Below are 281,073 nucleotides of genomic sequence, written 5' to 3'. Positions count from 1 at the left end.
CTAGTAAGTGTCAAGTGTCTGAGTTTGAATTCAAACTCCTGTCCTCCTGACTCCAAGACCAATGCTCTATTCACTGGGCCACCTAATTATATATTTTTTTAGGTTTTTACAAGGCAAATGGGGTTAAGTGGCTTGCCCAAGGCCACACAGCTAGGTAATTATTAAGTGTCTGAGACCGGATTTGAACCCAGGTACTCCTGATTCCAGGGCCGGTGCTTTATCCACTGTGCCACCTAGCCGCCCATCCTAATTATATTTTTTAACATAAATTTATTTAGTATTTTATATTTCCCTAGTTACATGCAAAAAAAATTTCAACTTTCATTTTTAAAACTTAGAGTTCTAAATTCTCTCCTTCTCTTCCCATTCACTCCCTAATTGTGAAAGTAACTAATTTGATAAAGGTTATGAATGTATAGTAATGCAAAATATTTTTAATATTCATGATGTGAAAAAAAGCATAAACCATAAAATAAAACAAAAACAACTTCAAGAGAAATAAACAAAGACAAAAAAGTAAGCTTCAATCTTTCAGTTATTTCTCTGGAGATGGATAGCATTTTCATCTTAAGAACTTCCGAGTTGTCTTGAATCATTTTATTACTGAGCTATCATTTATAATATACATCAAAGCTAATCATCCTACAATGTTCTTGCTACTTTGCACATTTTTAACTTTGCATCTGCTAATGTTAGTCTGCAGGTTTTTCTGAGAGCATTCTGCTCCTTATTTATTATAGTAATATAATATTCCATTATAATCATATACCACATTTTGTTCTGTCAATTAATGGGCATCCTCTCAATTATCAGTTTTTGTCAACAAAAATAAACTGTTATAAATATTTTTAGACATATAAATCCTTTATGTTTTTTTTTATCTCTTTTGGGATAGAGACCTAGTGGTGGTATACATACATATACAATAGGTATACATAGTTTTATAGTCCTTTGGGCATAGTTCCATATTGCTCTCCAGAATGATCAAAAAATGTTCACAACTCCAACAATATGTTAATGTCTCCCCCCGCCATAAGTTCTCCAATTTCTCTTACTTTCCTTTTTTGTCCCATTGGCTAATCTAATAAGTATGAGATATTGTTTTAATTTACCATTTCTCCAATCAATGATAAGTTAGAGCATTTTTTCATATGGCTATATATAGCTTTTATTACTTCATCTGAAAATTGTACTTATCTTTTGACCATTTATCAATTGGGGAATGGCTCTTATTTTTATAAACTTGATTCAATTCTCTCTAAGTTTAAGAAATAAGATCTTCATCAGAAAATCTTGCTTCAAAATTTTTTCCACTGTTACTATTGCTATTTTTCTTTATCCTATTCCCCCCACCACAATTTAGTCTATTCTCTCTCTCTCCTTTCCCCTGTCTCTCCTCAAAGTGTTTTGCTTCTGACTACCTTCCCCAATCAGCATCTCCCTTCTTTTATCCCCTTGTTCTCCTACTTTCCTGTAGGGAAAGATAGATTTCTATACCCAATCAAGTGTGTATGTTTTTCCTTCTTTGAGACAATTCTGATGAGAGTAAGTTTCACTCTCTCTCCCTCACCTCCCCCTTCTTCCTCTCTACTTTAAATGTTTTTTCCTTGTCTTTTTTATTTGATTTACTTCACTCCATCCCACCTTTCCCTTTCTTTTAGTGCATTACCTATTTTCCACTGGTCAATTTTACTTTTAATGAGTTTTTTCAGTGAATTTTGTGCCTCTTTTTCCATTTGTCCAATTCTATTTTTTAAGTTATTCTTCTTCTTAGTGGATTTTTTTGTGCCTCTTTTCTTATTTGGTCAGATTGTTTTTAAAGGTGGTGTTTTTCTTCATATTTTTTGTGTCTCCTTTACCAAACTCTTGACTTGTTTTTCTTGCATCACTTTAATTTCTCCTCTCAATTTTTCTTCTACCTCTCTTACTTGATTTTCAAAATCCTTTTTGAGTTTTCCCTTGGCCTGAGACCAATTCATATTTTTCTTATAATCTTTGACTGTAGTAGTTTTTACTTTTATCTTCTCCTGAGTGTGTGTTTTGATCTTGTCACCATAGTAACTTTTTATGATAAGAATTTTTCTGTTTGCCCATTTTCACAACAAAGTAGGACTCTGCTTCCAGGGTGGAGGGTACACTGTCCCAAGTTTCAGGGTTTTGTGCATCTATTTTCAGAGGAAACTTCTAGGGACCTCTAAGTTTTCATTTCTTCCAAAGTAGTATGAACTAAAGAGAGCTGTTTACTATTCTCATGGTCTGTGCTCTTGTCCATGAGTGATGACACTTTTTCTGCTCAGGAACTATGAAGAGGGTTCTTACTTCCCTCTAACCTCAAGCTCTGGTGTGCCAGTTCCCCTCCACTCTCTGGGACTACTTGGCATCAAATTCTTTCAATGTTTCTCTGTAATTATAATATTTGTTATTTCATGTGTATCAGTTCACAGTAATATTCTATTATATTCCCAAGTGAAAAAATATCACAATTTGTTTGGCTATTCACCAATCCATGGGCATCTACTTTGTTGAAAATTATTTGCTACCACAGAAAAATTGCTATTATAAACATTTTGGCAAATATAGTGCCTTTTTTTGGTCACTGACTTCCTTGGCTGCATATGATAAGCAGTGGAATCTCTGAGTCAAGAAAATTTATTTTTTAAAAATTAATAAACATTTATTCTCTTTCCCTCTCAGCTTAACATCAAAAAATGATAAAGGCAAAAACCAAACTCTTACATCAAAGAAATATAACCTTGGGCAGCTAAGTGACACAGTGGATAAAAGCACAATCCCTGGAGTCAGGAGATGTTGAGTTCAAATCCAGCCCCAGACATTTAATAATTACCTAGCTGTGTGACCTTGGTCAAGTCACTTAACCTCATTGCCTTGCCAACAAAACCCTAAAATAACAAAACAAAAAACTAAAGAAATATAACCAAACAAAACAAATTCCTACATTAATGAAGTCCAAAAATGTATGTCTCATTTTTCATCTTCAATCAGTATTTCTTTTTTTGTGTAATATGTTTCATCATCAGTTTTCTGTAATTATAATTGGTTATTTTGGATAAATTTAATTTGGTTAAATTTAATTAATAATTGGTTATTTTGATTAAAGTTCTCAAATATTTCAGGTTTGTTTTTGTCTTTTTGTCATTGTTTTTTAGATGTTACCTTGGTTCTACTCATTTCCCTCTGCATCTGCTCATATAAGTGTTCTTGGGTTTCTCTGAAACCATTGTTTCCATCATTTCATATAATATAATATTATTCCATTATATTCATATGCCATAATTTGTTTAGCATTCCCTAATTCGTCTAATACTTCCTTATTTTCAGTTTCTTTGCCATTATAAAAAAGAACTACTAAACATAATTTTGAACATATTTTTCTTTCTTTAACAGTTTGGTATAGACCTACTAGTGGTATCACTGAATCAAAGGTATGAGCAATTTGCATATGGGCATGCCTTTGGAGTCATATTTCCAAGTTATTTTCCATAATGGCTTTATCAATTCATAATTTCACCAACAGTACATGTATACCAATAATTCCTGTTTCCCTCGGTCCCTCCAACAGTTTTCAATTTTCTTTTTTATTATCTTTGCCAATCAGATGGATATGAGATAGAACTTCATATGGTTTTAGTTAGTATTTCTTTAATTATTAGTGATTTGGAGCACATTTTTTCACACTGTCATTGATAGCTTGTATTTCTTCCTTATAAACTGCAATTTTATGGGGAAATTAGATTTTTAATCAGAGATATTTTCCCCTCCTTCGTTACCAATTTTCTCCCTTTCTTTTAGCTACATTGATCTTGTTTAAGCAAAACCTTTTTAATTTTATGCAATCAAAATATGTGATCCTTTCTATCTTATGTTTGATTATGAACTCATCGAAAAATCTGAAAGGAAATGTTTTCCTTTTTCCTATAATTTGTTTATGAAATGAACTTTAAAATATCTAAGTCATATATACATTTGGGGGGGTGGCTAGGTGGCGTAGTGGATAAAGCATGGGCTCTGGAGTCAGGAGTACCTGGTTTCAAATCCAGTCTCAGACACTTAATAATTACCTAGTTCTGTGGCCTTGGGCAAGCCACTTAACCCCATTTGCCTTGCAAAAACCTAAAAAACCAAAACCAAAAACATATATACATTTGGACCTTTTATGGGTATACAGACTGCTTTCCAGTTCCTCAATCAGTTTTTGTTATTGTTGAATAGTGAGACAACACTGATGCTTAAATGTGAAAAATTGACTAAATTAGAAGACAAAAACAAGAATAATTATATCACTTACTCTACAAACAGCAAAGGGAAGAATAATTAAAAATATAATAACCTGTTGGGTTATGTTCTGCCACCATGCACCCCATATGGTCCATGGGGAGTTATATGAGTAAGGAAATGCTTGGGACAACTCATCATGATGATAACGACAGTGGTCTCCTTTAGGAAACAGTCTATACCATGTGACACCTAATCCCTTTCTGAACCTCTCCTCTCCTCTCTCTTGGATTAAGTCATTATTCAAAGATCACTTTTAGTAAAGAAGCATTATTACATTACATTATTGCACCTTTTCTATCCTTTGAAGAAGTGAAATGTTTACATTTGATGGGTACTGATTGTAGGACCTTACAAATAGATTACAAAATTCTTTCAGTTGCACTTTTTTCGGTAGTTGTAAGACGCTGAGAAAAGAGTGGTGTCCACTGGTTGGTGAATGTCTGAATAAATTGTGATATATGAATGAAATGGGAGATGATTTTACTATAAAAATTTTATTTTGAGTAATTTTTAGAAATTTGAGAATGCATGATGAAGAAATTCTATATCCCTCACTTTCATTTCACAGTAGATATAAATATCTTTTCACTGCTTCCAATCTGCCATGAGGGAGACTTTTAATTAATTACTGAGACCGAACTCCATATATATGCTAAAGGAACAGTTTCTTTCCATTAGACCTCTCTTTCCTTTTTGCTTCAAGGTAAATAATCAACTCTTTGAGCTCTACAGGGGGATGAACTGTCCTTCCTCTCTCCCATCCCCACCCCCTTCTCCCCATCCTAGAAGCACATGGTCTTCCAATTAATCTTGTTTTGGGGATGGGTCTTCCTCCTTTCTTTTGGCATGGGCATTATGATGGCTCAAAAGGAAGCTGGTATCTTTCACCCACATCAGTCTATCTGAGGTGTGGAGTATTGGCTACTGGAATTAGTATCTGCAAAATAATGACAAAGGAAAACCAGCTAAGAGAAGAAAAGCCTGATGAAGAGAATCATCACTAAAAGCAGTCATTGATAGGATTGTACTCAGTAGAGTTGAGATGTAAAATAGGCATGAGCAGCCCTGTTGCACCTATATCAAGATGCTTGACTTTTATTTTCTCAATTAATTATAATCACCCTGTAATTTTTCTTCTTTTTAAAAGCATTTCCTTTCTGTGTGGTAATAAAATCATTTTTCCAATACCAAATCTGATTCATGTATATTTGTACTCTGAAAAACTTTTACTTCCTCCCACCTCTCCCTCCTCAGCTACTGGTGAAGACCCCCTTAGACTACAGCAAAAGCAGAATTAGTTTTAGGATCTGAGGTGGAGGTAAAATTGGAGCACTAGGGATTCTAGTTCTCCTGTTGAGAAGATCTGTGACCCCAAAGCAACAAATTCAGAGAAAACTATGAGGGAAGGTAAAGGACAAAAATTAGTAAAAGTCACCAATCCCCAGTTCCTTCTATTTTCCCTTGGGTTTTTAGAAGTATTCCTGAAGGCCAATGAGGTTTTCTCCACTGAACCTCCATTATTGTGTATTTTCCCAATCATAGTTAATATTTGCCTTATGTCACTGGAACTCTCCAAAGATCAGTCTCCTGTTGGCTGTTATTGTTCATCCTTTGTTCTCTATGAGGATCAAGGATATATTTGAATAATTAATATGAAGAACAGAAGTTACAAAATATTTTCCCTCAAATCTGGGAGCCTCCACCCTCCCTGTGACCCCTGGGAAAGTGGGATGCACTTCAAAGCAGTGACTTCAAAGCCTTTGCCCAACAAAGTTCGGATTTGGCATAAGCAAGTACTGAGTCATCTCAGCCTCTTGGCAGCCTTTTACCCCATGGCTATGCCAGTCTGGCAGGTCCCTGGGGCCTTCCCTCCTCACCAGGCTCGGATGTCCATAAAATCTGGAATGTATTGCACGTACTAGACTTCTTGCAGTTCACTCTTCTGACCTTTGGAAGCTCTCAAGATCACAGTCTCTAGTAAAGGACTAACAACAATATTAAGAATTGTATCTACTTTCCCCAACCCCCTTCCCCAGGGAGAAGAGAAAGACTGAAAGCTCTTAACATGTAGGGGAAGCTAGCTAGCATTTCAACCTGTTCCTGGATTCCAACTTTCCATCCTAGAAACTTTGGGATTAGACTGGGGCCACTATCTTGGTTTGAACTGAATTTCCTCTTGCTCCCAACAAAGAACTTATTTGCTTTTGTATATTTCTTGGGATATTCTCAAGTGCAGAATTTTTCTAATTTCTATTAGCTGCTTTGCTTGGATAAATGTTACTCACTGCTGTAATGGTCTTTGTATAATCAATATTTCATAAAAAGAGACCAAGATGATGAGTACAAGTTTTGGGTAAACCTTCCCTTTTAAGCTATGGTTAGCCACCAGGGAAGCAACTTTCATTCTGGTTCAAAGTTATATCCCTAGACAAGCAGTATTTGGAATGGGGGAGGGGGGTGCAGAGAGAAACAATTCTAGTCCTTTCTTAGAGACTGGAGAAAAGAACGTCCAGGCTCAAGGTACTCCTGGGCCCTACCAGCCTGTAGTATAGGCTCAACCCCAGGCTTCCCTCTCCTCAGAGATAGGCCAGATCCCAGAGATTCATGTCATTTACAAGTTGCCTTTAAGATTATGCAAGTGGATATGCACATTTTGTATGGGTCCACTCACTTTACACTAAAACAAAAACAAAAAAGACAAAAAAACTCACTTTTTAAAAATGGAAACATTACAACATGGTTGATTTTTGTCCTTCATTCTTTAAGAAAACCAAAATGACATCACTAGGTTTGAGATAAATGACAGTGTGTCCGATTGTGGCTGATCGGACCGATACGAGCTTGGAATGCTCTGCTGCAGGTTGGGCACAAATAGTCCATGTGAATACCTGGGGTGGGTACTCCTAAGTTAGGTATGTCATGTTTCCTTTGAGCTGCTTCAATTCTACCCTTCTCATAGAGTGCAGCCCTCTCACTGATGAGGGCATGCCATGCTGGGTGGTCCTGTGCCAGGGTCTCTCACGCTGTACAGTCAGTTCTAAAGTTCTTCAATGAGACCTTCAGGGTGTATTGCTTCTGACCCTCTTGTGAGTGCTTGCCCTTGTGAGTTTTCCATAAAATAGTATTTTGGGTAAGCATATGTCTGGCATTCTAACAACGTGTCCAGCCCATCATAGTTGCACTCTCTGTAGTCATGTTGGAATGCCAGGTGAGTTACCTCAAAAAAGGATCTCAGTGTCGGTATCTTCTCTTGCTAAGTGAGCTTCAGAATCTTCCAAAGACAATTTAAATGGAAGCCATTCAGTTTCCTGACATGGTGCTGGTGCACTGTCCAGGTTTCACAGGCATATAGCAATGAAGTCAGCACAATGCTTTGTAAAATCTTCAGTTTGGTAGTCAGTCTAATACTTTTTCCCTACCATACTTTCTTTTGGAGTCTCCCAAATATTGAACTAGCTCTGGCAGTGCAAGTGTAAACCTCATTGTCAATATGTACCTCCCTGAAAAGGACATTGCTGAGGTAAGTGAACTTGCCCACAGTTCTCAAAACTTCTCCATTTGCTGTAATCGATGGTTCCACATATAGATGGTGATGGAGCACCTGGGTTTTCTTGGTGTTCATTGTTAGACCAAAATTAACACAAACAGGAGAGAACCGAGCCATACTTTGTTACATCTCAGCTTCAGAGGCTGCATTGAAGGCACAACCATCTGCAAATAGAAGATCCTGCACCAGGTCTCCCTCCTTTGGTCTTGGTTTGTAGCCTTTACAAGTTAAAGAATTTACCATCAGTACAGTAGCTGAACTTGAGAACATGTTCATTCTTGTTGAAGGCATTTGATAACATGACTGAAAACATCATGCTAAAGAGTATGGGAGCAAGGATATAGCCTTGTTTCTATTGGTGACTGGGAAACCTCCAGAGTAGTGTCCACTATCCCGAACCCAGGTAAGTATACCATCATGAAATTGATGTGCAATGCTGATGAACTTCTCTGGACAACCATATTTTGACATGATTTTCCATAAGTATCGAAGGCCTCAGTCAGATCTACAAATGTTGTATACAGACCTCTGTCCTGTTCCTGGAATTTTTCCTGGAGTTGTTGGTCAGCAAGCACCATTATCAACTGTTCCTCTGCCCTTTCTGAAGTCACCTGAGAGAAGGCTCTCGGGAAGGTGAAGGGTCAACCTATCAAGAATCTTACCAGCAATGACTAAAAGAGAAATACCCCTGTGATTATCACAGGACAATTTATTTCCTTTGCCTTTATAGAGATAGATGATGGAGGCATCCTTGAATTCTTGGGGAATAATCTCTTCATGCCCTCACACTAAGGTACTAGTCTTCCTTGAACACACTCTATAAGAATATTCCATTACAACATAAGAATTGCAATAAAAGAAACAAAGATTGGTTCTGGAGAAACTTTTGTCCTGAGGTCCTGTTGTCTTGATTAGTGACTGTTTACCAGCCTGAGACTCTTAGCTTAAGAAAAGTTCCAAATGTTTTTTCACTCTCTCCCTACTCTTGCCATAATGCCTTTATTCTCTGTTTTCAACTTCCACCTTCTCTGCCATGTTTTTGGAACCATGAATCATGATCTAATTAACTGGGTTTTTTTTTTAGATTTTTGCAAGACAAATGGGGTTAAATGGCTTGCCCAAGGCCACACAGCTAGGTAATTATTAAGTGTCTGAGGACAGATTTGAACCCAGATACTCTTAACTCCAGGGCCGATGCTTTTATCCACTGTGCCACCTAGCCACCCCGATCTAATCAACTGTTACTTTTCCTGGAGGATATTTGTCATTCTACTTTCCATAGCCCTGCTTACCATTCCTGCAGTTTTCTGGACTGAAGGGCTAGTCCCCAGGAATCACTCATCTTTCTCTGTGGTCCCCTTCATGAGAATGTAACCTCCTTGAAGGCAGGCAGGAACTTGCTTTTCATTTGAATCTCCAGAATTTAGACAGTCCCTTTTTTCATTCATTCATTCATTTTAATAAATTCAAAGAAATACTAAAAAGTTTACATAAAATGATAAAGAGTGAAAAAATAATAGTTAAAACAACATATAGTTATTATAACTATAAGGGAAGAATTGCAACAACATATACTTTCAATTTGTTACATGGGATGGCTTTGTTGTTATATGTTATATTTATGTACCCATCTTTTGTTGATTTCATTAAATGATTTTTTAAAATACCAAACAAATCCAACAATGCCACAACTATGCCATAAGGTCGCAATCATTTACAGTTTCTGGTTTTTCCTTTTGTTCTTATAATTTACTTAAATATTTGTACTTACCAATATTATTCTGCCTATATCCATCATACAAAGTAGGGGTTCTGGAAAACAATTTTTTTTCTATTCCATTTTTCTATCCCATTCATCTATGATGGATAGTTAAAGAGTTCACTTATCCTTCCATAGTTGTTATAAATGACCCATAATATTAAAACTTAGCCTGGAGTGGTTGAAGAGCTTTTATTAACTAATATCCCTGCTGGGATGGATATTTCTCCTTAGTGGGAAAAGTCCTGAATTGTGATAATGTACAATCTAATACAGGAAGGTTTTTGTTCCTCTCCCCTGTGTCCTGATAGGTCCTCGTCATTATGGGTATATTCTAAAAGATACACTCATAACACCCTTTTAACGTATTTTCCCCCTCTGATCATAAAATGAATGTTATGCTGATGAGCCTCAATCATCATCACAGTGAGAGTGTACATTAATAAGCAGGGACCTCATTGAACAAGTTTACTTGCAAAGATGAGAGACCCTAGGACAACTTCTGACTAGTTCTGGGCCAGTTTTTAGCCTCCCCCAGCTAAGACATCTTCATGTTGGATTAGGGGACCTCTTCCACTTCAGTGAGTGGTCAGGGTCACTCTTTTTATCACCTTTCCCTTTGTTTTACCTCCATATTCCTGCATGTAGGTTTGTGTCTTTTCAGCCTAATTAAGGACCAGAAACTTTAGTCTTTGTTCTAATGGACACCTGTGATATCCTAGCAATATCCTCTCATATCCTGTGGAAACCAAAACACCCAATAATTTTTCACAATAACTTTTCTGAGGGGTATTCTTTTGCTGAGTTTCAATTCCCAGAAATATTCATTGTGAAGTTCATTCTATATCCCTGGGTCTTAGAACTCAAAGGATCATAGTGTAATGGGGGTCTGACACATTTGCAGACCTTTTCAGTTTTCTAAGTTGGTTTCTCTATATAGTGGACTCTAGGAAGCTGCTTCTGGGAGAACTGTTAGGATTTGTTGTAGAGGAAAAATGACTGTCTAAAGGTTTGGGCAGAATATGAAGGAATTCATGTAAGAGTCTAACTCTGATCCAGAAGGAATTTTAGGGATGAAAAAGTAAAGTATTGCTGTGATTATCAGGAGCTAATGGGAAAGAAAGACTCAAGCAAAGGCAAGAAACCATTGATCCCTAAACAGAGAAGGAAGCTAAAGGAAATAGCAACCTAAGCAACCTAAACTACCATAAGAGGTTGAATGGTAAGGAAAGGTATAGGAGAGAGAGATTAAGGGGGGGGAAGGGATAATGCTCCCCAGGAGAATGAACCCTCAATGTATAAGCAGTTAAGAAGGTAATGGGACAAAAGGGATCACTGCACCCCTAGAGTGGGTTGCCCTCCAAAGGAAAGCAAGCATTGGAACTGAGGGGCAAGCAAGTTTTTTAAGGAGGATGAAGGGAGATATAGGGAGATTGCTATTCAATAAGATTAAATTAATTCTGTTATCTATAAATGAAAGAAATCTGCTGGAGTGAGAAAAATTGAACACTTTTATTCACGAATCCTGCAGGATATGGGTGCTTTACCTAGTATAAGACACAAGGTGGGGTAATTACATCAGGTATTACATAGTCTTTGGAAACTCTTTCCCCTCCCACCTGGATTTTCATAGATTCTCAGAATCTGAGTTACAGTCTAAGAAGTCTGCCCATCCCATGACATGCTCCCTAATTTGATCCCCCCCCCACACACATCATATGACACATGTTATGTTGATGAACCCCATTATTCCACAAAAGGGGTGTGTGGGATAATATTCAATTACCTAATTGCACAAACTCAGTTGCCATTAGGTCAAGGTCAAGATCTCTAGGTCACTCTTGTTTTTAGTTTTTTTTGAAAGGCAAATGGGGTTAAGTGGCTTGCCCAAGGCCACACAGTTAGGTAATTATTAAGTGTCTGAGGTCAAATTTGAACTCAGGTCCCCCTGACACCAGGGCTGGTGCTCTATCCACTGAGCCACTGGGATCATTGTCTTGATAGGGTTTCAGTAAGGGGCAACATGGTTCCTAGAGAGGTCAGTATAGGTCAGTATATTTTTCTGTCTAATATTTCCCCTACTTATTTCTAACATGTAGAGATAAACTGTAAAGACAGATTGTGGAGCATTCATAGACATTCTGTGACTGGTTTCAGTCAGTTTACCATGTGCTCAAGAGAAGGCTCTTGATTTGAAGTAGAGGTACTCAAAAAGTCATGTCAGGCTCAGTTATAATTGGGAGAAGCTTTGTCACTGGTGAATGTTGGAAAGTCCATGACTTCATGAATCTGAAAAGTCCAGAGGGTTCCTGGTTTGCAGTCAATGCAACACTGAAGCCTTACATCATGAAGCAACTTTTGGAAATGTCCTTTTGGGAACTCAACCCAGTTATAGCAGACTCATGTTGCATTTGGACATAAACTTGGTTTATAGGAGCTATATAGGAGTTGAATTAAGCTCAGGCTAGATTGAAACGTTTCCTGATACAAAGGACCCAGGTATACTTTGTGAGGTTTTTCATTTCTCTGGTCCATTGCCATCATTATAAATATAATGTAATATAATATAATGTAATATAACATAATTTTATAAAATAATAATATAATATAATATAATATAATATAATATAATATAATATAATTAATATAATTAATATAATATAGTAGTCTCCCCTTTTTTCTACCCCAAGAAATAGTCACCAAGACCTCTTATGAGTATTCACAAGGTTCAAAGCATGGGCAATTTGTTTATAGGTTAGGGGAAAGAGAATTTCTATCAGAATCCACAATAAGTAATTGGTCTACCAAAATACAATCCTCCATTTGAAACAAGTATGATTTTGGTCACTTAGAATGTTGGCGATGGGATTTGGGGCTGTCAATTAAAGATAAAAATCAAGGGTTACTGAAAGATGAAAGAATTCCTGTTTTTCCCTGGGATTTTAAAGCTGCTCAGGATTTTATTACCAATTATTACAAAGTAAACAGGTTAAAACTTTTCCTCCTTCCAGATAGTCAACAAACACTTTAGGACTGGTGAGTAACCAAAGGCTAGGTGAGGCTTCTTGGGAGACAGAGAGAGCCGGAGATAAAGAGAGGAAGAAAGACAGGGAGAGCTGTCTGGGTCAGAAATCAGACTGGCCTGAGTGGAGATCCAGCTCAAGTTTGATAGCCTTGCCCATTATCTGGGCACTATGGGCAAAAAGGGAAATCCACCCCTCCACGTGACTGAAACCAGGTAGAAGGTTGGAAGTTGGAGGTTGGGAATGAGGAGACAGGATACAAATTGCATTTAACATGAGACAATAGAGGTCAATTTATATCTCAAGAGCAAAGAGCCTTCCATACTTTAACAAGATTTAACAACATTAAAAAGATTATTTTCTACATTCATAATTCTCTGCATCAATAGTAGGGCACCTAGTAGGGCTCTATTCAGGACACCTAGGGATTATTTCTCCTTATTGGAGTCCTACTTCAAAATCCTTTGTCTGCATAGTCTTGCTTTTCTTTCTCTGGCCTCAGCAAGCTTCTTTGGTTTCTTCTCTTGGGAGTGTGCTATATGGCTCATGAGGGGAATAATAAATAATAAATAAATAAATAATAAATAATAAATAAAATAAAACCATTTCAGGGTTAATATTCCTAGTGAAGTCCTCTCAAGGTTAAGAAATATTAATGAAAGAATAAAATATTATTATTAAACTATTTCTAGAAGAAAGCCCCTGTATTTCAGATAGGTGGCTCACTGTCCTAACTTTTGATAAGACTACTTTTACTGACTACTAGAAGGATAGTAGACTTTTTCCCATGAGAAAAACTTTGCATTCCAAAGAAGCTCATAAGACTCCTCTTGTTTGATGGTAATTAGACTGTTCCTAGACCTTGAGTTCCAAGACAAGTTACATTGTTCAATAAGATAGTTATAATCCTGAAGGTTATTCTCACCATCTGGATGATGAGGTAATATTTTATGAAAACCTTTCATTCTTTTCTTTGTTGCTGGGGTAGATTTTCACAAGCAGAATGTAACTGAAGACTAACCAATGAGTTGACAGAGAGGGACTATAGGGAGAAGGAGGGGATTGCATTAGGCCATATAATCTTGCTTTGACTGTCAATTCGGGGCAGCTCCTTTATCTTTACTACCTTTGTGAGACTTGGAGTGTGCTCTTTTCTTGAGAAAAGCCCAAATAAACTTTTCTTTTTGCTCAGAGAAGTCTCTATATTTTTTAAAGTGGATTTCTATCGCACACAGCTCAGAAGAACCAAATGTTAAATTTTCAGTGTAAACATTTAATATTCAGAAATTGGCAAATGCTGCAAATGAGGGATTGATTTATTATGCTTTTTATTGTTTAGACTTAAGGGAGTAATGAATAAAATGCTAACAATGCAAACTAAACTTAAAATTCTGTCTTGCTTTTGGATGCTAAATATTTAACAGTCCACACCTGGGTTTTCCCATCCTGGGACCCTTTCCTGTCCTGCTACTTGAGTCATGTTCCTGCCATTCTCTATAACACCCAGCAAATGACTGGTCCCTGTCTTCTCTTTTCTGAAACTTTTGCTCTTGTCCCACAAGATGGCAGTCACTTACTTTCTAAGTCCATTCAATTCAATAAATATTCATTAAATTCCTGCCATATGCTGGACTTTGAAGTAGGTGCTGGAGAGCCAAAGACAACAACTAATGCCCTTGCCTTCCTAGATATTACAATCTACTGGATTGTAAGTTTGGTTTTTTTTGGTGGGGGTGGGGGGCAGTTCTCAACTCCAAGGAAGAAAAGTTCTCCAGGATTGCCAAGTACATCTGTGGCTTAAAACATTGCCTTTCCTCCTAGAGCCTTCTCTTGAACCATGAGATCCTCATCTATATCTAACCACCCTCAGAGGCATCCCTTTCAATATATGGCTTTACTGACTAGATTCTCTCCTCTCTGAGTTTTCATGTTAACCCAAATGACTGATCTTCCTCAGTTTCTTTTGCTGCATCAGGATTCATATTCAACCCCTACATTGTGGGTAATTCTCCAAGACTTTCTTTTGGTCTTTAGTCTATTCTCTTCTATACTTTTTCTCTTGGTGACCTTGTCAGATCTCATGGGTTTAAATTTGATCTCCATGGAGATAATCCCCAGTTTTACATATTTATAGTTCCCATTTCTCCTCTCCCACACCCTTTCCCATAGGACTATCTCAAACACTTGCTCAAAGCTATCATATGCCCCTCCTAAGCTTTGTCTTCTTCAGGTTAAACATCCTCAGTTCTTCAGACAATTTTCAGATGAAGAAATTAAAACTATCATAGTCATATGAAAAAATACTCTTAAGTTACTACCAATAGAACAAATTAAAACAACTTTTACACACCTATCAGATTGGCTAATATGACAGAAAAGGAAAATGATCAGTGTTGGAAGGGATGTGAGAAAACTGGGATACTAAGGCACAATTAGTAGAGCTTTGAATTGATCTAACCAATCTGGAGAACAATTTGAAACTATGTTCAAAGGTCAATAAAACTGTCCATACCCTTTGACCAAACAATATCACTACTAGATCTGTATATTAAAAAGATCCCATAAAATGAGGGGAAAGACCTACATGTCCAAAAATAGTCATAGTAGCTCTTGTAGTGACAAAGAATTGGAAATTGAAGGGTTGCCCATCAATTGGGAATGGCTGAACAAGCTGAGAAATATTAATATAATGGAATATAATTGTTCTATGAGAAATGATGAGCAGGCAAAGTTCAGAAAAACCTGGAAAGACTTACAGGAACTGATGCTGAATGAAATGAGCTGAACCTAGAGAACATTATATTCCTTAACAGCAACATTCTTTGATAATCAACTCAGCTCCTCTCAGCAACACTGCAATCAAAGACCTGTGATGGAAAATTCCATCTACATCTAGAGAAAGATATAGATCCAAGTGTATTATTTTTACCCTTTAAAATTTATTTTTTGTTTTTTTCCTTCTTGTAGTTTTTCCACCTTTATTCTGATTCCTCTTTCACAGCGTGATTAATATGGAAATCTGTGTAACATGAATTACATATATAGCCTATATCAGATCATGCCAGGAAACAGAATCACTTCCTTTCAAATTATCTTAGGAAAATTGTGAAGATCACCTGACAGGATAGGATAATAGACACTGAGGTCCTTTTGCCAAGCATTCAAATGTTACCACAGAGAGCACAGTTATGATGGATTGGCCAAGTTGTTCGAATGCCAGGAGTGTGCTTGTCAAAAAGATTATTTTATGGAGAACTCACACAGGGCAAGTGTTAATAGGGGTCAATACAGGGACACCCTGAAGATCTCTCTTAAGAACTCTGGAATTTATTGTGCAGCATGGGAGACACTGTCAGAAGACCACCTAGCATGGCATGCTGTCAGCAGAGAGGGTCTGTGCTCCACGAGGAAAGCAGAATGGAAGCATCTCAAAGGAAATGTGAGATGTGTAAGTCTAGGGTAAACCCTTCAGATGTTCACATGGACTATTTGTGGCAGGCCTGTGGCAGAGCACTCCAAACTTGTATTGATCTGATCAGTCACAGTTAGACACACTGTAGCTCATCTCTAACAAAATGATGTCATATTGGTCTCCTTTGATAACAAAGGACAAGCACCATGTCAGATTACTTTGCTGTCCTTAGATGGGTAGAGGAAGGGAGAAAACTTTACAAAAATGATTGTTGAAAGCTATCTCTAAAAATAATTGAAAAAACAAATTTTAGGGATGACAAGGTGGTGCAGTGAATAGAGCACTGGCCCTGGAGTCAGGAGTACTTGAGTTCAAATCTGACCACAAACACTTAATTACCTAGCTGTGTGGCCTTGGGCAAACCACTTAACCCCATTGCCTTGCAAAAAAAACTAAAAAAAAAACCAAAAAAAGAAAAAACAAATTTTAAAAATTTAAAATTTAAACATTCCCAGTTCTTTCAGCTCATCCTCGTATGTACTTTGATTCATTCATTCAAGAAACATGTACTAAGCACCTGCTATGGACCTGCCTATTTCAAAGGATTTTCCATTGGGAAGAGCCATGTAAGATAATTAAGCAGGAAATATATACAAAGTGTATACAAAGCAACTTGGTGCAAGGGGAATGGAGACAAGTAATGGAAGCTCCCGGGATAGACATCATGCAGGTTATGACATTATTTTAATGCTCTATGCCATCCTGATCGCAATAATTTAGATTCTTTCCAGCTTACTTATGAACTAAACACCAAATTACTGATGTGGTGTGATCCAGGACTTTATTGTACTAGATGCTGGGTCCTCAATCACCTAAGTGAAGCTCTATCAGTAACTAACTCTAGAATAAATCATTTCAGATCTCTGGGTCTTTTTCTTCATATGTAAAAATGAAGAGATTAAATGTGAGGAATGATCCCTACATTTATAAATCAAGTTGTGGAAGCATCTTGGGTGAAATGGTATGAAATTAGTATAATTTCATATATAGATTAAGAAACTGAGAGTCAAGAGACCTGATTTAATTTCTAGTTCCATCAAAAATTTGCTGAGTGACCTTTGATAAGTTGTTTCATCTTCCTCTACCTCAGTTTCTTCATTTATAAAACAAGGAGCATATCTCCTATCTGCCTTAGCAAAAGTTTTGAATAAATCCCAAATTATTAAAAACATTAACAGTTTGGATAATTTATAATATCTTTTACAGGTCCTCCCTCTTTTCATAGAGCAGATACAGGTGTTTAATAGCTTTGGATGCAAAGCAGAGCAAGAGATTGTGGGGAACCTCAGACCCAGAACTGGCTGGAATGAGACCAAATACTATAGTTCTCTCCAGGCCTGAAAATTGTTGAATACTGTCTAGAATGATAGAGCTTTCCAAAACATCAGATGCCCTGCTGAATCTAACCTCTCCTGTCCTGTGGGTCCTGATGGATTTCATTATTGCTTGAAAAATAAGTTCATATTGTTTTTGGTCTTCACTCCTACTGTATAAAATAGCAATATCTTTAGGAGAATAACCATTTTGGAAGAGTCCCTGACATCTTTTTGCCACATAATTTGCCAGTTCCTTGTTTGTCAGATCTCTTTTTTCTTCACATATACCAGGTAGACTGTAAACACGGATAGCATCCTCAAATACATCTTCCCTAAATAATGCCAATGACTCAGGAGACATGTGTCTGGGTTGGTTTTCTTTGATCTTCTTCATTTCTTGTTTAATGACCATTGCTATTTCTAGAGCATTATAAATCTCTCCGGTGAGGTTTTTTCTTGGATATTGTAGTAATGGAAGTGGAAGGCCATTGACTCCCACATGACTTGCTTGAAAAGAGTCTATAAAAAGCCATAGAATCCCTCGGTGAGGTTTCTTTCCAGTCTTCTCATCTTTTGGATGACTGATGTTCTTGGCTTTTTTGTACCAATCTCCATCTTCATTGCAGAAATTCTGAACTTCATCTATGACTATGTGTTTAATCTTTGGGAATTCTCTTTTCATGAAAGTTTTCCGGGTCTCAGCTTGGCAGGTACTTTGCTGACTAGAAGAGTAAAACAGAGAGTATGATTTCAACCACAAGAACAAAGGGAATATTATTCATTAGTTACATGACTGAGTCCAAAACTAAAAGTTCAATTCTTTAGTGCCTACTTGGGGATTACTTCCTGTTGTAGTTCACACAAGGTTCTTGGCAGGTTAAAGAACTAAGCCACAGTTCCTATTTCTCAATATGCCATGCAGAAAAATGTTAAGCCCCCCTTTCTTGGTAAATTCAGAGTTAGGTTACAAAATCTGCAAATTTGATTTGTAATCTGAAAAGGTGATTTTATAATTTCTGTTGTGAATTTCTAGTTTTTATATTTATTGACAAACCCCTTATATATGTTAAATTTAAGCTACAGTTAGAAATTAAGACCTTTGACGGCAAAAATTTATTTTTATCTTTGAATCCTTAGCACCTAACACTGTGCCTGGCTCATAGTAGGTGCTTAAATCAACAAGTGTATTGATTGATCGATTAAAGCCCATTTCTTCTCATGCTGTCTTCTTTATCTATGGAGAATAACTTTTAGTCAGTTTTTTATATCTGTAAATTTTTATTTGCAGAAGAGAGTTGCTGTAATCAAGCTTTCCTATAAAATGATATTTTAGGATTCCATTGCTATGATTTTATTGATATTGGGAACCCTTGGTAAGGAAACATCCTCTACTAAAATAGATCAGCAATGTATGGTTTTAAAGAGGTAGAGGACAAATGAACTTGCCAAGGGTCACCTAGCTAGTTTGTGCCATATAGCAAATTTAATAAAGAAAAATAAAATCTCCATTAATTTTTGATAAGTAAATAAAAAAAGCTTTTGTTAAGGAAATCATTAAGATTGAAATCAATACCGTAACATGGGATAGGGAAGTCTTTGAATGTTAGTAGTGATGTGGATGTCTGCAGAACTTCGATTATCTTTTGTAGTCCTTTGTAACTCTTGCAAAACTTCTTGACTCATGTACCTAGGGCCTTCCCTCCCTCGGACCCCAGAAACTTCTCTCATTTATTTAGATTCTTTGATTTACAATTGCATCTCCTGGAATGCTTTCTTCCCTTTGACTGGTTATGCCAGTCATTGTGCTAAGTGCTGGGGATACAAAGAAAGGGAGGGAAAAAAATGGTCCTCTGTCCTTAAGGAGCATACAATCTAATATGAGAGTCAACAATCTAAACTACTATGTATAAACATGACATTAATAGAATGACTTAGAGGGATCTCAGAAGAAAGGCTCTGGCATTAAAGGGGACTAGGAAAGACTTCTTTGGGTGTTAAACAAAAACTTGAATTAAGTTAAAAACCAACATGGAAGTTACATTCATTTACGAAATCAAACTCAGGAAGCATTTTTTTTGGGGGGGGGTGCTGTTAGAAGAGACTGTATAACAAATGAAACCAATGCTATTGTTTCTTTTTCAGTATCTTTGTATTAACCTTCAAAAACTTTCTTTCAAACATCTGTCTTTAATCTCCCTACTGCTTCTTTCACCTTGGCCTACAATCATGCTCAGGTGTCTCCTATGCTCAAACACAACAAAACAAAACCTTTCTCTTGTATGGGATATTCATTTAAGCAATATCCTATTTCTTTCTCTGACACCCCATTCAAACTATATCTTATTCCTCTCCTTCATTGACAAAATTCTGGAAAGAATATTTGATAATCACTAATCTTGCTTTCTTACCATGTACTCAGTTCCCAGTCCCTTGTCATTTAGCTTGTATCCATGTTACTGAAATGATCTTTGAGGTCAGCACCAACTTACTCGTTATCAATCTAGTGATTTTATCATTTCTAATTCTCCTTGACTTCTCATAAGCATTTTATGTACTGACCAGAGACTCTGTCCTTAGTCCTATTTTTAACTCTTCTTTGGTGACCTTATCTACTCCTATGACTTCAAGGATCAACTGCACATAGAGGTTACTCTCAAGTCTAGATCTCTATCTTTGACATCTTTCCTGAACCACCTTACTGTATAGTATTTCCAGTTGTGTGGTAGACAAGGTATCTGGATGTCCTTCAATCACTGGAAACAACATAATTGAATGTCCACAATTTGTCCATCTCATAATTTTCCTCTTTCTGTGAATGGCATCCAGATTTGAAACTGAAGTATGTTATCTTTTATACTTCTCTATTCCTTAACCCCCAAGTCTGATTAGCTGGCAAATTCTATTGCTTCTAGCTCTGCAGTATCTCTCACATTTATCTCCTCCTTTCCATTTCTACAACATCCACACTAGATCAGACTTGTTTATTTCTTAGCAGTACCACTGAGATACACCCAACTGCTCTCCCTTCCTCTAGTTTCCTCCATCTCTTCATTTTCCTGCCAAGAAAATCTTCAAAATGTACATCAAAACCTACTGCAAAAATTTTGGCAGCTCCCACTGCTTTTTAAAACTGCCTCAATGGGGACGGCTAGGTGGATAGAGTGGATAGAGCACTGGCCCTGGAGTCAGGAGTACCTGGGTTTAAATCCAGCCTCAGACACTTAATAATTACCTAGCTGTGTGGCCTTGGGCAAGCCACTTAACCCCATTGCCTTGCAAAAACTTAAAAACAAAACAAAACAAAATGCCTCAATGGATATATAATGTCCATCAATTGGGATGTAGATATTTCTTTCATCAGTATACCTTCATCCAGTTCATCCATGACTTCTCATTGTGTGAAATTCTTCTTATCCATAGCTATACCACAGAGGATTGACCAAACATGCTGTAGTCCTTTTCAAATCTTTACCGAATAAAGAAACAAGACTCTTGGACTAGCATTCAAGGCTTTCTATAATTTCTCTTTATCCCCTGTAATTTCCCTTTTGTACTCTGCATTTTAACAAGACTGTAATACTTTCCTTTACTGAATCTTGTCTTATCTTCTCTGTCACCTTGTGTTTACATCCCCAGCAGTTTACTTCCATATCTCAGCCTGTTGAACTTCTTTACTTCCTTCCAAGCCTATCATAGATGCCATGTCTTCCATGAAGCTTTCCCTTATCTGAATTTATAAGTGCTTTTTTTTTTTTTAGGTTTTTGCAAGGCAAATGGGGTTAAGTGGCTTGCCCAAGGCCACACAGCTAGGTAATTATTAAGTGTCTGAGACTGGATTTAAACCCAGGTACTCCTGACTCCAGGGCCAGTGCTTTATCCACTTCGCCACCTAGTTGCCCCTTCTTCTTCTTCTTCTTCTTCTTCTTCTTCTTCTTCTTCTTCTTCTTCTTCTTTAGCAAGGCAATAGGGTTAGGTGACTTGACCAAGTGAGTGCTTTCTTTTTCCTCAAATGCTTTCACATTAATCTATTTGGATTTCTCAGAGGAACGTCTCACATTGCATCTTGTACCAAAGTTATTTTCATACTTGTCATTCCCCCAGAAGGGAACTTCCTAAAGGTGAATTCTATATTTTACTCATAATTAGTACAAGTTTTTGTTGAATTGAAGTGAAAATAGCCAGGCACTTCAATACTCATGAGACATGTAATCTTATCAATGTAGATAATACTGGCCCATTCATTATATATCAGGATGTAAGCTGCCAACCCAACTTTATGTCTAAGCTGAACAACAGGCATTTTTCATCTATTCGTTTTTTCCTCTATGGATAGGTTAATCTCTTTTAAGGAATCATGACTCTCATTGAAGAACTTGATCATCTATGGGAAACCTTTTTTGTGGACATTGTGCTGGACAAGCCCCATGAATCATAGAGCCAAATACTTTTGGTCAATGTATGTTTCCTTGTCTTCTATCTTGTTCAAAGTTAATAAACAAAAAGTCAATACTAAACTTATTTCAGTTTTTACATTTGTCAAGAAATCTTATGTGATCTTGAAGCAGTTCAAACCAAAATAGAATCTACATGCTTAAAACCTGAAAATCAAAATATTTCTCTAAATCAAATGAAATCTCAGGCTTGTCAAGTGAAAAATGAGGCCTTTTAGAAAAAATGATAAAGTCCTTTCCAGTGTCAAAATTTCATGATTCTATGAAAGTTTATTTTGTCTAGTCTATCATATGTTTAAAATAGTATACATCTCCCTTAAGTATTGTTGGTTAACACATGATATACCTATTTACTGGAAATTTTGTTAAATTCAAGTCTATACATCAGGGGTTTTAAATTAAGAATTCATAAATTTGTAGTTCAAAAATCTTTTGATATTATATTTCAATAGATTTGGTTTCCTTTATATTCCTATATATTTTATTTTAAGCCTGCCTAAATGTGATTCTGGTTTCACCAGATTCCCAGTAGGATCCATGACACAAACAATATTAAAAACTCCTGGTTTAGATTCCTAAAAAATAAATCAGCACCTTATTTAGTCATTTCTGAAAACAGTCAAATTGTGTGTGCTGTCTTTAATGACACTGAAGAATACAAGAAGAACCTGAAGACTATTTAACTATGCACCTTTCTCCATCAGTTGATTATTTAAAATTGAAATCTTTAAGTTTGAGCTTCTCAGCTTACCCAGAAGCTCTGTAGAGGCATAGAAGAAAAATGAAAATTGAATTTACTGGACAGCATTTGGTTAAAATTATAAGGCTAAGAGTTAACTGAACTCTGACTTGATTTTATTTTTTAGGTTTTTTTTTTTTTTGCAAGGCAATGGGGTTAAGTGGCTCGTCCAAGGCTACACAGCTAGGGAATTATTAAGTGTCTGAGACCGGATTTGAACTCAGGTACTCCTGACTCCAAGGCCAGTGCTCTATCCACTGCTCCACCTAGCTGCCCTCTGATTTAATTTTAATTAACTGGTTATGGCTTAAAATTACCCCCAAAAAACTCCTACCTTACAAATTTTCTTAGAGGGTCGTTTTCACAAAGGTAGAGAATTTCTTTTGCTTCACATTGAAACACATTCCTAATCTCTTCCAGGATTTGGATGACCATAGCAGTTTTTCGGGTTCCTGGTAAGCAAAGGATAAATAATTCTCTGGTTTCCTGGAGGCTTTGTGAAAGCAGCTTAGATTGGTCAGCCGCAAGCAGATTCAAAAATTGGTACCCAAGCTGGTCACTTAAAAGAGAGGTAAAGCAGAGAAAGACTATCACAAGTGATTGCAGCAAGTCTTCCAATTCATATTCTGTAGCAAGAACATAGGAATGGGGGTACTGTACTTGTATGATCCCAAGCTGAGAGTCAGGCAGGTGCAACAACTGGGGAATAATGCCCACTTTTCCAGTGTAACATCCCACATTGACAAGTTTCTTTTTTATGTGGAGAGCAGTAAGTCTGGAATATTCAAGTCCATTCATCTTATCATCAACCCTGGCTATAGTATAAAATATTGGGGGACTATTAATTGTGAGGAGGAGAGCATCACACAGGACTCTATCATCCTTCTGTAAACCAATGTCAATAGCCCAGCTCCTTGAAAATATCAGGATCCCTTCTGAAAAGTGATGGGTCTTCTTCTTCATTAACTCCTCTAGTCCATCATGCTCTGAGAACAGCTCCCTGCAGAGGGATTCTGGCTTGAATCCTATCTCCCGTGGGATCACTGAAAATTCAAAGATTGAAATAGGTTACAAGCATTATGATGCTTCAGAAGAAAGCATGCATAAAAACTTTTTCTTTCTTTCTTTCTTTCTTTCTTTTTTTCTTTTGTTAAGATCATTCACTCAAAGCTTTACAGATTGAAGCATGCAGAATAAACAATTCTCAGGTTAATAGCAATTCTGCTTATTCTTCCTTCAGAATATATTTAAAACACCATTCATTTACGTTTGACAACATCACTGACATGGAATTCTTTTTAGCCACAAATTACAGGGTTATTTTGTTTCCATAGAGAAAACACTGCATATAATACTTGGAGGTGAAACTCTCCAAAATATAATGATGCTGTTCTCTCTTCCCAAAACTGTGCACCCTAGAATCATGTTTATATAGGTGTACCTTGGGGAATAATCCACATCTTTAGCATTGTAAAGAGACCAAAAGCCTTGGAGAAGCTATGAATCAACTCCACAGAGTAGGAGGTGGGGTATCCTACCAGAGGCTCAGCAATCCTTATTGGATTTCAAAATCAGAGAACAAAAGCCTCACATAACACTTCTATAAGGGAAGCCCAATTCTATACAGTGATGGCAGATCATGTTGGGAGTTATTTGAATGAGAGAGATCAGGGCATGTTCAATAAGATGATGCCAGGGTCACTTATGACAGTAGAGCAAGAGTTATTAGAGGAAACTATAGAATTAGGCATGGGTGCTCCTGAGGAACCTGTACTTTGAGTCACTCAAAGGACTCTTAGTGCCTGTAGACAAGAGATAAGGATATAAGGGGCAGCTAGGTGGTGCACTGGATAGAGCACCGGCCCTGAAGTCAGGAGGACCTGAGTTCAAATATGATCTCAGACACTTCATAATTAACTATCTGTGAGACCTTGGGCAAGTCATTTAACCCTATTACCTTACCAAAAAAAAGAACAGAGAGAGGGAGAGAGAGAGAGAGAGAGAGAGAGGAATATTGAGAGTATTCTGCAATATATCACAGAGCAGGGATTCTTAATTTTGCTCTGTGAACTTAAATTTTTGATAGTGATATAGTTATATTTCAGTATAATTGATTTTCTTTGTAATACTATGTATTTTATTTTATGCATTTAAAAGCATTTTTTCCCCCCTGAGGAATCAATAGCTTTGACTAGACCAGACTAACAAGGTCTATGGAACCACAAGAAAAAAAAGGTCAAGAACTCCTAGTCTTCAAGAATTCCTTTATACTGTATGTTTTGGGGAAGTTGAATTACTTACTTAATAATATTATCTATCTCCTGTAAACTACCTAACCCTATAGACTCTTCTAAAATTCCTGATAAGAAAGGAATTTCTGAAAGTATGTGGAAACTGATTACTTGGACTCTCACAGAGGATGGAAGGAAGCTATATAGAATTAAAATATCAATGAAGGAGTATCTGGGGTCCAGTTATCAGGACTATTTGAAAGGTGAGAAGCTGCTAGGGTTGCTGATAAACTTCCTCCATATTGCCTGGGTTATGATGTTGAATTGAATCTCCTGGACTTCATTGTAATTGCAGGTAGGGCAGCTAGGTGGTACAGTGGATAGAGCACTGGTCTTAGACAGGAGTTCAAATCCAACCTCAGACCCTTAACTCTTTGTAGCTGTGTGACCTTGGGCAAGCCACTTTGCCCTGATGGCTCCACATCCAGAGTCATCTCCAGGTGTCCTGATTCATATCTGGCCTTCACCCCAGATGGCCCTGGAGGAGAAATTGAAGCTAGTGACTCAGCACAACCCCCCTCACTTAAATCCAATTCATGTGCTTGTCATGGCATCACCTCTCCTGATATCATGGTCTTCTTCAAGAATGAAGGACAAGACATTATTATCATTATCAATTGTAGGTCTAAGTTGGAATCTTCTCAGAAAAGAACTCATGATCTGGATGTTTGAATCAGTCATATTTCCCAAGCATTACAGTGTGGGTCAGCCCCTGAGTGTTTTTGTTTTTTAAGAAGTGGGTCAGGGCAAGCTGTCCTGCTAGAAAGAATTAAAAATGACTTTCATCATTTTGCAGAACCTTGAGATTGCAAAACCTGAAATCAAAAGGGCAAGGATGCCTGCCATCCAGGTTTCTATTCAGTGCACCACAGAGCAGCACTCATGTTTATCAACTCTGGGGGACAGTCACCTCTAAAGACTGAGATTGAAGGTTCACTAACATTTGAGGAAGCAGATGAGATCAGGTGGCAACACGTGTGTGGAGGTGTGCTCTGCTCCTGGGCACTAAAGGCGAGTGATCCTCGGGGCATATGCGCAGTTCCTTGGGAGGTACCTCTGTCTGGCACAGCAGGTGTTTCCCCTCCTGCTCCCTGATACTAATGCTAAGCCTTTTGATTGCCTTTCTCTAAGAGGAATGGCTAGAACCAGATATTATTTGCTCCCTCCCCCTTATCCTGCGATGGAAACCAGATAGCCTCCCCCCATGAAATCATAAGTGGATACCTGGAAGCAAACTTTGCTGTAGGGCCTTCTTATAGAGCTGAGCTTGTTGTGAACACGTTGATCTTCCGAGTGGATCAGTCTGATTGTCCTGAGCCAAACTGGGGGGAGCTTGATAAATCAAGATAAAGTTATTTCAGAACTGAACTCTCTTATTTTTCCTTTCACTATTGGAAAACCTACTCTTGTTACATTCTGAGATTCTCTTGTTATTATAGCAGTCCTCCCCTTCTTTTACCTTCCTCTGTAGCTGTCAGGAAGTTTGGAGCCTCTCCTAGAGTTTTAGAGAAAAGAAAATTGGATGCAGAGCCAGAGGAGTTGAGTTCAGATTCTGCCACTGACTCTTCTACCAGTGGGATTTGTGGAAATCATTTCTACTCTTGTTACACCCAAGAGGACATAGCTTTCTTTTGCTTTGCTTCAGAAGGTAGATCTAGCAGCAGATTTTGGGAAGCAGATTTTGTTTCTGTGGAGGGACAGACAACCTAATAAACAGAAGGGTCCTTCAGTAGAATGGGTTTCACTGGGAGGGAGTGAATTCCGTAAAGATGGGCACCTATTGATTTGGAAGAGATTCCTATTCAGCTAGCCTCTGAGGTCCCTTCAGCTCTGGGACCTGAGTTTTACTAAGATCAATCACACTAAATTATAAAGGATTAAAGGATTCCTATGTGAACACCTCCCCAGCATATTATTTGTTACTCTAACCACCCTAGTAATATTGATCACTCATCATACCTTAGATTATGATTTAACTGGTGTCTTATCACCAACTCCATCCCCTCTAGTCCACATCTTTGGCACTGTCAAGAGATCAATAGCCTTAGCGAAACTATAAATCAGCTCCACAGAGTAGAAGATGGGTCATCCTACCAGAAGCTCAGGAATCCTTATTAGCCCCATAGGAGGGAAAAATTGTAATCTTACTTTAGTTTGTATTTCATATAACCTAAGGGTATTTTACCTAACAAAAGAATAGATACTCTTTATTTATTAAACTGAAATAAATGGAAGAAAAAATTTTAGGCCAAAGTTTGGTTCTACCATTATGGCATTTAGACCATTAACAATGAGAAGGAAGCACTATTTTTTAGGGGTAGGATATATTTACCATAACCTCTGAAAGCATAGCATAGGAGGAGCTTTCCATTCTTCCTGTACTAATATCTTTCCCTAATATTATCTCAAAATACTTTGTCCTTTTCCTTTGGTAATTATATTTTAATTTTCAGACTATTTCTCCTTGTACAGGTCTTATCTTCCCTACTCCTCCAAGACAGAGATTATGGTTTACATATCCTTGACTCACCCCACCCAGCTTCTTAACTCTGGGTCTTGCTGATATTAAAAGCTTAGCAAATATTTGTGAATGAACACATATTAATTGCTGAACTGCTGTTTTGCTTTAATTTCAAGTAACATGGTTTTGGTATTTTTATTTCTTTTTAGTTTTTGCAAGGCAATGGGGTTAAGTGGCTTGCCCAAGGCCACACAGCTAGGTAATTATTAAGTGTCGAGGCTGGATTTGAACTCAGGTACTCCTGACTCCAGGGCCGGTGGTCTATCCACTGCACCACCTAGCCACCCCTGGTATTTTTATTTCAAGAGGTCTTGCAAAATTATAAATAATAATACTTAAAGTATATTTGAATTCAAATGGAATTAATTTTAGTTAATAGGCTATATGTTCTGAAATCTAATAAATAATAATTAGATGTTACAGCCCCAAAACAGACTGGGAAGCATAACCTTTAAATTCCCTGGACATTTCTAGAATAAGAAGCCTTGCACCTTTCATACACATACACAAGTACTCTCATGATGCAGTTACTTGTTTCCAGAGCTTATTTACAGGATAAATGTTCTAATGAGAAAGTATAATGGCTAAAGTACTTATTCCCAAAAGTCACTGAGGATGTTTATTATCAGAAAAGGAGATCATAGTAAAGACCAAACATGAAACATGGGAGCCAGAGAATCTACCTATAATCATGATCGTAAGACAATGAAGAATAAAGCTTTCAGCACTTTCAGCCCTCTGCCACTAACCCTGTGTGATCTTGGGCAAGTCAGAGGAGCAGGGTTCAAATCCCAACTTTACTAGTGGTAGATGAAGGCAATGGTAAACCACTCCACTGTCTTTGCCAAAAATGGGGTCATGATTACTTGAACATGTCTGAAACAACTGAACAACAATAATCTGTCTGACCTTGAAGAAGTTACTTACCCTCAGTTTTCTTATCTGTAAAATGAAGGGGTAAAAATAATTGGTCTTTAAGATTTCTTCTATGATTAACCTTCTTGTTGGCTTCTTATTTCCCCTCCCTCTTTTCCCTCCATAACAATATCAACTTCTTGAGGGCAGGAATTGAAAATTTACTCATTTTTTAAAATTCCCTTACAGCATTTAAAGGGACATATGGTGAACAAAGAATTATTATTCAGTTGTGCCTGATTCTTCATTTTCTCAGCAAAAATACTGGAATAATTTGCCATTGCCTTCTCCAGCTCATCTTACAGATGAGTTAATTGAGGCAAAAAGAGTTAGGTGATTTGCCCAAGGTCACACAACTAGGTTGTATCTGATTTCAGTCTTTCTGACTCCAGGCCTGAGACTCTATCTATTGTGCCACCTAACTACCTAAAGAAAGAATAAGCACTTACAATTTTTGGAGCTGAAGTGATTGGGAGAAAAAGTCTTAGGCTGTTGTTTGAGTCTATAACTGTAGAATTTCAATCAACAACCAATAAAAGGAAGAGGTAGTTTTTGGAAATACTCATATGGATGAGCAAATCAAGTCTTTTGAATGCAAGCATTTCTAAAAAAAAAATACGTATGCAAAAAACATGCTAAAATGTCTTTTTTGCTATAAATTTTTTTTCTTCTTCAGAGGAGGCCAATGAGAATTAATTTTCATGGTATATTTTGTGGGACAATTGTATATGTACAACCTAAATCAGATTACTTGCTGCTATAGGGAAAGGGGAAAAAAAGATAGAGTAGTAGGAAAATGTGCAACTCAAAAAATTCTTACAAAAAGATAAATACTGAAAACCATCTTTGTAGTCAATTGGAAAAAAATAAAAGACAATAACAATATAAATGAAAAAAACTATTTTGTTGGAAGAAGAAGAATTTTATTTTATTGAGAGGAAAAATATTAATAAAAGATTTTGCCTGAAGAGAGGGGCCACTAACTTTTTTTTTTAAAAGGCATTTTTTAGGGGGTTTTTTGCAAGGCAATGGGGTTAAGTGGCTTGCCCAAGGCCACACAACTAGGTAATTATTAAGTGTCTGAGGCTGGATTTGAACTTAGGTACTCCTGACTCCAGGGCCAGTGGTCTATCCACTGCACCATCTAGCTGCTCCCAAAAAGGCATTTTTAAGAAAAGTACCACCTTCCTCCAAATTTATGACTAAAGAGAGTCATTCCTCTATTCATTTATTTATTCATCAAACAACTTTTTTATACTTGTCTTCTACAAGCAGAGATCTTAGTAGTCACTGGGGGGAGATAAAGACAATGCCAAAACCTTCTTAGAACTTTCAAAGCATTAATGTTGAGTTGGAGGTGGGAAGAGAGGGAAGGCTCCCTGAAGGAACTTGTGACTGAGCTGAATCTTGTAGAATGAATAGGATTTCAAAAAGCAGAAATGGAGTAGGTAGTTATTCCAGGTAATGGAAACAATATGAGCAAGGTAAGGAAAGCATTGAACATTCATAAAGGATAGTTTGATTGAACAGTAGTGAATCTGGTTAAAGATAAAAGATAAGGCTGGATAGGTAAGAAAAATGTCAGAAGAAATTGGGGCTTGTTTTCCCATAGAAAAAAGACTATTGAAAGGTTTTGAGGAAAGGAATGAGAGCATAATGAAAATTAATCTGGGAGTAGCATGAAGAGAGGAGGAAATGCTGGAGACTGGGAAGCTATGCAGTAGAATGAAAAGATCAAAGAATAAAATCTTTAGAGGTGATAGGGACCTCAGAGACTATCTAATTCAAGATCATAAGAGGATAGGGAATAAAGTTTTCAGCACCTTAGGTACCTCTGCCACTAACCCTGTGTGATCTTGGGCAAGTCAGAGGACCAAGGTTCAAATCTCAACTCTGCTAGTGGTAGATGAAGGCAGTGGCAAACCACTCCACAATCTTTACCAAGAGAACCCCAAATGGAGACATTATTAGTTGGACCCAACTGAAACAACTGAACAACAACCAGTCTGATCCTGGATAATCACTTAACCTGTTTCCTCATCTGTCAAATGAAGGAGTTGATTTTATTTTATTGATGAGGAAATTGAGGTCCAATGATGCTGAGTTACTTTCCCCAGGTCATACAGATAGTAAGTAGCAATATTAGGATGTGAACCCTGGTCCTCTGGTTCCAAAGTGATTCTTTCCCCTCAATAGCCCAGGTCAGTGATAATGAGACAACAAAGATAAAAAGAAAGATACAAGAACCCACCTTCGAGCTCCCTGTATTATTGGGATAGATACTTCTATTGGTTCAGAAAGATCTGAACTCTTCCCTGGAGTCAGGAGTACCTGGGTTCAAATCCGGTCTCAGACACTTAATAATTACCTAGCTGTGTGGCCTTGGGCAAGCCACTTAACCCCGTTTGTCTTGCAAAAACCTAAAAAAAAATAAAAAAAAATCTGAACTCTGAATGTAGGCTTGTGGGTCTAAAACAGGGAGTTGGAAACAGAACTCTGATTCAAATAGCCATAGCAGAACTCTAGGAAGTAGATTTCTTCTGGTAGGGCTAGACAAGGACTTGCCTTCTCCCCCCCCCCCACTTTTTACCTGGGTGAATATCCATTAATCTGGACACCCATTCCTCAGTCTTCAGTCTTTCAACAAAGTTATTTCTCATGATCCAGGAATTTGGGGCTTCAGCAAAGACAACACAGCAGAGGGGCTCTACTTTGACCGCACAGACATAACCATATAAGCTATTGTTATCATACACATCAATGATTTTAGTTGTGAAATTGATGTTTGGCTTTTCAGAGCAAAAATGGAAGATAGGCAATTTTCTTATGCAGTATTTTATCTCTTTTTCTAGAGTGAAAGGCTGCACTCTGTCTCTTTTACATCCAAATACTTCATTGGTCTTATCATCCACCCCAATAATCAAGTATCCTCCTTTGGTATTAGCAAATGCAGAAACATAACGGGGCAGCATCTCTTTTATTCTAGGCACAATCTTCTTGGTTGTGAACCTTTTCAATTCGACATGTGTTGACTCAGTAAAGTTGAGTTTCTCCTTGAGCAAAAGTTGATCCTTTGCAAAAAATTCTGAGGCTAACAACCTAATGTCTTCCTCTTCCTGAACTTGACTCATGAGAACTTTCTTGCCATGCCCCATTGGAAGATTTTCCCTTCCTCTTTGGATTTTTGATTGTTTCTCCTTTAGAAATTCTAATGCCCTACTGGCAGTCAGGTTGATGGTGCAAGTTACATCTCTTTGGAATATATTTGAGGATAAACTACAGATTCGTAGTTGGGGACCAGCAGCCTTCATGATCCAGGGTTTCACAAAAATGAAAAGATGGTCATCTTGTTGCATGAAGTCAAGGAATTCCTGTGAAGCCAAAGGTAGAAGCTTCTGAAAGGATGTTTCCAAATCTTGACCAAATCCATCACATCGGTAATTGTAGTTTTTCTTATCCATCTCAGCTTTAATGATTCCCCCACCTGAATTTAGTAGTGCACATATGGCTTGGATGATTTTGGAATTCTGTGTCCTTTTCAATTGATTGTTGGTCATCTTCTTCCTATACTCCTCCCCAAAAGTGATTTTTCCCACTTCTACAACCACTTCAGCATAATGTGTTTTCATGTCAACCTGGAGTCCTTCCATTTTTAACAGCTGTCCTGTTCTCTAATGTTATAGAAATGGTCTCCTGTAAAACAGTTTGGAAAAATAGGACAGAGAGAGACTGTGACTACACTAAGCAAAATTCGAGATAATAAAGTGTTTTCTATAAAGGCAAAAGATGATTTTAATACCATGACAATACTACAAGTCATTCATGAGGCCTAGTTAGAAAGTAACATCCACTCATGATTTTGTCGATATTCTTTACTTTGTCAGAGTGAACATCACAATATTGTTGCTGAGATTCCCAGCTACTCCAGCATCACATCTGATTGAGCCAATAGTGGATTTAGGGGAAAAAAACAAACAAACCTAAAAACAACTTAAGGAGAGAGCCAGGTAGCAGCAGATAAACTAGAGGATATCAAAATACATAGAAGTTGAAATTGAAGAAGCAAGCAAATGAAGTACCTAGAAGATGCTCTTGATAAGAAAAATGAAAGGAGAAAGACAGGGAACTAAAGAGAATCACAGATTAGTTTTTCACTTAAAATAAATGAAAATCCAAGTTTTTGAGACTTCTTTATTTATCAAATTCTGTAAGTTTTCCTTTATTATTTCTTTTAAAATAACTTCACTGAATTTTTTCTTTTTTAAAGGTTTTTGCAAGGCAAATGGGGTTAAGTGACTCGCCCAAGGCCACACAGCTAGGTTAATTATTAAGTGTCTGAGACCGGATTTGAATGCAGGTACTCCTGACTCCAGGGCCGGTGCTTTATCCACTGAGCCACCCAGCCAACCCTGAAATTTTTCTTAAGGGCTAGGGCATTTCCTCATACCAAGAGTGGAACCATAGCTCCCAAAAGATCTGCAGTGGGCAGGAATAACTAGAATTTGGTACAAACTAGGCTTTGTACTTGAGTGGGGTTCCAGAGGGAGCACATGGTCCACAGATTGTGGCCAGAATGACCAGTATAGTGATCCAACAGATTGGAATTCCCCCTGATTACTCCAATCACAAAGGACTAAAGGACTTGGGAGGATAATGGTTATAAGTAACTTTCTCTCTCTCTCTCTCTCTCTCTCTCTCTCTCTCTCTCTCTCCCCTCCCTCCCTCCCTCCCTCCCTTCTTTCCTTTTTCACAAGTGAGGACTTGTTTCTTGATCATCCATCCAAAGAGAAATGGAAAATTTAACTTAGGTTCCCTAAACATATTTTCTAGAAAGTGAACCCATTTCCCTTCTTTCAATACAAATCAAACTCAGGAAAGAATGAGAGCCTCTCCTTTCTGAGTCCTACTTCCACTTCAGGGACAAATTATGTGAATAATTTGAAAGTTTAAGAGAAGGAAAAAGCAAGACAGAGAAATTATATTTCTTTTCTTCTGAGACTAGATTACTTTCTTACTTCTTTTCCACTTTATTTGAATAAACCAACTTTAACTTTAGCAAATAAAAAGTCATCTAAACTAAGAGCATTTTGTTGAAGTGACTATCATAATACAAATGTGGTATTTCATATTACTACAAATATTGCTACTAAATAGTCTATTCATATTTAAGTTTTAAACTTAGGGCTCTGAAATTGATGGTAATTAAATCTAGGGCAGGAGTTCTTATACTGGGATTTCTGAAAATTTTAAAAATATTTTGTTACCTAAATTTCAACACAGGGGGGCCCAAAATCTCAGTAGAGTCTTTAGCTTTGATTTGAAACAGCTGGCATAATTAGTTTCTTTTATTATTTTATTTTATTAATTTAAAATATCATTCTAAGAAGAGGTCCATAGGTTTCACATATGTGTCAAAAGCATCCATGACAAAATAAGTTTAAGGTTAACACTAGATTTAGGGAATCAGACTGAAGTTCTCAGATCATGGAAATATTTTACTCTTCCTTTTGCAACTTTTTCCTGGTAGAAACACTAACCACAGAACCAGATGAAATTATTATTACCTGCTGTTTCTTTTTTTTGAAGTTTCACATCAAGGTCTCTCCTTCGTCTTAATGTCTGTCATCTGGCATAACCCTCTGCCGTCTGATACCGGACAGGGAGGAGATGACACTGTTTTGCCTGACAGTCTTCATAACATGTACGGGCTGAGGGGGATTGATAAGGACTCAAGAGAACCCTGTGGAAATAGGATTAGTAAGGCCAGAAACTGACCCCAAATGTAAAAAGAAAAAAAGGGAAATTATTGGGGTTTTCAATGTAGTAATCTAGACTTGTACTTGTATTATAATGGACTGAGAGCTCTGACTATATACAAATACTTCTCATCCTTTAAAATTTAACTTTTATAGATTTATATGCATCATACATCTTTTTGTATTCTTCATGTGTATTTTGAAAGATCTGAAATTATTGTGCTCTTTTCAAAATAGCCTTTTTTTTCCCTCTTTCATTTTTCCTTGCCCCTTTCCCATCCTCCACCTCCACCATTGACTTTTCCTGAGACATGAGGAAAATCGAGGAAAGTCAACCCATAGTTGTTTTTGAAAATTATCGCTTTTTCTTTGGGGAGGCTGTTCTAAATCGAACAGGAGACAGCTCAGCTCTGCTGACTAGTCTGCTAATAACTTGAAAATTTCATTGACATTAAGGAATAGTGGACTTTTGACATGAACAAAGTCCAAGTTTTCAGCAGGAAAAGCAAGATAGTACTGGGTTCAGTACTAAAACCTTTTTTGCTATATAAGTAAGTCAACTTGCTTTGTCACATATTTTACAAAGTTTTTTTTTAGGCTTTTTGCAAGGCAATGGGGTTAAGTGGTTTGCCCAAGGCCACACAGCTAGGTCATTATTAAGTGTCTGAGGCTGGATTTGAACTCAGGGACTCCTGACTCCAGGGCTGGTGCTCTATCCATTGCGCCACCTAGCCACCCCAATAAATGTTTTTGATGGAACGTCTAGGTTGGCAGAGAAAATGGATTATATGATGTGAGTGGCACTGAAGAAAAACTAAATGACCAGTCATCAATATTGCCTAATCTTAGTACTAGTCCATTCCTGGTTTTGGATTCATTTTAATCCGAGTAGCATCATTCTTGCATTCAAATGGCTGCTTATTTTTTGAAATTGGGCAAGTCTATATTGAAAGAAATCAGAAATTTTTAGAAATATGAAAGTATGGACATGGACTGGAATATGTATGTCTCTAGTCTTCAAAGACTTTCATGTGAAATGCTTCCAAGTATCATCATTTAGCAATGATGTAGTGAATAATAAAGTAATGACACAGACTTTGAATTCTTTCCCATTGATTTTGTGTCCTGTCAGCATAGGAAAAATCATGATTTTGAAAGAGTGAAAATATAATTCAGGTTTATATGACTTCTTTATTCAAAAATCAGAAATGCCCTGAATATGATCTCTTCTTATTATGACAACTATATCCTGAGAAATGGTAAGAACTAGATTTTTCTCTCCTTTGTCATAGCAGAGATATAATCAAAGTGTAAGTTAGACGGCAATAGAGCCATAATGAGGTTTTGCAACAGGGGCGAGGACCTAAAATTATGCTTGGGACAAGGTGGTCCTTTTGATAATCCTCTTTGGGGAGAACGGTAGAAACCATCAAGCAGCTCCCAGGGAAATTCTTTGATCATTTGGTAACCAATTTTTGCTAATTATTCTTGAAAATGAAGTGCTACGGTAATTGTTTCTACATCTTGGACTCCAAGAAGCATGATTAGGTGGGGATATGGGTGAGGGTGAGGTAGGGGTGGCAATGGGGGTGGTACAGGAGAGTGATGGTGATGGGCCTGGAAAGTTTCTTGAAGTCCACCTTCCAGCTTCTTCGAGGCAGGTCCAGTTTGGTTCACTGCTGTTTTGCTTGCACATGGGTAAGAGGCTGCCATGTGCCTGCACCACGCTAAGCACTTTTTACACCTCCTCTGATGCTCACAACAGCCCCACGAGGTCTTCTTCCTACTTTCCATCTGAAGAAACTGAGGCAGAGTAAAGTGACTCGCCCAGGGTCACCCAGCTCTAGTGTCTGTGGCCACGTGTGAGCACAGCTGGGCTGGAAGACCTGGGTTCAAATCCAGCTTGGGTAAAAGAGGGGGTCGTGTGACCCTGGGCGAGTCCCTCGCCTGCGACGCGCAGGTCTGCCCCAAGCAGGCCGCGGGGAGCCCGAGGCCGCTGACAAACGGGGGCTCCGTGACTTGGGGTCCGGGCGGGGGAGGGGGCGCCCTGCTGGGGCTTCCCGGGGCCGGTCCTTCCTTCCGGAAGGCCGTGACGTCAGGGAGGGGAGGTCACGCCGGCACGTGACTCGGACGGGAGGGGGGCCCTCTGGGCCCGGCGGCCGCACATGCGCCTTGGCTTGACTCGGCTGGAGCCCGAGTGCCCCGCTCCCGGCTTCGGCAGAGGGGTGCGATCTGGCCTCCGAGCTCGGCGGTCTTATCCGAGCCTGGAGCAAAAAGTTAATAATAATAAAATAAAGGCGGGGGCGTGTCCCGGAGGCGCCTTTCCGCGCGCTCCCCGAGCCCCGCCTCCTCGGGCCGGGCCTTACGGAAGCCGGACGAAGCCAAGAAGCTTCAAAGCAAAGCGGGGCGAGGGCAGGAACTCCAGCGTGATAGGCGGTCGGGCGCCTCACGTGACCGATCTGCGGGGTCCCCGATTGGCCGACCCTCCGGAAGTGCCGCGCCGGCCCAGGCTGGAGGGACCGCGGCCGCTGGGCGTGAGCGGGTGAGTCGGGCGCCTCCTCCTTTTTCCTCCTCCTGCTTCCTTGTCCCCTCCCCGGGGTTCGCGGGACCGAGCCTCGCGCGTGGCGCCCCCAGGCCCTGGGGGGGGCCGGGCTGCGGGACCCCTGCCCGCCGGGAGGAGAACCTGAGTCGCCCCCCGCGGCTCGCGGAGGCGGCCGAGGGCCTCCGGCCTTGGGGCTCCCCGCCCCTCCCCCTTCTCCTCCCACCTCCCCATCCCCCTCCTCCCTTTCTCTCCCCTCCCCCCTTGCCCGCCCGATGAGCTGCCCAGGGTGGAGCATCTGAGTGGGGCTCAGCCGGCCCCCCGTAACGCACCCGCGGGTGGATCTGGGGGGCCTCAGCACTAGTCGCCGGTGGGCACGGGGGGAAGCCGGGTCGAGAAGACCCGAGTTTGCCTCAGAGGGAACTCCTGCCAGCCATTCCCGGGATCAGGTGAGGCCTAAGGGAGACAGCCCTTCTCAGGCGTCTTTATGTCGCTTTTGTGGAGTTTTCTCCGATGAGCACCCGGGCCGGCCCAGGACTACAGAACTAGTCGGATTCAAGCTGGATTAGAAGCCGGCTCTTCCGAGCTGCCTCAGCATCCTGAGATCTCAGGATCCGATTTATAAAGTGAGACAGGGCTGCCCACCCCCAAGGTTGAGGGCCTTAGGCCCTCCATACCCGGTCAGTCCAGGTTCCTTCATCAGGACTCACACACCACCATCTTCTGACCCTGCCACCTCCAGGGCAGGTCCCCATCACCTCCCGCCTGGACTAGCTCTGCCTGCTTCTATCTCTTCCCACTCCAGCTGTCTAAATGACTGTCCTTAAGGGCAGGACTGATTTCCATCCCTGTTGAGTCAACTCTGCATCATCTCTTTCAACCAAGTAGAAACGCCTCTGTTTGACTTTTAGAATCTTCCTGGTCCTGTCTTTACAGGTGCTGGCTGCCTTGCTCTCCTTTGCATCTCCCACCTTTGGGTGTTTCATCTCATCACCTCCCAGAAACTTTTCCTGTTCTTAGTTGTTAATTTATCTCCTTGGGGCAGCTAGGTGGCACAGTGGATAGAGCACCAGCCCTGGAGTCAGGAGCACCCGAGTTCAAATCCGACCTCAGACACTTGATAATTACCCAGCTGTATGGCCTTAGGCAAGCCACTTAACCCCATTGCCTTGCCAAAAAAAAAAATTATCTCTTTTATTTACTTAACTAATAACTATTTTATTCTCCAGCAGAATAGAGGATGAGGACTGCTGCAGTCCCTGTTTTTACCTTTGGATCTTCCTGTTCTTCATTGAAGCAGAAGAAACGCATCTTGCTTTCTTGTTCATAGCCACTTCACATTTATTGAATTGTCTTCCCTTCAAAATACTCTTCCGCCTTTCCTCCCAGTCACCCATAGGGGTCACTTTATGGCCCTCTTTGGGGTGGTCAGGGGGCCGTGGTGCAGGGAGTGCTGGTCCTGGAGTTGGCTTCATAGACTCTCTAGCTGCATGACCCTGGGCAAGTCCCTGAACCTACTGGTCCCCTCTTCTCTGAAGTGGGATAATAACAAGTACTGACTTCTGAGGTAGTCATGAGGATCCTAGGAGATGCTGTTTGTAAACTGTTTAGTGGCACTTTGTACATGGCAGGCCCTCAATAAACACCTGCTTCTTTCCTTCCTCCTTGATTCTCTTTTCTCCTCTGTGCCTACATATCTAATCAGCTTTAATAACTTCATCTTTAATAGCTCCACAGTACCATCACCATCCATCTCCTCTCTGCTCATTCTTCAGCTACCCTGGGTCAGACCTTCATCATCCACTTTGTTTCCCTGCTTCTCTTGTCTCTCACCAACCCATCTTTGTCATAGTACCCATCTCATAGCAGGTCTGACCCGTCACTCCTTTACTCAGCAATCCTTTGGTGACACCTGTGACCTCTGAGTGGAAAGAAGTGCTGCTCAGCTTGGCACTAGAGGCTCCACAATCTGATTTCAACCAGTCCTTCCCCTCTTAGTTTCTTTTGCTTCCTTTTCTATCTTCTGATCCAGCCAGACTGGGTCCATCTGTCCTTTAAGTCTCTCTCCTTTCACTTTCCATTATCCTTATCTTCAAGCTCAATTCACCTGCCACCTCCTTGGTGAAGGTTTCTGGGATGTGCCCCATCCCAGTTACTATTTTCTTCCTCAGATTACTTTCTTGTATCTCCCCCAGCAAAGGGCAAACTCTTGAAGGAAGGCTCTTTTTTAAAAATTTTTTCTTAATATTTCATGGTATCTTACTCATTGTAGGTACTTAATTTTGTTTCACTGAGTTGACTTCATTCCTCAAATATTCATCTGTGTAATAGATTCTCTGTGAAATACAAAGATTAATAGGACACTATTCTTGTTCTCATGGAGTGTTGCTGCCTGACAAGGACAATTCTAAATTAGAGATAGTGGTTTCTTTTTTTCCCAATTGATATTTAATTTTTCCAATGACATGTTATGAAAGTTTTTCAATATTCATTCATTTGCATATGCTTATTTATAAATTCCTTCCACCCTTCCTTCCCACCCCCACCCCCCCTCAGTGACAGTCTGGTGAACATTGTAATGTATCTACATTTAACATGTTTATAGATTAGTCATTTTCTGTATGAGGAATTAGGACTAAGGAAAAGAAAGAAAACCATGAGATAAGAAGGAAAAAACATAAGGGAAATTTTTAAAAAAGTGAACATAGTGTTCATTCAGATTCTGTAGAATTTTTTGTTTTGTTTTGTTTTTCTTCATCTGGATATAGATGGCATTGTCCATAGCAGGTTATCCTAGCTCTCTAAACTGCTGAGAGGGGCTGCATCCATCAAGGTGGGTCAACTCACAAAGTTGTTGTTAATGTGTAGAATGTTCTCTTGCTTTTGCTCCCTTCACTTAGCGTCAGTTCCTGTAATTCATTCCGTGCTTCTCTAGAGTCTGACCATTCATGATTTCTTATAGAACAATAATATTGCAGGACATTCCATAACTTGTTCAGTCACTCTCATATGGGTGGGCATCCTTTTTTGCCACTACAAAAAGAGCTGCTATGAATACTTTGGAACTTGTGAGACTTTTTCTATTCATGATTTCTTCTGAATATAGGCCTAGTATTGGAATTGCTGGGTTAAAGGGTATTGATCAATTCTATTTCTCTTTGGGCATAGTTCCATATTTTTCTTCAGAAAGGTTGGATCAGTTGACAGACTAAACCAACAGTGCATTAATGTTCCAGTCTTCCCACAACCTCTCCCAACATTGTTTTTCCTTTGTGTCATCTTAGCCAATCTGATAGGTGTGAGGTAGACCCTCATAGTTTTAATTTGCATTTCTCTAATCAGTATTGATTTGGAGCATTTTTTCATATGATTATATGAAATTTAATTTCTTTGTTTGAAAATTGCCTGTTCATAAGGGGTAGTAGTTTGATCGGACCTTCTAGTAAACACTATAAGGGGACAGCATGAAATGCTTGGAGCATCTGAGGAAGTGGGGATCACTTCTGCGGGGCTCCATAGGGACTGCTTCCTTTGTTTCAGTCTGCTTATTCAACTCCTCCTGGTTAGCAGGCACACACAGAAAAGCAAGAGAGTTCCCACCTTCAGAAACATGATATAAGTTAAGTTACAGTGAAGAAACAAAATAAAGATGGGATGATTTGGGGATGTGAAGGGGAGACAACCAAGTTACTCAGGAAATGCCTCTTGAAGGTGTTGGCACATAAGCCTGGCTTTCAAGGGAGTTGAGGCTTCAAGGACAAAAGGAAGGAAGCTTTTCTGGTTTGGGGGGACAGATGTGGAAAATGGCAGACCATGTCCTCGGAACAGCAAATAGAACAGTTTGACTGGAGTTTAGAGTGTGTTTAGGGGGAGTTCTGGGTCATTGGTGTGGAATGATATTGGAACCAGACTCTCAAGGTTTCCCTGCTGGACAGTGGATGTTTTATTTTATCCTAAAGGTAATGGAAAGCCATGGAAGCATCTTTGATTGGGAAGTGACATGGTCATTGCTGTGGCTTAGAAAAAATTAATTTAGTAGCCACAAGGAAAATGGATTGAAGAGGAAGAAATGCTGTTTGCTGCATTCTAGGCAAGACTAAGTGGTTGTGGTTGAGGAGAGAGAAGGCATGACAACAAAGTGGGATCAACAGGACTTAGTATTCAGTGGATGAGGAACTGAGAAAGGGAAGATTTCATAATAGATTTAATACCTCCTTGACTGGAATAAGGGATTCTGGAGGAGAGGTGGATCTCAGGCAAATTTCTATACCCACTTTTTTTTTTTTTAATGCAGTAAGACTACAATGGCCTGGTCTGGTAGGCCTGTGGGGCCACGTGTAGTCTGTGGGATCATGAGCTTATTTTTAAATATTTTGATCACTGTATTTCAGTATAGTTGCTTTTGATTATTGATTTTATTTTACTCATTTAAGTATGATTCTGGGAAGGGGTCCATAGGGGTCTAGGACATGAAAAACAGGAACCTCTAGCTCAAAAGAGAAATGTAATTAATTAGTTATGGATTTGTTGACTTTGAGATGTTTTTAGAATATCCAAGTAAAGATGTCCATCACACAATTGGAGACATGGAATTAAAGAAATGAGGATTGGATCTGTTGATTTGGGAGTAATCTGCATAATAATGATGGTTAAATGCAGGTGAATGGATGAGATCTAGAGAGACTTGAGTGGATTGACTGGTGCCCAGCCTGAGGGACCTTGGGGAGTGAGAGGCAGCTTGTGTTGGAGGGTAAGATATCAGCCCTGGCAAGGTTCCAGTTTCTTGGTGATGGTTGAATGCGGTGAAACTTGGCCTGGAGCTGATTAGATATGGGATGCCCTGGGTAAGGGCCGTGCTATTTATAAACAAAACAAAACCTCTTTCCATTTAAGCCTTCCCCATCTATCTAGCTGCATGGATGCCCTGGTTATCCAATAGGGCACTTGTCTGGACCACAGTCAGGAAGTCATTTGCTCCCTGTTTACAGATGACTAAAGGGAGCATGTGATGACTACCATGTTTTTTTGATAAGCCCCTCAAGATACAGGGTCTTCTGCTAGATATGGCCAGCCAGCTGACTGACTCCTGCCATCCCATGGGGCTGAGAATTCTTTCAATCCTTCAGGGCTTGAGAATCCTGGGGTTCTCCTTCCTCCAGGGAATAGGTTATTACTCATTTGTAATTTGAAGGGGAGGGTGGTAAGCAGGGAAAATACAATTTGAGGGCAAACATCTACTTTGTTAAAGAAGCAGGGGTGATGACCAGAAGGAGCCCTGGAAGAAGAGACCTGGAGTCTAGATTCCAAAAGGTCTCTCACGACCTTTTGAGGTTTTCATTTGGTCTCATCCTGTGATTCACTGGTTTAAGGAAAGTTCTGTGCAGCAACTCCTTCCACCAGGGCATATCTGTAAAATCCAGGCTTGCATTCAGCTCTGAGAGACTTTACAGTTTGTCTGAATCCAAATCTGGATTTGAACCCAGGTCTTGTTGACTCTAAGGCTGGCCCTTTTTTTCATGTTGGAACTCTGACGTTTAGAGGATAGAACATTGGACTTGGACTTTGGAAGGCTTAGGATTGAATTCTGTCTCTGATGTTTACTTAGGACCTTGGGTAAGTCTCTTTAACATTTTTTGAGCCTCAAGAGTCCTCTTTACAACTGGAGTCATCATGGCATCTGCCTCCTTTAGAACTGGAAGGGATTGGACAAAGCCAATGTGAGGTTGAGCTCCTCATTTTCTGTCCTGAGAGGACGTCTGAGGCTCCAGGTTTCTGAGGCAGGAGCTGGAGTGAACGCCCAGATCCATGGCGGGCACCCTACCACTACCTGCTCTGTTACTTTGTGAGGATAAAAGGTGATCATAGCATGAGAAGAGGTGTTCACCTTGAGGCGTCATCAGTTTAAGCCCACCCAAGTCTGGGGTTTTACAGTCAGGTTTTATTAGCTATAAAACTGGTTTAATGGAAAGAGATTTCACATTACAAATACATTTTGTCTGATGTTAAATCTATTTGCCCTGACAAGTCATTTTTAAAAAATAATTTTGCAAATTTAATTGCCTAGAGGAAACCTGTTATTGCTAGAAGCCCAGTAGAAAATCTCAAAAGCAAAGTATTTTTAACTGGTATGAAGAAGCTCCCTAGGACAGCTTAGCATTTCTTAGGCACAGGCTTTGTGCTGGACCCTGTGATGAGTGCTGGGAATAGAAACAGTCTCTGCCTCCTAGAAGCTTCCATACCCTGATAGGGATTAGGAGCCCTGGGGGAGAAGGCTTGGAAGAGAGGCACCAGGGGTGGGGGAGGCTGGAGAGGGAATGTTTGCTTTATGAACTAGTTTGATTGGACAGTGGGAGTAGGAGAACTTAAGGAGAAATGTCTGGAAGGCTGATTAGGAATCAGGTGGTAAAGGGCTTAAATGCCTGGATGGTGGATTTGTTTTAGCCTAGAATTGGGAGGGCACAGGGAGCCACTTGAGATTTTTGAGGATTGACTCCATGAGACAGGTGCTTTAGGGAGATGATTTAGACAGCTTGCTAGCCAGCAATGTGGAAAGGCAGGTAGGCCACCTGTCCAGGTGAGAGCTGATGAAGGCTTGGAGGGAGGAGAATGGATGCTGATAGCAGTAAGGTCAAATGGGGGGACTTGGAAACTGATAGAATATTTGGGGAAAGGGAGAGGGGAAAAGTCAAGGATGACCTTTCAGTTTGAGTGACTAAAAGGATGGTAGTACCTTCCAATAGAAACAGACAAGTTTAGAAGGGTGGGTTTAGGCAGAAAGATGCCTTCATTGGGGGCATATTGAGCTTGAGGTGCTTCTGTACCTTCTAAGTGGAGATAAGATATTCAGCAAAGAGGGTGGATAGGGCTGGATCTGAAGATATGGGGGTCATCTGTTTAGATTTGATGCTCCAACCATCAGAGTAGAAGGTCCTGTCAAAGGAGAGAGTAGAGGAAATAGAGATGGCAGAGCCTTGGGCGATGCCCATGCTTGGTGAGATGAAGGAAAGAGCCAAGCATGTGTGAAACTCCTGACTTAAGCTCTGGGAACATCAGTTATGTCAGACTTCAGGGTGGTGAAAGCAGCAGCTCCCCTCCTTTCCAGTCCATTCTCTGAGAGTTTCCCCTAACCCAGACCATACCAGGTCCCTCCCCTCACATCATTAACACCAAGGGCTTCTGGTCACCACTGAAGGCTCTTCTTTAATTCCCTTTGCCCACTGGTCTCTGTTTCTCCAGCCTTATGACCACACTGCAGCCCAGCATGTAGGTGCTCCTCATACGCACTCCATTTCCCATCTCCTTGCCTTTGCATGAACTTGCTCCCACCCCTGGGCCACAGAAGCAGTCCCCTGTCCCCCTCCCCAATATCTGCCTCCCATTTCCTTCAGTACTTATCTCAAGTAACCCCTTGCCAACATCACCTAATTTTGTTGCTGTATATGATACCCATGCTGTCCTAACAGAATGGATGTTGTGTGGGTGGAGGTAGAGAAGGGGACAGCTTTGAGAGGTGAGGCAGGATGGTTGACGTTCAGTGATCTGGATTAGCTACAAGGGCTGCAGTTGTCCCAACCTTCTAGGTTGCTCTCTTGCCCACTTCTTTCTTTAGTCTGTGTGTGGCACAACCCCCAGCCCCCACCTCTCACAGTCAGCATTCAGTCATGGCTTCATTGACCCTTCCATGCTGATAGTGGAGTGGACTCAGAAGAGAACAAATGGGGGTGCATCTGGGGGTGCATCTGGGAGTGCTTGGCTTAGGCATCATTAAAAGGATATTCAGTATTGAAAATGGTGGCTAGAGACAGTCACTGCCTTATGGAGGGATCCAGGTTTTCTGTGAGTTTTTTTTTTTTAATGTATGAGAATTGTCTGGGATGGATGGGAGTTTGTAAATGATAGCTGAGGGTTTCAGGGGGCCTGGCAGGAATGGAGTTGGAGGAGTTTGGGAAAGCAGGGAGCTTCTCTGGGACTTGCTGTCTAGAGGACCCAGGCTCCTCTAACAATATGCTATGCTGTGGTGGGTATGGAAGAGCAGGTGGGACAGGAGCCTGAGGTTGCATGGTTTCTCTGATAATGCAGAGGAGCAGGGGAGTCTAGATAGAACAAAAAGGCATTTATTAAGGCTGAGTTGCTGATGAGGGCCCAGAGGAGCATAAGCTCCCTGGGCCTGCAGAGTTACAGAGGGCTCCCCTCTCTGGGTGTCCCAGGGCAGCAGAGTTGGTGGTGCTTCTTGGGCACTGTGAACCTCGGTTGGGTTCTCCACCTGGGCTTCTTACCCATCAGAGGGAGATCCACCATTGATGGAGCAGCCACAGTAGAATCTGGTTTCTGAAGTTAGGTTTAGCTTGTTCAAGTTTGCCAAAGTTGGTTATGATGATGCAGCTTTTTCTTTCCACTAAATTCAGAGTTGTGAAATGCAATGATGAGTGAAGTATAGTCTGACCTGGTATTGCCATGGCCTCTGCTTGGGCTCTGACCAGGGCATGATCACCTAATCTTCTCTCTGAGCTGATCCTGCTCCCCTTGTGCCTGTTGTTCTGGGAACAATGCCTCTGAGAGTAATTTTTGAGAGCAGAAATGCTGATCAGTCACTCATTGTGCTATCATTTGTTTTCCCTTTTAGGTCCGAGTGGAAAATCTGCCTGCATAGAAGACAAGGCTCACCACACCCTCTCCTCTGATTTAATCATTCCCCCAGTGGGATTCTAATCTGGTCAAAAGGCAGGTGGTTGGGGTGTGTTAGGGGCCTTTGGAAAAATTCTAAAGTCTTGAAATCCACAAGGTGGTCTATATTGTACAATGCTGGATATCCTTCCATTGTCTGCTCAATTACATGCTGGTCCCAAGGGTAGAAACAAAAGCCTCCTGACTTGAAGTCAGCCTCAGGTGAATATTACTTCCCTCCAAGATCATCTACTCCATCATGGATCAAAACAGGAATTCCCTCTGCACTGGGGAGACAAAGAAAATGACAATGTTTCTTCTGGTGGAGCTAATGGGGAAGACAATATTGAAGCTATCAAATTGGATCTAATCTCAGAGGGAGGGCAACTGCATTCAAGGAGCTAGGGAGGAGTTTTTTGCAGAAGGTGAGATTTTAACCAAGACTTGAAGGAGGCCACAAGATAGAAATGAGGGCCTTAAGACAGCCATCAAAATTGTCCAGAGACAGGAACTAGTCTTGTTCAAGGAACAGCAGGGAAGCAAGTTAGAGAAGACTAGGAACATGGGTTCTAAAGGACTCAAAGCCAAAAAGAGGATTTTATATCTGATCCTAGAGGCGGATATTAATGAATTGAGGGTTGGAGCAGAAAGACTTGAGGCAGGCCAACGTGTTCACCAGTTCTCGAGAGCTAGCAGTATCAGAGGAGAGAAGTGGGGTATATGAGAGACATCTTAGAGGTTAGGAAATGACATGACTTGATGGCTGATAGGATACAGGAGGCGAGTCTGGTCTGAGGAGCTGGGAATGAAGCGTAGAGTTGCTTGACTAGGCCTGTTATGAGGAACACTTCCATTTATGGGAGTGGGGAGTTGGTGGTTAGTTGATGGGGAAAAAGAAAAAAGTGTCAATTGGACATTTAAAACAACTCAGGAGGGAAGTTGGAGATTCCCAGGATGCTAGATAAGCTGGACAATTTTATTATGTTAAAAACTCAATTTATACGGTAAGAGTTTCAAGACAGGGGCGGCTAGGTGGCACAATGGATAAAGCACTGGCCCTGGAGTCAGGAGTACCTGAGTTCAAATCCAACCTCAGATACTTAATAATTACCTAGCTGTGTGGTCTTGGGCAAGCCACTTAACCCCGTTTGCCTTGCAAAAACCTAAAAAAAAAGTTTCAAAGACAATCTTCTGTTCTTTACATATTGAAATGTTCATGATTGTTGTTTTAAATCTGTAATAAAGAATATTGATTTTTTTTTGTGGTGGTGATGAACCTGTTGCTCCAAGTAGCCTTTTGTTGTATAGTTCTTAATTATTAAGATTTCAAACCTAACTCTACTTCCCTGCAACTTTTACCCTCTAGCCCATAGTTCTTTCCTCTGTAGCCAAGCATATCAATTCTTACCCCCTTCCATTTGAAGCCCTTTTATGTATTTGAAAACAGCAGTAATTTTCTGTTAAATATCCTCCTTCCTTCATCATCAAAGTTCCTTTAACCTATCTACTATGGAATTATCTTAACATTCTTCCATGTAGAAGTTGCTCTAATAGCAAGTCTCTAGTGTATTTTAATGCAGGGACTCCTGGCACTATAAGCCCCCCCCCCCCCCCCCCCCGAATTCATGATCTGGTACTGCTGAGACTACCATAAGCAGAACTTGGAATTCAATACATCTAGGAGCTTTTTAGGATTAGGATAGTTACAACAAATTATGTTGTAACTATCCAAATGGCTTTTAGCAGAAGAAAGATTCCCTAACCCTCTCCTAATGGAACACCTGATTCTTTAGGGTGTCAAACCAAGACCTTTCTGTTTGTTTAGAACTGTTGGTCTGGAGGCTGTTGAGAGTGATAATTTGAGGGCTAGCTCGATGGCACAGTGGAAAGAGTACCAGCCTTGGGGGTCAGAAGGACCACAGTCAAATCTGGCCTTAGACACATCCCATGTGACCCTAGGTAAGTCATTTAACCCTAATTGCCAACAAATTGAGAGAGAATTCACTTGTTCTGCCAACTGGAGAGAAGCTAGAGGATAAACATACAGAGAGGGATCTTTTTTTCCTAATAAAACTACTATAACTCTTGCAAAAGGGATGAAATCTTCTGAAGAAGTGATATTTTTATCTCCTGAATAATTTTATGAGGAAATAGACCAACATAGCCCTTCTTATCCCAAGATACTCATTGGGATAAATATGATCACGTATTTGCAATATGATCGGCAGGGATGAATTACACAAGAATATGGAAGAAGCTTTAAACTATCAGAAGAAATAAGTTCTAAAGCTAGGGAGAGGATATGGTGCAGTGGAAAAAGACGTGGAATCATGGGATGTAAGTTGAATCCTGGCATAGTCACTACCTGTGTGACCTAAAATAATCACTCTCCAGGCCTCAGTTCTGCTAACTGCACTGAGAGGTTTGAACTATCAGACCTCTTAAGATTCCCTCTAACACAAGATCTATGATCCTCAGCCTTGATCCCACTAGCTCTGGGACACTGGGAAAATCACCTACCTTCCTTGTCTCACTTTTCTCAACTGTAAAGAGACAGTTGAATTAAGTGATATTTGAAGGAGTTTTCAAGTTGGATTCTCTTGGATTGATGTCATAGCCACATGAACTAATATCTTGCTAAAAATTTTAAGTCAGTAATAGGTGAACAATTAAACTAAATGTTTCAGTTTTAAATTCAGCTTATGGGGGCGGCTAGGTGGCATAGTAGATAAAGCACCGGCTCTGGAGTCAGGAGTGCCTGAGTTCAAATCCCATCTCAGACATTTAATGATCACCTAGCTGTGTGGCCTTGGGCAAGCCACTTAACCCTGTTTGCCTTGCAAAAACCTAAAAAAAAAAAACCAGCTTATGGACATCTCAGTTTGGCATCGGGCATATTACTTCCAAGGTTTCAGGAGAATTAAAAATAATTGTCATACCTGGCTATACCTATTTTTATGGCAGAAAGCCCAATTGTCTCAGGCACGAATGAAACATGAATCATTCTTTCTGGATCTAAATTATTTCTCTAAAAAGATCATTTGGTTGTAACATAATGAGGAATGTAAAAGGCATAAGAGAGAATACTTTGTTTTTGGCTTTGTTAAGGTGAATTCATGCTTCAAAATTTTAAAGGTGGTCTAGGCAGAAAGCAATTCTAGTTTTTATTAACATAGACCGCTACTTTTAGGAGCCAAAAAGAAGCACAGTTCATTTTTGTTGTATAAAACCAAAATTTATTTTTGAGGTATGTTACAGAGAGGGCTTCATAAAAATCATGATTAATGGTGAGACATGTTCATGCTAGCTTAGCAGATACCTCAGGGACTTAGCATAAACTGCTTATACAAAGCTGTTTTTCTGCTCCCTGTAATTTGTGGCACAGTGGAGAAAAGAGCACTGGGTGAGGAGGTCAGGGCTCCACAGTAACCAGGTTGGGTGAATGTGGGCAAATTACTTCTGAAAAGGGACTTGGACTAGAGATCTCCAAGGTCCCTTCCTGGTCTAACATTCTGGGACTCTGACTCATTTTCTAAAGTTTAATTTCCATTCAAAGCAAAATCCTTTAGAAGTGAATCCTTGGAGAGGAGCCTGCCTAATGACTAGAATTCCCTATTTGGATGCTTCTTGGGCTAGTCTGGCTCCAAAGGTAGAGGAGACAGTGTTCTATCATTTCTCCCTCCACATGTATCAGCACTCAAATAGCTTGATTAAAGTACACTCTAGATCTTATTTCAGATGATCCTCACAATTGTCCACCACGCTAATGACTGTTTTCATTAATTTCTGAAAGGGAGTTAGAAGGCATATTAATAAACTACATTCAAATGAATATGTATTTGATTTAAAAAAATGTTTTGCTAGGTAGGCTTTTTAAGGTAGAGGTGGTCCTGAGATGGGTAACTAGGATGGATGGGTCTGACTGAGTAGTACCATGTACTCGTCACTAGGGCAGAATGGAAGGCATACCGTCAGGCACAGTTGGCAAGATCATTCAGTTTTCAGGGGAGTATAGTTTAACCAGGTGCTGGACTTCTGTTGCATAACCTGTGATGGGGCAGGTTTGGTGACTTCTCACATAGTTATATACACATCGGTAACAAAACACATAACCAGAAGTGGCGAGTGCAGTGTCATTCACCCGGGTTTTGCGACATAAGGGGCACACTGTCTTCAGCTTTGGCAACAGAGAGGGATCTGAGTTGTAGTCCAGGTGCACAGGGGGAGGTGGGGTGGGTAAGGTAGTCAGGGATTTGATGGTTTCTTGATTTTCAGAGGAGTACCACCAATCTAGGAACTGTAGGAAGAAAACCCCTACAGAAAGGCCTGTGGAGATGGATACGGCAAGGCCTCCTATAGCTTTCTTGATAGCTGATTGCACCTTCTCCTGTATGCTGTTGAAGAGAAACATCAAACACATGTTACGTCACAGGCCCTAAATATTGTGAATTACAAGTATTCATTCTTCCACAGCTCATCAGAATCCCAAGTAGGCCACATGGTGGGGATTCCTAGTATCACTAAAGCTCTGTTGGAGGTAGCTGCTCTGTCTCCACTCTTAAAGCCAAACTCCAGGTTATGTCCTGGTAGCCTTTTCAATAGTGTTGCTGTCTAGTCTCTTCCTTTTCCAACTCAAGTTGTGCAATGCTGACAGATTAAATCTTTATCCGGGAACCTGATGCCAAAATCTCACATGGTTCCAGACTGCCCACCCCCTTCTAAACTCCTTAGTCTTAATTATAACCAATGTCTACTTAGACCCAAGGGGTCTACTTTTTAGGTGTACTTCACAACTGATCCATGTTGTGTGTCCTTCAACAAGCTGCTTATCCTCAGAGCTCCAAGAGACAAAAATAGATGAGAATCTGAGGCCTCCTGTCTCAAGCGTTGTGTGCACCCACTACCTTAAAACGTGGGCAAGAACGTTGCCCCTTTCGGTGGCTCCCCGGCCTCGGCACACACTAGCAGGGGCGGATGTGCTCGGAGGGGCAGATGCCTCAGCCGCAGGAGGCCCGGGGGCGGGGGTGCCGCCCCCGGCCCACCCGGCAGAGGCTGTGCCCGGGGTGGCCCCTCCTCTGCCCCCGGGCGGGGGTGCCCCGGCCGCGGAGGCCCCCTCCCACACCTGCTCGGGCGGGGCGGGCCGGCCCTACCTGGCGGGCGGCCTCGGGGGCGGCCCCGGGCCGCGCAGGCCCCGCAGGTCCCGGGCCGTGAGGCGGGCCAGGCGCACGCCGGCCAGCGCCAGCAGCGGGCAGTGGGAGCGCGCGGCGCCCAGCGCGTAGCGCAGCCGCTGCAGCAGCAGCCAGCCCCGGCAGGCCGCCGCCGCCGCGGGGTAGGCCGCCAGCACGGCGCGCTGCAGCCGCCTGCGGCGCGAGGCGGGCGGCCGGATGGAGTACTCGTCGTCCTCCCGCAGCCCGGCCACCAGCTTCTCCAGCTTGACGCGCAGGTAGGGCAGCAGCACCAGCAGCGCCAGGGAGCGGCGCAGCTGCGGCCCGGGCAGCCCGGCCCCGGCCGGCCTCGGGGCCGCGGCCCGGCCCGCCACCACGCGCTTGAGGCCGTAGAAGTGCTCGGAGAAGGAGGCGCTGGCCGTGGCCAGGTGGTGCTGCTGCAGCAGCAGGGCCAGCCCCGCGAAGATCTCGTCGAACCACCTCCAGAGGAAGCCGCAGCGGCCCGGGTGGGCCTGGGCCAGCACCTGCGGGGCGGCGGGAGGTTAGCGCGGCCCGGCCGGCGCGGCCCGGCCCGCCCCCCGCCGCCCCCTTACCTTGGCCACGTGCTGCAGCGCGGGCCTCACGGCCGCCATCAGGCTGTCCTGCGCCACCACCTCGAAGATGGAGGGCCGGTCCTCCGCGCCGGAGGCGGCCGTGATGTGGGCCCCGTGCTCGGCCATGGCGCGGCTGCGCGGGCGCTCCGCCGGGGGCTAGGCCGCCACCTCGGGGGCCGAGGGACGAGGCCGGGGCGGCCGCCGCCGGGACTCGGGCGCCATGGAGCGGCCCGGCGCCGTGCCCAGGGCGCCCGGGGCGGAGCCGCCGCACTGCGCAGCCGCACTCGGCCGGGAGCCCGGCGCTGTACGCGGAAGCCGGGGACGCCCTAGCCGGCGGGCGGCCCTCGCGCCTCACTTCCGCTTCCGGCGGGCGGGGCCTTTAGGGGCCGCGCCCCGCCCTCCCTCCCCCGAAGGCTCGCGTTCTCCCGGGCCGGCGGGCGGGGGCGGGGAGGGGGCGGGGCGGGGCGGGCCCGCGGCGGCTCCTGGTCCCCGCCCGGCGCCGGGCCTGGGTCCGGACCCCCTGTGCGCCCCGCGCCCGCCCGCACGGGGGAGGGGACCAGCGCCCCGAGGGGGATGGGGAAACTGAGGCCGGCGGGGGGCCCCCACCCGCGGCCCGCCAGCGCCGCCTGCACCTGTCAAACACCCTACACACACCCCTTCACACATACACATGCCCCACACGTATCAGACACACCCGGCACGTATCATGCACACACCCTTCGCACATATCAAATACACCCTACACACACACAACCATCATACACCATATACACACACCCCACACGTCAAACACCCTACACACACCCCTTCACACATACACATACCCCACACGTATCATACACACCCGCACGTATCATGCACACACCCTTCGCACATATCAAATACACCCTACACACATACAACCATCATACACCATATACACACACCCCTTCACACATACACATGCCCCACACGTATCAGACACACCCGGCACGTATCATGCACACACCCTTCGCACATATCAAATACACCCTACACACATACAACCATCATACACCATATACACACGCCCCACACATGTCAAACACCCTACACACACCCCTTCACACATACACATACCCCACACGTATCATACACACCCGACACACCCGGCACGTATCATGCACACACCCTTCGCACATATCAAATACACCCTACACACATACAACCATCATATACCATATACACACGCCCCACACATGTCAAACACCCTACACACACCCCTTCACACATACACATGCCCCCACACGTATCATACACACCCGACACACCCGGCACGTATCATGCACACACCCTTCGCACATATCAAATACACCCTACACACATACAACCATCATACACCATATACACACGCCCCACACATGTCAAACACCCTACACACACCCCTTCACACATACACATGCCCCACACGTATCAGACACACCCGGCACGTATCATGCACACACCCTTCGCACATATCAAATACACCCTACACACATACAACCATCATACACCATATACACACGCCCCACACATGTCAAACACCCTACACACACCCCTTCACACATACACATACCCCACACGTATCATACACACCCGACACACCCGGCACGTATCATGCACACACCCTTCGCACATATCAAATACACCCTACACACATACAACCATCATACACCATATACACACGCCCCACACATGTCAAACACCCTACACACACCCCTTCACACATACACATGCCCCACACGTATCAGACACACCCGGCACGTATCATGCACACACCCTTCGCACATATCAAATACACCCTACACACATACAACCATCATACACCATATACAAACACCCTACACACACCCCTTCACACATACACATACCCCACACATATCATACACACCTGACACACCCGGCACGTATCATGCACACACCCTTCGCACATATCAAATACACCCTACACACATACAACCATCATACACCATATACACACACCCCACACATGTCAAACACCCTACACACACCCCTTCACACATACACATGCCCCACACGTATCAGACACACCCGGCACATATCATGCACACACCCTTCGCACATATCAAATACACCCTACACACATACAACCATCATACACCATATACACACACCCCACACATGTCAAACACCCTACACACACCCCTTCACACATACACATGCCCCACACGTATCAGACACACCCGGCACATATCATGCACACACCCTTCGCACATATCAAATACACCCTACACACATACAACCATCATACACCATATACACACGCCCCACACATGTCAAACACCCTACACACACCCCTTCACACATACACATGCCCCACACGTATCATACACAGACCTACACACCCGGCACGTATCATGCACACACCCTTCACACATATCAAATACACCCTACACACACACAACCATCATACACCATATACACACGCCCCACACATGTCAAACACCCTACACACACCCCTTCACACATACACATACCCCACACGTATCATACACACACCTACACACCCGGCACGTATCATGCACACACCCTTCGCACATATCAAATACACCCTACACACACACAACCATCATACACCATATACACACACCCCACACATGTCAAACACCCTACACACACCCCTTCGCACATACACATACTCCACACATATCATACACACACCTACATACCCGGCACATATCATACACACACCTACACACCCGGTACATATCATGCACACACCCTTCGCACATATCAAATGCACCCTACACACATACAACCATCATACACCATATACACACACCCCACACATGTCAAACACCCTACACACACCCCTTCGCACATACACATACCCCACACATATCATACACACCCAACACACCCGGCACATATCATGCACACACCCTTCGCACATATCAAATGCACCCTACACACATACAACCATCATACACCATATACACACACCCCACACATGTCAAACACCCTACACACATCCCCTTCACACACATTATACGTACCCCACACACATATCATACACACACCTACACACATATACACCCTACACACCCGACACATATCATGCACACACCCTTCACACATATCACAAATACACCCTACACACACATACTACCATCATACACACATATACACACACCCTACACAAATATACATCCTACACACATCCTATAAAAAACATCCGAGTTTTATATTTTTGGGGACAAGGTTTGTGATTTTATTGCTGCAATAAAATTAACCCCCATTTATATGTTAAGGTTTACAAGGCACTTTTCAAAGGGTAGCTTAGTTTATCCTCAGAACTTTGGGAGAGGTGCCATCAGATACATTTTACAGACCAGGAAACTGAGGTAAGCTCTCCCAGCTGTTGTGTCTGGGACAAGAGACCAGTTCAGAGCCTAGCTGCCCATCTTGAAAACTCTTGCATCCAATGCAGAGATGCATTTATTGCAACTTTACGAGACTTGCCTAGAGGGTCATGGTGACCAGTATTTCAGAGTCTTCTTTTGAGCTCAAGGCTACCTCTGCAATATGAAACCAACTGGCCCTTGGGGTAATATTAGACCCTGGGGTGATTCAGCATGTCTTATGTCTAATCTTTCCATTTCAGACTTGGCCTTCAAAGGGGTGATCTTTGGAAATGTCACTCATTCTCAAATAACTCCTGAATATCAAGCACTTTTTAGTAATCAAAAGGTGGATCATACCATATCACTTTGTCATGTCTTTGGGGCTTTTTTTTTTAGGATTTTGCAAGGCGAATGTGGTTAAGTGGCTTGTCCAAGGCCACGCAACTAGATAATTAAGTGTCTGAGGTCACATTTCAACTCGGGTACTCCTGACTCCAGGGCCAGTGCTCTGTCCACTGAGCCACCTAGCTGTCCCCACTTTGTCATGTCTCGAAAGGGGCTGTTGAATCAATGGATGAATGAAATGAGAAACACAAACCTTACCAGTTAAATGATAGTGTAAAGCAGTCTGACATCATGGAAAGAAATCAGAGGACCTCAATTTCTAGTCTTGTGACTCCAATACTTATTCCTTTGTGAGAATGAGCAAGTAATTTAACCTTTACTGAAGCAGTTTCTTCATCAGCAAAATAGATAATCACTTATTTTTGTATGCAAGGTTCTCTCTCCACATACACATTTATGAGAACTGTTATATCTAAATTCTAAATTTTGGTGGAGATTTTTGGGAAGTTTCCTTTAGAGGAAGGATTATTAACCTTGTGTTAAATTCTAAATTATGAAAAGCTAAACATACTTTTTTGAAGCTGAGAGACAGCAAAGATCATTGTTCTTGAAAGAAGTGGTTGAAACTTCAATGAAGGAATAATAGATGAATAAAATGAAAGAAGGAACAACAGAAAAGCATCAAATTTCTGGAATTCTGGAGAATAGGGATACATTAATTTATCTTCTCCTAAACTCACTTTAATGTAGTGCAGTTTCCAAACACTGAATTGGAGTCAGAACTGGATTCAAATCTATCCAAATTCTTTTTACTCACTATTTGGGTGACCTTGGGAATCCCTTTACCTTTGTGGGTCCCAGTTTCTTAAATTGTAGAAGGAAAGGGATGGACTACATCATTTTGAAGACTCCAGTTCTCAATCCTATGAGCTTTCCCACTTACCAGATGGGTGACTATACATACACAGGCCATCTCTTTTGGTAGAACATAAGTTCTTTGAGAACAGGGACTTAATTTTTCTTTTTTGTCTTTTTGTCACTGACACAGAAGTCCTACTACCTTGTAGATCAAAATTACTTAAGAAATGTTTATTGAATTAGATTTTCCTGTTTCTGAAGTAGGGATAAACTTGCAACTCATGAACTTTTCATTATAGTGTGTACCAAAATGTTATTTTTATATGATTTTATATTATGTATGTATATACATATATATTCACAGAACCATCTAATAAATCCCAAGAGGCAAAGACTGTTCCTTTTTTCTAGGGATAGATTCTTAGGCAATATTTGTTAGAGTGGCTGGGTTCTGGCCTCAGGAGTCTGCAAAATAAATATGATTTGGGTTTACAACGTGAAAACTGCGCGGTATGGTGGAAAGGACGCTGTCTGAGGGCACAGGTTCAAATCCTGACGAATCCTTTGTACAAGTGGCCTTGGACAAGTCTCTGTCCCAAGTTTCTCTGGGTCTTAGTTTCCCTATCTGTAAGGTGAGAAGATTGGATAAAGTGCTTTCATAGCTCCCTCCCAGCTCCAAAATCATGGTTTTCTTGGGGTGCCATCCTCCGGTCTGGGAACGGGGCTGTTTGTGAGCTGGATTTCGGGTTAACGACTGAAGAGCTGGAACAGACGTGAGGGGTCCTCCAGGCCAGTCTCTAAATGTTCTCATTCTTCATGCTTTTAATTCCCCTTGGGGCAGAGCTCCTTGATTGTGACCCAGCGCCCCACTTTGGAGCCCGAGCATGCCCCAGCCGGGCGTCCCCTGCACGGGGGAGGCGCCTGAGCCGGGAGGGGGCCCCACCGGACGCCCTGCACCCGAGACTTTGGAGGAGTGTTGGCGGGGGTCCTACAGTCTGGGGGGCAATGATGATGTTAACTGCAGGCCGAGGCGAGTGAGAGTTACAATCCCTGCTTGGGCGGGAGGCGCTCGGCGCGCGGCCGGACCCAGGAGGCGGCTCCTCTGCGACCGGGCGGTCCGGGGCGGGAAGGCTCCCGCCGGCGGCCACTCGCCGCCTGACCCTTCGAGCAGCCCCGCCCCTCGCTGGGAGCGCACCAATCGGGCTGCGGCGGGGCGGGAAGGGGCGGGGCTCCCGTCTCCATGACGACCGGACGCGCCGCCGCTCTCCGCGCCGGGGCTCCAGGCTCTCCCCCGGGGATACTCGGAGCCCCGCCCCGCCCCCCCGCGCGCCGCGGCGCACGCGCCCTGGACGTGGGCGCTTCCTGTCGGCCATCTTTAGCCCTGGCAAAGCGGGTTTTGCGCAGTGGCTGAGGCCGCCCCGAACGGATTCCTCCCGGGCTGGAGCCTTCGCCCCGCTCGCCGCCCGCCGCCTCGTCCCTCCTCGCCTCGCCCCGTCGGGTCCCTTCTCGCCGCCGCCGGTGAGTTCTGGCCCGGTCCGTGGTCGCGGGGTGCGGGGGGCAGAGGTGGAGGAGCGGGGGGCCGGCGGGGTCGGGCGTGGCCGCGGGGGCCGGGGCGGAGGGGGGCGCCGAGGGGCGTGGCCGGGGGGCGCCGGCAGGCTGGGCCGGGGGGCGCGGGCGGCCCGGGCCGGGGGGCGCGGTCTGCCCGGGCCGGGGGACCCCGGCCGGAGAGGTGGGGGCGGGGCGCGCGGGGGGCCCAGCGCTGCGGGGGTCGCCTCCCTACGCCCCTCCTCCCCCCTGCTCTTCCTCCTCCTCCTCCTCTGCTCTCTTTCCCTTTCCCTCTTCCTCCTCCTCCTCTTCCTCCTCCCTGCGCTTCCCTTCCTCTTTCCCTTTCCCTCTTCCTCCTCCTCCTCTTCCTCCTCCCTGCGCTTCCCTTCCTCTTTCCCTTTCCCTCTTCCTCCTCCTCTTTCCCTCTGATCCCCATTGTTCCCCTCTTCCTCCTCCTCCCGGTTCTCTCTTCCTCCTCCCTCTCCGCCTTTTCTGCCTTTCTGCTCCCTCTCTACATTTTTCTGTCTGTCCTCCCTTCTCCTCTCCTGCATCTCTTCAGTCCTTTCCCTTCTCTTCCTTTGTGTCCTCTTCTCTACAGCGGATGTTTGCCCATAGTTTACAAATGGGGAAACCGATCTTGAGAATTGTTTTTTATAGACAACCCCCATGGTCACATAGCTTGTGGGTGAGAGGTAAGAATGCCAGAGGAGGGGGTGAGGGCTTGGCAAGTTGGTCATTTTAGCAAGAAGGTCGGGGTGGATGGGGCAGGCAGTGGCAGCAGGGGACCCTGATAGGTTTTCAGTTGTCCGTAAGGCTTTAGGAGCTTTGGGAAGGGGATAGAGGTGAACCAGCTTAAGGGAGAGAGTGAGTGAAGGAGCAATCACTTATTAAATGCTCTTTGAATTTTGTTGTATTAAATGGAATCCGGAAAGAGATGCCCACTGGACTTCAGGTTATGGAAAATTCAGATAATAGGATTTAGGCTTGGAGAGCATCAGATATACTTCAGTTCTACAAACATTAAGTGTCTACTGCATTCAAGATACAATTCATTTTAGATGGGAGAAAATTTGAGCTCTTTGAATTTTCAGATACTTTGGAACTCAACTATATCTTTTTGGTTTACATTGGAGGTGGTGTGTGTGCCTATGTCTGTCTGTCTCTGTCTGTATTTTATTGGGTTCACCTGGTTGCTTGCTTCCCAGGTTCCTTATTTAAACACTTTTTAACGTTTTAAGAGAAATACTCTTCAAATGTCAAGCATCATCATCATTATGGTTGTTGAAAAGATGAAAAGAAAGTGAAATTAGCTCAGAACTGGTGGAACGATTGGGAAAGTAGGTATCTTAATGAGAAAAAAATGTAAATTATTAATTATCTTCTTTGGATGCTTCTATTGCTTAGCCTCTGGGCACACTTACACAATAATAATAGAAAGCAGCTCACTAAGGAGATAAAGGATACCAGGGAAAAAACCTGTAGCTCTTTAAAAGGCTAAGTGTGTTGGTTAGATGAGAGCTGTTGGAAGTATCACAAATCAGGCTCCTCTTTGGCAGAAAAGTAATTGTGTTCATCTCATTGAAGCTGTATGCATATAAGGAGGAATTTAAGAAAAAGTCGACATTTGAGCCATGAATGAAGAGACTTCCGGGAATAAAATGAAACTAGAGCAGGAGATTCTTAACCTGGGGACTGGGAACTAGGAATTATATATAAATTGATTATCAGTTTGTATACTTTCTTTTGTGATTGCATATAATTATACATAGTGTTGACCACTCATAGTCTGACCCTTGCAGAAAAGGAAAGGAGATACATTTTTCACTTTCTCTTCTCTTCCTGGGGGGCCAATTGAATTTATAATTATATAATCATATGATATAATTAGTTCAGATATGACCATAGACCCTAGCTGTGTCATCCTGGACAAGTCACTTGACCCAGCTTGCCTCAGTTTCCTTATCTGTCATATGAGCTGCAGAAGGAAATGGCAAGCAACTCCAATATCTTTGCCAAGAAAACCTCAAATAGAATCTGCCTTAATACTTTATTTCATGCCTATAAAAACATCCTGAAAAAGGTCTGTGTGCTTCACCAGACTGGTGTTGAAGGGACTCATAACAAAAGAGAAGAAGCCTTGGAATAGAGCATACTTTTTTCCTTTCCCACTTTTCCCCTTCTCCCCCATTATTTATTTATTCATTTGTTTATTTACTTTGGTTTTTGCAAGGCAAATGGAGTTAAGTGGCTTGCCCAAGGCCACACAGCTAGGTAATTATTAAGTGTCTGAGGCCAGATTTGAACTCAGGTACTCCTGACTCCAGGGCCAGTGCTCTATCCACTTCACCACCTAGGCGCCCCCACCCCCATTTAATTATTTGGAATCCAGTTTGCAACAGTGTGTATATGGTTCTAACCATAAGGAATGAGCTAGATAAAATTTTTGTTTTTATCCAGGTTTACTGCTTAATTTGAGGTTGTTGGATTTGTTTCCTTTTTAGCTAGCTTATTTTGTGCATTTAAAAAGCAGTCACAATGGATAACTTTGTCTGTTTAAGACTTCAAGGGTATATATGTTCCTATTGAGTGTAAGGTATCAGGGAATCTGAGATGAGGGTAGAGAGAGATCCCCTCTACTGGGAAGAAGATTTTGGTCTAGTTGGGGTTAAAACCTATATACAGATAAATGTGCTATTAAGATTGTAGTTAAAAAGAAGAGAGTGGCTTGTTCAGCTGTGTTGTACAGTGATTCATCATGAGCTAGCTGATATCAGTAAGGTGCCATTTTCTCTTTTTGAATTTCCTTCAGTGTTTGATTAGTTGCAGACTGTCCTCTGCCATAATAAATCATCTTCATTCTGGGAGTGAGAGGTTGCTAGAATGCCTTGACCTCATACTTTACCAAATTTCCTTGAGCACGAATCTTTCAAGGATGAAAGTCCTGGTTTTTGTGAAAGGACGGGCTCAGTAGCATTTCTGACTGGTTTAGTGTACATTTCCTAGACCAACTTTTTGATCTCAGGACCACTTTACACTCTTAAAAATTATTAGGGACTCCAAGGAGTTTTTGTTTATGTAGATTATATCTATTAATATTTACCATATTTAAAATAAAAATTAAAAAATTAATTTATTAAAAATAGCAATAAGCCTATTTTGTTAACATTTCTATGAAAAAATTTATTTTTGAGACAAAAATTAGTGAGAAGAGTGACATTGTTTTACATGTTTTTGGAAATGTCTTTATTGTCTGACCTAATACTGGATTCTCATATCTGTTTGTTGAATCTGCCTTAATTTGTTGTTTTGGTTGAAGTATATGAAGAAAGTCTGGATTCCTAAAGATATGTAGTTGGAAAAGGGAAGAATATTTAAATAGTCAAATAATTCCCTAGTATTATAAAGCACTGGGTCTGGTGTCAAGAAGACCTAAGTTCAAATATGACCATAGACCCTAGCTGTGTGACCCTGGGCATGTCACTTGACACTTTCAGTTTCCTTATCTGTCATATGAGCTGAAGAAGGAAAATGGCAAACAACTCCAGTATCTTTGCTAAGAAAACCCCATATATAATCACAAAGAGTTGGACATAACTAAAATAATTATTGTGAAAATAGTTTGGGGGCGGCTAGGTGGCGCGGTGGAGAGAGCACCTGCCCTGGAGTCAGGAGTACCTGGGTTCAAATCCGACCTCAGACACTTAATAATTACCTAGCTGTGTGGCCTTGGGCAAGCCACTTAACCCCATTTGCCTTACAAAAATCTAAAAAAAAAAAGAAAATAGTTTTGACTTTTCAGATCCATTGGGGATCCCCTTCAGAGTTCCTTGAACTGACTCCTTGAGAATTGGGAAGCAGCAGCAGCAACAAAACCAATTTAAAATGGAGAGATTTGTTCAGGCTTACATAGTATAAATCAGAGACAGAATTTGAACCCTCAGATCTTTCTTATTCCAAAGCATATGCCCAGTTGTTAGGTTATGAAAAATATAGACGGGTGCTCCTGAACAGTGAAGCTCTTACTGAAGTGACCTATAGTTCATCCTGTTCTAGGACTGGGAAGATGAAGCAGAAGAGGAACATGGAATGGAACTCCAAGTGGTCTTGGAGCTTTTTTGTATTTTTGAAGGAGTTGTCTCTTCCCCCTCCTCCCCCCAGAGCTAAGATGGCCATAATGACTTGTGTATAATAGACTTTATGTAAAAATAATTATTGATCTTATACTTAAGTGATAAATCAGAGGGCCCAGGAACAGGCCCAGGACCTGTGAAGCATCTTGAGAAGGTATGATAGAAATGCAAGGGGATGGGGGTTTGAGGCCTCTGGTCCTGGAAGGAGTGGGGAAGACTATTGTCACAAGTATCCCTCACCCCTCCAGTCTAGGTTCCCAGGGGACAAAGACTAAGGGAAGATACCTTCCTTAAAAAAAAATTACTGATATCTTTATTTCCAAATATATCCCTTTCCTAAGAATTATCTCTTTTAACAAAAACAAGAAAGGAAAAAAAAGCAATTCAGCAAAATTAGCAATACATCAACCTAGTTCTGCCATAAATAAATAGTGTTGACCACCTGTAGTCTCTCTCACCCTTGCAGAGAAGGGAAGGAGATGCATTTTTCATTTTCTCTTTTCTTCCTTGAACTTATATATATGATATAATTAATTATATCATTATAATTAAACACCTTTCCTGTTTTTTCTTCCATTTACAGTGCATATTGGTTTTTGTTTTAACCAGTACCCCCATCACCCCTCCCCAGTTCCTCTTTGCTTTATCTTAAACTTGAGTAACTGTTGCCTGAGGTTAAATAGACTTAGTGGATAGAGCACTGGTCTTAGAATCAGGAGGACAGTTCAAATCCAGCCTCTGAAATGTAATGGCTGTATGACCTTGGATAAGTCACTTAACTCTATTTGCCCTGCATCCAGGGTCATCTCCAGTCATCCTGATTCATATCTGGCCACTGGATCCAGATGATTCTGGAGGAGAAGGTGAGGCCAGTGACTTAGCACAGGCCTTCCTCACTCAATTCCAATTCACGTGCTTGTCATGACATCACCTGCCTGATGTCATGGTCTTTGAGAATGAAGGAAAAATATTATTATTATCATTCACCTGGGGTCATATTAACTGGTGTGTGTCAGAAATGGGACTTCTTCACTCAGTACAGTTTTATCTCAGCTACCCGTTTTTCTGTGTATTTTCCTGTTTCTCTTGACTTCACTTGTTTGTTTAACTATTTCTCAATTCATGGCTCATTATTTGTTACCACAAAAAGGACTACTCTTAGTATTTTATTTTGAGGGACCTCATATAGGGCAGCTAGATGTCTCAGTGGTTAGAACATTTACTTGTAATAAGGAGGACAGGAGTTTGAATCCAGCCTCATACACCTGGGTTTCTGTAACTCCTTCACCCAGCCATCATAGTAGGTACTGAATGAATGCTTCTTGATTGATTGCTCTAAAAGCATAGATGGAAAACAGATTTTCCTAGAAAGAAAATAATAGTTTTTCCAAATAAATTACCCATTTTTTCAAAAAGGTCTAGCTTTAGCTTTTGAAACTTGTATGATGTCAAGCTTGTATGTAGTTAAGGCAGGCTCAGCAACTTACCTCTTTCTGTCTTTGGTTTCAGGACATCAGTGGTTTTATTTTTTTTTTAATTTTATTTATGTAAGGCAATAGGATTAAGTGACTTGCTCAAGGTCACACAGCTAGGTAATTATTAAGTGCCTGAGTTTGGATTTGAACTGAGGTCCCCCTGACTCCAGGGTCAGTGCTTTATCCACTGTGCCATACAGCTGCCCCTCATCAATGGTTTTTTTCTCCTTCCAATGCTGAATGTTTTTGGCAGGAGCAACCTTATGTTGTTTAAAAGAATCTTCTCTCATTGCAGGCATATACCTTAAGGAACTGGAAAAATGACTGACTCCAAGTATTTCACGACCAATAAAAAAGGTAAGGCCAGGCATGTGTGTTGAATTCTCATGGAAATAAGAAAGTGTCATTCCTTCATTTAGACTTAGCAGTGGATCAGGTGAGGTTTATTTTACATATCTTTTGCTACAGGGTTGTTCTAAAGAGAGTGAGCCTCTGGAAGGAAATCCCAGGGTTTGAGAATGGTAAAAAAGGGAGAATACTGTTTAAAGCCATGCTCAAGAAACTCTGTGTCCTTCAGACTTGGGAGGAAATGGGGGCGGGGGGGGGAGGGAATCTCCCATGCTTTTGGCTAACTAAGCTGAAGAAACACTTAGATTGCATGACAGAGTGATGCGTATTCTGGAATAACAATATCCTGTCAGAGATTCTTTGTTCCTAAAGAAAGCTTGGCACAATGACTTTTGGTTCTCCAGTCTTACACTGAAAATTAAGTCAGGTGCCTCATTCTGGCCAAGAGATATCATCATGAGCTGTGATATTGATTTTTTTCCATCCAAATGTAGGACTAGGAGCATTGACTGAGAGCTCTCCTTCCAAAACCCTCATTCACTCACTCTTCTAAAAATATTACTTTGAACATCCCTACTTGGAAAACTGTGGCTAGCTTTCCTTTTTTTGAACTTTCTTGGACTAGGCAGCTTATCTTTTCTTGTTATTGGTTTACTGGTCTAATATTAACTTTCGTGATAGGAATCTTGGTGCAGAGAGAAAAAATACTGCTTTTGGAGTCGACCTCTTTTTGTATACTGCCGCTGCTCATTCCTCTGTGACTTTGGGCAAGTCATTTAACCTCAATATGTCTTAGTTTCTTCATCTATAAAATAAGAGTTGGACTAGATGATCTCTGGTCTAAATATTTTGTGGTCCTGTGATATCAGGAATCCACAACAAGAATAAAAAGTGGTGAATTTTGTCTCTTATACAAACCTTTACCTGCATTTTATGGATTTATGTGATAGACATAGGAAATTATCCTGAATAGTTCTCCTTCCTGTCAGTAGAGCCCAAAGACATCTGGGCATGTTTAAAAGACACAAATAAAGTTTAGTGCTGTTGTCATGATTCTCCTGTTATTTTAAGATTCTGTCATATCATAAAGTTGCTTTTAAATTTTGAAAAAAAAATTTTTTTTCCAAGACAGTGGGGTTAAGTAACTTGCCCAAGGTCACACAGCTAGGTAATTATTAAGTTTCTGAGACTAGATTTGAATTCAGGTCCATAGGGGCGGCTAGGTGGCGTAGTGGATAAAGCACCGGCCTTGGAGTCAGGAGTACCTGGGTTCAAATCTGGGCTCAGACATTTAATAATTACCTATCTGTGTGGCCTTGGGCAAGCCACTTAACCCCATTTGCCTTGCAAAAACCTAAAACAAATAAAATAAAAAAAGAATTCAGGTCCTTCTGACTCCAGAACTGGTGCTCTGTCCACTGCGTCACCTAGCTGCCCAAGTTTTTTTTTGGTTGTTAGATTTTTGCAAGGCAATGGGTTAAATGACTTGCCCAAGGTCACACAGTTAGGTAATTAGTAAGTGCCTGAGGCTGGATTTGAATTCAGGTCCTCCTGACTCCAGGGCCAGTGCTCTATTCACTGCGTTACCTAGCTGCCTTGCTGCCCAAATTTTGAAAGAATTTTTAACTGTCTTGTTTGAAGTTAAACATTTAATGTTGCTACATACTAGACATTTCAGTTGTCTCCCTTTCATCTTTTTTTTGTTAAAGGGCTAGAAAACGATATTTTGTCTTTTAGTATTTTAGTGTGAATTTTATATTTCCTTATGCAGAAATTCAGATTAATCGTAATCACCTTTCCATCAGGGAGAGCACATATACTAAATTGCTTCTTTTTTATATTGCCTTGTCCCCTTTATATTACCTTGACTTTCTTTATTTCCCATAGTCAGGCTTTTCTGACTGAATTTACACCACTGAAGGAAGATGTGTTTTAGTGGCAGAGAGAGGAAAGTAGAAGTGTAGAAGTCTTTTCCTTGTTGATTTTTTTATTATAAAATTATACCTTTTTTTGTTCTGGATTACTTGTGTCTACCTTCCCCTAGAATCCTTATAACTTGGCTTTCTCTTCTTGACTTTCTTCTACTCCTCTAGCTTTTTTTTGATATTCATAATATTGATTCAAGGATCATTCTGTTTCTCCCTTCATTTCCATATTGATGGCACAGACCCCAGCATTTTAGTGTGCTTTGATGATGGAGCTACCTTCTCATTGAGCTATCTTCTCATTTTCTCTACTAATGACAGAAATATCATTAAAACTATTTCAAGGATCTTTATTATTTAATGTTCTTCCTTCAAGGGGTTCTGTTACTTTCCTTTATTCAGCTGTTTAGAACACCCACTTAACAGTTAGGCCTTTATTAGGACCGGGACTATCATAAATGTAAAGTTGAAAAATTTTAAAATAAAGGAAAAGAAGCAAAGATTTGGGTTAATCCTCTCTTAAATTCTATATTGGACAGTTTGAATAACTTCTGTTACATCCTGTTTTGATTTGGTACTCCTGCTGTTCATGATGCAGTGTTTCTGGAATCCTGCTGTTTATTCATTTGGGACTCTCAAGAAATAAATGAGGAAAAAAGAGAAAGCTGAATTTTAGCAGCTTTGAATTTTGAAGGAACCCAACTTAAACTGACTGCTTTTGACTATGCTATTTTGTTTTGCTGATTAAAAAAAAAGTAATGTTTCATTTGGAATGTTTTTTGCTTTTTATGTTTAAGTGGATATTGATGGCACAGACCCCACTAGAAGTGCTTGATTCCTGTGAAAATCTTAATGTGCTGGTACTGCTTTTTCCCAGTTGTTATCTTACTGGATAATATTTGAATGCATTTATAAATTGGATTTATATCAAGGATGCAAGGATGATTCAACATTAGGAATTAATAATTATGTTAAGAACAAAAGGCTCCAAACTGCATAATTATTAATAATGTATCAGTGTAGCAATAATTAAATTACCTGTTATTAATGTAGAAAAAGCCTTTGACAAAATACAGTACTAATTCATACTGAAAACACAAGGCATAGATATAGAGATCTATTATTTTTAGTATGACAAAAGTATCTAAAATGAAAAGCAAATATATGTAACTAGAATGGGAAACAACAGAAGCTTTCCCAGTAAGTTTAAGAATAAAACAGGGGTACTCCCATTCCCTTTTGTGATCTAGTAGTTTTAGAAATGCTAGTAATCAACAATAAGAAAAGAGAAGGACATTATAGAGAAATAAGAACAGGCAAAGAGGAGACACTGTAGGTTAAATAGAAAATCTTAGGGAATCAGCAAAGAAACTAATTGAGGTAACATATCTTCATCAAACTGCAGGCTACAAAATAAATCTACAAAACCCAATAACATTTCTATATGATAATCCAGGAGAAACATTAGAAAGGGAATTTTTTTTTTTGGTTGCAAGGCAATGGGGTTCAGTGGCTTGCCCAAGGCCACACAGCTAGGTAATTATTAAGTATCTGAGGCTGGATTTGAACTTAGGTACTCCTGACTCCAGGGCCAGTGCTCTATCCACTGCGCCACCTAGCCGCCCCAGAAAGGGAAATTTTATTCAAATAGAACTTCTACAAAATATTTGGTAGTCAGTTTACTAAAGCCCTTGAGACCTATATAGATTCAATTTCAAAATATTCCTTAAAAAAATAAAGATGTTAAATAGCTAGAGTTCATTCAGAGTTCATTGATGGGTCTTGCCACTGTAATAAAAATAATAATACTATCAAAGTTAATTTATAGATTTGAGTCTATAATATTCAAACTACCAAAAAGGGATACTTTATAGAGCTAGATAATAGATTAAAAATTATCTGAAGGGGAAGCATGGTGGATAGAGCACCAGCCCTGGACCCGAGTTCAAATGCAAACTCAGACACTTAATAGCTGTGACCTTGAGCAAGATGCTTAATCCCATTGTCTTGCAAAAAAAAAAACCAAAAAAAAATTATCTGAAGGAACAAAATAACAGAATTTCAAGAGAAATAATGAAAAAAGTTAGCAGTGAATGTGACAGAATATCTAGACTGTAAACTGTTTTATGAAGTAGCAAACATCAATACCATTTGATACTGAATAAAAATTAGAAAAGTCAATCAGTGGAACATATTAGGTGAAGAACAGTATGAAATCATTGAATTCAGTAGACTAATGTTTGATAAACCTCAAGAAATAATGGAAATTCTTATTTGATAAGAATTGAAGGGAAAATTAGAAAGCAGACTGGCAGAAATTGAGCTTTTTGACAAAATTTGTTCTATATTCTGCAGTAAGTTAAATGATTTCTTGCCTTCTCAATGAGTGGGGAAGAGAGAATTTGGAACTGAGGAAAAATGAAATTGAATTAAAATTTGTACATGAACTAAATATTAAATATCATACTGTAGCTGCTGATTTGTTTCTTGGGTTCACTTCTGCCCTGTGCAGGATTGGGAATGCAGGTTTTGGAAAGAAAATAGAGATTTATTAAAGGAAGTTACAGCATATTAAGAAATGGATAGAAAAGTTAGAAAGAGTTTAAGAGAAGACCATGTGGATTGCTGATTGAATTGGCCAGGTCAGCTGGCCAGGGTTCAACAGGAGACTGGAAGGTAAAAGGGACCTAGCCCCTCCTTCTCCTTAAATTCTTTCCCAGAGCACATGGGAGGGGGTGGTGACCTGGGAATGATCCAAATCCCTCATTGGAGATTTTGCCTCTTGGGGAGGGGTCTCTTTTGAGTGGTCTTCCAGGACCTGTGCTCCCTGGTTGTCCCACCATAAAACAGTGTAACCCAAATCAGGTTGAAGGTCAGGCTCTCAGATGTGGCCTAAATTAGATGATAAAGGAAAGAAGATTCCCTTTACAGTGCAAACAAAAGATTTACAAAGTTTGCCTCCAACTGATCTCATCCCTCCCATGCCCAGTTTTGTCTACATCAGTACCATTTAAAAATTAGAAGAGGAGCAGATCATAAATTTCACAGCTATGCACAAAGGGTTGATGTCTTATTGTAGTAAAGCAATTGTAAAACATAAATGGATAATTTTGATTAAATGAAATAGAAAAACATTTACACAAACAAAATTAATGCATTTAAGATAAGAGAAATAATTGGGGAAAATATTTTTCTTTCGAATATCTATGAGATTTTTATCTAAGACAGAGACTACTAAGAAAAATATTTAAAACCAAAAGGTATTCCGAACAAATGAGTAGTAAAAAGATACAGTTTTCAAAAGAATTGCAGATCATTAACCATTTTAAAGAATGTTTCAGATTGCTAATGATAATAGAAATATACATCAAAACAAGCAAGAAATTTCATGCTCAACAATTTGGCAAAGAAGACAAAATATAGGAATTATTAATTTTGTAGAGATTGTGAAAAGGCAAGTATATTAGTGTATTGCTGGTGGAGTTTGGGAGCAAAAAAACCATTTTTGGAAAGCAATTTAAATTTATGCAAATGAATGACAAAATTATGCATATCCTTAGAGTCCACTTCCAAACATATGCTCCAGAAATTTAATTAACAGGATAACTTCACATATACTAAAATATTTTTAGCAGCATTTTTTTGTGGTAACAAAGAACTAGAAACAAGATGCCCAGTGACTGTCTTAACAAAACATGGTAGAGTCATGCAATGGAATATTTCTATGTTGTAAGAAGTGATGAATACAATGAAAGCAAAGAAGCATGGAAGGGCTTATAAGAACTGTTGCTAAGTGAAGTAAGCAAAGCTAGGAAAAGAGTATATCCAATGTTTGTAATAGTGTAATTGGAAAAAAATAACATCAAACAATAAAAACTTGTGTCAAAATTTTGATCATTAAACTTGTTCCCAAAAAAAGAGACAGAAGATACTTTTATTCTTTCACTCCATGTGTTGATTAGTTTTGCTGAGTTTTTTTCCTTCTTTTTGAAACTTTTTTTGGTAGAATTTTTTTCCCCAATTACAATGAAAAAGTAATTTTCAACATTTCATTTTTGTAAAAATTTTCACCCTCCCTTCCTTCCTCCCCTTTCCCCAAGATAGCAAGCAATCTGATATCAGATATACATACACAATCATGTTAAACATATTTTCATAGTAGTCACCTTGCGAAAAAAAGCAGAAAAGGAAAAAGTCATGAAGAAGAAAAAAAAACAAAAATAAATTTAAAGAGAGAAAATAGTATGCTTTGATCTTTGTTCAGACTCCATAGTTCTTTCTCTAGATGTGGATGACATATTCCATCACAAGTCTTTTGGAATTATCTTTCATCACTGTATTGCTAAGAAGAGCTAAGTCTAGCATAATTGATCATCACACAATACTGCTCTTACAATGTACAATGTTCTTGTTGTTCTACTCACCTCACTCAGAATCAATACATTAGTGTTTTTAGATTTTCTGAAATCTACCTGCATTTCTTACAGAACAGTAGTATTCCATTGCCTTTATATCCTACAACTTGTTCAGCCTTTCCCCAATTGATGGACATCCCCTCAATTTCTAATTATTTACCGCCATAAAAAGAGTTGCTATGAATATTTTTGCATATGTGTGTCTTTTTCCCTTTTTAATGATCTCTTTGAGATACAGACCCAGTAGTGGTATTGCTGGATCAAAGGATATGCACAATTTTATAGCCCGTTTGTATAGTGCCAAATTGCTCCACAATGGTTGGATCAGTTTAGAACTCTACCAATGTACATTAGTGCCTGTAAAGGGATTTCTCTTGAGGAGTAAAGAGAGAGAGAGTTGAAACTCTTGGTGAGTCTGCCTTCCAAGAGACACACAGGGAACTAAGTGAATGTAACTATATAACACTCTTTTCAAAGGTAAAATCAGACCTAAATAATTGGAGAGAAAAAAATTCTGGAGGAACAAAATAATCCTGTTAATTAAATTTCTGGAGCATATGTTTGGAAGTGGACTCTAAGGATATGCATAATTTTGTCAATAATCTCAAGGGAAATAATTTTAAATAGTGAGAAGAAAGATGTCCTTGAAGAATCAGATCATAAACTATATATTACAAAGCAGCAGTCACCAAAAGTAATTGATACTGGTTAAAAAATAAAAGTTACTTAGTGGAATAAATTAGGAAAATGGCATTCCAAATTAATTGAACATATTTATTTGGATAACTAGTCAATACATGACCAAAAAACTACTGGGAAAAATTGGAAAATCATTTGGCATAAATTTCATTTAGATTAATATCTCACACTGCAATCCACAACCAGCTCTAAATGGATAAAAGATCTAGATATAAAAGATCCCACAAGCAAATCAGAGCAGCATATATCTTCCAAAGATGGAGGCAAAGGTCTCATATGGACAAGAACATTTCTAGCATCACTTTTATTATATCAAAAGAACTGAGTGTCCATCATTTGGGGAACAAATAATATGTAAATTGCAACTGTGACCTAAAAATGATGAAAAGGATGGATTGAAAGAATTTTGGCAGGATTTTTAAGATATATAGATATATAGATATAGATATAGATAGATAAAGAATGAAATAAACAGATTAATATGAGTAATTTGCACAATGATTACAACGTTATAAAGGAAAATAACTTTGAAAGGCTATAGTGACCAGCCATGACTCCAGAGGATGTCCGTAAGTAACATGGTAACTACCTATGTCCTGATAGAGAGGTAGATGAAGAGTGAGTTTGAGGGACTAATGGTGAGCTGGTGATACCTCAGAAAAAGAAAAGAAAGAAGATGGTTAAAATGTACAGAAGAAAACAGAATTAAGTTTAGAGGAAGACAAAAAAAACCAGGATAATTCTGAAGCTAATATGCTAAATTTATAATTGGCTCTGAAACAATGTATTTAATTTATTATATGTTTTAAAAACTATAATAAAGAATGCAACTTCTATTTTTGCCTTTTTTCTTTGCTTTACATAAATTATTTTACTTATACTTTTATTTTTGAAAAAGTAACTTGCTGGCTTAAGTTCAGATTTTTCCAACTGCTTCCATAAAGAGGTTTTTATTTTTATCTTTATCAATTTTTAAACACATTTAAACCAGATAATTTTAATATGTATAGTCATCTGTTTGATATGTAAAATACATAATTTCCTTTGTTGTTAGATACACTGAAAAAATCTGTAACATGTTAATACTAAGACTATCATGATGTATCTGGTACTTTTATATCAGTTGAATGAGTACTGAGGTTCTAAAAATCAAGTTCATCTTCACCCATACATTAAGAGGATTCTTGTTAGTTTGGTTTGGTCTTTATACATGGCCTAGTAGATGAGTTTTTGGGACTTAGAATTTTTCACATACCATTCTATATGCCGAGTCTCTTATCATATATACATATATATGTATATGTATATCTATCTATCTATCTATCTATCTATCTATCTATCTATCTATCTATCTATCTATCTATCTATCTATGTATATCTTACATCTCCACTGGATCCCTCTTCTGGTTTTGTTTGTTTGTGAAGGTCAGCATTGGTCCAAGTTCCTTGGCTCTGCGACTCTCTTGACTGACTGACTCTCTCTCTCTCTCTCTCTCTCTCTCTCTCTCTCTCTCTCTTGTCTCTATCTCTCATAGGAGAGATCTTTGAACTGAAGGCAGAGCTCAACAATGAAAAGAAGGAGAAAAGGAAAGAAGCTGTCAAGAAAGTGATTGCAGCCATGACAGTGGGGAAGGATGTCAGGTAAGGGGTCCTGAGCCCCCCCCCCATTCTTTCTTTTTTGTTTGCTTTCCCTGCCACCCCTTTAATTGCACTTCCTTTGGTGAAATTAATTGCACCTCTAAATTGGGTCAGGATGGACTCTGTTGTAATTGCTCCCTGGGCTTTGGATAATGTCCTAGGAGGAGATGGTGAGTTTGATTTTGTTGAATGCTGATCTGGGAGCCAGCCACTTTTTGCATCTGGGATTAGCCATGGTCAGGAGGCAGAAGTTCCCATGATTCCTCCTGAGTTCAAGGCAGCATTTTGGGCTTTTTAGGAATCCAGAATTCATATGCTGGGTTATTATCAGTTCTGTGATTTAACATAATTGCTTTGGACTTTGAAAGTACGAGACCGTGACATACAGGGCAGGTCTTCACGATGGATATTCCACAGTTGCTTCTGTCTTTTTGATCACACATTTGACTGAAAGATGTAGAGAGTGACTGAGCCTATTTTTGGTTGATCACAAAAAATGTTTTATTTTGTGTAACAAAATGTAGTCTTTGAAGGTTTTCCTCTGCCATGCATATGCTGGAATATGTAAGATTCCTTGCAACGTGTAATGACATAAATGCCATTATTCAATCATCTGATGAGTAATTTTTTAAAAGGTCTAAAATAGGGACACTTGGGCTCACGAGATGTGTCATGGAGGAGGTTTTTGACAATGTCCAACTGGAAGAAGAAATCTTTTACAGTTGGTGAGATAATTGAAATGTTCCTGTTGTGAATGACATTGCACTGTTTGTATCAAACCTTAGAACATTTCAGAAATCTCCTGAATGAGATCTGTCATCTCTCAGGAGAATTTGTCCTAATTGTTTCCATAGGAAGATTCAAATAGAAGAATGTCTGTTGTCTAGACTGATAAGCAATTGAACTCCCAGTGTTGTCCCTTGTATGCTTAGGTTTTGGTCAGACATTGTAAAAGGACAGTGAACTGAAAATGAGAACAGTTGATTAGACTAGTTAGTGCTGATAACATTTTTTTAACACCTCATTTTTAAATACCAGTATTCTTTGGAATGCTACAGCCTCCAAAGGACTGAAGTTCTTAGTCTCCAAATAGGGCAACAGTTTGTGGTGAATGTGTGTAGATGGAGGACATTATAAAGAGATGGGTCAGTTCTGGAGATAGTGGGATAACTGATATCAGGAAAATTAGAGAAGAGCCTTGTCCCCTTGTGAGAACCCACTTTGTTAAACTTGTCAGGGAATGTAAGAGTCACTCAGGAAGGACAGGCATGGGTCCATTGTGACCTCCAGTGTCAGGAAGTGTCCATGTAGATAAGACCAAAGTAAACTTCAAAGTACAAAGAAGACCAGCTTATGATCCTGGAGCAGGGTGGGAAGAAAGAGCAGTTAAAACTCATGTCATTGGTGTTTTATGCTGAATTTTCTTGAATGCACTAGTGCATTCAAATTCTAAGCTGCCAATTCTGATCATCTAGTTATTGGATTGTTTATGCTAAGAAGAAACTCTTGTCTTTTCAGCTCAAACTCAGCTTCTGCTTCATAGCATTTTACTTTTCTTTGGTAATTTTTAATTTAATTTTTTTTCAAGTAACAAACCATTTAAAAACTTTATCTGTTCCTCTTGCTTTCTCTCTTCCCCCATTAAGCAAATTAATTAAAAACAAAACAAAACTCTTGTGACATTGTTCCATAGTGCAGTAGAACTTGTTCCCACATTAATCACGATCAGATGCTTCCTTTTCCACCATGAATGACTGATGGTCTTCTTTCCCATTTCTGGCCCACACAGCTTTTTTGCTTCATTATATCTGTTAGTTAACCTCTTTGCAACCTGAGAAGATGACCTGCACATAGTACTGAACTTTCATAAATGATTAGGATTTAGATGACAATTTGAAAAGTAACTTGGAATAGAGATTGACAACTTGCAGATTGCCAGATGTATTGGAGTCCTGATATTGGGAATCGATGTTTAGAATTTTTCCATAGACATTTCAGGATGAGATTTTTGAACATGTCCTGTAGTCTTCAGATTGATTTTCTGGGACTAAAATCTTGATTTTGCAAATAGACCTGTTTATTTCAGATTTTTTGTGACTTTACTAACTTCCTGACAAATGATAGGAAGTTGTTTTTACATGGTAGTAGTAGTAGTAGTAGAGTTTATCATTGTCAGAGACTTTTCATTGACCACCAGTTTATGCATGAAACTTGTACTATACCCTAAATAGAACAAGTCAAGGAAACAGTCCTTGCTGTCTATGATAAAGTAATATGTGGCTTATGTTTTATAAGTGATAATATATCTTATTTTAAGAGCCCTCTTTAAAAATAGGTTCAAGAAGTTGATATTAATACTTGGCCACCATTTTGGGCTTCAGTCTTCAATAATCTGTGATTTCTTTCACAAATGCAGATTGCAGTTCCTCTTTGATTTTATAGATGGTCTTTGAGAATTGCCATAACTAAAAAATTCATCACTTTTGAGTTGCAGGGATGGTTCTGGGATTGCTATGTATAGGTCAGTTTGTTATTAGATCCAGCCTTATGCTCTTTACAGCATATTTGACTTTGCTGTCCCTGCGTTCCACTGATCCAGCTAGAGGGGATCCATAGTCATTTCTACACAATGACAAAAGTTGGAGTTAGCAGTTAGCAGCTCTGACTTATCACAGAAAGTCTTCCCTGGGTTTCATAGCACATGTGATTTCAGGCTTTATTCACCAGATATAGATGTTGGTATCTCTCACATAACCTTTGTTCCCTCTTCTTTCCCTATCCCTACTCCCAGCTCTCTCTTTCCAGATGTGGTGAATTGTATGCAGACGGATAATCTGGAGCTAAAGAAGCTTGTCTATCTGTATCTGATGAACTACGCCAAGAGTCAGCCAGATATGGCCATCATGGCTGTCAACAGTTTTGTGAAGGTAGCTTTCCTAGCAGTCTGCTTGCCACGTGTCTTCTGGTTTGGTCGGTGTCTGTACTGAGGACACGTAAGTGCTTTGTGTTCTGAAGGATTACACAAACTCACAACCTCAGAGTAGTACCAGCAATGGCTAGGAGACTGACTGTCCTAGGAATCCAAGACATTGTTTAGAAGCCCTGATTTCAGGCGACCTCAAGCCATAGGCCTGTTGCCTGCCAGGTGAGTCCAGTAGAGTCTCCTCTTAGCAGGTGAAAAGGAGCATGTCAGCTGAGACATTTCATCATGCATGGTTGCAGAAGGTCAGGTTGCTTTTGAACTCTCAGTGTGACTCCTCTTTCTTAATGCAAGAGAACTAATGAATAAGGCAAATGCAAATAGTCTACATTTTAGAAAAGTAGGTGACAGATTTTCCATAAAAGAATTGATATCATTCTGTGGACCCTCTGTTAGACCCTGTCTAAAAGGTGAACAAATCAGGATGTAGAATTTCTTTTGCCCCTCTTTTTACCCACTTCCCATGTGACTACATGTGGAAACAATAGTTGTTAGGAGTACACATTGGTAATATTTAAAGAAACTTCTCTTGGTAATGGAGAGAAAAGAGTAAGTTAGTATTTCTAAGTCATTGTGACTGCCATATTTGGTAGCACAATTAACAAAAGAACTAGCTCCTCAACAGTTAACCAGATGCTGAGGATCTGCTGTCTACAACCGTGGAAGGGAGATTTGGATTCTAAATCTGAGCATGCTCTTTAGGGCAGCTGCTTTTGGAAAATCTCTAAACCTGAGAGGTTGGTGGTGTTCTTGTGTGGCTTATGGAAGCCATCCTTATTACATGATGGTCACAATGTGAACACTTAGGGTTTTTCTCATAGGATTGTGAAGACCCTAACCCATTAATCCGTGCCCTGGCAGTCAGGACGATGGGATGTATTCGGGTAGACAAGATCACAGAGTATCTGTGTGAGCCCCTTCGCAAGTGTCTGAAGGATGAAGATCCTTATGTTCGAAAGACTGCAGCAGTCTGTGTGGCCAAGCTGCATGACATCAACGCCCAGATGGTGGAGGACCAAGGCTTCTTGGATTCTCTTCGGGACCTCATTGCAGACTCAAATCCCATGGTAATATGCTTTTTCTATAATGGGAAGGTACTTTATTAAAAATGGGCTTCTTTTTAAAGCTACATTATATTCAATTAATTCCAAATCAAATCAGCTATTTTGTCTTCAGAATACTGTGCAAGACCTAGTTTTGAAAAATATGATCTCTGAATACTTGGATCAGATTTTTTTTTACTGCTGGGAGTAGAATTAATCCCTACAGACAAATAAGACTTATGGCAAATGGGCTTAGAATGTGTCTTTGTTTCTATACCTGTATTTTCTCAGAAGGCAGGTGAAAATTTTCATTATTCTCTTCAACAGATTGTCCTTAATCATTTGTCAAATGGTCTTTCAAAAATTATGGAAGTAAATGACACTAATGAGATAACTGTGGAGATAATTGAATCAGAGCAGTCCTTATTTTCTAATTATTTTCTTTAATTTGTCCAGGGACCCTCTGGGGCCTGCTTCCTTTTAGTTTCTGAGGTTAAGGTTAAGAGGTGTTTTGCAATTAGATTATATGAGTTCCTACAGTATGTTACTTAAGTCTTTGAGTCTTTTATTTCTATTTCTATGACTCTAATCCCCTCCACATTTGCCTGTATAATAAAAAGGGGAAAAAATCCCATGGGATGTACCTTGACTATTCCAGGAACTGGGAAGGTCATTTTGAATGAGTGATTTGAATTGAAAGAATGTTGCTGCTTTCTTTGGATAAAGCCTTTGCTGAATTCTTAACTTGATACCTGGGATAAATGACAATAATATTTAAGGGTCAACCTTTCTCAGTATCTCTAGATTGATATTTTCAAAAGCATAATGGGCCACAAGTGAAGACATCCATATCAACTATGATCTTTTTCCCTGAAGATACCAGAGGAGCACTCAGACAGTTTGTTTTGCTATTCCTTAGCTTTGCCATGTGATTATCCTATTTTCTCTACTACATTTACTTCTGTTCTTTGCAGTTTTTTTGATATACTGTTTTAACTTAATCATTCTCTTCATGCACCTTTCCATTGCCCTTTATGTGAAATTCATTTTCTATTCTTTGCAGATTTTTAAGTCTCTGGTTTCAGAGCCATAAAACAAAACTCATTGAAGACTAATATCAAATAGATGGGCCTTTGTTTACAGGAAAAAACTTGGCATCTTTAGAGGAGCTCTGCAATTTTTTCCATAAAGTCTGATCCATTTTTCTCTTTCTGCTTTAGCTCTGGACCCAATTTCTTGTTCATGTATACTGTCAGTTTCAGTTACTCATACTGATGAACAAGTTCTGTAGGTTATCTAGCAGCATACATATGTCATCTGAGTTATAGGCATTCATTTGGTCTGTTCCCGTGTGGAAGGGCAAATTGCTTTCATGAAAGTCTAGTATTCCAGGGCTTGATGTGCTCATCACAATATTTGCACCCAGAGCTTGTGAAGGATTTTACCATTCATGTGGTAAAGGGAATCCTTCAATTGAGCAGAATTTCCTTCACTACACTGGTGAACACCATTGGCAAGCATAATAATTCTGGCTTTATGATTCATATGATACTTATAATCAGAGGGTCATTTGAGTAGGTTTTCCCTCAACCCCCTCTGTAGCTATATCTTTCACAAAATCTTTAATGATTTTGCTATTTCTATTGAAGACCCTTAAAGGAAAGCTCTTAAGTTAGCATTTTTGTCCTACCAAATCCAATGCCTTTTCATAATCAATAAGCAGTGAACAATGGGATTTTGTATACTCTACATCTTTTAGTCAGTCATTAGAGGATAAGAAGTCTTGTAGCATACTACTTGCAAAGTCTTCATATTCCCAACAGATAAACATTTCCATAAACTGATATGATTTCCAACAGCTTCTTTTCTTGGTCTATTCCCTTTGGTTATGTTTTTTATTTTTTTAGTATTTGGAAGGCAATGAGGTTAAGTGGCTTGCCCAAGGCCACACAGCTAGGGAACCACCCTACACTTGCATTCTAGTAGAAGAGGAGGCTATGACTCTCACATTTTTAGTGCCCAAGGGATAACTAGGAAGAACATACACTCTATTCATTGTTCTAGTTCCTGAGCCCTCACTGCTGTCCTTACCATTGAACAAATTAATCATTAACTCTTAATCAGGAGGGGAAACTGGTTTGGCACAGTGGTTAGAGTACTAGGCCTGGTGTCTGGAAGACCTGTGTTCAAATCCAGTCTCAGATACTTCTCAGCTGTGTGATCCTGGCTGGGAAAGTCACTCACCCTATTTGCCTCAGTTTCCCCATCTATAAATTGAGTTGGAGAAGAATGACCTACATTCTAGTACCTTTGCCAAGAAAATCCCAAATATGGACATGAAGAGTCAAGACACAACTGGAAAAAATCAACTCAGCAACCATACGTGAAAGGAGGACATGCATAATGAGATCAGAGAAGACTGACTTCTCAGCGACAAACTTAATCAGAAAGAACAACAACAATAAAAATAAACATTCTAAATATTCTCCAAAGCTAGTGAGAGTAATTCAGGGTTGAAGTTTAGAAAGGCATAAACAGTGATAGGGCAAGGGATCCAGGGATTTGAACCTGGAGGAGAATGTAGACTTGAAGTAGTTGATAAAAGGATTCCTCTGTATACAAAATGGATGAAGCTTCCTTGGGGATCTGGTGGGGAAACTTAGGAGGAGCTAAGGAGCTGAGCTTCATGACTCCCCTGTAGAGAAGTTGATGCCTCTTAGGTGTAGTCATGGTGGGGATTGTTTCCAACCTTGAACTACTTCTCTGAAGCTCAGATTCCCCATCTAAAATGGGGATGATGATAATAATAATAGCACCTGCCTTGTGGGTACTTTGCAAACCTAAAATTGCTCTGTATTGTCATTTGTGGTGGTGGTAGATCAGCCAGATCAGAGAATTTGTCGAAGTCAGTGGCTTTGGGGACCTCACTCCTCTGCACCAGAGGAGGGAGTTCTACTGGTTCATATAGTTCAGTGGAGCTTCATTTTTTTGAGTGTTTTTGAGGAGGCCTTGGCAATGCTCTCCAGGCTCCTTTCTGCCTTTGGAGAGCCTTCCTCTGAGTGTGATACCTTTCAGACTGCTTTCCTTTGTTTTACTCTTGTTTCCTTGGAACAAGCAAGCCTACCTATTTTAGATGAATTTTTGGTTCTGCTATCTTCCAGACACTTTATTCTGTCCAATGGAGCTACCAACTCATCAGTTAGGACAAGGTGTTAACATGCATTTGAAATGCATAAACCATTTTTCGTTTGTATGGAATTTTTCACAGATTTGTTCCCTATCACATTGCTGCTTGACCATTGTGAAAAACCTCAAAACTGCTTGGAATGGTGCCCACTCATTCATTTTTCTTTTTCAGCAAAAATGCTGCAGTGTTTGGATCCAAATGAATGTTGTCCTTTACAGTAGTCACCCTTGAAATCTAGATTATTATTTTAGAGAATGCTGCTATCTGAAACCACATTTAGAACTGTTGGAAGTACTTCAGAGAATCTACCAGCCATGTAGTAAAATCGGTTTCTCTGGTTGTGGGATATTCTCCTGTGGTCTGGAGCCTTTCTCTTCCTTTCTTCTCCTCATCTCTCCTTCTCAGTGATTGAGGTATCAGTTGTTTCAGTCTGAGCCTCAGCTTCCCAGGGAATCCAGCTCTTTCTTGACCCTGAACATGTTTGCCCTTGGCCTGGTGCTTGTTTTTTATTTTGCTTTATATAGAAAAAGTTACTTTTGCCTTCATACACCAAACCAACTAAATCTTAGTGACCTGCCCAATTATGGTCATGGTTCTGAGTCCCTGAGGGTTACCCACTGCCACCATATTGGGATACCCTGCCACCTCTCTTGCTTCTTTTCTTGAAGGTGAGAGCATTGCATAGTGAAGCATTAGCAACATAATGAGGTTCCAGATGGTCCCGGCTTTCAGATACAATGCCTCCTTGACAGGAGGAAAGGGACCTCCACTTCAGGTCCCAAGGAGCAGCTAAACCCTGCAGTTGGTGAATGCAGTAGTTGGTGGGGAAGGTAGGGGACCATTGGGGTCTCCTTTCAGAGCAGCATGTAGAGGGCGGGGCTGAGCAGCCATATGCCCCAAGCTAGAGCAGCACAGATGGCCCCACTTTCAGAACTAGGACAACTGTCAGCACCCTTTTCCCCCACAGAGAAGGGAAGCCCATCTGTCAAAGCAGCAACAGACCTGATGCTGTCCAGTTTTAGAGAGAGTGGGGGCAGAGGGACTCGAAGAGACCTGATTGATTTTCTGTTCCTGATGTCAGGCAGGGAACTGCTAGGGACCTGGGGTGAGGACTGACTGGACTTGAGCCTCATGCTTCACCAGCATCTCATTGCAGCCTTCCCAACGGCCCTCCAAGGTGGGCTTTGTCAGCCCCAGTGATTGGCCCAGAGTCACACAGCTCTTAAGAATCTGAGGCTGGATTTGGTGTTCCCGATTGCAGACCTAGCCCTCTGTCTCCACCTAGATGCTGTCTTCTGAACAGGAGTCTTAAGAATCTCAGACCTAAAAGGCCGGAGTTGGGTTGGTTTTGAATTACTGTATCCACCCACCCAACAAACCAGCTTTTACTAGTACATTTATTTCCTGAGGAAAAGAAAACTGATATAAATGAGGTTCTAGTATGAAAAAGGCATCTCACAATTCTAGCTGGCCTGATTTGTTCCATGTCTACTGCCATGTCTCCAGACTCTGTGTATCCTTCTCCTGTTGGACTTTTAGAAAACTGCTTCTTTCCTTCCTGTTCTCAACTGGCCCATTGTTAAGGGATTTGGATGAAGACCATTTGTCTTGAGTCATAACCCCAGTTTTCTTTGAAGTCAATCTGGAGATTTCTATAATGATAATTGGTTTTTGGAATCCTTGATAGAAGGTTATATCTTGTGGCTCTGGATAGTTTTCAGGAAATAGAAAGCAGCCTTTGATTCATTCCCTCACTTGCATCGTGAACCAGATAGGTGTTTTGGATGAAAAAGTGATCAGAAAGACCATTCAGGGGTGTTTGAGTCTGGGAATAAAAGATAGCTTTATCTGGAGTAGGATATTCTGAAACAGACTGTCTGACCCAGGGTCAGTTGTGTGTGGCCTGTGGTCTGCTGATACATATCCACTGGCATTTTTGGCTGGGTGCCCTATGCTCCTCCCTGGAGCCCAGCCCTGTTGGCAGCTGGCATAGTTCCCTCTGTCTGAGCAGTGATAGTTTTTTTTCTGGTTTATAAGTCAGGGAAGCTGAAGCAGATTTGGAAAGTGATTCTTGTAGAATTCTATGGAGAACAGATGAGTAAGGCTGTGAGAGAGCTGACCTCCACACAACTGGTCTTTATTGAGACTCTTTGGTCACCCATACTACTTACCTAGTGAGCTGGTCTGTCAAAGGTGGAACCCAGCAGGACAGGTGAGGACATTCCTTTTCAACAACTGTTTACTGGTAGAGGAGTAAATTAGTAGTTTTATTAGAAGATCAGCATTTTCAGGTTCATGACTGTCCTTTGTGTAGCTCCAGGATCTTACACATAGTAGTCACTGCATAAATGTTTGTAGATTTTTTCCTTAACTAATCAGAATAGCATCTGTGATAGCAGTATTTTTACTTGATTCACTTAAGGATTGGAATCTGTGACTGTTGTACCATTTGCCTAAATTCTGCTCATGTCCACAGGATGTTAGGGTTTTAGTGTTGGAAGGGACCTTAGGGGCCAGATCTGAAACAGAATCCATGTTCCATGTATTCACTCCTGGTTTCTCAAAGAGGGTGCTCTGGCCTCTTGTGCTTTTGGAGAATTCTGAGTTTTTGGAAGCTTTTCTGCTCTCAAGGTGAGATGGGCTTTTTAAAGATTCTGTCCATTGCTCTTGATTCTGTCCCAAGACCAATTAGAGCAAGGCTAAGCTCTCCCCACTACACGAATCTGTACATTCTGGAGGATGGCAGGCACATCTTATTCCTTTCCCTGTGACTGACTGATCCCCTCCTGAACCAGCTTGCCCAGAATTGAGCACAGTCCTCCCTTCACAACAGCTGTGCTGCTGGAGTTTGAGGGAACTTTCTGGGCTGAGATTGAACACTAATGAACTTCTGTTCCCCTAAATCTCTGTATCATCTTCAGACAAGCCACTGCCTGGTTCCCAAAAGAGAAGTAGAATTTTTGAGCCCAAGTGTAAGTCCGACTTCATGGTAATCTCTGATTTCCCCCTATTACATTCATCCCCTTGTTCCACCTACCAAGACTTGTAGGTCTGTCTCTTGGATCACTGGGTTAGTCATTCCATCGTGGGCCTTTCTTTATTCAAGTAAAAGCACAGACTAGGCTGGGGCCTGGGACTGCTGAAGGCACCCTCTTGTCCAACTGGCACAGTCTGTTCTGGTGCCTCTGTGTCAGCTCTGGTTCATGCTTGGATTGCTCCCTCTCCTCACCTCTAGAATAGCGGGTGGTCTTCATCTGAAAGTACAAGGGTTATTCTCTGAAATGCCTCCTGGGCCTTCCTTGTATAGTTATTACTTGTCTTCTAGGGAGATACGAGTGTATATATTTGTATGCATTTATGTGTGTGTAGGATATGTGGATATGTATGCATGCACATATATTCTGAATTTACCAAACACCAAATGAAATAGACGTTTCCTTTTACACAGCAGAATAGAAAAAGGATTGTCCATATATTGAAAGAGAGTTGCACACACACCCATACCCACACACACGTATAAAAATATATGTAACTGTATAGGCACACGTATACATAGACACATTACACACACCTTCATGAGAATATTAGTTTGTTAAGACAAGGGTCACTTTGAGCTTTCTCTCATTGCTTAGCACAATGTCTGCTACATAGGAGACTCAGTAGATAAATGCATATGGATTGATTTTAGTCATTAAAGCAATTCTGAATTCACTCTCTTGTTCTATCAAATGTTTGTCTTTGCCACAAGAATAGCTTTAGCTACTGGATGAAGTATTCTGTTAAAATGTAAGTAAACAGTGTGCAATTTGTGTTTGTTTTGAAACACTTTGTAATTTTAGCCTCAAAGAAGAGAAGCCAAATGTCCGAGATATTTCTGATTGCTTTTGATGTCTATAGATGGGTTCTGGATTGGCTCTGAATAGAAGTTCTCTGCAAGTTTGTGGCAGAGGTTCAGTAGAATTAATAGCAGATTAAAAAGTCAAAGGCTTTGTTCTAATTCCAGCTCTTCCGCTGCTTTACTATTTGACCTTGTTCAAATCACTTCAGTTTCTCTTTCTATCTTTAGAACAGATTCATAGCACAAGATTAATCTGGGGAGTAACCAGTAAAATTAAAAAGAGCTTTGTACACTATTCCAAATGTCAGAGGCTAAGGTCACTTTGATTTGTCCTGATTTCCTGTATGCTTGGAGTGTGTGTGTGGGGGGATGCTTTGTAATCTATGTACACAGAATTCTACATAATTAGAATATTAAGAGAATGGAAGTTATGAGTATTTGCATAATATGCTCTTTTGATGCTCCCTCTGACTGAACTAAATGCCTCTTATTTTTTGTCATATTCAGAAAGCTTCTAAAAGAAGCAGTATTGGAGTCAGGGCAGGGGATTCAGTTGTTCCTTCTAGATACAAAGACATCAGACACTGCGTTAGACTAGATTCTGTAGGGAGGTTAGAGAGGAAGATGGAAAGGTTTCTGCCCTCAGAGGCTTCTATTCTAGTAAGAAGGCAATGCATACATACATACTCAGACTCAGTAGGAATACTTACTGATTAGCCCTTTTTTCCCTGCTGGAACCCCATGTGGAAATGAAATGGTTAAAAAATGCAGCAGTCGGAGTGGCTAGGTGGCTCAGTGGATAAAGCACCAGCCCTGGAGTCAGTAGTACCTGGGTTCAAATCCAGTCTCAGACACTTAATAATTACCTAGCTGTGTGGCTTTGGGCAAGCCACTTAACCCCATTTGCCTTGCAAAAATCTAAAAAAAAAAAATACAGCAGTGGATAGAGCACTGGCCCTGTAGTCAGGAGGACCTAAGTTCAAATCTGATCTCAGACATTTAATAATTACCTAGCTTGTGTGACCTTGGGCAAGTCACTTAACTGCATTGCCTTGCAAAAAAAAACCAAACCAAACTAGAAAAATAAATCCAGCAAAAAAAGACAGAAATGGTCTTTCCTGTGCAGTCTGGTAGGGTGCACTTGGGACAACTCCTTGTCTTTCTGTTGTGGGGGCTGCCCCTCACTATTAACTGGTGCTCATTGATTAAGCAGGCTCTGCTCTTCTCCCTATCATCAAGGACCATTCATATGGATGTGTCAGACCTGAGGGAGAGACCACAGATGAATGATGTGTTCAGTTCTGTAAATTATGGGGGGATAAAAAGGGACATGGAAGCATGAGAGATACAGACTAGATACTGTGAGATATTGGAGGTAGGAGGTAGGAGGTTGTAAGGAATCTGGAGAAGACTTTAAAGTGAAATTTGTTTTTGGCCTTTAAAATGATTCTCAATTTATCATACATCAAATAAAATGCACATTTCCACATACAAAGTAGGATTGAGAAAGACTGTCCATGAATCTTCACCTCTCCATTATATACAGTTTGCTTTTCTTTTTAAGCTATATAATAAATTCAACCTGTAACTTTCAGAGTTTTGCTTCTCTGAGATGCTAAATGATTTTCCTTCTGTTCTCTTTGTAGTTTAAAAAAAAAGATGCCTCTTGGCCCTCTTTTTCTTCTTTTGTTCTTACTTTATTCCTTTTCCCTCTTGACTCTCCCCTCTAACCTCCCTGGGGGAAAAAAGAAGAAAAGAAAAGGATTTGTAATAAGTATAGATACTTAAGAAAAACACAGTGGCCATAAAAAAGTAGTAGAATGACATCATCAGTCTTTTAGAATTGTGGTTGGTCATTGCCATGATCAGAGCTCTCAAATCAGTTATTTTTCTTGATGATGTTGTTATATATAAACATATATATTATGCTATATATAAACATATATTATGTTATTATGTTTTATATATATTATGTTGTATAATATCGTTGTATAAATGTTGCTTCTGATTCTGCTCATTTCACTCTGTTTTAGTTCAATAAGAGTTTCATAGGTTTTTCTGAACTATCCATTTGGTTAAATGTACACTAATATTCATCTCTATCTACATATATGTGTGTATGTATATATATGTACATATACACACACACACATATATATATATGTATATATATATATATCTGTCACAGCTTATTTAACTGTTAGGGTATTTGCTTAATTTTTTATCCTAATGGAAAAGCTTCTATAAATATTTTTGTATGCATAGCTGGTTTTTCTCTTTCTTTGATCTCTTGTGGTATAGGTCTGGTAGTGGTGTTGCCAGTCCAAGTTTATGCAGTTTTGTGACTTTGAGCTTCTTAGAACAGTTGGACCAGCTTTCATGTCTCCCCTCTTGGATTAATGGCCTGCTTTCCCACAGCCTCTTCCTAGATTTGTCATTTTCATCAGTTAAAGAATATGAGGTAGAACCCCATGGCTGCTTTAATTCACAGTTTTCCAAATATTTGTGATTTCGAACATTTTCCCCTTGTGTTTGTTGATTATTTGGATTTCTTCCTTTGAAAGGTATCCTTCTTATCTTTGACTACTTGTCATTTTGGGAATGGCTTCTGGTTCTAAGACATTTGAATCAGGCATACTGATAAGCAAGGAAAGGTGTGTGGGAGAGGAGTTGAAAAATCAAAACCTGCTAACAAGCAAACCTGAAAACCTGGCAAATTTGTCCTGAAATTGGTGGCAAACAGCCCTTCAGAACCTCAGAGCACAAGGCAAAATAACTGTTAGCTGCAAAAGATTTGATTTAAGAGGGCATAGGAAAAATTGTGCTTTTAGGTAATCTCTCGGAAATCATAAAGTTCTCTTTCAGTTTTGGTTTTGGCTTTAACTTTGTGGAAATTGAGGTTCCTTGCACTTTTGATTGTTCTGGAAGTGGAGTAAATAGGTTGGGTCTGGGGGCTGCCTGGGAATGGCCGCTGGAGCTTTTCTTCTGGGCTGTCAGGTGCCCAGGGCCTGTGGTGGTGGTGGGGAGCAGCACTTTAGCAGAAATCCCTTGGGGAGAGCCTGGAAGCTGAGCCTAGGGAAGCATCAGGTGGGCATCTTGTTTATTTTTAAACATCCACACCCTTTTACAAAGGTTGGTGTCTGAGTGGCAGTTTACAGATGACCAGCCTGAAACAAGACCCTGGGGTCAACCACCTGATGGGGCTCCCTGGTGGGATCCTGTCCTGGACCTATTGCATTGGCGCTGCTGGGTTCTCCCTGCAGTTTTGAGCTGCCTTCTGTTGGGCAGAGGGGCACAGCTGCAGCGTGATGGTCACAGGAGGTTTAACAGGAATGTAGGGCAGGGTCCGAGGACTCGGCTCAGGCGGACTTAGGAGTGAGGTACTAGAGGAAACTGGGACTGCTCACTTGGGACTACTGCTCAGAAATGGAGGAGCTTGTCCATCATCGTCTAGAGACCTTTAAGGAAACTGGATCCCAGACCCTCTTCAGATAGGAATTTTCTTTACTGATAGATTAGAATTATGGTCTATTATTTTTAGAGGAACATAAATCTACTAATTTCAAGTTTGGAGGTAAAAAACTAGATCAGCCCACATCCCCCCCCCCCTTTTTTGTAGTATAGAGGGTAAGATATAACAATCATTAAACCCCTACTGTATGCAAAGCTATGTAAACATAGAGGAATGAAAGAAACATGATTAGAGAACTGGCTTAGTAATCAGGATGATCTGGATGTAAATGCTGCCTTTAATATGTGCTGGCTATACTTCATGGAAAATTCTCTTAACTTTCCTAGGCTCCAGGAATTTCTTTCTGTAATTTGGCAGTTATCCAAAGCAATGCAATATAGATCTGGAAGGAAAAAACTATATTCAATGCTCTGGACCTTGATTTAGTTTCATTGCAGTTGGCAGAATCATTTTCCTGTGACCTTTTTTGAAAATGTCGTGTTAAGCCCAAGCCCTGTGTTTTGTTCTTCTCTCAGAGATTTGTCTTTGGAAACTCATATTTTCTTTTCAACCTCCTGACATAATTAATGACTGAATAGTTGCCTTGTCAAATGGTACAATGTTTGTTAACAAGACAAACTGAAAATTCTCTGATTATGTCTGATGTTGCTAAGGTTAGATTCAGTGTTGCCACCTGTGATTACTTTGTTTTTCTTTTCTACTTGTCTTTCATTTGCTGGAACTATTTTACTTACAAGTATTAATTTTCTTTTAGTACTGATTTTCTTCCTAATATTGGGGAGCAAACTATATGTATCTCCTTTTCCCTAAGAAGATTCCTTAGGTATTTTAGAGTGTTTCCTTTCAGTATTTATTAGTCTGAGTAGATAATCTATGAGGAACTACTCAGATATATGTGGTTTACTTTCTATGCCTTAAAATGATTTTCTTTAATCTTCTTTCAGTGTTTTACTGAGGGATTTCCTAATGCTTAGAGGATATTCCCTTAAAATTGGACTCATGTAACAGTCTGTTGGACTTATCTCACTTATTTTCCCTTGGCAGCTCAATTACTGTAATTTCTATTTTTCCTGAAGATGTTGATTATGTGTAAATGCTCAGAAGAAAAACACTATATCTTTTTGTTCAGCATACTGAAATCTGATTAAAATATATGGAACTGAAGGAAAATCCATCTTTTTTTTATCCTTATTTTATTTTGTTTTGTTTAGCTATTTTCAGTTGTGTTTTAAATTCCTAACTATCTCTATCCTTCCCTATTCTCCCTGTACCAGAGGAAGGTCATAATTGATACAGATGTATATATGTACATACATTTTGTGTGTGTGTATGTGTGTGTGTGTGTATGTATGTATATGTATATGTATGTACATAATTGGTACAGATGTATATACAGATATAGATGTATACGTCTACACATATACATATGCACGTATGTAAAATCATTCTATGCATACTAATATCTTTCTCTGCACATGGATAGCATCTTCTTTACTAGGTCCTTTATAGTTTATTTGAGTTTTATATTACTCAGAATAACTAAGTTGTTCAAAGTTACTGCTGCTACTGTATGCATTGTTCTCTTGGTTCTGCTCATTTCACTCATTATTTCATGCAAGTCTTGCCATGTTTTTCTAAAACTAACCTACTCATCATTTCTTACAGCACAGTATTTAATCACAATCATATACCAAAATTTTTTTAGCCATTCCCCAATTGATGGACATTCCCTCAATTTCCAGTTTTTTGCCAACACAAAGAGAGCTGCTATGAATATTTTAGAACATTTAGATTCTTTTTCTTTTTCCCTGATCACTTTAGGAAACAGACCTTATAGTAGTATTGCTGGATCAAAGGGCAGATGCAGTCTTGTAACTCTTTGTACATAATTCTGGATTGTTCTCCAAAATGGTTGGATCAGTTCACAGTTCCACCAACAACAATGTTATTATGTCCCAATTTTTCCCCATCCCTTCCAACATTTGTCATTTTTCATTCTATCATTTTAGCCAGTCTGATAGATATGAGATATTTCAAAATTGTTTAATTATATTTCTGTAATTAATAATGATATAGAACATTTTTTCATTTAACTACATGTAGTTTTGATTTTTTCTTAGAAAAGTGCCTGTTCATATCCTTTGACCATTTATCAATTAGGGGAAAATTCATCTTTGTGAATGAAATTGTCATTTTGTTGTGAACTTGCTAGCAGTAGTGTAGGATTTAATGTCTCAGATTTAATGTGTCATTCTTGAATTCTGTTGTACTGATTACCAAGATGGGGAAGCATCCACTGATTTCTAAATTAAGACAGTTATGACATTTATTGAACATTGAATTCTATGACATTAACTTGGTTGACTTTTGAACTTCTTAATGATTGATCTTTTCTTTTTTTACTATTAAATTTTTTTCTTAAAAAAATTATTGATATCTTTTACATCACCTTCATTTCCCCATTTACTTTTACCCAGAGAGAGAGCCATGCCTTATTTGAATGACTATTTCCCTCATTTTAATTGATGATTGTTTTTCGACTTTGTTGAGTCATTTTTTTCTGGCATGTTTGATTCTTTTTGACCCCATTTGGGGTTTTATTGGCAAAGATATTGGAGTTGTTTGCTATTTTCTTCTTTTCATTTGATAGAGGAGGAAACTGAGGCAATCAGAGTTAAATGACTTAAATGACTTATCCTGGGTTACACAGCTAGTAAGTGTCTGAGTTCAGAAAGATGAGTCTTCCTGATTCCAGGACTGGTGCTCTATCCACTGAGCCACCTAACTGTTCCCCCCTTTTTTTTCAAAAGTAATTTCTAAATATTCTCTCCGACCCTCATCAAACTTCTCTTGCAATCAGAAAAACAATGAATAAAAACTGGCTATCCAAACACTTAGATCTGAGATCAAATAGAACAGAATTGTTTGTTCAGAACTGCCTCTCCCCCCGGAAGATAGATGTGCTTCATTATCTGTTTTCTAGAACCAGAATTGTTCTTTGTAGTTCTTCTGCACCTACCTATCTTCTGTTTTTTCCCCCCTTTTACTGTGTTGTCATAGTGAGTTTTCTTAACTCTTCATACAGGTCTTGCCAAGCTTCTCTTATGGAGAAGAATAATTTCCTGAAATTCTCCGCCCCCCCCAAATTAACAGATGAGGAAACAGACTGAGAAAAGTTAAGTGTCAGGGTCACATAGCTAATCCATGTTTGAGGCAAAATTTGAACTTGGGTCTTCTTGACTCCCAAGGTGTGTGTATGGGCCACCTAGTTGCCAGCACTTCAGATGTGTTCTCACAAGGGTAGAGTACACCTAGTATAAGATCTTATGCATCTCAAGCTAAAATTTTAGAACACAGCAATATTCTGTCACATTCATGTTCCCCATTACTTATTGGATGGACATTGACTTTGTTTCTTAATTTTTGTTCCCATAAAAGAGCTGTAGTCAATATTTGGTGAATTTGTGACCTTTGTTTTTGCCAGTGGCTTCTTGGGGTGGTCACCTGTGGTGTTATTTCCCATCATAAAATGGCATATCTTTGGCACTTGATTGGCTTAACTGAGTGATTGTCCTAATTCACCCTCCAGCACAGTACTGGCATTGGTATGCCTGCCTTTGCACAGCCCTTCCAGTGTTTATTCCCATCTTGTTGTCTTTGCTTTTGGCAGGATTGTTTCTATTTATCAGCATGCATAATATATTATAAATTTTAGCAATCCTGATGCTATTACTATGGATTAATGCCATCTTTTTGTATTAATCTTCTGTTATCTTTCCTTGTTTCTGATCTTACATAAGGGCCTTTTAGTTGGTGAGAAGTTCCTTATTTCTATCTTGATCTCTTTAGACATCTCTCACCTTTTTCCTTCCTTTTGGAATTTCTTTTCCTGTCTTAAGAGCTTCCTAGCATTCCTAAGCTAACTTCTGTATAGAATTTTAGACCATGAATTCTTACCTAATCTTTCTTTGAAATCAGATCAACTGACCTAAAATTTGGAATAATATTAATTTATGCCTACTTTTTTTTTTCTATCACAAATTCCAAGAATGGTAACATTGAATTCGTTTCCCCGGGAACTAGTTTTTCATTTTTTAGCACGATCAGACCCAGAATAGAATTTCCCTTTGTCTCTTTTTTCATCTTTTATACTTTGAAATGATTAATTTGGCAAATAAAGGAATTGTTGTTATAGGCATTGTTTTTTTTTAAATTTATTTTTTATTCTCATTTTGTACAAATGCTTTTTTTGCATTAATAAAATATTCTTGTTTACAAGTAAACAAAATACCCCTCCTCCCCCATGAATATAGATAGACTTGCTTGGGCAAAAAAAGTAAAGGGGAGAGAAAAAATTAAAATAAAAAAATAGTAATAACTGTAGGCATGGCCAGGTGGTGCAATGGACGAAGCACCGGCCCTGGAGCCACGAGCACCCGAGTCTATATCCAGCCTCGTAAACCCAACAATCACCCAGCCGTGTGACATGCAAGCCACCCGATCCCCACTTCCCTGCAAAAAAGAAAAAAAGAAAAAAAAGACCCAAAATAAAATAAAATAGTAATAATAGTAGGGGTGGCTGGGTGGCAGATAGAGCATTGGCCCTTGAGCCAGGAGCACCCGGGGCCAAATCCGGCCCCAGACACCCAAAGATCACCCTGCTATGTGGCCCCAGGCAGGCCATCCAGCCCCACTTGCCCTGCATCCTCCCCCAAATAATAATAACAAAAAATGTGCTTGAGTCTTTGTTCTAACACCAACAACTCTGTCATGGGTGGATCTCATTCTTTATGATAAGTCCATCACAAAAATTACTTCCATACTTTTCCACCGTTGCCATTGCTCATCACAACTCCCTCCTTTCGTATTTCTCCACTACCATGTACTCTATTTTCTCTCTCCTTTTACTCTGACTCTGCTATAGGGTCGTTGACTGGCTCAGCAGACAGATCCCTGGTCCTGGGGCCAAGAAGCCTGGAGCCCCCATACCACCCCTTAGGCCCAGCATCCACCTGGCCCCATGGTCCTGGCCAGGCCTTCCAATCCCAGCCCTTTGCAAGAAGTAAGAAGGAAAATGTGTTATATCTGACCAGTCTCCCCCCATGGTCCATCCTCTCCTCCTTTATTCACATCCCCACCCCTTCCCTCTGCTCCCCCCTCCTTCTTACTCCAGATGTCTATACCCCTTTGAGTATATATGCTGTTTCCTCTCCTAGCCATCTCAGATGAGAGCAAAGGTTCCCTCATTCCCCCTTTCCTCCCCCCTTCCATATCATTGCAATAGCTCATTGTAATAAAAAAATCTTATGTGAAATATCTTGGACTATTCCCCCTCTCCTTTTTCTTTCTCCCATTCCATTTCCCTTTTTTCCCTATTGACTCCATTTTTACACCATATTTTATCTTCGAATTCAGCTTTCTCCTGTGCTTCAACTATAAAAGCTCTCTCTACCTGCTCTATTAACTGAGAAGGTTCATATGAATATTATCAGTATCATTTTTCTATACATGCAGTTCATTCTCATTAAGTCCCTCATGTTTCCCCCCTCTCCTCCAGTCTCCATGCTTCACCTGAGTCCTGTATCTGAAGATCAAACCTTTTGTTCAGCTCTGGCCATTCCAAAAGGAACCTTTGAAATTCCCCTGGTTCATTGAAAGTCCATCTTTTTCCCTGGAAGAGGACATTCAGCCTTGCTGGGTAGTTCATTCTTGGCTGCCTTCTAAGCTCTTTTGCCTTCTGGTATATTATATTCCAAGCCCTACGAGCTTCCAATGTAGTTGCTGCTAAGTCCTTTGTGATCCTGACTGCAGCTCCACGATATTTGAACTGTGTCCTTCTGGCTGCTTGTAATATTTTCTCTTTGACTTGGGAGTTCTGGAACTTGACTATGATATTCCTAGGGGTTGGTATTTTGGGAACTCTTTCTCGGGGGATCGGTGGATTCTCTCCATTTCTATTTTGCCCTCTGCTTCTAGGATATCAGGGCAATTTTCCCGTAGTAATTCTTTGAAAATGATGTCAAGGCTCTTTTCCTGATCATGACTTTCAGGTATTCCAATAATTTTTAAATTATCTTTCCTAAGTCTGTTTTCCATATCAGTTGTTTTTTCAATGAGATATTTCACATTTTCTTCTAATTTTTCATTTTTTTGGTTTTGAAGTATTGATTCCTGATTTCTGGTAAATTCATCAATCTCCCTGAATTCTATTCTTTGTCTGAAGGATTTGTTCTCCTCAGAGAGTTTTCTTGTCTCTTTTTCCATCTGGCCAATTTTGCTTTTTAAAGCATTCTTCTCCCCCATAACTTTTTGAACTGTTTTATCCATTTGACCTAAGCTGGTTTTTAGCATGCTATTTTCTTCAGCATTTTTTTGGATTTCCTTGACTAGGCTGCTGACTTCATTTTCATGTTTTTCCTGCATCTCTCTCCTTTCTTTTCCCAGTTTTTCTTCCAACTCCCTCAGTTGATTTTCAAAGTCTTTTTTGAGCTCTGTCATAGCCTGAGCCCAATTTCTGTTTTTCTTGGAGTCTTTAGATGCAGGAGCTTGTGCTTCCTCATATTCAGACTGAGTATTTTGATCCTTCTTGGGCTCATTTGCAAAATATTTCTCAATAGTCTTCCTTTTGTTTCTCTGCTTGCTCATTTTCCCAGCCTGGACCTGGTTTTGGGGTGCTTCCTGAGCTTTTGGGGCATTCCCACAAGGGTCTCCGTGTGTGAGGCTCTGTCCTCCCTCCTGGTCTGTGAATGACCATAAGCACCCCCCCCCCCCCCCCCCCCCCCCCGTGCCATGGGGCTGAGGTGGAGGGGCCCTGCTGTTCTATGGGGAGCCTAGACTTCGATCAGGATCTGAATGTGGTCAGAGCCCCAGAGTCCTGTTCCAGGGGCAGAAGACCTAGCTTGCAGTTTCTGTTCACTCCCCTCCCTCAGCTCAATTTGCTCATGCTGGGCTCCACGTGCTCGCTCTGGCAGATGTCCCTGCTGTTCCCCCACTTTGTACCCAGTGCTCCCCAGGGTGCAGCTCAGGAGACTCTCCCACTCCCAGCGCCCTGGGGCTGCCTCCAGGAGGCTGAAGTTCTTTTGCTCTGGCTGGCCACCCCTCCGACCCTGGGGAGCAGAGCCTTTCTGCTCTTTTCCAGGTTACCTTGAGTAGGAGAACTGCCTCATTGTGGGTTCTGTCTTTTGAAAGTTTAGTTAGAGTCTTTAGTTTATGAGTTTTATCAGAGAGCTCCTAAGACTCAATCCCTTCTTGTCACCATCTATAGGCATTGTTTATTGGTATCTCTGTGTGGAAATGATAATGGTTAACATCCAGAAAGTAAGTAATCATGTCTTTAAATGTTAATATTTGAAATAAAGAAATAACAGTAAATGCACATTTGTACAAAAGGTGACGGTTACCCTGAAGGTCATTGCTGGAAATAAGGGGAAATCATTGAACTGGAAAATGAGGAGTCCTTTTAGAGTGAGGGAATCTGAATGCAACATTACAAGTTAGTTAAGCTTTCACAGATACATCTGAATTTGAGAAAGAGAACAGTATGCATAGATAGGCTTTCTCCTCCCTCATTGTTTTTCTTTCTGATTTAACCTGCCTCCTGGTTTAGTTAGTATAAAAGAAAAATGAAGGTCAGATCTCTGCCTCTTCAGACTTCCTGTATTTGATGTCACTGAAGAGCAATCTTGTTCTTTCTCTGCTGCTGCAATAGGATTATCTCTAAAAGAAAGTTGTGGAGTAGAAGAATGGATTTTTCTTCTCATATAAATCTCTTAAGTTACTTTTGCCAGGAAATCAAAGGTTATTTAGCCTTAGCTTTTCCCATTAAATTTGGGCTTATTAACTTTTCCCTTACTCTTTGGTTTCCTTTTGCTGTTTGTCTAGATGAAATTTGTAGCAGTTAAAATTTTTGTGAAAACTCTGTAGGCAAATTAGACAAAATCAATCAGAACTTTGCTTTGTACACAGTCAGCTAAGACTGATTCCTGTATGAATTTTGCTTCCCTCCCTGTAATAAATACAGTTTTTAAGAGTTTGGTTAATTGAATGAAAAGTGTTCTGTTAGCTAAATTAGAAAAAGAATCTGTCTACGCATAATTGATTAATTATATCCCTACTTGTAATAAATGTTAATGATTAGGATAGATCACAGCTTTAAGGCACTTAGGATAATTGAGAGACAGAATGGACAAATGTATCTCATTTTATATGATAGATATATTCCTGAGGAGTTGGATATATAAAATTTTGTTCAATAATTTAAATGCATTAGGGAAATTCTCTATTTAAAGGAAACCAGAAATAAATCATTTTATGAGACAAAAGTGCATTATGACCAAAAATCCTTGCACCACCTTAGAGGTTTTTTAATAGTTAGACCGGGCCTAACTGGTTAAGAGGCCCTAAGTCAGACTGATGTTTTGGTGGTAGAGTCCCCTGACTCTAGGACACACTGACTGTTAGCTGCAGCCAAACGAACACAATCTTTGCAATTTGGGGGCTGGAAGGGAGGTGGAAGAATCGGTGCTTTATGCTGGTGGATTGGTAAGTGTGTTGAGATAATTGAAAACAAATTTCCTCATAGATTTAGAGCTAGAAGAGTTCATTGAGATCAACTTCTTATTTTGTAGATGAGGAAACTGAGCATCAACAGGGTGAGTGTACAGATTCACACAATTAGTGAAGCCTTGGGAGGCAGGATTTGATCCCCTAGGTTCAAGGATGGTGTCCTTTGGACCCAGTATATGACAGTCAGTTAGAAATGAGAAGACCCTTAAAGTGAAGGGCAGGATCCCTGAGGGCTGCATAACATTAGCTGGGTCCTATTGTATTCTAATTTATTTTGTCTCGATGACATTTTAATCTGGCTCAGGCCCATACTCAAAAATGACATTGTTTAGTATCTCTGCTATACATTGTACTGTGCTGTGATTTTTGTATGTGTGTATAGGAATCAACAGGGTTGAGAATTTTGGGAATGGGCTGGAGGGTAGCTAGAGATACAAGCAAGTAGGGAGACTTCGTTCATAGGATCATGTTTAAATTTGTTCTTGATTTGGAGGGGAGCAGGGCAACATCTTTGGTCATTTCTAGAATCAGTCATCTTCAGAGTTAGAAATCTCTCTTCTCTGTTCTATCTTTGCCTTTCAAATTAGATACACTTTCTCTTCTTGTTTTAATAGGATAATAATCGAAAACTGCCTTTTAAACAGCTGAACATATGCTTGATTAACTAGATTTTACGTTTGGTTTAATTTCCAATTAGCCTTTGTTAATAGAGGAATGTAATTGCTCATTCTCTTCAGCATCCAATACTTTTCTGCCCTTTGCACTGCCATCTTGTTTTTTCCAGGCCTTCTCTGTCTTTTGCCTCCCAATACCAGAACTCGTTCTCAGATCCTTTGGCCATTAAAAAAAAAAAGATTTAGTCTGATAGAAATGGTAAAAACCCTACTTATCTACATTTTTTGATAGATTTTTAATGGTCCTTTTTGTAATTTTGTTTTTGGCACCCTTGTAGGCCCTGACTTTGTCTAAGTGGTGACTGAGTCAGTGAGGACCCAAAGCAGGGATTCAGTCCTCCAGTGACTGATTTTAAGCCTTTTAGCCATAGTTTGGTTTGACTTTTCCTTTTGTGGGAAGTAGAATAATACCTCTCTCTGGTAAACTACATTGAGGAGAAGAGGGAGGTCAGTTTATGGAATGACTTTGAAAATGTTTTCCTGCTCCACAGTTTGGGTCATTCTTCAACATTCCCTTATCACAGAGGTATGACCCTTTCCAGTGGATGTTGTGGATCAGCAATCAGAAAACGTTCTGTGAAGCATAGAGCCTCAGACCTGAATGCTACCATCTGACAGAAGAGCTAGAGACTTTCTCTATTTTGTTCAGATCTCTTCTTTTACTAAATGATCCTGACATTTTCATTTTGCCATCTTTCTAGATCACCAGATGGCGATGATAGCATTCTATTTGTGGGATCATTGTTCTGTCTCTAGTGATGATATTGGCATAGATAGATTATGTATAATATTTAAAATGTCATAAATGCAAAAAGGTATTCAAATTACATGTATTTTATGTAAATTCTGGAACTTTGGTGTTCTGCAAATTGCCTAGTTAATATTGTTATTGATACTTTTAAGTGTTTGCTATTTTTTCTTCCTTTATTAATCTGTCTAATCTTACTGGCTAATGACTTTAGCAAAGGATTGAATTGAGGATCTGTTTAATATACACAAGGAAATTTAAAGTAGTGTCTTTTTTTTGGCAAAGCAATGGGGTTAAGTGACTTGCCCATGGTCACACAGCTAAGTAAGTGTTAAGTGTCTGAGGCTAGATTTGAATTCAGGTCTTCCTGACTCCAGGGCCAATGCTCTATCCATAAAGTAGCATCTGCTAAGAATTTTTTAAGAGATGTAAGATACCAAAGAGGCAATGAGATGTGTTTGATTCTGTGTTCATGGAGCTTAACTCTAATTAAGAGGGGAAAAAAAGGATAAATAAAAAAACAGCTTGTTGCTACAGTGGATAGAGCATCTGAGACTTGAATCAGGAAGACCTGAGTTCAAATCCTGTCTCATGCAGAACCTTCTTGGTGAGTCATTTCACCTCTGTTTACCTTAGTTTCCTCATTTATGAAATTAGGAGTACCTATTTTCCTGGATTATTGTCAGTATTAAATGGTATCGCACATGTAAAGTGATATGTAAACCTCAAAAGTGTCATATAAATAAATGCTAACAGTTTTTCATTAGAGCTATAATAAGTATAAGGGAAAGGCCCAAAGTGCTAGGAGGAATTTTAATCATGATTTTGATGTAATTTACCTGTTGTTTCTTCCTACTTAGGGTGGAGCGTTCTGGAAAAGTTATGGGCCAGGTCTACACAATGATCTGAAAACTTGCTAGACAAGTTCATGAGCTGTATGTACTCTCCTTACCCCAGTTCACTCTTTCTCTTTTTTTTTCTAGGTGGTTGCTAATGCTGTGGCAGCCTTGTCTGAAATCAGTGAGTCTCACCCAAATAGCAACCTGCTTGATCTGAATCCTCAGAACATTAACAAGCTTCTGACGGCCCTGAATGAGTGCACTGAATGGGGCCAGATCTTCATCCTGGACTGCTTGTCCAATTATAACCCCAAGGATGATCGGGAGGCTCAGAGGTGAGGCTCCTCACCTAGGACATGGTGGGGTGAGGAGTATTCTCTTCCTAAGCTTGTGACTGATGAGTCTGTGCCTCAGTAAAATCTTATTATTCTGATGAAGGTATGGAAGGGTGATATGAAAGGGCAGCTTAACAGTAAGCCAGATCTTTATCTCTGGATTTAGATATCGCTAATTATTAGTGTTCCAGACCAAAGAGTTCTCTGGAGGCTTGTGCTGGTTCCAACAGCCCAGTTTCCCTCTGCTGTAAGTTTGTGGACTCTTAGATTTAGATGTGGAAGGGAACTCAGGAACTATTTTATAGTTGAAAAACAAAGTGAGACAAGGGAGCTTGTGGCAGAGAAGGGACTTGAGCACTGGAACTGAGATCCTAGAGCCCCTGCTGCTTCCATTCAGCTGCATTGCTACCATATCACCTCCTCATCTTCTGTAGTTCATTTCTGATCTTCTGGGACATTTGTGATTCTTTCTGATAGTGTGATGCTTGTTGTATGTCTTCTATCTTCTCGACCGAGTCTAATACTGATCATTAATCAGTACCTTAAGGATCCAACATTTTGTGACCTTGACAGGTGCCTCCACCTTTGTGGGGGGGGTGAATGAGCAGGATTAGCCATAGACACCTAAGTCTCTGTTAGACTTGAAATGTTTTGATTTTCTTTAAGAGGAGACCATGGGTTGGGACTAGTAGTTACTGCTAACCCAGCTTCCCAGACCACTTTGTGGGTGCAGATCCTCTTGACCCTCAGAGCTGAACAAGGAAACCTTGTTTCTCTTTAGTGTATATGTAACCTAATCTCTATGGAATGTGGACATGAAATCTGAATCAGCTTGTATAACGTGACATTGAACTTTGTCTTCACCAGTGCCTCTGTTCTTCATGTCTCTGGGCTAGATCTTCTCAGGAGGTTAAAGGTGTGACATTTAATAGAGTCAGTCACCTGCAGCAGAAATTGATGGAATCCCCAACTATCTAGTATCAGGGCTCTCACTGACTGGACTTGAGGGTGCCCAACTGTGTAGCTGAGACTCTGCCAGTTCTTTGGTTTTGCCACTGAAATATAGTATATATGACTCCTCCTGGGAAAAATATTAACTATAATTTCAAATTTCTTCAAGACTTAAGGTCCCATCACACACCCCTTTTCCTTTCTTTTTTTTTAAACCCCTTTACCTTATGCCTTGAGCTGCTGCAGGGTTGGGCAACTGATATGGATCCCTGTAAATTATGCTAATTTTTGCAGAACCTTCATCTGGGAGTTGATTCTAGATTTCTTTGGAATTATTCGAGCATCTGAAAGCAATAGAAAGGAATGTGTGCAGTGTGTGCGCACGTGCGCGCGTGTGTGTATGTGCATGTTGATGATTTTTCCTCTAAAAGAACCTGAATACCCCATTACTTTGAAAGTTTTTCTTTTTTTTAAAATATTAAGGCAATGGGGTTAAGTGACTTGCCCAAGGTTACACAGCAGGGCAATTATTAAAATGAGGCTAGATTTCAACTCAGGTCCTGACTCCAGGGTTGGTGCTCTATCCCCACTGTATCACTTAGCTGTCCCCACTTTGGAAGTGTTTGCCAGTACCAGAGAGGTAACTGAGCAACCTGATGCTCTTCTTAAGTTGGCTCTCCTTAGTCCCACAATGAGACCTTCATTTGCAGGTTGCTTTAAACTTCCTAGACAGCGCAGTTTGTCCATCAGTTTGATTTTCCTAGACTGAAGAGAGATGGGCCTTGAGGCAAGACCCTCTTCTCTAATATGGGCAGGCTAAAAGTCGAAGGAAATATGTCAGGTACATGGTGTGAGTGTTCATTGTGTTGGATTGACTGGTTTCCTGTTGGTTTGCACATTCCTTCCTGTGGGTTGCCTCACTTGACCTTCTGGACCCCTCTTCTTCCTAGAGCTTGCTGAGAATGAGGCTTCTACCCTGGGTGATTCTGGTCTTATCTAAGAAGGGAGCCTTGATTTCTCTGATCTCTTAAGTCCTGATGCCTGGATTATGGGACTCTAACTCACACACTGGAGAAGGGTTTGAGAAAAGAAATGAAAGGTGAAGACAAGACTTTGCTTTTTTCTCTCTCAGTATCTGTGAGCGGGTGACTCCCAGGCTCTCACATGCCAACTCAGCAGTGGTCCTGTCAGCTGTGAAAGTCCTAATGAAGTTTTTGGAGCTGCTGCCCAAGGATTCAGACTACTACAACATGCTGCTGAGGAAGCTGGCTCCTCCCCTGGTCACTCTGCTCTCTGGGGAGCCTGAGGTGCAATATGTCGCCTTGAGGAACATCAACCTCATTGTGCAGAAAAGGTGGGCAAGTTTCTGTACTTTGCAATCTACCCTTGTTGTTACTTTCTCTTAACAAGATGTGTGAAGATGATCTTCATTTGACAGACTTTCCCAGAGGGAAAGGGACTGAAAGCTGAATTTGAGATATTCGTTATATTTTGAAGAGACTACACTGCTGGTGCTGTGGAGCACTGCAGTCATTGGAAGTGGGCCAGTCTTAGCTTCTGAGCTTACTATGGACCAATTTACAGGCTGGCTCAGAGGAAGGGAGGGGGTAGTGGTTGCTGTTGTCTGCCTAGAAAGAAGATAGCACTGGGCACTGAGCAGAATTAACCATGACAGGTGGATGAGCACCAAATAAGCCATGTTTGGATGGGGAAATGATAAATTCTGCAGTCACAGTTAAAAATGTGGAAAGAAAAAATGCCAAAGAAGTCTGTTTGCCTTTATCTGTTTTGCTCTTTGTTTCTCAGACCTGAAATCTTAAAGCAAGAGATCAAAGTCTTCTTTGTGAAGTATAACGACCCCATCTACGTCAAGCTGGAAAAGCTTGACATCATGATCCGATTGGCATCCCAAGCCAACATTGCCCAGGTCAGATTATAGAGGACTTGTTTTTACCCTAGCTTCTCTTTTAAGGATTAGACTTAATTATTGAGTTGAAGAAACATATACTAAGAAAAATTTTTTAGAAACTTCTTAGTAACTTTTGAACCGTTGTGATTTTTAATAGGTCCTGGCAGAACTAAAGGAATATGCCACTGAGGTAGACGTTGATTTTGTCCGTAAGGCTGTTCGAGCCATTGGTCGATGTGCCATCAAGGTTGAGGCAAGTATCTGCCATTGAGCATGGGACCAGGTCGCACGTCCTGCATGCTCTCCTCATTGTTAATTTGTTTGTCTCCATGTTGTGCATCTCAGAGTCTTGGACATCTCAGAGTGATGGACTCTCAGATGCTCTTTTGGCTCTAAGATGCTCAGCTGTAGCCTTGGGCAGGCAGCCAGTACCTTAGAGGGTAGGAGGAAACTGATCTCCTATCAGAAAAGTTCTTTCTTTGGGTCAGTCTGCTAAACTGAGTAATGTTTTAGGTATAGACCTCCTTATGTATGATTTACAGAAAATAAGATCTGGCAGTTTTATCAGGATAGTAGAATTAGGTAACTCTGAACTCTGTATCTGTTTTTCCCATCTGATGTCACAGTATGGAGAGCACTTGGCTGTATAGTCAAGGAGGCTTAAGTTCAAATTTGGCACCAATCAATCGTTTACTAGCCCTGCTACTTTAGGCAAGTCATTTTACTTTTATCAGCCTCTTCATCTCTAAAATGGGGATAATAATACTATTTACCAGAATGAAATGATCTAATACAAATTTTCAAACTTTGCAAATTTTAAAACCATTATATAAATGTTAACTACTACATTATATAGTAATGACGATTATTCTTTTGTTGAGCCTTATATAGTATTTTTTGTGAGAACTTAAGCCATTTTACCTTCTAGAGTAGTAACTCATCTCTGCTATTCAATTAAAGTTTTTTTGTGAGAGATTTTATTACTGTAGGTGCAGAATTAGTAAGTTACAAAATATTAGAATATCCTCACCGTTGTGCTGCTACCATTATGCACTTGTTGTCCTGTGAAGAATATCTGCATTTGTAAATGATAGTCTATTAAATATTGTGATAGTGGATATTTTTTGTTCGTGGCCATGAATTTCGAAGCCAATGTTTTGTAGAGGTCCATGTGTTAGCTTCTCTTTAAAAATAGAACAAAACTGACCACCTCACTCTGAAATCATTATTATCTAGGTCAAACATTGTAAAACCATCCAAATTCCTACTGGCTACTACTTTACATATTGAGATCAATAACACACTTTCTTTGTCTCCTTCAAAAAAACTAGAATTAGTTTGTATTGGCTGCTTGGATATGTACTTCAGCTTTCAAAGTACCTGGTTGGAATGGATTTTCCAAGAAAACTAGATGTCAGTACTTGAATATTGTATGTCCTTTAATTTTCTCTCAGCCAAGATTGACCTAGTGAACATTACTGTGAGAATGATTCTATTTAATGTTCAGTGGCTTAGAGAAAATGATTTTTCCATGGCCTGAAACAAAGACAAGAAAACTCCATCTATCTGTTTTTATAGGAAATATTGAAGTTGCAGTGACTGGCTCTGTCTGAACTGAGGGCCTTATGGTTGATCTCTGGCAATATTTTCCTAGTTCTGTATGTGACTATTAAAAAAGAATGGAATACTTTTAATGAGATGAAGATAAAACCCAAAGATGTGTCTGTTTCGCTTGAATTGTTTTGGGGGAAAAAATTGGGATTTCTATTGGATATGTTTAGGTTTCACTATATAAAAATTGAATCTAGTGATATGATGGGTAAATTTACTTATATATGCAGTATCAACACAATGCTGTGTAACTTGGGTGGCCACATGTGTGCTTTGGATGCTGATGAAACTGGGGTTATTGAAGAATTAGATTACTATTTGAGTATTCTTTGGGGAAAAGCACTAGAAAGGACCTGTCATGGGAAATTTCTGACAGATTATGAGATCCAACCCTAAGGTCTTTCTAGTTTCAGAGTCTCAGCTGAAAAGAGGCTTAGTGGTAGATGGGAGAGCATTGTGTCAGGGCAAGTGCAGCCTCCTATGTAAACCAACTGTGGGTTTTTGTGTCTACCCTGGGATCTCTGAGGTCAACAGAGTCAGCTCCCCCATTTTACAGACAAGGGTTTGAGACCTAGAAAGGGAAAGTGGCTGAGCCAGGCCTTCCTCAGATCCTCTGACTCCAGGTCAACTCTCTTTCTTCCCTGTACCTTGCCCCAGCTGGCTGGCTTTCTTCTGTCACTTTGATGTTCACATTTGCCTGGAACCCCAGTATTACTCTAATGATTTTTATTCCTGTATCTATCAATCAGCACATATTTATTAAGAGCTTGCTAAGTTATTAGACCTTAAAGATAAAAGAACAAAGTCTCCCATACTCTACATCCTTCCTCTAATGAGGAAGACCACAAATACCTTTCAGTCAGCAAATAGCACAATATAAAGCTAATCAATAAATGTAGTTCACTAAGAACTAATAGCTTACCCTCCCCACCCCCAATAGATCAAATTATAGGGATTAGGAAGCTGGGAGGCCATGCTTTTTGAGGTTCCTGGCCTGTCAGGGTTCATAGTTGAGATGACTCTGAAGCTTGCAAGCCTTTCTTTAGTAATATCCTCAGACTCTCCTCAGTCCCAATTCTGCTTTGCACTCTGTTATTCTGGGGTAAATTGTATCATATGGGGTATGGTCTATTGTGAGATGGGAGGGAAGAATAGATGTTAGGACCATGACTAGTTGAAAGGCTGAATGTGCATCCAGTTTTTTATTTTTTAGCAGCCTAAACTCTGATAGACCTTGGCCAAAGTATGTCTTAACTTTTTACTTGGTTAGTGCTTTGGAAAAGTGCTCACTAAGAGGTGACCACACTTGATGCCTCCTGGGTAGAACACCAGATTTCTGACTGTCTGTCTGACTTGTCAGTGTTTGTTCTTGTTTGCAGCAATCGGCTGAGCGCTGTGTGAGCACATTGCTGGACCTTATCCAGACCAAAGTCAATTACGTGGTTCAGGAGGCGATTGTGGTCATCAGAGACATCTTCCGCAAATATCCTAACAAGTACGTGAGAGGAAGAGGAGGGGACTGTTTAAAATATGCTCTTTGGGCTCCTGGAAAGCAGCTCTATTAGAAACTGTCACCTGGTGTCTGTTTTGCCTTAGTCTTTGAAAAATTGATGTGATAATCACATTAACACAGATTACTTGGTCAGCGTAAGTATTTAATTTTACCTCTGAAATGGAGGATAAATGTGATATGGATCCATTGAAGATAGTTAGTAAACACGTAATAATCACATTTCTGACTGCTTCCAATAGACATGCTGTGGAGCAGTACTCCCATCTGCCAGCCAGAAGGTGCAGAAATCCACCTTCCATTCCACACACCTTACAGGGGCTTTTGCTGAGCATAATTGTCTTTTCTAGGGATGCTTGGTATCAAATATTGAAGGCATAGAAACAGGTGTGAGTTTAGGAACCAGTTGATTTTTGTAGTGAAAAATTTTGAAAAATTTAGGGTCTAAAACTTGGATTATCATATACATGGTTGTAGAATTTTTTTACTTCCATTTCCTGCTTTTTCTGTGCTTGTTGTCCTTGTGCTCATTGTTTCGCATTTGTTACTGGTGTATTAGCTTATGTTTTGCCATGTTCTGCCCAGAAGTGGCTCGGAAAAGATTTTCATCCAGTGCTGAATTCAGGTTCAAAGTGATTCATTTTGTAAAAATGAATGGAAATCGTGCTGCTGAACATCAGTTTGGTCCTCTTCCAACTGAGAAAACAATCTGAGACTGGCTACTGGAAGAAACCCGACTGAAAATGCCATGGCAGAAGAAGGTCATGAGAAGCAAGTCAGTCAAATGGACTGAGTTAGAGAGGGAATTGAAGAGATGGATTGAAGAGTAAAGGACTAGTGGAATTCCCGTGTCCACAAAGATGTTTCAGCAGGAGGCAAGAATTGCTGATGAAAAAATAAGTGACTGATTTCAAAGAAGGACACAATTGGTGCTTCAGATTCATGAAATGGAATGGACTAACATGAGTCCATGCACCAGACTTGCTCAAAAGATTCCTGAAAGCTATGAGCAATAGGCCCTTGAATTTCATGGTGAATAAAATTTGAGTTCAATAACTTTATGTAATTTTTTTTCAAATTTTGGGCCCCAAAATTAAGGTGCATCTTAAACATGGGGAAATATATTACTTAACTGTGTGACCTTGGGCAAGTCACTTAACCCCATTGCCTTGACAAAAAAAAAGAACGAGTCATTAATTATCAGATAAGCAATTCTGATGATTTTCTTTAGTTACATTTCTTATTTATCAGAGAGAGTTCAATTAGTGGGAGATAGAGAAGGCAAGGAAGAGACTTACCAAAAAAACTGTTAGCCAACTTGAAAGGGTTTGCAGAAAGTGACTGTGGGAAGAATGCAGGTATTTCTCTTGTTGATATGATAGGAATTTCTTCTTTTCTCGTTGCTGTTATTGATAGATAAGTTCTGCCATTCTTCTCTTTGGAGCAAGACTGATGTCAGTTGTAAATGATAGGGGGAAGGGAAGTCCACTTATGTCTTGCCAGGATCCACTTATCTAATCTGAGCTCTCTTGGTCGAAGAAAAGGGTCCCCAGAAATAGGTGGTCAGTGGGGACTTCTAAAAGCCACTTGAATTTATTTGTTCCTCTGCAACAGAGATGAATTATGATGGAGAAAAGACCAGAATTTCTTGGAAAAGAGAGACCCTTAGGATGAAAGGAGGCCACAGAATCTCTTTGGTTCTGACTGTTCATCTGTTCTTAACTGGTTTAGAACTTTTGGTTCTTGGGAAGCTGCTGAACTTCCCCTCTGTGACTGCTAAAATAGCACCCCTACTTTCTAATTGGGATGTGAAAATAGTTTGAATAAATGAAAGCACTTTTTGATCTTTCTAAAAAAAAAACCACGATCCTATATAAAAGAATTTTTAGGTCTTGCTGAAAATGTGTATGTGTTTGTGTGTGTGTGTGTGTGTGTGTGTGTGTGTGTGTGTGTGTGTGTGGTGGCTAGTAAGATATTGCAGAGGACATTTTCAGAAGACTTTTTTAAAGAGTAAATAATAATTTTTCATACACATAATTTAGCTTTAGCTATTTGGTACATTGGTGCATTCATCCTAGCATTCATAATTATTATCAATAGCTTTCATACTATTACTGTTGAATATAGATCATGAGTGTACCTTTAGTAATCTGACCTGTTTTTGTTGTGTTAGGTATGAAAGCATCATTGCTACTTTGTGTGAGAACCTTGATTCCCTGGATGAGCCGGATGCTAGAGCTGCCATGATTTGGATTGTAGGAGAATATGCTGAGAGAATTGATAATGCAGATGAACTCCTGGAGAGTTTCCTGGAGGGTTTCCATGATGAGAGTACCCAGGTAAACTTTCTCTTTCCTATAAGTCTAATCCTTCTTGTGATGGGAATTAGGTAGAATTTTCACTGGGGCTCCTTAGAACAAAATATATTTGAAGTGGCTGTAATAACTGTGCAAGATGATTGTGTTTCTTCCAAACATCAGGACATTTTTGAGTTGTGCTCATTAGATCTTGGCAAACCATAGCTCCATCATTTAGAGTTCAGAGCCACAATTAAAAATTCTGTTACTGACCTTTGAACCAGTTGCTATGTAGGAGAATTGATGAAGATTATTTATTTGTAATAATCTTAATAACCTTCTTCAGATAACTCCTATTTTAGGCAAGTAACTCCTTAGTTAAACTATTTTGAATTTACCAGAAGGCCATCCTTAACTGCCTTCAGTCCTGACATGTTTACTCTTTCTTGATTTTTGTCCCAAGGTAACTGCTCCTAAAATTGTAGCTGCTATGGGGGCTTGTGAAATGGAAGTAAGTAATTGAGAAATTGATTAGGGACCACTTGATAATGCATTTCAAAAAAGATGATCAATTATTTGGCACAGGAAACCAAAGCAACTCTTTTTAGAACCTAGAAAACAAGTAGAGGAGGTTGGGTGGATATTTAAAAATACCACCTCTCATGTTGGTAAATTTTAGCTCTTATCTTTTAGGGCCTCTTATCCAATAGGGCACCATTTTCTTCAGAATGGACCCGATTTACTTCTTCCTTCTTGTGTATGTAGGTGCAGCTAACCCTGCTTACAGCGATAGTGAAGCTGTTTCTCAAGAAACCCTCAGAAACTCAAGAACTGGTCCAGCAGGTCTTGAGTTTGGCCACCCAGGTAAGAATGCTGATTGAATATGGGTCTGACTTAGCTATTTCAGTTTTCTTGTGTATAATGGAATGGCCTCGAAGGAATGGTCAGTGTGAGAGACCTCAACCTCAGGAGTATACTGCTTTTACATATAGCAATATCCTGACAGTGAAATGAAGTTTTCCACATTTGTTGAATTTGGGTAAAATTTGCTATTAGTTTGTCCAAGTTGACTTTATGGACAATTAAACATTTAAAAACATTCATGAAATAGCCTTTACCTTTTTCCTTTTACTGAAAGCGTGTTTTGGTGACCGAATTTGACTGTTCCTCTTTTTAGTTACCCGGTTATTGTTTATCAGATGAAATTATCATATTGAGATGGTAGTGACTCAGCCAAGGTCTTTTTGAAAGCAGATGATAGATCTAGAAATGGATCCTTGGCAAGAGGGTCCCCTCATTCATTGCTCTGATGCCTAAATGTTCTCCTCTCTCAGTGTTTTAAGATACTTCCTGGTATTAGTTGATATTCTTCCATCTACAAAATAGGTATCAGAAATTGAAGCAAACAGTGATGGTAGCCAACTCAGATTTTAGATAATTAGAAAAATGAGATCACAGTTTTAATCAGAAGAATGAAAGGAAGACTTTTTTACTGTTTTTTTTTAAATTTAGGGTTTTTTTCTTTTTTTTTTGCAAGGAAATGGGATTAAGTGGCTTGCCCAAGGCCACACAGCTAGGTGACTATTAAGTGTCTGAGGCCAGATTTGAACTCAGGTACTCCCAACTCCAGGGCCAGTGCTCTATTTGCTGTGCCACCTAGCTGGCCCCTTGTAACATATTTGAAGAACATGCTTTACACTCTTGAGCAACTTCCTATCTTTGTAGACCAGATAAGGACAGAGACTTAGCATTTCACTGGTGTAAGGAACTTTTAGGTGAGGAAGATTGAGTCTTTGAGAGTGGCCATTACAGGCCAGTGGCTGCAAGGTATGACAGACTGTCTCTGGGAGGGGCAGTACTCTTGGCAGAGACCTGGAGAGACTTGCCCCTGACCTGGAGGCCTGACTAAACCTTTGTAGAAACAGTGACTGGAGCTGGTGACTGATTATTTCACTTTTGATGCCAAGTGATGATGTTCTCCAGTTTAATCACCTTGACCTTTTCTATCTTTTAATTAGCGAGAGAAAGACATGTGGCAAAGTATAGAGAGATCAACCTCCTCTCTGATGAGCTTGTTGGCATCTTTTTGGCAACCTCAAGACTCAAAACTTATGATTCTGAGCTTCACAAAACAGATGAGTCTTAGGGCAGTGTGATCCAGTGGAGAGTGAAGGAAAGGTTCATAGGATTCTCCTGCTCCCTTTACCTGAAACATTTAGCACAACACTGGTAGCCCAGTTTTACTTTGTGTAGAGTCATTACTCTCTCTGCTGTAGCAGTAACATGACTTTTATGTTTCCCTGGATTTTTAGGAATTAAAACCCTTTGCACTTCCTGATAATCAAAGAAGTTGATAAATTATGGTAATATTAAAATTAAAAATTTTGTTTGGAAATAACAAGCCTTTGACTTAAGGACTGTGTCCAAGATTTGATCCTTTCCTGTTTTTATGCTCATTTGTTTATTTTTGGAAACCTGTGTAATAAAACATTCAGTTGTGAGCAGACACTCAGCAAGCACCTTCTTTAGTAGAAGCCCCCAGATCAGCTGCCAGAGTGGAAGAAGAAGGGAAAGGAAGGGAAGAGGCACTTCTGTAGCCCCTATGTTGCTATTATCCTGAGGCCAGGAGCAGTGCCCTGGACTCTACCCCTGTGCCAATTCTTATGACTTTTATCTTGGGTTTTTTTCCCCTTGATTTCATTTTTTTCCCAATTGCAAGTTACACATTTGTCTCCCTCTCCTTCCCTTTGACAGCAAGTCATCTGATAGAGGTTCTACATGTATAACCATGTTAAACATATTTCCATCTTTTTAGCTCTTATTTTGGAGACTGTCTAATGGAAGTGAATTAGAAAGAGCCATCCTGTGTAGTGGGGTCTGTCTTCTCTGTCTGCTTTGGAATCTCTCAGATTTTGAAACCATGAGCTTTAGGTCCTATGGGAGAGCCAACAGGACTCAGGGCTCCCTGGTTGGCACCCTATGATTTCAATAGGCCTCTGATTTTTGATCACAAACCTGCCTCCATTCTACCTGAGGATGCTCTTTGGATGAGCAGGGAGGTGGTGAGGTGTGCTCCCCCCACCCCCCCGGGTGTGAGGGCCAGGGCTCAGAGTGCTGGGACATGAGCATCTAGAAGCCCTTTTGGGCTTGTCTGAGGAAGAGAGGAGGGTCCATTTTCCCTTTATGTTGACAGATGTTGGGGAGTCTTTGTCCATTAAACTCTGGCTCCAGTTTCTGACTGGTGGTCCCATTTCACAGATGCATTTTGCAGAAGCTGAGTCTCCTTGGAGTTGTCTCGCTTGAGGACGTGTGATTGCTTAGTCTTAGTGGCAGGACCATGGTCTCTGGTTCCAGGTCTTGCAGACCCTCTCCCATACCCTTACACCCTATGGGAGGGAGCAGGTTTGGGGGGAAGGCCACTGAACTGGAACATTCAAAACTAAATGTTGAGAAATGATAAAGAACAAGCTTGGTCACAAAGGAGAGATAAGAGAAGATGCTTCTTGCTCTACAGGTGTGCCAAAGTGAGGGAGGTCAGGGTTCTTTTTGCTGTGTTGATTAGTTTTTCCAAATATTTTTTCTCTTCCTTTTTTTCATTTTTTGAAAATAATTCTCTGGTAAAAGAAGTGACTTTTTGGAAGGAGGAAGGGAAAGGTTACGGGAGAAAATCTAGGTGATGTAAAATTAAAAGATCCCCCCAAAATGTGTTTTTTTTTTTACAAGAAGTCATTAATGACCTTTGAAGTAGCAGTCAAGACTCCAGTGATGGGGATGGAAGCAGGATGGCAAGTATTTGAGAAGATAGGGTGAGGAAATGGAACTTAGGAACCTTGTCTGCTCTGCAGTGTACATAGCGATATGCTCAGACACCCTCAAATACTAAACCTCCTCCCCTCCCTGTGACTTAATTTATGTGTCTGCTCCTTGGAATTTTCCAGACTCCCTTTTTCTCAGGTATCAGAAATATCTAGTGGTTTATGTCACTCCTTTTTTTCCCCTTAACTTCCAAACTTCTGGTTTTCTACTTTAAATTCTTCTTCAGACTATAAACCACAACTTGTTTAGTTCGAATCCTCTTCAAAATAGATTCTTAAGTCAGGACCAGAACTGTCAGTAGTTAGACTAGAACATTGCATCTCCATACACAGTGGACTTTTCTACTTCTTTCATAGTACACATAATTGAGTTTGGATAAGTGACAGCAAAATCAGCTAGGACTGTGTCCTAAAGTCACAGGACTTGGCATCTCAAGTACTTCCAATGCTAAGCTATGTGACTTCTCACAAGTTGAAAATTTTGTGAGATCTTTGCATAAATCTCAATCACAAATTAAATTATTTAATTCTATAGTTAGACAAAGTGCTTTTTTAAAAAAAGCAGTATCTGAAATTACAAGTCAAATTTGACTTGGGTTGACAGAAACCAAGAAAATATTCTTTAGACAGAGATTTAAGAAGATAACATAGGAGTTGTAAAATTTGCTTAATATTTTTTTGGAACTGTATATTTTTTTTTTTAGGTTTTTGCAGGGCAAATGGAGTTAAGTGGCTTGCCCAAGGTCACACAGCTAGGTAATTATTAAGTGTCTGAGACTGGATTTGAACTCAGGTACTCCTGACTCCAGGCTGGCACTCTATCCACTGTGCCACCTAGCCGCCCCTTGGCACTGTATTTTTTTTTTTAAGATTTTGCAAGACAAATGGGGTTAAGTGGCTTGCCCAAGGCCACACAGCTAGGTAATTATTAAGTGTCTGAGGTCAGATTTGAACCCAGGTACTTCTGATTTCAGGGCTGGTGCTCTATCCACTGCACCACCTAGCTGCCTGGCACTGTATTTTTAAGTCTTCTTTTAAGCCTTATCTGGAGCTCTGAGTTTTAACACTGAGTTTTGGGAGTTTTTCCTTTATTTTAGTTTTTCTTTAACTTTTGAATGACATTTTTCAATCTTATTCCCTATGAATTAGAGCATACAAGATGACCCTCTTGAAAAATTATGTATTATCCCCATGAGGCATGACATTTACACTGAATATTGTAAGATGAGGAAGTTTGGTTTTCTTTATGCTCTATATAGATAAAATTCATATGAATGCTCTTCTTTTTCTGTAGGATTCTGATAACCCTGACCTTCGAGACCGGGGCTATATCTACTGGCGCCTTCTTTCCACGGATCCTGTGACAGCCAAAGAAGTAGTCTTATCTGAAAAGCCCCTGATCTCTGAGGAGACAGATTTGATTGAGCCCACCCTCTTGGATGAGCTGATCTGCCACATTGGTTCTTTGGCCTCTGTCTATCATAAGCCTCCCAATGCTTTTGTGGAAGGGAGCCATGGGATCCATCGAAAACACTTGCCCATTCACCATGGCAGGTAAGCACCATGGAGAGAGATCCAGTTAGGTGGGCAGGGTTTACCCTGCCAGAGGGAGAGTCCTTCTGCTAGGCATTAGTGACACCAGTGAACTCCCAGGCTGCTTCCAGCAACCTGTGCTCTCATTCTGTTGAGGGTCTAAATCTGTGGGCTCAGACCCAGGAAGCTTGTAATTATGGGTAGAATTTTGGTGTCAAAGAGCATGCTTATTACTGATTACTTGGGTAAGTTGAGTTCCTCATCAGAGTTGGTGGCTAGAAGAGTTAGATGAAAAATGGAACTTTTAAAAGTATATTATAGTTCAGTTCCCTACTATGGGGATGTTTTATAAATAAAAAAATGGGATGTTAAGGCAGTTACAAATAATATTTCTCAGCTGTCACCCTGGTAAGATATTACTATTATCTGCTTTGGTATCAGGCATGAAAAAGATTGGTCCAGAATGATGAAAATGCCTTTCTTGTGACAATTTTCAGAGAGCTAGATTTCCCATTTTAATAATAAGCATTTAAAGCAAGAGCTGTCTTTAGGGAGAATTAATCTATACATTCCAATGATCTTGTCTTTCTGAAAACTAGATTTTTTCCTGACCACACTAATATAATCTATGGAAAAAAACACACCAAATTCATTGAAATGGATTGATTTCATTTATCATCGTTCAACTGGTTGTGTATGTAAGACTTTTTCCTTCCTGTAGCAACGTTTAAAAATGCCAGTTAGCATCATTTTAGTGCTACCTCTTTTGTAGTCACTGAAATTTGGGATGTGCTAGTCCCTTTCAAACTGACTTCCAGGGATTGTCTGGCAGGAATTCAAAATGTTCTGTGTAGAGTCCCTTGAGCTGCGCCATTTCAAATAGAAGAATAGATCTGAGGTGGAAGGATGTAGGGACTTAAGTGAGTGCTGAAGGATAAATGAGAAACCACTAAATTTTGCTCTAGTTAATCATTTATCAACATCTCAATTATAGCATTCCATCGTAGAAGTTAGATATCAGGGACAGTTTATTTTAATAAAAGAAAAATGAAGGCTCAGCCCTGGAATGGATTTACCTGTGGTCTCAGGGCAGAGAAAGAGAGAGCTAAGGAGTAGTGGCCTCAAGTCTTCACTTATCCTCATTCCCCTCTTGTGGCTTCTGGAGTCAGACCAGAGGGACCAATCAGGGGGCCTTTTTTCAGAGAGTGCTCTCTATAGTAGACTGTAGACTGTAGAGTTTCTGATTTCTGATGGGGCATGGGGCCTTTCCTTTCTAACTCCATTTCTCTTGTTGTGGGTAGCATTTTGCCTTTTTAGTGGTGTTTTAGATTTGCTTTTCTAAAACTGGAGTGTGGGAGGTAAAACATAGAAATATATTGCTTTATTGTTGAGCAGGCAAACTTTTAATGAAAATGATAACACGACCCTGACCATCAACTTCTATGAGAAGTAAAGTGACATTGTTTTTTTTTTTAATTTTTATTTATTTAAGGCAATGGGGTTAAGTGGCTTGTCCAAAGTCACACAAATAGAGCATTATGTGTCTGAGGCTGGGTTTGAACTTAGGTCCTTCTAATTTCAGGGCCGTGCTCTATGCCCTGTACCACCTAGCTTCCCCTAGTGACATTGTTTACATTGTTTTTAGAAGTCTAAGCTCCTTGAAAACAGGGGATGCCTCACTTTGGTGTTTGATCCCCAGGATCAGACCCTATTTTGGGGGGTATCTGGACCTGTGGTTTCCTTGGTGTAGGGAACTGCGTAGTGAGAAAACTCCCTCTAGTGAGGCAGCAACTGACTGACCCTTCAGAGAGGTGGGTGCCCAGGGTCCTGAAAAGCTCACTGACTTTGGCCAAGGTCAAACACATAGATGCAGGCCTGGAACCCAGGGCATGAGCCTTAGAGCTTGCTTTATTTAGGATATGTTAATTTGCTAATTATATTCTTCCTGGGTTTCCTTCAGAGTACCAAAGGAGAAAGGTAAAGCTTATTTCACCCTTGACCCTTAGTAATATATGCATCTTCTAGCAATTCCAGATCTCTTCTTTTTCTAAGTGGGCATCATATAGAATAGGAAAAATTATAAGAAAATTTTCTCTAGGGCACATGGATAGAAATAAAGTCAATCTTTAAACTTTTCAAGAAAACCTCTTATTTAATTATTGATTTATTATATATGATCCCCTCCTTGATGTAATTTTTGAGTTGCTGCCACAACTTATTGCAGCCTTTTATTAACAAGGAATTTCCTTGACCCAGAAAGATTCATTCTTTTAAAAAAAGTGACATGGCTATTAGAATGCTCTTGGAAGTACTGCTGACACCAGTGTTAATTTGCAGTTTGAGTTAATAAGTACCATTGCATCCAAGCTGAAATGAAACCACACTGAAAATATTATTTTGTTTTCTTTAATGATACTTTAAAGTGCCTTCATTACTAGAAAGGTTGTGGTTTTGGTGGAATTTTTTTTTTAAATCATTTTATCTTGGTAACTACTTAGGAAGAAGAAGATACGTATGCTGAGTGTATCCTTTATAGATTTGGGTTTGGAGTTGAAGTAGTGAATATTTATCTAATGAGGGAAGTTCTCAGTATTTTGAAAGAGTACTTTAGGGTGATGAAAATTCCTTTCATGTCTGTGCATGTATGTATGTGTGTGTGGGGGGGGTCCTTAAAAAGAAATTCTTAAAAAGAAAGTTCTTACCATGGACCTCCATGCTGGTTCTGAGTTTTCCATTCAAATCTTTTTTATTACTTGATCTGCTACCTGTTGATGCTGGTGACCCAAATATGTTCTTACGCAATATTCAGGGACAGACAGTAAAAGGACCTTGGGCATAAAAAATATATATGTAGTAGAAATTTGCGGTGCTTTTGCCCAGGTTCTTTCCTTTGATTTCCCTGCTGCACTTGACAATGAAGTTTGATACTTCTTTGGCTTCCATGACTGGGTTCTCCTTTTATTATTTTATGGGATTGTTCTTTTGTAACTTTTTTGGCTCTCTACTACTTGTCCATTAACTGTGGATATGATGTGAAAGCCCTTTGTCTATTCCTTTTTAATTACTTAATCTCTCAGTACAATTTAGCTATTTTTTAAAGTTTATTTATTTTTGCCACTTTTTCCTCAGTTACATAAAATTTTTAATATTCATTTTTTAAAACTTTGAGTTCCAAATTCTTTTCCTTCTTCCTGTGCTTGCCCCTATTGAGAGAGCAAGCAACTTGATATAGGTTATAAACGTATAGTCATGAAAAACATTTCATGATAATCATGCAGGTTTTTTTTGTTTTTTTAGTTTTTTCAAGGCAATGGGGTTAAGTGGCTTGCCCAAGGCCACACAGCTAGGTAATTATTAAGTGTCTGAGGTTAGATTTGAACTCGGGACCTCCTGACTCCAGGGCCAGTGCTCTAGCTCTAGTGACCTAGCCGCCCTCCACTGCGCCACCTAGCCACCCGATAATCATGTTAATGAAAGAAAACATAGGACCCCCCCCCCCAAAGAAAAAGAAAGATACTTCAAGAAAAATAAAGTAAAAAGTTTACTTCAATCTGTATTCAGACACCAACAGCTCTTTCTAGGGAGATGGATAACTCATAAGTTCTTCAGAGCTGTCTTGGGTCACAGTATTGCTGAGAGGGGATGAGATGTTCATAGCTGATCATCCTTACCATATTGCTGTGGCTTTGTACACAGTGCATTTCCCTTTGCGTCAACTCATGGACATCTTCCCAGGTTTTTCTGAGAGCACCCTGCTCCTCATTTCTTAAAGCAGAATAAGGTTCCATCATAATCACATGTCACATTTGATCAACCATCCCTCAACTGATGGGCATTCCCTCAATTTCCTATTCCTTACCACTAGAAAAGAGTGTCTATAAAGATATATATCCTTGTACATAATAGGTCCTTTTTCTTTTTGTTTTTCATCTCTTTTAGATTACAGACCTAGTAGTAGCATTGCTAGGTCAAAGAGTATACATGGTTTTATAGCCCTTTGAACATCTACAGAATAGTTGAATCACTTTACACCTCCATCAACAGTGCATTAATGTCTTATTTTTGCTACATTCCCTCCAACATTTGTCATTTTCTGTGGGTACACAGGCTATTATAACAGCCATGACACAAATCATCTCCAAGTAAACTGCCACCTGGACATTCTCAGGAGCTGGCTTGCCACCCTGAGAGATAAGGTGAGCTGGAGTCCTTGGGAGCCAGAGTCCTTGGGAGCTGGACATTCTGCCCCACTGACCAAGGGCACTAGACACAGCTGTGCCTTATCATTTCCTCCCTAACGTACCCCCCTGTCCTGTAATGCAAGAAGCTGCATGTACATACTGCTTGCATCCCTCACAATTACCTCATTATTCTTTGTTCTACCCCGGAAGACCTAACAGTATATATGTAATAGCTAAGCAATAATAAAATTGAGCTGGAGGCATAAGGCAGTAGTGGCTTGACTCCTTATTCTCAGCTCCCCTCCTGGAGGGAGGTCACCACTGTGGGCCCCAAGGAAGCAAGCCACAACAATTTTCCTTTTCTGTTCTGTTAGTCTAATAGTCATTAAGTAGTATCTCAGAATTGTTTTAATTTGTGTTTCTCCAATCTGTAGAATTAAAACTTTTAAAAATATGGCTATAGATAACATCGATAACTTACTTAAAACCATTCATATCTTTTAATCATTTAACAATTGGGGAATAGCTCTTATTTTTATAAATTTTCACACTTACAATTTCTAACTATATTACCCTCCATTTTAATGCCTCCTACCCCTTTTTATTATATTCTTTCTCTCCTTTTACCCTGTTCCTCCTCAAGTATTAACTAGCCCCTCCTCCAATCTGCCCTCCCTTCCCTCCCCACCCCCCTCCAACCCCCTTATCTCTTTCCCCTCCTACTTTGCAGTAGGGTAAGATAGATTTCTATACTCAGTTGAATATTTAGATTATTCTCTTTGGGCCAGTTTATTTATTTATTTATTTTTTTGCAAGGCAGTGGGGTTAAGTGGCTTGCCCAAAGCCACACAGTTAAGTAATTATTAAGTGTCTGAGGCCGGATTTGAACTCAGGTACTCCTGACTCCAGGGCTGGTGCTTTATCCACTATGCCACCTAGCCACCCCCTAGGCCAGTTTTGATAAGTGTAAATTTCACTCATTCCCCCTCATCTTCCCTATCTTCCACTCCACTGTTAAAGCTTTTTCTTGCCTCTTTTATGAGATAATTTACCCCATTCTATCTCCCCCTTTCCCTTTTTCCCAGTGCATTCCTCTTACCTCTTAATTTAACTTTATTTTTAGTTATCATCCCTTCATATTCAACTCATACCTATGCCTTCTGTCTATCCTCCTAACTGCCCTCCTAATGGGAACAATTGTATGAGACGTCAGGATCGTCTTCCCATGTAGGAATATAAACAGTTGAACATCACTAAGTCTTTTATAATTTTCCTTTCCTGTTTTCCTTTTTATGCTTCATTTCAGTCTTATAATTGAAAGTCAAATTTTCTATTCAGTTCTGGTCTTTTTTATTGAGAATGCTTGAAAGTCCTCTATTTCATTGAATATCCATATTTTCCCCCTGAAAGTTTATGCTCAGTTTTGCTGGATGTTTGATTTTTTGTTGTAATCCTAGCCCCTTTGCCTTTCAGAATATCAAATTCCAAACCCTCTAACAAAGAAACTGCTAAATCTTGTTATCCTGACTGTGACTTTGTGATACTTGAATTGTTTCTTTCTGGCTGCTTGCAATATTTTTTTTCTGACCTGGGAGCTCTGGAATTTGGTTATAATATTCCTGGCAGTTTTCATTTGGGGAGCTCTTTCATGAAGTGATTGATTGGTGAATTCTATCAATTTCTATTTTATCCTCTGATTCTAGAATATCAGTACAGTTTTCCTTGTTAATTTCTTTTTTTTTTATTTTTTATTTTTGCAAGGCAGTAGGGTTAAGTGACTTTCCCAAGGTCACATAGCTAGGTAATTATTAAGTGTCTGAGGTTGAATTTGAATTCAGGTCCTCCTGACTCCAGGACCGGTGTTCTCCACTGTGCCACCTAGCTGCCCTGATAATTCCTTGAAAGATGATGTCTAGGTTGGAACAACTAGGTGTCGCGAAGTGGATAGAGCACTAGCCCTGGAGTCAGAAGGACCTGAGTTCAAATTTGGCCTCAGACACTTAATAATTACTTAACCGTGTGACCTTGGACAAGTCACTTTACCCCGTTGCCTTGCAGAAAATTAAAAAATGATGTCTAGACTCTTTTTTGGATCATGGCTTTCAGGTAGTCCAGTAATTTTTAAATTATCTCTAGGATCTATTTACCACTTCTGTTGTTTTTCCAATGAGATATTTAACTTTTTCTTCTATTTTTTTCATTCTTTTGGTTTTATTTTATTGTTTCTTGATTTCTCAAGTCATTGCTTTCATTTGTTCAATTCTAATTTTTAAGGAATTATTTTCTTCAGTGAGATTTTGTACCTTTTTCCATTTGGCCACTTCTATTTTTTAAGCAGGTCTTTTCTTCAGTGAATTTTTGTGCTCTTTTGCATTTGTCTAATTCTGCCTTTTAAAACATTCTTTTCATTGTCTTTTTTGTACCTTTTTTTACCCATTTGGCCTAGCCTGTTTTTTTAAGGTATTATTTTCTTCATTACTTTTTTGTGTCTCTCTTAGCAAGCTTTTGACTCATTTTCATGATTTTCTTGCATCATCTTCTCTTGAAGACTTTGTATGTAGGAGCTTTGACTTTATCTTCTGAAAGTTTTCATCTTATGTTTTGAGCTTCCTTGTCACCATAGTAACCTTTTATGATCATAATTTTTTCCTGTTGTTTGCTGATTTTCCTAGGTTATGACTTGATATTAAATTTTTGTTAAAGTAGGGTTCTGCTTCCAGGGTGGAGGTCACACTGCAGTTTTGTGCAGTTGTTTTCAGAGATACATCTGAGGACCTGCAAGTTTTCAGGTTTTCAGAGTCATCTGACCGAAAGGGAGGGGTTTGATAATCTCCTGCCTGTGCTCTGGTCTGTGCCTGATCACAAACATACTTCTAGTCAGGAACTGGGAGGAGTGTTCTGGGACTGTTGAAAAGGCCCTAGGTCTGCCTCAGACTAGCAAGGAGACCCCCCCCCCCTTTTTAAGAAAGATTTTATTTATTTTGAGTTTTACAATTTTTTTCCCTAGTCTTGCTCACCCCCCCACAGAAGGCAATCTGTTAGTCTTTATATTGTTTCCATTCAGTTGAATGTGATGAGAGAGAAATCATATCCTTAAGGAAGAAGTATGAGATAGCAAAATTACATGATAAGATAATGGGTTTTTTTTTTCTAATTTGAAGGTAATAGTCTTTGGTCTTTGTTCAAACCCCACAGTTCTCTCTCTGGATACAGATGGCATTCTCCATTGCAGATAGTCCAAAATTGTCCCTGGTTGTTGCACTGATGGAATGAGCAAGTCCATCAAGGTTGATCATCACCCCCATGTTGCTGTTATGGTGTACAATGTTTTTCTGGTTCTGTTAATCTCGTTCAGCATCAGTTCATGCAAATCCTTTCATGCTCTGGGAGATTCTTTTAATCTCTTTTTGAACCCCAAGCTCTGGACCCTGTGCCTGCTTACTCAGCATCTCCCAAGGTCTCCTGGTTTTGCTAGGATCTGTGTTGCACCAGACTTCACACTCATCCTGCTGTGACAGACCTTTCCTGCCAGCCCTCTTAGTTGTCTTGGGCTGAAAATGGTTTTACTCCATTTTTTTTTGTGGGTTCTGCCACTGTAGAATATGTTTAGAATTATTGTTTATAGGTTTATAGGCATTTGGAGTGGATTGGGAGAGAACTGATTAGGCCCTCTCTTTACTCCCACCACTGAATTTAGCAAATTCTTATGGTTTCCATTGTTACCTGTACAAAATCTTGTTTGTTTCTCTAGCCCAGATCTTTCTCCTTACCTCCCATTTAGGTGTGTCACCATTACTAAAAAGTTAAACTTGAAATTTGATCTCATTTCTTTCAGTATCCCATTTTGTTTTTTTTTGTTTTATCATTAGTAACACTCCTTCCTTCCTTCCCTCCTTCCCTCCTCCCACCCTCCTACTCTTTCTCTTTTTCTTTCTTCCCTTCTTTTTAACTGTATCTTTAAAAAATTGTTAGTACCTTTTTGACACCATAGGTTTTCCTCGACATCGTGCTCTCCTTCCCCAACCATCTCTTGTATTAAAGAAAAACAAATAGAACCAACTCAAGCAGTTACTACTGTGTGTCAGCATTTGTGAAATTCTGCATCTGGAGTGTCTGTCATTCTTCCTTTCCCTGAGAAGAGAATGCTATTTCAGCATTTTTTCTCTGGAACTAATACTGACCATTAAATCTGGTTTGAATTTAACTGATTTTTTGTTTTTCATTTACATTTTTGTAGCAATTATATATTGTTTTCTTGGTCCTTTTTAACTCTGAATCAGTTGATATAAGACTTAACTTCTTTTGATTCTCTGAATTCCCTTATTTGTTATTTCTTTTCTCAACAACTATTTAAATTCTTTTCTCTTACATCTTTTTCCTCTTCCTTACTCCTATCTCATCCATTACTAAATAATGTCAAATGGACCTGTCTCTTCCTTTTGATTTTTCACAGCTACTATTCCTAATTCTGAAGTTAATCACCTCACTTTCAGCTGAGGTGTTTTAGTAGCCAATTATTCTACCTTCATTTTCTTCGTGTGCATTCATCCTGTAGTTGGCTGCTTCCATAAAATTTTCATCATATCATTCAAGATTTCAAGAAGCGTATCATTGCAGATTCCATGAAATCTAAACTCCCAAAACTTGTGTTCTAAGTTGATCCCCTCTTTTCCTGTCTTCCTTCAAAGCCCTTTTCATCTCATCAGCTTCATTCCTCAACATGTGTCCCAGCATAGAGCTTAAGTTCTCTTGAGGGCAAGTGCCAAAATATTAAAGGGCCTTCTCAAATTTTTTTTATTAAAGATTTTATTTATTTTGAGTTTTACAATCCCCCCCATCTTACTTCCCTCCCCCCACAGAAAGCAGTTTGTCAGTCTTTACATTGTTTCCATGTTGTACATTGATCCAAATTGAGTGTGATGAGAGAGAAATCATATCCTTAAGGAAGAAACATAGAGTATAAGAGATAACAAGATTAGACAATAAGATATCAGGGTTTTTTCCTAAATTAAAGGGAATAGTCCTTGGACTTTGTTCAAACTCCACGGTTTTTTATCTGGATACAGATGGTATTCTCCATTGCAGACAGCCCAAAATTGTCCCTGATTGTTGCACTGATGGGACGAGCAAGTCCATCCAGGTTGATCATCACCCCCATGTTGCTTTTAGGGTGTACAGTGTTTTTCTGGTTCTGCTCATCTTCAGTGAGATTAATTAAAAGAAATATCCTAATAATCCAGCCAGGAAAAAATGAAATAAATGAAATATTGTCTCAATGAGAGAAAGTTCTATTGCTCAGTTTGCAGTATATGGTCGTCAGGCCAGTCTGTTGAAAGGCTGTATCAGTGAATACATCCAGGATAAACATCCTAGACAATGAGTTAGGGGTCATGGAATACCATAATTTCCGAAGTATCAGAATTGCAGGTGACCCAAAAGTCAAGAAGACAAATGTCTTGTTGTTCTTTACCTCAAAATCTACTCCATGAGAGTAATGAGGGATACATTGTTTGGTCAGTCAAAAGTTAGGGGGCACATATGGGTGGAGTCACATCAGAGACACTAAAAACCTTCCAGGGGACAATAAACAGATGTTAGAAGAAGTGGGTATGAATCGAGAGTGCTTTTGTCTATTCATGTCTGTTCTTTTTTTCCTGATGGGGTATATCTTTTAGTCATCTATTTTGCTTTTTAAAATTATTTTCTAGTTGGACCTGAACTTTTATATTCTGATTTTTTTCTCCATCATAACAGCACTGATGCTGGTGACAGTCCTGTTGGCACCACCACTGCAACCAATCTGGAACAGCCTCAAGTCATTCCCTCTCAGGGTGACCTACTGGGCGACCTTCTGAACCTTGATTTGGGTCCCCCTGTCAATGTGCCACAGGTGTCCTCTATGCAGATGGGGGCTGTGGATCTCTTAGGAGGAGGATTGGATAGCCTGGTAAGCATTCCCCATCCTTTCTTTGGCCATGTGTAGTCCTTGCAATGAGATTTTGGCTTATGCTTTTCTATGTGAGCTGGACAGCTCCCTCCTAAGCAGTAATATCTTTTTATACAAGATAGGGATAATGATCCTAATTAGTTATAAGCTGTTCTTCTTTGACATGGAATGTTTCTGCAAGTTTCAGGGTGCCTTTTCTTACCTAGTTTCAAGCAGAAAGCACCTTGGTGTTGTAAAAGTTTGTTGCTTCGAGATTTGGAATGCTTGAATACCCTTTCTGAAGTTGGTTAGAGTGGAGCTACTTTCTATTTTCTTTTTTTCTTCTGGTCCTGCTTCCAATTAAATTAGCTTCCAGGATTCTGATACTAAAAGGCTTATTGTGGTCAGCAGTTTTTGTAAACAATGCCACCTTTAAGTTGAGGGATCAAAACTAACTTGGGTTGTATATTCGAAGAGAAATGAGGTGAGTTTGGTAGGTTCTCACATTGACAGGAAGGTGGAGTCAGAGAATGGCTTCCTGGCATTTTGATGTTTGCTGTTGTAGACAGAAAGCAGTTCTTGACAGCTGGACATTTGGAACAAATCACATTTATTTGCAAATAAAATGTTTTTATCCATTTAATTCTTTTCCCAATATTAGGCAGATATCATGTCCCCAAAATAAGTGTTCACTTCCAGAGACTTGCAACTAAGACAGTGGTTCTCTGTAGTGTCTACACAGGACTCACTTCTCTCTTCTACTGGAAGCAATAAAATATCTTGAACTTGATGCCAACACAGTGGATATTTTTGCTTTCTTGACAAGTAGACTAAGGAATGAGACCTGCATTCATGGCAGGGAGGCTTTTTTTTTTGGTTTTTACAAGGCAATGGGGTTAAGTGACTTGGCCAAAGTCACACAGCTAGGTAATTATTAAGCATCTGAGGCCGAATTTGAACTCAGGTGCTACTGACTCCAAGGCCAGTGCTCTATCCACTGTGCCACCTAGCTGCCTCTGCAGGGAGACTTTCTAATGGACAGGCTTTGCTTCCAAAGACTGTCTTGATCAGGCTCTGACTCTATAGTTATACAAATACACAAACAAAATTTCATTTTTTTATAGAATTACATTTTAACTTTCTGTAGAGCATTTTAAAGGAACAAAAGATAACACAAGCCCCACTCCACTTGGTCACTGCTGCAGTATAACTCCTGTAACCAATTCCATCTGTATTTTGCTTAGTCACCTTCTATTTTATGAGCATTTGGAGAGGATAGAAGCACCCAGAATTTCTTCATGGGATGGCAGCAGCCCTTTTCCATCTTTTTTTTCCATACACCAAAAAACATTTTTGATTGACAGTTACTTTAGTCTACGCCTCATGAACTACAAATTGTTCAGCCGTTCCCCAGTTGATGGACATCCTTTCTAGTTTTTTTTCATACCAAAGCTGCTATAATTTTTTTAGATCATATCGGTTCTTTTTCTTTTTCCCTGATCACTTTGAGAAATAGACTTAATAGTGGTATGGCTAGATCATAGGGTATACACAATTTGTATAACTCTTTGAACATAATTCCAAATTGCTCTCCATAATATTTTGGATCAGTTCACAGTTCCACCAACAATGTATTAGTGATCCAATTTTCCACATCTCTCAAGCATTTGTCATTTTTTCCCCCTCTATCATTTTAACCAGTCTGATAGATGTGAGATGATATCTCAAAGTTGTTTTAATTTGCATTTCTCTAGTTTGGAATATTTTTTCACATGACTATATGGAGCTTTGATTTCTTCACTGAAAAAGTGCCTGTTCATAACTTTTGATGATTTATCAATTGGGGAATGACTCAAATTCTTATAAATTGATAAAATACTATATATATAGTTGATATTTGAGGCCTTTGTCCAAGAAACTGTCTGTTAAATTTCCCCTTCCCCCACCTTTTTCTACTTTCCTTCTGATTTTGACTACATTGGTTTTTATGTTTGTATGAACTCTTTTTTAATTTCATGTAATCAAAATTATCTGTTACATCCTACAGTTCTGTCTTTTGTTTATTCATAAATTCTCCATTCATAAGTCTGATAGGTAAAGTGCTCCTTGTTTTTCTAATTTACTTAGGATATTTCTCTTTATTTCTGGGCCATGTATTCATTTTGACCCTATGTTGGTAAATGGTGTAAGATTTTGGTCTATACTCAATTTCTGTTAAACTGTTTTCTGATTTTCCCAACAAATTTTACTAAATATTGAATTCTTAGCTCAAAAGTTTAAATCTTTTCATTTGTCAAACACAAGATTACTATAATAATTTATTACTGTGTATTGTGTATCTACTCTGTTCCTACTAGTCCACCTTTCTATAACTTACCTAATACTAATAGTATTATACTAATTAGCTAATTTTGATAATTGCTGCCTTATAATATAGTGTAGTACTGCTCAGCTTCCGTTTGTTGATTTTTTTACCATTAATTCCATTGTTATTCTTGAGCTTTTGTATTTCCAAATTAATTGTTATTTTTTCTAGCTTGATCAAATAATTTTTTTGATAATTTAATAGGAATGATTTTGAATAATTAGAGGTAGAATTGGCATTTTTGTTATATTGGCTCTGCCCAGCTATGAACAATTCCATCTATGAATAGCCTGCCTTTCTCCAGTTATTTAAATATGATTTTATTTATATAAAGCACATTTTATAATTATGTCCTTATAGTTCTGTGATTGTTTTGGCTGGTGTACTCCCAGGTATTTTTCTGTCTATAGTTATTTTTAAATGGGCTTTCTTTTATTATCTCTTCTTGCAGGGTTTTGTTTGTGATTATAGAAATGCTGATGATTTATGTGGGTTTATTTTATATCCTGTTACTTTGCCAAAATTATGAATTGTTTCAACTAGCTTTTTAGTAGAATCATCCTATAGTATGCAAAAGAGTTAGTTTTATTACCTCATTGCTCATTCCAGTTCCTTCAGTTTCTTTTTCTTCTCTTAATGTTATTGCTTGAATTTCTAATGCAATATTGAATAATATGGGTGACAGTGAGCATCCTTGTTTCATTCTTGATCTAATGGGAAGAATTCTAGCTTATGTCCTTTATGAATACTGAATGAAGATTTAAGTAACTACAGTGCCACATTCAAATGGCTTCTTGGAAGCATCTGCTTGATTTCTGTATTTTGTAGGTACAATAGTATTGCTGTGAGACTCTGCACTTGAGTACTTCCTGATATTTGTGGTAAATTGGCATCCTTGGTATTGTAGCTCTAGAAGTTTTTGTATGTAATTTCCATCAGTTTCCCATCATTAAGAAAAAGAGAAGCTAAAATGAAGAATAAGAGATAAGCCCTCTTTATATTTGTTTACATATCCTAAATGTGTTTGATCATTGTTTAGGTTTTTAGAGAACATCATTAAGGCATAAATTGCCTGAGCTGTTAGCAACAAAATGCATAAGTTTGTGTGGAAGGAGTTTCCATTGTTCTAATGCAAGTGTCTTCCTGTCAAAGTTATCTTTGATTTATAAAAGTAGAATATTCATTGTGGCAAATATTCCCTTGTGGTGTGGGCATTAGATTTTTTAAAATAATTTATTTTGAACCCAAACACCAAAGCAGTTTGCTTTATAAAAAGGTAAATTCCATATTACTTTCTTTTTTTAAGTTGAAATTCTATTTAATTTTTCCAGTTATATGCAATGGCAGTTTTTCAACATTGATCTATTTGCAAATTTATGAGTTGCACATTTTTCTAGCACCATCTCTTCCCTTCCTCCCTCCTCCCTGACTTCCTATGGCAGCAAACAGTCTGGTAAAAGTTATACATATACATTTGTGTTGAATATATTTACATATTAGTCATTTTTTGAAAGACACGTTACTTTCAAAGCTATCCTATTTTTCTGTATTTCCTTCTGAACTGTCTTCTATTTTCCTTCATGAATCAAAAAAAGTTTAGGGGGTGGCTAGGTGGTGCAGTGGATAGAGCACTGGCCCTGGAGTCAGGAGGACCTGAGTTCAGATCTGACCTCAGACATTTAATAATTACCTAGCTGTATGGCCTTGGGCACGCCACTTAACCCCATTGCCATGCCAAAAAAAAAAAGCTTAGTGACATTTTTGATATACTCAGAGATCAGAAAATCACCCTTTTAACAAATAAGCTTAATCAAGCAAAACAAGTCCCCAAAGTAATTGAGTCTTTTTCTTTACCTTGAGTCTACCCAGTCTCACTAGGAGGTAGTTACCACATTTCATGATAGAGGTTCTGGAGGCTTGACTTTGGTCAGAGTCCTTTTGTCTTTGGAAGTTGTTTTTCTTTACAAAGGTTTACAAACCTTTCTGATTCTGTTCAGTTCCCTCTCCAGTTCACAGTAGCCAGGGTTCTCTGAAATCATCTTTTTAGTAATTATTTAGGGACTATATATATTCCACTGCATTGTTTTACTCCAGTTTTATGGATAGGCATTAAATTACTGTGACTACTCAGAATTCCTCTTTAGTTGGATTCTTGAAATATAGCTCCTGGTTAACTCATGTTGCTACTATTGGTTTTTCTCAAGGCACAATTGTTATTTCTCCACATTGGATAATCCCCCCAAAAAGTTGAATGAAAGCAATCCCTATATTGCTGGAGGTTCTCATTTTTCTTTCTTTGACTTTGCTCTCAACTTCCAGAGAATGAGTAGAAAGAGAAAAATTGGAGAAGGTGTTGGAGATATGGAACTAAAAATAAGAAAAAAAAATCCTTTCCAAGATCTAATGCTTTGGGGGGGCACTCCTAAAATGGAGGTTTGGGGAGAAATCTCCCTCCACTTTCCATTCAGGGGGTTCTGGGGGTAATGAAGAACAAAGTTGATGTGATCTTGCAAGATGATAAAGATCCTGGTGGGTTGAGCGAGAAATCCAAAAAAGTGTAGCTAGATGGGAAACAAAGAGATGACTGGCCCGAGAGCCAAGTTATAGGCCATTTTTAAAGTCAAAAAGGTTCTTATTTTGTCCAGAAACTACAAGAAGCTTGATTTATAGAGTCATAAACTGCTTTCACAGAGCTTATAATATTAACAGGTGAATTAAAATACAGCATTGCATATGGATGCTTGTACTCACATACATAAGATGTGAAAATGTGATAAGAAATGAGGAGTTCCTATCTCAACAATATAGTACTAGGAGCGGGTACTGGACATTCTGTTTTTCTGCAATGGTTTTTTACATTTGTAAACAAATTTTTATTTTATTGAAAAATGTAGAAACTGTTCTTTGCTCACTGATCCTCAAACAGAAAGGCAGCAGTTGACTGACCCTTGTCTAGATGGTCAGCCACCCTTCTCTGCGAAGCTTTTGGATCCTCCTCCTTCCTAGGGCCCCTTTCTCTCCTTGCCCCTTGGATCCCATGTCTCTTTGCCCTTCCAGTCTCTTTATCAGAATCTAGACCTCTTAAGGACAAGAACTGAATCCTTTGTTATTTAGAAGTTTTGGTTTTTAGATTACCAGTCCAACTTCTGAAATCAATTCACTTTCTTTTTGTTCTAGCATGTTTGCTCCCATATTTTTTTATATTTCTGCTTCTTGTTTATCAAGGTATTTTTATAGAAATGTATTCCATCCCTTTTTTCCTTCCCCAATGACAGTGGAAGTTTCTTGTTTCCATTGGATACTATTCATTTTTTTCCTTCTTATTTCTAACACTTGCCTGGGAGAATTTCTTCTCTTTTGTTACCTTTACCTCATTTTCCTTAGTATTTACCTTTTCCACTGCCTCCAATTCTATACTAATGATATTTATTCTTCTTAAAAAGATTATATAACCCATTTCAAATTGACTGCTTTTCTGAGTTATGGAAAAATAGGATAATCCCCTCTGTCATAATAGAAACTAAATTAATGCTAAATTCCACTACATTTCTTTATCCTGAGTGCTGAATCCCTCCCCCTCTTCCTTCTACATTTTTTTATCTCTCTATATATGAGTTTTTTGTTTTGTTTTGTTTTTTAGGTTTTTGCAAGGCAAATGGGGTTAAGTGCCTTGCCCAAGGCCACACAGCTAGGTAATTATTAAGTGTCTGAGACTGGATTTGAACCCAGGTACTCCTGACTCCAAGGCCGGTGCTATATCTATTATGCCACTTAGCCGCCCCTATATATGAGTTTTCTAAATGATAGCATTTTTCTTCCTTTAATAATAAAAGCTTAATGATTTGACTTGGGATGTAGATTGATCTCTTAAGATTAAATGACTGATTGATTGCAGTGATGTTATTGTAACACCAAGGTGTTATTAAAGTATTTTTTTAAAACTGTATTCAGTATGTGTTTAGATCTATTGAGCATTGTTTGGAAACTTAATCATTCCAGGTAATGTAACTTTTTTCACAGTTGGACCTGACTCACTGCAAGTTCCTCTGGTTTGGAATGGAATAGTGATGAAGTTAGGCTTTGGCTGGTGAATGAAATTCACCAAAGAGACTCAAAATTGGAGGGACATATAAGTCTTATTATGCAGTTGCAATTGGACCGACCCTTAAGGGACAAGCAGCTGATAGGGGTTATACTATGGCTTATATAGGGAAGCAGGGCATGGTGTATGTTTCTGGGACAGATGGCAGGGTGGCATAGGAATAGTTTAATGATTATATCAGGATGCTCAAGGACAGTTAGCTCATTTTGGCTAACAGTCTTATCTCGATATTCATTGTTGGCTTCTGGCCTCTACCTCCCTGGCTTTGTAGGAGCCTCCTGGTGCCAGGGCAGGTGTCTATCTAACTTATGCAGGATACACTTTTATCAACCCAAGGTCTGGTTAGAGGATGAACTTTCCCAGGAATGGTACAAGATACTTTTTTCTATATAAGCACAGAAAAGTACAAATTTAACTATTTGCTAGCATATTTTCTCTGTCTAGCATTTCCTCTGAATCATAGAAAATGACATGCTGTTGGCTTTGCTATCTTAACATTTTTTTGAACATGTGTGACACTGAGTCTGACACCCATGGAGCTCTTTAGGTTATAATTCAGTTGCTAGAATTTATGACCTTTACTTTTTGGCTGCAGGAGAAGCCTTGGCTAAATTATAGCCTTTTATTCATTAAAGAACCTGTGCATTATTCCATTTGGATTAATGATGTTATTAAGATGGAAAGGAAGCATTACTCTATTCTTTCTATATTCTAGAGAGGGAGGGGCTTCAACTTCCAAGAAATCTGCTCAATGTGTAGGGAAATAATGTGACATTGCTAGCTCTAAAGAATACCTGTTTTAATGTTAGTGTTGTGTTTGGGTTTTTGACCAGTGAGATTTGACACAATGAATTGTAGAGCTTGAAAAGTCCCTGTAGGTAGGACTCATTCACTCTCCAGGAACTAGGCTTCCACATATTTCTTAGGCTGAAATCTAACATCCCTTCAATTCATACCAGAGGCAAATTGGATGACTACTGTTAAATGCAGCAAATAGCTTAAATTTGGTCATCCTAGCTGCCCTTTGGAAGAAGAGATATGAAATAGACCCTGTAATCTGGTAGAAATCTGAACCAAGTGGTGCTTATTGTGATTCTGGGGGGGTGACACTGCCCTGCTGGAGATGATCACATCTAAGCAGCAAATAACCTCTTCAGAATAAGTCCTCTTTATTTAGACTAATAATGTGGACATGGATATGATGCTATAGTTCTTCACTGGAAGATTTGTTAGTTTAAACTTCAATCCCTTTTGTAATAAAATTCTTCAGGAAAGAAACTGATTTTATAATTTTCTTCTAAGGAATTAACTTTGCCAGTCTCCGGAGAAAGATTAGTTCAAGAAGCCCTATCTAACATTTATTTTTTGTTATTATATAATTATTGAGATATATTTAGTACAGTTGAGTCTCTTCTTTTTAGAAATCTATGAATAAATGAGTACAAGTGATATGATATTACTCTGATGGCAGAAAATGAAGAGAAATTAAGCCTCTTTATGAAGGTAAAACAGGAGAGTATAAAACCTAGCTTGAAGCTTAGCATAAAAAAATCAAAAGAAAACCTAAGATCTTGGCAAACAGAGGGGGAAGAAATGGAAGCAGTGGCAGATTTTATGTTCCTGGACTCAAAAGATCACTGCAGATGGAGACTTTCACCCATGAAATTAAAAGACACTTGCTCCTTGGAAGGAAAACTAGAGCAGATCTGGACAACACGTTTAAAAAGAAGAGACATCACTTTGCTGACAAAGGTCTCTATCGACAATTAGAGTTTTTCCAGTAATAATATCTGACAGAGTTGGCCTATAAGAAAAGCTGAGTGAACAACTGATTTGAATTGTAGTGCTAGAGAGAAGATTTTTGAGACATCAAGGAGATCAAATCAGTCAATACTCAAAGAAATTAATTCAGATAATTCATTGGAAGGTAAATAAATACTAAAGCTAATTTTAATTAATTGGGCCATATAAGGGAAAAGACAGGACTCATTGGAATAGACCCTGATTTGGGGAAAGATTGAAGGCAAAAGGAAAAAGGGATGGTAGAAGATGAGATAGATACTGTCATGGGAGCAATGAGCATGAGCTTGGACAGAATTTGGTGGACAGTGGAGAATAGAAGGGTCTGGTGTGCGGTGATCCATGGGATAAAGCTTCATATATAACAGAATGAATTAACAGTAGCAACGTAGCTGGTCATACTGTGGACTTGTGATTATCTTCACTGAATCAGAACTACTCTTAGCAATCACTATGGTTGTGTTTTAGAGTCCTTTCTGAACCACTCTTTAGGAAAATACATCACACTTCAATAGCTGAAATACTCTGCTTTCTCTCAGGAGACACTGACCAAAAATGAGAAAAGGAAGAGCAAAAAAAAAAAAATCACACACACACACTGTAAGACCTTAAATGGTTGTGGTATTCACATGATTTGAATCTAAATTTCATTGTTTTTGATGAAGTCACATATATTATTTTAAAGAATATTCTTTTCTGAATCCAGAATCAAAGCAGTTTTAACATGTCGTGTAAATTCAAATGATACTTTGGCTTCTCATCCGTTTATCTTCAAATTCCCAGCTCAGTGGGGCAGCAAATGAGTGAAGATAGAATCTTTTCTGGAGCAGGGTCTGAGCAGGAGACATTCAGAAACCAAGCCCAGGGTCCAGAGGGAGCACTGCACAGGTGCATCCAACCTGAATCTGCCATTAGAGGGAAGAGTTTGTTTAAAATCTCTTCACTCTGTTGATTTTCTTTAGAAAATCTTTACCTTTTTGTTTCTGTCAGACAGCTGTAGTGTCATGTTCTTCCCTTATCTCTTCACTTTTGTGAGCACGTGAAGTTGTCCTTGGGATGCTTGAGGAGCAGCTTTCGGTTTCCTCAAGGCAGAGTCCTGGACTCTGAGGTGGGTCTTGTCAGTGTGCCCTAGAAATGACCATTAGCCACCCGGCAGCCAGTGCTCTACAGCCATAACCCATTGAGCGTGTAATGTAGATGCTGGTAGGGAGTGAGTGCACTGTGGACCCCCATTCCACACTGTGGGGGTGGGGAAGGGCAGTGGGCTGCAGCCTCGAGGGCCCAGTCCATTAGCCTCCATGGTAGGTCCTGGACAGAATTGGAGTGGAGCAGAGGGTGGGAGGAGAGTTAGTCCCCAAGTCTTCCCTCTCACCCCACTTACATTCTAGCATTTGAAATGATTCATTGCTTTTTATTTGATGTCTTTTCTTCTTTTCCCTTTTACTGAGTTGGTTACTTTGGTAGTGGCAGAGGTGGAAAAAAAGCAACTTTGATGATCTACCTGGGAGAATAGACAATGGCTGCTAGAAGTTGGTCCTGAAGTAGGTTTGTGGCTGTTTCAGCTCCCAGCTTTCTTCTCAGAAACGAAGAATTTAACTAGGAGATGACATCCTTCCCATGGAGAAAGTGGGCAGTTGTATCAGCAAAGCTAATTAAAGGCTGGACAAAAGGGTGTCTCTTGAGTGTCTCTGCCTTAGCTGTGTGCAGCTTGCTGACCAAGCGTGACCCAGTGTGGTTGCTCAGCTTTGTTACGCTATTGTGGTCAGAGGCCCAGCATAGCCAGGTATGAACAAGTCTTAAAAAAGGGATTGGGGGGGGGGGTTGGAAGGGAGCAGTTTGGTATTTCATTGCACAGAGCATCTGGCTGGGAAAGGAAGACTTGTCCTTCTGAGTTCAGATCTGATTGTGACACTTTGTAGTTGTGTGAGCCCTGGAGTCACTCTGCCCTGTTTGCCTCCAATGAGCTGGAGAAGGAAATGGCAAACCAGTCTGGGATCTTTGCCAAGAAAACCCCAAATGGGGTCACATAGCATCAGATAAAACTGAAAAAATGACTTGAGTATGAGTTGGGAGGGCAGGAATGGACCTGAGATTTCATTGATCTAGAGAACTTCTATTATATAAGTTCCCTTTGTCAGGGTGCTTCTGTAGTAAAGAATTGCTCCAGGAATTAAACCTTGGTTGGGTAGGGGCACCCTTGGTATCTGGAAGAGGTGGATCTCAAATCAAGTCCTCTGGGCTTTTAGTACTCCCCATTATGTTATTCTGCTTTTTGTTTTTGGTGCATTTGGGAAGTCAGCAGAAAATGAGGGGGGTGAGTTTTTTTAGAAGAGCAGAGTGAGGTAGTGGCAATATGAATCCTTGTTCCTTGGGGAACCAAGAGCATTCTTTCATCTTGTGAAAAAGGCAATGTAGTAACATATGGAAATTGTTTTAAGTTATTTCATGTGCTGCAAAAATATGAACTTTTTTTTTTTACAGTAACAAAGCTTGAGATCTTAGTTGGGCTTTATCAGCTAAATCAAGCAAAATAAAACAATGATTGGAATTGCTCTTTAGTGACTTTGTTTTACAGCTAATATTGAAAAATAGCATGGAAGGAGAATATATTTAATCTTCCTCCAGCTGAGATATTAACATTAATACTCAAGGATAAAAAGACCAAAACCTTGAAAATGAAAGTGTGGGTGCTCTTCTTCCATATAACTAAGAACCATCAGAAGAACCCAGAGAACCTTTGCTCATAATTAATAAGCCTGCTTGCCCTCAAATGTTTTTTTTCCTTATCCTTGAATACCAGAGCTGTAGAGAATTCTGTTATCTTCCAGAGTTATGCTGTTTTAACCTATGGGTGCCATGATAATAATATGGATAAATGAGACAGAATTTTTCTGAATCTCATGACTTTTGGTCTGATCTTTTCTCTTCCATTAGGGCTTTGTTTTGCTCTCAACTGCCATAGACGTCTTTTATGTAGTAGTGAAAAAAACTGGAAAAAGAATTCTTTGTCCAGAGATATGACCAACAGTGAACTCCACCAGTTTTTAGAACTGCTAAATGCTTCTGTTACCTTATGGGAAAATATTACTTGATTAATTTGATTCATCTGTTTGCCAGAAAAAATGAAGACTCATTAGAAGGAATAAAATTCTCCATGTCTCTCTAGAGTGAGCATCATTGACAATTTAAGTTTTCTCCACCTTAGTCATCATTGTTACAATAATAGACTTTGATCGTTATTGAGATGCACTTTCCACATGAAAGACATTTAATACCTTTCATCATTTGACCCTTTTGAATCTTTTTTTCTTTCATTATCTCTCTCAGGTAACCTATTCTTTCCAAACAGAACTATTATTTCTCAAACCAGCCCTGAGATTATCCTCTTCCATACTTTGAGTTTACAATATTCCTTTTTCCTCGAAATCCCCTTTTTTTCTTTCCTTTTTCAAAGTCTTCTAGACTCATTCAAGAATCTATGTCCATATGTAATCTTTCCTGGTCCCCAAGCTAAAATCAATTTTTCCCTCTTTGCGATTCCAATTTGTGCATTTGTTTTATTTACCATCTCTTATTTAAGCACATGCATCCTACCCCTAATACCCACTGAGTAGAATAAGGACTAAGATATTTTAGAAAATGTTGAATTAATGGAATTCCATGTTTTCCAGGAAATTTATATTAAATGAGGTAGGTGTTATTGCAGAACCTGAAAAAAGTACTATATGAAAATCTTTTCCATTTCTCCTCACTTATTTTCTCCTTTGAGTTTCTTGTCATTTATGATTCGAGTATGTGATTTTGAATTCTTACACCGAAAGGGTTTTTTAAGTCTGTAACTGGAATTTTTGCCTCTATATTTAATGTTGAACTTGCCTATAAAATAAAGGTCATAGCTTGTGGCAACCATGAACATAGAAATCAGATGTCATGGGGAAAACCATTAACTAGCACATATTGGTTTTAAATTCTATGGTCCACCCCTCAGGTGAAGTTCTGAAGTGTCTTCTGTAAGGTGCAGGGGACACACAAAGTAAGTTTTCATAGGATGGTGATCCCCCCCTTCACCACTGTTGTTCTATAGAAAATGTTGAATGTGCTGTTCCCTATGGGGAGAGGTTTGCATTTGTCAATCAGGAGCCCAGGACAAGGTCCTTGGATATTTCTGTGGATATTGTAATTGATCTCCCAGATTTGGATCACAGCCCATCCATGGCTCTGTGGTTCTTGTCCCTGGGCTTCCCTCACTGTTCTATGATGATCTATCCAACACAAAGGAGCCTCTCCTCTCAGGCCTTTGGTATTTATTTCATTCATGGAAGTGTAAACAACTCTTGAATTGTCCATTTTTTGTTCTTACCTACCTCCTTTCTACTGGAGATGGAAGCATATAAATCTTGGGAGATAGTAACCTACCTAGTAGAAAACATTTTTTTAAGGGATGATTTTATAAAAAAAGATGGATTTTTAGTTGGTTTTTTTGCATGCTGTTCTATTAGAGCCAACTCAGACTTTTATCATAGCTCACTTTTTTCATAAGACATTTATCATGTCTCAGAGTAGGAAATGAGTGAAAGGCTAATGAATGAGTCAGTATCTTGACAGTTTCTTTAGTCCTTTCAAAGCACAGCATTTCAGAGCTGAAAGGAAATTTAGAAGTCTTCTGTGGGAGATCTCCTTATTTTACAGATGAGAAAAAAGAAGCCTAGGACATTTTCATGATTTTCTCAGGTTCACAATCTGGTTATTTAGCAGCAAGAGCAGAACTCTAGTTCAGCTTTCCAGTTATTTAACTTCCTGTCAAAAGAGCCATCCCTAGTGGATTCTCTTCCCAGAAGAATTTAAAAGGGAACAGTAGGTAGAGTTGTGAAGCCAGGGTCCACAGGTGGTATGTTTTCTTCCTGTCTCAACAATTTTCTCTTAGAATTTTGCAAAGTTTTAAACCCCATTTCTTGATTTGTGACTCCTGGCATAGATCTGAAAATGCAATTTTGATTTTTATTTATGCCTCCTTTGCTTATTTTTTTTTAATCAATTAAAGGACTGTTCAGAAACGTCAGAGAGCAGGTGGCGTAGATGCTGGGGAATATTAATTTTTATTTTTTAAAAGAACATTTAGAGCATATCGGTGTTTGGGGACAGGATTTCTTGAGCTTTTGCAAACTCTTCTAAATCCTATTTGAATTTGTCTAAGCACTGCTGTGGAAAGATTGGATCTGAAGTATCCTTGAAAGATCTCAGCTCCATCTTCCTTCAAATGGTTTCTCTTAGATGTCCTTTCGAGGACATGATAACCTAGCTCTTCTTTGTCTCAGAGGAAACAAGTTATTAGGCAGCATGTATTCCCCAACTACTTGGGAGTCCAAACTGCAAATTCTGTTCTGGCTTCTAGTATGTAGCTAAATGAACTCTACCTTTCTCTCCTCTCTCTCCTTTCTCTCTTTCAGCTTGGCAGTGACCTTGGCGGGGGCATTGGAGGAAGTCCGGCAGTAAGTGCCATCAATTTTTTTCACAGTGGGAAAATAGTGTCCCTTCCCTACCCTGATTTAATATAACCTTTTTTTGTCCATTCATTCTCTCAAGGTAGCCATTGCTGCTGTCATACATTGTATGTGCAGACGACGGCGGCAGTGTTAGAAGAGTAGCAGAGTAGCAGAGAGAAGGTCATTTTGAGTTGTCACAGTGGTTCACCACTCTCTGTTAGGCTCCATCCTCAGGCCTTGGAGCGCTGGTCTCTTCAGGAATTTCTCTGGTTTCCTCTCATTAAAAGTTAAAAAGAAATTGAAGCTCCCATCTTGGTTAGGAAATGCTCTTCTGCCCTGGTGTCATCTAGCATGAAATTGAGAGAGTGATCTGGACTCTGTAAGAGGGAAAGGTACCTAAGAGAATGTGTTTGAGAGAAAATAACCACCTTTCTGGGGGAGGGACCCTCCCCCCAATGTTTATTCTTGGAATGGGAGAGCAAGGCATGACTAAAGAGATGGGCAGACCCTCCTAGTGGAAATGGAGCTGCTGCCCCTTCCAACAATCAGTTCCTTCCCCTCCTATTTTATAATTCCCAGAGGCCTTTTGCAAAGAATCATGGAAGCTAAAATTGGAAAGAAAAAAAACAATCTTAGGTCCCTGTGTCCTCATTCTGTACTTTTGTGCTCTCTCTCAAAAATAGCCTAGAGCGTGCGTTCCTGTGAAAGTGAAGCCCTTTTGGCAACAAAGCTTGTTTGGTATTGAAAAGAGAGTGTGTGGCTTAGTCTCTCCCGGTTGCTGGGATTGCTTTGTTTCACTGAATGCTTCCTTAGTACCTGTCAGTTAATGCTCAAGTGCCTTCAGTGTCCATTGGCCCTGAGCCATGACTAGATATGTTTGCATAATGACTTTCTTTTCCCCTTCTTCTTGACTTAAATTGTTTTTTTTTCCCCCATAGGTGGGCCAATCCTTCATTCCATCTTCTGTGCCTGCAACTTTTGCCCCTTCACCTACTCCTGCTGTGGTTAGCAGTGGACTTAATGACCTCTTTGAACTCTCCACTGGGATAGGCCTGGCACCTGGAGGGTTTGTGGCTCCCAAAGCTGTAAGTCAAGAGAGCATCATAGTGGGACCTTCGAAGTGGATAGTGTTTGGGTTCCTTGGGATTTTGCTGTTAGTCCTGACTTGGAGTGTTTCTTAAGCCTGGGACTTTTGTTCCCTTGCTCCAAGAGGCAGGAGGAGATAGCAGCACTCAAAACTCACTTACCAGAGAGGACTGGTAATTCTAACACATTAACTTTTGTTTATAATTGGTCCAAGGGGTTTAAAAGCTTAAGAAAGTGAACTCTTTTCCTATAAACATATAGTATCATTCAGTCTGTATACCCTGATGTCTAATTCTGTTTTTTAAATCTCTTTTGATACTGTTTAGTAGAATAAACATTTTTTAAATATACCAAGATATCATGCTACTTTCTGACTCTGTCATCAATTATGAGGACTTTAGAGAGGTCCTTGGATTTCATCTAATTTGATCATTTTATTTTACTGATGAGAAGATTTAGAACCAGAGGAATCATGACTTGCCCATGTTGTATGGATAGTTAGTGAAAGGTCTACCACTTTAACCCTGACCTCTGACTCCCAGTCTGGTTGCACCATCTTCTTCCTCTTAGTCTTATAATAACATTTATAACAGAATATATTTTTCAGTTCTCTGTCATTTGTAAAATGGATTTATTTTTGGACATACATAGGAGGTATGTAAATTCTGTCAGACTTACTAAGTAAAATGTCTTTAAGGATTGATCTAGTTATGGACTGTTGTCAGAGGTCCAGTTTAATTAATTTTGAAGAGACTCATCACCAGGTGAGCAGTGATGATTTTTTTAATTTACTATAGTATCTCTTAAAAACTCTTGACTATATGCTAGAATGAAATTGCGCTGGGCATAGGGACTGCAGAATTATAGGTCCTTTTTGTTAGAAAACATTAAATGTTAGTGGAATGTGAAAAATAAGACCATGTTATTTTGGAGAAGCTCCTTTTTGGGTTAAGATCCCTTCAAAATCTAGGAGTATATCACCAGGCCAGAGCTCCTAGTCTGACTAAGCTTGACATACTTCAGTGTCTTCTGGGGAACCATGTAATTTTATTTCTTATTGAATTGTTTGCTCATTTATCAGGTTCCTTACAGAGGAACTCAGGTTGTCCTTTCTAGAAAATCTGTTCATTACATTCAGTTTGCTGTGTTGATTATTCTTTTTACAAAGTTGTTCTAGTATAATTTAACTGGGAGCAGGCTGTCAAGTTGACCCTGGATAAATGAGATTTACCAAGGGCCTTGCCTAACTTTAGAATTATAAAACCTTCCAGAATATATAATATTCCCTTAGGAAGTTAGGACAAAGAATATGAAATATGATCAATTTTAGAGTCATTGTAGTTTGGGGCAAGATTAGTGAAATGTTTTGCATAAAACTCAGATGCCTGAAGAAGGTGAGAAAAATTCTGAGAATTCTATTATGGCAGTTAGCATTTACTTTCAATTACTACTCAATTACTTCTCCTGGCAGGACCTGCCTGAAATTCCTCGTTTCCCTTATTTGTTCTTTCTACTAAAGGTACAAAAAAAGCAGTGACCAGGTTAAGTCAAGGGAGAAGGGAATCCCTGAATAATTAAGGATGAACTCTGATGGCTAATTAGAACAGCTGGCACTGCAGAAGCTTTTGTTTTGCTCCTGCAGCAAACTTCCTGAGGGGGCATTTAGCTTTATATTCTTTCCTGTGAAATCCGAATGATGGCTTGTTACCTCTCGAGACAGTGCCTGGTCCAAATGGCTTTTATGCTGCCTTTCAGGTTTGGCTCCCTGCAGTGAAAGCAAAAGGTTTGGAGATTTCCGGAACATTCACTCATCGGCAGGGCCACATCTACATGGACATGAACTTCACCAACAAAGCATTGCAGCACATGACAGATTTTGCTATTCAGTTTAACAAGAACAGGTAAGAAGCCTAAGCCACTCAGCTTGACCTTAGCTTGGATGTTGTCTCATGCTCAAGCAGAGAATGGAGCCTTACATCTTGGGAAATCTGTCCTCTTGGTGGGCTCTGGACTCAGGATGAGGTGCAGATCATCTTTAGCTCAGCAGCTCTCCGTGTATGTGATGGTTGTATGTGATGGTTCACCCATCATTTGGAAGCATGAAACAAATACCTACTCCAGGAGACAACACTTTTCTGACTAGAAATTCTAGAGAACGTGTACTCTTTATTTCTAAATAATGTTTTTGTTTTTTTACATCACTCTTATTCCCTCAATATTTTCTCCTTTCCCTACCTTATCAAAGACTCTTCCCTTGTAAGAGATTGACACAGTTGGGAAAAACAAATATAAGACAAAACATGTTTCCCTTTCACTCCTATGAAGTCGTGATTATGTACTGCAGTGATTACAGTTCTGAAGGCATTCATTGTTGCTTTTCTTTTTGCTTGCCAAGGTCATTGTTAAAATTCTGTTTCTTTCTATATTAGTTCATGTAAGTTGTCTCTGATTTTTCCAAAAAAATCTGCTATGAAGATTTTGCTATATATGAAACCTTTCTTAGAGTATATTTTTTGATGAACTATCACCTGAAAGTGGTTTTTGCCTTTCTTTGTATGCTCACTGCTTTTGTTGTTCAATTGTGTCTGATTCTTTGTGTTTTTTGATTGAACTAATAATAGTCTCCCAAGATTGAACTTTCACTAAGGAATAACATTTGCATAGATGGCACTTTATGGCACCTCTCCAAACCCCATAATAGCTTGTTCCTGAAGATCCAGGCCCAAGGGTACCATTACAGAATGACTGACTTTTAGAATTACTATTTTTTTACCTAGCAAGAAACCCAGAAGGAAGAGGTAAAAGGCACCATGCTTAAGAGTTCTGAAGCAGGGGTGGCTAGGTGGCGTAGTGGATAAAGCACTGGCCTTGGAGTCAGGAGTACCTGGGTTCAAATCTGGTCTTGGGCAAGCCACTTAACCCCATTTGCCTTGCAAAAAAACTACTAAAAAATAAAAAAAACTATTGGTTTTCTTTTTAAATCACCTCATTTCCCAACATATCCCTTTACGTTCCCCCATATAACAAGCCATCCTTTGTAACAAAGGATAAAAAAAGAAAGGGGGAGGAAATGTTCTAGCTTGTAGATGTCACTTGTTTGTGAGTCTTTTATTTGTAATTATGAAAGATTGAACTCTACTTATTAAATAGAAGTAATTGACTCTTGGCTCTTCAGATCTATTGGTGTTAGCCAAGAGGCTACTTCTGAAATTTGGGCTTATATCATCAATCATTTAATTCACATTTGCAAATGTTTTCACCTTCTGGAATATTTTTTGATTTGGCACATCAGAAACCATCCATGTTTCTGGCTGGCTTGTACTTTCTTCTTCCCTGCCCAGGGAGCTGTCCAGGAAATTTCTCCTGAAGGTACAGTATGTATCAGAAAATAATATGTTGCAGGCAGAAGACATGTTCTAGTGAAAGAGTCACAGCTTTGATGGCATAGGGAGTTTTCTTTCATTTCTGCTGGTTCTGGGGTTAGAATCCCAGGTGGATCACCTTGTAACCTAGCGAGTCATCAGGGAGAGCTTCCCGTTCTTGACTCAGGGTTGTTGATGAAGAAAAAAGACTTGTCCAATTGAGGGATAGATTTTTTATGGAAGTTACTTAGTTGTTCCATCTTAGTAAAGTAGTTGTATTCTTGCCTTTGTTTCTAAGACTAAAACATGAAAATGGGTAGGTCTGGTGGGGGGCGGGGTACAAGGGACTGGACTTGGATTAGGAGACCTGGGTTCAAATTCAGTCTCTCAGATACTGGTTAGCTGTGTGATCCTGGGCAAATTGCTGAACTGAAACTCTGTGCCTCAGTTTTTCTCATCTGCATTAGTGCGATAATAATGGCACCTTCCTTCCAAAGTTGTGAGGACAAAATAAAACAGTATTCTTAAATGCTTTGCAAACATTAATGCTGTATGTAAGTGCTGTGGTGATGATGTCTTAATTGGGTGAAACAGAAACCCTACATCAAATTGCCCATTTCCTGATCTCTTTTTGCAAAATCCTTTTTAGTTATGGCTGTCCATTGGACTAAAGAAGTGGAGCTTTTTTTAAAAAAAAACCCATCAACTTTTTTGTCAGTTTCTTCCCACCTTTTTCACTGTCATATCCTCACTCAAGAAAACTAACCACATGGTATGTGCTGCCTGTTATAGTCTTGATTGACCAAATTTAGTCTCAGTTTCCTTTTAGTCATTTAGAATCCATAAGCTAATCAGCTCTATTTTGCTTAGATTGGCTGTTTCCCCTTGAGTCATTGGACAATCTGTGAATACAAAAGAATAGGAATAACAAATGAAGAATTTATTCTTTGGTTGCAATGTGGTCACTGTGACCCAACAAAATCATTCTTCTTTTGCCTTGTCTTGAAGGAAATAATGTCTTCTCCTTCTTTAAAGATGACTTTTAAGAGTCATAGGATAATAAACTTAGAACAGGATGTGATTTTGAATGGAAAAACTGTAGGAAAGAAGCTTGATTGTGAAGCAACAGGAGTAAAGGGGGCTTAGAGAAGCTCTGGATAGAGGACCATTGTTATTGTTGATTCATGTTATATGTTGATATGGCTAGTTAGAATCTAGGTCTCTTGACTCCTGTTATTCCTCCTATTATCCAAGATTATGCTTATTGAATAAGAGAGCCTTGAGAGTACCAAAGTTGCTGTTGGTTAAGTCCTTGCTAGTTTTATTTTTATTTTTATCTTTTTATTTTTTTAGGTTTTTGCAAGGCAATGGGGTGAAGTGGCTTGCCCAAGGCCACACAGCTAGGTAATCATTAAGTGTCTGAGGCTGGATTTCCTTGCTACTTTTAAATTTCTTTGATTTCTTTTCTCTCTTAGCTTTGGTGTTATCCCTAGTACTCCTTTGGCCATTCACACTCCGCTGATGCCAAATCAGAGCATTGACGTATCCCTTCCCCTCAATACCTTGGGTCCAGTTATGAAGATGGAACCTCTCAATAACCTACAGGTAAGAAAGCCTTCTTCCTCAAGCAATAAAAGATGACAGTTGTCATGTTGTTCTCTTTTTCATGGATCTGGATGGGTCTGCCATTGGCATTGGAAGGTCCTTCCTATAATTGATGTTAGACTAGATCCTGATACAAGGTTAGAAATAGTCCTGTGTGGAGTTGTGGATTTCTTTATTCAAGTGCTTGGGCATGGGGGACCACAGCTCCTGGGTTCTCATTATGATATTAATGGAAGAAAATTAAGACATAGTACATTGATATTGGAAGACGATTGATGATTCTCATTGCACATTATTCCCCTTCATGCTATTTATGCTTTCTCCTCATCTTTGCTTGTTTAAATATTTATTTTCCTTCAAGATTCAGTATGTGATGTGCCCCTTGCAGAAAGCCTTCCTGACCAACCCACTATTCCTCCACTACTGCCAATATTCTCTTCCTTCTCAGACTCTCCTTGGTCATGCTCTGCTTTGTGTTATCTGGGTGATATGATATGGAATCTCCTGGTAGATGTTTTGAGCAGAGGCTGTTGTATTTCTTCCCCCATCTCTCATTTTTGTTTCCTCCAGAACAATGGCCATCACATATTAAGCACTTAGTAAATGAATGTTCAAATTGCATTGGAACAAGTTGAGTCTGTTAACCACCACCACTGGAGTTGGTAGCAATGAGAGTTTGCAGCATTGACTCCCTGTATACTCCATACAGCATCCTCAGGGAACCTTTCAAGGTAGCTGTCTGCTTTGAGGACCCACCATGCAGCTTCAAAACTATTTGGTCTCAATCTTCTTATTTCCTCTCAGATCTGAAATGTAATTTTCAAATCTGTGTATATTCACATAATTATTAATCAAGGGGTGCAAGTTTTTAAGTGTTTAATAACTGAAGGTTTGCTAGGTTTGGCAAAGGAAAACTTATATGCTTGTGTGTTAGTGACTTCGCTAGCTAGCAAGTACTTTTAGACCACGTTAAGAAAGAGTCTGTAAGATTTTAATGATTTTACAAAAGGATCTGATTGGTGATGTTGGTAGTGGCAGGCAGATGTTTTCTCTTTTGAGGATAAATCTGGGAGAAAGTCTGTCTTCTGCTATTGCAGATGAAAAAAATAGCCTCCAGAAAAAATTTTTCCCAAAAGGAAAGGAACTCTCCTCTGGGATTACACAACTCTTTGTTTTCATGCCTACTTCTTCCAGTGAAGGTTTCATTAAGCAGCTATTGAAATGTGGCAAGGAGGCCTAGACTGGTCATAGCGAAGTCTGGGAGACCTTGTGGCCTCTGTCTAAGGAACAGTTGCTTAATCTGATGTAGGACTTTTGGAGAAAACTAAAAGTCTAAGAGTTTCCAGTTTGTCTTAAGTCTTACTTCCTCAGGTTCCTCACCTAGGATCTCCTCTTCCTGTCCCCTGAAGCAGCTTTAGACATCTTCTCTTCCCCTCTTCCTGCCTCTTTTTTCTTCATCTCCCCTTGCTGACCTTCCACTTTGTAATATTGTCTAATGCAGGTTGAACATGTCTTAATTAAGACCTTAATTTTCTACACACTTTCTATAGAGAAGAATTGTGAACTACTTGAGTTTCTTTTTTCCAGTGATTCCTAGGTATGTCTTAAGTCAAATCAAGAAGCATTTATTAGGTAATTAATGCAAGTCAAGGACTCTTCTCAGCTCTGAGAACACAGGGCAAGGCAAGAAACCAGCAACCTTGCTGTCCAGGAGCATGCATGGTAAAGGGGGCACAACATGCAGACAGCTGTGTCCTGACAAGCTCTACACAGAAAAAATGGAGATGTTCAGCCAAGGGAAGGTGCCCTGCATTCAAAGAACCAGGAAAAGAGAGGGAAGGATTTTATTTGGCATGGCCAAGGGCAGTGGAAATGCCCAGATCCAGGAGTTGGTGTTTGTAATGAAGGGTCAAGAAAGGAGGTCAGTGTGCTGATAGAGTACAGGATTGGGGGAGATAGTCATGAATGACTTTGAATGCCAAAGAGAATTTTCTGTTTGATCCTGGAAGTGACAAGGAGAAGTGGAGTGTAGGTGATGTAGTCAGACCTGATATAGGAAGACCATTGGAGCTGTGTGGAGGATAAACCCAAGTAGACATAATATCTGAGGCAGAGAGGTCAAGAGAGGTCAACCCCCACACTGCCAAGGCTTGTGGCAATGGGGGTCTGCACTGGAGTGATGGAAGGGTCAGAGCAGAGAAGGGGCATCAGCTGGCCTTGGCAACAACTTGGATATGAGAGGTGAGTGAGATGCAGGGAGTCTCCTGGGTTGTGAGTATGAAGGACTGAGAGGATGGTGATATCCTCAACAGGAATAGGAAAGTGAAGTAGAGGAGTTAGATGACAAGGTCACTGCTGTCTTTAAGGGGAGAGAAGGAATAAAGGAGAGGCACAGATGATAGATGTTCTCAGTGGATAAGCAGAACAACACAAACAATCTTTACATCTGTGTATGTTGGTCCCTGGGGATCTCTGTGCCCTTCCAGTTCTTTGTCCCACACTGTCAATTTTCTCTTTCTCTGCTTCTGTTACTTTGGTGTGTCTCCCTCGATTTCTGACAGGCTCCATCTTTGTCTGTTTCTCGTTCCCTCAATGTTATTCATGTTTCCCCAATTCTGCCTCACCCTTCCTCAAATTACTTTTGATTTCTTCATAGACAAAAAGGCATTGATGTGGATTCATTAAAATAGATCTTTAGATAAATATCTCTTTCTCCCTTGTATTTGTGTTTTGTTTTGTTTTTTTTTGTCTTTTCCTTCAAGGGGCTAGGGAGAGTGGGAAGGAGAAGCCCTTGTTGAGAACCTGCTATGGAAGGACAGGCCTCTTAGCTTGTATTTCACAGTAGACAGACTGCTTGAGAGCAATAGGTGGTAGCAGTGGATAAGGAGAGTTTGCATAAGCTCTTGACTCTGCTGCCTCCCCATCCCAGGCTTCAAGCAGAGACTTGGATGGAAGGAGTCTCCTGCTTGTATTGTCTTCTGTGGGAGGAGCTAATAGCAAATTCTTCATCCTACTGCAGTAGAGAGACAGATGATTTTGTTCTTCTCAAGTTGAAATTCATTTTCCAACCAAAAAAAATATGGTTGCACATGGTGACCTAAGTTTTTTAAGTACATTTGTAGTCCTCAAATGTTTTATGGGTTAAATTGAGATTGTTCTCATGGGTAAATACATTGCTAATTTTTGAACAATTTAACATTGCTTTTTGATCATCCTTTTACATAAATTGGAGGCTGGATTATAGCTATATTTTCTGTAGTGACTTATATTGATAAAATTGATTGTTTGCCTGTTCTGTAGACCACAGGACTGTGTCCCTCAGAGCACAAACTTTGGGTCAGATGGCCTGAGCTCAGGCTCAGGTTTTGCTACTGACTTGTGTGACTTTGAACTTGTCAAGTATTCTCTCAGAGCCTCTGTTTCCTCCTCAGTAAACTGTGGATAAAACACTATCTCTGCCTTTTTTAGAGTTTTTGAGAGGATGGGATGAGATAATGGATGTGAAAACTCAGATGCTCTGTGATGGTGAGTCAGGCAGGGATATCATTATGTCGCATGCTGTGCAGAATCCAGGAATTTGGGCCTCTGTCTTGGTCCTGATTTCCACACCTCTGACTGTTCTGCATCACAATCATTGTCAGAAAGTTTCATGTGCTGCAGAATGATTTTTCTGACTTCAGAGTGAGTGATCCAAAGGGCTCCTTGTTGGCACCTGCTCTTGAAAAGTGGATTTGCAGGTTAGTCTGTGGTGCAGCTCTCTGAGTTTCTTTGGAAAGTCAAGAGGTTTTATGAACTTGGAGGTGCCAAGTGAGATGCCATCAGCTTTCACTTTCCCTAAAGGAAGGACTCTGAGCTGCCAATGCAATGCAAATTTGGAGACAGCTTCTTGTTGGATCCACCAACTTTCTAGATGAGTGAGGAAGCCATCTGAAGACACCGGAACTGTTTAAGAGAGCTGCTGAAATGACATTTAGAGAAAACCCGTCATTTCCATACCCACTCACAAGATCTGTTTGCCCCTTCACTAATGGCCTCATTGCCAGTAGTAGTTGGGTGTCTCTTCTTAGCCAGGAGAGTAATCATTTTGAGCTAAGATAGTGTGAGTCACGATAGTAGTTTGGCTCAGGTTGGGAGAAACAGCACAATATTACTCTGCAGCCAGAATTGGCTCTTACTCTGATGAGAGCGATTTCTTATGAGGTCCTTCAGCACAGGATCCTAAAGGAATTCTCCAGTGCACATCTGCTCCATCCTCTGGAAAACTTAACACATATTTCATACTTTCTGCAACCTGGATTTGGGAGTGGAAAACAAACAAGCCCTCAGACCTCTGAGGATAGGACAAATTCTCTTTCTTAAAAATTCAAAGAAGGGGCGGCTAGGTGGCGTAGTGGATAAAGCACTGGCCCTGGAGTCAGGAGTACCTGGGTTCAAATCTGGTCTCAGACACTTAATAATTACCTAGCTGTGTGGCCTTGGGCAAGCCACTTAACCCCATTTGCCTTGCAAAAACCTTAAAATAAAAGAAAAAAAACTTCAAAGAAGCAGGTTCTGGGACAAATGCTTTAGGAACACAACAGAAACAGGAGCAGCCAGGTTGCACAGTGGATAGAGCACCAGCCCTGGTGTCAGGAGAACCTGAGTTCAAATCCAGCCTCAGACACATAATGCTTGCCTAGCTATGTGACCTTGGGCAAGTCACTGAACCCCATTGCCTTAAATAAAAAAAAAACAAAAAAAGCAAATGACTGATGCCTTTTGTTTTTCCTATTATGTTTATTTCTGATATTACCTCTCTCTTTCCACCCCCTAGTGAATCATCTCTAGTAAGAAATATTCAGAAAGAATGAGCAAAGAAAACAACAAAACTTAGTTCACTTCCCTATGGATCTGTAAATGAATATATCAAATAGAAAACAAGAAGTTAAATGTTTACATAAAATTATCCCCTGAAAAAAAGATGAACTTGTGATACTAGGATGACTTTTTATAAATACTGAAAATTACAGGAAATCCCTAATTCTCCATTTATGGCTAACTTTGAATGAGTGATGCTATCTCCAGTTTGTGGATTATCCACACTTATAGCTAGGGCATTTGGCTATTCCTTTCAGCATCTCCCAGCAGAAATGAGATCAGAAGTTCATTAAACTTTTCTTAGTATGTTAGCAACCCTGATGAATGAATGAATGAATGAATGAATGAATGAATGAATGAAATGAGCATATATTGCTGAATGCAGTATCTGCTCACATTGTGGTGGGGAAATGACTGCCCAGGAAGGTCACTTTGATCTAAAAAATACTGAGATGATGGGAGTGGATTGAGAGGGGAGTAGATGACCACACCACAGAAAGTAGTATGACATAGTTGGTTTGGTCATGTTTTTTTCAGGGTTTCAAAACTGGAGATGAGGAAAAGGGTGTGGGGAGTGGGAAGGAGGGCTCCAGAAAAGAGGGAATGAAATGAACTTTTCCAGAAATAGTGTTCCAGGAAATGCACTTGTCAGTAAGGAGAGCCAGGCCCTAGCACAGACTCCTTCATGACACGGTCACTGGCAGGAGGTTGAGAAGGTTGGGGAGAAGCATAGGCATCCTGAGAGGAAGGAGGGAAGGGAAGCATGATTAAGGAAAATGGAAGAGGAGGAGATGGAAACAGATGACCAAAATGAGACAGTGAAAACTCATGTGGGTTTTGGTCAGCCAGAATGCCTCACGTCGAAGAAGAGAATCCAGTCTTGACAATAACTTTTTTATAGAATGATGATAGGAGTTGAACTGACTAAACATTTACACAGAGGTAATTTGTAGTAGTTGAGCTACCTCACTTTAGAGTCTAGATCTCCTTTAAAACGGATAAGGTATGTTCATTGAGCCATAATAAAAAAATGTCAACACTTAGTAATTCTGAATCTAATACTTTCTTTAGGAGACCTTGGCCACTACTGAAGGTAACTGCAAAAAGATCTATGTTTAACATAGGGCTGCAGTGGATAGAGCCACTGGCCCTGGATTCAGGAAGACAGGATTTCAAATCTAGCCTCAGACACATGCCACTTACTAGCTTTGTGACCTTGGGCAAGTCACTTATCCCTGATTGCCTCACACCTGGGACCCTCTCCAGGTATACTGGACCCAGATGGCTCTGGAAGAGAAAGTGAGACTGGTGACTTAGCATAGCCCCCCCTCCCTCAAATCCAATTCAAGTGCTTGTCATGGCATCAATTCCCTTATGTCATGCTCTTCTTCGAAAATGAAGGACAAGCATTATTATGTTTAGCATGGTTATAAATGTAGAGCCTATATTAGATTGCTTTCAGTTGGGGGAGAGAATGGAGGGAGAAAGAAAAATGTAAAACTTAAAAACCTTGCAAAAAAAAAGGATTGATTAAAAACTACCATTGCATGATTTGGAAAAAAATTAAATTAAAAAAAGTTTTTGTGAATGCAAACAACTATTAATTTGTTCCTGTGTTTGACTCTAAGATACAGAGACAAGGAATGAAGAAAAGAGGAAAAACCTTATTCTCAAGGAATATCCATTCTTTTTAGAGAGATAAAATTTACAGATACATATATACAAAAAATAAAAATGATAAATACAGTGGAGGGGGAAGAAATGGGCAGGAAGGCAGTCTGTCAGTTGGGAGAAGTCATGAAGGAGGAAATGAAAGATTCTTCAGCATGGAAGTGTGGGATGTGGGGCATTGTCAATGCTGAGGGATTGAATTAGTATGGGAGAATGGAGGACTGTGGGTGAAGATCCTTAAGAATGCCAGTTGCACTAGTCTGCAGGAAGGAGACCAGGTTGTGAGGGCTTCAAAACAAGAGCTGTTCTTTCATCCAAGAAGCAAAGGGGAGTCGCTAGACTTTACTGATTAGGAGAGTTAGCAGAATCAGATCTGTACATGAGAAGATGACTGTGGCAGCTTCATAAAATAAAATGCAAGGCTTGCTCCCCTCCCTCCCCCACCCCTAACAGGGACCCTCATAACTTTTTGCGCATATATATATATATATATATATATATATGTAATATCTCCAAAAGAAAATTGACTATTCAGATACTACAAAAACCTTTAAAATAGTGTATTTTTTCTCTGACTCAGTTGACCTTGTTTTAATTCCATCAGCATTGATTGCTAAGAAACATTGCCTCCCTATACTTTGTCAACCTTGCCACCTGCAAGTGCTTCTTTCTCCTTAATGAAGATCATTGACTTTGAAGGACGTGAGATTGGGGAGCCCTAGGTCAATGAGCTGCCTATGCCAGCTTCTAGGCTGTGGGGGGGTCTTCCTGAAGATTCCAGTGGGCTCTGGATGTGCTCTATGTCCAGGAGACTGTGGAAGAAGGCTGTGCCAAGCACCTTGCACTGGCAGCTTTGGTGAGAGGCCTGAGGGCAAGAAGGTCAGAATTTCTTAATCACTTCTTGCTTTTATTGCAAATCATTATTTAGTGACCATTAACCAGCTGATCCTCCTGTAATAGCAAACATTTAAGATCTTAAAAGAAAGTTAGAGACCAGGTAAAAAGAACCATAAAAATGAAACTGAAGACTTTGTCATCCTAGTAACCAAGCTTGGACTTGGAAATGGACCATCTTCCTTCATGTCAGAGGCATGGCAGAGGCAAGGATTGTGGATATGGAATTGTCAAAGTTGAGTAGTGTTTGGTTTTGCTTTTCCTTTAAAGTCTCTGTTAAAAGGAAAGACTATATAGGGTAGAGGGAGAGGAAAGGATTCAGAAATGCCCATGATACAAAAACAAAAGGCATCCATTTAAAACCCATGAGTTAGAGGGCAGAAATGGTTCTAATGCCTTCTTTAACACAAGTTGGGAGTTGTGTGAGGATCTCTTACAGCCTGAGTTTATAGCATGAAATAATTGGTTTTGTTTCTTGAAGGAAAAACAGGTTGCCCTGAAATGACCACAGAGAGCACTGTCTGCCCATCCTGTTGAGACTTGTCGTTAGTCTAGGTCAATCTGGATGTCATGCTGGCTTAATAAAGGAACCTGTGAACAGAGAGCCTTCATTAGGATTTCTGTCCCCTGCAACTCCTACACTACCATCTTAGCCTGTGAGAGTGTCAGAGTCGCAGATGGTCACAGGCTCTGGTATTTCATGTCTTGCATATGTCCATTCTCACTCCAGAGGATTACAACTGAGACTCTTGTGCCAGAAGAATGATTAAATGCTTCCCAGCAGAAGATCTTTTCAGCAGCAGATGCCAAACTGCTTTGCTTTACCAGACCTGTTGAGTTTGTATTATATGGGCCTGGTAAGATCAGCAGCTTAAAGGTACCTACTTGACCTCCTGTAGCTGCCTATATGGGTTTGAAGAGCTTCCTAGTATAGGGGTTCCATGCCTATAGGTAGGGTCTACTCTTGGGAACCAAACCTGCACTCCCAGGATAATTGGCTAACCAAACCTGAAATCCCAGGCAGGGCTTAAAGTTGGGATAATACCAAGTATCTCTGGCAGATCCATTAACAGTTGGTATGTAATGGAGATATGTAATGGCACAGGCGCAGGAGGACTTGAGTTCAAATGTGATTTTAGACACTTATTAGATATGTGACCCTGAGCAAGTCACCTAACCCTGATTGTTCCCTCTACACCCACCCACCCCCAGCCCCACAAAAGGCGAAAAAATTTGAGTCTTTGTTGCTTTACAGAAGAGATAGCTGCCTTCTAAGAGTTTGCCTTCACACCAGATGACCTATATACAGTCATCCCAGCAATGCCGAGTATTTTGTTTTTTTCCCCCCTCCAGATACTTATGTTTCACAACATAAAGTTTAATTTCTTCAGGAAAATGTGCATCATCTCCATCTCTAACCAGGGAGGAGGAGGAGGAGGAGAAGAGATGATTCCTTTTAGGTTTTTCAGGACCATGGTTAATGACAGTTACTCAGCATAGCTTTCTTTGAGTGTTCTTCCATTTACATTGTGAGTGAGGAGTGTGTATGTGTATTGGGCTTATTCTGCTTTTCATTGACTCATACCAGTTTTTCCATGTTTCTCTGATTTCCCTATTTGTTTTTTCTTAGGGCCCACTAATGTTATATTAAATTCAGTCATTGTCCAATTGATGGGCATTCATTTTATTTCCAATTTTTTGCTACCATGAAAAACATAGCTTAAATATTTTTGTGTATCCGGAGCATTTTTGACATCTCTTAGTCACTCTCCATCCCTGGTGGCTGTGGTGCTGTGTCTTCTCCTCCTCCACTACCTTTCCTCTCACTGTGTTCTTAACTCTACACTCTGATCTCTGACTTCATCATTTAACTCAAATTGCTTCCAGCTTAATGATTTTTCAAAATGAATGTTGTGGTGATACTTTGCTTTGTGGTCACATGGGAGTCAGATTGGAATTTCACATTGGTAGGAAAATTGACTATAGTATAAATGGAAAGACTTTTGTTAGATTAGCTCTTCCCCATGAGGTCATAGGAAGAATGATTCAGAGCAGATGTTCAGGGACCAGACTTGACCCCTGGGTTACTCTCCTGTCAGTTGTCTCATCCCCACTTAGTGAGTGAGGAACCTCTCCCTCCCACCCTCGTGGAGAAGAACGGCTGCCCCAGGGAGTCAGCATCAGTGCCAGTCTTCACCCCCACCCCCACCCTAGACTTCTGCTCATGTGAAGTATTGTGTAACTTGATTGAGGAGAAGAGAAGACTCTGGTCATTGTGCAGACACATGAATGAGACACATAGGATTGACTTTTGGCCTGATGTTCAGATGGTCAGTAATACTTTACCAGCCATTTACATTTTAGACAGGAAGTTCATCTGCTCTCATTACCAAGATATTTACATTCTATTAGGAAATTTTTTCCAAGAAAGAGGAGTAAATGAATTTCTGCTCATTCTGGACTTCTTTGTCTCCCATTCTTTCCATCTACTAGATTTCATTGAGCCCTGGTCATCGTCTCCATCCTTGGGCTATATCTTCAACCAGCCCTTCTCTAACCCCCACACACTGATCTTAGAGGGGTAATCAAAATACTCTTTACTCCCACTGCTCCTCCCAGAGCCTACCTTCACCATACATTCAGTACCATCTACTCTAAGGTTCACAGAGTCAGCTTTATATCCAGACCTGATTATTGTGGTTGTTGTGTTGCTGGGCCTTGGATCATTCTCCCTCCTTGTGCCTCAGTGTCTTCCTCTTTTCCCTAAGTCTTTACTTCTTAAATCCCAAGACCTACTCAGTCAATCGATAAACATTTATTAAGAACCTCCAAGGTGGCCAGTCACTACTCCTTCACTATTTCCATCACTCATAAGGATAGTTACCCACTGTTTTTCACCATTACCCACAAGTGTTCCACTTCCTTAATTATATACTCTCCCTTTCTTCTTTCTGACTGTGGTTTCCAGTTATTCCTTCTCTTTTGTGTCTCAACCTATTCTTTTCCTTCAGTGAGATCTCCATTCCCTTATATGCCTCAGTTCTTTCTCAGGCTATTGCTGCTACTCTGATTTTACTTCCTTACCAGTCTTTGGATTATTTCCACCACTCATTCTCAGATGATGCTGTATAGAGGTAGAGAAAATCATAAAGTTGTGCTGATTGAGTATATTATCAATTCATATTGTTCAACTTCAGATGGATGCTCTGTGCAGCAAGGCAGTTTTTTTTCTTCCTTAATTGATTCCTGATCTAATTTCCCTCTCAAGATTTTCAGACTTTTCCTTCCTCAAACTGCTTCCTCCACCTCCATCTCCTGCCTCTCTTCCAGCTGATTGCTTGATTAAGAAAACCAAGACTTTTTTTCTCTCAGAATGTAAACTCCTTGAGGGCAGAAACTTTTTTCCTTATTTTCTGTAGTCCAATAAAAAAAAAATTGTTTTTCTCTCTTATTATGAAGCTAACCATCAACAAACACAAACATTTCAAGACACCAAGAACAGGAAAGGATTTCATATGAAACAATTTCTGTTAGTTGTATTTTTTAAGTCTGGGAATGATCCCTTAGCAAAAAGGGTTGTCTACAGCAGGAAATGGCAAAAAGCACTTGAAAGGAGAGTATCACCCTAACTGTGGTCACAGTGGCAGCGTGTTTCTTCATTGAAAACTGTTGTCTTAGTAAAGAGTGGACAGTCATAACATCTTTCACTAAATTTTCTCTCATCACCTTGGGAGAAAGAACCATTATTCTTCTGAAGCATTGTAGAAAGGATTGAAATGATTCTCCTCCTGAAGATCTAGCTCCCCCCTGCTTCCATCTTGCCTTCTGCCTTGGGACACATCCACCCCTCTGTCCTTAGTCACTACTTTTATTATTCTGGTTGTGGAATCAGATCATCATTACCGTTGCTTCCACAGAAGGCATGCCAGTCAGCTGTCAGCCCACTGTCCTAGTGACTGCCCTTCCCTGGTTCCCCCTGTCTCCTGTGTGGTGTCTCCCTTGTTAGAATCTAAGATCTTTGAGGGCCTTCCCTTTCTCTATTTTCCCAGTGCTTTGAACTATCCCTGTTAAATGCTTACATACTTCTTCACACTTCTACTCATGGTCTAAGTCGTGTGAGGGCAGCTATGTGATTCAGTGGAGAGAGCACTGGCCTTGGAGTCAGGACAGGAATTCAAATCCAGCCTCAGACACTAGCCGTGTAACCCTGGGCCTATCCTTGCCTTACCTCCAGGGTCTCATCTGCAGTCATCCTGATCCATATCTGGCCACTGGACCCAGATAGTTCTGGAGGAGAAAGTGAGATTTGTGACCTAGCACAACCCCCCCCCCCCCCAATTCATTTCTGTACTTATCAGGGCCTTACCTCCCAGATATCAAGTTGTCTTTGATGAGATAAACAACATCATTGTATGAAAACTTCAAAAGGCTGGAGCTGGGGAATTAGGAAGAAAATGTTGAGAGGTATGCTTACTCTGGCATTTTAAAGCTGCCCTGAGGACTTGATTCTCCTCGTTTCAGAGAAGCTTCAGATGAACACAGGTGTGCCCACAATTGCTCTAGAGAAATTTGCTTAGTGACATGGAGTTGTTTCTTTTATTAGGAGTGGAGGGAGGTTGTCAGTTTTTTCCAGATGGAGCATTTGGTTCTCCCCAGTTCTTTTGGACAGAGTCCGTTCCTGACTTCCCTGGTAGGAGGCAATTGTGCCATCCAGGATCCCTTATTAGTTCAGACCTGAAGGAAACAGGTGCAGGATACACAAGAAGGATGTGAAAGTCTGACCTGGGAAATACCTTGGAATTGGATTTTACAGTTAAATCAAGATTATCATGTAATGACCTATTGGCATTGATTCTGGTTAATTCGAAGTGTCTTGATGACCTGTTCCTCTATTTGTGTGGACCTGGCAGCACTTGCGGGCTCCTGTTGTTTGGATGGAACTTGCCCTAGTTTTGCTGCTGGACAATGTGGGTCATCTTGGAGAGGGATCAGAATACTTCTAGGGTAAATAGGTTTGGTCAGGAAGAGCAGGCAGGATGGTTAAAAGTAGATCATTTATGGCCTTTTAATTGTGGCTTCCAGTGAAAGATGTTATTTCTGTTAGATCCCAGCTGTCTTCCATCACACAATTGCAATTGGTTCTGACAAAAGCTCTGCCACCCACCCAGACCCAGGAGCATTGATGAGACTCTCTGAGACTTAAATTCCATTCAGTTCTTTTGTTTCAGAGACTGAAGGCTGACCAGTATTGGTGTCCACTCTTGGTTTGGATCAGCTTGTAACTACTTTTACCAAAAGTTCATTCGGGAAAACCATTTTTCTTGGAAACTAAGAAAAGGCCATGGGTGACCCAACATAGATAATAATAGAGTGGAGTCATCATTGGCAGAGGAAAGGCTGCCATCACTGGCCAGGGCTCCTTTGAGTTACCTACAGTCAGGGTGACTCGATCGGCAAGGCTCAGCCGGGTTCAGACCGAGTTCATCCCCTTCCTATTTATAGACTCTAGTGTGCATCGGGACGCGATTCGCATATTAATTTAGCCTGTTCCTCTCCTACTGTGCTGTGATGAAGAGGCTGCCGCCTTTGAAGCCTCCCATCCTAGAGAATGGAGCTAATTGCCAGTTACACAGCCAGGCTGACAGGCTGCTCTTTCCTGAACAGCTACTGCAAGTGATGTTTAAAAAGTCATTATTATCAAGGATGGGTAGTGAGTTTTTCCAGTTGTAAAGTGCTTTATAATCATATTTACTTGTTAGCCTTTAATGCATCCCTGGGAGGTCCGTTAGTGTGGACAGAGCAGTGTAGACCAGGGCCTGGTACCTATGTGCCAGGGTGGGGGGGCACATAGCAGAGCTATCCTTGTATCAAATCAAGTGGGGATGGTCTTAGACTGTGCCCATGGAACGAACATGTCTTCCTTCCCATATTCCCTGATTCTTGTCTCCTTTCTTTTTCAGTCCTGTTCACAAACTTTGGTAAGTAGGAAAGAATCAATGAAATTAGGGTAAGAACCAACCAGATGTTGTTCATTCATTCAGTAAGCTTCTGTTATCAGCAGAGCTCTGTACTAGATATTAGAAGAGCTATAAGAACTTGAGATGATTCACCTCTGACCTGTAGTCTTTTAATCTAATAGGGAGTTTAGACATAATGATAAATAACCACAATATAGTATATTATGGCAAATATGCATGAGCAAATTGCTGAATAGTGCAGTGAGAAGCTTGAAAAAAGAAAATTGTGACCAGTCAGGATCAGGAAGGTTTTCTATAAGAAATGTAATTTAATTCAAGTTTTAAAATGGTGAACACTAGGTAATGCAAAGGGAAAGGTTGAACAAAGGTATGGATGTGTGATGAAAGGAGAACAGATTGTCTAGAAGATGGTAATATGAAAAGTCTAGAAAAGTGCGCTGGCATGTTGGTGGGACTGGGAATGACTGATTGGTCCAACCTGTTCTCAAAAGCAATTGTCAGTTATGCATTAGAAAATTATTCAAAGTGTCTCTTTGACCTAGCTATTCCATTGCTAAGCTTTATGCCTCAAATAAAGAGGAAAAGCTTCCATAGTCACAGAATGTTTATTGAACAAAAGGGGATGCTCATTAATTGTGGGAAATGACTGAAAAACTGGGGAATACTGTTAAACCATAAGAAATAGGAGGGGGAAGAAATGTAAACATTTGATGCTGTAATGTAAAACTGAGCAATTCTAAAGGCCTGGAGAACTGATCGATGAAATGATTCCCCATAATTCCAAAAGATCAATAAAGAAGGGCTACACTCACTTGTGACTAACAGTGGCTTAATAGGTGCATTTGGATGTGACCAATATGTTTTTTTCTTGATTGCATTTGTATGATATAAGGTCCTCTTCCCTCCCTCCTGTCCTTTTTTTCTTTTCCTTCCTGTCTTCCTCCCTTACACCCTTCTTTATTCCTTCCTTTGCAGGAAAGTAGAAGGGGGGAAAATCCTAAGTGCTGGATTATTAAAAATAGCCAATAAACATTTGTTAAGCACCCACTGTATGCTCAGCCCTCTAAGCATAGAGAAAAGAAAAAGACTGGTCCTGATTTCCTAGGAGCTCTCAATCTGGGCAGAAGGCAAGTGAGCAAATATACATAAAAAATTATATACAGAATAAATAGGAAATAAATCAAAGAGAGAAGATGCTAGAGTGAAGAGAGGCTTGGAAAGAGTTCCTATAGAAAAGGAGATTTTAGTTAGGATTCAAACGAAGCCTAGAGGAGGAGATGATGAGGGAGAAGCTCAGTTGTGGGGGACAGTCAGAGGGGAGAGTGGTGTAACAAGAACACCAAAGTGGCAGTGGAGTGTAGAGGGCCTCCAGTGCTAGCGAGAAGAATGTGAGTGGAGGGCACAGGGCATTTGCAGGAGTCTTGAGGAGGGATAGTGATGTCTGTCCTTCATTCTCAAAGAAGACCATGACATCAAGGAAGTGAGGCCATGACAAGCACTTGAATTGGATTTGAGTGGGGGGGAGGGAGAGGGGGGCTGTCACCAACCTCACTTTCTCCTCTAGTATCATCTGGGTCCAGTGGTCAGATAGGAATCAGGACAACTGGAGAGGGCCCTGAACTCGAGGCTTGCCCAAGGTCACTCTACTAGCACATGAAGCGTTTCTGAGGCTGGATTCGAATTCCCATCCTCTGACTCCAAGAGTAAGGGCCAAGGGTTGTAGATGCTCAGAAGAACTAGCAGTGTCGAATTTCTGCTGTGATGGGAGGAGGAACCTCAAAGCTTAGTCACCAGTGTCGAAAGCTTCTTGAGAGATAGGGGATGAGACTAAAGATATGAAGACTTAATTATGAAGACATGAATAGTGGGAGTGGGGAGGGTCTAGGAATAACATAGGATAACAATCTTATCTGCCCAAACTCAAACTTGTTTTCAAGATTTATGTACTCACAAGGTTTTTTAATGTAATGAAATTTTATTCTTCACTGAATAGAGCGATTTAAAGACCTCTTTCCCATAAACAGTAATAACTGGCATTATATTGTGTTTTAAGTTTTGCAGACCTCTTTATGTAATTCTTATTTGATTCATAGTCTTCTGTGAAAAGTTCTTTTGAAAAATATTTTTCCCAGACATGACTAGAGCTTGGTTTTTTGGTACTAGTTAATACAATGAGTTTCAGCAAAAGAGAACTTGAAGACTGTTTTTGTAAAGCAGGGAGAAATCTGTACTGCCCTAATTTAAGGTTAGAGTGATTTGCTGAAAGTGGCAAGACTCTTTTCTCACTGACTCAAGCATAGACACTCAATAATTGGCTGTGAGCTGTCTTCCCACCAAGCTTTTTCCTTCATTTCTTTGTCAGTTGACATAAAGTTGGAGATTTCTAGTATTCCCCAGGATAGTATGCATCGTCTTGTCATTGTTCTTTTACTCGAGGGCCATCTGCCCAACTGCCTCTTTTGATTTCCTTGAGGAAATTAGTCACGTTAGTGGAGCAAAGAGCAGAAGACATTTTGTTCAATAAGTCAATAAACATTTGTGAGGCCGCTATCAAGTAGAGGTTTGACAAGCTAACATAAAGCAGCACAGTCTACATTGTTAAATACATAGATTTTTAGAAAAGGTTTTTTAAGTGTCTTTTGTTTCTATTTACTTGACTATCTGTAGCATCCCCACCACCTATAGATGAGGAAAAGCAGTTCAACAAAAGCAACCAACACAGGAACTGTCACTAACTTCTCTGCCCATTACACACTTGTAATCTCTCCCAGTCTACCCAGAAGATTTGTATTTGGTCTGAGCTAACATACCATTGTGTTTTCATCATTGTGTATATTAGTCTTCAGGTTCTTTTTCTTTATTCTGATTTAGTTCATATATCTGAGATTCTCTAAATTTCTCATTTAACATTGATAATATTCCTTTATGTTAATTCACAATAATTTTTGACGATTCCTCAATTACTATGTACCTACTTTGTTTTTACTTTTTTGGCAACTACAAATTTTTGAATTGGACCTGTCTTTGACTTTTGTGGTTGCATGCTCAGTTGTGGAAAGATTTGGGTCAAGAGAAAGAACAGTTAAGGCCCTTTTCTTAATTCCAGATTCAACTTTCTAGGAAAATTGTGCCAATTCATAGCTCCATCCATTACTAGCAGACTGTCATTCTCCACCCCCTCCAATGTCATCTTGCTTGATGTTCCACCTCCCTGCTCAGGGCTTTGTTGCTTCTTCTTCTCTCCCTCCTCACTTCCATCTCTGAATTTCCCTCAAGTCCCCTTGCTTCCACCTCAGGTGAAAACCTGTTCTGTCTCCCCTCATGTTAGTACCTTCCCCAGGTTACCTTTCCCTTAGACCAGGAGTGAGGGCAGGGGTTTTTTTCTTGGTTTTTGTTTTTCTCAGTGTTCCTAAAGCTTATTGCAGTGCCTAGCAAGCTACTCGGACAAGCTTTTTGACTCACAGACTTGCTAATTCAGGGGGTTTAAGAGTTTTATTTTGCATTTCTCTTAGCTGTCATTTAGGACATTTCCTCATATGATAGTTGATAGTTTGGATTTCTCTTTAAAAGTTTTTATTATTGCTTTTTTACACCGTAGTCATTTCTCTTTTATACCACCTCTTGTACCAAAAACAAAAAAATAAAAAAAAACTGACCCTCAGTAAACCTGTGTCAGAAATTTATTCCACATTGATCATCTGTAGTTTTACCTCCTCTTTTCAGAGGAGTGCCAGCCTTTCTCCAGAGCTGAGTTTGGTCATTGTAATTAATTTTCAGTCTACTTTTAGTGGGGGGTTTTTGGTTGTAATAAACATTGCATTTATTGTTTTCCTCATTCTTTTTATTTTGTCCTGCATGACTTGTTATATATCTTATATATGACTTGCAAGTCATAATTTTCTATGTAGCAATATTTCATTGCATTTCCAAATGATAATTTGTTCATCCATTTTCCAAATGATAGATACCAACTTTGTGTCTAGTTGTGGTTTTTTTTTTACTACCATAGAAAATGTTGCTAAAATGTCTTGATCTAAATGGAACTCTTCTTGCTGCCTTTGACTTCTGTGAGTACATAAAAATATATGTGTGCACATGTGTACATCCATACATAAATACATATGCAAAAATACCCATTACTGGGACAGTTAGATCCACATGGTAGGAATCTAGTGAATGGAGTAGACCTGTGTTGTATCTTCCCACAACCCCACCAACCTTGACTAAATAATCTTTTGTCTTTACCAGCTAGAAGGCTGGAAGGAGAGACTTTAAACATGTTTTGATTTGCACGTTATTACTATTAATGATTTGGAGCAATGTTTCATGGCTGTTGATTGTTTTAGGTCTTTTGAAAGGGTTTATTCATATCCTTTAACCACACGATAATTTAAGAAAACTCAGGAAATTTTCTCTAGGGCTGGTAATGGGAGGGAGGTTGAGAATAGCTTGTGGGAACAGTAAGAGAAGATTAATATGAGCAAAACTTGATCAAAGAGGATCTTAAAAGAGGAGGAGAAAAATCAATGCAAAAAATATGAAGGCAAAACACAAATCCATTGAAAGAGAATGATAGAAAAACTGGGATAAGTAAATAAAGCCCTCAGAAATATAACTGGAAGAATTTAAGAAAGAAGTCCTAAAACAGAGCCCAAGGCATCTAATGACCAATGTGGGTAGGTGGCCTCCTTCCACCCACCCCAGTTATACAGCTCCTTCCCTTTGTTGGAGAAAGAGGGAAGGCTTAATTGTAATTCTTCATTATAAGGAAAGCCCACAGGGTTTGTATTAGTGAGGGAATATATCCAGAAGTGATACACAGCTCTAAAAAGAAAAAGACCTTTTATTGTATATAAAACATACATATTTAAATTAATTGAATTAATAGAATTAAAATGAGCAGTTTGATTAAAATTCAAGAAATTTTATGTCAGGAATTTATAAAAAAAAAATTGAAAGTTATTATGATTTCTGTCAAGCCGGGGATAGTTGTCCTTAGAATTCAATTGCCTGACACAATGAAAGAGTAATGCTATCAAACAAATTTGTATCAAATAGCTTAGCCTTTGTTCATGAAAACTAAGAATATTTCAAAAAATCTCAGAGCTAGATACATTTAATATAAAGTAAAAAAAAATGGGAACCTTAGATCCAAATGAAATGATAGAAAAATTAGACTGAGAAGTTTTATCTTCTGAATAGGAATTATATGCATCTATGATATCTTTACAAAAAAATATATGTTAGAGCACAGGGCGGGGAAGTTAGATGATGCTGGACCTAGTGTCAGGAAGACCTGAGTTCAAATCTAGCCTCAAATACTTTTTAGCTGTGTGTTCCTTAGGCAAATCATGTAACCCTTTTTGCCTCAATTTCTTCTTCTGTAAAATGAGCTAGAGAAGGAAATGGCAAACCATTCCAATATCTTTGCTAAGAAAACCCCAAATGGGCTTATGAAAAATGAGACACGACTGAAACTGAACCAGTGGAGTGCAGAGAACAAATAAATATAAAAAGGCAGGAATTAAAGACATTCTTTATAGACCATAAATTAATAAAATTGGTAGTGAACATAGGCAACAATACAAAGAATATTGACCTTCATAGGAATGATTTGCACCCTTCATTTCTTCTTTTGGGAACAATATTCTTTTTTTTTTTTATTTTAGGTTTTTGCAAGGCAAATGGGGTTAAGTGGCTTGCCCAAGGCTACACAGCTAGGTAATTATTAAGTGAGACCGGATTTGAACCCAGGTACTCCTGACTCCAGGGCCGGTGCTTTATCCACTACGTCACCTAGCTGCCCCAACAATATTCTTTTACTACTTATCTCTTGGAAAATAGCTTCTAGTTTTATATATTTATTTGAATTCTGTATCATAGGTTTCAAGCTTGTCAGATATGTAATGCAAAGGATTTTTTGTTTGTTAAAAAACTTTTGAATTTTATATAAATAAACTTGTCCATTTTATTTTTTGTGATATCTTCTGTCCCTTGTTTGGTTTTGAATTCTAGCAATGATTGTGAAACCTACCTCCTTTTTTCCCTCTAATTGTTTTATTGTATTTTGTATACTCCCTCAGAAGAATGTCAGTTTCTTATGGACACTTTTCTTTTTCTTGAGGGACTATTTTCTTTTCTCTTATATCTGTATTCAAAGAACTTAGCATAGTGTCTCTTTGTGGGCTGGAGCCTCCCCTCAGCTGTGACTGTGCCTCCCCAGGATGGTTGATAGGCAGCAGCTATTTTCCAGCAGCCCCTTTCTAATGACAGATTATCTGAGGGTTTGTTTCTTTCCTTTTCCAGAACTTCCTCTGTCACCCTTGCTTGTGGTTCCCCTGTTTCAGATCAGCACACAACAGCAGCTTTTGTTATCCTGCTGTGTAAACCTTGCAAGGAGCTCCTGTTGGTGTGATGGCCTATGACATAGTAATAGGAGAGTTGAAAGCAGAGGCAATTGGGAAGCAAGATTGTTTGGATGGGTTCTTGTGTGAGAAAGAAAACAAGAAATAGATGGGTTAATAAAATAAAATCTAATAGATTGAAATATGGTTACCTGTGGGAACTTGGATCAGAAACTGGGAAGTTAAGGCAATTTTGAATGTCATGGGGTGAAGATGTGGACTTCAGGGAAGAGATGGAGTAGATGGAAGATGGGAAGATGCATTTATGGTAAATAGAAAAAAGAATTATGGGAAATGGCAAGTGATGTAAAGATTAAATATTTAGCACCCTTAGTCCAGAAAGTCATGGGAAAAAATGTGTTTGTAGGACCTGGCTCTTGATAAAAGCTTATTGGAATCTCCAAAATGGAGCAAGTTTTCAAAGGATGAAAAAAACAGAGAAAGGAGGGAATGACCATCCTAGCTCAGGCTTCCTCTGAGGAATGTCTGAATCTTCTAGAAATGCCAGGAGCACAGGTGCCTGCCTCCGACCTTGGTTACAGAAATGGAGTGGGAGGTAATGGTTGGAGAGCAATTCTCCTTTCTCCTGCTGCTCTGCATTCTTGGAATTGGCTGCACTGGCATTTCTTATTCAAGTAGATACCAAGCTGTGCTTTTTTCTAGACAAGACTGTTCATTAATTTTTTGGTACCAATAGCATGTTATGAATTATATAGCATAAAATAAATAATCCAAATTTTTAGAAAGCTGGACAAAAAGAGGCAAAGGTGTGGACTATGAAAAGATAATCTCTTTGATCCAGGCCATTTTCCAAGTTTTTTTTTCATTGACTATACCTCTGGTAATTCAGATTTTCTGAAAAGTACATCATAGGGAGAGCTTTTGAGAGGAAGAGGAAGTTGTATGGCAAGAGATTTTTTTCAGGGGCAGCTAGGTGGCACAGTGGATAAAGCACCGGCCCTGTAGTCAGGAGTACCTGGGTTCAAATCTGACCTCAGGCACTTAATAATTACCTAGCTGTGTGGCCTTGGGCAAGCTACTTAACCATCTGCCTCGCAAAAACCTAAAAAAAAAAAAAAAAGATTTTTTTTCCCAGCAATATAAATGGGGTTTTATAGAAAGTCACCCTGGGAAGAATGGAGAGAACCTGGTTATTTGGAGGCAGTTAAGGATGGCAAGGGGAACTGTGTGTGAGCACTGATCATTTTTGTATGTCCCAAGGGATAAAAGCCCTGTGCTACCTGGAAGAGGAAAGAGCGGGCAACACATTTCCAGACATAGGTTTTCCTTTCTTCCTTTGGCTCTGTCAGTGTCCTGATTCTCCCTCTTTGCTTCCCTGGCAGGTGGCTGTGAAAAATAACATTGACGTCTTCTACTTCAGCTGCCTCATCCCACTCAATGTGCTCTTTGTAGAGGATGGAAAAATGGGTGAGTGGAACTTCATTCTCCCAAGTGTTGCAGTGCCATCACTGCCCCTGTCCTAGAGATGACCGCTGCTTCAGGACCACAGGAGCATGTGCTGGCAGAGCAGATCCAGGGCAAGAAGTCCTGTCCTCCTTGGGAACCACAAGCAGCTGTTCCTTATACCCATTGGGTCCCATGTCAGTCAAGAATTAGCCAGTCAGCTGGGAGTGATGAAGACCTTGATCTTTCCCAAGCACTAGGGGAAATGAGTATTCTGCAAAAGCTCTCCCTATCCTCAAGGATTTCATAGTTCAGTGAAGAACTAACCTGTGAACATGGGACTTAAGAGTAGACAGGAGGTCATCTCAGAGAAGGAGGCATTAACAGCTGGGGAAGCCAGGAATCCTCCTGCAGGAGACAGTCCAGACATTGGCAAAGCCTGTGCATTGGATCAAGGAACTTTGAGTTTTCTGCTCTAGATGTTGGAGGGATTAGAGAGTCATTGTTGTAGTTTATTGAGCTGGGCATGCTGAGATCAGACTTGGACTTTGAAAAAATAATTTTAGCATCTGAGCAGCTAGAGAGAGAGACTTCTAGTTAGAAAGCAGCCAGGGGAGAGGTGCTGAGGGCCCAGCCTGGGTCAGGGGTAGGGGTGGAGAGCACAACCAAGACCCCACCTTCCCCACAGTACCCAGGCATAGTATTCTGCCCCCTCTCTTTAACCTTTGGAGCTAGGAGTTCTTTAGGACAGATACCTGTAGCAGGAGCTGGTTAGGGACCCCAAGGTAATGGTTTGCCTCCATCCTCCCCCCAGCATATCCTTCTTTGGTTCTCAGGGTCCCCCCTAGAGGGCAGGCACTGTGATCTGGGGCCCTGTGCATTGAACAAGAGCTCCCCCTCCTTATTATGGATAGGACAGGATCTGGGTGTGAATTTTATGATGTACCATAATTATCAGTACAGTTTTACTGAATTGAAAATAAATCTAATGGGGTGTGAACTCAGATTTCTTTCCTGATGGAAGTGTGGCCTTGTGGAAGCATCTCTGAATTTCACTTGCAGTGGGAAATGAAGCAATGCCCCCCCCCCACTCTCCTCCAGCAAGCCTGTGTGCTCAGCAGTAGGATCCCTTGGCTCCTTGGACCTGAGAACAGTGATGGTAATGGAGGTGGTTAAGAGATCCAAGGCCAAGGAACAGACAAATGATGATGATGTTGATAACAACAACAATAATAATAATAATAAGAAGAAGAAGAAGAAGAAGAAGAAGAAGAAGAAGAAGGATGAAGATTAACATTTCTATAGCACTTACTAGGCACTGTGCCAAGCACTTAAAGTTATCTCCTTTGATCCTCACCACAATCCTGGGAGGTGCTATTATTATCCCCATTATACAGATGAGAAAACTGAGGCAAACAGGTTAAGGAACTCACCCAGGATCACACATCTGGGAAGTGCATGAGAGCAGATTTGAACTCGAATCTTCCTGACTCTGTCTGCTGCACCAACCCAGCCTAAAATGCCTTGAGTATAGAAACTTCTTAATTGATAATAGTGTTGAGTCTGTGGCATTGGAACACTGCCAGATCACAAGCATTCTTCTCCTTCTCTGTTTTTCATAGAGCGCCAAGTCTTCCTTGCAACGTGGAAGGACATTCCCAACGAGAACGAGCTGCAGTTCCAGATTAAGGAATGCCACTTGAACGCTGGTGAGTGATCAGCTGGCAACCACAGGCTCTGCTCTGATGGCTTAATTTTTTTTCCTTGATGGATTTGTCCATTCCCTCCTTTGCACAGTGTTGGCTCTTTGATTGTGTGGATAGACCCGGAGCTTCTGGTGCCATCACTGAGAGAGGGGTAAAAAATGAAAGCCTAGACTTTTGTTTATAATCTTTAGCTTAAGTCTTGAGATTCATGCTTGAGGTCCTTGCTGAATCTTCAGTACTTTTAAGTGTTGACTGAATTCTATGTAATTTCTTCTGATAAATATTACTGGACTTAGAGACACTTGAGTTTTTTTCAGGAAACTTGGAATTTTTAGTCTTTTCTTTACAAATGCCAAATAGACATTTGATTATAGTAGCTTCAGAAGGATTGTGAACCACTGTTTTGGCATGAAATGCAATTTTTTTTTTTTTAGATTTTTGCAAGGCAACGGGGTTAAGTGGCTTGGCCAAGGCCACACAGCTAGGTCATTATTAAGTGTCTGAGGCAGGATTTGAACTCGGGTCCTCCTGACTCCAGGGCCAGTGCTCTATCTACTGTGCTACCTAGCCACCCCACCAAATGCAATTTTCCCCTAATATCTAATAGTAGCTGGAATTTTTGTTGCATTTTGATGGCTTTGTTTCTTTATTTTCTTCTGAAATGCCAAGTGTCAATCTTATCTTTAGGTCAATCTTGACCCTCATTTTACCCCTTGGGCAGACAAGAATGGAACCTTTCTTTACCTTCTCTTCCTGTAGCACATGCTAGCTAATGTTGTTTAATGAGTCATCTTTTGGTAACCAAGGGAGGGAGGGCCTCAGAATTCCATTTGCAAAAAGAAATGAAGCAGACCATGGCCAGCAAGTCATTCTGCTTGGTTGTGGACTCAGTTCAGTGTGCTGTGTGGATCTGAGAACAGTGGTACAGCAAAGAAGTTGGTCAAGGGGTCCAGGACAAAAGGGATAGGAAGAACTGGATTTGTTTTGTTTTTGTTTTCTCCTTCATAAATGGGACAGCCAGGTTGACCCAGTGGATAGAGCATGGGTCTTGAGTTTAAAGACTTGAGTTCAAATCTGGCCTCATTTACTTACTTAGTTAGCTGGGTGACCTGGGCTAGTCACTTAACCATTTTTGCCTCGGTTTCTTCATTTGCAAAATGAGCTAGAGAAGGAAATGGCAAACCACTCAGGTATCTTTGCCAAGAAAACTACAAAATGGGGTCACAAAGAGTTGGATGTGACCTAATTGATTGAACAACAACAATAATAGTCTCCAAGACTGAAATGGAAGTTAGACAAATTGGGTGAATTGCCAAAGCAACAGAGGAGAATGGGGTCTTTGATTTCATAGAGGAAAGCCAGAAGCCATCCTAAGAAGTGCTACATGTGCCTCTGAGTCTTCCTGTTTGGAAAGGAAGCATCTTGGCTCTTTGAGGTGGAGACTGAAGCAGCATTTCAGACAGAGGTGTTCCTCATCACTCCCGGGTCCCCAAGCTGAGGAACAGTCTTGGCTGTTCCAAGCATTCTTTGCCAGTCTTAACTGCTCTTTGGCTGGTGGCAACATGAATCTTGGGTGACAAAATCTCCTTATTTTCTCTTATCATGGCCCTTTTTAAAAATTATTATTAATTAAATCACTGGTGTTACCAGGAGATTGCAACAGTGTCCTGCCTGCATCTATCCCTGCCACTCAGAGTGAGCTGACCCGCTCCCTGCCAGCCATAGGAGCTCTCGATTAAAGAAAGCATTGTAAAGCCTCAGTTTTTGCAGTTATCTGATTCAACACTCAAAGTGTAGCTGTGAGCTAAAAATATCATTCTCTCCAGCTGATCTGCCCTAATCACAGCAGTAGCAGCTCTTTAAATAGAGCAGCCATGCCAGAGTTGACGTCTGACAGATGGAGTCAACATACTGAGGACTTCAGGGGGCCATAGGCCAGGCCCAGACCTTGACTTTGACAAATTTAAAGAATAAATAAAATGGGGTCCACTTGCCTAAGACAGCATGAAATATTCCAGTTTAGTGGTCACATAAAAGGATGCAATGAATAGATCTCTTTTTAGATAAGTTTGCATTTCTATCTGTTTTTAGTCACACCTTCCACAGGAGTCCTTTGCACAATTTGAAGAAATTGATTTCCATGTTCCTAGTCCCCTGAAACATATCTCCTTGGAAGGTCTCCAGCTCTTTTTCTCTTACACATAAATATCCAACTACATGTCTAAAAGGCAGGAAGCTTTTACTGTAAGTCATTTCACTAACCTCCTTTGTCTTGGTGGTTTATTACCTTCTGGAAAGCCTGGAGATTAAATGATAATCTTGTTAGCTTGACTTGTATGCACCTTTTGAAAACGTTTTTTCTGGCCTAGAGGTAGTGGAAGGTGAGGTAGTTTTATTTCTTTGTCCCTGCATTATTACCTTATCATCAGATAGATTCATTTCTAAAAGGGAAACTCTACTCTGCAGTCAGAGTGTAATTTAGATGGGTAATTCAAATAATAAGAGGTATTCTTTTTATCAGGTCATGGTATTGTGCTTTGTACTTACTTATAAACATTGTAACACTGCACTAGATGGAAGATAAAAATAGTTGGTCTCCTTTGTCTAAAATTAATGATTCTACATTCTACCTTAATTTGTTGCCAACAAAGGTATAAATATATAAGGAAGAAATGGTTAGGGCTAGTGGACCTGTTTTAGAAATCTACCTTGCCTTGTTTCTATCTGTTGAAACCACAATACACAGCTGTTCAATGGAAGCAGGGCCGACTTCCAAGGTGGAGAAATTCCAAATGCAGCAAACTCATACTCATTCAACTTTTGCCTCTTCTACATGACTGTTTGCCACTGTGTGTGTGTGTGTGTGTGTGTGTGTGTGTGTGTGTGTGTGTGTGTGTGTGTGTGTGTGTGTGACAGACAGACAGACAGAGATGGAGATTGATCTCATTAGAGAAGTCATGAGATGTCTGCAGACTCTTCCTATAAAACAAGCATTTGCTTCTGTGCTAAGCAGAAATCCTTTGCTCCTTTCCCCTATTTTCCTAGGAAACGAACAGAAATCTTGAAAGTTAGGAATAATTTTTCACAGTTTAACAGAAACTCTAGAGGCAGTTAGGTGGTACAGTGGATAGAGCACTGGCCTTGGAGTCAGGTGTACCTGAGTTTAAATCCAGCCTCAGACACTTAATAATTACCCAGCTGTGTGGCCTTGGGCAAGCCACTTAACCCTGTTTGCCTTACAAAAACCTTTAAAAAAAAAAAAAAGAAACTCTGTATCAAAAGGTGGAAGAAAAGAAAAAAGCATTAATGAAACATCTAAAAATACACCAAACAGAGCAGAAGGAAGTTCAGCCTAGGACACTGTCAAACAGGGTACCAAGGTACCATTGAGTACCATGCCATGGTATTTTATTTAATAGATATTTGAAGAAACAAATGCCAATTTGTATATAATTAGGATTCATGGTATTTGATATAATTCTTTTTTATTATGTTCTTAGCATAAGGATATATCTTTGCTGATGAAAGAGTAATTTAGAGCAATAAAAAAGAACATTCTTTAATTTAAAAGCAAAGTGAAGCATTGGAGATCCTGCCTTGAGCCAGACCCCAGCTGACCATGTTGCCTTGCAGCCTGACCCAACCAGTCTAACAGAGTTCTGGCCAGAGCAGTTACTTCACCTCAGAAGATCATTTAAAATTGCTCTTTTCTGACTGAAGTCCTAAATAATGAATTAATAATAAAGAATTAACCCTGTTATGAGCCAAGTGGGACATTAGATTACTAGGTGGTTTTGAATTTTTCTGATCCTTTTTTGGGAAGATGTATTCCTAATAATATGGTCTCAGTATTTATTTTTAAAACCTGCTCTTAGCATTAATAAAAGCCCTGGATGTAAAGGAGAAAAGTATATTTGTTGATCAAGCAACATTAGCATATATATGTACCTGTGAAACTTAACAGGGCAGAATGGTGATGCTGCAGTCCTGGTGGACATGACTCTCTTCCAGATCTCTGATCATCAGACAGCCAGAGATAAGAACAACTTAGGGCAACAAGAGTGGAGGGTGTCCTAGGAGCTCTCTCATAAATCTTTGAAGCTAAGGACTTCAACTAAATTTTCGAGAGACAGAACCCACAGAGGGACCCAGTGAGGCAGTGCTCCTACTCAAGGTAACCTGGAAAAGAGCAGAAAGGCTCTGCTCCCCGGGGTCGGAGAGGTGGCCTGCAGCCCCAGGGCGCTGGGAGCCGCTGCAGCGGAGGAGTTTCCTGACCTGCGCCCCGGGGAGCACGGGGCACAAAGTGGGGGAACAGGGGGGGACCTCTGCCAGAGCGAGCACGTGGAGCCCAGCCCTCAGGGCACACAGAGCAAGCTGCCTGACCACTGCATTCCAGATCCAGGAAACAGAAGCAGGCAGAGCCGGTAAGCAGGAGCCCCCAGGACATGAGCCCATTGAGCTGAGGGAGGGGAGTGAAGAGAGACTGCAGAGCTCTGTCCTCTGCCCCTGGAACAGGACTCTGGGGCTCTGACCACATTCAGATCCTGATCCCAGTCTAGGCCCCCCATAGAACATCAGAGCCCCCCCCCCCACCTCAGCCCTGTGGCAGAGGGGGGCGCTTATGGTCATTCACAGACCAGGAGGGAGGACAGAGCCTCACACACTGAGACCCCTTGTGGGAGTGTCCCAAAAGCTCAGGAAGCACCCCCAAAACAGGCGCAGGCTGGGAAAAATGAGCAAGCAGAGAAAAGAGAGGAACACAATTGAGGAATATTTTTCAAATGAGCCCAAGAAGGATCAAAATACTCAGTCTGAAGATGAGGAAGCACAAGCTCCTGCATCTAAAGACTCCAAGAAAAACAGAAATTGGGCTCAGGCTATGACAGAGATTAAAAAAGACTTTGAAAATCAAATGAGGGAGTTAGAAGAAAAACTGGGAAAAGAAATGAGAGAGATGCAGGAAAAACATGAAAATGAAGTCAGCAGCCTAGTCAAGGAAATCCAAAAAAATGCTGAAGAAAATAGCATGCTAAAAACCAGCTTAGGTCAAATGGATAAAACAGTTCAAAAAGTTATGGAGGAGAAGAATGCTTTAAAAAGCAAAATTGGCCAGATGGAAAGAGATAAGAAAACTCTCTGAGGAGAACAAATCCTTCAGATAAAGAATAGAATTCAGGGAGATTGATGAATTTGCCAGAAATCAGCAATCAATACTTAAAAACCAAAAAAAATGAAAAATTAGAAGAAAACATGAAATCTCATTGAAAAAACAACTGATATGGAAAACAGACTTAGGAAAGATAATTTAAAAATTATTGGAATACATGAAAGTCATGATCAGGAAAAGAACCTTGACATCATTTTCAAAGAATTACTACAGGAAAATTGCCCTGATATTCTAGAAGCAGAGGGCAAAATAGAAATGGAGAGAATCCACCGATCCCCCTGAGAAAGAGATTCCAAAAAACCAACCCCTAGGAATATCATAGCCAAGTTCCAGAACTCCCAAGTCAAAGAGAAAATATTACAAGCAGCCAGAAGGACACAGTTCAAATATTGTGGAGTTGCAGTCAGGATCACACAGGACTTAGCAGCAGCTACAGTGGAAGCTCGTAGGACTTGGAATACAATATACCGGAAGGCAAAAGAGCTTAGAATGCAACCGAGAATCAACTACCCAGCAAGGCTGAATGTCCTCTTCCAGGGAAAAAGATGGACTTTCAATGAACCAGGGGAATTTCAAAGGTTCCTGTTGGAATGGCCAGAGCTGAACAGAAGGTTTGATCCTCAGATACAGGACTCAGGTGAAGCATGGAGATTGGAGGAGAGGGGGGAAATATGAGGGACTTAATGAGGATGAACTACATGTATTCCTGTATAGAAAAGTGACACTGAAAATACTCATATGAACCTTCTCAGTTAATAGAGCAGGTAGAGGGAGCTTTTATAGTTGAAGCACAGGAGAAAGCTGAATTCAAAGATAAAATATGGTGTAAAAATGGAGTCAATAGAAAAAAAGGGAAATGTAATGGGAGAAAGAAAAAGGAGAGGGGAATAGGCCAAGATATTTCATATAATAAGATTTTTCTTTATTATAATGAGCTATTGCAATGATATGGAAGGGGGGAAGGCAAGGGGGAACAAGGGAATCTTTGCCCTTATCAGAGGTAGCTAGGAGAGGAAACAGCAAATATACTCAATGGGGTATAGACATCTGGAGTAAGAAGGGGGGGGGACAGGGGGAAGGTGGGGTGATGTGAGTGATGGAGGAGAGGGAAGGGGTGGGGATGTGAATAAAGGAGGAGAGGATGGACCATGGGGGGAGAGTGGTCAGATATAACACATTTTCTTTTTTACTTATTGCAAGGGGCTGGGATTAGAAGGCCTGTCCAGGACCATGGGGCCAGGTGGATGGTGGGCCTAAGGGGTGGTATGGGGCTCCGGGCCTCTTGATCCCAGGGCCAGGGATCTGTCTGCTGGGACACTCAGCTACCTTACAGCAGAGTCAGAGTGAAAGGAGAGAGAAAATATAGTACATGGTAGTGGAGAAATACGAAAGGAGGGAGTTGCGATCAGCAATGGCAATGCTGGAAAAATATGGAAGTAACTTTTGTGATGGACTTATCATAAAGAATGTGATCACCCGTGACAGAGTTGTTGGTGTTGGAACAAAGACTCAAGCACATCTTTTATTATTATTATTTTTTTGGGGGGGGGGTGGGGCAAATGGGGCTGGGTGGCCTGTCTGGGGCCACATAGCAGCATGATCCTTGGGTGTCTGAGGCCGGATTTGGCCCCGGGTGCTCCTGGCTCAAGGGCCAATGCTCTGTCCTCCACCCAGCCACCCCTACTATTATTACTATTTTATTTTATTTAGGGTCTTTTTTTTTCTTTTTTCTTTTTTTTTGGTTTTTGCAGGGCAATGGGGTTTGGGTGGCTTGCATATCACACGGCTGGGTGATTGTTGGGTGTACGGGGCCAGGTGTGGGCTCGGGTGCTCGTGGCTCCAGGGCTGGTGCTCCATCCATAGCTCTATTATTACTATTATTTTTTTTAATTTTAATTTTTTTCTCTCCCCTTTACTTTATTGCTGAAGCAAGTCTATATTTATGGGGGGAGGGGGTATCTGAAACAAGAATATTTTACTAATGTAAAAATAACATTAATTGTACAAAATGAGAATAAACATTTAAATAAATAAATAAATGCAAAAAAAAAAAAGAACAACTTAGTTTTTTCCCTTGGTGATCAGAAACTTTTGATTCTCCTTCCTAGTATGATAAGGTCACAATTCAGTTTTCACCACATTCTTGGTGGTCAGCATTTCTGTAATGCTGAACTTTGTAGTATTCTATTTTTAGTTCACTCCTATTCTTTTTTTTGAAGAAGCTTGGTGGCCAACTTGAGATCTTAGAACAAGCAGAACTTTGTAAGGTAAAATCTATTGACTTTGGATTTCTTGTCTGGACCCGGTGCTTCCTAAATTCTCAATATCTGAGCCAGAACATCCTGAAGCTTGTGACTGGCCATGGTTAGAGGATAAGATCTGACCTAGGATGTCACAGATTTTCCACTTGAGAGCAATTTAGTTAGACTTCAAAAAGTAATTTGAGCGTTGTAAGTTATTCTCTTTCCCTTATCAAAAGTATGCACAGTTGATCATAGCAAAAACCATCTTTAAGTGCCTACTCTTTGCCAGACACTGAGACACAAAGACAAAAATGAAATGACTTCTTCTCTTGTGGAGCTTGCACTCTATTAAAGCAATTTCCTTTATATCAGTAAATATGTATTAACTATGTCCTGAGTTTGGTTTTGGGGGGGGGGGAGGGGAGAAGAGAGGAGAGATGTCCCTTGAACTGGACTTTGAAGGAAATCTAGGAGTCTGAGGGGCAGAGGTCAGGAGGAAGTTCATCCCAGATGTGAGGGACAGCCTCATAAAGGATAGAGGTGAGAGATGGGTTTTGGTGTGTAGCAAAGCAGCCACAAGGCCAATTTTGTTAGAGAACAAAAGAAAGCTGGAAAAGTTGGTTGGAATCAATCTGTGAAAGGTTTCAAATCAGAGAGAAAGTCACTTCTTACCTTTGGAACTTTGGAGTAACTAACCATCTCTTTCTTATTCATGGATTAGCAACCACAGCTTTCCCCCAGGCCTTTGGCAACAACCGATTCAGAATTTCATTATGAGCTGCTTAGCATAATGAGCATGTGTCAAGCTTTCTCTTGGGGTCTTTCTTCCACATAGCGTACCTCATTTTTAATTGACTGCCCTGGGCTTCTTAAGGGAGGCTGTTCCTAAAACCCTAACTCTATGTGAAGTCTCTAACTCTTGCAACTTTGAAACCACTAAAAATTAGACAAGAAAAATTTGAAGGCACTTGTATGACTTAAGTCATGGGTTAAAGTCAGATTGCTCCTGCTACGATGGCAATGTTTCTGCTGGGGTGGCCTTTGTTTGAGGCTGGTCCACTACTCTCCAGGAATTGTGTCCCTCTCCTCAAGCAAGCTTCTCCAGGACAGGATGCCGTCTTTTCCTTTTGTACTTGTATCCCCAGCACTTAGCACACAGAAGAACCTTGCTTCTCATTTATTGATTCCTTTAGGCCAACCTCTTCCTTTTACACAGAGGCTGAGGCCCAGAGAGATTGTGACTGGCATGATTACCTTATACTCAGTCCACACAGGGCAAGTCTGTGTAGCAACGCCTCAGGATGAGCTTTGTTCTGTGATCTTCATTGGACTCGGACACATTTAGAAAGCTTGCCTATTCCTTACATGTTCTGTTGAGTGAGAAGAGGGACTTTGAAATTTGTTCAGTTTTCATAAGTCTTTTTCCTCACCCACTCCCTCTATCATCTTACAGTCACAAACTCTGGCTTTCCTTTGACATGGCTTCCCTGACCATCCTCTCCAGTACTGACTGTACATTCACTCATTGCCTTTGCTCACTGCTTGAGTTGGAATAATCTTAGTTCCCCATTGCCATTTTTAGGATCTACCCACTACCTCTATCCTCTCCTGAGTTTCATACAATCCATCTAACTAAATTCTGGTGGTCATTGTCCACAGACCTACAGGACACCCGACTTCCTTCTTCAGCCATTTCAGTATCACTTCATCCTTCTCTCTTCCTCACTTCTGCCCTCATAGTAATGGACTGCAGCATACATATAGACTCTCCCTTAAACATCCCCAATTCCCTTTTCTGATCACAATGTATTGACTTTCCACCTCTCCCTCTGCCTTCTCATACCAGACCTTTCCCTTTATCTATTCTGTGACCTCCTCTCTCTCAGACCATTGTCTACACTGGTCCCTTTCTCTGCTTTTCCACATCTTGAGTCCCACCTCCTTTCTAACTCCCCAGACTCCTTTTATTATCAGTTGCACCAACCATGGATCCCTCTAACAATCTGCTGCCTTCATACTTGCATACATGCTACTAATTGAAAATCAAACAATCATTCTGGATGGGTCCTTAACAAATTTATCTGAAACAATTTTCACTGGGCCCTCCCTGTTACTGGGCAAGTCTTCTACATGTCCCATATCAACTCCCTCTCCATAATGACTCTTCCATACCTTGTCATCCTTCCTCAAACCTCCCTTGGCTCCCCATTCTTCTGACATCTCAGCTAACCCTACCTCATATTTTACACAGGATATTTATGCCACTCCTCATGAACTCCCTCTCCCACATCCTCCTTTCATAACACTCAGATTCCTCCTGCCACTCTCCTCCTTACCCCATGCAAAAGTGACTTTACTTCTTATGAAGGCTATCCCTCTACCTGCTCAAAAAATCTCATTCTACTCTGTCTCCTCCGTCATTCTCACTCTATCGCTTATTTTTGATCCCTTTTTCTCTCTCTCTACTGACTCATTTCCTTCTGCTTATAAACATAACCATATTTTCTCCAGTCTGAAGAAAACCCTCACTTGACCCTTTTATCCTCATTATCTCCTAAATTCTGCCCTTTGTGGTTAAACTCCTTGCTCTAACAGTAGTAAATAATTAATGACTGCTTGAGCTTCTGGCATAAGAACTCACTATTTGACAGAATACTGCTGGGAAAGTAGGCAGAAACTAGACCTAGAGCAACATTTCACACCCTATATCAAAATAAGATCAAAATGGGTACATGATTTAGATATAACGGATGATGCCATAAGCCAATTAGGAGAGCTAGCAATTGTTTATCTGTCAGATCTGTGGAGAGGAGAAAATTTTATGACCTAACATTATGAAATGCAAAATGGATGATTTTGATAACATTAAATTGAAAAGCTTTTGCACAAAAAACACCAGTGCAACCAAGATTCAAAGGAAAGCAGAAAACTGGGAAACTTTTACAGCTGGTATTTCTGATAAAAGTCTTATTTCTAAAATATGTAGAGATGATTCATGTTTATGAGAATACAAGTCATAGCCCAATTGATAAATGGTCAAAGGATATGAACAGACAGTTTGAGATGAAGAAATTAAACTACAATCATATGAAAAAATACTTTAAATCTCTTTTAATTAGAGAAATAAAAATTTAAAATTTCTGAAGTACCACTTCACACTTAAAAGCTTGGCTAATATGACAGAAAAAGCAAATGATAGATGTTGGAGGGCATGTGACAAAATTGGGACAATAATGCATTGTTGGTGGAGCTGTGAACCGATCTAACCTTCTGAAGAGCAATTTGGAACTGTGTCCAAAGGGTAAAACTGTGCATCCCCTTTGAACCAACAATACTACTACTAGGGCTTTATCCCAAAGAGATTACATTATCCCAATGCTTCCCTCTGTTTATTATTCCTATTTATTCTGTAGGTGGCTCATTTGTGCTTGTTTGTTTTCATGTGTCTCCCCAGTTGGAGACTGAGCCCTTGGAAGGCAAGGACTGTCCTGTGCCTTTCTTTGGGTCTGTCATGCTTAGCATGGGGCCTGGCTCATAGTAGTGCTTCATAAAGAATTTTACAAAGGTGAATGTGATCTTTGCTTCTACATTTATTAGATTTTAGATGGAGTGGGGAGTGCATGAGAAAGAACTGTGTATACTTCCTTGAAAGTTTGAAATGACTGTTGGAATTTCCCTTTTGTTTCTAGACACTGTTTCCAGCAAACTGCAAAACAACAATGTTTATACTATTGCCAAGAGAAATGTGGAAGGGCAGGACATGCTGTACCAGTCCCTGAAGCTCACCAATGGCATCTGGATATTGGCAGAGCTCCGGATCCAGCCAGGAAATCCCAACTACACAGTAAGTTCTTGCCAGCCTTACCAAAGTGGGACTCTGATTTCAGGGACTCTGCCTTTTCCCTCTTTTCAGCACATACTCTTCACAAAACATGGCCATCTAATACTTAGGAACAATGAATGCTTAAAGCATTCTCTCTTACATATATAAATTCTGAAGGAGTTCTTGACCCATTTGATTCCAAAAGGATGTGTGTTTACTTATCTCCACATGAGCAACTCATATCCCAAGAAAAGTATGGAGGCTTACTAGTCTTTTTTAGCAGTTCCACGACCCCAGTATATGTACCTTTATCATTGACTATAAGATAGGTTAGGGCTGACTACAAGCAGCCCATTGGGAGACTTTTAGGTGGAAAACCCTGAACAATTGAAATAATGCTCTGATGAAACGATGATCATGCTGAACCTTATAAAATAGCAACTTCCTTTTTGTATTGGTGGCCACTAAGTAGGATATTGTTTGTCTTATGCTAATTGTCCTGGCTCTTTTGCTTCCTGTTCTTTTGCCCTAAATCAACTGGAGCAGCTGTTTCTCAATAAAATTCAAGACTATCTCATCAGACCTTGAATTTTTCACTTAATTATTTGTAAACTGGAGAGTTTTAGGATTCTCTCTGCCCAACCAATTTCTCTCCTTGGAGTTTCCTGTTCTTTCTTCTGCCTCTAATCTGAAAGGGAAGCTTTTTCCTTTCTTTGGCTATTTCTAGTGGGACTGGTTCTCTGTATAGTTTTATCAGTTGTGTAAACGTCACTATAAATATTACTAAAGTGCAATAGCTTTCAAAATAGAACTGCTGATATATATTATGGGAATGAGACTGAAGAGGAGAGGAGAAACACATTTCATCTCAGCCACTCATACCAACATGGCATCATGGCATTTTTAGCCTGTGGAAGATCTTTCATCCTCATCCTCGCAAATTTTTTTTTATTTCTTACTTAACAAGTCTTAGGAAACAAGATCATTTCTATATGCAAATAATAGAAAAGTGACTCATGTATGAACCTATGGTTCTTCATTAAAGTTTATGTTAAATTTGATGTGATAGTACCAACAGTACCTTGCTTGTCTTTGATCCCTTCTGAACATCTTTTCACCATCTTTGTATTCTCAAAGTTTCGTTGATACTTTTCCTTTTGGCTATCATTCCCTATATACCTCTCAAGATAAATAAACAGACGAATAGATAAGTACTCTTCCCTTGTAATCAGTGAATAAGTAAAACAAGTTGCATATTTGATGTCTGAAAATATCTGTCATTCTGCACCCACTGTCGATCACCTTTTTTGCTGAGAAGTCAGTTGTAACATCATCAATTTTCTAGACTCATGATTGGTCATTACAGTGATCCGGGTTCTTGGGTCTTTCAAAATTTTCATTCTTTAATGTTGTAGTAATTGTTCTGGTCTTGCTCACATCACTGTACATCTGTTCATACAAATCTTCCTATGCTTTTCTAAATCCATGCCTTTTTTCATTTTTATAACTTAATAATAATCACATTAAATGATTATGGGGCACTCATCTTATTTCCACTTCTCTGCTACAACAAAAATTATTGCTGTAAATATTTATGTATATCTGGGCCTTTTTATTCTGTATCCAGTACTGTATCCCTGGAACAAAGAAGGTTTTGAGTCTAGTACTGAATTGCTTTGCAGAGTTGCTGGACCAATTCACACTCCAGTCAGTGAGTCAGTCAGCATTTGTCAAATCCCCACTGTGGGCAATGGCAATTTTTCTTTTCAATTTTACCTTATTTTTAGTTTTAGATTTTCTCCTCCCCTTCAATTTAGTAAATAATAAATACAAAACTCTTTACAAATATAAAACCTTGCAAAAGAAATTTCTGCCCTATTTCAGAAAAAGGAAAAAAAGGGGTGAAACTCGAAGGAGTCAGGGTAGCAAAGAGATGGAAATGAGAGGGCATTCTGTGCTTGGAGATCTCCTGATGATTCGTGAAAATGAGCTTTCTGAGGTATCAGAAGCATGTTCTGGCAGTGAGTGAGGTCCAAGAACACTAGCAACAGAAAAGGCACAGGGGATGGACAGCTATATAGGGTTCCATATTGGATTCTGCAGGTGAATAGGAACCATTGGAGTTTATTGAATAATGTGATGTGGTCAGATCCACTTTAGGAAGTTAAGTTTGACAGTAAAGTGTGGAGATGTATGTTAAAGCATGTTAAGGGGACCCCTGAACATATCAAGGACAAAGCCCCCATCCTCAGGTTGCCATTTTATTGTTTGCACCCCAAGCTGGATTCCTTTCTTGGGAGTCAAGTCACAGACCTTAAGGCAAGGAGACCAACTTACAGGCTATTTAAATAGTCTAGGACTGGGGTGAAGAGGACCTATACCTGAGCGTTAGCAGTTTCAAAGGAGAAAAGGAAGCATATGGAAGAGATATTCTAAAGGTAAAATCAACATCTTAGTAGCAGTAGGGGTATGGTTGTAAGAAAGAATGACTTGTAAGAATGACTTGAGACTAACATCTTTGTTGTAGACTTGGGGTAATTGGCAGTATGGTGGCACTCTGGACAACAATAGGAGAGTTAGGAATAGGGGAGGGAAGGGATGGGAAGATAGAGTGCAAGATGGGACTTGAAAGTTTAAGTTATATGTGATACATCCACTTTATGTGAAACAAGGAAGAGAAGCAGTAGGGAGAGAGAGAGAAGTTGAGATTGAAGACTGAATAAGTAAGATGGGAGTTGCATAGAGATAATTATTGAAACCATGGGAATTGATGAGCTCACCAGGTGAAGCAGAATAGAAGCAGAAGAAAGGAGAACCCTGGACAGGGCCTTGAAGAACTGCAGCCACCAACATTGCATCAATAGGTATATCCTCCCATCATCCCTACAGTGATTATTTTCTTTTTTATCAATCTAATGGGACATGAAACCTCAGAGTTGTTTAAATGAATTTTCATTTTAACAACGCCTTAAGAGTTGTTGGTAGCTTAGCAGTTTTCAAATGGCCTTTATATTCTCAAACTAACTCACTAAAGTCTATAATGTAATTGAACTATACCAATAAAACTTCTCTGGATTCTCGATAGAGTGCCAAGGAACTAGAATAGATAAATGGAAGAGAGATGACTGCTTTCCTAGATCTAGGAATAACCTTAAAGCAACCTTTTGCCTTCATATCTGTACTTCCTTTTCCATCTCATGGGGCAGTATCATCCATTATTACTTCCTTTTGTACTCATCCCTTAACTCCCATTTTTTTTCAGTGTTCCTGACTTCAATATGATATTATTTGCACTAATAAATGAATAACTTGAGGGCCTCCTAACCCTTCTCAAGATTATTTGCCTTTTTAGAAAAGGAGATTTATGCAAGACTGATGAACCTCAGCAGTACTATAGCCTCCCCTTCCTTCCCCCCACTCCACAAATCAGCATGCCTATTAGGGAGCTAGCAATCCTTAAGTCTTATGTTTCTGTACTTCTCCGTGATAGAGTCTCTAAAAGCATGGTGGAACAAAGAAGTCCAGTTACTTGATCATTTGGATCCATGGAGTTTGATTCTTTTAAAACTTGAACCAAAGTAAAAATCCTCAGTGTAGATAGAAATATCTTTTCTACATAATTTAACACAGTCAATTGATCTCCTCAACATTCAAGATAGTTAAAGTGCCTCTTTTTAAAAAAAAAATTGAGTTTCACCTGGTCTATATTTTAAACAGAAGGCTTTTTTTTTATATACGGATGTACAATGTAGTCTTTGTTGTAGTGAAAATAAAGGTTGGGGGGGGCAGCTAGGTGGCACAGTGGCTAGAGCACTGGCCCTGGAGTCAGGAGTACCTGAGTTCAAATCCAGCCTCAGACACTTAATAATTACCTAGCTGTGTGGCCTTGGGCAAGCCACTTAACTCCATTTGCCTTGCAAAAAAAAAAGAAAGAAAGAAAAAAGAAAGAAAGAAAGAAAGAAAGAAAGAAAGAAAGAAAGAAAGAAAGAAAGAAAGAAAGAAAGAAAGGTTAGGGGAAGAGGACCAGGAATAGATAGGTATTAAGTTGACTTTGGGGCCTTGATATACAGAGATAAATAAACTTGGGCTGTGAGTAGACATTCTTTCCTTAGCCATTCTCATCTGTGGAGTCTTTGGGTTTCAGTGTTTGGAATGTTTTAGTGATTTGCCCACCATCCCTGTGAGGTCAGGTAATGTAGAAACTCAAGTTAGGTGATCTGACCGTGTGACCATGGGTAAGTCATCTTCTTGAGCTTCATTTTCTCATCTGAATAATGTGGGTATAAGAGCACCCCCCCCCCCCCCGCAAAGTCAGGTGAGGCAGAATGAATGTCCAGATTGTCTAAATATTGAAGTCAGATACAGCCCACTTCTCTAATACATTGTCTTTCTGAGGAAGTTTAATATAGGGAATGAGATGTGAGACTTTCAAATGTTTAAAAGACTTCTAAGGAAGAGACATTCAAAGGACTGGGGCAGAGAAGTTACAGGGAAGCACCTTGGTTCTTTATAAAGAACTTTCAGATCTTTCCAGAGAGAATAGAAGCAATCTAACGCCCATATAAAATGGTGAGCTCCCCATTACAAGTTAAGCTCAAACAGATACTGGATAACCTTTTATTTCAACTCTGAAACTTTGATTGTAAGCACATGAGTCTTTCTGAGCATTATCGCTCCTTGTTAATTATTGTTTTTCTTGTATTCCTTCAGTAAACTTAAAATGCCTGGACTTAAATACTACCTGTCTGTTGAAAACCTTCAGTCTGTTGCATATCCACAGTTTCATAGGAACTTGGTATTGAAAGAGACCATAGAAAATGCAAACACTTTTGCATGAACAGAACAGCTAGGAGGGAAAACATGGATTGGGAACATAGCTTTACAGCAGATTTCTGATAAGGACTAAGATTTGCAACATAGTAAAGTAACACAAAGATGTGAGACTAGGAATCATTGACCATAGTTCTTGAGAAATGAATAAGCAATTCTCAGAAAAATTACAAATTATTAACAACCATATAAAAAATAGAGAAATGTAAATCAGAATCATACTGTTTCTCCTCAAACCCAGTAAATTGGCAAAGATGACAAGAGCTAGGGGTTAGTGCTGGCAGGACTGCAGAAAGTCTGGCAGAGTAGTCTCTCTTGGTGATGCTGTGAATTAGTCTGATCAGTCTGTAACATTGGACTTAGACTTAAAAGGGTACCCCCATTGTCCATCTCCTGTGACCCATGGATCACTCTCCCTGCTGGGTGGGAGCTTCACAAAGTTTAAGAGGAAAGTTTAAGCCAGTTTTACAGCTTTTTTTTTTAATGTAGCAAAGAACTGGGAAACACATAGGTGTCCATTGTTTGGGAAATGGCCAAACCAATTGTGGATACACCAATGTAAGGTAATAGTGCTGTGTCAGTGACAAGGATAAAGAGTTCAGGGAAGCCTTGAAAAGCTTATATGAATGACTACAAAGGAAGTCAACAGAACGAGAAAACTATATATAATGATGGCATCAGTGTAACTAGGAACAAACACTACAACTGAATGAATCAGTCTGGCACCCAAGAGATGAGAAAGTGTCCTTCCCTCTCCTCATTGCATAGGGATGTTAATATCTAGACTGCCAACCTGCTGATTTTTGTGTAGTTGTGCTGAACTGCTTTGCTTGATTTTTTTCTCATTAAATCATTGTTACCAGGAGTGTTCAAAAATGGAGGTGACTTTAAAACAAAATATATCAATAGAAAATAAGACTTTAGAAAAAGAAACTTTGGAGCTCATATTCGTTCAGCTGAAATAGAAGTTTTATCTCTGTTAAGGATTCTGGGTCTGTGAGCAGTCTGGTAGTTTCCACCCAACCTTCCTGATTAGGATATTCTGTAGGCTACCATGCCTTGTTTTCTTTTTTCAGTCCCTTAGTAAATGGTCAACACTTTGTTGTGTAACTTATTTGATTTCTACTGCATTAATTCCTTCCTGACTTAAGAAGCTTATAGAGTCTAGGTAGAATCACAACACAACAATCTCCTTGTTAAGATACTGCAGTGAGGCATGTTGCTCCTTGAAGACATGTTGACAACTCCTTTGTTGGAAATGTGCATGGGGCAGGCAGCTCAGCCTCCATCTAATTAATTATTCTGTTTTCTTTAACAGCTGTCTCTGAAGTGTCGAGCTCCTGAAGTCTCCCAGTACATCTACCAGGTCTATGATGGAATTTTGAAAAACTAAAAGACTAATGGAGGCTCCTCACCATCCCTGCCATCTGTGCAAACCAAGAACTCTTTAACTGGAAGCAATTGTGTTGATGTGTAGACTCTTGAGTCCAAACCACCCTGACCCACCAAGGTAGTGACTAGTGAACTAATGTGTGCTAATGTTAGGACACAACCCTCTGGATAGTTTTACTTGCCCACAAGTCTATAAGCCCCACTCTGGCCACTCCCTCCCTCCATCACCTGTGAGCTTCTCCATCCTGTGCCAATGGCTAGTGTTTTCTAAACCTGTTTTAGGGCCTAGTTTGTTATTTTGTAATTGAAAACTCATTTCCAAAATCAAAAAATAGGAGGGGAAAAACCTGTTTATTAAAAGTAAGAAAAAGTATCATTGAATCATGAATTGCACTTTATTGTTTTGTATTTTTATACATATTGGAAATTTTTTTTGTTAATGTAGCAAGTTGGAAAGGTTAAAAGCAACAGCCCCTTGGTATAGTAGCAAATCTTGAGGAAGAGTAGATCCCAAATCAGAATTACTTTTCTCTCTGTACAGGATGTTTTTAGGAAAAGCTACTTCATCCCTGGTTAATTGAATTTCCAGTGATTTTTTTAGTATTTGTATCTTTTCCTTTTCTCTTTCTGGCTGTGTACTTTTCCTGATTTTGTTTTCCTCAAATTGCTCTGCTTTTTGTACAAGCCAATCTCCCTTACTTGGTGATTCCAGGTTACAGAGATGTGGAGAGAGTCCCTGATATATCTGCAACAGAGACAAAAAATGCAGCTGTCAGCTCTAGGTGTCATTGAATGAAAATAATCAGAGGCTTTCTGCTTTGCCTCAGTGGTGGAGGCCCAGGGCTGATTTTCCCCTAGGTCCCATTCTCTAAAATCAGATGAGGTAGAACCTGAAAGTTACCTTTGATTTTACAGCTGGAGAAACTGAGGCCCAGCCAGAAAAGAGACATCCATGTGGTTACCGGTTCCTTTGGCAGAGCTGGTACATAAGTTTGGACTTTGGGGCCCCTTTCTTTCATGCCATTCCACTGCCTTTCACCTCATCCTTTGACTTCTATGTCTCAAACTTTGTGCTTGTGTCCTCTGTACTGATCTTATCACCTCCTTCAATCCATCAACATTCCCCGTGCCTACCAGTCATATGAAGAATGCTGCTCCAAACATAGGTTCTACAAAGGAAATAATCCTGGGTCTGGCAGGCTCAGCTCAGTGATGGGGCAGGATTGTATCCACTCCAAATCCATTGTCCTGATTACCTTCAGCCCTAATTTCTGTGGACACTGAGAATTGGCTTGGAAGGGGTTGTCAGTTTTTATCATCACATAGTATGCTGGGAGCTTCCCCAGCACCCCCTTTGTGGTTGGACAGGAATTTCTGAAAAATATTACAACACCTGAAACGCCATTATTTTTATCATTGTATTCTCTAGAGGCTTGCCCTTTTGCACTTAATCCCTACAGCATCAGCCTGGACCTGTGGGTGTCAACTGGCCACCTCCACCCTGTCTGGTATTTACTGAGAAAAGGGATGCTATTTTTTTAGATCCTCTTGAGCATCTAGATCCTCAGATACTTAAAGACTGAAGACTATTGGTCCCACTACTCTCCCACTGTCAGCTCCCAGATTCTGGGAATTCTTACCAGCTCCAGACAACAGACTGAGTCCATAAAGGACCCACTGACTATAGTGCTCTGGAGAAGTTTGTTTTCAGAAAATGGGAGAAGAGACCCACCAGATGACCAAGATTGTTGGTTGTGCTTGATAAAACAAACTTGGCTTTAAGGAACCAGACAGGAAGTAGGAAGTCTACCATGATTCTGCTCAGTATGAAGTATGCCTGGCTTAGACCACTTGTAGGTTGTGGCACCCCCCAAACCAGCTTTAAGGTCTTGGGAGAACCCAAGCAAGGTATCAAGGGGGAAGTGTTAGCCCAGTTGTCTGCATGTATGTCAAAAGAGGAGACCAAGGTTGACTGTGAGGTCTGCTAAATTGATATTATCAGTAAAGCAAGGAAAGTGGGGTGGGGGGAGATTCTCCCAGTGATGATTTAGCATCTCTGCCAAGAAATGCAAATCCTGGACAGTGAGATGCTGAGGGGAAAGGGTTGGACAGGTGGCTTTACATGAGGGTCTGTGCCTCTGCCCACCTTAGAATGAGAAGGTCCAAAGTGCTCAAAGTCAGTCATGGCCTAGAGATTGTCCTCATTTGACCAGTCTGGGCTAATTTGGTCTTTTGGAAAAGTTGGTCACTGTGGCACACCCCTCAAGAAATCCTTCCACATGGAGCACTATCTCTCCAGCTCTCTTTCAGAGGGAAACCGGTTAACCAGCTCAACACTCTTTCCCTTTAGTGCTTTTGGGCCATGTTTAACTTAACTGATTGTGGGTTGTGTGTGTGTGTGTGTGTGTGTGTGTGTGTGTATGAGTGTGTGTGTGTGTCTGTCTGTATCCGTATCTGTATCTGTATCTGTCTTTGGCATGAATGCAGGGGGTAATGGAAAACAGCCACCCAGAATTCTTTTGCTGTCCAGAAGTTCCTTCCAAATGTCTTCCCTCCTGGGCCTGGACTTTGTCTGTTCTGTAAAGTTTGAAGCTGTGGAAATAGGCAGGGTGGGGGTTGGGGATGGGGATGACTATCCCACCCTGTGAATGCTTGTCATTCTATTATTCCCTGTTGGGAAGGGGGGGAGGGGGACTTGGCCCTGTGTCCTTGTCAATAAACTCATTTACACAAAATCAAAAGTATGTTATATGCTTTGTTCCCCGAGTTGAAGCACTGAGCCAAGCCCTGGAAAGGTCATCACATCACCTTCCTGAAACTCCTTATTCTCTGTCCTGTTGAGCCCCCATCCCTGGGCTTCAACTGCTGCTTAGACAACATCTGAAGCTGAAGGGATGAGGTTTCACAGGTTTGTGAAAAACCCCTGGCAGCCCTTGTGAACCAAATCCTGACTTTTTACCATGTTTTCCCCATTCACCAAGCAGTGAGCAATTAGGAATGAGTCCTTCCCTACCTGATGAGCCTCCTCTGTCCTTATTCCTTACCAGTCTCTTAACTCCCAACACATCTAGATTGCTCCAAGGCAGGCAGCCAGGGAAGCAGGAGGTGGAGAAAGCCTTTAGAGGCCAGAGCCACTGGCACATGAGGAGCCTTCTGTTGCTCTGCCCCAAAACAGCCTCAGGGTCCTGCCTTCCTGTATATCCCACTGACTTCTCAGTTATGAAGTAGGTCATACTAATACACCTCACAAATCAGACCTTGGTGCCAACCTTATTTCAGAACACATGGAAAGGCCAGTTTGGAGGCCTAACATCTGACCCTGTGGTACTGGGGGATTGGGAGAAATTTGAGACTAAGTTTTGGATTAGCTATTCTAACCTCTGTTCCCATCATATAGATTCCCTGTTCCCTGGGGAGATTACCATTCACAGTCCCTGTAAATCAGGGGATCTTAAGCTAAAATTGTTTTTTAAAAAAAGGTATTTTGATAACTACTTCAATGTAATTGGTTTCCTTTGTAGTCATGAATATGCATTTAAAAGGGCTCTGAGAAGGGCTCCATAGGTTTCACGAGACATAAACAGCATTCATGATACAAAACTGATATAGTTGAAATGGTGACCGTAATGATGGAAGATGAGAATCCATGAATTTGGTTCCTGGACATGTTATGGCTTTCCTGGTTGTGTTGGTGGAGATGGCAAAGAGCACTAGCAGGTCTGTCTGGTTCTCGATAGTATTATCTGAACCAATAGTTCAAAGATGAGATCAAATGGAGACTCATGTGACCTCCAGCTCAGATTGCAAGGGAGAAGGTATCAGTCTGGTATTAAAAAATGAGTGGTTATTGGGGTGGCTAGGTGGCACAGTGAATAGAGCACCAGCCCTGAAGTCAGGAGGATCTGAGTTCAAATGTGGCCTCAAACACTTAATGACCTGTGTGACACTTAACCCTATTGCCATGCCAAAATAACCCCCCCCCCAAAAAAAACCCAAAACAAGTAGTTATTGAAACATTTAGGAAAAGCTTCCCACCTGTTGATTCATTTACTCCTCTTCCACTTCGTGGGAAAACTCATTGAAATCAGACTACCCCAATCCTCTTTGCCATGTAAAGAAAATTACAAGTTGCAATTCTTTGGAAGCCAGTCTGGAGCTGGGTAGGCACCCATTATTCAAACAATTGTTTCTCCCCCCCTTGTTAACAGAAAGGTAATCAGGGGAAGTCCCAGGATCAAAGGTAAATAAGCAGGAAAACAGCTGAGGAGTCCCACCCCAGCTCATCCAAAACTGCTTTTTCTGGCTTCACTGAGGGGCCCAGATTTCTTTTCCCCACCACCCCCAGCTCCAGCAAGCAAGAGCCTGTTTATTTTAATACCTGCTGTGGTACTCGGAAAAGATAACACCTCCCCCGTTGTTACCCATTTCTAGCTCCCTGAACGCTAATCCTAGAATCCCAACCAACCCCCAGACAATAATATTAGCTGCAAGGATGTTTCTTGAAAAGTTTCCGAGTTGGCTTCAAACTCTTCATTTCATTTTCTCACTTCGCTTACGACCTACCAATCCATAAGGCTGCCAACAAAGAAAGATTCTCGGCTGGGAATGGGGGTTCTGGGGTGGGGGTTGTTAATAAGGAGTACTGGTGTAGTAGAAAAATGGAAGTCAGTAGACCTTGATTCACATTTTGGCTCTGCTACTGGATGACCTCGAGAAAATCTCTTTCTGGATTCTATTTCTGTTTAATGGGGTTGTGAGGGTTGTGGTAAAACTGGCCTGCATAATCTCCCAAGAATGCTTTCAGGGCAGGGCTAAAGCCAAAGAACCTTTACCTGGGGTCTAACAACTTGCAGGGGTTCATGCATAGATTTCAGGGGTCTGAGAACTGGAATGGGGCAAATTGTGAATTTATTTTTATTGGCCAACCACTACAATTTTTTTTAACACTTCTTTCAATTTTGAATTTCTAAAAAGTATATTCCAAGACAGGGTCCATGGGCTTTACCAAACTAATAAAAGGGTTCATGACCAAAGATGTTAAGAATTCCTAGGCTATTCATTTTCATCAGAAGAGGGTGGCTAGGTGGTGTAGTGGATAAAGCACCGGCCCTGGAGTCAGGAGTACCTGGGTTCAAATCTGTTCTCAGACACAATAATTACCTAGCTGTGTGGCCTTGGGCAAGCCACTTAACTCCATTTGCCTTGCAAAAACAAACAAAAAAAAGAAGTGGCTCAGAGAGGAAACAACATACACATTCAGGATATAGAAATCTATCATACCCTGGAGAAAAAAGGATGGGGAAAAGGGAACGGGAGAAGAGGGGAGTGTAGGTGATAGAAGAGAGGGAAGATCATGAGAGGGTAGTCAAATACAAAGCACTTGAGGGACAGGGTGAAAGGAGAAAGAATAGGATAAATGGGGGGTGGGTCCGAATAGGATGGAGAATACAACTAGCAATGGCATCTGTAGGAGAAAAATATTGAAACAACTTCTCTGATGGATTTATGGTAAAGATTGTGATCCATCCCAGAGACAGAGCTGATGATATCTGAACAGACTGAAGTATACTTTTTTCTCTCACTTTATTTTTCTTGAGGTTTCTCTGTCTTTGTGGGAGGAGGGGGAAATTAATGTTTACTTTTACAAGAGTATTGTAATGTGAAAAAATTAATTTAAAAAAATGAATCCCTAGGCTAGGGCAACTTTTCAAGACCAGATTATTGTCAGATATATCATCTTGAGTTGGTTGGGGGAAAGGTAGTAGGCATGGTGCCTACATTTTACAAATCTCTCATTGGATCCTCATGATAATCCTGAGAGGTAGGTGCTATTATCATTCCTATCTATCTCCTATCTTTTTTGAAGAAAACAGGTTCAATGACTTGCCCAGAGCCATCCAGCTAATAAGTATGTTCAAATTTGAACTCAGGTCTTCCTGATCCCAAGCCTAGAACATCCCCCTAGTTACTTCTGGAAACTACCCATCCTATACCCGAGTTGAGATACCCCTGACTCTTCCCCTTCCCTCCTGAGGTCAAACCGTCTGTAAATTCAAATGGGGCTCCAGGATGTTTTAATACTGTTTTAGAAACAGGAACGTTGCCCCTTGTCTTTCCAGACCACTGAAAGTTGTCTCCCACTGAAAGATGCTGGGCTAGTAATAAGGTGGGTTTACAGGTTCTTTGCCTTTCTGACCCCTACAGTCCTGAAGCATATATTGGCAGATCTAGGTTCATGTTTGTGTATATTCAAAGATGTGACTTTTTTATTTTCAGCCAACTGAAAATTCAGTTCAGGCTGAAATAGGGCTGTAGCAATAGGGAATAGACATGGCAGAGTGGAATTGGAGACAGGTCAAGGTTCTGGAGGATGGCATCAGCAATGCAAATGCAGCTTTCCCAACATGTATTATAGCAAAAGTCCACTTATCCTCAACCTGACCTAGTAAGTAAGCTCAGCTCATGTGTTGCATGCTAGCTCAGCTCTGCCCCTTGCCCCTGGCTGCCATCGGGCCTTCCTCCTTTTCTTTCTGGGTTGGATTTGTTGCCAAGAAGAGCCCAGCTGGAGGCCTAGGAAGACGTTCTGTTCCTGAATGCTGCACATTTCTAAGGCTGGGAGGGAGAAGGGAAAGCTTGGGTTTCCCTGAAAAGGTATGAACGTGAAGCCAGGGTTACAAGAGAGAGAGATCCTGAGTTTGTTTACCCAAGATTCAGAGCCAAAAAGGAAAATGGAGAAACAGGCTTTGGGCCTCCTGGTTCCCCTTTCCTTCCTCTATCCCTATTCAGAAAACGAGTACGAAGAGGGGAAGGGCCAGTCGGGTGGGCTGCTGGGCTGGAGGCTTTGTCTCGAAGTCCCCGAGTCACTTCTCTGACTGCTGGGCACCCTCAGACTTGTTCAAGGAAGTCGAGTTGGGGGGGTGGGGTGGGGGGTGGGGAGGGGGGAATACGATCCCGGGGAAACCCGCCCCCAGCTGCTGGAAGCTGGGTCTCCCCTTCAGAAACTGTCAAAGTTAGCTGCCTCATCCCAACCCGCCGGTGAGGGTGCTGACCATGGTAGACAGCCTCGACCCAGGAACCAGGCTAGTTCTGCCCGTCCTTGCTTGACCGCTTGGACCCAGAAAAACCAGAACTAAGAACTAACCAGCTCATGCTTCGTCCCTCTTCTCCCTCGGCCCCCACCTAAATCTCCCCCAGACTTGGACTGACAAGATCCCAGAAGCCCCCCCCCCCCCCCCAGGTCTTTGTGGAGGCAAGGGCTGCTACGGGGATACTCAAAAATACCCACAGGAAGGTGAGGAGTAGACATGGGGAGGGGGACCGGGGAAAGAGATCTCTTTTTCTTTTTTTTCCCCAAAGAAAGGACCAAGGGAAATAAGAGGCTGAATGAGTGAACGTGTCGGACTCAGGGACCCAGCGGAATTCTAGATCGCCCCCCCCCCAACCTTCCTGCCCGGCCCCCGCTCTCCTTCCTTCCTCCACTGCGAGCAACGCGGGCTCCGGAGGGAGAGAAGGGGCAGGAGATTTAAAAAAAAAACCCAAACCCCGAAAACCACCCCTTCAACCTCGAAACCTTTCTCCTCATCTCCTCTCCCCTGCCCTATTTCAGCAGGTAGGGGGTGTCCCACCCCCCCCAGCCCCCCCCCGGCGGGGGAGCCGGGGAGGGGGCAGCGCCGGAAACAGGGGGGACCCCGACCCCGGGCCCAACGGGGCTGGGGGCATCCAAGACGGCCCAAGGTAAGCGGCTGAGTTGGCCTGGAAGTCGGGGTGAGGTCGGGGGAGAGGATGCTGTTGTATGCGGGGGGGGGGGGGCGCACCAGGTGTGAGCCAGCAGCGGTGGGGTGGGGTAGGGGTCGGCATAGGGGTGGAGAAGGCCAAGGACGCTGGGGCCGGGGGTGGGGTGGGTGGGAGGTCTGTGAGCTTGGGAAACTGTATGTTGGGGCCACGTGAGGGTTGGTGTTTGGGGTGGAAGGGAAGAGAGATGGGGTGGGGGGGGGGAATGAGAGTCTGTGGGATGTCGAGAAGCAGAAGGGGGGAACTGATCGCCTGGGAAAGGTGATGGAGAATATGGTTCTAGGGAGGTAGAGGTAGAGGATGCAGCTAAGGACTTCTCCATCTCCTGGCTACCAGTTGATATGAATTAGAACCTGGCTCCATCATGCCTGGGCCCCTAGACTTGAGTCCAGGACAGGGGCACATGGCTACCTCTGCCAAAATTTACCAACATCCAAACATGCATAAGCAGAATGGGGTACACCTTGCCTAGCCTTCCTTAGGTGCCCAGACTATGTGTCTTCAGGGAGAGAGATCTTAGCCCCTTGGTCAATTCCCTTCTTTCTCTCAGGGCTCCTTGCAGCTCACAGGCCTTGGGAGGGCTTACCTCTGTAAGACCTCTGTCTTAGCATGTTTTTTCAGACTGCAGTCTTCTTCCCCACCCCCTTTCTGGGGAGAGAGATTGAACTATCTGGGGGCATGGCATTGCTGACTGGCAGGATTACTCCATCTCGTTCATCGCCCTCCAGCAGGCAGCATAGTGATGGCAGGGAGAGGCAAAGCACTGTGGCTAGCTCAGACCTGGGACTAGAAGGCCCAGGGACTTCTTCATCCCCCCCCACTTCCCCCAGCCCAGTAATTCTGCCCTGCTCTAGTGGCTCTCTTTTCTTCCCTACCTCCAAAAGAATTTTTGATCCGACAGTGTGGATTGGGGACATATTCAAAGACACAAAGGCAGGCGGGCCTATCACAGAGACCAACCAGGAATGGCCAGTCCTGGGACATCCTGAGTGTCTCCCTTCCAGCTTTGGGTTCTGTGCTGTGTGTGTTGCAGAGGGTGGCAGAAACCAGCAGCCAGGGCCCTTCGTATTTCCTCTGCAGCTACAGTTATTCACTCCTTTCCCAGGATTTCCTTCAGTCCTAGGGCTGGTTTGTTATGTAATTAACCCAACTGAATCTGCCTGTAGCCAAGCTGTAGTGCCCTTGAGTGCCTGGGTCTGGAGGAGCCATGTGGAATTGTTCTGGAGGATGAGAGTGATGTGGGCAGGTTTGAACAGCTGGTTGGCCCCTCCAACTTGAGTGGGATGAGGTTTGAAACACCCATGTGTATGGCTATGGAGAAAATAGGCACCCACTGGGAACACACATGGCAATCAGAATACCCCGACCCTCCAGGATCCTAAGGGGATCTCTTGCATGGGCTGAGAAGACAAGTGCTGTGCTTGTACCACCAAGCCTAGAAACATGTAGCTAATGCAAGTACAAGGGGAGGACCTAGATGGAGTTCATCTAAGGTTCTGTCTGATTCCCTTGCCTGGAGCCTAGAGTAGGAAGAGGAAAGGAATGGCAGCTTTATTTAAACTGCCTAGAATGGGTAGGATGGGGAGTCTACCAGGCCACCGGGCAGCTAAGTGGCAAAGTGAATCAAGTGTGGGGCATGGAGTCAGGAAGACTCATGTCTTCTAGTTCAAATCCGGTCTCAGGCAGCTAACTGTGTGATCCCGGGAAGGCTGTCTGCCTCAGTTTCCTCCTCTATAAAATGAACTGGAGAAGGAAATGGCGACCTCCCCCCCTTCAGTTTCTTTGCCAAGAAAACCCCAAATAGGGTCGCCGATGAGTCGGACACGCCTGAATGACGACCAGGACGCACATGAGCCAGGTCTCTTTCCCCTGCAGGCCTGCCGCAAGCCGTGGAGCAGAGGCCGGCAGGAGCAGCAATGGTAGGTGCTGACGGTGGCTGAGCCCCCAGCCCCTGGAATATGCAGCCCGGGGGGTCCTCCGGAGGCTGCGGCGAGGACGCGGAGGCGGAGCGGGGCCGGAGGCATGGTCTCCACCTATCGGGTGGCCGTGCTGGGGGCGCGAGGCGTGGGCAAAAGCGCCATAGTACGCCAGTTCCTTTACAACGAATTCAGCGAGGTCTGCGTGCCCACCACCGCCCGCCGCCTCTACCTGCCCGCCGTCGTCATGAACGGCCACGTGCACGACCTCCAGATCCTAGACTTCCCGCCCATCAGCGCCTTCCCTGTCAACACCTTGCAGGTAGGGAGTGAGAGTGGTCAGAGGGTGTCTGGAGGGGCTTGACTCCCATCCTACCTTGTTAATCTAGAGTCCGCCAACGCTGTCCGTGTTTTGAGCTGGAGAAATCCATTTTTATCTAGTCCAAATCCCTCTGTAAAGATAGAGCCGGGTGTTGGGTGCTTTGAAATGTGATAAGATTTGTAAAGGACAGCTATGATTAATGCTTCATCCCAGATTGCACATATACTAGTATAGGGAACAGAATTTGTACTCCGACCTCAGACTCCATCCAATGCTAGCAGTTTTCATCATTACACCACATTGCCTTTCCTTGTCCAGACTGCTCATTTTTACAGGGAAAGAAACTGAGCCTTTAGAGTGAGTTGAACAAGTTGAGCTCATAGTAATAGGGCTAGAAACTGAACCTATAGGGGACAAACTCCCTCTCCTAATACTAGTCCTCACTTTCTCTGCAGCTTTCTCTTACAGAGTTGCCTGGAACACTTAGAGGTTGTGGCTTGCCCAGGGTCACAAAGTCAGTAGTGAGACTTGAATCAGTAAGCTTACATTTATTAAGAGTATACTATGCCCCAAAGAAAGGTAAAAAAGCAGCCCCTGCTGTCAAACAGCTCACCGTGGAATCAAAGAGAAACATGCAAATGGCTATGTACAAAATAAATGTGAAAATCAACAGAGAAAAGGTACTAGAATTAAGAGGAATCAGGAAAAGCTTCCTTTAGAAAGTGAGATTTTAGTTGGGACTTGCCTCTCTAATAATATCGTTTCTATAGTGATGTAAGATTTGCAAAACAATTTATATATATTTATAGTTACTTGTATATGTGCATATATATTATATGTATGTATTTTACCTCATTTGATGGGGATGGGGATGATGTTTGTCCTTGAAGAAGACCATGGCATCAGAGAGCTGATGCCTGACGAGGAAGTGAATTGAATTTTAGCGAGGGGGTGCTGTGCTAAGTCACCAGTCTTACTTTCTCCTTCAGAGCCATCTGGGTTCAGTAGCCAGATATGAATCAGGATGACTGGAGATGGCCCTGGATGGGTGGCAATCAGAACTAAGTGACTTGCCCAAGACCACACAGCTAATAAGTGACAAGTGTCTGAGGCCAGATTAAACTCAGTCAAATGCTCCAGACTCCAGGGCTAGTGCTGCACCACCTAATTGTCCTTATGATTACCATTTGATAATAATTAGTGAAGGTTGGGACACTGGAACTCTAGAATTTTATGTTGACTATGAAACTTTGATGGTGCATCTATACTTCAGTTTTTTTTCCCTTAAAGGTTAATCCTTTCCCAGCTTCTAATCCTCTCTTCTTTTTGAAGACAAGTAGCAATGTTTATCTCCTCAAAGTAAAAAAAAAATGGGGGGGGAGACTTAGTTTCATTCTCCCATTTGAGCAGCAAGGCAGAGAGGAGTCAGTGTCAGAGTAGGAGCAAATTGGACAAAGTTAATAGTATGTGAACCTCAGTTCAAAGCCAGGTCATTTAACTCCAAATTCAGTGTTCTCTCCACCCTGTTTCCCTGGTCTTTTTCCTCTTTACCCCATCCCAGACACTTTCCCACTCTCCTGGATTCTACCATAAATGATGTTAGGGGATCCTCACTTCATAGCCTTAGATTCTGGTGACAACATCCTCCAGGGTTTTGAGTCCAGATTTCTCCCCAGTCCCTCATTTTCTGCTACTTCCCCCATCCCTCCTGGGACAAGTCATACCTGTCCCAACTGACTTCCCACAGGAAGAGAGATAATGAATGTGAAAGTAGACCTTTATATAATATGTAAGCTATTATTAGTATTGGGACAGATCTATGGGGCAGGCTTCTTCATTAGGAAAGTCTTACAGCTCTGCAGACAGTTTCTAGAGGTGACTAGAGAAAATATGAGGACATAGTGGGGTCATTTAGCATGCAGAGAACTGGAGGACTGGCTCATGATAGTCTGCTCTCTGACTAAAACTGCAGAGGTTTAAATGGGGAAAAAAAGAGAGAATGGAACCCAGAAATCATTCCATCCATCCAAGTCAGTTACAGCTATTATGCCAGTCTAATAACCACCATTATTTTTTGCCTTTCTGAGGGCCAGGATGCTAGTTCCAAGGTCACAAGACAGTAATTGAGTTTAACCAGGGTAAATCCTGAAGAATGGTAATGGTAGGCTCCCAAAATAAGGATTGTGTAAACAAAAACTTTTAGCCCCATCCCCACACCTGAGGTTGCATCTAGTCAAAATGGCCAGTTTGCTCTTACTCTGAAGCTCTTGACCCCTCTTAACTATCTTGCTCCTTAGATGGGAAAATGAACCTTTCCTCATCTTTGGACATTGAGAAGGTGCCCATTGCTACCTCTTTTCAAAAAACAGGAGAGGGCTAGAGACTGAGACAGAGATGTAACATCAAAGTTCCACAACTTCAGTTTCCTCTCCTTCTTTCTCCTTCCTTCTTCTCTCCCTTTCCCTTCTCTCTTTCTTTGTCTTCTTTCCTCTCTTTCCCTCCTTTCCCCTCACCTCTCCCTCTTCCCCCCTCCCACTAAGAGTAACCCTGTTGAGGGAGGTCTGTACCACCTCCCTCCCTTTCCACTCTCCCTTCCTCTTCTCTCTCTCTCTCTCTCTCTCTCTCTCTCTCTCTCTCTCTCTCTCTCTCTCTCTTCCTTCTGTTCCCCTCTCCCCCCCCCACCCCAGAGTAACCTTGCTGAAGGAGTTAAATGACCTGGGTTTGAACTGAGGCTCACCTATTATAAATTTTGGCTAGCTTGCTCCTACTCTGACACTCTTGAGGGAAGTCTGCTGAGGAGTATTTATTTTGAATAGTAGTATAGTAAAGTGGAAAGGACACTTAGAGTCTAAGTTCCTGGATTCTAAATCTCACTGCTGATAATACCTGTGAAAGTGGGACAAATCACTGAAACTTCCTGGGCTTTAGTTGGAGTTCGCCTCTAGATCTGTATCTAGCTGAATTTCCTAAGACAGCTCCTCACTCCTCTCTCAATCGTTTCCCTCCTACAGACAGGGAAATCAGGGAAGTTAGGCAACTTGGAGACAGTCACAGTGAACTAATGGAATCAGTGAAAAGGCAGGAAAATCCAGGGTGTCTACTTTGCCCAGCTTGGGTTGCCTAATTGCCTCCTATAGCTATAGCACTCTTCCTAGGATAGCACTACCCCAGAGCAATCTCTAAATAAAGATTTGAGGAATCTACAGGGATCCAGTTTGAAGTAAATTCACATCTTTGGGATTTCCATCTCCTCTTCTGTGTACCCCTCCTCATTTTATTTTTTTCTTGGAAGGGGGAGGTGTGAGAGGAGAGCCCAGCCAACCAGGAAACTACAGAAGTTTTCTCCTCCTCCTCTCTCCTAAGGCGCCCCTGGGGAGATGTGGGTGGGAATAAACCCAGAAGGCCCCCACAAGGGAGACAGTTAGAGTCTAGGGAGAGGTGGGGCTGTCACCCTGGAAGGCAGGCAGCTGCTTCCTCTCCTAGGGAGAGAGTGCAAAGAAGGTGGGGAAAGGATCAGGGAGCAATGAAAAGAATATTGGATTTGAAGTCAAAGCACGGTCTGGAACTTAATGTGACCTTCAGAGGTTGAACTACATGATACCCAAGGTTCCTTTTAAATTGAAATCTCTGATGAACTTTATGATGATTGATGCCTAGTAACTCTTCTCCCTTGGATTTCTTTTGCCTCCTCATAATTGGAATGGGGCTAAACTCACAAAACAGTGTCTGGCTCCCCAGGCTGGACTTGGTCAAGGCCATTACATATAAGCAGCTGCTTACTAAAGGTTTAGATGAGTCCTGAAATAAGTACTTCATATCTCACTCTGATTTTAATTTTTCTGAAAGCCCTCCTCCCCACACACACACCTAATACAAAATTAACTTTTGTTCTGTCCTTAACTGAGATGAAGTTCACACCAATCTCCAGCCATTTTCACAAGAAGTGACAAGGAGAGATGTCCCCACTTTCACACACACACACACACACCAGTGAGTTATGGTATTCTTGATCCTTTAAGGGAGAAGCCTAGAGACCTGCTTTCTGTTTATTAACTCCACCTTCTAAGACATGAGTTCATCCACTTCCCAAGGCTCTATCCACTAAACTATACCAGCACATGCATCTGTCTTTGCTGATTAATTAGCTAATTAATCTATTAAAGGATTTGCTATTTAATCCAACCAACCTTTTACAAGCATCCATTCATCTTAGTGTATCCATCCATTAATCTTTCCTCTAGGTAGCTCTTCTTAAGCTTTATCCCTAGGGGTTATTCTGGGGTCCTCCTTAAACCTACTTTAGCTCTCTACTACATTCTAGAATTCATCCAGTTTTACCATCCCTGTCTGCTGCCTAGCCACTCCTCCCTAGGGCATAAGTATATATCTATTATCCTTTTCAACTTCCCAGGGCCATAGGATGAAATCTGGAACATCAGAGCCTATATTAGGGATGAAGCAAGGGATGAAGGAATGAGAAGTTTGTGATTTGGGGCTGGAAAAACTTGATTTCAGGACCATGGACAGCAAGCAGCTCTCACTGGAATGGAAAACCAGGGAAATTAGTTGGAAAATGATTTATGTAAAGACTGGAATTGAACTTAACAGAGGAGGAAACTGATACTAAAGAGGGAAATGACTTGCCCAAGCTCATGCAGCAGTAGAACTGGGACAAGAAAATTGGAATCAGATCTGAGTTCAGATCTTTACTCTTCCATGCACTAGTTGTATGACAACAGGAAAATCATTTACTTTCTCTGGACCTTCAAATTTCCTCATTGGTAAAATGGGAGTGATCGGGCTGCAATATACATCCCCTTTGGAACTTCAAATATGAACAAGAATAAAAGTTACTAAGCACTTATAGGTAGAAAGAGGTCAAGTGTTGAGGGAAGGGGACAACAGGTGGATATATGCAACACTTCATTGGTAATTTCTTAATGTCCTGAGAAAAAGAGGAAGGACTCTCACTTTGAGTGATCCTTTTATTGAACTTATAGGAGGCAAAGGTTAAAATCTCATAGGATGGGCAGGTTCATGGGTTTCAGTCTATATTATTGAAGGGCTAGAGAATCAGAAGAGATGTTTAGTATCCATTAGAATCTGTTTATTTAGTATTGGAGTCAGGAAGACCTAAGTTCAAATCTAGCTTCAGACACTTAACTGTGGGACTATGGGCAAGTCATTTAATTCTGTCTGCCTCAATTTTCTCATCTGTAAAATGAATCAGATCTTCACTCAAATCTCTACTTTGCTGTGCTTGGGATGGGAAGCCAGGAAAATTTGCTAGAAAGTGATTTATATTAATACCCAAAGATTTGAATTGAAGTTATGGATCATATAGTTCAACCTCCTAATTTTAAAAAAGGTGGAAACTGAGGCTAGAGAGGGAAGAAAGAAGGAAATGGCATGCCACTTCAGTGTCTTTTTAAAAAAATATTTCATTTCTTTGTTTTTTTCTACTGTATGCAACAGCAGTTTTTAACCAATAATTTTTGCAAGGTTTTGAGTTTTGCATTTTCTCCTTCCTTTCCCTTCCTTTTCCTCTGACAGAAAGAATCTAATATAGGATCTACATTTATAATCATGGTAAACATGGATCCATATTGATCATATGGTGAGAGAAGAATCAAATCTAAATGGAAGGAAGATAACATTAGTGGGAAATGACATAATCATAAGACAACTTTTAAGAATTGAAGAGAGCCAGCTTTGGTCTTCCTTTAAACTCCTTCTCTTTAAACTCTTTACTTTAAACTCCTTCTCTGGATATGGATGGTGTTTTCCATCAAAAGTCTTTTAAAATAAAACAAGTCTTGAATTATTGTATTGCTGCAATGAATAAGTCCATCATAGTTGATCATCACCCCATGTTGTTGTTAGTACATATAATGTTCTTCTGGTTCTGCTCACTTCACTCTGCATCAATTCATGCAAGCCTTTCCAGGCTATTCTGAAATCCCGTCCGTCCTGATTTCTTATAGAACAATAGTGTTCCATCACATGAACATACCACAATTTGTTCAGCCATTCTCCAACTGATGAGCACCCCCTCTATTTCCAGTTCTTTGTCACTACAAGAAGAGCGGTTATGAATATTTTTGTACATGTGGGATTTTTATCCTTTTTCATGATCTCTTCAGGATACAGACCTAGTCCACTTCAGGACTTTGTCAAAAAAATCCCAAATGAGGTCATGGAGAGCGGGTCATGACTAAGTCACAGCATTGAGTAAGATGAAAGGGTAGGGTTGGATGATCTTTAACATTGCTTCCAGCTTTTAATCCTATGGTTCTTTGAATCCAAGTCTCCTGACTCCCACGTTGGGATCCATAAACTCACCAATACATAATTGGAATGTTTAGGTTTTAGAGGTTCTTTCCACTGCACCTACACTGCTATCTTTTCCATGTCTTTGCTTCAGTGGTGGCCAGGTCTAGGTTCTTTTAGGCAGTATTTGCAGGGATGGAATCTTCCTTTTCCAGGAGAGATTGAGAGGAGTAACAATAGCCTAAACCTGGGGATGGACCAACTGACTTGACTCAGGGGCAGATATCCTCATCAACTAATAAAGGGAACATGGGGGATGGAGAATGAAGGAATTCACTGTCTACACTCACAATGACTCTGTGGGGATGTTACAGGAGTGGGCAGATGCCTGTTGCAGGGGACTCCGGAGTGTCCATGCCTACATCTTGGTCTACGACATCTGCTGCTTTGACAGTTTTGAATATGTAAAGACCATCCGCCAGCAGATTCTGGAGACAAGGTAGCAACACCCCCCCCTCACCTGCCCCTTTCCCCACAGAGCCACTGAACCCTTCCGTCTCAGATTCCAACTGTCCTCTATAATCCCCAGAAGAGTAGAACTACAGCCTTCTCCTCCCCATCACTGTAGGTGTAAAGGGCTGGACTCCCATGAGTACCCAGAGAGGATGCTAGGCAGGAGCACTGACACATGAGGTTGGGCACATTTCTCCTTCATCCCTAAGTTGCTGAGGCAGTCCTTGACACTCATCCCTTTCCCGAGTCCTCACCTCCAAAGCCCAACCAGTCTTGATTTTTTATTTTTTTCCCTTTAAATTTCTAGACGGTTTGGGAACCCCACAAAAAGGACTAGGCTCTCCGAAAGGCCCCAGGGTTACTCATGAAATCCGCTGTCCGATCTCCCTACCCTCTTGGCCAGCTTTATTTTATTTTATTTATATATTTGCTACAGACTGTGGTTGGGACCCTTTAGAGGAGGAGTGGGTGGGTGGGTGGGGGGCACGTGGCCAAGGTTGGGCCAAGTCGCTTTTGCCGGCCCTTCCCTTCTTGCTCTCCTCCCTTTGCCCCCGCCCGGGCTCTGCCCCTTCCCTCCATGCCCTCCGTCCTACCCTCCTTGTCTCCCACCCCGCGCTGGGGCGCCCAGGGTGATCGGCACCTCGGAGACGCCCATCATCATCGTGGGGAACAAGCGCGACTTGCAGCGGGGGCGCGTCATCCCGCGCTGGAACGTGTCCCACCTGGTTCGGAAGACGTGGAAGTGTGGCTACGTGGAGTGCTCTGCCAAGTACAACTGGCACATCCTCCTGCTGTTCAGCGAGCTCCTCAAGAGCGTGGGCTGTGCCCGCTGCAAGCACGTCCACGCGGCCCTGCGCTTCCAGGGGGCCCTGCGCCGCAACCGCTGCACCGTGATGTGACCGCCCCCTCTACCCTCCGGGCACAGGGTGCCGGGCCAGGGCTGCTGCCCCCGGCTGGGGGGAGGTAGGGCCGGAGCCCGCCGAGCTGGCTCGCCCCCTCCGAAGTGGCCATTCCGGGGACTGAGGGCCGGGACCCCTGTTGGGGGGGAGGGTCCTCAGAGGGAGCTGGCAGGGGTGCTGAAGGGGGTGTGGAGGGGATTAGAACCTGCAGCCCAGCACAGGCCTGACGCCCATCCCAACACTCACACACACGCTCCTCCCTCCTCAGCCCAACTCTGCTGTAAGTCAGGGGGTGCGGGAATCCCCTATGGGATCCCCAGTCCTTAGTCCCTCTCCACCCTGACATTTGTCCTCCTGGGACAGCCATACTGGGCGATGTAGCCCATAAACATCTCCCCCTCCCAGATTCTGCTGTCCGCTGGGATTGTCCAGGGTTGGAGGGAAACACCCTCCACCCCACCCCCATCTCCAGCCCATCCCCTCCCCTTCCCCGTAAGTCCACCTTGGCCTAAGGCTGTCACGTCTAGAGAATCCATCCCTGTCCAAAGTCTTCCCACTCCATTTCTGTCTGTCTGTCTGTCCCTCTCTTCTACCTTCTGTCCACCCCCCCCCCCCCAGTCTCCTCAACTCTCCTTTTCCATAGGGCTCTCACTTTTTTCATCTCCCTGCCTCAGGTCTGTGTGTGTGTCTGTGTGGTCATCCCAAAGACCTGTTCAGCACAGCACCAGAGGGGGTAAAGGGCAGAGAAACACAGATGGCCTCCCTGGGATTAGGGTCATGGGGTTGCAGTCCCAGGTCAGCAAGAGGGGAAGGGGGCAGAACCTCCAAATGTGAAACTGCCCCCTCCCTTCCCTCTCCAGGTAGACTTTTCCCACCCAGCAGCCTCCAGAGACACAACTCACCTACCTTCCAGCCTTAACTCGATGGCCTGGTACCTGTCAGGTACTCCCTTCCCTGACCCTCCAACCCCCAGAGCCAGATCAATCTTTGGTTTGAATATTTTACTTTTAATTAACAGATAGTTTGGAACCAAAAAAAAAAAAAGAGGCAAAACCATGATCAGGTTTCCCATGGCAACAATTTCTTCATCCCTTTGCCCTTTTAGAATTGGGACATCTGTGTCCCCCTGTAGGGCATGGATGATGGATGGGGCAACCTCCCCAGAGTGGCTGGGCCCACCCCCAGGAGGCCAAAGTGTAGGGTGGAGTGTGTTCTCCTCTCCTCCCCAACACAGAAAGAGAAAACAGGGCAGGCCTCCCTCAGACACCTGGGCACAGGCTTAATTTGCCCAGATTCTCCCTGCTGACTTTGCCCCTCAGATTACTTAGCTCCTCCTACCAATCCCAGACAAGCAAAACAGGAATTGAGACAAGCATGGGGATCCCTATTTCCCTCCCTCGAATTGTTCCCAACCTCCTCCCGGAAGGGAGGTCTGTTTGGGAGCTCCCTCTTCCCTCTGGCTGACCCTCTTTCCCCACTGCGGCCTCAGCCCTCTCCCCATTTTTGCCGGCTCCCTGGCCGGTTTTCTACCTCTTGTCACCGGAGCTCATCACTGTCAGTTTTTTAGAAATAACAATAATAATGACGAAAATGACGCTAATAATAATGTAAGGGCTAGGATGCTGGCTCTCAGAGCTGGGGGACACGGAGGGAGGGAGAGAGAAGTCATTCTGTGTCCCCCACATATATGCTGTCTCACCTACCAAAGGGTAGACCATAAACTAAACCCCACAAATCTGTGTTCAGTGGTAAAACAGTGGGGTGGCATTTTTCCAGGGACTCTACCTGAGCACTCAGCTTGTAGCATAAAAGATAGATTAGGTCCAAGGTGAGGATCGCAAATGGGGTTGAGATTGGGAAGAGCCCTGGGGATGTGATCCTTAGGATCTAGGGTGTTGGGTGTGGTATTCTGTTTCCTCAGCTGGTGCCCCAGTCTCCCCTAGAGAGTTAACACAGACTTGTAATAGTCCTAACCCTGGGCAATCCAGGACTCCTGGATTCTAGTCCTTGACATGCTGTGTGATCTTAGATAAGTCACTCTCCCTTTTTGAGCCTCCCTCTGAAATAGAGGAGATGGCTCCCCTTCCCTACCTCTTTAGGTGGCTGGGAGGGTAAATGAGAGTGCCTCATGTCCTCCTTCCCTTATACTAAGGTCCTTTATTCAGGCGGACCAAAGACGGGAAGGAAGAGTGACATCTTGGCTGCCCCTGTCACATTCTAGCTCCAATGTATCCTCCCTGGATGGGTGTGTGGTCTTTTGAAAAGAGGGGCAAGGGGACCAAGACCTTTGGTTTCCCCCCTCAGACACACCCCCTTGGTGGAAACTATCCGAATGTATCCTCTGACTGATTCTCCTGCACCTTCTTTTGCTTCTTTGGATTTTTGGAACCCCCACCCCCCCCTTCCTCCAGTCTCTGTTACCCCTCTCCAGGGTTTCCGGCCACATGGTCTGGAAGTGTCTGTAAAGCCTGTTGCGCTGTTATGGGAAGTAAGATTAAAAAAAGAAAATCAGGGAGCATTTTCCCTTGTTTCTGTACTGAGGAGTCAGATGGATCTATCTTTGATGGGAGGATGATACCTGGACTGCTAGGGGTGAGGGAGGGAAGGAGTCCCAAGGTTTCCAGAGGAAGTTGAGACTCCCTTTCCAGGAAACAGATGACTACCAGTGCTAGTCCGAGGGGCTTAGCCAGACAGAAAGTTGAGAATGTCGCAATTAAGGAGGAGTATTCAGAAGAGCTAAGAATTTCAGAAGAGAGTCACAGGATGAAAGGTTATCTGAACTATATCACCTGCTCATGTACTTCAATCAAGGCACCCAAAAGAATGTTTTGTCTCCTAGCTTTCAAGACCAGTCTTCCCCCTTCCCAATTCCACTCTTGCTCTGAGGAATTTTTTTTTTTAATAAAAGGCAGCTAGGTGGGGTAGTGGATAGAACATCATCCCCGAAATCAGGAGGACCTGAGTTCAATCTGGCCCCAGACACTTTACACTTACAATGTGACCTTGAGCAAGTAACTCAACCCTGGTCATCTCATATCCAGGGCTATCCCCAGACATCCTGATTCATATCTGGTCACTGGACCCAGATGATTCTGGAGGAGAAAGTGAGGCTTGGTGACTTAGCACAGCCCTGTCTCACCCAAATCCAATTCACTTGCTTGCCAGGCCATCACCTCCTTGATGTCATGGTCCTTTTCAAGATTGAAGGGCCATCATCATCATCATCATCACTATGTAGAGGAAAGAAAACCAGGCTCAAATCCCAACTCAACTTCTTACTATGTGACCTAAGATAAATTATTTAACCCCTCTGGGTCTTGTGTTTCCTCACATTGGGTGAGATTATCTTTAAATCTCATCGAGGGCATAATGGAAAAAGCACTGGCCTGGGAGTCAGGAGTACCTGGGTTCAAATCCAGTTGCAGACACTTAATAATGACCTAGCTGTGTGGCCTTGGGCAAGCCACTTAACCCCATCTGCCTTGCAAAAAAAAAAATCTCATCAAGGTCTAAATCCTATGAGAATCTGTGTCTAACTTGGATTCATCCCATTTAGTTTCAACTCTTCTGATTCTTTTATCACTCTCTAGGTCTACCTGTATGACCTCTTTTATTAAGCTGAGTGATTTGATGAACTGAGTTCTTTAAATATTATCCCAAAGGTCCCCAAATCCAGATCCCAAACTACCCTGAGGACATTCAGTTCTTTGTAGACAAAACATTTTCCTAGCCATCTACTCCAATGTTCTTTCTCCTTCCAAGGTTCTGTTAAGTCCAACTACTTCCTGGGGTGCCTGAGTCCCACTTCTGCAGTGTGGGTCAGTCAAAAGAGCACTCATTTGGAGTTAGAAGGCCTGGGTACCAATTCTAGCTCCAATACTATGTGACCACAGGCAAACTAGCTCACTATCGTGAACTTTAGTGCATTCACCTGTGTGATAGGAGCTATCCGGCTATTTGTTTCATCAAATTTGTAATCCAGAAAAATCTTTGGCAAGTTTCATGTACTATAAAAATGAATCTTCGTCCTTGCCCTTTTCTAAGATTGAAGGGGTAGATAGGTCCTCAACAGTACCCCAGTTGCAGGACCCTAAGCTGGTGATTGGAGGTGGTTGCACCTTCTCTCTCTAGGTGACCAAGAAGTAAGGAAGTAAACACAACTCCCCATGTCAGTTGTCCTGGGTCAAATTCACTTTGTCTTCTGCTAATTAGAGATCTATACTTGGTTACCAGCCAAAAGCTCCAACAGAGGACACAAGAATTAGCTTGCTCTAAAGACATAGGAAACTTAAATAATTTAATTTGGAAAGAAGACTTGGGCTTGATTCAGGGGTCTGGACCTAAAAGTAGGAGGATCAGGAAATAATACCTGGTTGGAAAAATGGAAGTGGGAGCCATACTAGGTTATAGAATGGTTTAGTTTCCCTTGTCACCTTCCAAAACAGAGTATGAAAACAAGGAGGTTTTCATCAGAGAGGACCAAAGTAATATTTTAATTTTGACCTTTTGAACTCAAATTCCGGGGCAAAGAGTGAAGGGAGGAAACCTCCCACCTTCTTGGGACAAAGTTCGGTGAGGTGGGAGAGTCAGAAAGTCAGCAATACCACACCAGTGTCCCTCCCTTGTCCCCATCTCCACATAATAAGCAGAGAGGATGACCAAGATTGGATACCACTTCAGACCCAAGATTCCTCATCATCCTGTGGGAGCCAGGATGGGCCCGCAGGTTGTGACCTAGGGCTTTTGGTGGACAGGCCAGCGCTGATCTCTGATGGAGAGATCCCGTCCTCATCTGCTGAGCCCCTATCTCCTGCACTGCCCGGTCGACCCCTTGGTCTAGAGGTGGTAGGAAACGCCCTGGGCCGGCTCTGGCGGTAGGCCAGGGGAGTAGGAATCCGGGAGGGTCGCTTTTCTGGACGGTGGTCTTGACGAGGCCGGATCTTGGGTCTCAACTTTAGCTTATAAATAGATGGTATCCTCTCTGGTTTCTTTAACATCCTCCTACCTTTCCCTGTGGGCTCTTTGGACTTTTCCAAGTCAGAGGTGGGTGTCAGTTGAGGCGCTTTATTGCCCTTGGTCTCAGGGAGTGGAGCCCCGGACTGGTCTCCCTGCTGCCCTAGAGCTGGTGCTCTTTGCACTTTTGAGCTTTTGACCTCTGCACCACCCTTCCTCCCCATTTTATTCTTTTCTAAGCCCTTTCCCTCCCAGTCACGTGTGCTTTCAACTGTGTCTAACTCAGAAGTATGCATGATGGGCATCCCCCAGCCACCCATGTCCACCTTGAGGAGGACTGGGGGCTCTAGAGCCAATTCTCTAATGACACTATCATAAGGAGCACCAGGAACTGGCCACCGTGCCTGAGGGTGGGGAACATATACGCCACTTCGAGGAATATGTACTTCTGGGGGCTCTGTGGGACAGGGAAGCATCCCTGGGGAAGCCCCTCTAGTCTCCAACTCCACGATATTGGTCAAGATCCCATCTTCCAGGCTCTGGTACAGTGCCTGCTCCTTGTCCTTGTCAATGGGCAGCGTGGGGAATCTAAATCGTCCGTGCTGGTACTTGGGTGGATGGTCTCCTCCAGTCTCTTTCACAGCATCCAGTGTCTGATCCTGGCCTCTTGACCTCACCTCCAGGGACTGACTTTCATTTCTGGACTGAGTATTTCTTTCTCCAGGTTTGACTCTTATGGTGCTGGGATCTCTCCCTGTTTCTGTTGTGAGAGCTGAGATACCATTTCCAGATTCTGAGGAGCTTTTCACTGGTGTTGGTGGACGATTGGGGTTCTTGCTGATCCCTTTAATAGAGGAAGAAGATTGGACAAATCTAGGGTCCTGAAGTTGGGAGGCAATGATTCCTTGTGTCTGATCCTGGGAAGGCTTTCCAGTGCCCACCAGGGCTTGTTTGAGGGTAAAGGGTTTGGATAGATTAGAGGAACCAGGTGGGATAGAGAATGATTCTACCTCAGGTACTGAAACACTCTGAAGAGTAGGTTCTGTGGCCCAGTTTCCTTGAAGACCCAAGTCTCCAGAGCTCCAGTGGGTAGGGGTCCCTCCTCTGGGAGCTTCAGATGAGCATCTGCTTTTCCATTGTCTTAAAGGACCCTGCTGCAAATTCCAACCAGATTGTGTGAGTAAGGACTGGGATTTGGGAGATACATCTCTAATCGGTGATTGTCCACAGGAAGGGATTCGTGTGCTTGAGGCCTGGGATTTGGAGGATACATCTCTAGCTGATGAGAGCTGACAAGATGGGGTGGCTGGTCCTTCCTGGTTCCTGCAATAGAATCAGGGGGTTCTAGTGGGATCGTGACATCCAGCCTCCTGTCTCTGGGTAAGATCACTTTTCCCCAAACCCCAAAGGACTTCTCTTATTCTGGAGAAAGAAGCACCCTCACCCTATCTTCCTTACTAGGTGAGATATATCCAGACACAAATCTATTCAGTTCTGATTTCATCATGTTTTGTTGTTCCTCTGATAAAGATTGACTCGTCTCAACCCCTTAGGATAATCACTTTTCTCCTTTGATGTGAATGATAGTTTTCTCTCCTTCTACTTCTCTAAGCTCAATATTCTCGCATCCCCTCACTTCCATTATTTTCCCCATTGAAAAGGGAAAGAATTAAAAGACTAGATAGGTTTGGTTTTCTGACTTCCCAAGAAAATCAAATGAGTTGAATATTGGCCCACAGCACTAGATCAGATGTCAAAGTTCTGAAACCTAAATCTGACTCATTTACCAATAACTTGAGTCAGTCAATTGCTTCATCTTTGAATTGAAGAAGCTGGATTAGATGACTTCTAAGAGGTTCATCTAGCTCTAACATTTTATGTTTAATGATGAGTTGGGAGGGGGGCGGTGTCAGGGAAAAGGCAAAAAGTCAATTGTTCAGGTTTGGGGCATACCAAGAGAGAAAAGAAAGTCTCCCATCCTCCTTCCATACCTCTGAGGTGCAGCTGTCTCTCCTGGAGACCCCCCACCTGCCTCCCTCCTATCATGAGGTTTTGGGGAGCGGGAGGTGGGAGGTTGCAGCTTGCGGCCTGGAGGAATATATGTCTTCCATTCCACTGGGGGAAGAGGACTCTGGGAGCGGCTGATGGTCAGAATGGGCTGAGGCTGTGTAGAACCCCCTTGTACTCTCACCTCATGCTGTACTGGGGGAATCTGTGGCTTCTGGGGGTTGCCCATCTTGTGAGCTGCCAAAACAGTTCCCCCAGGAATGAGGGAACAGAGAGGGAGAAAAAGAGGGTTCATCATCTGTTGATATTCTCCAACTTCCCCCTTCCACAGCCAAATCATCTCCCCTGGTAGCCAACCTCAATTCCCACCCTCTCTCAATATAAAAACCCAAAGAGCTAGACCCTCTCCCCTCCTCTCCCCTCCCCTACCAGCTTTAAGTGCCATCATCTATCCAAGTATTCGAGTGCCACCTGGTGATGATTCTGGGCATTTCGGCTACTCTCTACCAACTTAATTACTTTTGTTGTGTCAGGAGTCTCAACCGCCCAAGACAATGACTCCCACTTGCAATTCTCTAAAAACTATTCTCTCTTTTTTCTCAGGAAAGAAGCCACCAGCCCCCTATCCTTCCTCAAAACTTGGTCCTGCTTCCTATCTCAGAACCTAATCCCTTTCCCTCTTCTATCCATTTCATCAGGCTATAAAGAGGATGATGTTAGGTAGTGGTTGGAAGAGACTCACAGAGAGAGGTGCATCGACAAGGGTCGTGCTTATCCAGGTAATGGCTTAGTGTGTCCCAGCCTCCTCCTACTCGGACCATCACATGATTTCTCAAGATCTGCCAGGGTTAAGGGTGAGGTTAGTTAGAGGAGAGAGGGATGAGGCTACCAGGGTCCCACTGAGACTTGGATCAAGGCTTTGCCTTAAAACTGTGCTATCACAGACTACCTATGCTCATGCCAAGGAACATCTCGGAGGTGTGACTTTCCATCTGGTAACACATGTATATGTGTCTTTCCATACATATTTATTTCAATACTTAAAGCAGGAAAAAAGCAATAAATAATAATAGCAACTAGGTGGATAAACACCAGACCTAGAGTTAGGAAGACTTGAGTTCAAATTTGATCTCAGACACTAGTTGTGTGACCCTGGGCAAATCACTTCACTTTGCCTCCATTTCTTCATATGTAAAATGAGCTGGAGAAGGAAATGGCAAACCACTCCAGGAGCTTTGCCAAGAAAACCCCAATGAGGTCACAAAGAGTCAGACGTGACTAAAACAACTGACCACCTCCAACAATATAGCACTTTAAAGTTCATAAATATAATTTTGTCATCACAACCCCTGAGGATAGGTGCTATTTATGTTATTCACAGATAAGGAAACTGAGATAGAGTAAGTTATTTAAAGGAAACTGAGATAGAGTAAGTTATTTAAGTCACACAGCTAATAATATATAATATCATATATCATATATTATATATAATATATATATATGTGTGTGTATATATATATATATATGTATATGTATATGTATATATATATATATATATATGACTGGATTTGAATTCAGATCTTCTTGATTCCAGATCCAGTAGTTTCTCCATTGCATCACCTGGTTGCTTCTGATAAGAACACCACTGCCCGCCTAGACTTGGCTTGGGTTGTGGCCTTGAACTGTGCTACCATGGAATACCTCATGGATATCCCAGTGCATGTTTCATCTTGTGTAGATGCATGATTTTATTAGATTTATTTTTATTTTCAGCTCCAAATTTCTCCTTCCCTCCAGTCTTTTCCCAACCCAATGAGAAAGCAAGAAATTCCATGCTCTATGCAAAATGTATTTCCACATGAGCTATGACTTCATTTTACAATATGGATTTGGGAATATGAAAGAGATCTGGAAGAGATGAATAAATGCGGTTTTAAGAACTCACTACTTCCTCTGTAGGCTCCATTCTCAAGGTCAGTGGTCAGTTTTCAATATATTATGAAGTGGTAGGTATTGTAAACTCTCTCCTCCACTCTGCTTTAAAACTGATTATGGATTTATCCAAGATCTCCCTGATTCTCATGAAGGTGCAGTTTGGTTCAGTGGAAAGAATTCTCTATTTGACTTCAAATTCTACATCTTAACATGCCTTATGACTTTGCTTACAAGTCGTCTGACCTCCTTGAACCTTCGTTTCTTCACAAGTGAGATGGGCATGATGATACCCATAGGATCTGCCTCATCGAAGCATGAATGTCTAATGAGATGAACAAATGTTCTATCTGTAAATGCTATATAAATGGCATTTATCATTTCCAAATTTTACAGCTGCTTGTGTCAAGACTCAATAAGGGAGAGCCCTTTCTGGTGGTCTGCAAAGGTGATTATTTTTCATCATTTATGGAGGAAACCTCATCTCCTTTCTCCTCCCTCCCTCTCTATTTCTGCTGAGCAATCCATCATCATTGTGGCCATTTAGGTTAACACTTCGAGTTATCTTCTATAAATCTTTTTTTTAATCTTATTTACTTATTTTTTCACATTGCTACAATAGTCCTTTTTTTAAAAAAAATATTTATTTAAGGCAATGAGGTTAAGTGACTTGCCCAAGGTCACACAGCTAGGTGATTATTATGTATCTGAATTCAGATTTGAACTCAGGTTTTCCTAACTCCAGGGCCAGTGATCTATCCATTGCACCACCTAGCTGCTCCTGTCTTCTATAACTCTTCTGTCTCAGTCAATCAGTTGGCACATCTTGCCAGTTTTGCCTTTACATCATCTTGCATCTATCCTCCTTCTTCCACTCATGCCACAACCACTCAGATTCAGGCTCTTATCACTTCTTGCCTGATCTCTTACAAAAGCTTCCTCATTTGTCTTCCCATAATCAACCTGTTCATCCTCCATATGGCTGCCAAACCGATAACCCTAAAACACTATTCTGATGGTGGTACTCTCTTGCTCAGGAATGTTTAGTGACTCCCTGTTGCCTCTAAGAAAAATGTAAAACTACTCTAACTTTTTTGGGGGGGATTTTGCAAGGCAGTAGTTTTAATTGACTTGCCCAGGGTCACACAGCTAGGTAATTATTGTGTCTGAGGTCGGATTTGAAATTGGGTCCTCCTGACTCTAGGGCTCATGTTTTATCCACTATGCCACCTAGCTGCCCCTCTCCTCTTCACCATCTCACTTCAGTCTATATTGTTGGGCTAGTGTCCAGGCTCAGCAAGCCCTCTATGTTCTGCCTTAGTGGACCTACTTCCCTGTTCTGTGTTCATGAGAATTGTCCTTGGGTCTCATGGTCTTTGCACAGGCTGTCCAATAGCCTTCTCTTCCCACTCCTACCTCTTGAAGGAAGCTCCTAGTACAGAGTTCTAGCACTACCTCCAGTGATGGTTTTCTCAATGCTCCCCTTCCCCAGTTGCTAGAGATCTACCCACCGGCCATTTGTTTTGCATAAATCCTATATTTGCTTCTCTGTATAAGTGCCATTTCCCCCCAGGAGAGTATAAGCTCCTTGAAGGTAAGGACCGTTTGATTTTTGCCTAGCGCAATTCCTGATACATAATATACATCTTACAAGTGCTTTCTGGATGTTAATTGAGAAAACCAAGCAGAAAGGGACCAGTGATCCCTATTTCCTCAACCTATTGGCTTCATTTTGAACTAGTCTTCTGAAGATCCTATCCTGATGCAGCTGCTGCCACCTTAGTTGTGACCCTTTCCCTAAACCCAGGCCTAGGTAGGATGGGCAAAGGAAAAGACATTGACCTTGGAGTTCAGGGGGAGCCCTGGACTTGAGTCCAGGCTGACCTCGATGAGTTAGTAACACCATTCACCCCTTCTGAGTTTCACTTTTCTTCATCTACATATTTAGAACTAGCAAGGACTTCAGAGATCATCTGGTACAACCCCCTCATGTTACAGATTAGAAACTGAGGTTCCAGATGGTGAAGTGATTTTTCCCAAGGTTACACAGATAGAAAATATTCAGGATTTGAATACAATGCCTCTATCCACAAACCTAGTATTCAGCTCATAATGTAACACTTGCCTTATCCTTGAACACATACTCTATAATATAAAGATTGCAACCGGGACCCCGATCATTAACGTATCTCTTCCTCACTACAAAGGGTCACATGTGTCTTTGCCACTTGTACACACACACACACACACACACACACACACACACACACACAGAGAAAATATAATAGTAGTTACTCCTATTGGTGTGAGTACCTGTCCTAACTTTACCTTTGAGTTCATGCTACACACACACACACACACACACACACGTCCCATTTCTCTCTGTGTCCTCTTTTTCTTCTTTCCTCCTTTCTATTTCTTCTTCCTCTTTCTCTCTTCCTTTCTTTCTCCCTTTTTCTCTCTCCTTCTCTCTCTCTCTTTTCTTTTCTCTTCCTCTTTTTCTTTCTCTCCTCTCTCTTGTCTCCTCTTTTTTCTTTCCTCTCTTCTCTCTCCTCTACCTTATTTTTGTCTCTTTTTCTTCTTTCCTCTCTTCTCTCTCTCTTTCTGTCTCTGTCTCTCTCTCTTTCTCTTCATCTCTCTGTCTGTCTCTGCCAACAAGAAGCATGAATCTAGGATACCTGTTTCCATATAGATCTTTCTCTCCTCTGTCTTGAACATGAGGGTGAGTTGGGGGAGGGCACTTTGGGGAATCAGTGCTATCCTCCCTGTATCCCCAAGCTCAGCCTCTCCCAAGGTGTGAGGAGTTGGCCAATGCCCCTCCTCTGGACTCTTTGATCCATGGTTGGAGGGGCCTGACAACTCTGTTAGGTCATGAGTCTTCAGGAATTCTCTGAGAGGCTTCTGAGTCCCCAGTAGAAGTATTACTCAACCCCTCCCCACCAAGATGCTTGGGAAAGTGACTCTTCTTCTTAGCTAGCAACCACCCCAAGTTGCCCCACTTCCCAGCAGTCTACCACTTAGCCATACTGTACTTTAGGGGACTCTGTCCCTTCCCTGCTCCCTCCCACTCCAGTCCAGGAGCAATGTCATGAATCTGTTCTAAAGCCCCTTACAACCTTGGTACAGAAAATCTCCTTACCAGGGGGAGGTTTGGAGGCCATCCCCCCCTCACCCCATCTCCTTCAATCAGGAACTCACCCTGACAAAGATGAGTGTGTTTGAATCCCCCACTCGGTATTTCCCTTCAGACACCTTGATCATGGAGAATTGAACAGGGCAGGTACAGTGACTCACCAGGTTCTGCACCTGTAAGGTAAGACAGGAGGTGAGCTCCTGGAAGACTTCTTGTATTTCCCATCACAATCACTTCTCTTAACTCAATTTCCATCCCATGGCTTTTCTCATACAAACATGAAATACTGAGAAAGGGGGAAGAGGAGACCTGTGGAATATTGTAGCATCTCTCAAGACTTACTCAAGAGTCCAGTTGGGACCTAGACTGGGAGCAGGGAAGAGGGAGAGTATTCATTACCATGTACTCTAGGAAGAAGAGGATAAATTAGAGGGTTAAATTTCTAAGGGACTAATTTAGAAAGTCTTCATTTTCACATCTATTGAGTCTAGGGAGGGAAAGGGATTTGCCCAAGGTCACCCTCACGTTAGTGACAGCATTAGTGACCAGATCCCAGAGACCTCCTGGTTCTGGGAAGTTGGAGAGAGTAATCATTCCAAGAGTTTAGTTAGAGGGATGAGGAAAGCTGTCTCAGCTCTGGATCTTAGCACTTCAGACTAGGTGACTGAGTTGGAAAGTCAGGGAAGGATTTTGGTGGGATATGTAGTCATCCTTTCCCTCCTTCCCCTGCATCCCTCACCATTTGGTCCAAGTTTTTGAAGTGACAGGCTTGGCGGGCAGGGGGAGCTGGTAGAGGAGGGTCAGGTGGGGGGAGGGCTAGCTCCTGCCGCAGCTCCTCTTCAATCTCCTGTTCCAGATGCACTAAGGTGGGAGCCGCTACCCCAAACCTCCAGGCTCGCCGGCCCAGCTCCAACAGGCACAAGACCACATGTTTTTCATTCTTCCTAAGCACCAGGTCTTCAGTCTCAAACATCAGCACCTCTGTGGGCCAGAGAGAAGGGAGAATGGGGGTGGTCATCTGGGGGACCAGTTTCTTCCTCCTTTTCCCTTCTCCTCTTGGAAGAATGACTCTTTTAGGAGAAAGGGGAATTTCTGAGTAACCCCATTGTGGGGTTTTCAAGGGAGGTTTAACGCTCAACAACATAAATTAAGATTCCTAGATTATCAGAACTGGAAGAGACTTGGAAGATCATCTTTACGCCTTTATCTTGGGAGATCCATTTTATAAAGAAGGAAACAGGTCCATTCCGAAGTTCAAAGGGACTTGAGTGGTTATCAAACATGGGTCATGTTATCTCCTGGGTGGGAGACAACAGAGCCTAGGACAGAGTCTCGGCATTGGAGTCAGAAAAACCTAATTTCAAGTTTTGCCCCTGACCTATCCTGACTGTATGAGCATGGGCAAGCTACGTAGCCTTTCAGATGTGTGATATGTGCATCAGTGAATGGAGTTTCTATTCTGGGAATTTCCAACATTGATGTAACACATGTTCCCCAAATCCACATCCAGCTAAAAAATCTTCTAGGAGCACAACATTCAGCTCAGTTTGAAGACAGAGGATTGGACAAAATGGCGTCCACGTGACTGAAAGGATGAGAATTGTTAAGAGGCAAGATGCCTAAAAGATTTGCATTATAATGTATCTATAGGGCTGTATCAAGAAAAGGGTTGGGGCACCTAGGTGGTGCAGTGGATAGAGCACCGGCCCTGGAACCTGAGTTCAAATCTGGCTTCAGACACTTAATAATTCCCTAGCTATGTGGCCTTGGGCAAGTCACTTAACCCCATTGCCTTACCAAAAAAAGAAAAAAGAAAAAAGAAAAGGGTTAACCTCTTATGGTATCCTCTTCATGCCAGCTTTTCACATTCTCAAAGTTTTTCGATTCAACAGATGACTATTTGTGGTTAGCATAATTTTATATAAGTATAAGAGACCAAAATATGGTGGATACAAAATTGAACCTCAGCTAGGAAGGCTTAGATTCAAGCTCTCTGACACATGCTGGCTGTGTGATCCTAGGCAATTCACTTAAACTCTCAGGACCTCAGATAATCAACACATAGATCATAGAAGCATAGTTGTAGACCTGGAAGGAGCCTTAGAAATCATCTGGTTCATTTTGCATGTGAGGAAGCTGAGGCTCAGGGAAGTAAGTGCCTTGTGTATGGTTACACAGGTAATGCACATCAGGGGAAGGATCTGAACCCTGTCCTCTGACTTCAGAGCTTGTACTCTTTCCAAAATACCACAGCTGTATGATTGGTGAAGATAATTTCCTCCACGTCCATGAAATCACAGATCCAGCATCCCGCAAAATAAGTTAATGAATAAATGGATGGCCAAATAAGGAAGAATAAATAAATGAATGAGTGAATAAGCAGATATATGACTGGATACATACAAATAGACAGGCAGATAGATAAATAGAGGTAGAAAGACAAGTAGGCAGATACATTGATAGGTAGATAGGCAGATAATTAGAGTCAGATAGGCAGATAGACGACAGACAGACAGAAAGATAGATAGATGGATGGATGAATGAATGGATAGATAGGTAGATGACAGATAACTAGACAGACTGACTGACAGATGTATGAGCATTGAGGTTACAAAGATGAAATTAAGAACAGCTCTTATTCCCAAGGGGCTTAAAGGAAACAGTTGCTTTCTTTCCTCATCTGTACTTCTGGAATGGCATCAGGAGTATGAGGAAGAGAGAGACATGGATATTAGATATATGTGATTTATTGTGATTTGACACAGAGAGCCCCAAGAGAAGAATGGGGGACCCTTGGATTGGAGCCTGAAGCCAGTTCTATGGGTTTTTCTGGGGTCTTTGAGCAGCAATGGCTTAAGTTCCTGGAGATGATCTACCTTGGGGTCTGTACCTCCTGGTGATGGACTTTGGTGAGGGGTTCGTAGCATCTAACACTTAGGAAAGAGGCAGTGATATGCAGTTGGACAAAGACCTTGGTTATCATCTAAGCTAATTATTGCAGTGTTTTTTGATTGCTTCCTATGAGATAAGGAAATTAAGACCCAGAAAGATGAACTATCTTACCAGTGGTCATATAGCTAGTTAATTCCTGGAAAGTAAGATTCTCAGCTACCAGTCTTGTCCTCTTTGTACATAATAATAATGACGTCTGTATACTACGTTGAACTTTTCAAGGGACTTTTCACACCTCAACCCATTGATTATTATTCTTCCCATTTTATAGATGAGGAAACAGGCTATGAGAAGTTAAATGACTTATCTATCCCAGGATCATACATCTAGTAACTCTCTGAGGCAGGATTTGAACGTTTTTTGACAAGTTCATCTCTTGTCAAAAAGAAAAAAACTGGCAGTTCTTTCTCACAAGTTTATCCACTATGACACCTTGCTACCTCTAGCTGAGGTGTCAGAGCTGCTAGGTGGCACAGCAGATAGAGCACCAGCCCTGGAGTCAAGAGGACCTGAGTTCGAATTTGGTTTCAGATGCTTGACACTAACTGTGTGACATTGGGCAAGTCACTTAATCCATTAGCTCCACAAAAACACCACCACCAAAAGATCTTAAAAAACAAACACACCCCCCCCCAGGTCTCCCAATTACCAGTCCCATGCTTTTTTTTCCCACTGTGTTTCATTCCCCACCCCCCTTGCTTCCCAAGAAACTTTGTCTTAGATGGATCCTGAAGAGGTAGTTACCTTTGATGCCCATCTCCTTCCGGCACCATTGGATGAAGTTGGAGACATTGTCTCGAGCTTGGAAGGTACCTGGCTGGGCTGCCCCATTGCAGCAAACCCCAGATCTAGGAAGCCAGATTTTCTGGGCCAAAGCTGGAGATTGGACCAGGAAATCCTGAGCAGCTTGAGTGACTGCATTGGCATGTTGGCATAACAGCTGGCCAGTGTCCAACATCTCCAGGAAGTTGGCCGAGTCAATATTCAGCTCATAGAGATTCCTAAGCCAATCTGCCAGGTCCTCTTTCATCGCCTCCAGGTACTGCTCACTGGACTTAAAGGGTCGAATGCTGCGTATTGGGGCATCTGAGAGTCCAGCCATTGTCTTGCCACTGGGCTGGGCCCTGAAGGGGCTGGTTCTGGTGGCAAGTGACCCTCCACTCATCTTCCAAGTCTTGACTTATGGGTCAAATCTAATGCTATGTCCTCCCCCTTGGTTCCTGATCTATCAAACTTTGGGATCTTTTCTCTTCTCTGCTTTCCTTCAGCCCTTCTATCCCCAGGTCCTGTGACTCAGGCTGATCAAAGTGGGAGATTCCCTTTTGAGTCGCTTCTATTCTTATCCTGACCTCTCTGATCTGTCCCCAGCCCCTCTCCCCACCCACTTCAGAAGGCCATTCTCCCCATTCTGCTCACTCTTCAGGCTTCATCTCCATGGTAAAACTATTTGCAATCCAATCTCCCCCAGCCCTTCCTGTCTTTCCTCTAACTCCCTTCCCCACTTAGTTAACTAGTAACTACCTCACTCTTCTGGGCTGCTGAGGTCATCCTGAGGATCTGCCACCACTGCAAGGGTACAGGTTGGGGTGGTTGGCTCTTTCCTCCCCTAGGAGCTGTGCTGGTCAAGTGAACCCCATACCACCCCCAACACTGCCCAAGGTGGCTGGATCCTTCCTGCTGGGCTTTACCGCTGAGCTCTCTCCTCTCCTTGGTGACAGGGACTGCTACAAACACTCCCTATTAACCCCCTCAGGGTAGCCACTGGCAGGCTCTGGCCAGGCTTGCTTCTTGGACTGGGGTACAGAAGAGAATGAGACCCAGGATACTCACCCCCTCTTCTGGGATAAATGTAAGCAAATTTCATCAGGTAGATTTTCTTTTCTTTTCTGACTTTTGGGACTTGTGGCAGATAAGGAGAGAGGATGAGAAGTTGGAAAGGGGAGAAACTTAAGGGGTGAAGCAGGACCTGAAAAGATTTTTGTAGGTAACACATCCTCCCTTCATCTTTTTGCTTCTTTGTCTGGCTAGCTATTTGTCTCTGTCTCTCTGCCTCTATCTCTGTCTGTCTCTGGTTGGCTATTTCTGTCTCTCTATCAGTCTGACACTCTTTACCAAGTCTGCTTTATTTAAAAAACAAAACTAGAATCTCTTCCTTTTCTCTTCCTTTACTACTCCTTCTGTCTTGGGTTAAGTAACTTGCCCAAGGTCACACAGCTAAGTAAGTATTAAGTGTTTGAGACTGGATTGGATCTTAGGTCCTTGGGACTCCAGTGCTTTATCTGCAGCACCACTAAGCTGCCCCTTGTATATGCCTTTCAAGACCTAACTCAGGACCCATACCCTCTGGGAAGGAAATTTTTTTTGTGAGGTAATTGGGGTTAAGTGACCATGCTCAGGGTCACATAACTAGTATCAAATGTCTTAGACCAGATTTAAACTCAGGTCCTCTTAACTTCAGGACTGATTCTCTATCCACTGTGCCACCTAGTTGCCCCTCTAGGGAGAATTAACCCTTTCCCGACTATCCTAAACAACTCTGCTTCCCCTGAATATTTAGTGCTTTATAACTAAAGGTATGCTGGGAAGGACTCTTTCAATATCTGCCTGTTTTTCCAGAGCTCAGGTTCTAGGCAAGAGAGGGCTAAGTAGGTAGTGAACCCAATTATTCTCATTCTGAGAATCCCTGCTGGTCTATTCTGGTACTGACTCCCAGTTCTCTTTAGACTCTTTCTTTCTAGGACAGGACTTGTTTACTCCAGCATCTATGCCCATCATGATGGGTTAGGGTAATTTTTCAAAAGGGTGAGCATATAGCTGCAACTGACTCTCCTAGGGTCCTAGAGTCCTTGCAATTGAGGGGGACATCCTTTGACTACTCACAACCGTAGCTTCTTAGTCCCCACTGAGGAGCTTCCCATTTAAACACATCAGGTAAGATGACATTTTTAACTTTTAATCATGAAACATTAAAAAATAGAAGGCAAAGCTATAACAATATTTTTCCAAACTTAGTATGAGTAGAAAACCCCATATGCCTGGGTTCACATACAATCCCTGATGTCTTTTTCTCTTTAGGGAATAATTTGTGGCCTTTGTCACCTGCCAGGCTGTACTCTTTCTGGGCTTCTCCACTCTATGAATGAATGGATGAAGTTGGTTCTCTGTTGCTCTCAGACTGTTAATATGGCATTAAGATTTTTTTTAGTAAATGGCACCTTAAGTCTGGGATCTGTAGGAAGTCTCCCCCCTAGGCTTGGTTCTGGGGCAGCATTTTACTCTTTCAAAGAAAATCATATCTTTTTTTAAGTTTTTGCAAGGCAATGGGGTTAAGTGGCTTGCCCAAAGCCACACAGCTAGGTAATTATTAAGTGTCTGAGGTCAGATTTGAACTCAGGTACTCCTGACTCCAGGGCTGGTACTCTATCCACTGAGCCACTTAACTGCCCCCTTTCAAAGAAAATCAGTTCCAGATCTGCAATGCTAATCAGGTTAACCCTGAACTGTGAGATGTTCCCCCTTCTTAAATCATAGAGATCAATGAAGGACAAGTCAATGGGGCTAGAGAGAAAGAACTATCCCGTTAATGTTTCAAACTCCAATCAGCTCCCAACATCAGAGCCTTCCTCCATTCAGATTAGCTCCCCATATCAACAGCCAAGTCTCTTTCTAGTTGATTTGTCTCGAATGGGCTCAACTTAAAAGTTGCTATTATTTTCTGTTTCTGCTATATTTCTCTACTTCTCTAGCCTATCTTAGCTTTGTAGGCTTTTATTTTCTGTATTCTGTATGGATCAGTCAGCCTATTACATATAAGTTAGCTTCTGGAAGTCAGAGAAATGCAACCCTTATCCATGCAATTGATCAGTACTTTCAGGTCCTCTCAGTCTGTGACTCTCCACAAGCTACTTTTCTCTATGTTTATCACAAAAATATCTTTTCTGTCTCTTTCAATACAGAAAATGTTTACATAAGAAAGGTGCTCTTCCTTATACATAGATTGTTAGTTATCTTTTCACTGGTTTTAGGAACACCTGGGTCCAAATCCTTTTTCTGGAAAAATCACTTAAATGTACAAATTTTTTTTTATAGTGACAAAGAACTAGAAATCAAGTGTGCGCATCAATTAAGAAATGGTTTTGTGATGGAAAATGCCATCCTCATCCAGAGAAAAAAAATTATGGAGTCTGAATGCAGATCAAAGCATATTATTTTCAATTTTTATTTATTTTTTGGTTCTTGAAAGGCAGTGGAGTGCCCAAGGTCACACAGCTAGGTAATTATTAAGCATCTGAGGCTGGATTTGAACTCAGATCCTCCTGACTCCAGGGCCAGTGTTCTATCCATTGCAACACCAAGCTGCCCCTATTTTCAATTTCTAAAATTCTTTTTATACTTTATGTTTTTTCTCCTCTCACAGCATGATTAATATGAAAATATATTTAACCTACTTGTATATGTATAGCTCCATCAGATTACTTGCAGTCAAGGGGAGGGGGGAGAGAAGAGAGGGAGGGAGAAAAAAATTGGAATTCAAAATCTTACAGAAAAATAAATATTGAAAACTTTCTTTGCATGTTGTTGGGAAAATAAATTATTAATTTTTAAAAATTATGAAATGGTATATAGATGTGAAAAAGTGATGGCATATAGATGTAAAGGAATGCTATTGTAATATGAGATGAAAGAATGATTCAGAGAAAGTTGGTAAGACTTATGAGGTGAGCAGAAGCAGGGAAATTTAGATGATAACAACAATATTATGAAGATGTACAACTTTGAAACCCTTAGGAACTCTGATTTTTGCAATGACAAATCATTTTTCCAGAGGACTCATCATGACATTCAACTCTTGACAGAGAAGTGAAACCCAAGATGCTGAATGAACTCTGACAATGAACTGTGTGACCATGCTGAATGTTACTTAGCTTCTTTGTATTTCAGGGTGGTTTTTTTTTTAGCTTAAAAATAGAGCTAATAATAACTTAACTGAATTGGTGCTTTAGGGCCATGTAAATTTGCTTACCTTAGAAAGCTATGCAAATGCCAGCAAAGGTTGTTATTAATTTTATTACAAATGAAATCTCCAATCAAAAGCAAGGTCCAGACTGGAGATGGACAATCTGAAGTCAGGTGCTGTGGCCACCATCATAGTGGAATAAGTGCTATATTCACCATGGTCCAGTGAAGCAGATTCATAGAAGAACCAGCCGTCATGCTGGAAACCTTCTTCTAGGTATACTTACATTTTCTGGGGTATCAATGCAGCCCTAGCTGGTCTCTAGCCATCATTACATACCCTTGCTATTTGACTGATCAGATCTTTCCTTAATGCTGTCTGTTAAGCCATCACTTGCATGTAGGCCCCAATGGAAATATTCTGCAGGATACCTAAGCAATGATTAGGGGAAAGAACACTGTGAAGCCAAATGGATTGAGTTCAAATCCTGCCTCCAATACTAATTATCTAAGTATGGTACCATGAACAAGTCACTTAACCATCCTGGACCTTAGTTTCCTCATCTGTAAAATGAAGAGGTTGGACTAGATGGCCTCAAAGGTCCCTTTCAGCTGTAGAACTGTGATCCATTATTCTTTGAATCTCTCACAATTTTGATTCTTCTATAACCACAAGGTATCACCAAGGGAACCCTAGTAAACAATGAAGAGCAGTCAGTCAATCAATATGTATTTACGAAATATCTCTTATGTACTAGGCATTGTGCTGAGTGCTGGGGAATCAGAGAAAGTCCAAAGACAGCTCCTGCTTTCAAAGAGATCCCAAGCCTTGTTGGTTGCTACCAGCAAGAAAGGCTTAGAATAATGAGCATGTTAATAAACTATACATCTGCTATCTCAATTGTTAAATCTAAAAAGGTTCATCATCAACAGGAACAGACATTAGTGATAGACAAATCTATGAGTTCCTTTGGAATTCACATAATATTCTGATTCCTAGAGGAATTGGGTAGACCAATTTTGGAGGATTTGTGGGATTTCATAGAAAAGGGTCATACAGGCTTAGAGAAGGTGGATGGATTGTGATCTACCCTGTATGAAAAAAAAAAAAACCCAAACCCCCTATCTCTGAAACCAAGAAATTTTGAATGGCTTTGTGATTTACATTGGACAGAAGTAGGGTGATAGGATTATATATTTAGATTTGGAAGAGTCTTAGAGACTATGGAACCCAACATTCATATTTTTACAGAAGAGGAAACTGAGGGTCAGGGAGGTAGAACAACTGCTATCTCAGGACCTATGGCTCAAAAACCAGAACTTTTTTCACAATACTACACCAAAAACCAAACAAGCCAAAAAACCTTCCACAAATCCTTGGAGACATAGATTTAAATATGTAACTGAACTAGCTAAATTTATTAATGGAACAAGGAAGCAAACCCAAGAGTAATTATGGATTGATTCATTTCCATGGAAGGCAGAAGAAACACAGGGAATAGTCTTAATTCCTTCTGAAAAATGAAATCCTAAGCAGAGATACAGAGATACAATGGGAATGTGTTGTGTATGTTGTGTTGCATGTGTGAAAGGTTTCAGTGAAAATCACCAAGTTACTGAGTTGCCAGGAAATGGATAAAAGGCTGGTGACCACAACCCTAGGCAAGGCCCCCACCCAGCTTGAGATATTCACAGATGAAGGTCTGAGACAATGAAGAAAAGGAACATCACAAGGAGGAAGAGGAGGAGACAAAAGCTGGGGACTGTCCCAGGGCTTAGTGAAAACTTGGCAGAAGAGAGAAAGCATTGGAGTTAATCAAAGGGATCTGTGAGCCAATGCCAAATAGAACTTTTTCAATAGAAAGGATCCATGAAATGGACTTGTTGGAGCATTCTGCTCTAAAGCTAAAGACTGCATCTCACAAATTCACTGGTGAGGGGTACATTTATACTCCAAGGCTCTATACTCATTGGCTCATGCACCTTAACTTCACAGAAAAACCCCAGTTTCCTCTTAAATCCTGCCAACAGTTTAAAAAATTCCTCACTGTCCAGTTTGATTTTTTAAATTCATTTAAATTATATTAGTAAAAGTATGATAAAGGTTTTAAAAATTTTTCAGAAAGATTTTATTTATTTTGAATTTTACAATTTTTCTCCAATCTTGTTTCCCTCCCCCCACCCCCACAGAAGGCAGTCTGTTAGTCTTTACATTGTTTCCATGGTATGCATTGATCTAAGTTGAATGGGATGAGAGAGAAATCATACATGATAAAGATTTTTATTAATTATATTAGTAAAAGTATGATTAAAAATAACTCTTAGCTATAGGCATCATGGAACACAATTCTCCCATCATTTTTCGTCTCCAATTGGTTGGAGTCTGTTTTTGATCTCTTCACCCTTCTGAGTGAGAACATGAACTCAGATGGTCTGCCTATTTAATTTTCACTACCATAGGGGCTAGGATGGAAGGGAGAGGGATAGCTTTCACTCATGCTACTTGGATGTATACTAGTCATCCAAGGGATGTCTATCAACAGTCTAAAAGGACCTAAAGACCAGGGTGGCTTTGTGAAATGGAACATTGCTGCTTGGATGATCAGGAAAGTGCATCAAGGCTTCTGCAGGCCTCCTAGTAAGACAAGAGTGAAGGAATTTTCACTTGCAATGTCTTGAACTTTCCTCATGGAATCACAGTAGCTGTCAGAGGAAAATAACCCCAAAGTTTTCCAGAAGCCCAGGTGAGGATGATGATGATGATGATGATGTTTGCCCTTCATCCTTGAAGAATACTATGACAACAGGGAGATGGGGCCATGACAAGCAGATGAATTGGATGTGAGTGAGGAGGCTGTGCTAAGTCACCAGCCTCACTTTCTCCTCCAGTGATCAGATATGAATCAGGATGACTGGACATGGCCTAGGATGTGAGGTAATCAGGGTTAAGTGACTTGCTCAAAATCACATAGGAAGTGTCAAATGTTTTGAGGCTGGATTTGAACTCCTGTCCTCCTGACTACAAGACCAGTGTCCTTTCCACTGCTCCACCCAGCTGCCCAGAACAACCTAGGTGAAGGCAAGCTGGGACTGCTGGCCCAGATGGCAGAGAGAAGTCAGGTACTGTGCTAAGGTCTCCTGGCTTTTCCTCAGAACTAATAATCAAACCTCTTAACAGAATTTGGATTCTCAAAACTCAGGAACGTCTCCCAACAAGGTCTGTCTCAGGGGAGTATGGGTGAGCCAGGGGCAGAGAGCAGAGAGCTGGTGCAGGAGTAGTGGGGTGAGGCCTAGGACTAACCTGAGAACAGTCGCAGAAGCTTTGGTGGGCAGGAGAGTTCCAGAGTGTGGTGGCTAGACATCAATCTGGTCAGCTCAACTGGTCTGGAAGACCAGAGCTGTGAGCTACATATTTTCATCAGATCCCCATGTTTCCAATTGAGTTCCCTGCCCCCCCCATCCCTGTGGGAGAAAGTGAGTCTTCCCAGAACAAACATGTAACTACCTCTCCCCCTAAGCACCCCTTCCCCCCCCCTCCAGGCTTAGGTGTGGGCAACAGATCTACCCCAGTGCTGAATGAGGATTAAGGAAATTATCTATCTAGCCCAAAGGCCCAGCCCACATTGTTCAAGGATAGCCAGGATCCTAAGGAGTGGGCCATTAATCAAGGTCATAGACACTCCAGTGAAAATGCCTAGTATACCCAACTGCTCAGTCCACTTGGAATTGCAAAACATGAAAGGATTTCAACACCAAAGATCTGTGAACCAGTTCCTTCCCCAACACAAGATCCTAGGAAAATGAAGAAAAGCCAGTGAAAGGGGGGGTCCATTGAAAGCTACCACAAAGACAAAGATCCTAACTCAGAAAGAGTTAGAACTTCTGAGGAGAATGTGAATTGCTTCCAGCCCGAAAGACTTCTTAGAAGAGATCAGGAAGGAGTTTAAAAATCAATTGGAAAAATTGGGGAAAGACATACAAGAAAAAAATTAACACCTTGCAAAAGAAAATTAACACCTTTCAACAAGAAAACAACTCCCTGAAAAATACAATTAGGCAAGTGCAAAAAAAATGATTCTCTCAAAAACACAATTGGGCAAATGGAAATAGAATTGAACACTTTGGAAAAGGAGTTACAAATGGTAAATGAATAAAATTCTCTTAAAAAAAAGAATGGAATCTGTGGAAATAAATGACTTCATGAAACAACAAGAATCTGTTTAACAAAACCAAAACAATCAAAAAATAGAAGAAAATGAAGGCAAGCTGGAAGAACTAGTCATAGTTTCTGCATCATCCCAAATTGCCATTTTTTCTCTGTCTTATCTCCTCAAAATGTGAATTCATTGTGTTCTACTTCACATTTGTGACCAAGCTATTGCCAGAGTCAGTTGGAAATTGTCTTGGTATTGACAGTCCCCATGGAAGAACTATCCAGGACTATGCTTTGAAAATGTCCCTTCTCTATCCTTTTACTGATAGAAGCTTTTCAATACCAAGCAGGGAAAGCTTGGACCTCCTATGGGAGCTCACCAGTCTAATAACAATTGATAGCCCATGCATATGTGACTAAATGATTGTGTAAATCTGGGTGAGTGTGTTAATGCATTTCTATTGCAGATGATGACACTTCATAATTATTAGATTTGTGCTTCATTAATAAATCTTTAAACTTAAGAATCTCATGTCTGGTGATAATTACTATTTCATATCTGGTAGTGATTGCTATCACCTTTCCTTAGTTTTATATGTTTAATATCTTTGCCTTATTGGTAGCAATGATGTTAAATCAATTCTTGCTTGTTTTGAGGTCCTAACAACTTGATAAGTTCATGGATGAAGCATGGAGGATCATGGAGGAAGAGTTCAAGGAAGGAAAGAAGACGCAGCAACAAGAAAGAAACAGAGGAAGTAAAGTGTAAGGGAAAACTTGGTGCCTCACATCACAGAGGCAAAGAAGGAAATCAGAATGGAAACTATTCCTGAACATTTCAGTCATCCTAGATATGAAGAGGTAGCTTTTATTCCTCTGCCTTATTCCTCCTATCCTTTCTAATACCTCTAATCTAATACTATTTCACATATATGTGTATATATGTCTGTTTCTCTATCCATCTATTATCTATCTCCCTCTATCTAATCTATGCATTAATTTCATTCATCCATTCATCCATCCATCCATCCATCCATCCATCCATTCATCCATTCATCCATCGTCTCTATCTCAGCTATTTCTAACCCCCCCCAAACAATCATTAAATGCCTCTTTGTGCCAGGAACCATGACAAATAATCCCCCCTCCTCTTGGTTCCAGAACTGTGCCTCAAAAAGACCCCTTCTTTCCTTCCCTACTTGCATTCCATTGTTATAAGACTGCTTTCTGATACCACCAATCCAATCAGTATTTTTGAGGAAATATATACAGAGTATTTCAAAAGTCTTTAGTGAAATTTTAAGCTTTAAAAGTGTGCTGACTTTAGAAATTCTGTATATGTGCTTCCCCCCCCATATACTTCTTGAATTTTTCATAGTTAACTATTTCCCTTGGTTTCGGGGTTACCATAGGACAAGGATTCCTTTTGTGTGTGTGTGTGTGTGTGTGTGTGTGTGTGTGTGTGTGTGTGTGCACGCGTGCGTCTTTCCTCAGACTAGGAGCTCCCTGAAATTGAGGATAGCCTGATCACCTACTCCGCAGATGAACTTAGGTTGGAAGAGTAAGGATATCAATAGAGATCTTTCCCTTTTTTCTTTAAAGTGCTACACTTTTGTTTGACCACAAATTAGACTAGTCTTGTGTCCTGTCCTTCAGATTCTCACATTCTCTTTCATTTAGGAATGTTTTCCTTCTAAGAGGAGAAAAAAGAAGGGGTACAGTTTGGAGGGGTAGGGAGAGCATGGTAGAAATAGGATGAGAAGGAAGGAGAGGAAGGGAATCAAGAGGAAGAAGAAGGCCCTTCTTGGTCTAAGACTCTTGGGAGGGGGAGGTTCTAACTCCATTGTTTGTGAGCCAGTGGTAGCTGTGGTGATGAGACAAAGACATGTAGGATGAGGGGAAGTTCTTGTCACTCCTGCTATCTAGGGTAGGTCAGGGGAAACTCCTGACGTGGGTTAAGGTGCATGAAGGGAATTCTCTAAGCGATACAGAAATTGCCAAGGAATGGATAAGAGGTGCAATGGTGAGTAGGGCAGAAGGGCAACTGGGAGGGAGTGAACGGGGTCCTCTATGACACATGCAGTTGTTTCCTATAGAAACTTGGGTTAGAGAGCTAGCTCCATGGCAACCATACTTGTAAAGGCAAGACCTGTCTCAATTCTCTCTGTGGGTTGTTCATAGGAAATATTACATTTCAGATAGATTGAATCCATATAGGCAACAGGTCCTCACATCCTTCTCATTTTTCATCACTTGACGTTTGAGCCAAAGAGAATTCCCCAGGGAATGGATCAGGAGAATATGGGAGAAGTTGAGGGAAGAGGAAGAGTACACTATCCTGCCTTCCAAGGCTAAATAAAACAGTGTAGTGTCACAATGGGATCTATTAAAGTAAGATATGATTCTTATAATATGAAAAGAATTGGAGAAGGAAGTAGAGGTAGGAAGATCTACTAGGAGATGATTCTTATAACTGACAAATGATAAAGCTTAGGGCAGTGAGGCAGTGCAGTGAATTGATTGCTGGACCTGGAGACAGAAAGAATCATCTTTCTGAGTTCAAGTCTGACATTGGAAACTTACTAGTTGCGTGACCCTGAGCAAGTCACTTTACCCTGTTTGCCTCAGTTTCTTCATCTCTAGAATGAACTGGAGAAGAAAAAGGCAACCTACTCCAGTATTTTTGCCAAGAAAATCCCATATGGGATCACAAAGAGTTGGACCTAACTGAAACAACTGAATACCAACAAATGAAGCCTTGGATAAGGGTGGTGGCAATGGGCATAGAGAGGAAGGGGACAGGATGTGGGATTGTGGAAAAGTTTATCTATCCAGCCTTCTATTCTTGCAGGTAGGTGACAATTGGCATATACTAACTATCCACAAGTCCTTTTAACCTTTCTGCGCCTTAGTTTCCCTCTCTTTAAAATAAGAGGGTTGAAGATCTCTCTCAGTTCTGAATCTCTAGTCCTATAAGTATGACTAGGATTTGTTAGCAATTCTTGAAACTTTGTAAGGTCTACATTAAGTGGACAAAGGTTTAATCCCCATGACTTCTGTCGCTGAATTAAAATGTCTCAAAAATAGATGCATTCATTACTCAGAATTTCTTTGATTTGTGGTCATGGGTAGAAATTTTAGTTCTATCTGAGACCTAACCAGGGAGAAGCTAGATCCTTAGTTCTTTGAGTGTCTAAGATCTTAAGGTGGGGGGAGAAGTTAGGCTAAGGATGAAATAGTACCGAGGTGTCCCCTGCCCTGACTTTCTAGGTCTGAAGATCCCTCTGTGGAAGAAGGAGACTGGAGACCTCCTGGACAATGAGGTGGAAGATGGTGACAACAATGAGGAGGAGGATTCAGATAAGAAGGATTCTGATGAATCAGAGAACGATTCAGAGAAGGAGGGGGACTACTGGGAATCTGGGCAGGAGCTTCAGAATGGTGAAGGGAAAGACAAGGGCTCTGTGTCTTATAGCCCTCTCCGCCAAGAGATCAGTGCATCTGAGGTGTCATCTCTGAGGCACTCTGAGAGTGGATTCTGGAACTGGCTCAGTCCCCTCACCTTCCTCTCCAGCCTGGCTTTACCTATGGACAGGTGCTTAGAACAGGGAGCCAGGACTCCTGATTATTCTTCCTGTTTCTAGAGGTATCAAAGAGATCAAGGAACATGGTACTCCTTGGTTTCCTCATAGCACTGAAAATCAAAGGATGTTACCAGTCTTGGGAAACAGCAGGTGGGGTGGGATTGTGAAGATACCATGAGTGTCCTACTTAAAGGATCATAGGTTTAAGAATTTTTCATTTTACTATATCCTATATAGGGAAATGATATTCCTTTGAACCCCTTCCCTAGTCCTGGACAGTCTAAAATGGTGGAGGTTGGGGGTGACAGGAAGGAGCCCAAAGAAGCAAAGTCCAAAGGAGTAGAGTGTTCTGGTACTGGCCAAGTGACGCAATGCTGACCCTCATCTCCCTCCATTCCTCAACTAGTAGGAAGAGGATCCAACCAGGGGAAGTGTGTCTTCTGGAGAAGCTGAGGTCTAATGAAATGCCCTGTTCCCGCTGTGAGATTCTTTTCTGCAGGAAATGCGAGACTCTACATTATGACCCCAACTATATTGAGCACTGCATCCTGGATCATTGGGAGGGTGATGAGCCTTCTGGGTGTGGACTGGGAGGAATGAGACCATGCCAAGTGGTGTCCAAGCTCTCACCCATAAAAGGTAGAATGGTGTAGTAAAAAAGGCACCAGACTCAAAGATAGAGGGGTCTTGGATTCAAATTCTGCATCAGATTAGCTGTATGACCCTGGGAAAGTCATATCTGGGTCTTGGTTTTCCCAACTGTAAAACGAAGAAGCTGGATTTGATAGTGGCTAAAGTCCCTTCCAGAACCTGTTATCTCTCATGTTTAAAACAGTCATACTCAGCCCTTAGCTCCTAAATGAAGGACACTCTATTCTGGTACTTAGTTTCCATCTTTGATATGTCCACATGTGACACAATGAACTCTTATCTCTAGCACTTAGATCCCATCTGTGTTCCTGAAGTGAGATTTGATAAGCCTCCATCTTTGTTGCTTCCATCCTTTAGCACTTGGCTCCCTGGGTTCCCTGGGGCCAATATTTTGCTTCAGGTCAAGGATCAGAAGAAATCCTTGCCAACAATTGGAAAATTCCAAGCTGCTGCCCAATCCTCAGCCTCTTTCCCTGGTCACACATTCACTGCCCATTGCATTCTTAGGCTCTCTTGTTTGATTCTGCTCCGTCTCTCCCCTGGAATAATCTCTTGGTCATTTCAGGTGTTCCAGATCAGGAAGAATATGAAGAAGAACAAACAAGTCCTTCCCAGGAGATGACTTTAGTTATAACCCCTCCTCTCGTGGGGGAGGAGGATATTCAATAAAATCCTGAGTATATCAATTCAGAGAAAACTGATTTTGTCTTTGTGTGTGTGTGTCAGTGTCACTAGAGACACCGTTGGCCTCCTAGCTATGATTGGGAGAGGGCAAGGGGAGGCCAGAGGGTTCCCACTTTTCCAAGTTTTCTCCAAGGCTTGATTTTCATGCCAATCTGATTTGTCCTTTGAAAGTCAAACTCTGGGGCAGTGTCCAGAGAACTCATAGCACTGCCCCCTCTCCATAAACCTTGAATCAAGGCCACCCCAAGAGACTACCATTCCTACGTCTAGACATATGTTCTATTTCCTACCCCGTTAGCAAAGTCTATACTGTGGTAAAGGGCATTTCCTCCTTTATACATAGAAAATGAGGCAAAGAAAATTCTAGATTAAAATTAAACTTGTCTTGTTTCTTAGAATAATGGTCTGTTGAGTGGGTCTCTATCCTATCCCTGGGGATTGTCTACAAGGGGAAACCTTTGTGGATACTAGTAGCAGGCAGAGCCAGAACTTGGGAGTGGACGTTTAAAGGGGCGGGATATGGAATCAGTAGCTTAATTGCAGGTCCTTCACTGGTGGTTGGGGGCAGGGTTAGTATTGGGTGGAGAATCAATCTTCTCCTCTAAGAATCTCAGCTATTTCTGGGGTCTAGTGCTTAAGGAATGCTGTGTGTGTGTGTGTGTGTGTGTGTGTGTGTGTGTGTGTGTGTGTGTGTGTGTGTCCGTGTCCTAGAGAATGATTCTATTGTGTTCAATGTCTGATAAACAGCAGGGGCCAAAGGGGAAGGTGTACAACTAATCCTGCATCATAGATTTGTCTTCCATCCTTGATTTTTGCTATTCCTTAGAGGGACCAATGATCTGAAACTGTTATTTCTCAATGGATCCTTCTAGGACTGCTTAGGATGGAGGTGGCAATATTCTTCTAGTTCTCTAATATTCATCTTTTTCTCTCCTCCTCCCCAAACTTTTACTCCCTCCTTTCTTTTCCTCTCTTTTTGGTATTCATTCAATATAATCCTGTCCCTTGGGACAGCATGCCCCATTCCTTGATTGTTTTCTTCTCTCCTTTTGGTCACTTTAACCAGAGATTGGCCTTCTCACTCCAAGAAAACCCCACCTAGTTCCTCCCAATTGTAGGCACCATGATGATTTTGTACAAGGGATGCTTTCTTCGTGACAGAGCAATGAAAGTCTGGGTACCAGAGTCCTGACTGATCAGAGACCAAGAGGCTCAGAACAAAGCACTCCCAGAGTTAGCATCCCAGCAGCCCATCCATGGGAGTTCTTCACTCCACCGGCCTGTAGCTACCACCTTCAGTGAGATCTGGTCAAAACGCCAGTAGCGATCGTCTTGGAAAAAGAGGATGGAGCCTTCAGGCCTGGGCAATGCCCCTTGGACCCCTGAGGGGATACCCCCCCAGTCCTTTAAATCTCGAGGGTAGTAGGGTTCAATCTGTAGCCCTCTATCAGTCAGTACATAGTAGCGAGGACCCTTGAAAAGCACAATGCGGTGCAGAGGTGGGAAGAAGAAGGCAGTATCTGGGTGGCGGGGGAGTCCTCCTGTTCGGCATACTTGAGGGTAACCCTTCAGTAACTTTGATCCCCGGAACCTCCAACATCGACTCCCTGTGGGAACAGAGGTTTAGAACCAGGAGGTCAGAACTAATATGGGCAGTGAGGTATGGAAAGAGAGGATGGAGAGGCAAAACATGGAACAGGAATGAAGGAAACTCACTTTTAAGGGGTGGGACCAAGGTGGGAGAGGAGAATGGCAGCAGAGCAAAGAGCATTTGGGTTCATGGAATAGGGAATGACACATTCCTTTTACAAAGGTTTTTTTGTCCTCCCTACTCCAATCCCATGTTGAACTTCCTGAATAATGGAGTTAAAAACTAATTTTGAAAATTTGAAGGCATAGAGGGAGACCATGCAGTGTGCCAGTCATAAGACTTGGGACCAGTCAATAAATTACACATTGATTTAGTGCCCACTATATCTGAGGCAACATTCTAGGTCCTATGTTTGCAGAGTGATAATGAAACACTTCCTGCCTTCAAGGAAGCTTATGCTCCATACACTTGTACAAAATACACAAAATAGGCCATTTTCATTTTTGGAGGGTGGTGGAATTTATGACTAGGGGTTCAGGAAACACCTTAAGAAGGTGACCCTTAAACTAAGCTCTGAAGGTTACTGGGAATTCTAAGATGCAGAGGAAAGAAGAAATGCATTCCAGACAGGGGAGTTGGAGGAATTCCAAGGAGGCTTGTATAAACAGATTATACATTATTAAATGGGCAGTTGGGTGACACAGTAGATAAAGAGTTCCTGCCCTAGAGTCAGGAGGACCTGAGGTCAAATTCAGTCTCAATCTTACTTACTGTGTGACCGTAGGCAAGTTATTTAACCTGTTTGTCTCCATTTCCTCATCTGTAAAATGAGCTGGAGAAGGAAATGGCAAATCACTTTGGTAACTTTGCAGGAAAACCCTAACTAGGGGCACAAAGAGCTAACTGACTAAACAAAAAATGTAAAATAAGCCTAGAAAGATAGGTGGAGGGGTAGCTAGGTGGTGTAGTGGATAAAGCACTGGCCCTGGAGTCAGGAGTACCTGGGTTCAAATCCAGTCTCAGACATTTAATGATTACCTAGCTGTGTGGCCTTGGGCAAGCCACTTAACCCCGTTTGCCTTGCAAAAACCTAAAAAAAAAAAAAGTTGGATGCTGGATTGTGAAAGGCTTTCGATGCCAAGCAGAGGAGTTTTATAGTTGATTCTACAGACAATGGGGAACCACTGGAATTTATTGGTTAAGAAAGAAGCACAGTCACCATGTTTAACTTTGGCCAAGTCAATGAACTTTTAAGGAGAAAAAAAATGTTTATTTTAAAAAATTGTATGGATCTCAGTTTCCCTACCTGTAAAATAAGACAGCTAGACTAGATAGTCTCTGAGGCTCTTACTAGATCCATATTTATGATTTGATGATCCCTATTACCTTGAAGTCCTTCTCTGTTCTAAATATATTAATAATAATATAATGTTTGTCCATTTTTTTGAAGTTTTTTTTGCAAGGCAATGCAGTTAAGTGACTTGCCCTAGGTCTCACAGCTAGGTAATTATTAAGTGTCTGAAGCTGGATTTGTGTCCTTCATTTTTGAAGAAGAACACACCATCAGGGAGGTGATGCCATGTTAATCACGTGAATTGGATTTGAGTTCTCCAGAACCATCTGGGTCCAGCGGCCAGATAGGAATCCGGATGACTGGAGATGGCCCTGGATGGGAGGCAGTCAGGGTGAAGTGACTTACTCAAGGTCATCATCATCCTAAGTAATTCATGGAAGGAGGAAGGTGTGTTCTGCAACCTTCCAGCAGGTGTCAGCGCTGGGTAACCAACACCAAGCTACCCGTGAGCCCAGGAAAATGGAAACTCCTAGACCCAGGGCCATTTCCAGTTCTCCCAGTAAAGACAAAGGGATGACTGAGAAATGTTCCATACCTTTTCCTAAATCCACCTCTGAATAGGGCCTTTTTCTTGTCTCCCTCTTTCTTTCTCCCCTGCCATCTCCAATTATTTTTACCATTTATATCTCTAGTCCACATCTTTTTTTTGCCCATTCTTGAAAGAAATGGCTCTTTTTCAGGTTGGGGTAAGGTCAAAGGGCAGAGAAGAGGCAGTTCAGGACAGTGGAAAGAGCCCTCAACTTAGATTTCCAAACTTGACATCACAGGATACAAGTCTGAATCCTATTTCTTCCAATTACTGCCTATGTGACCTTGGGCAAATCAAAAGGGGATTGGACTAGCTGACCCCCACAGGTCAGCTCTAGATTAATGATCCTATGATCTATGAACTTTTCTTTGAGGTTACATGTTCACGTGCAAGGAAATATGGAGGTGGGGGTAGAAAGGATTCCACAGGGAGGAGAGAACTTATTTTCAAAAGAAAAAAGGGTCTTTTCTGGTCCTGTTACCTTGCATTGAATAGTGTTGGGGAGTGGGTAGGATTTGGCTGGAGAGAAACTGAGTATAGAAGAAGCTGATGATATGACTTGCCCAAAGTCACACAGGCAGTGAGCATCAGAGAAAGCTCCAGTATCAGAACCAAGTCTCATCTCCCTACTCCACGTCTCCATGGGGTTCAGACCCACTTGGAAGCCTTGAGGAAGTAGGAGATGGGATTCCTGCTCCTTGTCCTCCTCTCCCTTTCCCACCCTTATTCATACCTTTGAAGAAGTAGAAGTCTCCATCATCCTGGGACACAGCAGCTGCCTCGATGTGGGGGGGGAGACTGGCCCATTTATCCTGCAGGAGTTGAGGTTCTGAAACATTGCCATCAGCCCCTATCTCCCAGAAACTGTTTCCTTTAAAGATGTAGACTCGATGGTCCTTGTCTGCTCCCCCCCAAAAAAAGATGGTAGAAAAAGTTATTTAGGTCCTTCTCTTCTTTGTCCTCTCCACCTCTAGTCTTTTTTTTACACAAAGGGGTTAAGTGACTTGCCCAAGGTCACTCAGGTAATTATTAAGTGTCCAAGGTTGGATTTGAACTCAGGTCCTCCTGACTCCAGAGCTGGTGCTCTATCCACTGCATCACCTAGCTGCCCCTACCCCCAGTGTTTAAAGGTGCTATGGTAGGAATTCATGATTCCTGACTCCATCTTACATAGAAATCAAGAGAAAATAAACTCCCAAGAAATGGTTAAATAATGTGAGCATCACTGGCTGGATATTTTCTTTTTTAGATTTTTCAAGGCAGTGGGGTTAAGTGGCTTGCCCAAGGCCACATGGCTAGGTAATTATTAAGTGTCTGAGGTCGGATTTGAACCCAGGTACTCCTGACTCCAAGGCTGGTGCTCTATCCACTGCACCACCTAGCTGCCCTGGCTGGATACTTCTTAACCCTTCAAGCAGGCAGGAACCAATTACCAAATCCAGATTAGCTTCCCAAGACCCAAGTCCTAGGGACTCCTGGGCATTTGGTAGAAGGTGGGACAGGGAAGGGTAGGATGAATTTGAGGCTCGGGAGCTTAGGCTCAGAGTTAAAAGAGTGGCGTGGGAAGGCCAAAAAGGTCATAGAAGGGAACTTAGAACTTAGAAAGTGAACAAGTCCAACCCTCCCTTTTATGAATGAGAAAACTGAGGCTTGAGAGGTTGATACTCTTGCCTGAGGTCACACAGACAGAACCAGAATCTGAACTCAGGTCTCCTGATTATTAAATTCAATGATGTACAGAACATTTCTCCATTATGAGGATGGAAGTTGGGGGGTGTTCTTTGGGGTGCCTAAGGATGTAGGAGCAGAGCAAAGTGTTACCTTACCTGCTGTGATGGTGTCAAAAAAGGAGCGGCAATAATAGGGTCCTCTAGCTCCAGATTTCCTGTCCCAGGTCCTATGGGGGTCCCAATCCTCAAAATTGGTGAATAGTTTCCCAGGGAGCTGCTCAGCCACTGAACCCCCAAGGGGCTGACCTATAGTGATAGAGAGAAAAAAGACTCATTCTGGGACTCTGATTATGCTAGGCTGGATTCATTGTCTAATGTGAATAGTAATAGGAAGGAGACTAGGAAAAGGTCATTATTGTTCTTGGATTGAATGGGGACAATCAACAGCAGAAGAGAGAATGTTGGACAAAGTCAAGAAGACAGATTCGAATTCTGTCTTTTCCAACTGTGTGACTCTGGGCAAGTCACAGTCTTGGTAATACTCAATTTACCCAGTAAAATGATGTGGGTTAGATGAGATGACCGCTAAGGCTTCTTCTAGCCTTAAATCTGTGAAACCCAGGAATCTCAGTTCCCTGCCCTTTGGGGGGCACATAAAACAGAATCACAGATTATAGATTTAAAGCTGAAGGGATCCCCCTTATTTTACAGAATACGTAAGGTGATTTGTCCATGACAACATAGATAGGAAGAAGCAATACCAAGATTTAACCCATTTCCTTATTATTTCAAATATAATTTTCTTTGAAACTGCCCGCTAAGGGTGAGATGTGACAGGGTCAGGGATTAGAGGTTGGAAATAGAACAAGGAAACCTGGAACAGGATCCCCCATCTCTCATCCATGGGAGATGGGAAGCTTTAGATTGAAAGAGTCTCAGACAAGTGAGACCAGAGGAGGCAATGGAGTCACCAGAGGGAGAAGCATCAGTTTGAAATCCCAAATCTCCACGGTAGCTTGGTGTCCTGGGAATGGGCATGGACAGCTTTGGGAAAAGCAACTAACTCACTCCAGTAAGCTATGGATATAATAACAAGCTAGAGGGAGATTAGAATGGTGAGAATGACTGAGGGTCAGGGATACTATGGGTAAAAAGTTTGGGATTGAATAATCGGAATCTCTGGGGGTCAAGAAGTTTAACATTAAGGGAAGAGTAGATTTTAGGATCTGGGGGTTGAGAGATGCTAAGGTTCAGGGTAAGAGGGAATTGAGGGGAAGGGTTAAAATGCTGAATGATAACAGGGAAAAGGGGCTTGGGCCCAGGGTTTTTTGGGGTGGGGCATGTGGAGGGACTAGATGCCAAGGCTTCAAGGAGATGAGTACCATGGTATGGGAAAAATTGGGGACCAGAGATGTGGAGTGATGAGCATCTTAAGGGGAAAAAGGATTAAGAGTCTGAAATTGGAGTGTTGAGTGTCAAAGACTGGAAGGGGATGGGGATATGAGGCTGGGCTTGGGAGCCAGGGGACAGAGCTCTCATGGTGTAGATATGTTGGTACTCAGAAACTGGGATCCACTGGTGGGGGCTAGAGGTAAGGGCATGGAGGATGGGAGAGGTTTAGAGAAGGGATGCTCACCATACAAGTTTTGGATGGCCAGGACATCATCCCAGTTCAGCACAGAGTCCCTTCCCAGCCTCTTGTAATAGGGTGCCATGAGAGCCCGAGGAGCAGGGGAATGGCCCAGTCCCAGTGTGTGGCCAATCTCATGGGCCAGCACCACGAATAGGTTCCGACCCCGGCGGCTTTTGAAGGACCAGCGCTCATCCCTATCGAAGTGTGCCTCCCCACGACGAGGGAGGAAGGCGTGGGCCAGGGCACCTCCTGCAGATACCCAAAGTCAGCAGATCAGTAACAAGTCCTTGTAGGAGATGGGCAGAGGTGAGCATGGCAAGGCCCAACCAGAGATATTAGATTTATCAGGGAAGATGTTAATGTCCTCATTAAACATTGAGGAAATGAGTGATTTCATCCAAGGTCACACCAGAACATAGTGTAAGAAGAAGTAATCAAATTTAGGTTTTCTAACTTAAAATCTAACATTCTTTCAGCTACAATTTGTTGACTTCTGAAATCATCTAATACTTCTTTATTACAAAGCTGGAAACTGAGACTTTGAGAGTTGAGGCAGCTTGACCCACACACAGGTAAATATATGGGGAGGTCTTCTATGCTACTTGGTGGAAGGGAATGAAGCAATAGAAGGTGTGGGTTGGAAGGAAATCCAGGATTCTACCATACTGGGAAAGGAAAAGTAACCAAATCACCAAGGAAAACAGGAAGGGGTGTTTGTGTGTGTGTGTGTGTGTGTGTGTGTGTGTGTGTGTGTGTGTTCTCTTTTTTATGGAAATTGAGGGAAAGGAAAGATGTGGCTCATAGAAAAAGGATTTCTATTTTGCTTTCTCACCTCCAGATACAAAGAATTTTATTTCCCTTTTTTTTTTTTTAGGTTTTTGCAAGGCAATAGGGTTAAGTGGCTTGCCCAAGGCCTCACAGCTAGGTAATTATATTTCTTATCATATTTTGGCTTTGGATCATAGATTTTAATGAATTGATGGTCAGGGAGAGATGATCCTAGGAGGAGACAGGCTGATACTGGCCTGGGATTAAAAATTTCCAATTTATTAAGTATAAATCCAAAGTGAGGAGCCATATGTTGTAGCAATTAAAAATGGATCTGGTTTATCTAGACTTTCACACATACTGGCTGTGTGATCCTGGGCAATTCACTTAACCTCTAGCTAGGTACTAGCCTGCATTGGTAGAGGAAGTTCCCTCCTCTGGGAATTCTCTGCAGCAATGAAGACATAGAAACAGAGACTTGCCCCCTTAATCCTAAAGTAAGGAGAGTCCTGGGGAAGAGGATGGCTGGGAGTGGTTAATATGTCACCCTCAGTAAGACAACAACTTCATAAGCTTTCAAAGTCTCCATAACAACCCCAAGGTAGCTAGGAAGGATGTTATAATCCCCATTTTGTTGTGCATTCATTTCAGTTGTGTCCAACTCTTTTTAAAAATTTTTGCCAGGCAATGGGGTTAAGTGACTTGCCCAAGGTCACATAGCAAAGTAATTATTAAGTGTCTGAGACCAGATATGAACGTGGGTCCTTCTGACTCCCGGGCTGGTACGCTATCCACTGTGCCACCCAGCTGGCCCTGTGTTCAGCTCTTCATGACTCCTTTTGAGGTTTTCTTGGCAAATGATTGACCATTTCCTTCTCCAGTTTATATTACAGATAAAACTGAGGCAAGCAGGATTAAGTGCCTTGCCCAGGGTATCACAGTTGGTAAATATCTGTGTTCCTTCTTTCCTTCCTTCCTTCCTTCCTTCCTTCCTTCCTTCCTTCCTTCCTTCCTTCCTTCCTTCCTTCCTTCCTTCCTTCCTTCCTTCCTTCCTTCCTCCCTCCCTCCCTCCCTCTCTTCCTTCTTTCCATCTCCATGAATCTAGTCATATCCATTTTCTTTTCTCCATTCACACAGCCACTACCCAAATTTAAGCCATTATCCCCTCTCACAGTCCTCAGTAGATTTACAGCCATTTAAGCTTTGACTAGAGCCACCCAAAGTTCAGCCTTGCTGTGTGTTACTCCCTCTCAGGCACTCTAGGTTCCACTCAAAGTAGTTGACTTTTACTGCTCCCTGGCTGCTCTCCCTCGTCTTTGTGCCTCTTATCCCACCTTGCCTGGCATGCCCTCCTTCCTCATCCCACCTCTTAGAATCCTGAATTTGGTTCAGTTCTCATCAATCAATAAGCATTTAAATTGGCCCCAACTCTATACCAGCCTTGCCAGGTGCTGGAGGTTCAAAGACAGAAAATGAGAGTTCCTGCCCTTATGGAGTTTCCATTCATTCTAGGGAAACATGACAATAAGCAAAATTCATCTGGCAGCAATGTGGGAGGAGTATGTTCTAGAATGATCTTCCCCAGTCTTGACTTGGGTCACAATCCAATGATCAAAAATGAGGGTGGACAGATCTGGCAGGAAAGACAGGCGCCACCTGAGGTGATCCAGGAAGTTTAGTGTGTGGCAGGGATGAAACCTGTTTAAATTCTCATTCCAAAGGGACAGAGCAGAGAGAGGGCTAGTGGATTAGTAGACGGAGCATTTCCTTGGAATCAGGAAGGTTGAGGTTTGAACCTTGTCTCTGATGCTTACTAACTGGGCAGGCCAATCAATGCCCCTGAATCTGCAAAAATGTATACGTGAAGATGCATAGATACCTTTGTGTGCAAGCGAACATATATGCGTGGGTGTATATATGTCTATGTGGATGTACATTGGACTTTTCATTGGAAAAGTTATGCCTCCTCTTCCTCCCCTGCACTTAGCCAGAGACCCTCACCCACCTTTACTCTGGGTTTAAGGGATGGGAGTAGGGGGCTTTCTCAGGGGAAGGAGTTAAAGAGAAAGGCTTACAGAGAGGAGGAAGGAGTCAGCACCTGGCCCATCAAAAGCGTTGCTGAGCCCATCATTGTGATCCCCCTGAAAGAAGGTGAGACGGATGTCAGCAGGGCCTGATGATGGTGCTTCCCAGAACTCCAGGGAGGACACATTGCTCCACAACTGGAAGGCTGCCCGCACGGCCCGGCGAACCGCTGGCTCTGGTAGGTACTCAGGCCAGTTGACCAGGCGGTAGGAAAGATGGCGCTTGTACCATTTGCCTCCTGCTGAAGAAGAGTCAGAGAAATGGACATTAGCTTGATTATGGATCAGATTCTCTGCTATGCAAGGGGGTGGGGAGAGGAGTCTTTCTAGACTGACCTGAGGGAGCCAAGGGACCCTAGCTCTGCCACCCACAACCTTCTAGACTTTGGACAATTCACTGGCCCTCTTCAGTAGGGGCTCAGTGGAGAGACTGTTGGGCCCAGGAAGACCCTGCCTACCTGCCTTAGTTTCCTCTTCTGAAAAATGGGGATAATAAAGACCTGTACCTTCTAGGGGCACTGTGAAGATTAAATGACTTAACATTTGTAAAGCTTATCTCTAATCCCTAAACTGGGTAAAGTCTGAAGGAGAAACCAATGTTTGTGTACTGGCTGTGAGTGCTTAATACCTTTCCCTGGGTAAGATGATACTTCACAGGTTCTCAAAGCCTCCATAATAACCCAGAGGTAGCTATTATCCTTGGGTTTTTCTGTTGTTGATTCATTTTACTTGAGTCCTGTCCCCATTTAAGATTTTCTTGGCAATGTACTCGAGGGATTGATTATTTCCTTCTCCAGATCATTTTACAGTTGAGGAAACTGAGGCAAGCAAAGTTAAGTGATTTGATCAGGGTCACACAGATTGAGTCAATAGTAGGTCCTCATTACCACTTGTTCTGTTCCCCCTTATTTTCTGGACCTCAGATTCCAAATTCCAGATTGGAAAAAATCTGGTTTGGAATGCTGATGCATCACAAGAAAAATTAGTATTTGCCCCAGAGAATGGCAAATGAAATGTTCAACTCTCTTCTTGGCAGAGGGGTGAGGATCTTCAGGGGTAGAATGCTGCATACCTGGCCAAGTTGTTCATTGTCTTGGCTCTTTTTTGATTGATTTGTTTATCTAACAGAGCTTTCGATTTAAGGACTAGGGAGGGATAGAGATCTAAAATCAAAGAATAGCAATAAAATGTACCATTTTAAAAAATGATTGTCTATAACATATAAGAAGATGGGGCTCTTTCCCTCACTGATTCTAGAACAGGTGTCCAGGTTTGTAGATTAACCCCAAGGTGTTGAGACTTGATTACCTATCCCATCTTCTCCTCTCTCCCATCTCTATCTGGTGCTGACCATGTGGGGCTAGGGGTGGTTTTCATTCTTTATATTCCTTTCTAGTTGAGACCCCCTCTTCTAGCCTATTCTTTCAAAACACCAGGTAGGTGGCAAGGTGGGGGGAGCTGTGGGGAGTAGAAAACATACAGCTGTAGATCCTCAGCTGCTTCCTCTGTCTCCTTTGTTCCCCCTAACCCTCTCCTCCCCTTTACAGGATCTCTGGCCTGTGGCTGCCCTGGGAATCACGAGAAAAGCTGATTGCTATTTCTTCCTACTTGGTCTAGACTCTTCACTTCACTCCACCCTCTATGCCTCTGTGGGATCCATCTGGGATGCCTGGGATCCCTGAGGAAAGAAAGGGAGAAAGAAAGAAAAAAAGGAAAGAAAGAAACGAGGGAGGGAGGAAGGAAGGGAGAAGGAAGGAAGAGAGAAAGAGAGGAAGGAAAGAGAGGGAGAAAAAAGGAGAGGGAAGGAAGGAAGAAAGAGAGGAAGAAAAAAGTAGTTTTCTGTCACTAACTATAGCCTGGGAGGATTTAAAGTAATTTTTTCAGAGGATCATAGAGCTGGATCTGAAAAAACCTTATAACCCACCAGATTCAATATATTCATTTTGCAGATGAGGAAACTGAGGCAGAAGTTAAGTGATTTGGTCAAGATCACATGGCAAGTCTATATCTGAGGTAGGATTAAAACTTAGGTGTTCCTGCCTTCCAGGCTACTACTGTCCTCCCTGGGAGGTCATCTGACTGTAATTCCAACTTTAGGTTGGCCACAGATCTGGTAGTTCCTGCCCTTCTCTTTCTTTAGATTTTTCAAGGCAATGGGGTTAAGTGGCTTGCCCAAGGCCACACAGCTAGGTGATTATTAAGTGTCTGAGGTCAGATTTGAACCCAGGTCCTCCTGACTCCAAGACCTGTGCTCTATCCACTGTGCCACCTAACCACCCCCTGCCCTTCTCTTTCTCTTCCAGTTGCCTTCCCAGACATCTTCTTTTCTCTCTTCTCCCTTTTTCCAGTGGCCAAGTCAAAACACCATAGGATCCAGAATTGGCAGGAACAGAGTGGGGGTAGGGGTCCTCAGAGGCCATTTAGCCCAAATGTCTGCTTTTATAAAAAAGGAAACTGAGTCCCAGAGAATCAAAAGAAGTGGCTCGAGGCTGACCAATGAGAATAGCGCCATGATTCCAACTTGGGTCCTGTGGCTCCCTGCCCTGCTACAATGTAAGGATTACACGAGACAGGGATGGACTAGAATGAATAGCTCCAGTGTTCCCATTGACAATGATTTCTAGGCCAGGCTCAGAGCTGTGGGGGCAGTGGGGTTTCTGGGACAGAGGACAGATGGGTGTTGGCCAGAGGGGCAGAGGCCAGTGAAAGCAGTTTCCCATCCCAGTCTCACTGGGGAACCCTTGCCCTGACACTTCTCCAGCTAATGGAGCCAATGTCTGCTGGTTCTTGCCCACATCTTGCCCAGAGGTTTGGAAACCAGACAACTGGGGCAGACCAGCCCAGAAGCAACTTTACATACTGGAGATAGTCCTGGACTTGGAATTAGGAAGGCAGGGGTTCAAATCTTGCTTTTGAATCTCATCAGCTATGTTATTTGATCTCCCTGCAGCACAATTTCTTCATCTATAAAATGGAGATAAAAATACCCAAGTACCTACTTTTAAAACATTATTCTGAGATTTGAATTGTTCAGGGATTCTCCAGTATATTTGTGCATTAGACCCTTTTGGCAGTCAGTCTGGTAAAACCTACTGACCTCTTCTTACAGTAAGGTTTTTATTTTTTTTTAAATTTTTTAAATTTTTTATTTTTTTAGGGATTTTTTTGCAAGGTAATGGGATTAAATGACTTGCCCAAGGCCACACAGCTAGGTAATTATTAAGTGTCTGAGGCCAAATTTGAACTCAGGTCCTCCTGACTCCAGGGCCAATACTCTATCCACTGTGCCACCTAGCCACCCTGCAGTAAGGTTTTTAAATGCATCAATTAAATATATAGGATTACAAAGGAAATCAATTATGTTGAAGTATAATACATAGACAGGAAGACTACAATTACATGGGATCTAGCAGCAGGTCTAATACCTATAATAATTTTGAAATGTTGTTCAATCATTTCGGTCCAGCTTTGTGATCCCATTTGGGATTTTCTTGGCAAAGATTCTGTATTGGTTTCCCATTGCCTTCTTCAGCTCACTTGACGAATGAAGGAATTAAGACAAAGAGGTTTAAGTGACTTGGCCAAGGTCAGCTTGTAAGTACAGCTTGTAAGTGTCTGCAGTTGGATCTGAACTCAGGTCTTTCCGACTTCAGGTCCCATGCTCTATCCACTGTGCCACGTAGCTTCCCAGATTTTAAAATAGTGATGAACATAAATGGTATTTCAAGATGTATGTAATGTAATATGAAAATATCTGATGGCTACTGGGGGTTTGTTGCTGACATTCATTGTTTGTAAGATATGCCCAATTTCAATTAGAGTTTAGTGAAAATAAAGATACAATTTTTTCCTCAGCTAATTTTAGGTACTTCCTAAAATGTATGGTTCATGGCTCCCAGGTTAAGAAGCTTTAGTCTATATCTTGTCTTCAAATAGGAATCTTTTAACATGACAGATATATATATATATATATATTTTCATTATTATAAAACCAGAATAATTTAAAATAAAGCATAAAAACTAAAGAAAAGAGAAACTTTAGTCTAGTACTATTTAAGTACCAGCTGATATTATTATCGAAAGGTTCAGGCTGGGGCAGCTAGTTGGCACAGTGGAAGGCACACCAACCCTGGAGTCAGAAGGACCTGAGTTAAAATTTGTCCCCAGATACTCATTAGCTGTGTGACTTTAGGCAAGTCATTTAACCCTAACTTCTTCTTCCCTCAAAACTACTGCTCCCCCCAAAAGAATCTTGATCAAAGTTTACAGGTCATTGTGATTCTTCCCACCAAATCAGTTTCCATCTTTCCACTTTCCCTCATCCTTCCCCAATCTACATCCCTAGGCCTGGGACACATGGTTCACTACTCCCCTGGATTGGGGGCCTCTCTTGTGAGAGGCAGAAAGAATAGAAGAAAAACATTGCATATTAAGATGGTTTATAAATCTGAAGAAATAAAATATAACTATAATATTGACTCCATCTGTTGGCTGTGGGAAGAGGGAGAAGAAGGATGGGGAAGTTTTGAACTTGGAAACTGTTGGTGGGAACAGGGACAGAGAGGGAAGAGAGGTAGGTTTGCCAGACTGGTTCAGTCTGAGAGGATCATAGGTTGAGATGGGATGGGGACACAAAAGGGGAACAGCTGGGAGATGGTGAGAATCTCGTTGGTCACCCCTGCCAAGCTTCATGCCATTCAAGGTGAGGTTCTTTCTCTGGTGTGTTTGGTTTGGCCCAGGGCCCCAGACTGCCTTGGAGACCCAGCCCTCAGGGAGGGGGATGAAGAGATCACCCAATGGACTGGGAGGGATGAGGGTAGGAGGTAAAGAGGAGGCAGGCTCCGGATTCCCTCTTCCCCCCCCTCGGAAAGAAAATAGATATGTGTAGCCCACTGGGGATAAAGGTGGGGAGGGAAAATGTGAGAGTACAGGATTAGGCCTCTCAGCCCTACCACTCTTCTTCTTGGAGGAGGTAGAGATGCTCCAAACAGCTACTCAGAGGACCCCTCACCCCCACTTTGGGAGTAGCAGCTGGCTAGGTACATCCTCCCCCTCTTTCACTAAGGCAGGCCCTGGAGATTACAGCTGTTCCAGAGCCAATCCAAGGGAGGAAGCTTCACAGGGATCTTTGTGTGTCCTTGTGTGAAAAGGAGGGAGAGAAGGACAAACAATAAACACTGAAAGAATAAAAATGAAAGGACTTTTTTTTTGGGGGGGAGCCAAGAAAAGAAGGAAGAAACTTAGGGTGAATGGAGAAGGATGCAAACTTACCCTTCCTGCCCTCTCATCCCCCACCTCTTGTTTTCTTTAGACTAGCCTGGGTGAGTTTACAAATTCCTGACCTAGTGCTATGGAGAGAGGCAGATCTAGGTTGGTCACCATAGTTACACTGGGTAGAGGACATCCCTGCTGGGCTGGCTGGCACTGGCATTGGCATTCTTCCTCACCTGTTCAGTTTCCCTTACTCCCTTCAACACCTCTTCCTAGCACAGAGCAGCAGGCAGAAGATGTCAGCTTGGCAACCTTTCCCTCCTATACACATGAGAGACTCTCCAAGCACCTTAGGGACGTCAAATTTCTCCCACTCACCTCCAGGATGAATGGACAGTCATAAAGCATCTTTAAACACCTACTATATACCTGTCTAGAAGATGGACCCTGCTGTCACGAGCTCAATCTAAGATGAAAAGAACCATATACAAATAGACTATATACAGGATAATTCGGAAAGAATCCATAAAGGGAAGATGTGTGAATAAAGAGAACTTGGGAAAGAAAAGTTGCCTGTAGAAAACGGGATTTTAGCTCAGATGTAAAGGAAGACAGAGGGAGCCGGAAGGTAGAGATGAAGAAGGAAGAGTCTTCCAGTCTGAGAATGAGCCTAGAGCCAAGAGATGGAGGGTCTGCTGAGCAAGGAGTAAATCATCCACTTCCAGTATTCATTGTGTCCAGGAAACCTGGTCCTGGGAGAGGGAAACTCAGTGAGCCAAAACTCAAATGAGTGAAGGACCAGGGCAGGATTGAAATCAGTAATCTCTCTATTTAATTCCATTTCTTACCCCTTGACTTCTGAATTTGGGAGTCAGGAGGAAATGCTCATCATATCTCACCTTAGAAGTCACTGAGTTAACCTCCTTCTTTTTCTTTTTCTTTTCTTTTTTTTAGGGTTTTTTTTGAAAACCCTTCTTATTTTATTTTTTTTTTAGGGTTTTGCAAGGCAAATGGGATTAAAGTGGCTTGCCCAAGGCCACACAGCTAGGTAATTATTAAGTGTTTGAGACCAGATTTGAACCCAGGTACTCCTGACTCCAGGGCCGGTGCTTTATCCACTGTGTCATCTAGCTGCCCCTCCCTCCTTATTTTTCAGATGAGATTGGACAAGGGATTTGACCAAGGTCACACAGCTAGACAGATTTGAGCACCCAAACCAGTATTTGAACCCAGTTTCTCTGATTGTTAAATTAGAGAATTGTTAAATTGTTAAACTGTTAAATCTTTTTCATTGAACAGTTTTCCCTTCCACATCACAGGGTTAGGAGCCTCCATGATCTGGAAAATCCAAATAAAAATTATTTTTTTAGCTTCTTTCAAGGCAAATGGGGTTAAGTGGCTTGCCCAAGGCCACACAGCTAGGCAGTTATTAAGCATCTGAGGCTGGATTTGAACTCAGGTACTTCTGACTCCAGGGCCAGTGCTCTATCCACTGGGCCACTTAGCCACCCCCAAATAAAAATGTTTTGACTCTTCCTTTATACCAGGGAAGATAACTGGATTTTTTCCTTTTCTTTTATAGATTTATAAAATTTGGGTTTAAGATGACACATGGATTTTCTCAAAATTCCCTAAAAATTCTCATTTAATTTCTTTCTTTCTTTTTTTTTTTTGCAAGGCAAATGGGGTTAAGTGTCTGAGAGTGGATTTGAACCCAGGTATTCCTGACTCCAGGGCTGGTGCTTTATCTACTGTGCCACCTAGCTGCCCCTCATTTAATTTCTTATGCCAACCATGACAGGGAAAGTCACAGTGTGGAAGGGATAACGACATCATGTTGTCAGATTTCATATATATATATATATATATATATAATTTAATTATATAAAATTTATATATGATATATATAATATAATTTAATTATACAATTTTATATGTGTGTATATGTATGTTTGTGTTTGTGTTTGTATTTGTGTTTGTGTGTGTGTAGATAATTTAGGGCTGAAAGGGACCTGCAAAATTATTTACTCTCTGGTCCAAGTCCTTGATTTTAAATGAGGTCACTTAAGCCCACCTAGGTAATATGACTTCTCCAAGGTCACACACCCTTAATCTAGTGCTCCTTTCACCAGGACATCATTCCTCCTCTCAGAGTGCTAGCTCAGCAGAGGCGGGGGTTGAGGGTGGAGTCCAGCCTTGGACTTTGAAGACTGTGTGTGGGAACTGGGGGACAGCTGGTGGGACAAGGCGCTGTTCTCCAGGCAGGAGCAATGATGTAGGTGGGTGGTCCTCAGCTTTTACTCCTTCTGTCCCCTGGGGGAGAGAAGGCTGGGAGCCAGAACCCTCAGCTTCTCTCCTAGGAGCAGGCGGGTCCCTGGTTCTGGCCTGGCCCCTAACCCTCCCTATTAACTCTTGGTTGCCCAGAACTCTGGGAGTAAAAAGGCTGGCAAGGCAGGATCCTTCTGAGGATGGAAGGAGGGAAGATGCTGCTCCAGAGGGGGTTAGAGGCACCTTCATGCTGAGGGGGTAGAGTGGGAGGAAAGGGGCGGGGAGACCCAGTCTCTTTTGAAACTCCTGGTTGGGGGGGGGGGGGGGAGGGAAGGGAAAGACTCACTTGGCTGTGCAAAACGCTTCTTGATTCTTATTTTGGCTCTTCGTCCAACAAATAGGGAACTGAGCCTCTCAGTCCAGGATGAATGGCTCTCCTTGTCATCCACCCCACACCGTGGCAGGGTCATCTGGCGCATGGTGGTGGCGTCCAGAAGTCCACTGACTGGCAGGTGGGACACCCACTGGAACTCCCTAGAGGGAAGAATTAAAAGAGTAGAGCTGGGAAGAGGGGAGAAGGGACCAGTGTCCTAGGGTCACTTTCTGGGACTATGATGGACCAATCTGAGTGAGGATGGAGAGAGGCTAACTCTCCTCAACAATCCTCCCATCTCCTACACCTGCCCTGGGCCATCTTACCTTATGGCATCTGTGAGTTGTGTGGAGCTGGAAGTTTCTGGGGCATGATCATGGAGGTACCCATACTTCTCCAAGAACACCTGAGAAGGGCAGGAAGCCAGGCAGACAAAGGAAAGTGAATTACTTCTCTCCCATCTCTGGACCCCAGAAGTATAAAGATACATCACTGAAGAATTCATAACTTTCTTGTTTTGTTTTTTTTTTTTGGTGGGGCAGTGGAGTTAGGTGACTTGTCTAAGGTGGCACAGGTAGTAAGCATCAAGTGTCTGAGGTTAGATTTGAACTTAGGTCCTCCTGACTAAAGGGCCGGTGCTCTATTCACTGTGTCATTAGCCACCCCCAGAATTGATAACTTTCTAAGTTATTCATAGTCCTGGAATGAAACTTTGCACCCATCTCACCCACTTCCTTTAAAAATTCTATTTTATTTTTTAAAATCTATTTTATTTTCTGTTTTGAATTTTCTCCCTTTTGTTTTCCCTTTCCCTAACAATAAGCAAGAAAGACAAAACTTTTCAACCATATATATAGTCATGCAAAACAAATTCCCACATTAGCCATGTCCAAATAAATATATGTTTCACTCTGCACTTGGAAGTCATCCTTTCTCTATCTTGAGTTCTCATTCTCTTCCCATTCTGGCTCTTATATCTATTTCTTTCTTGCAATTCGCTCATATTGTTCTAGAAACCTAACCTCTTTCCAGAAGGCTTAGAGAAAAAAATCGCACCAAATTTTTATTTTCAATTAAAGATATAAAATTCTTTTCCTTTCTTCTTCCCCTGGCATTTGAAAAATAAAAACAAAAGAAAAGAAACAAAAACTAAAATGTTGTTCCAGGAAGATTTGCCCCCCTTCTCCCAATACCTTCTCCCAATTGTTTGCCTTTGACTCTTCCCCACTACCAACTGACTTGACATTGGCCCACATCTAACTGCAATATCAGTCTGCCTCTACATAGACTCTCCAAGAGTTAGAAATACTCTATCTGCAAAGGCCTCATATACATGAATAGATGATCACTTTTTATACTATTCATTCGTGACTCCTTCCCACAACTGCCTGAAGGTGTTCCTTCACTCACCTCTCACTGTGGTCCACCACCTAGCTGAGCTAAGCCAGTATCACCACTGGGTGGCCACCTTAAGGAACTATTTGATCCAATAGTACCAGTACTGTGATTTCCATCTTTTTGGCTGTGTGTGTGTGTGTGTGTGTGTGTGTGTGTGTGTGTGTGTGTGTTCTGGGAAGTGTTGTGAATCACAAGGGAAAATTCATATACTCATAATATTCTGCAATTATTTAAGATATCATTAAAGAATTTTTAGGGCAGCTAGGTGGTACAGTGGATAGAACACCAACCTTGGGGGTCAGGAGGATCTGAGTTTAAATCCAGCCTCAGACACTTAATAATTACCTAACTGTGACTTTGGGCAAGTCATTTAACCCCATTGCCTTGTAAAAAACAAACAAAAAAGAATTTTTAGTGTAGTATTTGGAAACCACTAAACGGGACCCCCTAAATGGAAATCACTTCCCCCAAGAAACTTCCACTCTGCCTATTCTCCTTACCATTATTGGAGACTGCTTCACCCAGACCACTATTTCAGGAAAGCCTCAATCACCTTGTTTGACCAAGTCACCTTCTCTCCAGTCATCTCCCCCAGTCTCCCCATTTGATTAGGTATCACATATACCAGGTGGCCTACAAAAACATTAATGCTTATTAATATGTAATAGAAAAGGCAAAAAACGTGGCGATCCTTTCCATTCAATGAATTCACATCCAAGGAAGGAGACAACTTGCAAACAATTACAGTATGCATGTTTCCGTTTGATTCAATTCAGTAAATATTTATTAAGAACCTAGTATGGGCAGGCTATGCTAAGTGTTAGGATTACAAAAAGAGGCAAAATAATCCCTCCCTTCAAGAAGCTTCCAGTTTAATGAGAAAGATATCATGCAAACAAATATAGTCAAAGCAAGCTATATACAGGATAAGTTGAGAATAATCAGCAGAGGAAAGGCATTAGAATTAAGAGGAGTTGGGGAAGACTTCCTGTTGGATGTGGAATTTTAGTTGGGTCTTAATATGGAAAGAACTTAATATGGAAAGATGTTAGCCAAGTGGTACAGTGGATAGAGTCCAGGGTCTAGAGTCAGGAAGACTCATGTTCCTGAGTTCAAATCTGACCTCAGACACTTACTAGTTGTGTGACCCTGGGCAAGTCATTTAATCTTGTTTGCCTCAGTTTTCTCATCTGTCAAATGAGCTAGAGAAGGCAATGACAAACCACTCTAGGATCTGTGCCAAGACAACCCCAAGTGGAGTCATGAAGAATTAGACCCAATTGAAAATGGCATAATAGATGGAAATCTCAGAGTGAAGGTACTGGGTGTAGAGGGAGATGGGAAAAGGCCTGTTGAAGAACATAGAATTTGAATTTTTTTCCCCCATAAGGTACAGAATTTCATACAATTGCTTGAACACCAAAGTCTATTGGAAAACATAGAGAGAAAGCAATGAGAAGTGACATGGTGAGTTGTCCTAAGGGTCCAGAACCTTGGTTCAGTCTTGCCTCTGTTACATACTATATGACCTTGGGTAGATCACTTTACCTCTCCCAGGCAGCCTTTTTTTAAAAGTACTTAGTATTTTTTCCAATTACATGTAAAAATAGTTTTCAACATTGACTTTTTAGTTTCACATTTTTTTCCCTCCCTCCCTCCCTTTCCTCCCTCCTCCCCAAGATAGCAGGTAATCTGATAAAGGTTAAATATGTACAAACATGTTAATCATATTTGAATTTTTTTGCAAGGCAATGAGATTAAGTGACTTGCCTAAGGCCACACAGCTAGGTAAATATTATATGTCTGAGGTCAAATTTGAACTCAGGTCCTCCTGACTCCAGGGCTGGTACTCTATCCAATGTGCCACCTAGCTGCCCCTTGAATTAAGTTTTGAAGGAGGCCACAGAAGCCAGGAGGTAGAGATGAGGAGGGAGAGCATTACTGGAATGAGTTTGAGGAATATAGAATATTTGGAGGGAAGTAGTGTAAAAGGTGGGAAGGGGCCAGGTTGTAGGGGTATTAACTGAGCCTTTTATATTTGATCATCTTTCCTCTATTCTATTTTTTTTCAGTAAGTTCACTTCTTGAGTAGTTTTCTATCTTGTTTTAATGTATTTGAGTTTTTAAAAATTTTTTTAAATCTCTTGTTATTTCTTCCTGGTCATTCTGATTGACAGTCCTCTGTAACTGGCTTACCTGTGCTCATGCTGGCTTCCCCAGAGGTCCCCCTCCACTCACCTCTGCTGGCTTCTATCCATCTTTTTAATCATTTCTCACCACCATGGAGGAACTTACTTCTGAAGCTTTTTGATTTTGATATATTTTTTTTTCTCTTCGTCTCTACTTCTAGTTATTGGGGCAGGACATGGAGTTATTCTCCAGTCTACCCCTTGGGCTTTTCTTAAATTACAGCATGTTTTTGAACCTTATTTTTGGTATTTTCCTCTGTTTACTCACATTTCCAGTCTAAACTGTTGGGGATGAGGAGATGGAGCTCAGCCAACTCCCTAAGGTGCTCTTGGATGGGTGGGATGGGGCTTGTTTGGTCCTGTCCCCGTGAAGTCTGGATGACACTTGTCATTGCTGATCTCCATGGGATGCTCGGTATCAGACTCTTACTCTTTTAATCCTGACTTCTACCTCAGTTTTCTGGTGGTCTACTGCAGGTTCTGGTTGGTGTCTGTCAGCCTCTGACTTCTTGTGCAATCCAAGCCGGGTGGGGGTTCTAGCCTTTGCTTGTGGCCCTGGCAGATCCCAGCAGGATATGAGAAATCAAATTGGTTCCAGGTCTCCTGCCCACCATCCCTAAGATCTAGCTGAGCTGAATGTAGGGCCTGGAGTCAGGAAGACCTGAGTTCAAATCAAGCCTCAAATCAAACCTTGTCCATAACCCTATCTGCCCTGGTTTCCTCATCTGTCAAATGAGCTGAAGAAGGAAATGGCAAACCACTCCAGTATCTTTACTAAGAAAGTCCCAAGTGGGGGCATGAAGAGTTGGACTCAACAGCAATAAACTTGTAGGACTTCTAGGAGTGTGCTGCCTGCTTCTTTGTCCCTGCATAGTAATATACTGGGGCTAATTCGTTCCCTGCTTCTGTTCTGACAAATCACAGTTGAATCTGATTTCAAGTCTCTGATTACTAGATTTAGATAATTTGAAGACACCTTGCTTCCAGGTCCCCCAGGCTCAGAATGACTGGCTGGCTTAGATCCCTGGAGCTTCTGGATGGCTTCCCTTGAGGATCTTCTCTCCTCATCAGCTTGGCTAGTTCTCAGTTGGTTTTATCTGAGTTTCCCCTGGCTTCCTGGGCATGGCCCCTGACCTCATCTGGCCTCAGACATTTACTAGTTGTGTGATCTTGGGCAAGTCACTCAACACTGACCTCACCTCAGAACATTCATGTTACCTAAGCTTTTCCTGACTTCCCTGGTGGTTCCTCTCCTGCTTCCATGTCTGGTTTACCTGTGATCATGCTATCTTCCCTGGCAACATCCCTTTACTCATTTCTGATCATTGACTCCAGAGAAACCCATTTTAGAGTCTTCCTGATTTTCTTCATCCTTGCTGGTGTTTATCTGGGAGCCCTGGACTTCTCTATGACCTCTCAGGTCACCATTTTAACTGGGATTCTTCATTTCTTGCTAAGAATCAGTTGTTCTATTGTATCAGTTATGTCCAACTCTTCCTGACCCCATTTGGGTTTCATGGTGAAGTTACTGGAGTGGTTTGCCATTCCTTGCTCAGCACATTGACAGATTAAGAAACTGAGTCAAAGAGGATTAAATGACTTGCCCAGGGTCACCCAGCTAGTAATGTCTCAGGATGTGGATACCACTCTTGATACCTGGGCCACCTAGCTGACTCCTAATCAGTAACCTCAAAACAATCTCACTTCCTTTTTATTCCAGATTAAGCCAAAAAATGACCCCAATCACTGCTGATAAACAAGTAATGATTATAATATAGGGTCTTAAGATTTACAAATCACTTTGTAATTATTTTTTTTGTTTTATTCTCAAAACAACCTTGGGAGGGAAGTGCTAATGTTAAACCCATTGAATAGAGAAGGAAACTGACAGCCCTGTACCAGATGAAAACTCCTCTCCAAAATCCCTGAAAGAGCCCTGTTTTCCCTTTAGATTCTCACCAGATGTCTCCATCTACCTCTTCCCACACCTTTAAAACAAACCAAGTTTTCTTCAGACACCAGCATTGAAGTTAAGTAGAGTACTATGTCCTATTATGTTTGGTTGTTCTCAGGGGAGACCTGGATTGGAACCCCACCTCTGACACTGATAAATCTGGCCAAAGATACTTATGACTTGAGAAGCTCTATTTTTCTCAGTTTTCCCATCTGTCAAAAAACCTGGAGAAAGATATGGCAAACTACTCTAACATCTTTGACAAGAAAACCTCAAATGGCATTATGAAGAGTTGGACGTGATTGAACAATGCAACAATAAATGTTTGCTGACTGACTTACAATTTTACTTTTGGAACATAACCAGTTAGCTTACCTGCATGGTTAAACAAAGGTCACATTTTATTTGTCTGTCCTTCTTATTATCTGAATCAGTATTCTGGCCTCTCTCCATAGGTGTCTAATCCTCTTCCTGGCTTTTTCTCTTGATTGTGCTCAGATCCACACCCAGACCCACATCCACACACCCTGGGTGTGTATGGAATGGGGTAGTTTGTTTTTTGAAGGAAATAGGCAGTCTTTCCTCTTGGATTAAGAAGTTTATGATCTGGGATGATCTGAGTAAGTAGGGAGAGGTTGGGCCAGGACTTTGCGGCTCCGTATCCCCCTGCCTCCCCCCTGCCTCTCTTCCTTATCTGCACACTGGTTCCTGGAACTCTTAAGCCTTGGATAGGGAAGAGGAGCACTAGTTCTTGTTTCCTTGTTTCCCTGTACCTGGTACCAACGCCGTCAGGGTCTCAGAGCATGGAGGGGGCCTATGTGTAAGGTTGAAGACATATGGTGCAGAGAGGGATGGAAAGTTTATGTTATCTAATTTCAATGAACCCCCAGTGAAATGAGACATTCCTTCTAGTCTTCACTATAGCAGGTGCTCCAGATTTGGTCATTTCTTGTCTTCCCTTCCTCATCTTCGAGCTGAGGACCTCATGTTTCACAGTCAGTCATTAATATTTCCTTTTTCTCCCCAACTCTCAACTTTCTTATGTCATCCCCCATGAGCTCTACTTCTAGCTATGTGACCTTCCGAGCTCTATGACCCTGGACAAATCACATAACCCTGTCTGCCTCAGTTTCCTCATCAGTCAAATGAGATGAAGAAGGAAATGGCAAAACTCTCCAGGGCTTCATGCTTCATAGACAGTCATTAAGATTTCCCTCTTCTCCCATCTCTCATCTTTCTGATGTCATCCCTCATGATCTCCACCTCTCTTTTAGATGTTTCTTCTCCTTGTGAAGATAATCCCTCCACATGACCCAGGATACCATCCTCTCCTGTCTTTTCTGCAGATTGCCTCTGTTACTATTCCCACTTTCTCTCTTCTGTCTATCGATCTCCTTCTAGAGCCTATTTTCTTCTCTATTGCCTACAAACATACTCATGTTTTCCACACCCTTAAAAAATCCTCACTTAGCATCTAGGCCTACCAATCCCTCTCACTCTCTTAATCTTTTCTCTTTGAATTCCTTGAAAAAGCTATCTTACATTCAATTTTTTCCTCCTCTAACTTTTCTAAACAAAACCTGTACAATTTGACTTATAACCTCATCATTAAACTGAAGCTGTCCCTTCCAAAATTACCAATGAGGTTTTATTTAATTGCCTAATCAAGTCATATCCTTCCTGACCCCTCTACTGCCGAGTCCAATTCTTCATGATCTTTCATATGAGGTGTTCTTGGCAGAGATACTGGAATGATTTGTCATTTCCTTCTCCAGATCATTTTACAGATCAGGAAACTGAGGCAAACAGGGGGAAGGGACTTGCTCAGGGTCATACAACTGGTCAGTGTCTGAGGTCAGATTCGTATTCACAAAGAGGTTTTCTTGGCAAAGATACTGGAGCGGTTTACTGTTTTCTTCCCCAGATAATTTTATATATGAGGAAACTGAGGCAAATAGGGTTAAGTGACTTGCCCAGGGTCACGTAGCTAGTGTCTATGATCAAATTTGAACTTAGGAAGTTGAGTCTTCCTGACTCCAGACCCAGTCTATTCACTGTGCCATCCAACTGCCCCTATATAAGATGTATATAAATGCTAACTAGTATCATTATATCATTATTATCATCATCACTAGAACCTCATGAATTCTCTGCTTACTGGACACTGACTAGATCCTTTCACTTCAGACACTACTTACTCTCATACTTTTTGTTCTGGTTCCATGGTTTCTTCTGAAAGCCTTCCTCCAAAGGCTCTCAATGAGTAGAGAGGAACCTGGGGGCATATGACCCTAAGGTGACTCAACCAGGTCTGGTCTAGGCATGTACCAACCATGCCTCACTCACTTTGCTAAAGGCTGGGCAGGAGGGGGCAGGGGTAGGCAGACACCTACCCTGTGGCAACAACTCTGAGATCCTGGTTGTGGCCAAGGTTTTCCAAATCCCCAAGGGATAGAGAGTCTGGTTTTTCTGGGTTCCATTGCTGAATATGTGCTCACTGGCCACAGTAGGGTTGGTGAGATCTCCCTATTTTTTCTCTTAGGAAAGATGAAATTCTTCTCCTCAATGGATGGGGCAAAAGCAAGGCGTGGGGAAATGAATTCTGGATTAGAGAGTCAAGAGATAATAGGACCATAGATGGGTAGGTAGGAGGCCTCAGAGACTATCAAGGAAAATGATGCTCAGGGAGGATTAGCCCAAGGCCACACAGAATCCATGATCTATTGGCTCCGAACACATGTCTACTCTGTTATTTCTGTCTTCTGAGTTTTTAGTCCTGGTTTCGATTTGGAAGGTAAGAGTTGGAGTCCAAGTCAGAGATGGAATTAGAATAAGGATTGGTCGATCAGCAAAATATGAGAAGAACCAGGTGTATCAATGGGCAAGGAGGCATATTGATAATAAATAATAAATATTTTCAATTGGTACAGTTTGGTCTTTCAAGGTATTCTTAAATCTCTGTTCTATTAAGTGACTTCTAAGTTCTACTAAACACCAGACACTGTGCTGAGGCCTGGAGATATAAAGACAAAAATGAAACAATATCTGCCTTAAAGGGGCCTATGATCTTTGGGAAGAAACAACATCTATCTGTCTATTTGTCTGTTTCCATCCATATTTATGTAACTATTCATTTATTTATCCAACCATCTATCTTTCTACATTTTAATATCTATTTGTCTTTCTACCATTTAACACCTATCTACTATCTAGCATCCATCCATCTCTATCTCTGTCTGTATTTCCATTTATATTTGTTATCAATTTTTCACCCAATTATTTTCTCACCATTTAATATTCATTCATCAATCTTTCGGTCTATCTTTTCAGCATCTAACATCTATCTTTCAACCATTTAATATCTCTATATAGCTATGTATCTTTCCATATCTATCTATCTATCTATCTATCTATCTATCTATCTATCTATCTAATCTATGTTTCTTTCCATCTGTCATCTAACATCCAAATTATCATCTGATAATATGTCTATGTATCTATTTGCTATTTGTCTATGTTTCTCTCTATCTACAAAAGACATACAAAACAAATGTAACTTTTGGGGAGAGAGAACACTCACCCCTAGGGAGGAATCAGGAAATGCTTCATGAACAAAATGTTGTCAGAGCAAAATTTTGAAAGAAACAAGGAAAACATTGTTCTAGTGCTGAGTAACTGTCACTTAACCTTTCTCTCTGCCCTCAACTGCCCTCTCCATAAAATGAATATAACAATATCAGTCTTCCTTCCCTCACAAGGGATGTTGTGAGGAATAAATGATAGAGAGTTTAGAGAAAGGTTAAGAAAGGACTCTACTAAAGCTTGCTAATTTTATTCTTGCTAATTTTATACAGGTGTTCCGAAAGTCTTAGTGCAGATTAAAATAATTTGAATTTACCTATTCCTATACATGATACTTGCATATATATATATATATATTCAAATAAATTGTCCCTAAACTTCAATAGCTTTTAATTGTATTAAGATTTTTCGTGCTGAATATAATGGTATAATATAGTAAAAAGATGGAGTCAATAGATGATAAAGGAAAGTACTGGGAGGGAGAGAAAGGAGAGGAAGAAGGGGCTAAGATATTTCACATAGGAGTCAAGAAAAAGCTTTTTCAATGGAGTGGCATGGGGAAGGCAAGGGGGATGGGAACCTTCATTCTCATCAGAAATGGCTCAGAGAAGAAATAACATACACACTTAATAGGGTATAGAAATCTAGAGAAAATGAGAAGAAAGGGGGGATAAGGGGAAATGGGGGAGGGAAAGGGGGAGTAGGTGATAGAAGAGAGGGAGGATCATGGGAGAGGTTAGTCAGATACGACACTTTCGAACCGGGACAGGATGAAAGGAGAGAGAGAGCATGGAATAGATGAGAGTGGGAAGGAATTGAGTGGAGGGGAATAACACCTAGAGATAGCAACTGTGGGAAAAGATTGAAGCAACTTCTCTGGTGGTTATGATGGGGAAGGCAACTCATCTCAGAGACAGAGCCATTGGAATCTGAACACAGACTGCAGGACACTTCTTTTCCTCTATTCTTGAGGTTTCTCATCTTTTTTGTGGGGGGGGTGTAGGGGGATTTATGATTATTCTCACAAGATTATTGTAATAATATAAAATAAATGAATAAAACAAAAAAGGATGTTTCAAACATCTGGTATCTAGGTGTATATTTGTGTTTGAAGTGTGTAGATATTTTTATATGTATATTTGTGTATGCATACACACACATATATTTAGCAAGGACCATGATTTTTATTTGCATAAGGAATTTTCAGTATGGAAATTCCTTCTCCTTCTATGGCTCAGCAGCATATCTGCATCTTAGAGCTGTGGAGGGTTCCCTTGAAGTCTAAGAGATTATGTTACATAGCCAGGAAATGTCAGAGGCAGAATTTGGACCCAGATCTTACTGAATCCTCAACTGGGGTCCTCCTTCTAATACATAGAAAGAGAGAATTTGCTGCTGACCCTACAAATCTCTATCACATAAAGCCTTTTCTTTAGGTTTTTTTAGTATAGACTGTAAATCTGATCTGTGTGTGCTAAAGTTGGCCTAGTTGTCCATTCCCTTCTGAACTACTTTCTCTTTTCTTCTACATCTTTTAAAATGCTTCACTAATTCTCCTGTCTTTCTTTTCTCTTGTCTTTTTTTGTGTACCTCTATGGTTAGCCCTTTCTTCACCCAAATTCTCCATCCCTCAATAAAGCCCCTTCCTAGTCATCAATAGGTATAATCAAACAAAACTAATTGTATCATTGGTCATATCTAGATATATTTGCCTCATTCTGCATTTCTATCACTCTAATCTCTCTCTCTCTCTCTCTCTCTCTCTCTCTCTCTCTCTCTCTCTCTCTCTCTCCCCTTTCTACCTTCTATTTCTTTCTCCCTTCCCTTTCTGTCTCTTTCCTTTCCCCTCTCTTTCTCTCTCCCTCTCGTTTCTCTCTTCTCTTTCTCCCTACTTCCTCTCTCCCGTTCTCTTTCTCCCTTCCTCTCTTCCTTCTCCTTCTACTCTTTCTGTTGCTGTTGTTGTTCTTTTCTCCTCTTTCTTTCTCCCTCCCCTTCCCCCACTCTCTGCTAAGAAGTATGAATCTTGCTGAATTTTCTTCCCCCTTTTTAACCTTCTGTCCTTAGGACAGATGGAGAGGAGCTAGTCAACCTTTGTTGGATATATTTCACATATTCCATTCTGTTGGCTAAAGAATCAGTCATGTTATATAGAAAACGGAGTCAAATTTATAAGAATGCAAGTCATTTCCCAATTGATAAATGGTCAAAGGATATGAACAGGTATTTTTCAATGAAGAAATTAAAGCTAACTATAGCCATATAAAAAAACTGTTCTGTCACTTTTTTTTGCAAGGCAAATGGGGTTAAGTGGCTTGCCCAAGTCCACACAGCTAGGTAATTATTAAGCGTCTGAGGTCAGATTTGAGCTCAGGTACTCCTGACTCCAGGGCCAGTGCTTTATCCACTATGCCACCTAGCCGCCCCTCTAAGTCACTTTTTAATGAGAAAAAATGCAAATTAAAACAACTCTGAGGTACCACCTCACATCTATCAGATTGACTAATATGGTAGAAAAGGGAAATAATAAATGTTGGAGGGGATGTGGGAAAACTGGGACACTCGTGTTCTGTTAGTGGAGTTGTGAACTAATCTAACCATTCTGGAGAGCAATTTGGAACTATGCCCCAAGGGCAATCAAATGGTGCATCCCATTTGATCCAGTACACTATTAGGTCTGTATCTCAAAGAAATCACAAAAAAAGGGAAAAGACCCTCCTCTGGCTTACTTCCCTTATGTAGAAAAATATTCATAGCTGCTTTTTTTTTTAATGGAAAAGAATTGGAAATTGAGGGGATGCCTATCAATTGGGGAATAGTTAAACAAATTGTGGTTGTGAATAGGACGTAGTGTTATTGTGCCATAAAGAAATTGGAAGCAGGTAGATTACAGAAAAACTTGGAAAGTCTTACATGAACTGAAGCTGAGTTAAATGAGCAGAACCAGAACAATGTACATCTTAACAGTAACATTTTCGATGATCAGTTATGATAGGCTCAGCTTCTCTTAGCATTACAGTAATTAAAAACTATTCTAAAAGACCTATGATGGAGAATGCCATCCACAACCAGAGAAAGAACTATGGAATCTGAATGCAGATCAAAGTACCCTATTTTCACTTTTTAAAATTTTTTTTTTTGCCTTTTTCTTTCTTATGGGTTTCCCCTTTTTGTTCTGATTCTTTTTTTCCACAGTGTGACTAATATAGAAATACGTTTAACACGATTGTACATGTATGATCTATATCACATTACTTGCTCTCCCAGGGTGGGGAGAGGGAAAGATGAATGTTGAAAACTACCTTTAAATATAATTGAAAATAGAAATTAAAATTAAAATTAAACAAAAAAGAATCAATCATGTACTAAAGTTATTCCATGATTCTCCTTATTTCATTCCCTACTTTGGGAACCCAGAGCTGGACACTGTCCTAAGGTCTCCCCCCAAGACTAGTCACAGGGGGAAAAGGAATATTTTACTTTCTCCCTGCATCCATTTCCTAGTTCCTGCTACCTTTTTTGCTTTCAAACACCTTTTTTACCAACTTAGGGTCCCTAGATCATCTTCTCCTTATGGCAGTGATTCACTGTGCATTCATGAATCACTAATATTCAGATGGTGGGAACAACTTCTACGACTTTATTTCTGACTCACAGTAAGCAAAATGAAGAGCTTCAGGCTATGAGAAACAGACACAGTGACTGCAGTGGCTGATCCCATAGCTCAAAGTCTCCCTAGGGAAAGGGGCTTCTCATCTTCTGCTTCCTAACAATACATTTGGTGTTGACTTGCCAATTCAGCTAGGCAGAGCCCTAGTCAATATTTTTAGGTCATTATGATAAATACCAGAGCAAGTAAATTAAACAAACACCCTAAAGATAGTCCTTTCCAGTTGAGAGATCCACAGCAGTAGGGGAGAAAGGAGTGAGGGGTGAGGAGAAAAATCTGAACCACTTCATCCATATATGTAAATCATTCCACTCAACAACAGGCTGCTTTTCCCACTCATTGCTGTTCCAAATAACTCTGAACTTTTCCAAGTGGACAACAATGAGCAGCTCAACATGAAGTAGATTTATAAGCAATAAACCTTCAGAACTCTAGAAAATTCTTTATTTATTGTTCTGGGAGAATGTACCCAACTGCTCTGGGGTATATACACAGACTACCCAATCTACTCATCAATCAATGAACTTTTCTAAGGGATTAACATGTACCAGGCATCATGCCCTAGGGAGATCAAGGCATCATCCTTGCTAGGGAGAGTAAGAAAACAGTGACACAGTCCATGCCCTCAAGAAGGGCCAGAGATGGGCATGTAATCCCCTCCCCCACCACAGTCACACTTAAGAACTCAGAGTTCTTAAGCTTTTAAAACATTTCCTGTTCACCTCACACATCTTCCTTTCATGTCTTCTCCACTTCCAAGAATGATGGTCAATAAACTGGAAAAAAAGCTCAATCTGCTATTAATTTCCCAAACTCCCCCTTAGTCTGAGACAGTAAAGAGACAGAGCAGTAAAAATATTGTCTGACCAGAACTGACTTGGGGAATGGTATATTGGGGGGGATGGAAGGAGGAGCTCAAGAAATATATCAGGAATCCTCAGTTGGGTCTTCAGAGGCCCATAGTCAAAAGGGCATAAGAAAATGAGCAGAAGATTTGGAGTTAGAAGTAGTACTGGGCTTGAGACCCCCATTCTGATATTTATTACTTATATGATATTGAACATTTCTCTGAGCCTCTTTTCCTCATCTATAAATGAGTTTAAAACCTCAAAACCTTAGATTCATCTATAAAAATGTTTCAGCTGTGTATAATGAGGTAAGACTGTGAACCAAGTTTGGGAGAGATGGAGCCTCCTCTACCCTAACTTGCCTCACATTCAGAGGCTCAGTTTAACCTTCCAAATAATGCATTGTTCAAGGAACACATGAGATCATATGTGCACAGCAACATATTAATTTTTTGTAATTTTTCTTATTAGAAGTCAATAATTAGTGATAATCCTGAGAACATGGGACCAATGCAACTTAACTTTAAACATTTAAAAGCAAAGATTAGGATCAAGAGACCAATTATGATTGGGTTGGGGTGGCAGATGCTTATTTAATTTGATTAACATGAACACTATAAACTAAAAATGAAGAAGGATGAGGCCATTCGAATATCCTAGGGAAGGCTTTCCTTAAACTTTCCACTGCTCCTTCCCACTCTTAAGCACCACTGAAGGCAGTAAGGCATTTAGGGTAGAAATATATCCCTGTAGGGATTAGAGTTTTGGTTCCATAATCCTAGAAAGGGCTATATGACTTTGGGCTGGTAATTTTCTGTCTCTAAGCCTGACTTTCCAGATTTTAAAATGGGAATGATTTGCTTCCCTCCTTGAATTATTGTGCAAAGAACTTTATTTGTTTTTCTTTGTGGGGCGGGGGGAGGCAATTGGGTTGAGTGACTTGCTCAGAGTTACATAGCTAGCCTCTGAGGTTAGATTTGAACTCAAGTCCTCCTGACTTCAGGACCTGTGCTCTATCCATTGTAGCACCTAGCTGCCCTTATTCTAAGAAGAAATAAGAGACTATAGAGCTATCTTTTAAAAATATAAACTCTCACTATTGCTCTATAAGAAACCACTAATGGTTAGACTTTAGAGAAGCCTGGAAAGAATTACACAAACTGATGCTGAGTAATAGGAGAAGAACCAAGAGAACATTGTACACATTAACAACACTGTGAGTTGATCAACTATAATGGATCAACTATAATCCTCTCAGCAGATCCGAGATCTGGGACAATCCTAGGAAACCTGTTATGGACAATGTCATTGGCATCCGGACGGAAAAAAATCACAGAATCTGAATGAACACTATGTTCACTTTTTCAGAATTTTTCTTATGTTTTTCCTTCCTATTCCAAGGTTTTCTTTCTTTGCCTTTAGTCCTAGTTTCTCAAACACAAAATGACAAATATGTAAACATGTTAAACACAAATGAACATGCACAACATTCACTAGACTGTTTGCTGCCAAGAGGAGGGAAGTGGGAAGAGCGGAAATTGTGTAACATAAATATGTAAATGGATGAATGTTGAAAAACTTTCAAAACAAGTAATTGGAAAAAATAAAATAGCAATCAAAAATATAAACTCTTGGAAAGGTGTGATTGAAACGCCTATTATCTCAATAATAGTAAATAACAGAATCAATAATTCCAGGTGAGGAAACTCCACCTAAGATGATTTCTAAGCCATTTATAGCAGATAGGTTTTAGGAAATGTCTAAACTAAAGTCATTAAGTGCTTTGCTCAGGATTGCTCAACTAGTGTCTTAGAATCAACCTTGAAAAGCAAGTTTTACTGATGTTTTAAGTCTAACACACTGTTGATATTTCTCTAATACATAAATAAGGTGGTTCAGCAAATGGACATTAAACATTGAAAAATTTCCCAATACACAGGAGTCCTTAAGACTTCCCTTCCTACCCCTAGACCAACTCTCTTATATAATATCTTTGATGTGCTAGATTGTAAATTCTTTGAGGAAAAGAGAAAAGGCCTTGAAGGCAGGATTGAGTGTGAGTTTCCAGATCTGATGATGACAAATTAGTAAAAATTTACAGCTTGCAAAGCTGAGTCTCACACTGTCATGTGCTCACAGCAACCCTCTGAGCAGCCCAGAGCCCCCTGTTCAGCTGGGGCAGCCTAGGGGTCCCTGGACAGCGGAGCAGCCCAGGGCCCCCCGGTCAGCCAGGGCAGCCCAGCGGCTCCGGGGCCAGAGGAGCAGCCCAGAGCCCATCAGTGCCCGGCAGCCCCCGGGGACATTCCATTTTACAGTTGAGAAAACTGAGCTTCAGAGAACTAAAGTGATGGAGAAAAGCTGTAAAGTTGGAACTTGGAGATCTGGTGTTTCTTTCCAGGATCTAAAAAAAAATGCCTTACACATGTTAAATGGTGGATGAAACTGGCCTCCATATTCTATCCATTGTTTGGAGGGTTAAATCTAGCCTCCAGGTGTGAGGTGAATTGGGGCATGAGAGGCTCCATCTCTCTCAAGACTGGTTTCACAGCCTCACCTCTATATAGGCTACACACACGCGCACACACACACACACACACACACACACACACACACACACACACACACACACACACACACACACACACACACACACACACACTCTGGGCCTCTGAACACCCAGCTAAGGATTCCTGAGACATTTCTTAGCCCCCTTATCCCATCCCCCAATATACATCCCCCCACCCAAGCCAGTTCTGGTCAGACATTATTTTTGCTGCTCTGGCTCTTTAGTGTCTTAAACAAGGGGGAGATTTGGAAATTCATAGCAGATTGAGCCTTTTTCAGTTTATTGGCCATCATTCCTGGAAGTGAAGGAGACACGGAAGGAGGATGTTGGAGACGAACAGGTGTGTGTGTGTGTGTGTGTGTGTGTGTGTGTGTGTGTGTGTGCGTGTGTGTGTGTCCTTGAGTCAGGGAGGATGTCAGAGGCAGGCCCCTGCCACACTAACAACCAGATCTTGGGGAGCTCTCAAAACTACGGGGCCCTTGGCCTCTCTGGAGTCCTGTGCGGGGAGGTGGGATGGGTGAGGGGGCCGCAGTTTGTCCGCTTTGTGGCTCCGGGGATCACCCTCGAGGGATCTGGGGGCTGGCTGCCGGGGTAGCCCAGGTCCCGGCTCCCTTAGACCCACAGCCAGGAGGCTGCCTCTCACCTCGGCTTGTCGCCGGCGCTCCCTCGCCTGGGCCGGGGCTCCCCATCCCGGGCCGGCCAGCAGCAGCAGCGCCCGCACCGCCAGCCCGAGACTCGGGGTCATCACGCTCGCCGAACCTCTCTTCTCGGGTCCTTCTGGGGGGCGGCGGCGATGGAGGAGGCCGAGGCGCCCCTGGCAGCCGGAGAGCCCAGGGCGAGGGGCGCTGCTCCGGGGGGCGGGGGCCAGCCGCGGCGCAAGCCCCCCTTGGAATGTCCCCGGGGGCTGCCGGGCACTGACGGGCTCTGGGCTGCTCCTCTGGCCCCGGAGCCGCTGGGCTACCCTGGCTGACCGGGGGGCCCTGGGCTGCTCCGCTGTCCAGGGACCCCTAGGCTGCCCCAGCTGAACAGGGGGCTCTGGGCTGCTCCATTGTCCAAGGGTTCCTTTGGCTCCCCAAGGGCCCTGGGCTGCTCCTCTGTCCGGGGCCCTGGGCTGCTCCTCTGTCCCGGGGGGCCCTGGGCTGCTCCTCTGTCCCGGGGGGGCCCTGGGCTGCTCCGCTGTCCCCGGGGCCCTGGGCTGCTCCTCTGTCCCGGGGGGCCCTGGGCTGCTCCTCTGTCCCCGGGGCCCTGGGCTGCTCCTCTGTCCCGGGGGGCCCTGGGCTGCTCCGCTGTCCCGGGGGGCCTTGGGCTGCTCCTCTGTCCCCGGGGGCCCTGGGCTGCTCCTCTGTCCCGGGGGGCCCTGGGCTGCTCCTCTGTCCCGGGGGGCCCTGGGCTGCTCCTCTGTCCCCGGGGCCCTGGGCTGCTCCGCTGTCCCGGGGGGCCCTGGGCTGCTCCGTCCCGGGGGGCCCTGGGCTGCTCCTCTGTCCCCGGGGCCCTGGGCTGCTCCGCTGTCCCGGGGGGCCCTGGGCTGCTCCGCTGTCCCCGGGGCCCTGGGCTGCTCCGCTGTCCCCGGGGCTGCCGGGCTGCTCCAGCACTCTGAGCCCACTGTGGGCTCCTGCTGCCTTAGTTAAGGAACTGGGCTGGGCCTGGGTGGGGGCGGGATGGGGAGCCCCACCCCATCCCCACCCACCCCCTTTGCTCCAGTCAGAGCTGCTGGGCTGGGGTGGGGCTCCCCATCCCGCCCCACTTGGCTCCGTCCACTGTGCCTGTGGGGTCAAGTCCCGGTCTCCGTCCTCTCTTCTCTGCCGGTCACCCCTGGGCTATGGGGACTTCCCTGGCACGAGAGGAGCCTGGGGAGGGTCCTCTCCCAGCCGCCGCTCCACCTCTGCCCTGCTCTTCTTTCAGCATCTGGAGCGGAGAGGTGGGGAGAGAGTCCTGCTGGAAAGGGCAGAGAGAAAGGCGAGGAGGGAGCCCCTCCTGTTTGCCTGCTGGCTCTCACTACCCTTGGCTTTCCCCTCCCACCACCTCTAGGATCTTTTTTTTGTGGGGGGGGAGTACGGCAGAAGGGAGGGAAAGACGGACCAGGGAAGATCCACTACTCTTGTGCAGTGATTGTCTTAGAGATTTGCTTCAGTGTATTGACAGGGATCAGAAAGAACATAATAATGATGATGATGATGATGATGGTGGTGGTGGTGGTGAAGATGATGATGATAATAGGAATAGGAATAAGAATAGGAATTCATATATCACGTTAAGGTTTGCAAAATGCTTTACAAATATCCCATTTTCCCCTTCCCAAATACCTTAGAAAGTAGATGCTATTATGTTATCACATTTTACATATGAGGAAACTGAGGCAGACAAAGGCAATCAGTTCCTTGCAAAGGATCAGACAGATTTAGTAAACACAGTTCTTCCGGAGTCCAAGGCTAGATTTCTTTCTATAATTTTCTTTGGCCTTTTTCTGTCATTACTAGTTTGATATATCACCCTCCCCCCCTTCCATTTATTTCTGCTCCTTTGCCATTTTTGGTCCATTTCTAAAAATAGGAAAAGCTAGCACTTGTATAGAGTTTTTGCAAAGATTATCTCATTTTATCCCAAACAAAAGCACTATGTTTATTGGCTCTTTTATAAATGATCCTTGCTCAATATGTATCCACCATGGGATTTGAACTCAGATCTTCCTGACTTTACCTAATACACTACCTAATTGCCTCTGTTATTGTCATTTATCGCCAGACTAGGTATTCTACTTGATTTTAAGTATTTGACATCACAATCTAAAGAAATACAAGAATGCCTCAAAAGCAAATTAGACAGTTTTGTCGCTCTCTTCCTCCATGGCAGGTTTTTGTAGGATTCTTTACCAAGAGAGGGCTCTCTGAACATGACCTGTTTGTCTGATGCTTGTTCCTCAGGAGTGAATGAAAGGTCTCAAACTCCTATAATCTTGAACTAGAGGAACCCTTATAGATTAATTTACCAAGGAGGAAATTGTGGTCAGGAAACAGAAATGACTCCACCAAAGTCACATCACCAGTTTGTGGAAGAGTCAGGACTAGCCCAGATCTACCCCATTCTCAGTTCAGGGTTCTTTCCATAGCCACTTCTCAGTCTGGTAGCAGCTATAAATACCTCAAATCTCCTAGTATTGGGCAGCTGAGTTAGTGGAGCTAGGTAGCTAGTGGCCCCAGTAATTCCTTCTTTACAGAATATATGGGATCCCTCTCCTCATCAATCCGACTGACAGGCAGACATAAATACATCAGAGATTATCCACACAAGGAAACCTTTGTTTCCAAGGAAAGAAAATATGCTAAAGTTGGGGTCATTAGCAGAAGATATGTCCTGTGGAAAATGCTATCCACACCCAAAGAACTAGAGTCTGAATGCATATCCAAGCATATTATTTTCGCTTTTTAAAATTTTTTTCTTTTTCGTGGCTTTTCCCCTTTGTTCTGATTCATTTTTTTTGCAACACAACTAAAATTAAAATATGCTTAACATGATTATACATGTATAATCCATATCAGATTGCTTGCTATCTTGGGGAGGGGAGAGGAAAAGGAGGGAGGGAGAAAACTTTGGCACTCCACATTTTATGAAAATGAATGTTGAAAACGATACGTAATTGAAAAAAATAAAATGTAATAAGATTAAAAAAAGAAGACAATTCCTAGATGGCCTCAAATCCTTGGGTTTTTATGATAGTACTCTCTCCTGGTTCTCTTCTTGTCTTTCCAAGTATTTACAATCTCTTTTCTTCTTTCTACACTCTCAGGGATATCTCACCAGCACTTATGGATTCCACTATCATCTCTGTGCAGATAGCTCCCATATTTACATATATTCTTTTCTGAGCTTCAGTCCCTTACCTCCAATTGCCTTCTGAGTCTCTCTACCAAGATATCCCATAGACAAATCAAAACCATCATGTCTGAAATAGCTCACTATCATTTTTACTAATCCTGATAGATTTTTAGAAGACACCCATCTTTCCAGTTGCCCAAGTGAACAATCGTATTCCTCTTTTACGTTTGTCCTCTCCTCTCCACTTATTCCATAATTATCGTAATTAAATGCCTCATTACTGCCTGGATCATTGCCCTAACTTCTGAATTGATCTCTTTGCTTCTAGTCTCTCTTTCTAATTCAACCTCCACACAGCTGCCAAAAGAACAAGTCTAAATATACAATTACCTTGCTCAAGAAACATCAGTGGCTCCCTATTACCTTTACAATATTTTTTGGTTTTGTATTTAGAATCTTCTTTGACTTATATTATTGAATCCTTTAAAATCTGGCTGCAGCCTCTCTTTCCAGATTGATGACTACTACCATGCAGCCAAACTGATCTCTATTTCCTGGCATACTATTTCCTTTCTCCATGCATTTGTTCCATCTCTCACCTTATATGTATGTATGTATATATTTTATACATAATATATATACATGCATATATTTGTTGGTCATTCAGTTGTATCAGTTGTGTCTAACTCTTTGTGACCCATGTTGGGGTTTTCTTGGCAAAGGCCCTGGAGTAGTTTGCCATTTCATTCTCCAGTTCATTTGATAGACAAGGAAAAAGAGAGAAAGAGAAGTGACTTTCCCAGGATCATATAGCCAGTAAGAGTCTGAGGCAGGATTTGAACTCAGGTTTTCTTGACTTCAGATTAAGCATTGTGCCATCTAGTTGTCCCTATGCATTTATGTATGTATGTGTATATATACTCATATCTATAACTACAAATACAGCTAGCTATTAATTCAGCACCCTGAGCCCATCACCTCGTGTCCAAGGCCATCTCCATTCATTTTGATTCAAATCTGACCCTTGGACCCAGATGAATCCAGAAGAGAAAGCGAGATTGGTGATTTTGCACAGCCCTCCCTCACTTAGATCTAATTCACTCGCTTTTTATGGCATCACCTCCCTAATGTCACGCTATTGTTTGAAGGAAAAACAGTAACAAAAGGCAGAAAGAACATACTTCATTACCAGTTCTACTGAAACATGATTATTGATCAGAGTTCTTAAGTCTTTCAAAGTTGTTTGAACGAACAAGGGGTTATTCCCCATTTTGTAGATAAGAAAATTGGGGTTCCTATAGGGAAAGTTGCTTGCTCAGCATTACTTAACTTACTGACCCTGGAGGAAGGATTTTAGCACAGGTCATCTTACTTCAAATCCATTGCTTTCCCCACTATGCCATGATGCTTCTTTTGAGGTGTTGGATCATAGGGACCTACTGAACCTTCTTAAGTAGAGGAGGGAGTGACATAATGAGAAAGTTACCTGAGGGGGAATGATTCCAGTATCATGAACCATCCTCATTGTCCATCTCTGGCTGGCCTATTTCCACTCCTTTTGGCTATTCTCTCCATACTCAGGGTCAAACCTTCCAACTTTTGGTCACTGAGGATTACACCAGAGCCGGGGCACAATGCAGTACTCCAGTGGCTTCCAGGAGCTGACAAACCTGATAGAAAGATAAATAGGAATGGCAATGAAATGGGGGGGTGTTGTGATTTTTTCTTTCCAGTTCTCCTATCTGAGACAATTCAGAAAATGGAATAAGACCAGTTTTGAAATTCAGTTTCTCCTTGCCTAAAATAATAAGAATGACTTCTGTTCTACCTTTTCCTTTCCCCTCCCTTCAGCGTATGGGAAAGGCACCAGTGAAATGACTAATAACTCAGTCATCCTAATAAAATGCCGAGAAATGATAAGTCCATTTCCCTTTAGGCGATGTAGAATTTTAATTCTTCACACCTGGAGGATTCCAAGACATTCAAGCCCATAATATCGCTAGAAGAAATCTGTTCAAAAGATGGGCTTTTGTTTTCCAGAGAAACTCAGGAACACTGAAAACGTCCAAGTGCCTGCTCTTGCCTTTGCCTCAATTCTGAAGTCAGCTCTGAGGTATCATCGGTGTCTGTTCAAGATACAGGGTTCGAGGGACCAACTCATCCATGCATGGCAAACATGGGGAGATGGCAACATACCATCAATGAGGCTGGAGAAGTGGTCAAGAACATTACTGGAGAAATGTGGCACTGGAAAAGAAAGCGGGCACCTTATTTGTTGGAGGCTAACCAATGGACAGCCCATGGGCTTCCTTGGTCCCTACACTGGGTCAAACTAGAAAGTCCTCAAGACTTTGGGTAGAAGCTCCATGGAGGATTGCCATAAACAAGAGCAGGGAAGAATAAGAAGGAAATGGATGAGATCTGTCCTTGACTGTGATCCACTTGTTGTTCCTCCTATACAGTATTCCCTCCCCCCATGTCTGTGTCTGTATCCCATGCCCTCACTCTCTTTAAGGCCAAATGATTCCTCTTAAGCATCTAATCTGTGTCAGCACTGTACCAAACGATTTGTCAACGTTATGTCAACCACACTGTGGTGTGATGTAGATATTATTATTATATCCATTTTACAGAGAGGTTCAATGCCCAGAGTCAATTAAATCAATAAACCTTTATTAAGTGGTTACTAAGTTCTGGGAAGACAGTCCCTGATCTCAAGGAGTTTACAATCTGATGAGGAGACAACACGCAAACAAATATATAAGAAATAAGTTCCATATGGAATAGGTAGAAAATAATTAAGAGAGGAAAGCCTCTAGAGTGAAGAGAGATGCTTCCTGCAGAATGTGGAATTTTAGTTGGAATTTAAAGGAAGCCAATGTGGTAAGTCATCAGAACAGAGGAGGAAGAGCATTCCAGGCCTGGGGGATAGCAGAGAGAATATCTGGAGTAGAGATGGAGGAACAGCCAGAAGCCCAGTGTCATCAAAGAGTATTTGGTGAGAATACCAATCTTAACTTTCAGATGGAAGCATCTTCTCCATCTAAAATTTAGGAGGAGGGTTCTAGGAGGATATTGAAGTAATGTATGAGGACTAGAAAGGCAAGAGGGGAGTAGGTTACGAAGGGCTTTGAATGCCAAACAGAATATTTAAAAAATCTTTTATTTTTCCAAATACAGGTAATGATAGTTTTCACAAACACATTTTACATTTGCTACTCAAGACCCACATACGTATATTGAGTAGGAAGGTGACATGATTGACCTTGCATTTTAGGAAAATTACTTAGTTCCTGAATGGAGGATGGGTTAGAGAGGAGAGAGACTTGAGGCAGGCAGACTCCCCATTCTCTAGACCTGAGTCAATGAGGGCCTGTAGTAGAATGGTGGCAGTTTCAGAATTGAGAAAGTGGCACATTCAAGTGATGTTGAAAGGTAAAAATCCACAGAGCTTAGCAACACCTTGGATATGGGGTAGGGTAGAGTTGAAAGGTGGTGAAGAATCTGGGATGACCCATAGGTTTCAAGCCTGAGAGGCCAAGAAGAGGTTATTATCCCCTTTAGTATTAGGGAAGTAGATAATGGGGGAAGATTCAGAGGGAAAGATGAGTTTAGTTTTGCACATAGTGAGTTTAAGATATCTTCTAGACTTCCAGTTTGTGATATCTGAAAGGCATTTGGAGTTAGTTGTAAGCTTGAAGGTTAGCAGAGAGACTGGGGAAGGGAGGGGAGTCAGCTGAGAATCATCAGCATAGTGTTGGTAATTAAATCCATGGAAGTTGATGAGATCACTAAATGAAGTAGTATAGAGGGACTTGGGAAGAGAACCCAGGACCAGGATGGGGACGCCTGTGGTTGAATTAGGATCTAGCAAAGGAAACAAAGGAGGAGGGACCAGATAGGTAGGAGAGAAGGGTGCTTGGAAAATCTGGAGAGAAGAGACTCAAGGAGGAGTGATTAACAGTGTTGGAGGCTGCAGATGGTGAAGAAGGTTTGACAAAAGTGCGTTGCATTTGGCAACTAAGAGATCATTAGTAACTCTGAAGAAGGCAATTTTGGGGGAATGATACGGTTAAAAGTTGGATTGTAAGGGGTTTAGAAGAGAGTGAGGGGGGTCACTTACTATGGATAATCTTTTTGAGGAGTTTAGTTACAAAGAATAGAAGAGTTATAGGACCATAGTTAGCAAGGATGGAAGGATCTAATGAGGGTTTTTTCTAGAATGGGAGAGACATGGATGTGTTTGTAGACAGCAGAGGATGAGCTATAAGAGATGAGCCATAAGAGTTAGAGAGATTGAAAATAAGTGGAAAAATAGTAATGATAGAGGGGGTGCCCATTATACACTAGTCACATAATAAATGCTTGCTGAATGAATGGAGGAAGTATCCATGTCCATCAAGGTATCAACATTATAATCACATTAAATTTGCTGTGGGTGAGGTAGGGAAGGAGGTATTACTTAGGAACTAAGAAATTCTCAGCTAATTTATATTCATGAATAAATGTGATTTTATTTATTAACAGCATTAACTTTGTCATTATTAAATTTCTGGAATTCTGATTTGTTGTCCCTCTCCAGAATACAAATCTTTTGTTTATAGAAGAAATGAATACTATTTGGTTCCAGAGTGCATACAGACACACATGCACATAGACTCTCACACACAGACATACACAGGTACACACAATAACAGATATCCTGTGTATTAGTATTTACTAAGTATTAGTATTTACTAATACAGTAAGACTAATACAGTATTAGTATTTACTAATACTGTGTATTAGTATTTACTGTGTCTTAGTATTTACTAAGACCTAGGCACTGTACTAAGCCCTGGGGGTTCAAAAAGGAACAAAAGAAAATCCCTACCCTCAAGAAGTCTACAATTTAATGGAGGAGATAAACAAACAATTATGAACAAGCTAACTTTATAGAGGATCTGGAAGAAAACCATGGTATCAGGGAGGTGATGCCATGACACATACTTGAATTGGATTTGGGAAGGAGGGGCTCACCAACTTTACTTTCTCCTCTGGAGCCATCTGGGCCCAATAGCCAAATAAAGATCAGGATAACTGGAGATGGTTCTGGATGTGAGATAAGTGACATGCCCAAGGTCAAACAGTCAAGTGTCTGAGGTTAGATTTGAATTCAGGCCCTTCTGATTCCAGGATGATTTAGTGGCTAGATGAGAATCTGCTATCCAAAAAGGGTCTATTTACTGAGCCAGGGCAGCTAGGTGGTGCAGGGGATAGAGTGCTGGCCTTGGAGACTAGAGGGCTGGAGTTCAAATACAATCTCAGACATTTGACTCTTGCTGGTTGTGTGATCTTGGGCAAATCACTTCACCCAGATTGGCTCGTATCCAGGGCCATCTCCAGGCGTCCCGATTCATATCTGACCACTGGACCCAGATGACTTTGGAGGAAAAAGTGAGACTGGGAACTTAGCACAGCTCCCCTTCGTTCAAATCAAACTCATGTGCTTGCCATGACAACTTGTTGTGGTCTTTGAGGATGAAGAACAAGCATTATTATTACTCACTGAGACATTAGAACTAAGAGGGATTAGGATGGGGCATCCAGGTGGTTCAGTGATTAGAGCACCAACCCTGGATGGAGTCAAGAGGCCCTGAGTTGAAATTCGGCCTCAGACACTTAATAATTACCCAGCTGTGTGGCCTTGGGCAAGCCACTTAACCCTATTGCCTTGCAACCCCCCCCCCCAAAAAAAAGAGAGATTGGGACCCAAATTTAAGGGCAGCTAGGTGGTATCGAGTGCTCTGCCTGGAATTAGGACGACTCATTTCCATAAGTTTTCTAACCTGGTCTCAGACACTAGCTGAGTTAACTAGGCAAGTTATTTAAACTCTTTGCCTCAGTTTCCTCATCTGTAAAATGAGATGAAGGAAACTGCAAATCACTCCAATATCTTTGCCAAGAAAACCTCAAATGGAGTCAGAGTTGGACATGATTGAATAATGACCAACCACCACCCCTGTGTTGTGCACATATCAAAGGCTCCTCTTCTGACATAAACAATATATAGTTGTATGATCATACACCTATCAGGAACACACATCCCACTCCAATCATTTGCTATGTATAAGCTTACTTACATACATGTAGTAGGCTATGTACACACATAAGATGACCTTCAGACCCATTTCCCCAATTGTTTTCGCACACAACTGCACCCTCACAATGACCCAAATCTACGCCCCCCAATGTACACGATCACAGTTATACACAATTAGACTGGAACGAAACACATACCCCTTGGGTCCAGGGACCAGGGCCTTTTCCCTCTTTTGTTTTGCAGGCAGTTTGCCTGGCTGGGTTTGTTTTTGAAGCTTACCAGGTCCTGGGGGACTTTTACAAAGTACAATAAAGCCAAGACAACCCCAGCTGGCTTATGGCCCCACTTCCTTTCCACATAAAGGCAGTCTGGTGTGGCCAGAATCTGGGAAGAATCTGTTTCTTTGCTTAAGAGGGTTCCATAAGAGGTTTCCTGCTTACAGGAAAATGTCTGGTTCCTTTCCAGTCCAAACAGGAAGCTCCAGCCACTACAGGGCGGCTGGGGTATCCCAGCTATTTAGAAGGCATGTCATTTCTGCAACCTAAAAAGTTAGTTCAGTATAAGCAAAACTTAGGAGCTCTCTAGGAAGGTCTGAATAGCACAAGCCAGGCAAAGGCAGCAATATAATATAAATTCCTGGAGGACTGGAGAAATCATTGACACAAATTAATTATAGAAAGAAACTTCAAGAGTTGAGGAAGACAATTGACTAAGGTCACACAGACTATTTTTCTCAATCTCTAAATATCTTTTTATATCCCCACCTCCTTTCCTATTGCTCTTCTTTCTTCTTTCTCTTTCTCTTTTCATCCTTCTCATGTCAATGATCAGACTTGGCAAATTCCATGTCTTAATCCTGTTGGTGAGCCATACCCTTTTTCTCCTCCTAATATTTTCAGGAAGGATGAGGTGATCGGTGGAAACTGTTCTGTTCTCCTCTCTCATACCCATTTCTAGTGGGTGCCAGTTGTAGCCTTAGTTTCAGGACATATTTTCTAATTGCTTATGATTTACATGTCCTGGAGAATAGCATACCCCTTCCCCCTTTTTCCTGCATTGACTTCAACCACTCTTTCCACTGGTGAGTGGGTAAGGGCATTTCCTTTCCATGACAAGTTTGGCATCTCAAGGGGCATCACAATGGAATAGTTTAAATCTTCCTTTTTAAACTGTAGGCTTCATATAATACCTCAAATGCATCTGAATCTATTTGTATTTAATATTAATAATAAATAATAATAATAATAGATGAAATTTATAGAAGGTTTTAAGGTTTTCAAAATGCTTAAAACATATGAAGGTATGTAATACTTTGTTTCATAATTCTCACAACCATCCTGTGAGGGTATTATCATACTCATTTTACAAATAAGGAACTAAGGCTGAGAGAGATTGACTTGTACAAAGTCATAGTGTTATTTTTTTTTTCATTTTATTTATTTAAGGCGATGGAGTTAAGTGACTTGCCCAAGGTCAGACAGCTAGGCAATTAATTTTTTTTTGAAAGGCAGTGGGGTTAAGTAACTTGCCCAAGGTCATACAGCTAGGTAATTAAGTGTCTGGGTCTGGATTTGAACTCAGATCCTCCTGACTCTAGGGCCAGTACTCTATCCACTGTGCCACCTAGCTGCACCCAGCTAGGCAATTATTAAGTGTCTGAGGCTGTATTTAAACTCATGTTCTTTGGACTCCAGGACTGGTGCTCTATTCACTGCGCCACCTAGCTGTCCCCAAAGTCATAGTGTTTTGAAAATTAAATCAGATTCAGAGCTGGAAAGGGCTTCTCAAATCATCTAGTTCAATTCCTTTATTTTATAGATGAGAAAACTGAAGCTCAGATAAGTGATTTGTCCAAGATAGTAAGTGATAGAGCTAAGATTTTCAATCAATAACTAGGAATTATTAAGCACCCACTGTGTGGCACTCACAGTGCTAGACCTCAGGGATACAAAGACATCAATTAGTTCAATTAATGAACCTAGAACCTTTTCACCTTACTACAATGAATTTCATTCTAAAATAATTGTACCACTGAATTCTCTTGTAAAAGAAACCTCAGAGCATCTGGTTCATCTTCTCATTTATTGAAGATGAATGCCCCATGAAAGCCAGACAGATGAATGAATTTTTATATATCCTGAAGGCAATTCCACAGTTTCCATCAATAGTTCTTTCAAGTGACTATAAGAATAGATCTTAGAAGGGGTGGCTAGGTGGCGCAGTGGATAAAGCACCGGCCCTGGAGTCAGGAGTACCTGGGTTCAAATCTGGTCTCAGACACTTAATAATTACCTAGCTGTTGTGGCCTTGGGCAAGCCACTTAACCCCATTTGCCTTGAAAGAAAAAGAATAGATCTTAGAGAAAGAATTCTTCAAATCACATTTTAACAAAAATATTGTGACCCCTAAAGATGTGTGAAAAGAAAAGCAGACCTTTATGCAATTAAAAATTATATATTAAAAAAATGGAACTGAAGAATGTTTGCAGTGCTTGAAGAGTGGAGGAAGGGAAAAGGAAGAGAATTGTAGAAAGAGATGGACCCTGTTTAGAAGCATTAGGTCCCCATTCAGAAATGGAAGGAGGAAAGGGGCAATAATAAAATAATAAACAAACAAATAAATAAATAAAAATACTGAGGAATTCCTCATGAATTCATGAATTCATTCATTCTTTCATTTTCTCATTCCAGAACCCATCATGTATCAGATGCTGTTGTTTGAGGTTAGAAAAGACAAAAACAGCAGATCCTCAGGGAGATTATGCTCTTTGTAGAAGAAAGAATATATATACTTTTAAGGAAATGCAAAAATATTCAAAGTAATTTTAGGGTCTGTGAGGCTATAACTGGCACCCACTAGAAATGGTAGGGGAGAGGAGAACAGAGCAGTTTCCACCAATCATCTCATCCTTCCTGAAAATATTAGGAGGAGAAGGAAGGTATGGCTCACCAATAGGATTAAGACATGGAGTTCTCCAAGTCTGATCATTGACGTGAGAAGGATGAAAAGAGAAAGAAGGAAGAAAAGCAGTAAAAAAGGAGGTGGGGGATGGAAAATGATATTGAGAGATGGAGAAAAATATTTAGGGAAGAGGAGGCTATAACTAGGGGTATCAGAGAAGCAGAAGTGTTATTTGAGGGAAGTGAACAGACATTTTGCTCCCATACTTTTTAGCTTGATATTTTCAGCCATGTTATCAAACACCTTCACTGAGGATGAACATGGCCTCAAGGTCGTCTACCACACTGATGGCAAATTCTTTAGTTTGTAAAGGCTGCAAGCCAAGACCAAAGTGGAGAGAGTGTTGGTGCAGGATCTTCAGTTTGCAGATGATTGTGTCCTCATTGCAGCCTCTGAACCTGAGATGCAACAAAGTATGGATTGATTCTCTGCTGCTGTGCTCATTTTGGTCCAATAATTAACACCAAGAAAACCCAGGTGCTCCATCAGCCAGCACCACACCATCCATATGTGGAACCAATGACTACAGCAAATGGAGAAATTTTGAGGACTGTGGACAAGTTCACCTACCTTGGCAGTGTCCTTTCCAAAGGGGTATATATTGACAATGAGGTTGACACATGCATTGCCAGAGCTAGCTCAGTATTGGGGAGGCTCCCAAAGGAAGTGTGGTAGAGAAGAGGTATTAGACTGACTACCAAACTGAAGGTCTACAGAGCCGTTGTGCTGACCTCATTGCTATATGCCTGTGAAACCTGGACAGTCTACCAGCACCACGCCAGGAAACTGAATGGCTTCCATTTAAATTGTCTTTGGAAGATGCTGAAGATCACCTGGCAGGAGAAGATACCAGACCCTGAGGTCCTTTCTTGAACTAAACTGCCTGACATTCCAACATGACTACAGAGAGTGCAACTACAATGGGCTGGACATGTTGTTAGAATGTCAGATGGATGCTTACCCAAAAAACTATTTTATGGAGAACTCACGCAGGGCAAGTGCTCACAATGGGGTCAGAAGAAGCAATACCGAGACACCCTGAAGGTGTTGTTGAGGAACTTTAGAACTGATTGTACAGCATGAGAGACACTGGCACAGGACTGCCCATCGTGGCACACCCTCATCAGTGAGGGGGGCTGGGCTTTATGAGGAAGGCAGAATTGAAGCAGGTCAAAGGAAATGTGATGTATGTAAGTTTAGAATACTCACCCTGGTGTGCATATGGACTATTTATACCCAACAACCTGTGGTAGGGCATTCTGAGCTCATATTGAGCTGATCAATCACAGTAGGACATGCTGTCATTTGTCTCAAACATAGTGATGTCATTTTGGTCTTCCTCAATAATGAAGAACCAGAATCTTATGCTAAACACTTTGCCAATATTATCCTCATTTGATCATCACAACCACCCTAGGAAATTGGTGCTATTAGTTTCCCCTAATTTACAATTGAGGAAATTGTGTTAAATGGAGATTAAGAAACTTGCCCAAGAACATATAGCTAGGAAGGGTCTAAAGCAAGATTTGAATTCAGGTCTTCCTGATTTCAGGTCAAGTGCTCCATCCACCCAACTACACCTTTGTGGTAAGTTAGGGATTCTAAGAATCTGACATAAAAAGAAAGTTGCATTTTACATCTGACACCTAGTTCCAAAGATAATTTTAGAGAGATGTATGAGAAACAGCAAGTACCTCAGCTTGACTGGAATATAAGGGTATATTAAGGCTTATCATTTAAGCCCAGAAAGATAGGCTGATGTCAGATTGTAAATGGTTTGAAGATTCTGAACAGTGGAATTTGTATTTTATCTTAAGGTAAGGGGAGATCCTCCAAATTCTCTGACTCCTTCCTACCACATGACAAAATCATCTCCTCCTGGCTCCTTTTTCCATATTACTTGCTATTTTTTTTTGAAAAGTGCATTCCTTTTTTTTTAACATTCATTTTTTATTTCAAGTTCAAAATTCCTTCTTGTATCCCAGCCCTTCCACCACTCAATTAGAAGGAAGTAAATATAATAATGCCTATTATACATGGGAAATTATGCAAAACACATTTCCATCACTTACTATATTTTCAAATATGGAGTTTGCTAGGTTTATGGGGGGGGGTGTCCTGTACAGAGTTCAGACTGACAAAAATTTCCCATACCTGGTGAGGTTCTTTATGGTTCCTATTCAAAGAGGCAGTGTGATATAGTGGGTAGAGAGCCTGTCTTAGAGTTGTAAAGACCTCACCTGTGACACATACTGTGTGACCCTGACCAAATCACTTGATATCTTCAAGTTCTAGGTAATTCTCTAAAAGCAGTAGGTGTGGAACTGTACTGGTAGAAGGTTTCCCCCACTTCTGACACCAGAAATGTCAGTGTGGCAAAGTTCACCCTTCAAAAATGCAGGATTTCAATCTGAGATGAATGCAGAAAAGCTTTTATTAGGAGGAAACTCAGACACTAGTGCTGAGGTACTTCAGTGCAAAGTTCAAAGGAACCCACAGTCCAGAAGAGTCAGGGAAGACTTAGACTTTAAAACCACAGGTTCAGTACTAGTCAAATGGTATATGTGTGTGTGTGTGTATATATATATATATATATATATATATATATATATATATATATATATATATATATATATATTTTAGATTTTTTTCCAAGGCAATGGGTTTAAGTGGCTTGCCACATGGCTAGGTTATTGTTAAGTGTCTGAGGCTGGATTTGAACTCAGGTACTCCTGACTCCAAGGCCAGTGCTCTATCCACTGTGCCACCTAGCCGCCCCCAAACGGTATATTATATTAATTACATTTAGTCACAGAAATCTAGATAGCCTACTATGTGAAATCCATGGTAATTCAAAAGAGATTGGTCTAACTATTCATATTGGAACAAGAACAGAGAAGAAAACCTATTGCTTAGACCCTTACATGCAACTGAATGGGTAGCAGGCAATTAGCACATCAATGTTTCTTTTGGATATTCTTGAAGATGGACAAACAACTCGACTCAGGATTGGGCTGAATCATATTTAGGACCTTGTGAAGAACTTTCAATGAACTCAAAGTGCTTGAGGCTGCTCAGCTCGTCAGCATCAATTCCCCCTCCCCCCATTTTGACTGCCACATTCTAGATATTTTTGTTTGTGGATTAAGTTTATTGCATAAAACTCTAGGACATTGTTGAGCTTCTTAAACGAGATCCATCATTACTCAAAAGAATTTGGCTTAAGAATGCCTTCTGTGGGGGGTGGGGTGGGGGAGGGAAGCAAGAATGGGGGGGAAATTGTAAAAATTAAATAAAAACTTTCTAAAAAGACTTCAAAAAATATAAAAAGGAATTTGGCTTAACTACTCACAGTGAAAACACCAATTGGATGAAGAATGTAGTTGGATGGACATTTATTTTCTATTTTTTGTTTTTTAGTTGAAATTTTATTTTATTTTATTTTATTTTTCCAATTACATGTAATTGTAGTTTCAACATTCATCTATTTGCAAATTTTGCCATGTGGCCTTGGGCAAAATTGCCTTCCCTCCCCTCTTTCCCATGGCGACAAACAGTCTGGTAAAAATTGCACATTTGTGTTTAGTTTTTATTTGTGTTTAATATTTATATGTTAGTCATGTTATAAAAGAGGAATTGGAACAAAGGGGAAAGAAAAAACATGAGAAGGGAAGGAAAACATGAAAGAAGTTTAAAAAAATTTTAAAAAGTTTAAAAACATGAACATAGCATGCATTCAGACTCCAAATTTTTTTCCTCCTCTGGATATGGAATGCATTGTCCATAGCAGGCTTCTCAGGACTGTCTTTGATCTCTGAACTGCTGAAAGGAGCTGCATCCATCATAGTTGATCATTTCACAATGTTGTTACATCCTATATTTTAAGAATTAATAATCAATGCCTGTCACATAGTTTTCACATAAGTGCTTACTGAATGAATTAAAAATCAATGTTCATGATTGCATATATTAGAATGTTATAATCTCCAAGGAGTCTGAATGTTCCATTACCCAAAGGGCAACATAGAGACTCTGGTGGGCATAACATATCACAGATCATTGTGTACAAAATGAATAGTATAAAATAGATCATCAAAGAATTGTGTGCCTAGAAAAGGAGATACAAAGAGAAAGACAAAGGAGACAGATGCAGTGTCTGTGTGTGTGTGTGTGTGTGTGTGTGTGTCTGTGTGTCTGTGTGTACCATTAACATACAAATATCATTAGGACACCTAGATGTACTGGTTTTGAATTTCTTTGCCTTCTCCAAAATGCCCCCCCCAATAAACTCATTTTGCAAGCTTGAATTAATTAATCATCTTCACACTTCATTACTATCCTCTGCCTCTCTGACTGGAGGGTGCGGCCACAAACTCTTCAAGTTCCATTTAAGGTGGAGAGATGACTTTCCTTAGATATCTCTTCATTCTGGACTTATTTGACTTATCCATCAACCTTCTCTCTGACCTCACTAGTTATGCTCTAGTCCCATCTGGGCTGCCTTTCCCCATTAGATTGTAAACTCCTTGAAGGCAGGTACTGTCTTTTTTATTTTTATTTTTTTCCCTCACCACTTAGCACAGTGCCAGGGACATAATAGGACCTTAATAAATGTTTATTATTGAATATTGATTTTTGATTAGAGGAAGGTGCTCATCAATCTGCAGTTTATCTGTGAGGAATTCATGATGAGAGTCATCTAGGAAGAGAGGTTGTGGATGGATTATGATGGGATGAAGTGCTTACAGCGATGAGATCACAGATCCATTGAAATAGCCTGTAGCTGCAAATCCAGAATAAAATAATATTGAACAATTAAAACAGTTAGCATTTATATAGTGCTTTAATGTTTCAGAGCACTTTACAATTATCCCATTTGATCCTCTTGACAATTTTGGAAAATAGATGTTATTATTACCCCCACTTTACAGATGAAGAAACTGAAGCAGAGAAAGATGAAGTGATTTGCTAGGGTCACACAGCTAGGGAGTATTTGAGGCCTTCTTTGAACTTAGGTCTTTCTGAATCCAAGGCAAACACTCAAAATGACAAGCAAACTTTAAAAGCAACGGAAAGATAAATATTGAAAAGACAGATTTGGCATGGCACTTTTCCTCCTTCATTCCAACTATGAAACCTCATTGACTTCATTTTTTGGGGGGGGGGGGGATTGCAAGGCAATGGGATTGAGTGACTTGTCCAAGGTGACACGGCTAGTAAGGTTAAATTTGAACTCAGGTCCTTTTGATTCCAGGGCACCTAGCTGACCCTCCCCCCCCCTTTAAATTCCAATTAACATCCAGGGCCATCTCCAATCAGCTTGATTCATATCTGACCACTGGATCCAGATGGTTTTGAGGGAAAAAGTGAGGCTGGTGACTTAGCACAGCCCCTCCTCACTCAAATCTAATTCACTCGCTTATTGTGGTATCACCTTTTGGATGTCATGGTCTTCCAGAATGAAGGACAGATTTATTATTATTATTATTATTATTATTATTATTAAAATGTCAGCTTCTAGAGGAAGCCTCCCTAATTTCTCTTAATTCCTGCGTTTTCCCTCTTCTGATGATTTCCTATTTATTCTGAATGTATCTATTTCTATATATTTGTTTTCCTATTGCCTCCCCAGCTAGATTGCAGGTTCCTTGAGAGCAGAACTGTCTTTTGCCGATTTTTGCATCTCCACCCTATAGCTTTCGCGTAACAAATGCTTCCTGCAGGAATGAGTCCGCCCTGCACCTCCCGGGGTGCAGTCCACAGCAGGTGCTTCACTCGTGTTTATGGGGTGGCCGAGGCGCTTCAACTTTCAGGATTCAGGTCTCCTTTACAACCAACAATTCCTGAGGGGTTTTTTCCCCATTAATATGAGTTTTATCTATCAATATTTGTCATATTAGAAATTCCTGGGGGTCATTATGAACGTCACGCGGCCTTGGAGGGTCCTCCGGCGCACTTTGGGCGTGAGGACACCCCACCCTCCTGCTTTGGGCCTTGGGCGATCCCCCCAGTTCTCCCCTTCCCCCGTGGCCCCGGCGTCCCCGGGGGGGGCGTCCCCGGGGGGGTCCCCTGTGCAGTCTGCTCCCCTCCCTCGAAGATGGCTGGGGGGGCGGGTTCAAGGCCCCGTGGGGGAGGGGCGTCGGTTTCAGGCCCACGGGCTTTGATGTGGTTTCCCGCGCTCTCCAGAACCTTCCTTTTGGCTTTTTTTGTTATTGCTTTAAAAGGGATCCTGATTCCCAGCCTCATCCGTGAGCGCGCGCGCGCGTGTGCAACCGCGTCCGAGTAGCGGCGTGTTCCCACGCACGTGTGTGGCCGCGCGCGTGTGCACGCGTGTGCGTGCGCGCGCCTGCAGGGTATACGTAGGCGTGTGCACACGCGTGCGTGTGAGTGTGTGTGTGTCCCGGCGCGCGCGCGCAGGCCGTCCATGCCTCCCTTTGTGGGGC

General features: G+C 41.3%; 6 protein-coding genes, 1 long non-coding RNA gene and 1 other non-coding gene across 14 annotated transcripts; 5 read left to right on the top strand and 3 right to left on the bottom strand.

Annotated features, from left to right (window-relative positions):
• Window positions 1-12,274: 12,274 nt before the first annotated feature.
• On the bottom strand, window positions 12,275-34,042 carry LOC141488662 (protein SLFN14-like). 3 transcript variants are annotated; one of them, XM_074188913.1, is made up of 5 exons: window positions 33,895-34,042; window positions 30,921-32,023; window positions 26,119-26,226; window positions 22,938-23,646; window positions 12,275-18,135 (listed from the first exon to the last, which is right to left on the bottom strand). In XM_074188913.1, exons 2-5 carry the CDS (start codon window positions 31,978-31,980, stop codon window positions 17,298-17,300), a joined length of 2,715 nt encoding a protein of 904 aa, XP_074045014.1. In that variant the 5' UTR covers window positions 31,981-32,023; window positions 33,895-34,042; the 3' UTR covers window positions 12,275-17,297. The 3 variants fall into 3 exon arrangements, with proteins under 3 accessions (XP_074045014.1, XP_074045015.1, XP_074045016.1); XM_074188914.1 differs by lacking the exon at window positions 26,119-26,226; XM_074188915.1 differs by lacking the exon at window positions 22,938-23,646 and having other exon boundaries at window positions 18,002-18,135; window positions 33,895-34,041.
• Window positions 34,043-45,039: 10,997 nt separating this feature from the next.
• LOC141490321 (Z30 small nucleolar RNA) lies at window positions 45,040-45,136 on the top strand. The gene has a single exon (XR_012469161.1). It is a non-coding gene; the product is annotated as a Z30 small nucleolar RNA (small nucleolar RNA).
• Window positions 45,137-48,346: 3,210 nt separating this feature from the next.
• On the bottom strand, window positions 48,347-51,262 carry PEX12 (peroxisomal biogenesis factor 12). The gene is made up of 3 exons (XM_074188912.1): window positions 51,048-51,262; window positions 50,440-50,978; window positions 48,347-49,683 (listed from the first exon to the last, which is right to left on the bottom strand). The coding sequence occupies exons 1-3, from the start codon at window positions 51,171-51,173 to the stop codon at window positions 49,284-49,286; spliced, it is 1,065 nt and encodes a 354-aa protein (XP_074045013.1). The 5' UTR covers window positions 51,174-51,262; the 3' UTR covers window positions 48,347-49,283.
• Window positions 50,646-181,746, top strand: AP2B1 (adaptor related protein complex 2 subunit beta 1). 3 transcript variants are annotated; one of them, XM_074188910.1, is made up of 22 exons: window positions 50,646-50,732; window positions 63,058-63,119; window positions 71,685-71,790; window positions 74,579-74,714; window positions 75,589-75,834; window positions 97,278-97,468; window positions 99,552-99,773; window positions 100,226-100,346; window positions 100,486-100,581; window positions 103,319-103,434; window positions 105,623-105,788; window positions 106,512-106,610; window positions 110,856-111,115; window positions 121,030-121,222; window positions 134,916-134,957; window positions 135,890-136,036; window positions 137,793-137,938; window positions 140,875-141,004; window positions 162,152-162,236; window positions 163,835-163,921; window positions 175,018-175,172; window positions 181,300-181,746. In XM_074188910.1, the coding sequence occupies exons 2-22, from the start codon at window positions 63,083-63,085 to the stop codon at window positions 181,372-181,374; spliced, it is 2,856 nt and encodes a 951-aa protein (XP_074045011.1). In that variant the 5' UTR covers window positions 50,646-50,732; window positions 63,058-63,082; the 3' UTR covers window positions 181,375-181,746. The 3 variants fall into 3 exon arrangements, with proteins under 3 accessions (XP_074045011.1, XP_074045010.1, XP_074045012.1); XM_074188909.1 differs by lacking the exon at window positions 50,646-50,732 and adding an exon at window positions 56,979-57,130; XM_074188911.1 differs by lacking the exons at window positions 50,646-50,732; window positions 134,916-134,957 and adding an exon at window positions 56,980-57,130.
• A 9,440-nt stretch (window positions 181,747-191,186) lies between these two features.
• On the top strand, window positions 191,187-199,115 carry RASL10B (RAS like family 10 member B). Its single transcript, XM_074190387.1, has 3 exons — window positions 191,187-191,402; window positions 198,047-198,171; window positions 198,814-199,115. The coding sequence occupies exons 1-3, from the start codon at window positions 191,187-191,189 to the stop codon at window positions 199,082-199,084; spliced, it is 612 nt and encodes a 203-aa protein (XP_074046488.1). The 3' UTR covers window positions 199,085-199,115.
• Window positions 199,116-199,270: 155 nt separating this feature from the next.
• Window positions 199,271-208,513, top strand: LOC141488659 (uncharacterized). The gene is made up of 3 exons (XR_012468747.1): window positions 199,271-200,026; window positions 205,268-206,823; window positions 207,842-208,513. It is a non-coding gene; the product is annotated as an uncharacterized LOC141488659 (long non-coding RNA).
• Window positions 203,405-248,578, bottom strand: MMP28 (matrix metallopeptidase 28). 2 transcript variants are annotated; one of them, XM_074188906.1, is made up of 11 exons: window positions 245,897-248,578; window positions 245,544-245,731; window positions 237,733-237,957; window positions 234,870-235,115; window positions 233,390-233,539; window positions 232,297-232,464; window positions 211,849-212,090; window positions 211,175-211,282; window positions 206,787-206,883; window positions 206,029-206,281; window positions 203,405-205,360 (listed from the first exon to the last, which is right to left on the bottom strand). In XM_074188906.1, the coding sequence occupies exons 1-11, from the start codon at window positions 246,073-246,075 to the stop codon at window positions 203,761-203,763; spliced, it is 3,456 nt and encodes a 1,151-aa protein (XP_074045007.1). In that variant the 5' UTR covers window positions 246,076-248,578; the 3' UTR covers window positions 203,405-203,760. The 2 variants fall into 2 exon arrangements, with proteins under 2 accessions (XP_074045007.1, XP_074045006.1); XM_074188905.1 differs by lacking the exons at window positions 203,405-205,360; window positions 206,029-206,281; window positions 206,787-206,883; window positions 211,175-211,282; window positions 211,849-212,090 and adding an exon at window positions 228,735-229,696 and having other exon boundaries at window positions 245,897-248,574.
• C5H17orf50 (chromosome 5 C17orf50 homolog) lies at window positions 215,497-228,091 on the top strand. Of its 2 annotated transcripts, XM_074188908.1 has the most exons (5): window positions 215,497-215,910; window positions 223,828-225,193; window positions 226,441-226,765; window positions 227,164-227,393; window positions 227,971-228,091. In XM_074188908.1, the coding sequence occupies exons 2-5, from the start codon at window positions 225,175-225,177 to the stop codon at window positions 228,072-228,074; spliced, it is 678 nt and encodes a 225-aa protein (XP_074045009.1). In that variant the 5' UTR covers window positions 215,497-215,910; window positions 223,828-225,174; the 3' UTR covers window positions 228,075-228,091. The 2 variants fall into 2 exon arrangements, with proteins under 2 accessions (XP_074045009.1, XP_074045008.1); XM_074188907.1 differs by lacking the exon at window positions 215,497-215,910 and having other exon boundaries at window positions 223,780-225,193; window positions 227,161-227,393.
• Window positions 248,579-281,073: the final 32,495 nt, after the last annotated feature.

The sequence above is a fragment of the Macrotis lagotis genome, chromosome 5 (genome assembly GCF_037893015.1).
Source record: "Macrotis lagotis isolate mMagLag1 chromosome 5, bilby.v1.9.chrom.fasta, whole genome shotgun sequence".
In the NCBI taxonomy this organism is placed as follows: Eukaryota; Metazoa; Chordata; class Mammalia; order Peramelemorphia; family Peramelidae; genus Macrotis; species Macrotis lagotis.
The sequence above is the reverse complement of the archived record's forward strand: the minus strand, read 5'-3'. Positions and strand labels throughout refer to the sequence as shown.

Bases quoted from the DNA above. Each gene is read 5' to 3' on its own strand.
- LOC141488662 (XM_074188913.1), bottom strand. From the start codon at position 31,980: ATGGAAGGACTCCAGGTTGACATGAAAACACATTATGCTGAAGTGGTT. The intron at 26,227-30,920 runs GTAAAAAGTGGG...TGATTTATCAAG, and splicing joins ATTAATGGATATTCACCCAG to CTCCCCCCAGTTTGGCTCAG. The intron at 23,647-26,118 runs GTATCCACTTAT...TTGAATTTTCAG, and splicing joins ACAGCAAAGTTTGCTTCCAG to TGATCCCACGGGAGATAGGA.
- PEX12 (XM_074188912.1), bottom strand. From the start codon at position 51,173: ATGGCCGAGCACGGGGCCCACATCACGGCCGCCTCCGGCGCGGAGGAC. The intron at 50,979-51,047 runs GTAAGGGGGCGG...GCCGCCCCGCAG, and splicing joins CGCTGCAGCACGTGGCCAAG to GTGCTGGCCCAGGCCCACCC. The intron at 49,684-50,439 runs GTAGGGCCGGCC...TCTCTTCAACAG, and splicing joins CCCCCGAGGCCGCCCGCCAG to CATACAGGAGAAGGTGCAAT.
- AP2B1 (XM_074188910.1), top strand. From the start codon at position 63,083: ATGACTGACTCCAAGTATTTCACGACCAATAAAAAAG. The intron at 63,120-71,684 runs GTAAGGCCAGGC...TATCTCTCATAG, and splicing joins TTTCACGACCAATAAAAAAG to GAGAGATCTTTGAACTGAAG. The intron at 121,223-134,915 runs GTAAGCATTCCC...TCTCTCTTTCAG, and splicing joins GAGGAGGATTGGATAGCCTG to CTTGGCAGTGACCTTGGCGG.
- RASL10B (XM_074190387.1), top strand. From the start codon at position 191,187: ATGGTCTCCACCTATCGGGTGGCCGTGCTGGGGGCGCGAGGCGTGGGC. The intron at 191,403-198,046 runs GTAGGGAGTGAG...GGGATGTTACAG, and splicing joins TCCCTGTCAACACCTTGCAG to GAGTGGGCAGATGCCTGTTG. The intron at 198,172-198,813 runs GTAGCAACACCC...TGGGGCGCCCAG, and splicing joins CAGCAGATTCTGGAGACAAG to GGTGATCGGCACCTCGGAGA.
- C5H17orf50 (XM_074188907.1), top strand. The intron at 226,766-227,160 runs GTGCTTAGAACA...TTCCTCAACTAG, and splicing joins CTGGCTTTACCTATGGACAG to TAGGAAGAGGATCCAACCAG. The intron at 227,394-227,970 runs GTAGAATGGTGT...TGGTCATTTCAG, and splicing joins CAAGCTCTCACCCATAAAAG to GTGTTCCAGATCAGGAAGAA.
- MMP28 (XM_074188906.1), bottom strand. From the start codon at position 246,075: ATGAATTCTTCAGTGATGTATCTTTATACTTCTGGGGTCCAGAGATGG. The intron at 237,958-245,543 runs GTGAGTCTTTCC...CTTCTTCAGCAG, and splicing joins GAAGCGTTTTGCACAGCCAA to GAGGCAAATGGTACAAGCGC. The intron at 206,884-211,174 runs GTGAGTTCCTGA...TAACCCTGGCAG, and splicing joins ACACACTCATCTTTGTCAGG to ATCTTGAGAAATCATGTGAT.